At 39.4% G+C, this 288,358-nt stretch overlaps 5 protein-coding genes and 2 long non-coding RNA genes across 8 annotated transcripts in view; 2 read left to right on the top strand and 5 right to left on the bottom strand.

Annotated features, from left to right (window-relative positions):
• The window catches only part of znrf3 (zinc and ring finger 3), a 92,068-nt gene extending 8,738 nt beyond the window's left edge, over positions 1-83,330 (bottom strand). The window contains exons 1-4 of one of the 2 annotated variants that reach the window (XM_047381180.1): positions 82,533-83,330; positions 35,736-35,858; positions 3,060-3,134; positions 1,161-1,292 (exon numbers count right to left, since the gene is read on the bottom strand). In XM_047381180.1, the coding sequence (XP_047237136.1) occupies positions 1,161-1,292; positions 3,060-3,134; positions 35,736-35,858; positions 82,533-82,763 (561 nt within the window). In that variant the 5' untranslated portion in view covers positions 82,764-83,330. The remainder of the gene's footprint in view (positions 1-1,160; positions 1,293-3,059; positions 3,135-35,735; positions 35,859-82,532) is intronic. The other variant, XM_047381179.1, reaches the window with a different exon arrangement.
• Positions 83,331-108,083: 24,753 nt separating this feature from the next.
• xbp1 (X-box binding protein 1) lies at positions 108,084-111,373 on the top strand. Its single transcript, XM_047380172.1, is given in 6 exon segments — positions 108,084-108,445; positions 108,835-108,931; positions 109,187-109,303; positions 109,399-109,479; positions 109,482-109,565; positions 110,367-111,373. Coding segments are annotated over 6 exon segments (1,188 nt in total). The 5' UTR covers positions 108,084-108,212; the 3' UTR covers positions 110,943-111,373.
• Positions 111,374-150,103: 38,730 nt separating this feature from the next.
• Positions 150,104-151,917, bottom strand: LOC124878380. The gene is made up of 3 exons (XR_007040741.1): positions 151,804-151,917; positions 151,124-151,159; positions 150,104-150,468 (listed from the first exon to the last, which is right to left on the bottom strand). It is a non-coding gene; the product is annotated as an uncharacterized LOC124878380 (long non-coding RNA).
• Positions 151,918-160,654: 8,737 nt separating this feature from the next.
• On the bottom strand, positions 160,655-175,351 carry LOC124877580. Its single transcript, XR_007040568.1, has 3 exons — positions 175,180-175,351; positions 161,784-161,884; positions 160,655-160,787 (listed from the first exon to the last, which is right to left on the bottom strand). It is a non-coding gene; the product is annotated as an uncharacterized LOC124877580 (long non-coding RNA).
• A 2,394-nt stretch (positions 175,352-177,745) lies between these two features.
• On the top strand, positions 177,746-180,777 carry si:dkey-1k23.3 (heat shock protein beta-1). The gene is made up of 4 exons (XM_047382124.1): positions 177,746-178,199; positions 178,567-178,630; positions 178,797-178,917; positions 180,240-180,777. The coding sequence occupies exons 1-4, from the start codon at positions 177,875-177,877 to the stop codon at positions 180,666-180,668; spliced, it is 939 nt and encodes a 312-aa protein (XP_047238080.1). The 5' UTR covers positions 177,746-177,874; the 3' UTR covers positions 180,669-180,777.
• A 1,892-nt stretch (positions 180,778-182,669) lies between these two features.
• Positions 182,670-199,943, bottom strand: hspb8 (heat shock protein b8). Its single transcript, XM_047381255.1, has 3 exons — positions 199,289-199,943; positions 194,713-194,776; positions 182,670-183,393 (listed from the first exon to the last, which is right to left on the bottom strand). Exons 1-3 carry the CDS (start codon positions 199,713-199,715, stop codon positions 183,219-183,221), a joined length of 666 nt encoding a protein of 221 aa, XP_047237211.1. The 5' UTR covers positions 199,716-199,943; the 3' UTR covers positions 182,670-183,218.
• A 161-nt stretch (positions 199,944-200,104) lies between these two features.
• Positions 200,105-288,030, bottom strand: srrm4 (serine/arginine repetitive matrix 4). Its single transcript, XM_047381254.1, has 13 exons — positions 286,845-288,030; positions 236,700-236,837; positions 223,540-223,623; positions 222,315-222,392; positions 222,203-222,229; positions 222,061-222,111; positions 221,595-221,678; positions 218,843-219,005; positions 211,120-211,445; positions 209,732-209,920; positions 209,524-209,625; positions 209,250-209,405; positions 200,105-206,205 (listed from the first exon to the last, which is right to left on the bottom strand). Exons 1-13 carry the CDS (start codon positions 287,054-287,056, stop codon positions 205,941-205,943), a joined length of 1,875 nt encoding a protein of 624 aa, XP_047237210.1. The 5' UTR covers positions 287,057-288,030; the 3' UTR covers positions 200,105-205,940.
• Positions 288,031-288,358: the final 328 nt, after the last annotated feature.

The raw sequence follows: 288,358 nt of genomic DNA, 5'->3' as shown, positions 1-288,358 counted from the left end.
GCTAGTCCTGTCACAGCTGCTACCATGTTTCATTGAAGGATTGGGGTTCTTTTGTTAATGTGTTGTCTATGGAAATTGTGGCTCGAATAGAAAGGTGTGGTTTTATTAGATTATAATGCACTCTCTCACAAGGTTTTGGGAGATTTTAGACACATAAATTGGAGGAAAATGCTTCTGTTTTTAACCACACTCCTTAGGCCAGAAATAGGAACTAAAACCTTCATATGATGACATATTCTCTGGAAACTATGGCTTTAACTTAAGGATATCAAAAAGTAATTGATGGCAGAGACATACAGGACAAACAACCATGCACACACAATATATATATATATATATAAAAATTTAGAAATACCGATTAACCTAACAGTCATGTTTTTGGACTATGGGAGGGAGCTGGGGTATCCAGAGAGAACCAACGCATGCACGGGGAGAGCATGCAAACTCGATGCAGACTCCAACCCAAGACCTTCTTGCTGCAAGGCAACAGTGCTACCAACTGCACCACCGTGCAGCCCTGCAACACAGTTATTGCCGCTTTTTTTTTACTTTTTGGTCTAAGATTTGTTTTTTAGTGTTTCATGATGTAATTTTTTTTTTTGTAGCTCCACCATACATAATAGATTTAAATTGTTTTGGTCTTTCTGGCTGTTATCTGAATATTTTGGTCCTGTAGAACACATAAAAAAGCTGCTTTGTTCTTATTTGAGTCTTAAGATTGAGAATAAAAGGCGATCACTAATACTTCAAAGAACTCATGAAAGCCAAGTTCATTTTATTCCTCACCAGTAAAATTCTTTTTTTACAAATACCCTTTTATCCCAGGATTTCATTATGTCAAGTTATTTGACCTCAAAGCGTGCTGGCCTTTTATCAAATAGCCAAGCAAACAAACAGCCCTTTGACTGCCTGATATTAATCTGTCACAGAGCTGGGAAAAAGCCTTCAGCCTCGGGGAAGCGAGGAACTCAGAAGATAGACAGAGTCTGATTTCACAGCTGAAATTTGCACTTGTTCCCCACATCTTAAAATTCTCTCCAGCAATATAATCTCCCAAACATGTTCCACTTCTTTGTCATGATCCCAACATGTGCTTCGGATCCCTCTCACCCCTGTTTATCTTTGCTGTGAAGTTCGAGGCATTCATTTTGAGCTCTTACCCTCGGCGGCCGGTGTTGGATCCGAGCTCTGGCCACTTTCTGCTTGTTGACGATGTTCATGAGCTTGACGGCATCGTTCCCCTTCACGTAAACCACAGGCCGCTTCAGAGGATCCTCAGCGACCTGGTTAAGCTGAAGACAGAACAAAATTCTTCTTATAAAACATAAATTAATAGTATATGGCTAATCTTGTTGGAGTTCGTACATTTGAGGGGGGAAAAAATGATAAATCTCCAACACTGAAAACTGCTCTTTAAAATTCTGCCTTTTTAGATAACTCCAATTGAAGCTTCTACATGACTGGCGGTGAAAAACAACCTCACTGTGTTCTAAAAAGCTGAAAAAAATCTTGCGAGGACAACTTTAAAAGATGTGAACCATCTGCCCTCAGTTGATCCATTTTGGGCATAGGACCTCCAACCACCTGCAGTGTTTAAAATGGGTGATATGCCTCATCGTCCAGGACGGTACCAGAGTGAAGATGGCATTAGCACTCAAAATATCACTATGAGAACAGGGTGACCAGGTACACTGTGGGTATACTATTTTGTGTGTTCAGGAGACATCAAAGGTCTTAGCATACTACGTACAATTTTATGACCTCTAACTTAACGGCATTAATGATAGTTTGCTACAAAACCACTACTTACAAAAAGATGAATGTATGTATTATTCTAAATATAATATTCATTGTGAATATATCTATTTTTAATGGTACATCCTCCGATCAGACAATGTTCGCAGAGACACAAGCCTTTAAAGCTGTCTAGGGGGTGCCAAAAGATAGGCTTGCCCACGGTGCCATTCATGCTAAAACTTTGACTGATTGAAACATATGCTATCATGACAAAGAGGTGTGTCACAGCACAGAGTCTGACGTGGCTGCATTTTATGAGGTGAACTGTGAGGACAAATGGTAATGTCTCCCCTCAGCTATCAGGCCAAACTACGTAGGCAAAAGACATGGAAACCATAGCAACAGTTTGCTAGACAGACTAAAAGATAAGAGTGAATGAAGACTTTTAAGTCAGTCCTAAATGTCCTCCCTGTTCTGCCCTCTCCTCTGCAGGTTGGATTCATTTCTTATGTGTGCATCTCTTTTTAAGGAAAGTTTATGGCAACTTTCTGACTCTAACAAGGTCAAGTGTATTAACTTTACAAGACTTCATCTAATTTTGGCCCTGGGACCTTAATTCTCCCCGAGCTCCTCCTCCCTGCCCCTCGGCCTTGGGACTCTCGTCTCTACTGATCGCTCTGCTCTGACTGGAAAAGCCTCTCGGGGGAATTTAACACAGCCGCCTAGTGCTGCCTTTCATGTGGTCTGCGCGCAATCCCTTTTATCTCTCAGCTACGCACTTTACCACTCGGCAGCAGAGGAGAAGAGGAAAGAAAAAAAAACTCTCTCTCTCGCTGCAAGTCCAGGCCTGGCGTTGCAAGGACGAATACCACAAGAGAATTCTTGTGACAAAGGTGCTCAGGGGAGCAACTGAGTCATTGTGCAGCAAAGACACGGGAATCAGAAAGACTGAAAAAGGAAAGCATGTGGACGTGTGTGACAGCAGATTTAAGTTGTTACTGTACAGCACGCTCTGACGTCTCAGGAGGTGAGGTAATAAGCTCGACCTGTGCAATTATGAACTCCCCACAGTTTGGTCATGGTCTAGGGGAAACTAAACTTGAATATCCATTTTCAGAGCACTTCTCCAAAACACCAGTTGTGGAGTTGAACCACACCAAAGATAGAAAGATCATTGTTTGGACAAACAACACACACACACACCAGAGAGGAAGGCAGGGCATGTGGCCAAGCCTCCTTCAGTAACTAAAATATGGAATGACAATCCGAGAAGGATTAGGCAGAGAGCTTGAATGCCTGGGTAATTCTAGGTGTGTACAAACCTGATCGATGGCATCCGGATTCTCAGATACATCAAAGATGACGGCCGTGGCTCCGCGCTGCACTGCTCTTTTCGCCTGCCAACACAGAGCACAGGAATAATCAGACATGCTCAACAGTAGTGCAAACAAGTGCACAAGTTGCACGATTAGCTGCACCCACTGCTCCTGTTTAACTTGCAGCCACTAGAGGGAGCTCTAACCTTGAGATTAAACTCCCCACGCATGCCATGAGAAAAGGGAGAAGTAAACAAGCCAGTGATTACATTTGCTGGGGTGCACATGTGGCCCTTTGGTGCATTCTGCCAAAGTTCTGTGATGTCACCCCATGTAAATCTGCACCACATTAAGTCAAACCAATGTGACAGAAACCAAAAGCAGCCCCCCCCCCCCCCCCCCCAGAAACAAGGACTAACACACCAATTTTCATGTGATGCAACACTGCACGACAAGAGTGGAATTTGAACTGAAGCCTGCGGAGCGCGCTCACAAAAGTTGAACAAAGTTATCAGGGATTTCCAGCTGTTAGAAAATGTGAGCGTCTTTCATGTGAGAGGCAGGAAAAGTTACAGCGCAGAGGCCCTTTTGAAGAGTTCTGCTACAGGCGAGAGATAAAAGAAATGCTTGCATTTGCAGAATCCAAGGTATCTACTCACAGAATCCAAATTGGCATACCCTCGTCAAAAAGAAGGAAACGAAAGAGAAGCTGTTGTTTTATCTCAACTCCTGCCTTCCCCAACAATCCTTCCTCAACCCTCTTGATTCTTGCTGCCCTATTTAGACAACATTTTGATGTCTGCTCTACAAGATCTAAAGGAGCGCAGCTAGGATCATATCCTGGTATTATCAAGTGCCCTTGGGTTCCTGCCAGCACTCTTAATAACTAGTGGGAAGGGGGGTGAAGATCAAAGTGACAACGCACAGTGCTGCGACTCTGCTGTCGACTGGCTGGAGAGTGTCACCACGCCAAGCTGCAGGCGAGGACGGCGAGGAGAAGAAGAGGGGGGCGCGTGGTGGAATGTGTGGGAAGGCTTTCACAGAGAGTCACGTTGATTCTTAAGGTGACGTTTTCAGCAATGTGATGTGGGGCATGTGTGGCATCTTAACTCATTAGATCAACATTTTTTTTTCCCAACGAAAAGCGGATATGATCTCCTTTTCAAGTCTGTCAAGTTAAGTTCATCTTTTCTATAGATTTTGAATAAAAAGGCAAAAACTTATGTGAAAAGCGTCAAGTGTGTATTCCTAAATGGTTATTTTAAATCTAAGCAAAACTCAGCTTTTAGATGGTCATTTTCAATCTGGAACAGATGCCTAAGCCACCTCTGCTGACTGCTCTTGATGTGGAGGAGCAGCGGCTCTACTCTGAACTCCTCATGGATAGCCAAGTTCCTCACCCTCTCTAAAGATGTGCCCAGCCACCCTTGAAGCTCAAGCTTAAGTTTTCGTCCATATTATTTACCCAGAGAGTTCACCAGTGTTGTTTTGGCAACAGTTTACGTTCCACCTTCTGCTGTTGCTGACACTGCATGTGATGCCATCAGCTCAGTTGTTGCTAAGCTACAGACACAAAACCACAATGCTTTTGTGGCAATTTCTGGTGATTTTAACCATGCTTCACTCTCTGCTACACTTCCAACGTTTCAACAGTTTGCCAGCTGCTCTACCAGAGAAAACAAAACATTGGATTTGTTTTATGCAAATGTCAAGGACTCACATCTCTACAGTAAGACCTCCTCTAGGCAAATCAGATCACAATCTTGTTTTTCTCTGCTCGAAATATAAGCCCCTTCTTCAGAGGCAACCTGTAATAAAGAGGACTGTGAGAAAATGGTCACAGGAAGCTGAAGAAGCTCTGCAAGGTTGTTTTGAGGCTACAGAATGGGACGCAATGTGCCAGCCACATGGAGAGGACATCAATGCCATGACTGAGTGTGTAACCGACTATATAAACTTCTGTGTGGATAATATCATCCCCACCAGAACCATGAGATGCTTCCCCAATAACAAACCTTGGATCACCAGTTACCTGAAGGACCTGCATAACAAGAAAAAAAGAGCCTTCAGAGAGGGAGACAGAGAATTATCGAGGAGTTTACAGAAACAACTTAAAGTCAAGATAAGAGACAGCAAGGAGGTGTACAAGAAGAAGCTGGAGAGCAAGCTCCAGCAAAACAATATCAGAGATGTGTGGTCAGGGGTGAAGATCACATGCTTCAAGCAGAAGGATGATCAGACCCATGGAGGTCTGGACAGAGCCAATGAACTGAACCTATTCTTTAATAGGTTCAGTTCAGAAACAAGCTCAGCATCCTCCTCTCCTGCTCACAGCCAAACAGACATTCCACCTTCCTTTGACCCACAGGACCCACAGCTGTCCAGTAACACCTCAAATCTTTTATTTTCCACCTCAGCCCTAGACCCTTCTGCTTCTACATGTTTGCCTTCAACCATATCAGAAGATGCTGATACTTACTCTGCTTCCCCCTTCCACCTGTGTGTCTCAAGAAGTCAAGTGAAGATGCAACTGGAGAGACTGAATCGGAATAAGGCTGCAGGTCCAGATCATGTCAGCCCTAGAGTCCTGAAGGCCTGTGCAGAGCAGCTCTGTGGGATTCTGCAGCACCTCTTCAACCTTAGCCTGGCCCAGAAGAAGGTTCCGGTGTTGTGGAAGACCTCCTGTCTTGTTCCGGTGCCAAAGAAAACTCACCCATCAGTCCTCAATGACTATAGACCTGTTGCCCTGACATCTCACATCATGAAGGTCCTAGAGAGACTCCTGTTGGCCCACCTGAGTAAGCAAACAATTAACCATCAGGACCCCCTTCAGTTTGCTTATCGCTGTGGACTTGGAGTTGAAGATGCCATCATACACCTGCTTCAACAAAGCCACTGTCAACTGGACAAAGCCAGCAGCACTGTGAGGATCATGTTCTTTGATTTCTCCAGTGCATTTAATACAATCCAACCTGATTTGCTTTGTCAGAAACTCCAGAAGACTCAGGTGGAGGCCTCAACAATCTCCTGGATCAAAGACTACCTGACAAACAGACCACAGTTTATGAGACTGAAGGGTTGTGAGTCTAACCAGGTAGTCAGCAGCACAGGAGCACCACAGGGGACGGTACTCTCACCATTCCTTTTTACTCTGTACACCTCAGACTCCTGTCATCTGCAGAAATACTCGGATGATTCTGCAGTTGTGGGGTGGATCAGAGATGGACAAGAAGCTGAGTACAGGAAGGTGGTGGACCGCTTTGTGGCATGGTGTGGAAACAATCATCTCACTTTGAACATGACTAAAACAAAGGAGATGATTGTAGATTTTAAGAGAAACAGGAATAAGTCAAAAACTATTTCCAACATGGGAGAAGAAGTGGAGGTGGTGGAGGAGTATAAATACCTTGATGTTCACCTGGACAACAGACTAGAGTGGAGATGCAACTGTGAAGCCATCTACAAGAAGGGACAGAGCAGACTGTACTTCTTGAGGAAGCTTAGGTCCTTCGGTGTTTGCAGCAAGATGCTGCATATCTTCTTTAAGTCTGTTGTGGAAAGTGTGATCTCTTCTGCCATCATCTGCTGGGGAAGCAGCATCAGAGCCAGGGACTTAAAAAAGCTCAACAAGCTGATAAAAAGGCTGGTTCTGTTCTGGGGACTCCTCTGGAACCTCTGGAGATCATTGTGGAAAGACAGATTCTTCATAAAATGAAGAACATTATGGAGAACCCTGAGCATCCTCTTCATGAGACTGTCCTACAACAACAGAGTGTCTTCAGTCAGAGGCTTCTTCAGATCTGCTGTAAGACGGAGCGCTACAGGAGATCCTTCCTGCCCACAGCCATCAGCATCTACAACGGCTCTTTGAAGAAACCCTCATAATGAGCTACAACAACATTTAATTTCCCTTTGGGATTAATAAAATATTTTTTAATTGAATTGAATTGAATTTTGGCTGCTTGTATCCTGGATCTCATTCTTTCGGTCATGCCCCTAGGTGAGGGTAGGAACGTAGATTTTGAAGCTATAATCCGTCATGTTTCAGAAGAGTCAACTGGCCCAGATAGCATGGAAATACGATGCAAGATAAAGTTTCAAGAAAATATGCATTTAAATACTTAACAATTAACAAGAGATGTTTCAACCATCTAAAATGTTTACCTCTGCCTTCCTCCCTCCCTGTTGGATGGAGTAAGGGGGAGTCAGGTTTAGCCTAAACCGGCTCAGTTATGGTTGAGGTGCAAACACACCCTCCATTTCTGCTACCTGTATGACCCCTTCTCTTTTCCAATGGTTATAATCAGTCTGACAGAGAGAGGTACCTCCAATCCTTGTGGTTTTTAGTATAACAATGGCCATCAGTGGGCTCTACATGGACACACTTAATCAGTGTATTATTTTACTTAGTACCCCTACACATAGCCCGTTCTAAAATGGCCAAACTCTAACACTCAGTAGTTTAATCTAACCTCCCCAACAACCCTATACCATTCCAAACCCTTTGTGAAATGCCTTGAGGCGACATGGGTTGTGAATTGGCGCTATATAAATAAAACTGAATTGAACTGAAAATACGTGCTGTGTCATCAGTTAGTTACAATACAATTTTATGGTATGCACAGTTAACTTTTATGACCTATTAGAGAACCCTCTGCTCTGTGTGTGTGAGACGCTTTTCCCTAACATCCAAGCGCAGCCTATATCTCTGACCTTTTAGAACCACACACCTCTTCTCGCTCTCTTCTGATCTTCTGGTCTAAGGCCCTCAACTGTTCCTCTAACAGATTTTAAGATAAGAGGGGATAAATCCTTAAGAGCGGTGGCATCAATGTTGTGGAATGTGTTGCCTGCATCTTTACGTCGTCTTGATTCTGTTGATTCTTTTAAGAAACAGCTGAGAAACTCATTTATTCAGACTAGCTTTTAACGTGTTTTTGGCTGTATGATTTTCCTATCTTATACTTCAACTACTTTTATACTTTTTTGTTTGATTCTCTTTTTTATTGTAAATCCCTCTGTGTTTTTGACCTATAAATAAAGTTCACTTACTTCCTTCCTATACTTAATATATCATTCATTCACTTAGAGTTCCTGATTTGTACCCTAAAACATAAATTCAGCCACGAGCCACATTGTTTCTTACAAACCGTTGTGGGCACAAGCTGAACTTTGCGTGACATGAAAAAAAAAGAGGCAGAATTTAAAACCTGTCAAGCTTCAGACTGATACTTTTGACTTTTTCACCTGTTAAAAAAGACTCTTTTGGGGGAAAAATTAGGTTGTGTGAAACTAAGAAAATTCTAAGCAGAGTCCAAGATCACATTTTTCTGACAGTGTTATCAAGTATTTTGCAGCTGAATAAACACAACGGCGTTTACCTTAAAAATATATGTATTGACTGTTTACTACCAATTTATTATCGATTTTATTCATATGTATACATTCTACAAGTCAGTTATGATTTCCTCCACTTGCCAAAGACTGTTGCACTAACAGAAAAGTTACATAATCAAACTAACGGAGAGCTCTGATATAGAGTCGCATATCTATCATTATCTGTTGATTTAATTTTGAATGTAAACACACCATGACTCTCTGACTCACTTACATTTTCTCTTGGTTTAATCTACAGAGAAAACTCTTATGAATCAGTCTTTCAGATCTCATTAAAGGCCAATTAACCCAGCGAGCTGATTCCATCTTTCTCAGCAGTGAATGAAAGCGCAGTAATGTTAAATCAGTGGCACGCCATAAATACAAGCCTCCCTCTCCTTCACCCTGCCTCCTTTACATGAACTAACATCCCCCCTTTTATTCTTTTCTTCACTTTTGTACTTAGAAAGTTCAAAATAGAGCAGAGCAGAATCTCAGCTCGACTTTTTTCCTCTCACCCAGTTTTCTCCACGCTGATGCCGCCGCCTCCACCCCACATTTAATTCAGCACAAGTCTGCTCCTTTGATGTTAGCTCTCGCAGTTAATAATTAATAGCTCTTGGTAAGACGCTTTCAGAAGAAAGAGATCTCCCTCCTGAAGAATCTCCACTCGGGCGGGCCCGCGCTGCAGTGCAGGGACTTGCCTGACTACAACAAAAATGCACCCACAGGCAAACCTCCTCTATAAGAACATGACACAAAACTACCACTTCGGACACCAAAAGTAGGATAAACGCAGCTAAAAGACTGCTAAAACCTGAACGCTTCAATGAGCAAATGTTTACTTCACAGGCTCAAACTGGCTATAGAATTTCAAGTGGCAGAGCTCCCGTGTAAGGAGATATTGTTCAGGCAATTTGAGACAGCATTCAGTCCTCCGTAGAAAACCTTTTAAAAAGAAGAATCACAATAAAACGCAAGCTTTCATTCATTCACATTTTATTGAGACCTAATGGGGTTTCTTTTTTTTTTTTTTTGGGAAGTATGGTCATTAAGATGATCAGGTGCTTCTGCTTGAAGATGACACTGAGACGAGGAATTTTAGCACCTCAAGAAGATGAATGCTTCAAAAAGCGAAGAATTTTGCAATAATAAAAGAAGGAACTCTTTCCTTACTAATTATGACCAACGTTTTTAGCAAAACTTGGTTCCCGAAGTCATTGTTAAATGAAAATGGCAGACATCTAATCTTTATCAGGGTCCAAACAAAAAGTCACTACAAGTTTCACACCATCAACATAATAAGAGACTGAAAACTAGGATTTTACGATATATCACAAATGTAGCACTATCGCAATATAATTGCAAGCAATATCAATATCGCAAAGAACTGCTTGGACTGCAACAGATGTTAGCTAATTACCATGCTTTTCATTTGTTAAGTACTATGCATTCAGGGTCTATACTGTATCTAGTGATGTTTGTTGTTTAATGCAGCAAATAACGCTTTGGGAGCAGATGCAATCAAATGCAACTTTATCACTTAAACCATATTGTTGGGATGAAAATAATGAATCGAATGTTTTCCAGGTGGCTGGATAAACTGTCTTTATTTGGGATCTGTGGTTGCAATGAATCCAAAACAGAAATAAATCAACACTGTTTAGTCCAATATTTTATCATTTAAGGCAAGTCATAGCTTCACCATGACATTCACCAACATTATCACACATTTTCCTAATGCAGCCCTGGAGGAAACTGAAATGAAAAAGCTGAGATTGAAACACAATTTGCAACCTTGCTACTTCCACATGACTGAGTGGAAAAGTAGCAGACAGGAGCTACTAATCAAATTCACTTTGTGAGCTGATCATCATCAGTGTGACCACCTCCATAAAAGCAGGAGTACTGACATTTTTACTAGTCTAGAGCATACATGTGTGCATTAACACAATGTCAGGAAGGGAAGACATCAGCAATGATCTTAGAAGAACAACTGTTGCTGTTCATCAGTCTGGGAATGATTATGAGGCTATTTCCAAACTATTTAGGTCTATTGTTCTACTGTGAGAAAGATTGTTTATTAGTGGAAAAAATTAAGTGAGTTGCCAATCTTCCCAGGAGTGGAAATCCAGCATTTTCAACCCGAGGACAGACTGTGAGATGTTCATGTAACTTTCATGACTGGACAACTAGAAAAAGACTAAAGTATTGCTTTTTAGCATGAGCTATCCGATGAGAACCTTGTCTCCTTTAAAACAGATGTTTGACCATGGTGTACAACACTATCTTTAGAGAAGCCAAACACAGCATATTTGCATAAATACTTTTGCCAAATGTCAACTATAAAATCAGCTCTAATGGTGCGTTCACACCGAACAAAACAGCCGATTTTTAATGTCCACATCTCCTAAATATAAGATATATGTGCCTAAACATAACCAGACCAGGTCCTTTATGTACTTGTCTCTGTAAAAGTAATTAGTTGAGTCATACAACTCTGGCTTGCCACACACCGCCACTATGATCTGGTCCTCCATCTTCACTGACAACCGCTTCTTGTCCGCTGCGGTCTTTCACCCTACGTCACAGCCACATCCAGTCCCTGATTGGTTGACACAACGCGAATTTAGGGAAAAGTTCAGATTTTTCAACTCGTCCATCGCTCTCGCTCGGCGCGCCTTTCGCTCCGCATCGCTCCGTCTCCTTCGCACCGCGCCCCTCCGCTCCGCTCCTGAACGCGCCTCTACATAGGGATAACATGTAAATCGGCCGCTCCTATTGCAGAATCCGCGTTCGGTGTGAACGCACCATCGGCTGTTTTTTTATTGAGCTGAGATTTATTTACTCACCGAAGACAGATGGACAGGCGTTCAGCACAGGGGATATAGCGCCGGTAGTTGGCGTCCCGGAGGCCGATTCGTCTCCCAACGTGGGACAGCAGATCTTCGAACTGGGTCCTGGATAGACGGAAGTACCGGTGAAATCGACCGTCATCCAGACGCAGCTCCCGGAGTAGGTGGTGGTACTCTCCAAACTGTTCCCGTCCCTGAAGAATCTGGTGAACCCAGGGACGTCGACTGCGTTTTTCGGCTCTCCACAGGTAAAACACCGTAATTAGGTCCGTGAAATCCATGTCCACCATGTTCAGTTGAAACCAGCAAGCAGCAGATGGAAGCTCCTCCTATTTGATGACGCGGCGAAGCGTTGCTGCTTGTTGCCAAATGGCAATGCGGAGTTCACGCGGAATGTCAAGCGGGCAAAAGCACACAAATGACACGAAATATTCGCAGAATCCGCCTTCGGTGTGAACGCACCTTAGAGTGCTTAAAATGTTCTAACTTACTTAAAAACACATTTTTAATACATGCAAGACGAGATGGACATTATGGATAACTAGTTTCTGCTCCCGGAGAAAGGCTGGTAAATTTTGATCTGAAAGAACAGAGGACGTGTTTTTAAAAAAAGAAATATTCCGGAAAACCTCTTATTTCCGTGTTGAGGTTCTATTTTATGTTCGTCATTTGATGAGAAATTTGTCAAGTTGTCTCCACCACGGCCTGCTGATGAACAGCATGCTCTATTTGCTCTAAACCAGGTGATAAAAAAAAAAAACACTTGATGCACATTTTCTTGTGTAGCAAGATTTCAGTTTTCTCTGACTTCACATGCAGCACAGCAAGAAAGTTGTAATTCACTATCATCGGGCATGTATAGCATGGTGCTTAAAGCTTGTATGGATCTTTGCATACCTGTAATCTTATAAGAATCCAGATGTCATGGAAATTAGTATCGGTTGCTACTGATACTAAATAAGAATGCAAAAAGCTAAAATACTACAAACTAAAGCTGCAAAATTATCACTGGTTCATACCAATAATCAAAGCACACACAAAAATCATATAAACTTCAGTTAATATACCAGCAGTGTTGTGCCAATTCAGCTCGAAACACCTCTTCTTAGTCCTATTATGAACTAGTTCTTGATCATTTATCCACCTTTTTATAAAACAAAGTTTTGTATTATAGGCATTGTAATAATGTAATAACAATGTAATAACACACCACAAACAGGAAAGTGCATAAAGTATCAATTGCATGCTGCATTTTGGATTATTAAAGAGATTTTTTAACATCAAAAAGCATATTGCTCTTCTTAAACTGTTTAGTGCAAAAAACAGAAGAAATATAGATAAAAGTTCCCCAATAAAAAATGTTTTACAGAATTTGAACCAGGTGAAGCTAAAGCTCTGCCAATTGAGGAGTTCTGGGTAGAGCATATAGACAAAGTTTTTCATCTTAAATTTTCATCTTAAAAGCAAAATGTATTTATTATTCGTACAGCTTTGGCTTCATTACTGCTCTGAGTGGGTTGCTCTTTCAGCAAATGTCATGTTTTAGTCTGTATACTCCAGTTAACAATTATTTGGTTACTAAATTAGTTAACGATTATTTCAATAATCGATTAATCCCATTAATTGTTTCAACCCTAATATACTTAAATCTGCAATTGTCAGAGAGATTGCATTAAGCTGTGACTTTATTCCTCTGTCTTTGCTGCACCTGCAAACTCTTACTCCTTGCTTGCATATGACTTCAGATAAATATGAGTAGAAAATACATTCAGTTTACATAATGAGTGCATGAGTTTTCTGTTTACATTATTTGTAAAGCCATGAGGAAAAATGGTTTCCATAGAGACAGCTCCTACAGACACTCACACAAAAACACAGCAGTCACCAAGCATTTACCTTTAACGGTAAATATGTAGGCTCTTTTTGGATAAAAAGCTACGGTTTTTTCAAAAATGTCTATCTTTATATCTTTCATTCACTCATGATCGGATGCTGTTCAGTGTCGTCATGGAGACCTGTTCCAAGTTCGAACCAAACTTTTTTCAATAATAAAGAGAAAAACACATTTAGGACAAAAGAGTGAATAATTTGGATAATTAACTGCAATCATCTTAAAAAAAATTATAAGGTAAAATATGAACTTTGGTCCCTAGTATAAGGTGAACTCTCAATCTAAACTGTGTGGCATGGAGAGTGGTGTTGAGGGAGGGGGGCTTCTCAGGCACTTTAAAACACTGCCGGCTCAACAAACTGCCCGCTGGCCCTGAGGCATGAGAATTAGGGAATGATCTTCGCAGAGCGAGCAGAAAACCACAGCAGAAAGTACTATGAACCCAGTCTAGACACAGAGAAAAATGAAAGCTATGTTTAGCATCCCTAAGTAAGCCCGCCAGCTTGTAAGATCTAAGGGAGAGACATTTTCGCTCGTCTAGAAAAAGAGACTTTTTCTCGGCCTAGCACTCAATCCATCACTCACTCGGACAGAGGCTTCTTGGATTTCACTCACCTGCAAAATAATGTTTTTACTTATGAACACATGCACCAGAGACTCGCTCAAACGCAGACAAACACAGATACAGCTGCAAAACATGGCTGACATGCTTGTCGCTTTATCACATTACTCCCTCCGTCTTCCCCGCTTTCTTTTCATCTGCTTTCCCCCCTTTCTTCCTCCTCCTCCTCCTCATGCTTTCCCTTCCCTCTCTCTGCACTGCTATAATTAAGGCAATTAAGTCTTCAGAAGACTCTCCACTGCTATTATGCTGTAATTTCATGTTGCCTCCTGGCTTTACGTTTATTAAAAGATAAAGGCATACTTTTCTCCCATGGATTTTCTCAAATGTGGTCTCTCCTCCTTTTCCCCTTTGTCCATGTCACAGCAGGCGAGGGTGCCAAGGCATTATTTTTTTTATTCAGCTAAAATAAAATCTGACTTTTCAAAGGAGAAAGAAAGAAATAAGAGCTACTGTATGTTCAGAGGGAGGGCTTTGGTCTTTTATGCTTCTTCAGTTTTGCTCATTAAGTCATCAGTTTTATCCGGACATTTTAAGTCCAACATTCAGTCACAGAAAGCATGAATCACTCGATCTTTTACTGTTTGATGTTAACACATAACGTTAATCTATCATAGCATGTTTCTTTATCTAGTATTGGCTGCGGATCGTTTAATCAACAGGTTTGACACTTGTTCTCTTGGATCTGTTCAACCTTGTTTTATGACAACTGCAAGACTTTCCTGTTCTTGCATACACTCAAATATTACTCAGCAGGTAAAAGAGGTAAAATTATCTCGGCATCAAATCTGCCAATAAATGCTTTTTTTGAGTCCCTTTTAACTCACAGGTGATCACAAAGGTTACTCACAGGTGAAATATCATGCAAATAAAGGAGAGAAAACTGAGGGAATCTTTCTACTGACTGTTTTTCGTCGATTCGTCTTGCATATTCCCAAACTCTTTAGCTTCCTTTTTTCCTGTTTAATATTAATGCTGCTGTTTCTCCATCTGGAGCATTTGAAGCAATCACTGGAAGAACCTGATGCACCTTTAAAAGGTAAACTAAAACAACTCATTGAACATCTTCCAATATGTTTTTTTTATTTTATCTGTTTTTACAAAGGCACTTTTATCTCTGATGTTTATATATGTATGCTATATTTTTGAAGGAATAGCCGAGTATGAGTAGTCATTATCTAACCAACATTTTACAGCTTTCAGAGAATCTATGGAGAAATTCTCACAGAGGAGCCAAGCTAACAGTTTTACCCCTAGCAAGCTAACTTGGAGCGAACATCTACTCTAAGCTGTTAGCTTGTCTTTGGATGTTGGATTACTAAGGTCTATTCAACTGCAAATGTCCAAATGCAAAACTAAAAATATTACATGTAGTTAGGTCAACTTTTAGGCAACATCACTTGAACATGAGACAGCAGTTTACATGCACTGTTGCCAGTTGTTCAGTACTTAAAGTACTGACTGACTCTCCTAAAAGTCACTAAATGATGCTTAATGATGTCATCTCCTAATTTGCATAACTGCCCATCTGCATGTAATTGTTTTGACATCATTAGAAAGATGCATGCAATTGCATTTGGCAATTTCTTTGTATTTGTGTCTTGAGTTTTTATTTTCTTACGTGTGGCCTGGTTTAACCTACGAGTCACAACAAAACAATCATTTTTATTATTTGTACACAATCTATACTGACAATCAAAATGGAAAAAAAAGCTAAAAATGCATTGATTAATTTTAGAGAATATGTTTTACTTTACATCCCGTCCTGAATGTAAAGAGATCAGTCAGAAATGGGTTCACAATTTATTAGCAAACTGGACAGAGCTCTTCCTGCAACTGGACGAGAACTGCTGCAAGAGCACTGTGCTGTCGGTGAAGGACCCACGGGAGCACCTGCTGCTTATTGAGAATAGTAAGAATGATACATGCTTTACAAAATACACGAGTCTCCAATAACACCAGAAAAAGTCAATAGATTTTAAAGACTTCAAAAATAACAATGGGCCTTTTAAAAATAAACAGTTAACGGAGCAGTTGAAAAAGAACAGTTAAAAGAGCAACTGTTGACTGGACAGCTAACACCGGTAACTGAAATTTGTTCTGGTTAAAAAGAAATAGCAAAAAAAAAAAAAAACAGCTGTTGAGGTGTTTGCTGCAAAATTAACCAAATTACCCTTAGAAATGCCACTGGACCCTGCTAAGAATCAGAGCTCAACAGTATATCTTCCAGTAATTGCATGGTAATACACATACAACTACACCCTCTGATGCTACTTTTGCTGTTATCAAATTGAATTCCAGAAAAATCCTGATTGTAATTTAGAATTTGCTCCACTGTCTTTAATTTAGAAATTCCTATAGTTCCAGTGTTTAAGTTCAACTTCCATGAATGGAAACAGAAAAACCTTTAGACTTTGTACAGAAACTGATTATTTATGGCTATACTACCAACAAAGTGTAGAAGTATAGGTATATTTTAAGTTGCAGACCTGTATGCCGTGTTACACAGTTTCTCAGTGTGGTAAAAGTGTACTTATTCCCAAAGACAGAGATGAAGCGACAGATCTAAAATATAACAATGCAGATAAACCAATCCAGCAAAGATTACAATGATTTGGGATGACCAGCCATCATGCACACACATTAAAACCGAATGTAAAGCCTGACTTACAGTGATGCCACATCAAGCCTTCAGGTTTGACTTTTTGGAATCAATTTCCTTAAGAGAAATAGGTTAAAATTCTGAATGCTGTAATCCTCATCCACTTCTCCAAATCAACAAATTGTTTAAGCTAAAACGCCTATTTTACACATTTTGTTTTTCTTTGTTCATTTCCAAATTAGCCTTTTTAAAAAAAAAAACTAGTTAAAAACTTAAACAACGACCCCCACCAATCCCTCTCCTGTTCTACATCTGCCTCAGCGCACAATATGGGGTGGCTATTCACCCACCATTGCATAACATCAATTATACAAGTGAACTATGCGATCAAGATGTGTTTGCTGTGTGAGCATGCATGTATGTGTGCGAGGAGGCACCTCCAGGAGGCCTGCCAGTGTAACTTGGCAACCAGCCTGCCCTATTAGAGAGTTCAGGGAGGGAGAGAGGTGTACTGAGATGTGCTTTCTTTCATCATAAGACCTGCGTTTGGTACATGTCTCACAATTAAAACTGTTAAGCAATATTAGGTGTTGAAATCACATTGAGGTTATAGAATCGGTGCTGATCTGCAAGAGTAAGGCTGATATGTGTCAGCGCAAAAAGTTGTTCAAACTGGGCAATGTTATCATCTATATTTAACTGTAAATTAACCGTTTCTAATCTTATTAAAGTCTTTGCAAGTTTTAAATACAATTTAGGCATAAAATGTCTTTTAAAAGGATCAACACATGCTGAATCTCTACTGAGTATATAGAGCAGTGTGCAGTGAGTAATTCTCAGCATGTGAGTGCCGCTACCAATTATAATTACATGAGCAAATCAAATGTTTGCCAAGAATAACTTCCTGTCACATGTCCTTATAGAAGCCAGTTTTTCTCAGATTATTGCCATGGCAGCTATAATCACTAAAATAAATATGGTACATTAGAAGAAAAGATTAAGGAGTTCCGATGCAGCTACTGCCTATAACTCCTACATACATCAACTTTCTATTATAGTCCTATTGTTGAATTCAAACCTGTTTAATGGTGGATTATTAATTTAAGAAAGAAGAACCTGCTGAGTAATGAAAGAACCAGAAACCTGGGAGAAAAGGGAATTTGCTATATTACTGGTTGCTATGGTCATTCCCACTTTTTTTGGGGTCGCTGACAAAAAGCAGACTGAATTTGCTATGATTTGACTTATGAATTACTAATATGGAGATAAAACTGTGAGGCTGGAACAGCAGAACATTCCACTGTAAAATCACAACTTAAACTGTGGTTGTGTAAAAAAATGTAAACATATTAAAATGTCAATTCAGTCAGGAAAAGACTAAGCTTTCTTAGCCAGAGTAAACTTGGATCTCCAAAGGGGGCTTGATTTTTCCTAATTCTTTTTAGCAAAATTGCTATCACTTTTATAAAATATTAGATTATTAATATACATCTATATATATTTGCCAATGTTGGCAAGTTTCTAAGATTACTACAAAATGTCAGTGTTTTCTAAATCAAGCCTCGTATTTTGATGAATAGGACTAAAACACTAAATTTAGAAGAAAAATGATAGCAATAAATGTACTTAACTACTTGTGCACTGCCATTCCTAATAAAACGTTTTGGGTGTTGTGGTGGATTTTTATTACTAGTTATTTGTTTGCTCATTCGCTTAAAAACACTGGCATGTGAAAACCTGCTGCCTTTGTTGCCTCATTTTAAATGCAAAAAAGATAAATAATGTTAATATTTTCTGCACATAAAGAAAATATGTTGGTTTGGTATTAGAGCAAAACCAAAATTATCTTACTGATCTGGCATCTTTTATCTGGGTGCCCTATAACAACATTTTTGGGAGGATAAAATATATCCTAATTGCTGTTTGGCACAAAATAAGACATTCTGAATAGCACTGAAGTGAAAATCCACTACGCTAAAATAAATATTTTGGAGCTTGAGACTCAGCAACTGCTTGGGGAACAAAGTTTTATCATCAAATCATTTGGCACAGCGCCTTAATCAGGAATTATGTGAGAAAGAATGCATCTGAATCAGAGATGCATGTTGGATTGGTTGTTCATATTATGGCCACACAGCGAGAAATTCTTATTGTTCAAATCTTAACTCAGGTCTTTGGGCTTCCATGTTTTTCCTATATATGCATGGGATTTCTATGAATACAGTCTAAAAACACACATCTTAGCCACTCTGTTGTCTGTCAAGAGCCATCAATTTATTAAATACATACATACACACATATATACTGTGTGAGTATATATATATATATATATATATATATATATATATATATATATATATATATATATATATATATATATATATATATATATATATATATATATATATATATACATATATACTGTGTGTAATATATATATATATATATACATATATACTGTGTGTAATATATATATATATATATATATATATATATATATATATATATATATATATGGATTTTAATGCTTTATTTATTTCATGCAAAAGATTGAACTTAAAAGTTTGTAAAAAGAGATATTTCAACATTTGTTCAAGCACAGAGTTAAATTTGCCTCACATTTTCATTTTACCCACTTTTCCTTTCTAGAACCGATTTTGTGGGAAGAATTATAGCATGTTGTCAGTTCTCAGCATTGGATAAACACAATGTGAAGGATGAGTCTCAATCCTCGATTCAACCTAGTTTAGCTAAACAGAGCAAATTACATCCTTAACCAAGAGCTCTTCTTTTGCTTAGTGCACCACAGGCAGCATTTCCTGTCTCTCTGAGCAGCTTGATGTCTTGCAGAATCGGTCGCACACAAAACAAGAACATAGATGCAAATTCACAGACTCAGAGCACCACTAATCAACAAGCCCTCTAGTCTTTACTCTCCCGCTGCCCATCGCTCCGTCCTGCTGAGAAACACCGAGCTGGGAGGAGTGGACGACTGCTAATTAAATTTCCTCCTCTTTTCCTCCCTGTCCCCTTCCATGTTGTTTTGTTACCGGTTTTGGTCTCTGGTCTTTTGTGATTCACAGGAAAAACAAACACAGTTCCCGGCAAGGCCCAGGAACACTACTCTTTAAGTGCATTTTTCTCCGCCTAGTGTCTAAACAGGACTTGTTTGGAAAAAGGTTGCATAAGTCTCTGAGACGAAGACAGATGAAAAGCTTTTTTCCTTTTTCATGGGCAGTTCGTGTGCAGAAAAATGCTCGTTATTAATTGAATCATCCTTTTAAAATTGAGTTCTGTCACCCACTCCTTTATAGGAATTCTCAGAACACATAAGGTCCCTTTGAAGGAGCTCTGCTCAGTTTTAGGATTTTGTGTATGAAGTTTACACTTCTGAACTCAGAACAAAATTCAATGGTGGGATTTACTTTAGCTATTACAGAAAGTTTTTCAATTATATTTTTCAAACATTGATAAGTGCCAGACAAAGAGGCAGAAAACAAAATCAGAAGCAGTAAAAGTATAGAGCAGTAGCATATTGTGGTTGCTGGTTTCAACACTAGTTCATATAAATAGTTAATTTCCTTAAATTTTCTGACCAGTGACCACCAGGCTGAACACAAACAAATTCACCTGGTCACTGCACAAGAATCACAATATCTTCATTTTCACTGTAAATGCTTACAAAGCAAATTAAATGCAATCCTTGGTGCGAAAATTATAATATATAATATATATATCATTACTCATTCTACATGCATATAAATGGAAAAATCCCACTTCTTTCAGTATGTAAACACATCAATGAACAGCATATACATTGATGTGCGGTTTGTTTCGAGCTTAGTAAAAATCAGAAAAAGGTTAGAATAATCATGTAATCATTTCATTTTCTGCAGGATTTAAAGCTGCTTTATCAAGGAACATGCAATACATTTTTCTTTACTGTCTGGTCACATTTGATTGTTAAATAAGACCAACATTTACACATCTTATAGTTTTTTTCAAAGAAAAATCAGGTCAGACCTCAAAGAACAACAGCACTCAATAGCAGCCAATAAAGTACATCTCTACATAACAGATCGTTTTTCTTGCATTATTCTTTGAATTGCAAGCACACTGTCTTAGAAAGACAAAGACAGCCATGGTGCACTATATTGCCAAAAGTATTGAGTCCCACCAACAAATCATTCAGGAATTCAGGTTTTCCAATCACTTCTATGACTGCGGGTGTATAATATTTGGTGTGAAGAAACTTTACTGGCCTGCACAGAGTCCTGGCCTCAACCGTTTTGAACACCTTTGGGATGAATTAGAACAGAAGCTGCAAGTCTGGTTTTCTCGTCCAACTGTGAACACACTTCCACACCTTGTGGGAGATGTTTACAGAATAGGTAAAGTTGTTATTGTTGGCAATGGTGGATCCATCAACAAATTGGACCTTATAGATTAAAAATGGGATGTCATCAAAGTTCATGTACATTTAAAAGTAGAGAGACAAATACATTTGGCAGTATAGTATGATTTGAGACTAAATTTCTTCTTTTAGACAATAAAAGTTTGAGGCAAAACATATTTATTTTATTGTCCCACTGGCATGAATAGACTCAGAATCAACAAAAACAGGAACTAGCAAATCTCCAAGTTACAACATCTGTGTGTCAGCAGCAGCACATGGAATGTTTAAAAAATGTTGAAGGTTAGGCACCTTAAAAAAAATTAAAATGGGCCTGTTAGACCATAACAGAGAAAATGGTGGACACATCAGAAGAGCAGTCTCTAAATGTTTGGCCCAACAGTCCCAGACCACAAAAATGTTTTATTTTTCAAAATTAAAAAATAATAAATAATCAAAAATAATTTAGTTGTGATATTTTTCCCCCGGTTTACCAATGCTGATATACTGACATTTTATTATACAAGCAAGTCATACTGGGGGCAAAATGCTGTGATTAATTATTTAATAATAGGGACAGGCCTATTTATTAACCATTCAAATGCATCAATGAGTTGTCAGAGCAAAGCAGAAATGACAGTTTTAGACAGCCTAATTTCTAGGCTATTATTCTATTAAGAATATTCAGTTTACAAGAGATATTTCCTTTATGGAGGAGCCAGCAGTGTAGATATGCCTTTACAGAAGCAATATAGTAGCTTAAAATAAAGATTTATTTCATCAAACAGCACAGAGGTCTAAAGCTCTGAGTATGCTGCAAAGTTCAACATTGCTCTTTTTGCCATTTCTCTTTTCCTTGGACTCTATATTGTGAAAATTTACACCGGACATGGATCTCAGTCAAGCCAAGTCATCTCCACAAACTACTACTTTTCCCCTACTCCTACTTTATCTGAAGTCAGGCGATTTTCACTAATCTCCCTCTGCCTTGAAGCGGCTCTAGGAAACCATGTCTCTGCTTGCTTGAAAAAGAAGCAGCTGCTGGTGCCTGAATCTTCATATACACGTCCAGATGCTGCTGGTGGAGCAGGGGTGGTGCTGCTGCCTGCTGTCATCTTTCCCTGGGCAAACAGCAGAGCAGGTCAGGACTCAGCCCTGCAACACCCCCACTTTACCTCATTTTACACTCTACCTTTTGATTCCCACTGCAGAAAGCACCCAGAAGAGTTCCAGTAATTGGGATTGACCAAACCTTTACCTGTTTATTCAAAACAACAAGACATTAAGCACAGGTAGAAGCTGCCTGGTTCAGGCAGGAGCTCAGGACCACATTTCTTTACACTGACTGTTCAAACTCATAGCAGCAGAGCTAGAGACACTGTTTTAATTCACAAATTAATCCAGAACTGGCTTCCACATAACTCACAATGCAAGTCTCAAACTAGTTTAGAGGAGACTACCACAAATCCATTTTCATGATTAATTACATCCCCAGATTTGATTACATTTAGCGCATCCCTCTTGAACAAAGTGACATTACAAACTAGAACATGCACAGAAGCATATAGAGACTGGCTGAGGTGCAAACACACCCTCCATTTCTGCTACCTGTATGATCCCTTCTCTTTTCCAATGGTTATAATTAGTCTGACAGAGGGAGGTATCCCAATCCTTGTAGTTTCTAGTATAACAATGACCATCAGTGGGACCCTTTGTGGGGTTCCTTGAGACGACATTGTTGTAAATAAGCGCCATTTAACCAAATAATCTGAACTGAAACTATCTGTGTAGTTATGCTGCTATAGGCTGCTGGAGGACATAATGACCACTTTCACCCTCTTCGCTACATTCTCACACTACTCTCCAATTTTTCATTATTTGCTGTTATTTCAGCTATATAAATAAAACTGAATTGAATTGAATTGAGACATAAACAGACATGAATTGAGAGTTTTACGCTATTTTCTCCGCTTTTAGTCTTCAATGACTGGCTGAAATTCTTCTGGAGACAGATTCAAATGGCCAGAGCACTGATGAGACCATCAAAAAACACAGATTAAAAAATTTATTATTAGTAAAAAGTATTTTCTTGTAATTTCATATTTATTTCATATACACTACAGGCCAAAAGTTTTAGATACACTTTCTCACTTAATGGGTCTCTTTATTTTCATGACTATTTACATTTTAGATTTTCACCAAAGGCAACAAAACTGTGAATGAACACACATGGAATTATACAGTAAACAAATAGTGTGAAATAATTCTAAACAGTTTTACATTTTAGATTTCTACAAAACAGCCACCCTTTGCTTTGATTACTGTTTTGCACTCTTAGCATTCTCTCCCTGAGCTTCATGAAGTGGTCCAATGGAAGATGGCCAAAGGTTAATATTTCAGTCATCACAGCAAACTTTAAGTAATCTAAACTATAAAACATATTTTAATTTATTTTACAGCTTTTTGTTCGCTACATAATTCCATATGTGTTCATTCACAGTTTTCGTGCCTTCAGTGAGAATCTACTCAAATGTTAACAGTTATAAACATAAAGAAAACCAATTAAATCAGAAAGTGTGTCTAAACCTTTTGACCAGTAGTGCATATCATATATAGTTTCTCTTGTCTGCAGGATATCAATAATGTAATGTCTTCCTTCAGATGTAGGAAGCCAAACAGCACCTGGGAGTAGAGTAGTGCCTTCCATACCCACCAGGGATTCATATCCACCAGGCTGCTTTCAGTCTCCATGGTAACTATCCACTGACCAATGGGTGAGGTAAGTCTCCACTACTTACATTACTACTTTGGTTTTTACACATGTGGTGCATATCTTTTACACAGATATGCACCACAGCATCAGGATATACAGTAGATTTAGCATGTTAGCTATGAGCCCGCTGGTATGACCAGTTTGATTCAGACACATTGCTTTATGACCACATTGTACGCATCCCTTCTCATGGCTATCCGCAGCTGGATAATGCACCATGTGAGAAAGCTAAAGTAATCCTGACCTCCACAGCCAGATCTCAATCCAATAGAGCTCCATCAGGATGCACTTGAACAGTAGATCTGCATCATGGATGTGCATCAACTCTGTGATGTAAATATGGACAAAAGTCGCTCAGGAATGTCGACACCTAGTTGAATCTATGTCATAAATAATTAAGGCGGTTCTAGAAGCAAAAGAAGTCCAAAGTGGTACTAGCACTGGCTGGCAAGTGTAAATGAAAAATAATTTTGTCTTTCATTGTCCCAAAATGTATCTTAGAGTAAGAAAATTATCCAAAGCAAGATTTAACCAGATTCCAGATGTGTCTTCTTAATTTTATTGTTATATTGTGGTCCAATAAATAAAATCCCCACTGAAACATTGCCAGAAACATTCCCATTCTCTGTCCTCTTCCTATCTACAGGATTAATTTCTCCTCTTCCATTACCTCACAGTCTTAAAGTGCAGCCAGCTCCAATGTTGCCCCCATATATCCACACACACATCGTCTGTCTCCCTTTGCCGTTTCCAACTTTGCCGCCCTGGCATGACTTAAAAGAACATTCGAAGCGCAGGAGCAGGATAGTTTTCAGCCCTGCTAACTCTCCACCAGAGAATTTGTGTGTGCATCAGATTAGCTGTGTGGGACCAGGAAGCCTCAGTTTCCAGCTGCAGTGCCAGGCCATGTGCCCAGGTTTCAGACAACTTCCCCTCTGATTCACACAGCCAGGACAGCAGAGATTCTCATCCACACAAGTGCAGGCTTAGTGGGAGCTGAAGAGAAAAAAGACTGGGCTTTGTTTGGTGTGGGCGGATGTCTGTCTTTTCTGAGATTTGCTCCTTCCAAAGCTCATCTTTTGATCCAATCCAGGACCATCTCTAACTGAGATGAGAGTTTTATCTGAGGCTGGTGTGTGACTTATTAAGTAATTGTGATTAAGAAACAACATAATGGTTAGAGTAAAAACAACTTCTCATTGATGCTGAACAAGGTTTCCTCTTTTCCATCACTCCCTAATCTTTCTCTCTCCGTCTGTCGTCTCCCATCACCTTCCACTTTCTCTCCCCCAATCTCTCTCTCATCTCAGGTCCCCTCGGCTCCTTTCTTCTCTCCTTAAATAGAGGCCTGAGCTGTGAAGTCTAATAATGGTCATTTGGCCTCCCGCTGAAAGGCGGGTAATTCGGCTCAGGAATGGCTCACTTTGAGCCACATGACACAAGGAGCTTCCCAGTGACCATGGAAACAAGCGCAGTGGGATCCTGGGTGCTTCCAAGTGCCGTGAAACGTGGTGAAGCAGTGATTTAAGAGGAGGAGGGGGCTGATTTGGGATTGAAATAGGAAGGAAGGTGAGGGCTCCAACACAGGCTGGTCTGAGTGGAAACCTCTCCCGACACCCTGCCAGGAAGAACGGCCAAGATAAGATCAGCAAGTTGAGGCGTACACAAACATGAAAGGAGAGCCTGGGAGGCAGGCCCCTAAGTGCTCCATGCTTCACAAGATCTTTTTTTTACCTCCCTAACCTTACTTTCCTCTATGTTCTCCCTGCTGCTCTTCTTTCTATACCTCCCTCCATGCTGCTGTGTTTGTGCAGTTGCTTTGCAGCGCAGAGCAGAGCAGAGGCAGAGATGGCTAAGCTGTTAGACACACTTTATTCTGTGTAAAAAGCAGCTGGGCGGTTGAGCTGGATTTGGTTGTAAAATATATTTAATAACTTCCTGATTGGATTCTAAGTGTCAACGCATGGTCATCAGTCTTAAAAGCATATGAGGAAATAAAAGTGTATCATTGAGAAGCTACATCACCATCCACAATTATTGGCATCCCTGTAAAGATGTGTAAAATTCCTTCAAATAATATTCATCTTTTGTTGCAGTTGCATATGTTCTCATTTAAAAGGCTTTCTGAGCAGTGCAAGCTTATAAAAACCCAACCATTATCCTTTACAGCTATTGAGCAAATGTTTTTGACAACAAAAAAAATCACTCCCTAAAATCCTTTCAAATAAATATACTTGAAGCATTTTTGTTGTGTTCACTCTGATCAGTTTCAAGGAAATTGTAATTCATAACTTCCTGTTTACCATGGGTATACATATGACACGGCACAAAGATCCACTTCTCCTGCCCACTCATAAAAAGGGGAAACAAGAGATGCCATTCAGAGTACACAGGTGTGTGTTTGCCCCTTAAGTCATGAGATAGCTACTGGCCTGAAGTTGCCCCAAACAACTGGCACTGTAAAAAACAAGGCAGAACAGGGCCCCCACCACCCACCCCAAATCTCTAATGCTCACTGTTAAAGAACTGCAGCAAAGGGGGACATCATGCGGACAAGTCTACATACCAGCCATCGCTTCAGAGTGATGTCAGAAAGAAGCCTTTTCTCTCCTATCATCACAAACATGATCATATTAAGTACGCTATAGTCTAATGGGACTAGAATTTGGACCATGTGATTTGGCTGGATAGGACGGGTTTGTGCAATCAACAGTCCAGGTGGCTCTGGTTTCCATCAATGCCTCTGATGCCTAAAGATATTTTATTTGTTTTTGTAAAACAAGAAAAAAAGTTTTTTTTATAGATGTGCACCAATCAGGTTGATTTCCAGCTTTCTTTTTGGTTCAACCTACCAATTCTGATTTGCTTCCTGTGTGAACTAGAATGCATAAGAGAAAATGTGCTGCAGTTTCCTTGAGTTAGTAGTTTAGATTCAACCGAAAATGAAGGAATAAAAAGATTAGCCCCAATAATGCATCAAATCAAGCTTTATCTTATCTTGTAAGCTCTAAAATATCCATCAAGGTACATGCTATTGGTTTTGCTTATTGACCCTAAATATTGAGCTAGTTTTAATGCATTTAATGAATAGAGAGAAAAATGTATTTTCAGTATTTAACCTGTTGATTTCCCTTAATTGGATCTAATTGGTAAACAGTTCATTTCTGATGTCTGGCCGGTTTATTGGTGCATCTCTTGTATTTAAGTTTGGGTGAAACCCAGACCAACAGTCATTTTGGTTTTTAGGGAATAAACATGACTAATACCAGCTGATAATGGATAATCACAACTTGTCAATTTAAAACAACACATTAGCCTCAATGTTCAACTTGATAACAAAAGTTTCTGTTTCAAACTTTCTTAAATACTTTCAATATCCAATTTTAAAGAAGCAAGAACATGCATAAGTGAAAGAAAAACATCTTGTGAAAGTTTTTTTGTTTTGTTGTAGCACAGTTGAACTTATTGGACAAAGAAGAGACGTTTGTGACGTTACAAATAATTAGCCTTACCATGGTTAGAGTTAAACACAGTGTTTTACACAACAAAAGAAATTGATTTTCAGTTTTCAGCTCCCAGCTGAAAGGAAGTAAGCCCCGTCAATTTGGTACAAGCACAGGGAAACATTTTCTCATCGATACGCTGCTGCATGAAAAGATTTCTTTCACAGAGTCAGAACATAATCAAGGTTCTTCTGTATTGAACAAAAGCAGCTCTTGTTAATCGATAACTACTGTGGCTTCACAGTACTTTACAGACAGGCTCTGGAGTTTGCAGAAAGAGGAGCTGTATAGATTTTTTCCTTTTCTTTTAGGTGCCATTCTTCACCATGTTTCCCTCCAATGAGAGAAGAAAAAGACGAAAAAGGGATCATGGTGAGACTGAGATGGTGAGTCATATTAAGCAGTCTCCACCAAAACTATCTGATTTGCCAGCATTCTGCTCGTCTTTTCCACAACAATCAACACTAAATGAACAAATACCTTGTTTTCATTCAGAGTAAGAAATTATCCCACTGAGACAATTCACATTTTTTATTGCAGTTGGGATTGAAAAAAAGGTCAAACACAGGCCTCTTCGGTGAAACGCCTTTACAACAAGCCGTATGACACCCAACTGGCATTGCTGCGGCCTCAAGACGACCTCTAACACACACCTGAGTGTGTAGAACAGCCAACCTGGCCAAAGCGTGGAAAACCAGTCGCTACTAATATCACATCTGTCTGTTGCCATTTTTCCTCTTTTAAACTCGTCTCTCCATTTCCTAGCTGCTCTTATGTGCCTTATGCGCCCCAGTCTTCCCCCCCCCCCTCTCTCAGTCTTTGCAAACATACATATGCACTCTGGAAGCTAAAGCTGACATGCCAGACACAGTTAAGAGTCCAAAAGCCACTTAGCACTAAGATGCAGCAGCTGTTTGCTTTGGCCCGCTGTCCCGCAGTACCAGCTTGGTAGGAAAAGACACGCTCGTTCTCTTGCTCGCATTGTTCCATTGCAACTGTGGTTTTAGGATCATAGTTTTGTCTGTGTCAAAGACGGCACTTCCCACACAGGATGCCGTTTTTATGGTAGTGCCTCTGGCAAAAAATAACTAAAGGAGTGAGGTTTATTTCTGGGAGGATGTCAATAAAGAGATCAGAACTTTTCTTTTGCTCCAACTATTCTTAAATGCTTTTTTAACAGCCGAAGTGAGGGCAGCTGTGACTGTTATGGTTGGCTGAGGTTTGAGGTGGAAATGATCACAAATTTGAGACAAACTGGTTAAGGGCAGGACAAGGCCACACAACAATCACATACCAGGGAGTTTTTACATGTAATGCCAACCGCAAGCTACATAACTTTGTGGGAGGATGGGCCATCTTTTTCTTTTAAATTTCCAATACACAATCTCTTCTCTGCCCCTGGCAGGATGAAAGACAGAAGGGGCCCCGTGTGGCCTGCTGGACTTATACCACGGTCCTTGAAAGAAGAGCTATGGGACTGGCACGGCGTCAAAGACCCCCCGACCACTCCGAAAGTCAGTGGCATGACTTTATGTTCCAGAGGAGCTGCCAAAGACTGCAGAGTATGTGTGCTAGGAGGGTGAGTAGAGCAGGGAGGAAGGTCAGTTCTGAGAAAGTCAACCAGCAGGAAGGAAATGACTACTAAGAACACGTTACCAAATGCAATAAATATTCCAACTGGACAACGGATACATACATACAGAGGTGTGAGCATGATTTACAACATTTACAAACAGCTCTGAGAAGGCAAGGACTTGATACGCTGCAGCTAAAGTGAGTTAACATGCAACACCAGGGCTCTTTGTTATGCAGTGGAGCTCTGTCAATACAGTGACTTGCCAAAGTACTCAAATGCTTTGAACTTTTTTACCTTTTTTTTTCAAATTTATAACCACAAACTCCAATATATTTTTAGATTGTTTGTGTTAGACCAAGAAAAAACAGTGCATGACTGAAGTGGAAGGGAAGTTATATGGTTGTGTAATCTTTTAATATAAAAAAAGAAAACTAAATAATTGGACATCCCTGAATAAAATCTAGTGCAATCAGTTGTTTTCAGCAAGAAAAGTCTGAGAAGCAAAAAGGTCTATGGTAACTTTGCAGGAGCTGCAGAGACCCACAGCTCAGGTGGAAGAATCTGTCAACAAAGTAGATTAGTAGTACACTTCACAAATCCGGCCTTTTTATTGGAGTGGAAAGAAGAAGAGCCTTTATAAAAGAAAATCCAGTTTGCAGTTTGCCAAACTTAATGTGGGGGAAACAAAAAACATTCAGAAATGGATCCTCTGGTCAGATGAGTCCAAAATGTAGGTTTTTGTCCTTCTTGCAAAAAGCTATTTGCAACTGGTGAATAGGCTAAACTTTGTCATACCAAAAACTAGCACCTTTGAACTATTGGCCTTATTCACCCTTTTGTCCAGCCGGATCAAAGCATATTCATGTGCTAGAATGGCAAATGAAAGTCCAGGCCTAAATCCAACTGAGAATCTGTGGCAAAACATGAAAATTGATGTTCTTAATGTACTATTGATGTTTGAAGACACTCTACATCCAATCTGACTAAATTTGTCCTAACTTGCAAAGAAGAATAGAGAAAATAAGTTCAGTCTCCAGTTGTGTAAGCTGGTAGACAACTATCCAAACAGACTTGCATTCAAGTAAAAGATTGTGCAACAAACTACTAAATCAGGAAGCTAAATACAAACGCATGCCACATTTTTTAAATGTATTAGAAAATGTTTCAAACCATACATCATTTTTGTTCCAGTTCAAAATTATGCATCACTTTGTGATGGTCCATCACATAAAATCCCAATAAAACACATGAAAGTTTCTGTTTTTAGCATGACAGAATGTGGAATAGTTCAAGAAGTATGGGTGCTCAGCACTGTATACATTTTTCTAAGGAAACCAGATAAGGAACACCTGAAAGAAACTTTGCTACAGTTGGAACTGATTTATTGTAGCTTTTTTTTTCTTGCTCGAGGGGAGGTGCTGCTGTTGTGGCACACCGAGGTCAGAGGTTTAACAGTCCTGCAGCTCTCACAGGAACCACACAGGAAGAACGGGAAAAAACTGTGTACATATATGTGACACAGCAACACTTTAGTTTAGTTTGCAACCAGACTTCAGAGGGTGGTGTGACCGACCTCGTTTCCATGTCTTTCTCTACTGTAAATATTTTAGAGCCCCAACGAAAGCAGCTAAAATCTCCTCATTCACTCAGTTAAATAACCAAATAAAGGTTCAAAAGACCTTCTTGGAAACAGGATTTCATAAGAAGAGTTTATTCTCACCAAAACCTGTGGAAATTTACAAGGTGTACATACCAGCCAACAAAGCTTAGATATTTACAGCTAAATAGTGTTACTTCGACCAATGCTAAATTATCTCTACAGCAGCGGGGGTGTTGGGTTCCCACTCACTTTATCATTTATTATAATATCCTGACAATTAACAGGATTTTGTACCTATGTAACTCAGTGTATTTTATGTTGAGCAAAGAAACACAAATTCCAACACCGCTGGAGGCAAAGTGGCAGCAAAGTGGTGTGGGCACTTGGGTTCAGTCAGAGGCCAGTTGGGCAAGGCGGGGGTTGCAGATCACAGGGCCAGACCGAACAGGGTGACGGGCATAGTCTCCAGAATAGCCTGGGCATTGTGGCCTGGCTGGCCAGGCAGAGTAAGCAGACTGGTGGGGGGTAAATACTGCCCTGTCTGGCCTGGCAATCGTGCCGGTGCCAATCGCAAAGCACCCAGCTGTGTTTGGGCCTGGGGTGAGGGGTTGTCAAGATGCAACAATGGACTTTCCCTTCTCTAATTATAGTTCTGGCTGAATAAACAAAGAGGAAACTGAGTGGTCTAGAAGTTGGGAAGGCTGGCTAGAGACCAAAAGGTCACAGGGCAAGATTCCTGCCATCTTAACCAGAGCGTCTCTTAGCAAAACTTCAAAAGAGACTGTCTAAAAATGGCCTGCTCATTAGCAGTCTACTTTGATTGAGTCCACTGAGTAGAAGTTGTGGGTTTCTTATCTTTGGGGCGACCATGTGGTTTTGTTTAGTTTGCAGTTAAAAGCCTTCAGCTGATTCAAAATGCTGCAGCAAGAGTTCTGATGAAAATTAAAAAGAGAAATTATATTTCTCCTATTTTAGCTTCCCTTCATTGGCTCCCTGTTAAATCCAGAATAGAATTTTAAATTATTCTCCTCACATATAAAGCCCTTAATGATCTAGCTCCATCATACATCAGAGATCTGATTGTTCCATATGTTCCTAACAGAGCACTTTGTTCTCAGACTGCAGGTTTACTGGTGGTTCCTAGAGTCTCTAGAAATAGAATGGGAGGCAGATCCTTTAGTTATCAGGCTTCTCTCCTGTGGAACCAGCTCCCAGTTTTAGTCCGTGAGGAAGACACCCTGTCTACTTTTAAGGCTAGGCTTAAAACTTTCCTTTTTGATAAAGCTTATAGTTAGAGTGGCTTAGGTTATCCTGAGCTATCTCTGTAGTTATGCTGCTATAGGCTTAGGCTGCTGGAGGACATAATGACCACTTTCACCCTCTTCACTACATTCTCATACTACTCTCTAATTTTGCATTATTTGCTGTTATTTCAGCTTTTAACTTTATGTTCTCTCTTTTCTCTTCCTAGAAGCTACACCTGACCTGACTCTGTGTCTACCTGTGACACCTTTCTGGAGAGGGGCATCATCCAAGCTTCTGCTGGCAACAACTTAATACTCACCCTCTACCGATGATCCACATGGCCCTGTCTTTCAGTGTTTAACCCTTTCTCTCTCCTAGACATGGCGATTGACTGAGCTTTTACTGTAACTAACTATGTGCTCTCTTTCAGACTCTAACCTTGAAAACTGGCTCAGAGTTTATCTGTTCTTTCTTTCTCTTTGTGTCTCTGGTCTGTTCTCTCAAACCTCCAGTCGGTCGTGGCAGAAGGCCGCTCACACTGAGCCTAGTTCTGGTTCTGCTGGAGGTTTCTTCCTGTTAAAAGGGAGTTTTTCCTCTCCACTGTCGCTACATGCATGCTCAGTATGAGGGATTGCTGCAAAGTCAACGCCAGTAACTGTCCACTGTCTCTACATGCTCATCCAGGAGGAGGGAATGCTGCAAGTCACTGACTGGATGCAATCTGCTGGGTTTCCTTAGATAGAAAAACTTTTTATCCAATTTGAATAAATAACTAACTCTGACTGCACTGTTCAATGGTTAGGATTAATAGGAATGTAAGTACCTGACTTTTGTGAAGTGCCTTGAGACAACATGTGTTGTGAATTGGCGCTATATAAATAAAACTGAATTGAATTGAATTTAGCACACAAGTTCTCTACAATAACTAATTGGACTCCTAATCTGGCAATTGTACATAATTGTTTTCTACTTGTTCTGGTCATAATGGATTTTTCTTTGCTTCTTTTGTGATTTTCTGAGTTTTATCACTAAACCAGTTCTCCAAATGAGTTGAGAAGGAGACTATGTGAATGTAGGACAGGAGGGTGGACAAAAAAGTAAAAATTTGCTCCCATATATCGGTTATCTCAAACTCCAGGGTCAGTGTTCTGCAACTTTCACATACATCTCTGCTTCAATACACCTGAAGTGCATGACTAACTCAATAGCAAGACTAGATTCTTTAATTGCAATAGGAGGCAATTAAGTCAGGTGTGCTGGACCAAAGACATCTAAAGGTTGGAGGACACCAACCTTGAAGGACAGGAGTTTGAGATCTCTGCCTTAAAAAAATTACAAGGCTTCCCGATCTGCTCCACCATCCGCTTGACTGCAAAACTCGTGGGGCTTTTTAGACCCTATGTTGCACACTGTATGCGGGATATTGCCATGGTGCACTGGATCATGTTGGCGAGATCCCGACACCAGGCGACTCTGGACACTGAAATGCATTTTGAGCTATTGACCTGCATGAAAAATATATATGATCTCTGACAAACACTCTAATATTGACTGAGGGTGAATAACATTTATGGGGTGTATGAGAGCATCCCAGATTTTTTCCTTCTTTAGCTAATCTGCAATGTCGACCAGTAGAGGGGGCTTATTCCTGCCCACCACAATAGTCAACCTGCCTTGTGTTCATATGGAAACTGGGTTTTAATAGCCCTGAATTGAGTTTTTTTCAACCAGAACCAGAGGGATAAAGTGTTAATTCACCACCCTCTCCTTTGTGTGGGTAACCAATATGCAACTTTTCAAAAGGAGCATCAGGCATAACAATATTGAGCCTTAAAAGCAGCATCCATGCCTCATGCCTTCTTCTGGTTTCATGCTTCTCCATGGCAGTGTCAGAATACCCCCTACAGGCCTGGCATGGTTACTTTAGAATTTTGCTGTGGATGAAGACATTTCTGGTAACAATGCTGTGAATAAAAAAATAAGATTCTATGTGAACAGAAACTTACTGTCAAGTGCTGGTCTTTTCGATATTTTGCAATTTTTAACTGTTTGTATCCAGGTACAAAAAGAACCCGAGATCCATGGTAATTGGTAAATGGTAAATGGCGTGAACTTGTATAGCGCTTTATCAAGTCCGAGAACAAACGTTTTACACTACAATCAGTCATCCACCCATTCATACACACATTTATACACTGACAGTGTGGCAGACTGCCCTGTGGCACACTGACAGAATGATGCTGCCGTTCAATCAGTGCCACTGGGCCTTTTGATCACCAAAATGTCATGGGGCATTTTGTAACAAATATGCATCAATTCACACCTAATTTGAAGACATTTCATCCCTAAATTGAAATCTAATGATTTGAAGTAATTTTCTAGTATCTACTCATAAATTATTGTAAGAAAATGTGAATACGAGACTCAAATAACTACCAGCAGGAGGACATTTGGAGTTATTCTAGTTTATTCTTCTTTTACATAAGAGACGATTAGCCCAAATGGAGATCAGAATCACTCTCAATGAAACAGAGTGTAATGTAAAATAAAATCATGCTAGATTTGTGAATTTTTATGATTATTTATGGGAACATAACTTAGAGCCCTTACAGTTCCGCAAAAATACTGTTTACATCCCAATTCTTAGTGCTGAACCTAAAGTTAATTTAGCCTTTTTCTTGTTTTGATAGCTCCTTAAACCTAAATAAAGGTGATTTACCAGCGAGTGAATTTCTCTGTTCTCAGGGAGAATTCTGCTCTGTTTCTGGATCTCAGTGTATTCTCGGTAGCAGGAAAGTGCATTAGCATGTCTAGACAGCATAAGGGCTCCTTAAATCATGAATGACTGCTCCCTTTCTGTCAGTGGGAAAGCACAGGATAAATGAGGCTGCAGTCATTCCCACCTCATCGTCATCCTCGGGGGAAATGTTGGAACATTCCATTAAGGAACACATTTAATTAGAGGATGATAAAATATTGCTCGGAGACTCCAGGGGGGTCTGAGGACAGTGAGGAGGAAAGGGAGGAGGGATGGGAGTGGTAAGAGATTTTGTTCGTATTCCCATAGAAACGGAACACAAGAAACAAAATAAAGACGAGAATTTACTATACAAGATCAAAGATAAGTTAATTAATTAGGGTTTTTAATTTCAAATACTAAAAAGGGAAACCAATAAATACATTTGAAGATATTTGTTTCAGTTTATCCTCATGTATTAAAGAGAAGTGTATACAATGTCTTGCAATAATATTCATACCTCTTAAGATTTGTCACATATTGTCACAATAAAACCAAAAATATCAATCCACCATCTATAAAAGCTTGTCCACGCAGGGTCGCTGGGGTGGGGCGGCTTTTGGTGCTAATCGTTAGCGGTTATTGGGCGAGAAGCAGGATACACCCTGGACTGGTCGCCAGTCCATCACAGGACAAACAGCTATGCAAGTGCACACTCATACCTAAGGACAATTTAGAGAGACCAAATAACCTAAAAGTGATGTTTTTGGATAGTGGGACGAAGCCAGAGTACACGGAGAGAAAATTCAAACTCCATGCAGAAAGGACCCAAGGCTGGGATTCAAACCCATGACCTTGTTGCTGCAAGGCAACGGTTCTACAAGCTACTTGCAAATGTGGCGTCCATTTGTATTTATCTGCCCTGAGTAAATACTTTGAAAAAAACACGTTTTGCTATAATTACAGCTGCAAGTCTTTTGGAGTTCATCGCTCCCACCTTTGCAATTCTAGAAACTGAAATTCCTCTTTGTTAAATAGCTCAAGTTCAGTTAATAAACTTGGATCTGAACCATCCCATTGCAGCTGTGGTTGTGTGTTTATGGTTGTTGCTCTGCTAGAAGTTAAACCTCGCCCCCAAGTTTTCTTTTAGCCCTGTATTAAGCTCCATCCATTGTCCCTGCTTCCCTGTCCCTGCAGAAGAAAAGTTTCACTGTGGAGATATTGTGTTCATGGTAATGTGCAGTGTTATTTTCCTCCACACAGTTTTCTGTATGTTGGCCAAAAAGTTACATTTTGGTATTATTGGATCAGCCTGTATAGGTAGATGATAGTCTATTGGTCGGTGTGCAGTTGTTCTATATCTTTAACCTTGACCTGTGTGGTGACTTACTTACTGGATTTTATTATCTCCTGCAAGAAGACTCCACAGCTTTGCTGTATTCATATTTAATAAGTGCAGCAAGTGATGCAACGGTAGAGAACTGAATACAGAAACAACAAGCTCTTTACCTTTCCCAGGACAGTGAGGCAGCTGGGGTCCAGCTCCGGTTGCTCCAGCTTAACAACTCCAACCCATCCGTATTCGTAAAGGTCCTCTTCATCATTGTTATTGCATAGTCCCAAAGGATGCATCTGAGAAGGATGACAGAAGATATTGGTAAGACGTGTAACTTTCTCTGAATCTCAAAAGGTAACCATCAGCAGCCTTGTTTGTAAACAGTCCTTCTGTGTAATGTTAAAATTCCTAACATTTCTTTCTAGTTTGGGGGTCTTGGCATCACAGTTTTATGGAACTGTCAGTCCAAGGTAAAGCACTTGCTTACAACTGCACCGTTTTGGAAAGAATATGCTAATTTGGCAATTCATAATCCACTGTTTCCCTAATGAAACACAAGACCTTAATAGCATTACACATCTCCGAAACTAATCAGCAGTTCTAAAAAGTACACCAGGATGTTCTACCAGAGCAAATAAGCAAAACAGGGATTTAAGAAACTTCACAGATCTGTCAAGGATGCAGATTTTTGCTGAAATTATAAATATCTATATTACAGCTAAAAAGATTAATGTCTGTCATTTCCAATGTACCAGTATGAACATGCAAAGACAATAGATATTACTCTGTATGTCATTATGTTGCGAAAAGCATGGTGATGTCTTATAGCAAAGCAAAGGCAGTCAATCAAATGCTTTAGACTGCTAAATTGGCCCACTTCTCAGCCAAAAAGCCCTTTAGAGCCAGCACCAACACATCATCTAAGAAGTGGATTAAAGGTAAGAGGGTGGCAGACATCACAAACACCGACTGCTTCAGTAAGACCTAGAACAGGAATGGAGGTGGCCTCTATAACTTCAAACTAAGCAAATCATTCACTCCAAGGCTCCTTATAATATTATAGGAGTTGTTTTACAGTGCAATGATGGTTGATAGAGGTGAAAATAGAATAATAATTCAAAGTAAAAAAGACTTTGCATTTTTACATGTAGAGAGAGCCAACAACTTATCCCCTTCAGAATCCGTGGCCTGTGCAGGGTCCAAAAGTATGTGAATTTGCTTTAAGAACATCACCATTTAAAAAATCTAATTCTTAACACCATTGAGTGAAAATGGACGTCAATTAAAAAATTTATGTACTCTTCGAATTAACTGCAATTTTCAAGTCGTGCACTGATTCTCTTTTCAGTTTAGACATGAACATCAAGCCATCCTATAACTTAAATATACTTTTGTCAAAAACATCTGTTGAAGATTATGCTGCATGTATGAAGCCGTCATCCAGCAGGAAGGTGAACCTCCATACCAGTCAAGTGTTTTGTAACCTTTAACAGGTTTTCGTCAGGATTGTCCTTCAGGATAGCTTCATCTATTTTCCCCATCAGATCTGACTGGCTTCGCTGATCGTGCTAAAGAAAAGCATCTCCACAGCATGTTGTAGCATTGTTTTAACCATAGGGAGATAGTTTATGGGTGTTAAAGCTGAACAATACCTTAAAATAACAATAAAAAACTCCACATGTAACTTTCACAATGAGAGACAGTGAACAGTTTGCCTAATCTCTCCGGGAAAAGTGTGAGAAAATTTACAATGCAATGTAGTGGTTAAAATAACTGCATTTAGGAAGCTCCTACAAAAAAGGTAATTACTTGGACTTTCATCTGCTTTGAATTCTTGGTGTGAGAATCACATACAAACCACAGAAGTTGGTCAGACAGGGACATCTACAAGCAACGGAGCGCAGGCAGACAGAAAAGATATGTGATTATAACAGCCAGCAAAAAGAAAACTTTTTTGTCTCAAATTTTGCAGTGTATTGTCAGACAAAAAAAAAGGAGATGAGCTAGAAATTCAAGAAGAACCAACAAAAGGTCAACTGTGGCTGACAGCCATTCACGAGAATGAAATAATGATGAGTTTAAACATGCCTGGATTAAGACTGTAACCAAGCGGAGTCCTTAAATCATTGAATCCTTTACCAGGCCTGGCAACAGTGCAGAGAGAGGTTCCAGTATTAGCATTAGAACTGGGCCAAGCTGACCCGCAGGCCACTTATCCTATTAACCCAAAGATCACAGCTCTCCAATCAGGGAGCTCCCATCTACTCTGGTTCTTGGGCCACTGTCGATGTCCCAAGATACCCTTCTCCTGCAGGTGACCCCTAACCTTTAAACCCCACTTTATCATGTTTAGAGCAGGTTAGCTGTGCAGTAGGCCAATTGGAAAGAGAGCCTAAAACCAAGGCTGAGGGGTCACACCCCTGACCTGAAGTGCTTCTGTGGAGGGCTTAGCCAGATATAAAAGGGGGTTGAATGCAAATCAGATGATCAACGGGCAAGTCATGGGGAGGAAATGTGGGCAGAGTGTGTCCTGAGCTTAAGCAGGTAGCACCTTTTCATTCAGGATGAAGTCCAATAATGAGCTCTGACAGAATGTATGACACAATCAAAGAAAACAAGTCTGAAATGTTTTCTCTTGCACTCTGCAATAAGAAAAAAAGTCATCCTTAAATCCTCCTCCTCAAACCTCCCACACACAGGCTAGATGGACTATGATGAAACATGAAAGAGTAAGCTCAGATGTTCCGTTACAAACCTTTGAGACAAACTATGAACTATTAACACCATGCAAGCAACAGTCCACTGCAGCTACATGCTCGTCAAGGATGGATGGACGGACGGATAAATGGAATTATGATGGAGGTCGAATGGACAGAGACAAATCAATGCATGGATGTATGATTTATAGATGTACAGACAGATGGATGAAGAATTATTTTTCCTATATTTTATTTTATTTTTTTACATACTTGCACTGAAAACAACTTCCAGCCTGGGGACCCTGAACTGCTACAAAGTTAAAACACTACATGCAGGATTGTTGGAATATTTTCAAAAGAAAGTCAGTGTAAGGGTTTCCATGTGCTACTGTTTGCCAGCGTCTCCATTTAAACAAGGACCAGGAAGCAGAGCGCTGCTCGCTGTGTGATTGTGACCTCTCTCTCCTGCTTGGCTAACAGCTTGGATGCCAGCAGGGAGCCCCGCCTGCACCCCTGGCCCATGAACACTAGGCCATTGTGCAGGGGGCTTATGCACTCCAAATGGGACAGTGTTGTTGTTGTGGACCATGTTGTTATTTTAGAGGCTGGCCATTGCGCCATTTTCTCCAACCGCACTGGGATTTTTCCTTTTCCTCAGATGTTGACGTAGGCGTTGATGGATGTTGGGACAGGAAGGAGCTTGGTTTGGAGGAGACGACGGTGATCAGTTGAAGTGGGTCAGAGCTACAAAAGACCAGCGCATTTGTAAGCATGTTACTATAGAGAACTCCAAAGACCAAAATCAAGCTCAATCATTCCAGTCACAAGAATCCTCTTTCTTCACGTCTCAGTGCCCATGCTTGGTGGGTAAGGGTATCTGGCGCCCTCTTAGTGCCCCAAGGAGATGGCTCTCGTTTAGCTCCGTCTGTCCAGCCACTGGGGGAAGCTGCCTTTCACATGAATATCTTGTTACACAGACCACACTCTCAATGAATCTTTGGCAGGGATTTAACCTCCAGCTGTCAGTTAAGTTTGCCACTCCCCTCCAAACATCCACCTGTGTGTGTGGTGCTTCCCTGCTGTAGCAGACTTCTACACTGTTGTGTAATAGTCTTAAACCACCCCTATTTTTATGATCTGCTTCCAAGGAGCCAGACATTTCTTGCAATCTTTTAACGTAGTCGTTTTCGACACAGCTGGAAGAAATGCTCACCACCATCTTTCATGAACCCCCACTCCCTCGCTCAAAGGAAATCACACCGTCTAACGCCCTTCTTTGTCCACCTGTGACAACCCACTGAACATTTGATCACAAAACAGCCATTTCTACCGCTTTCCCTATACCCTGCCAACCCCCTTTTCGTCCTCTCATCTTGCAAAATATTTGCCTCCTCCAATCTGTCCAGACAGCCAACCTTTTCTGCTCTCACATCAATGTGTGCAGAAATTCTAATAATCTCCATATGTTTTGCAGCTTCTTCAAACATTTTTACAAGGCCATGAATATCCCCACGACCAAAGAAACGTTTCTTTGTGACAAAGCAGATACTTAAAATAAAAGATTACAATCCCTTTTCTCTTCCAGCAGCTGCAGCAGCAGCCAGGAAAGCCCGTGGAGAACATGAAGGTGCAAATTTGCTGAATTGCATGCCTATTTAAGGCCACACACTTGCAAAAACATGATGAATGTTGTTTTTGCATTTCTTGGCAGCTCATTCTCATTTCATCACAAGACCTTAGATTGGAAAATCAAATGAAAGTGAGAGGATGAAATGAGTGGGTCTATACGAGATGTTTGCAATTCTTAGCTAGATAACTTTCTTAAAATTTCAGCCAGATACAAAGAGCAGAATCTACTGCCCTTGCAGTAAAAGCTGCTTGTTGTTTGTAGACAGTTTATGCATGAAGATCTTTGTAAAGTTGTAGCAAATAATTAACATTGGAAATCTCTTGCTCTTTTACATCCTTTCTACATTTTGGGAGAGTTGCTGGCACCTATTTCACATGCACACAACATCTAGAAGAAAAACCTGGGCAAGCCGCCAGACCTCGCACCCACCTGCTTCCCCGGTGCCATGCATGTGTTTACACATCTCTCTGTTTGAGCACAGACATGTGTAAGAGGTTAGCATGTTCAGCCTGAAATGCATCACGGCTGACCGAAGGGTAACCCAGTGGCATCTCTCTCTGACCCTCCTCTCGCCTTGAACTCAGTCACCCTCTGACCCTTTCCAGTTCTTCTCTGGTGCTCCTCCCAGCACTGTGCTTCAAACATCTCTGAGCCACTATTGGAGTTTTGTATACTTCCAGGAATAACACCAATGTTGTTGAGCTGTTGTGTTTAGGAATAAACATGGGACACCCCAGCTTCACTTTATGTTCATTATTAGAGCCTCAAACCCTAAACCTTACAGATTCTACACCAAAAGCCATATTAAAAGAAAATAAAATGTCAAGTGAGAGTCGATCTTGCCATTAATGTCAAAGCCAAACATTTTTTACTTATCCTGCTGTTTAAATGAATGAAAAAAAGCTGTAAGCACTGGATGTTCAGGTATTTATGCGGGCAAGAAGTTCACTGGAAATTCGCTGTGAGGCACCAGATTCTTTGCAGCACTTCTCTAAATGTACCAGTCCCTTAAACATCCTCATAACCTACTGTATTTTTTAAACCACCTTTAATCAATGTATACTTGCTTCTTACAGACTCCTTTGATGTTTTAAAGTCCCCATGTTTTCCAAAGGACTTTTTAAAGCTTGTCCTATGGAGTTTTTTTTGTTTGTTTTTTTTTTCTGTCCATTCCTTGCACATGAGAATGACTTTTTGAACAGTGTGTTAGGAAAATTAGATGAAAAGAACAAAAAGTGAAAAACCTTGAGGAAAAAAAGGGAGACTTGTAGAAACAGGAAAAAACCTGAAGCAGGAACTGAGAAAAGCATCCTGCAGTTGATGGAACCTCATATTCCACGTTTTCAGCCAAAAGCTTATTTTAAATCATGTTGGTGCAAAAGCATGATTTTATGTCTGTCAAATTGTTTATTCTTCAAGCAGAAAACTGTGTCCATGTCAACATTCTCCTAGTAACAAATTGCCAAAAGGAAAAGCAGGTAAGTTCAAGATAAAAATTCAAAAGACCATAGGAAATATGAAAGAAATATAGCTCATAAATACTTTAAAGATTACTATAAAAGACATGGAGAATAAGTAGAGGGGGCACAGGGGAATTCAACCTTCTAGTCAGCCCTCCACCATTTTTAAATAATTGCTGTGGCAGCAGTTAGGGGACTTTGTAAAATGTTTATTTTTATACCAAGTAACAGCAAAAACATTGTTTGTAATGGGAGCGAGAAAAGCAAAGCTGACTAAGGTTATTTTCTTCTTCTGAGCTTCCAATCACTGTTAGGGGACAACACTTGATCATCTCTATTTGAATATTTTACATACTGATCAAATCTGAGCTGCATAATGTTATGCTGAAGAGAGATTCTTTAAAACAGATTTATGTAATATAGATCATATTTCAATACATGCTCACTTAAAGAAAATTTAAAACATAGTTTTTTGTGACCTGCCAGGGCTAAATTGTGTAAAACCTTTATTTGTGAAAACTAACATGGAAATTCATATTTTGTCCAAAAAGATTGGGAAAAACTCCTCTGGATTTATTCCTGTAAACCTAATTATATAGATCATCTCCTCTGGTGAGCTGGATGGATTGCTACACCCCTCCTAAAACCTTTTACATTGTATTCCAACATTATATTTTTAAAAAGAGTATGCTGCTGAGACACAGGAGTTGAACAGAGCAAATTTAATTTCAGATTTGTCTGATTTAATGCCGTCTTGAGCAAAACATCTGGGTGTCATCTTTACGAAAAACAGGAGATTGAAAGGACAAATTGGTGCGATAAAAAGTCGAGCAACTCTTGAACTACTGAGAAAACAACTTTATTAGCAGACAAACGTGTTTCAGATTTTGGCCTTGATGAAGACAACAAGCCCAAATGTTTTCACCTCACCAGATCTTTGTCCCTCTCAATGCACCTTGGAAGTAGGGAAGTTGTGCCAGAAACGTTTGAGGTTCCTTAAACAGCCCAACATTTTATACAAATAGGTACATATACAGAAATTTATAAACCATCTACAAAAGACGGCTTGACACAATGACTTTTAATCCTCAATAAGATTGTATTTTCTAAATCTTAGAACATATGGATTACAGTGAATGCTATAAACTAGTAACCCAATCTGCACCACGCATCAGAATCTAAACCCAGCTGCCATGTTGCTAGGACAGAGACAACCCCTCTGCCATCCTTTGCCCTGAAGGCTTGACATTCAATTCAATTCAGTTTATTTATATAGCGCCAATTCACAACACGTCGTCTTCAAGGCACTTCACAATGTCAGGTACATACATTCCAATTAATCCTAACCATTGAACAAAAGTTTTTCTATATAAGGAAACCCAGCAGATTACATCCAGTCAGTGACTTGCAGCATTTACTCCTCCTGGATGAGCATGTAGAGACAGTGGACAGTCACTGGCGTTGACTTTGCAGCAATCCCTCATACTGAGCATGCATGTAGCGACAGTGGAGAAGAAAAAGTCCCTTTTAACAGGAAGAAACCTCCAGCAGAACCAGGCTCAGTGTGAGCGGCCATCTGCCACGACCGACTGGGGGTTTGAGAGAACAGAGCAGAGACACAAAGAGAACAAAGAAGCACAGATCCATGAGTCCTTTCTATGGGAAGGAAAAGTAAATGTTAATGGATGTAGCTCCTTTAGTCATTTCACCTAGAAAGAAAGAACAGATAAACTCTGGGCCAGTTTTCAAGGTTAGAGTCTGAAAGAGAGCACTTATAATTAGTTACAGTAAAAGCTCAATCAATTGCCATGTCTAGGAGAGAGAAACGGTTAAACACTGAAAGACAGGACAAAGTGGATCATCGGTAGAAGGTGAGCATTAAGTTGTTGCCAGCAGAAGCTTGGACGCTTTATCAAAAAGGAAAGTTTTAAGCCTAGCCTTAAAAGTAGACAGGGTGTCTGCCTCACGGACTAAAACTGGGAGCTGGTTCCACAGGAGAGGAGCCTGATGACTAAAGGATCTGCCTCCCATTCTACTTCTAGAGACTCTAGGAACCACCAGTAAACCTGCAGTCTGAGAACAAAGTGCTCTGTTAGGAACATATGGAACAATCAGATCTCTGATGTATGATGGAGCTAGATCATTAAGGGCTTTATATGTGAGGAGGATAATTTTAAATTCTATTCTGGATTTAACTGGGAGCCAATGAAGGGAAGCTAAAGTAGGAGAAATATGATCTCTCTTTTTAATTTTCATCAGAACTCTTGCTGCAGCATTTTGGATCAGCTGAAGGCTTTTAACTGCATTTTGTGGACATCCTGATAGTAAAGAATTACAATAGTCCAGCCTTGAAGTAACAAATGCATGGACTAGTTTTTCAGCGTCACTCCTGGACAGGATATTTCTAATTTTGGCAATGTTCCGGAGGTGAAAGAAGGAAATCCTAGAAACCTGTTTATTATGGGATTTAAATGACATGTCCTGGTCAAAAATAACACCAAGGTTTTTTACTTCATTATCAGAGGTCAATTTAATGCCATCCAGGTAAAGTGATTGACTAAGCAGTTTCTTTTTTAAAGACTCCGGTCCAAAGACGACAACTTCTGTCTTGTCTGAATTTAGAAGCAGAAAATTTAAAGTCATTCAAGTTTTTATATCTTCAAGACATGCTTGTAGTCTATCTAACTGGTTGGGCTCCTCAGGATTTATGGATAAGTAAAGCTGAGTATCATCAGCGTAACAGTGAAAATTTATCCTATGCTACCTTATAATTTTACCTATTGGAAGCATATATATGTTAAAGAGAATTGGCCCAAGTACTGAACCCTGTGGTACTCCACAATTAACCCTGGAGTTTAAAGATGATTTATCATTAACATGAACAAACTGGAATCTGTCAGACAAATAAGATTTAAACCAGCCTAGCGCTGTTCCCCTGATCCCTACAGCATATTCCAGCCTTTCTAAGAGAATATTGTGATCGACTGTATCAAATGCAGCACTGAGATCTAACAGGACAAGTACAGGTCCATTATCTGAGACCATACGAATATCATTAGTGACTTTTAGAGCTGTTTCAGTGCTATGATGAGCTCTGAAACCTGACTGAAACTCTTCGAACAGGTCATTGTTGTGTAAATGCTCACACATTTGATTAACTATTTTCTCAAGAATTTTAGATAAGAATGGAAGATTGGATATAGGTCTTTAATTTTTCAAGTCATCTCGATCAAGCGAATGTTTCTTAAGTAAAGGTTTAATTGCAACTACCTTAAAAGCTTGTGGTACATATCCATTTACTAAGGATAGATTAATCATACATTGAAGGATGCTTTATCCCATAACAGATGTGCTAGGTTTTAACAAACAGACACACTAATGGTGAAATGGATATAAATGACTTTTAGCTTAGCTCCTCAAATTCAGGTAATAAGGTTTAAATAACTCAAACTGCCGCTTTTAAAACTTTTTAAAGCAGCAATCATAAATCAATACATACTGTATAGAAAAAGCTGTCATCGAGACACAAACCTACTACAAAAAAAAAAAAAAAAAAAGGTCATTTTTTTTAATTATTTACTTACGATCTGTTCCTGTGGAACACGTCTTTTGTCTGGCAGGGTGAAACAGTGTAACTCAGACATCAGGTTAAAAGGACTAAGGAAGGATTTTTGAGCCCTCATCCAAAATATAACCTAAAAAGCAGGCCATCTTTGATACTAGCTCAGACTAGAAATCAGGTTTTGGGTCACTCATGTGAACAGTCACTCAGGTAAGGGCAGGAAGATTTAGAGTGAGCGAATGAGAATACAAACCCTAATCTTGATAAGAAACAATAATTATTGCAGATGTTTTAGGGCAATTTGTAAACCCGTTCCAACCCTCCTTATTGTCCCAAAAAGGTTTAGAGAGCAAAAAGAATCAGCAAAAGCCTTTATGAGCCTTTAAAAGCAAAAACATACCAAAAGTATTTGCTTACTCATCTACATAACTGAAATGAGGCATTCCAATCCTTCCATGGCCACAGGTGTATAAAGTCAAGCACCTAGAAATGTGGACTGCTTCTACAAATATTTGTGAAAGAATGGGCCGGTCTCAGGAGCTCTGTGAATTTCAGTGTGTTACAGTGATAGGATGGCACCCTATGCAACGAGTCTAGTCGTCAAATATTCCACCATCAACTGTCAGTGGTATTATAAGAAAGTGGAAGCGATTGAGAACAACGGCAATGTAGCCAGGAGCGGGCGCAGTGAATGCTTACTCGCATAGTGTGCAGAGGTTCCCGACGTTCTGTACAGTCAGTCGCTACAGACCTTCAAACTTCATGTGACCTTTAAATTAGCTAAAAAACAGAACATAGAGAGCTTCATGGAATAGGGCTGCCAGGAGAACGGTACTTGTCTGACTGTATCAAATGTAAAGTTTGGTGGAGGGGGAATTATGCTGTGGGGCTGTTTTTTTCAGGAGCTGTGCTTGGCCCCTTAGTTCCAGTGAAAGGAACTCTGAATGCTTCAGCATACTAAGAGATTTTGAACAATTCAATGCTCACAACTTTGTAGGAACTGTTTGGAGATGGCCCCTTCCTCTTCCAACATGACTGTGCACCAGTGCACAAAGCAAGGTCCATAAAGATGTGAATGAGAGAGTTTGGTATGGATGAGATTGACTGGCCTTTTCAGAGTCCTGACCTCAACTGAATAGAATTGAGATGAATTACAGGGGAGACTGAGATCCAGGCCTTATGGTCCAACATCAGTCTCTGACCTCACAAATGTGCTTCTGGAAGAATGGTCAAAGATTCCCGTGAACACGCTCCTGAACCTTGTGGACAGCCTTCCCAAAAGAGTTGAAGCTGTTATAGCTGCAATAGATGGACCAACGTCATATTGAATTATATGGCTTAAGAATGGGATTTCACTGAAGTTTATATGGAAAGCAAGGCAGGTGAGTGAATACTTTTAGCAATATAGTGTACATAAAACCGTGCATTTGCATGGTGCATATATATGCACACCTTCCAATATCAATCTTTTAGTCACTCTTTACCTCTATTTTTGGTTGCTCTCTGGCTCTTTTTCCCAGCCCTAGAAATAACTTCAAAGAGGGCTGGTAGCCTTGAGGAGAGAGGGATCGGGATCTAGTTACAGTGGAGCAGCTGGGAGGGCCTCAAAGGTGGGGCTGGCACTCCTCCTGTAACATTATCAGGGATCCCTCTGCTTCTCTTCTCACATAAAGACTTCCCTTTTGTCTCCGCCACTGGGGCCAAAGGGAACAATCATGCATCTAAGGTAGTCATGCATCCAACTTTCATTATAAACCAACCAAAAGCTTGAGTATTTGTTATCCAACAACGAAAAAAAGCTCTACTGATCCAGTGAAAAAAATACAGAAATATCAAATGAATACCCTAAACAAGTGCTTCAGATTGCCTGTATATCCTCCCCGCCCAATGCCTGTCCCCTGCTTAACCTTCCCTGAAAACTACCTCTAATGCATCTTCATAGCAACAGGCAAAGCAAACAAGTGTCATGGTTTCAGTATGAGCAGGGGAGGCTGGCAGAGGACACCCAATATCATGTAAATGTCCCGACATGTAGCACAAGTCAGTGGGGTTGACAGCTTTAACACTGAGCAGGACGCCAAGCTTGTGACTCTATTAACTCTCTGCAAGTGCATCCTGAAACCGTCAATGGCCTGTGTGTGTGTGTGTGTGTGTATCTCCGCATATACACTCAAAAGTCTTTCTGGTGTCACTTTCAGCTCTTCAGGCTTCAAAACCTAGAATGACACGAACAAAGGAAGGGCCGACAAAGTTCAGGGGTCAACGCTGGGCAGGATGCCACCATTTTAGAGAGGGGGCAGGGTGGAAACAACTGCACTGACTTCTGAAGGGATCATCACGGCATCACTTTGCAAAGAAAAAAAATAACCAGCATGAAACCAAACCATTTCTAGACATGGGCAGGTATCCAGGTAAGTTTTAAAACTGCAAAAAAAAATTGTCATGAAGTTTTTGTGGGTTCAGTTCCTTTCATTAAGTTTTATTTAGATGCTTAATTGCCTCTATGCACTTATAAGAGTAGCTGCAAGAGTAAGTGTCACGCAGTAACACGCATACATTTTTTGTCAGCATGAAGGTGCAAGCACGATTTCATAGCATGACTAACAATGTCACAAGCAGAAGGACATCTGCTGAAAACTGGGTGCCATGTTTTATTGACATAATTTACCTTGACTACTAGCATAAGACCAAAAACATTCACAAGGACCTCCAAAAAGGGCATTAAGATGTCTGACAACAAAAGCTTGGAGTCGGTGATTAAGCAAAATTGGGTCTTATCAGTCAATTTTAAAAGCTACCCCCCACCATAAAACAAAAGTCAATGTCACTACTTAATGAGCTATGATTAATGTCGCTGACGCCCAGCGGGTGAGGACGGATGGAGGCCGGAGGGCGCACATACCTGCTGCCGTCCGCCTTCTATGTGTGTGTGTGTGTGCGTGCGTTCGAGGGCTGAGGGGGCTGAGGTTGCTAAAAGTGGACGGACGGGAGGATTGCAGTCATCAACACCTTGGCTCTGAGTGGCCTTTGAAGTCAGGCGGCATCTTTGATGGCCCCAGCCATAAAGGAATGTTGCTTGCCCTCCCACCCTACCCCTTAAAGCCCCCAGAGCTGTGGAATGCAGTGCAAGCTGCTGCTGCTTGGTCTGCTGGAATGGGATTATACCATGTTGCCCCTTCCTTACCTCCTCCTTCATCTCTCTCCGACCCTGCCCTGTCAAGAGGACAACATGGCGGCAAGGAAGTCCAAGATGAAAAGTAAGGTAGCAGTTCTATTTGGTGGTGCAAAAGTTCCAAGTTAAAAAAAACATTTACACCTCTAAAGACCTGAGACGAAGCAAACAAGGGTTTTTTGTGCAATACAATAGATATCTGGAGAACTCTGGACTGGTTCTGAAATCTTTTGAATACTTTCCATGTCCTAGTTCAGTCAACCACTTGACAGTGTGCATTTTCCAGCATTATTATTTTTTTTTTCAGCTGCATCACAGCACTCATCTGTTTATGCAGTTATACCAGTCATGCAACAGACTGTTGAATATGCATCCAAAAGTAAAGAGCAATCTGTGAAATAATTTTTCACTAAAGCCTTAGATGCATTGCAACACAGTGCCGAGGTGATCAACTGTTCAAACTAAAAAAAGCAAATATCTTGTATGACTTTTCAGTTTATTTCTCTTTCCCAGATATGGTCATTTCTGGTTTGAGACAAAAGCCACATGGTCGTGTTAAGGATTCAAACATATCTGCTATGATCAGCTCGTCAATGCAAAGAATATAACAGTTAAAGATCAATACTCTGGTGGCAAATTTCTCTGTGATGGGTTTGAGTTTAAAGTGAAAATGGTGAATAATTGAGCTTTTTCTAAATCCACTTAATTTATAAAGCACATTGAAAAAAACAAACAACTTGTTTAACCAAAGTACTGTGCAGTACTAAAACAGGTCAAGACATATAATAATAATAATAAAAATATAACAAAAAAGCCGGATTAAACATGCTACAAAGATTGTAGTAAAATAAAAATAAAAAACAACAAACCAACTTACACTGTCAAGACGCACTGAAAATAAGTGTGCTTTTAAGAGAGACTTAAAACAAACAGCAAGAGAAGAATCCTGTCTAATAATTAATGGGAACTTGTTCCAAAATTTTGGAGCCATGACTGAGGCAAATTTCTTCTAAGCTTCAGCCAGCAGAAGCTGGTGAGTTGATCTAAGAATACTTGGTGAAAAATCAAGCTGAAGCAGGTCAGAGAGGTACAGAGAAGCAAGACCATTAACGCATTTACAAGCCGAGACAAGGATTTTACAAATAAATGTTCTGCTACACTGGCAGCCAATGGAGATGACAAAACAGGTGAGATTTGTTCAGGTTTTCGTGTAGCAGTTTAAAGACAAGCTGCAGTATTCTTCATTAAAGAGATTTGTGCCTTTGATCAGATCATCCTGGACATGCTAGATTGCTCCAGGACAGCCCAGCATCCAAGACTGGCACACAATCAAAAGCTGCACCTAAACCCTGAGGCTTTGAGATATTATTAAAGGGGATGGAAACACTTCAGATGACCACTTGCCAAACATGCACAGAAGCCCCGGTGCATCAAAGAGAAGAGCCCAACATGAAATCAGAGTGACCGTGGACTCTCCCACAATGTGTTGGGTGTGTGTGTGTGTGTGTGTGTAGGAGTGTGTGACAGTTACAGCAGGAGATGAGTGTTGTAATCCAGCTGCTCTCAGAGGGGAGACAGACGGGGCTTTCTTCAAAAGGTCAGGTTCATTTTGTCCCCTCGCACACTTAACTTGGTGACTGACCTTCCTCACGACAACTGCACAAACAAGCCGTTTTGGACTGGCATGCCGGTGTCCGTCAGGCCAACCTGAAGACTGGCTACAACCACACACACTGCCTGTTTGCGGAGGATTGTTACTGCCTGCCAGTCGGAGCTCAGAGGAATGTGAGCTGGTCTTACAGTACATGCACATGTTCACACACCTAAATGAAATGTGTACACAGGCTGAGGGGTTCAGGCAGTAAAAGTTCCTCCCATTCCTCCCATAACTCCTCCTCTTTGGATACAGAGCCCTGGGAAAGTAAGGTGGAATGGCAGTTTCTCCAGCCTTGGACTTGTTTTCTTTGGGAAACACTTACTGGAGGACCAACTACATCTAAGGAAGCGCTCACCTACATCACTTCTGTGTCAAATGGGTGTAATACAGCCAGCGAGCCAAAGACTGGGGAATGGGAGAGCTTTTAAAGTCAATGTGTAATGTTTTATGTGTCTCCAGCAATTAACTTCATTCTTTCCTTCAAAATGTCCCGACATTTAAAGAAAACAAAGATCAGTCAGTGGTTAAGCAGGGGAGTTTACAGCCTGATTTTCCTTGTGAAAACTGGTGCACATAAAAACGGGCCACCAACAATCTCCCCAAGTCATTCCTTAGCCTTCACCAGAGGGGAGCGGGAGCTCAAGACTTCCTGAGCAGCCAAAGAAATTCAAAACAAGAACATGAAAAAACAAGGTGGAGACAATTGCATGAATATTGTAAAACATGGAATAAGGGGCATCAGCGTTCAGCTTCGTTCTAAAAGGAAGACCTTGATGACTAAAACAGGAGTAGCGGAAGCTATTTGGATACTGGTAATTGCTTTCACTTTTTTCATTAGGAGCGACAAAAGTTTTTTTCCCCCTCCATCGCACAACAAGCTTCCAGAATTCCCTTGCAGTAGTTAACATGAAACAGTTTACCAAAATGCAAACTCAAAAAAAAAATCATCATTAACCTTATCCAATGTGTATTTAGGAAAATCTAGATCAAATCATAAGCAGTTTTATTTTTACGATCTGGAAAATTTTCTGAACTATAGCGAAGGTTTGATGGCCTGGGTGTAAATATTAAGTCCCATAGAATCTCTTCAAGTTCTTAACTTACATTTCATGGATCATTTATTAATATACAGTGAGCAACATCCCAACTCGACATCACGCGAGTGTCTCAGAAAAATCTGTAATAAAAGTTTTATCTTTTGCGCATCTATTACTAAACTGTAGCAATTTGTGCAGTGGAGCAGCCTATATCTTCTGTCACAGAGTTAGGTAGATGTGCTGGTTAATAAGGTGGCTATGCAGAGCTTTTTTAAGGTTCTGCCACAACATTTCAATCAGGTTAAAGTGGAACTATGTGCCAAATAATTTTTTTGCAGATAAACTGTATAAATTGGGCCTTAGGGTGCCATCTTTATGTTAATGTGCAATTTTGTACATTTTCATGTAAAGTTGTTTATTCTGCAATATATGTACTAAAATTGTTTTAGTGCTGCCCTCTATAGGTTGAACAGTGGCTACTGCAGTTAAATGTTACATTTTGGTAACGGTACATATGGGGCATGTCTACGTCACAGCCCCGCATTTTGGTATAAAACCATCTCACTCAGACACACAGCCCTGTAGCGATGCAGGAGTTTGTAATTGCGAACGATGATCATAGCGTTTTATGCTGTATAGCTTCGTTCATAGGCTTTACTTGAGCTAATTTAAAATCTACATATAAATGTAAACATTCTGAAAGTTTGTTACTGCTTTGAATGTTAGCCTATTTTAGCAATGATGCTGCTAACATTACTTTTCCACTCAGAAACTGGACCTGTTCTGTCCTCCACTGCCGCGGCAGCGCCAGCTTCGGGCCTCGCTGAGTCAGCGCCTTGAGCCAGTGACTCGAACTGATAAGGCTCAGCCCCGCTGGGCTCCATAACGCCTCCTCCAACCTTCAGTGACAAGGGAGGTGAAAACTCACCTGAAAAGATGCATCCATGCTTAAACTAACAGCGTCGATCTGCTCACGCTCATCCTCCTGACCACACCGCCGTTAACACCCTCTGGGTATCCCCTCACTTGGCCATGCCTCTCAGTGTCTCTTGGCACTGCTCACTTTGGTGGCATTTTTCAAAATGCGTCTGGGTTATGGTTTTACATTGGGTTTAGTTCCACTTTGAGTACAGCGGGACCTTGAAAGTGCATCCATAGGACGTTGATCCTAAACACTGCAGCAAATCTACAAGATTTATTTTATTCAAGAATACTTTGATAAACAGAGTACTTCGGTGCTGACTCAACAAATGCAAGGTGCCCAGGTCTTAGGGCTGCAAAACATTTCCAAATCACCACCCCTCCATGTCTTAAAGTTGCTTTCAGGGAGCTGTGCTGAAAGACCTTAGTCTTGCTGCCATATTATTTTTAGAGAAAGGTGGCTGTGTCTTTGCAACCTTTCCAATGAAGCCATAGTAGGCTTTTTCAAATCCTACTGACATATATTCTAACATGCTAACAGATGCCTGTAGAGTCTGAGATGTAGCTCTTTGTTTTGTTTTTTCAATTGCATTCAACATTTTAAAGTCTGATCTCCATGGCTATGATGATCAACAGCTGTCCTAATGGATTTCCACATGTGGATGATGTTTTTCCCTGTATAACAATAGAATTGAAATTGTTCAGAAATGCCCCAATAACCTTTTACAGACTGTTGGACCGCAAAAATCACCTCTCTAAGGTCATTGCTGATGTCTTTCCCTTATCACATTGTATGCTGTATACTCCCGACAAGCAAATTGCCAAAACTCCTGCTTTATGAAGGTGGACATACTTTCTGATGATCAACTGATCAAATGAGTTTGATTAGCAGCGTCTGGATTATCTTCCCTACATTGCGTCTAAGCAGCAATGGGTGTACTTTCTTCCAATAGTGGAGAATAACACTCGTGGAACCTTACTTTCACCAATGCCAGAGTTTCTAAAAGATCATAATAAAATATCATGTCAACTGAAGGAAACCTTTTCTAGACAGAATGCTAACCAAACTTTGCTGCAAAGCTAAAACAAGGGATAATTTTATGATATTTCTCACCTGAAGACTATATTTGAGGCACATTTTCAAAGCCTTTACAAGAGTGTGAGACAAGAATTGTGCTCAAGGCATCAAGATGGATCAGTGGGCAGATTTTCTCCACCTCTGAATTTGAAAGCAGCGTCCATCCCTGCATGTGTTTTCAAAGCCTCTGCCTGTGCTTATTCTGACCAGTGATCAGGTTAGACAAGTCCCTCTATTCAAAGCTACACAGCAATACCGATATCCCCAAAGAGAGGGAGGAGGTGGAGGAGAAGAAGGGAGAAAAGTCCTATCTGAGAGATTAACTCGCAGCACCCAACCGAGCCACTGCCGGGTTCACTAGCTTGCTCAGTCCCGTCTTACCCACCAGCCTCTTGTTCTAAACCAAAGCATGTCTTTGATACTCGACTAGAAGGAATCTGGAGGCGTTACAGGTTTCTTTTGTGTGTTTTGCTGTGTACGCCAAGGCTGGGATTTCTTTTCTTCACCCCCTCCTCCTTTCTTTCTTTCCCTCGTCCTTCATCTCCTGCTCCCCTTCCCCCATTTCAAACACCAAATCAGTGAATCATAAATAATTTCTTTTTTTTTGTTACGATCATAAACGTTTGTGTTTGAATTGTAAGTTGCTGGCTTGTGTGCATCAAAGTAATACAATCCGGGTGTTGACCAACGATGGAGACCACTTAAGGAGTTTAAAGGCTTGGATGAGGGGTGGGATTTTGCACAGAAGACAAGTGGGGGTAGTTGGGGCTGTGTGGGTGACTGATTCCCCTCAGAGATTTTCTTAAACCCATTACATCAGCTTTTTTCTGCTTCACGGGCTCCAAGTCCTGGCCTTTTGTGAGGGTAGAAAATGACCTAAATTGACATTCAGAGAGGTTGTGGTTGGTTAATTGTGGCCAAATATTTTTGGCATAAATTAAGCAAGCTTCCAGAAGTCCCCTTCTTTGAGCCCTTTATGAATTCTTTTTCTTTTTAGGCATGGCCTCCAATAAATGTAATGTCATCACGCCTGAAAACAATCACTCGTCAATAAAACCTTGCAGATCCCAAGAGAGAAGACAATGCCATCACAATGATGAGATATAATAAAGGAATAAGAGTATGAAAACATATGAACCTGTATGGCTTGAAATCAAATGATAAGGTTTTTGTTAGTTGATTGTTCTTTTGAATGTTTGCAGCACAAATCTAAGTACAGTCACAGATCACTTCCATTATAACGTCACCGATTTTGAAATGAATATCTTGGGATTTAGTAATATGTGGATGGGTTTTAACAAACTAGCGTTCCACACTGTAAACATTTGTGATGTCAGGCACTAACGTTCTGGGTTGCAGTCTCCACTCCAATTTATCCCACATTTGCACGGCTGGGTTGAGTTCAGGTATCTGTACTGGCCAATCAAGATCCAAACAGTGGCATCTAACCATCCAAACTGTAACTACATAGTTGCGGGCATGAAATTGTCTAAACGTCTTGGTATGTTGCAGAATTGGGAATTCCTTTTACTGGATCTAAGGGGGCAAGCTTAACCGCTGAAAAAGCAACCACACATCATTATCCTTCTTCCACCAAACTTTGTAGAATGCCGCTGGACAAGTTCTGTTCTCCTAAAACAAACGAATAACCCAAGCCTGTCCAGACTGCCGGGCAGGGAAGATTTCTACACACTGATTTTGAGCTAATCTTATGGGCTATGTGAAGTTTAGAAGTCTGCAGCTATTGACTTTGTAGGCACCGTTAGACCTTTACGACTGTAGACTCGGATGTATGCGGTCTATCACTATGTGGCTGAGTTACAGTCGTTTCCAACTGCTTTCACTTTGTTGGAATACTTCTAACATTTGACCATGGAATATTTGGCAACAAGGACATTTTGTGAATGGACTTACGGTACAGTTGGGCATCCTGTCATGGTACCAAGTTAAATTCCCCTGAGCACCTGAGAGCAACCAATTCCTTCACAAATAATTGTAGCAGTAGTTTGCAAGCCTAAGTGCACAATTTTATATACTTGTAGCCTTTGGAAGTGATAGAAGTAGCTGACTTCAATGATTCAGAGGGGAGTCATTAAACATTTGGACCAAAATATGTTCATGAAGAGCAACAAATGTATTTCTTTTTTGAAACTCAGTAAGAAATAGACAAACATAATTGTAATGATTATTTTTTTCAATAATCAAGCCGCTCTAAGTGGCACATCACGTCAAAGTGTGAATATTATTTTGGACTAATAAGATAATTTGACATTTTTAGAAAACATGAGCCTTCCTAAACAAAATGGTATGCAGACTCGATGGAAAAGTGTGAAATAAGAAATGATGCGGCGGCTCTACCCGCACGTTCTAATCAAAAGGCTTCACAATGGCTGGCTTAAAAAAAAAAAACATAAAAGAAAAAGCGAAGGAAAATCAAAAGAGGCCACTTGCTGATGCCGGGCAAAAGCTAGAGGGAATGTCAAAAGAACCACTGATCTCTCTCTTTCTCCCCTAAAGTGATCAAACAGTGGTTCATTCCCTGGAGGAGGTCAAACAAAAGGGAGGGAGAGAAAGTAAATGGGAGCTTTGGAGCACCATAGGAAGCCGGCCACCAGCAGCATAACCAAGCAGCTAGCACAAAAACAACATGCCGTCTCTCAAGCTTTCTTTAAGTTCAGCGATGATTTGGAAAACGAGGAAGAGTAGGCAAAGTAGGAAAAGAGTGGCTGCAGGCAAACAGTGTGGGGTAAGGGCTCAAAGGGGCCCGGTTACCCCGGTGAGGGGAACCCATCGCTGCAACAATGTCCACATCAACTGTCCGGCTGTGGGCCTGGCACCGCAGAGGTGCATCTCAGCAAGCATGGAGGTTCAGCTGTGTGGACAAAAGAAAAATGGAGCGGCTTTGCTCCAGTAAAGCAGCTAGGATCTACATGAAGTGGTCCTTCGATTACTTCAAGATTATCAAAACTGGCATTCCCTTTAATCACGCGCATGGTTGCACAATGGGAGGTGCTACATGTTCTGCACTTTTATAAATGTGCAAAATACAAAAAGTTGTTTCACATGTTTTTTGCTGTATTCAAAATACTGACAATGACAGATTGATAAGGAGTTCATCAGTTTGGTATATTAACCAGTTTTCTACATTCCTTCCTCATGGCTTATCAACAATTGTAATGCTTTCTAGCTGGAACCCCATTCTTATGCACCGAAGTTAAAGAAACATGCACAACCTGTATTTATGTGCTGCAACCCAAACCCTGGAGATAGAAGCAATAGGTTTATGTTATGCACAAGATAAATTTGTATGACCTAAACACTGCAACATTCAGAAAAAATCAAGTTTCACTCTTTCAGTCTTTTGGCATAGCATACAGCTCTTTGTAGAAATCAAGATTAGATGGTCCTGAAGGTTGAAGCTAACACAGTCCAAAGGAGAAAAGTCCAGAGAGGATTTCCTGCCATCTTAAATCAACTCCAGTAATGAAAATATTATAAAAGTTCATGCAAACCCTATTTTACCTAAACATTGCTTTTCTTATGTTCACATTTAATGTGCATTTACATAGAAGTCAGCATTTATTTACACTTGGGAACTTGGGTAGGATTTTGTGCTCAATTGCTGAAACTGCTCTAATATTTTAAAGTTTTTCAACAGCTACAGTTTTATCAGTAGATATTTCACATGAAAGATCACTAGTAGCTTGGAGAGTAACAATACATCCAGTTCAGGAGATGAGATGATGGACATTATCAGGATCATGAGAAGGAGATGAGACGTTAGCAGTGCTTCATAACCAGAGCACATAAAAATAGCTTACACTTATGTTAATAAACAAAATCACATGCAGGCAGCATCTTTATAGTGATTACTGAGACAGACTTGATTTCATTAGGAATGTGATGTTTCAATATCAAAAGGCTTTGTGGTGCAAGATCTTACTATACCTCTGTTAGCAGCACACCGAATCCACTCATTGTCTCAGAGTTTAAATAACTGCTGACTTCAACATAAATACCCATTTAGTGCAAATGTGTCAAGAATTTAATGTTTCCTAAAACAGCGTTAGCATGAACTGGCTTCACATTTTTGATACTGGACCCATTAGAATTAATCTTGGCCCCTCTCTGACTAGCCATTATGTTGAACCAATGGGACCAACTAATCTGGATCTCTACTACATAAAGAGGCTGGTTAAGGTCATGAACTGCAGGAAAGACAACTACTTAAAACCTATTAACAGAGCTACTCTCCTAAATATTGCATAAAGCTTCAGCCAGAACACATAACACCCAAACACACTGGTTCAGGACAAAACATATAAAATAAAAACCATTGCTGGGCATTTTATAAGAGCTCAAACAGTCACATTAACCATCTTTTGTGATTATAATTTCACAACATATTCAAAGTTATTCACCATTTTTAGATCTCACAACACCCTCTTTGCAGACTGATCGAACAAATTAGCAACTACAAAGGAATTTTTATTTCCAATTTTAGTTTCCATAAAGATCCAGCCACACCTCCTCTTTGCTGCTGGATTATCAGTGTGCACACAAACTTTTTACATACACTCAATGTCCCTCCATGTACACTAATAAAAATGGGAGTGGGGCGGCAGCGGCGATCGGACAAACAGTGTTCTCGGACCTCTGCCAAGTGGTGCTACTGTGAAGGGCCGCAGTAGAGAAACAAGAGAAAACGGTTGGGGAGGGCTGGCGGTGGCAGCGTTAAGGGTTGCTTTAATGGCCAGCAGTGGTGGAGACAGGGAATAAAAACACAGGAAGGTGCGAATCTGAAGCCTGGCGGTTAAAAATGGAGATGTAAGCAGCTAGGTGGAACCAAGAGAAACAGCATTAATTTTGTTTCAGGGAAGACTACTTCAGCTCAAGTCCTGATTGTAGCAAGCGAAATAATTCACTGACAAAAAAGTTCAAATAGGGTGTTAATGTGAGGACAGGTGCATAAATAAACAGGAGTCAACTTATGATTTTGTTTGTTCCAATTTTTATTTTTCCAACCTAAAATGTGATATTCATCCTTGAAAAAGGAAGCAAAATGGTCATGCAAACAATGGCTTTCAGTAATCACCTCAGGGCAACATGAACAGAAGGTCTGGGCGTGGATCCATGTCATCCGACCACCGAATATTAACCCACAGCACCACCTGAGGACAAAGTCTGCAGATTTCATACATTCCAGGGCATACACTTTGTTCTGTCACTCAAGTGGTTTTTGATTTTTGGTGCCTTAAAGAAATTTGCAAAGCGACTTTAAACAACTGTATATCACAAAAAATTTCAGTTTTTATGAAATATAGGCAGCAGTTGTAGTCCACAACAAGAGCTTTGTTATTAATGCCTGCCCCAACGCCCCTTTTTGCCAACGCACGCTCTCCTCAAAACTGTATGTTTGTGTTTGGATGACACAACCTCTCTATTTCTACAGCAGGAGCAAAATTAATAATATACATGAGGGCAACAGAGAGAGAAAGGCAAGTTCTAATTGGTGTGGAAATAATTCCATTACCATATAGCTATCACATAAAGGATTATTTGTTCTTTTGATCACCCCAGAGAGTGTTTATGAAGTCACTGTGGGATAAGCCTGGGCTCAGGGGCAAGGCCAGCCACTAGAATTCCTCCGAACATTTGTTTAGCAGCAGGCCAAGTGCAGAGCGGAGCACAAACGCAGTATTGTTCCTCCCGTTCTCACTGGCTGCGTTGCCAGAGGTAGGAGTCTGCAGAGACCGAATGAGAGAGGAGAGCAAAGCAGAAGAGAAGGAGAGTATGAGTGTTGGGAAAAGGCAGACCCTGGGGAAAACCACCGCTTAAGAGTTAAACTTCAAACCTGCTTCACACACACACACACACACACACACACACACACACACACACACACACACACAAGCATTTCCTGTTAGAAACAGCTGTGGAGCGCTTTCAAAAAGGTAATGAGCAACATCTAAATAGAGCAGGCTATTTCACAGTTGAGAAAACAGAAGCTTTCTTTCCCCTCAATTTCAAACTGAACTTCCAACGTAAAGTTGCAAATTTCAACTGAAGACCATAAGTACCTTACATACACTATCGGTCAAAAGTTTTAGAACACCCATCTCATTTAATGGGTCTCTTTATTTTCATTACTATTTAAATTGTAGATCTCAACAGAGACAACAAACCTGTGAATGAAACACACATGGAATTATGTAGTAATAGCCACCCTTTCCTTTGATTACTGCTTTGATCTCTTGGCGTTTTCTCCATGAGCTTCATGAGGTGGTCACTTGAAATGGTTTTCCAAAGAGTCTTGAAAGAACTTTCCTGACGTTCATTGAGAGACGGCCAAAGTCTCTAATATTTCAGTCATCACAGCAAAGGGTGCTACTTTAAGCATTCTAAAATATAACATATTTAAAGTTATTTTACAATTTGTGGTTTGCTACATAATTGCATGTGTTCATTCACTATTTTGATGCCTTCATGGAGAATCTACGTACAATGTAATAGTCATAAACCTACCATTAAATGAGAAAGGCGTTCTAAAACTTTTCACCGATAGTGTACATTTGGGGATATTTGGAAGTGTATCCAACACAAGAATTTTCTTAATTTCTGAAGTAACTAACAGGAGTTGGTCTTATGACATGTTAAGACAAAAATAAGACAGAATATTTTACAAGAAAAACAAAAAACAGCAGAACTTTAGAGGCCTAAACACAGATGTGCAACAATGTGTGACATGGCAATATGTATGGCAGTATAACTAAAGAACTATGGTAGAAAGGTAAACATTAAACAGGTGATGTTGGGCAGTTTGTGCTGAGATTTCATGCAATTTCCATGTTTAATGATGATCACAGTCACAGTATTTGTATCCCTCGAGATTCTTCCTGATGTAGAGATGCACTGACAAAACTTCATCACCCCAGTCTGGTGACAGACTGGTCGTGAACTCAAAAATTCCATCCCTTTTGCATGATCGATGAATGCACTATATTTAAGTGCTACAGAATAAAGAAGACTCACTGTTTTCAGTGCAAATATTAAAGATGCTTAAAGAAGGAACTCAAACGGAAACTGTATTGGCTAAGAGACGTCTGTGTCTCATTCAGGAAGCGAGAACGAGAGTGAGACTTTCAGCATATTTACAATCACAAACATGGCATGATGTTGCCTCTACTCCTAATTTATGTGAGCACTGACAGTTTTCAGAAGGAAAAGATTCTGGTTAGTGCGTCTTTTACCTGTATTAAGCTGAATCTGGCAAATGTATGAAAGGAACAGAAGAAGACAAAAGGATCAATGAGAGGCATTGCCAGCACTGACATGTCTCATTGTGACTGTGGCACTTTAAACATGATACCCAAATCTATAGATCCAATGACAATGAATACTAAAAAGAGATTGAGTGGACATTCAGACAGCATGGTAAATCTGGCCTATTTTTGCATATGAAATTCCACTACAGCTATGGGTCAGGACCTCTGGGTCCTTAGGAAAGAATGTGTGACTTGAAACGGGAGACCAGAAGGGCTGCTTGCATCCCAATGGCTTTCCAGCTGGGAGGACAGCATTCAGATCAAAGAGGCGCTGTGACTCTTTAAGATGGGCAGTTGGGACAAACAGCAAGGGCATGTGAAGGGCCTGGGAGAGCTCTTGCTCTTAATGCATCACGTGTGAAGGCCCCACTTTCTTCTTGGGACTGTATATGGCTCCTCCACATTTTGTTAACAACTAACAAAAGTGTGCACTAGGCTAGATGGATTATGCCTTGGCTATTCAGGTCCCCATGAGTCTGCTGCAGCATGACTCAAGCAGTTTCTCTTTGCCATCTCAGCAATGTTCTACTAGAGCAGAATTATCCTTTTGTGAGGACCATTGTGAAGTCAACTGCAACCTTAAATGCGTGATGCTGAAAGTCAGCATCGTTATTCTGCCTTTTTGCTTTGACACATTGGACACAATCTAAGCATCTTTTGTGTAAATGTGTTAAATCCATCTGAACTTAGCTGAATCGTAAAGTCATTTAATCAATAAAAGACAGCTGGAAAGCTAAGAACACTCCTAAAATTCATCCATCCCTCCATCCATCCACCATCTTCTGCTTATCTGAGGTAGGGTTGTGGAGGTATGAAGTTCGGAAGGAAAACGAGCAACACATGCAAACTCATTGTTTAGGATCCTAAGACGTCTCTGGACAAGAAGGCAAGCATAGTCCCTCAACAGAGTTCTTACAAGAAGACTTCCAAAGGGTAGCATAATAATCAGATGACCAAACCACCTCTATTAAACTCATTCCCAGGTGGAGAACCCGTATCTCTAATCTGAAAAGTTCCCCACCTTGTCTTTAAGGCAGAGCCAGGCCACCCTATGGAGGAAGCTTGATTTGGTTGCTTTAATCCAGAATCTCATTCCTTAGGTCATGAGCCACATCTAAAGACCACGGGCAAGGGTTGGAAAGTAGAGTAGGGCTGGTAAATAAAGATATTTGTATTTTGTCTGAGCTTCTTTTCACCATGACAGATTAGAGTAGAGCCTGCTCTACAAGGCCCCGAGTTGTCTATCCATCCACAGTTTCATTCCAACATCACACATGACCAAGAAACTTGAACACCTCGACTTAGTCTACACACTGAGAGAAAGGTCCACCAATTTCCAGTTTACAATTGTGGCCTCAGACGTTAGCCACTACTAGATTAATACCAAACCCATTAAATGTGTGGCTTCGGCTAAATCCCACATCCTACTCTTTTACTTACCCAAGACTTTAATTGTAAAACATTTTCACAAAGGGACATTTAAACATTTCAAAATCCGTTTGATTAAAGTTGATGGCAAAACACTGACATACAAAATTTGCTTCAATGCTTTTTAAGGAAATATTATCCATAATTTGGGAAAATAATAAGTAGATTTTGAACAAAATCCATGGGAGGTGTAGTGCTTATAATATAGCTTTTTCTAAGGTTTTGATTCAAAGGCAGGATTCTTTCATACTCTGAGAGATCAAAGCAAATGTTTCCCAAATGCGGAAGTCTCAGTCTGTCTAAAAACTTGATCAGTATCCTGACCTATACCACCACCATAGATGCCCAGGCAGATTTTCATGTCACTGCTTGTTTTGGCAGTTTTACAGTATTTTACATTTACCAGCATTGCATGACCTCTCACTATAACCATGTAGAAACATGCAAACACAGGGGAGTATACAACTGGTGCTGCAGACCCTGACCATCTAGACCTGGGTGTATTAATGTAGGCAGAGAACAGTGAGCCTTTTGTAGGGAGAACCATGATGACCAGCATCCCCCATCAGTCTTCTGCCCCTATGGGAGAGATGCAGCCTCCAGAGCTCCAGCACCTTAGTCTGCCAGCCAGTCAGGTCTCAGCCTGGAGAAACCTGTCAACACTACCACAGAGGCCTCTATTCATTCTCGCTAAGACAAAGCCAAAAGTGTACAAGCAGCCATCCAAGGCATCCCAACCATCCAGATATCCACCAGCGATATCATTTTAGGCTTTTGTGAAGTTGTGCTTTAGTTTGCCCGGTGCTCAATCCCTTCATCCCTGCTCTCCTTCTTTCCCTTTTGATCATTTTGTCACAAATGTTTTTCCATGTATATTAATATATGTATATATTAACACATTTTGAATAAGCTTTAAAAAGGTAAGACATTAGGTATTAAATACTCAGAAAATTATTCCGATTCATTACAGCTTCTGCAGACGCTTTTTCTCTAGCGATGCATGAATCACAATTTTGTGGCTGATTTTTGAACTCTTTGATTTCTCAACACTGATAATTTGGATGACGATGAAAATATTTTTTCCAAGCTAGCCTTTCTTATTTACATCAAGACATGTGATTTGACATGTGTAAACACTGTCACTTTAAAAGACAAATGATTATAGAGTTGACCTTTTCATCTTGCATTGGCATCTTGTATTAGTGCAGCTAGCAGTTCTAAAACCATAGTCTAACATGTGTATTCTCTAGAGAATGTTGATCCCTATGCAAACGACCATCAATATTTGCAGATTTAGTATGTCCCATGACAGACATGAGTTTAAGCATTAGGATAAAACAGAGCAACTTTGCTTTACTCCACCCAGCCTTTCTATTATCCACTGAAAGTATTGCTCTTTAGCAGCCTTGATAAATCACGGACATGTTTTGACTTGTAGAAAACACATTTAGCTTTCAGACAGTGTCTTGAATTTCTGTACTTAGACATAAAAAATTACATTCCTTTGACTTCATTTCTAAAACACAAAGCACCAATACTAATAATGGCTTTTAACCTTGAGCCGTCCTTATTCAATGACAGTATCCACATGGAAGAATATTGTTTTTGAGTTTTCCACTGAGGGTTGATCAAGCAAAACTTTGTCCAATTTTGGTCAACAGCCCATTTCAAGTTAAATGTAAAAAACTGGGGCAGTTTTGAACAACCTGAAACAGAAGAAAAAACACTTAAAAAGTGCAAGATATAATGCAAATTTATCAATCGCATAATTAAGCGTATTACTTTTCTTAAATAATGTTCATTGTAAGCAAGAGCTTCATAAACAGCCCAATACAGGAACAAGCGCTGCAAATGTTATGCAAAAGGCTACTAATATCACAAAAAAAAAAAAAAAAAAAAAAAACACAGACAGCTGGATGACACAGGAGTTTACAGGGATTTTTGCTGGCTCTAATTTGGACCCTTTTTGAGTGGGCCCTCCTTTGGCTGTACTAGGCCCCTGAACTCTAATGTAGAAATCTCCACCTGCTGATAAAATCAGCCGCCCTCAAGGCTCCCCCTCCCCTTCTTTCTTTTGGGTATGTGTGGCAGCTGCTGATAAAAGAGTTATAGATAAGAGGAAACACAGGCTGTGATGAAGAACACATTGCCAGCCGTGAGTACATCAGCGCAGTGGAATGGCAAGAGGAGGAGAGGGATGAAAAACAGAAGAAAAAGCAGGTCGAAAAAAGAAAGTGTGTATGCATCTTAAAATGATGCCGGATCGCTGCGGCAAAGTTTGAGATCCTGACTGATGTAACTGCACAACCAAGCAATTTGGGATTAACAGATAGCAAAAAAAAATAAAAAAAATTATCCAGATCTGACAAACCAATCTGCTGTCACTTCCAGCTGACAGTGCACCGGAACAAACTGAAAAAAGTGAATGTAAATAAATCTGAGCTGCTGACACAAGCTGAGAGTGGTGGGGACAGGTGCCACAATGACACCCACAATCTCCAGAGGATGTATGCATCCCATAACAGTGTCCCCTTTCCAAGATGGACACCACTGGGGCAAACCAGCTGGTTCACCTCACAGTATGAGCTTGGTAGCAGATTGAATGAAAATATGCAAATTTTTAAAGATGCTTCTGTAGTTTATCCAAACATTGGAATTCCTCTGTAAACTGTGCTTGCTGTTTCATACTGCATATTGCAGGAACCCTCGGCATGCTTTAGATGTAAATAAATAGTGAAGCTTTAAAAACAATTCATCAAGCCTGCATTTAAATAAAGCATACCCATCTCTAGACCAAGCTGTATCCCACTGGCTCAGAATCAACTTAAAGGGTCCTGCTAATCCAACAGTTGTTTGACCACGCTGAAAGTCACCTCTGAGTCCAGCTCTAGCACTGGTGTCAGGAATCCACAGGCTCTTTGCATACCGCGCAGCCGGATATCCTTTAGTTAAAGAGGGCCCTCTAAGCCAGGGACATGTGTTGGATGACTGGGATGGGTGACAAGGGGTTGGGTTTTGTTTTTTTCTTTGGGATGAGGTCGGTGGCAGGGATTTACGGGCTGCGCTTAAAAAACCTTTAGAGTGACATCAGCATCAGCTTGAGCTGGCACACAAAGTGAAGTCCCTGGAAACCGGTCTGTTTTCCCGCTGATCCTTGGAGCTGTGCACTGCGGCAGGGCAGATAACTGCAGTTGTTCCCATTCGGAGCCTGTGGATCTGCAGGACTGTGAATGGCTTTTGTGTTGCTGTCGGGGCAGAACAAAGTGAGTTCAGGTTACTGCACTCCTCCTGTTATTGGCCCACATTGTCTCTAATTATTCCAGCAAACATTGACACAGCATGTGTGGTCTCACATTTATACACCCTCTCCCTCTTCCCCTCCTGAGTTGAACAGAAAGAACATAGCAAAAAAAGGAGAAAGAATTCATGAAAGGGAGGAAGGGAAATTAACCTTTAATCTTACGGAGAAAAATTTGCAGAAAACTGCAGGATGACGTTTCCACTTAGGTTAAGGCACAATTTAAACGTTTTGGTACACGACTCAGACCAACCAACAACTTTGTCCAAAACACTACAAACTCCAATTTAAATTTTGAGCCTCTCTCGTTGCCTGGGCAATACAAACTCTGGCTTCTGAAAAACAATAATTACAGTGAACGCATGCATCAGTACATTACCAGTTCCTGTGTCCGTGAGCTTAGCTTGAAGAAATGTTGCAGAAAAGTCAACTACAAAGGTGGTTGCCAAAGGGAAATTCACAGCCTCTGAAACCTTTAGGATGGAGGTTGTACAAAAAAAGAAAAGAAAAAAAGACTAGAACTTGCCAGTTAATCTACTGTAAATTTGTCACCATCCTCTTATCACTTGGAAGCAGCATTACCAGAAAACCTCAGTGGAGTGGAGGGCATGATGATAAATTCATAAAAACACTCTCTAAACAAACACACTCAGATTTTGAGTGGAAGATATTAGAAAGAAAAATTAGAGATTCGTCAATTTTAAGTTTACAGTGACATTAGAGGAAATATCTGTACGAATAAAAGCTTTCAAGTTATGTTTCTCTCATTACTTTTTTAATACACTGTAAGGTAATGGTTTGAATTGGAAGTAGGAACTCCAAGTTTGGTCAGAAGACAACAAGGCCCAATTCTGTTTTCAGGTGTAACTTCTAGATTCTAAAAAAACTGCATTGTCCTTAATGCTAAGGCACCAGAGTTGGTGGTTCAAATATTTTCATTCCAAGAGCAACACTTAACATTTCTTTTTTATGACTGGTTGCAAAAATGTTTTACAAAAGGACATTGAATAATGCCGTACTAAACTGCTGTTAAGGCTACAGGTATACCATACCCTATCATCTGCACCATCCCGCTTTAAAATCAGCGTGGGCATGTGCTAATAATGGATGGTTTTCAATCATTGTTAATCACCTAATGAGTTCTGACTAAGCTAAAATATCTTGGCTCACTGTTGAGACAGAAAAAGAAGGCTTTATTAGTGGAGATCCACTGCCAAATTAGAAAGGCTTTGAAGAATGGTATGCTAGGAAGAAATCCAAAATCTCTTCAAGGACTAATGTTGTTTGTCCATCCTTCCCTATGGACCTAAGACCAGGGCCATTCTCCAACAAGATTTGAACAAACTTGGTCAGATCAAGGAATCTCTTTCTCTACAAGACCTGAAACAGACACAAACAACACCATCGGGAAATCTGATGCCAACTACAGCCAACTATTAAAGAACAAGTCAAGGAAAACATGGGGTTGGGCCACATCTCCAACATAATCAATGAGCAAATGCTCCAATACTCTTATATTGGGCAATGATCTGCACACATAGATTCCAACATGATGCAATAAAGAAGACATGGGGGAGGCAAAGTAAAGGTGATTGAGGTATCGACGTCTTGACCTACATCATGCAAAGACCAGTACCATGGAGCGTAGGGTGTGAAAAAACATTGTGGACAGTGCCCAACATCCAATGACCTCACAATACCTCATCCCCTATGCGTGGGCCTCATGTTGCAGTTGAAAATAGAGATGAGAAAAATCATGATGCCTGCATCACCTACATCAACATGTAATGTAGAGTAACAATAAGAGTATTCTCCTACAAGGCCAACACCTGGTTGTAATAGAGTGGGAATGCACCAGCTAACTGGAAGAAGCTGCCCATACCTGAATCTAGAGCTTTGGACATTGTGCATACATTGGTGTTCAAGTTGATGGGTCAAGTTGTTTCTGTTTTCTATTACATTGTTTAACTATTCTTTAAAATTAAATGTTACTTTTTATGAACACTATTTAAAGTTATAGTTTCTTTGACTTTATTTCAATGCGTTTGAACAGTTCTTAATGGACTGGTGTGGTAAATACATTCACCTGTACTTTGGCGCATGACAATATCAACTTCTGAAATTGTCAGGATGTCTCTGCTGTTTGCCTATTGCAATATGCTGAAAACTATATTAATGACAATAAATGATGGTTTAACAATATGCACCATGAACATAGATGCAAGAAATACCTTTTACCTTTACTCCCTAGGAAAAAAATCCCCCCCCAAAAAAAAAAAATCCACGTCTCTTGGAGTTACAAGAATGGTCATCGGATTGTAAAAAGAAAACATTGGCACAGGTTAAAAAAAGGGAAAAAAATTAAACAGCACCTTATTTTGAAATACTACATTTGGTTTAAATAACTATTGCTAGTACAGAGATGAAAAGTTTGTTAACCCCTTCTTTAACATTCTTTCTTATATCTCCGGATGTTAAATCGCTTCCTACATTTTTGCCATGGCTAGCAGTAATGTTTTCTTTTCAAACAAACTCATTTTAGCCTCTTTCATGTCTTTAAACAGTCTCTGGCCTTGCATTATTTACCAATAGAGCTGGTCATATTCCACTCAGGTGTGAGCCTTTATTACTGTAAATTAGGCCAGCATTGTGGAACCACCAAGGGTCTGGAGAGAAATTCACTGGGTTTTATATAAGAGTTCAATACATAAAATTGCAAGTTGAATATCTCTGATTCTAGTGTGTAAAACCATGTGACATGCTCCAAATTAATATATCTCCAATTCAAACCATACCAAACTATACTAAAAGCTTCTGGCTTCTGGTGGCTGGGAAATAATGACATGAATATTTGATTTTGTTAAAAAATGTCAAGCATAATCCAGTAATCTTTTCTTTATCTTAGATTGGAATGTGACCAGTCCAATATATGCATCACCGATAAGAACTGATGCACCTGAGGAACCGCAGTGCCGCAATCCTACAGCCTATTGACCATTTGCAATCACTATGTCATATCGTCTGGCCAAAAAGCCAGCTTAGTATTTCACAAGGCCACCATTATTGACCTATTATTATTAACCTATCACTACCTTGTTTTGAGGCTTCAAGGTGCAACAGGTCACTTCAGTTCCTCTTGCCTCCTCATTCCTTTATGAAATGACAAAGAAATGGCCAGAAAATGTCTAACTGCTAGCCCCAAGTCTTTTGTCAAAACAGAAAAAGTTAAATTGAAAGTAGTCTCAAAAAGCACAGGTTTTGCAAACACAGTAATTAAAGTAAATAGACTCCATCAATCAAAAGTCCTAAAATGTATCTCCTAGAGCCAAACGTAAGCTTAGCTTAGAGCAGGGAACAACTAAACAAACCTACCAGTAAACCAAAGGCTAACTATGACTTCTAGGAGAATCTAGTCCCAACATATATTTTATGATGGAAACAAATGTACCTTCCAATTGTATATGGTGAGGCCACTGTCCAAATGTCAGTGCCACATACTCAGAGATGTTTACTTCGAAATGCCTGCGGAATGCATGTCACCCTGGGGTGACAGTTGGATTTTGGCACATGCCTTTGGGATGCAGTAAGAATAGTGAAGGTTCTATACTGGCTCATCTTTTTTTGTTATTCCCATTGTCTCCAACTGCATCTCTCCTTTCTCTCAAAACTACATTCTGAGAAACTAGATTCCCTGACATGTCCAGGGACAACTTGTCATTAGAGAGTCAAGTGTGTTTGGACAAACTGCCCATGGAGTCACCCCCGGGATAACTTAGCCTCTTCAAAAACTGCTAAGAATGAAAAGTGCAGCTCTTATGAAGACATGCGACAGGATAAATAGTAGAGTGACACAAATAATGAAGAGTGCCCTATATGTACGCCCACAAAAATATGATCAAACCTTCCTGTTACCAGTTACCTGTAGTCTGTGCAGTAACAGGCAAAAAAGTAAGGTGAACAGATGGAGCGCAAGGACAAAGAAATGGTCACAGTTGGACAGGAGTTATTGTTCTGACCTTTTCATGAGCACTAAGGTGGGTTTGGAAGGTGAAAACGAATAATCTAACAGGAGTACAAGAGGACAATATGCAAGGCAGAAAATGTCAAATTGATTAGGCAAACTGACCAAAGTCTAAAGATATTTTCCAAACTAAAAAGATCTTAGAGATTGTAATAAAGTCCAAATTCTATACAGCAGAGGTGTAACGATAAAACCAGCTCATGAGACCAGGCATGATACAGGCTTTCAGAAGAACAAAATGAGAATACAGTGTTTTAAAGAAACATGTAATCAATTTAAAATAATTTAGTCCAGGTCTGCATATTCTGTTTTTATGCTCATCTCCATCTAAGGTTGTCCTAATGCCAAAAAACAAGATCATGAATTTCCTTTGTGTTTCACACATAAAACAGAGGTTTCATACATTTGTGTTTTAAAGAATTCATGTTCCATGTAAAAGTATCCAGTTTAGGTTTTAGGATCTATTTTGTGCAGTGTTTTCATGCATTAATCTGATGCCTCAAGAGTTTCTTGAAATTCCATTATGTGGTAATTCAATTGAGTTTTTAGAATAAAAAAAAAAAGAGACGATCACATGCAGTCCAGATTCTTTAGAGAATAGTGTAATTGCCCTTTATTTCAACACTGAAAGGAAGCTATGGTGTTTATCTGGTAATATAATTAATTTTTTCTCTGTTACTCTAACAGGCACATAAAATATTGCCAAGGTAACCATTTAAAAGTGGCAGAGGCTTTTTAATCTCCATTTATTGCTGAATGTAGTAAGCTAGACCAATGAGCAGTCATCATTAGTCAGTTCAGTCAACAGAACAGCTAAAATATGTTCCTTTTTCATCTTAATATAGAGGTCTCAAACATTCACAGAAAGTTATTTGAACGAGAGGTGCACAACTGCAATCAAAACTTCCTGAAAACTTGAAAATACAGGAAGATGGGAAACAGATACCAACTTTAGCATCAGAAGTGGCTAACAGTTAGCCAGCTGCAGAATTGTTACAGTGCTTAGGAAAAATTTGTAACCATCATCTTTCACTCTGTAGCAGTTTCTCCTTCAGCCAAGTTCCCAAAAATGCAGATACACAACAGTATTAAAAGGGGTAGGGACTTCTTTAATGGACCACCAGTCTGGCAAACAGCCTTTATTTGTTGACCTTTATAAAACAAAATAACAACCAAGTATTTCTGTCTTACTTCAGAATGAATTCTCAAACATATATTGGGACTGGAACCTTAAGTCTAGTCACCTTTATAAGCAGGACATATAATACTAACTTAGACCAGAGCAGCAACTAACTAGTGCTTTTCTCAACAGGCTGTCCATGACAAGAAATAAAGAGGTGGAAGCGAAGTGTCTTGTTCCAGTTGCAAGTTTTCATTCAGTAATTATTTTTGATTTGACAGTATCTAAAAAATGTCACGCAAGATACACATGGCTGGAATGTTTCGATGTTATTCTACATCCCCAGCGTGGTTACTTTTCCTTTTTACCTTAAAGAATTTGCAACAGCACATGCACAACAATACAAAAACTAAGCCCTTACTACGTCTTGTTTCATTACTGAAAAAATAATTAGTGTAAATAAAACTTAATAAAACTGCCTGTGAATATAAGTAGAACATTTTCAGCTGCACTGACTTTCTGTGGCCGTATGTAGATTTCACATTGGTCATTTCATCCCTTTGACATTTTATACTTTTGCAGTTCCAGTTGTTTCATACCAGACATTCTCCCGGCATGAAATGGAGCAGTCTGCCATGGTACATTTCCATTTTTACCCACCAGGTGGATATTTCATTCAGTCAGTCAGTCATTTTCTACTGCTTATTCCATAGTGGGTCACGGGGAGCTGGTGCCTATTTCCAGTAGTCTATGGGCGAGAGGCAGGGTACACCCTGGACAGGTCGCCAGTCCATCGCAGGGCAACACACAAACAACCAAGCACACACTCATTCATACACCTAAGGGCAATTTAGAGTGACCAATTAACCTAACAGGCATGTCTTTGGACTGTGGGAGGAAGCCGGAGTACCCGGTGAGAACCCACGCATGGGAGAACATGCAAACTCCATGCAGAAAGACCCCAGGCTGGGAATCGAACCCAGGACCTTCTTCCTGCAAGGCAACAGTACTACCAACTGCTACTGTGCAGCCCTCACATTTCATTCAATTCAGTTCAATTCAATTCAGTTTATTTATATAGTGCCAATTCACAACACATATTGTCTCAAGGCACTTCACAACAGTCAGGTACATACATTCCAATTGATCCTAACCATTGAACAGTGCAGTCGGAGTTAGCCTTTTATTCAAATTGGATAAAAAGTTTTTCAACCGACAATTTGTAAGGAAATGTGCTTATATGGTTTTAAGAAATATATATTAGCAGATGATCTCTTATGAGTCATTATGGTTTGATCAGGGTTCAAATACGTCCAATTTTATTAAAAAATAATAATAACAATAAAAAACAACTGGGCAAAATTGGGATAAAAACCAAAACAAATGAAAATAAGAAAAAAAAAGTTTTGAGAAAAACTATACATGGGTCTGTGTATTTCTGTCGAGATTGTCTACTTAATAAAAACGTATAATAAAAAAAAAAACTTAATGTTTAAGTACATGTGTACCAAAACATACAAAATGTACATAGAAGGAACAAAATGGGTATGAAATAGGGGTACAATTTAACAAAGTAACTCCGAGCTAAAGACACCCTTCCATTTTATTATCATTTTTTTAAATACCTTTGCAGTTTTAATCACCAAACATCTAAACGGCAGCCGCTAAAATCGAGAAGGCCAGTCCTTTAAAGCTCTTAGTAGACTGTGTGGTATGACCTGTGTTCTGTCTTCTCGAGGTAAAGAAAAAACGACCAGCTGAACGATCCTGCGATCGCCGAGAAGCGCTACAGTCTCGCAGCGCTGGAAGCAAGGAGGTCTCTTCATCTCTTCAACAAGCAACAAAGGCTTTGTACCGCAAGCTTTGGCTTCCGGATTCAACCCAGGATACAGGAGTCAAAAGACCGACATCGGCTTGAGCTTCAAATGAAAGAGAGCGCTGGTGTTTATTGTCAGTTTAACATCAAAATGAAGTACAATCACCAAACAAGGATCAGAAAAAGTGCAGAGGTATGCAAATAGTTAATATTAAATTATATTTGTGAGTTCTAAATGGGAAAGACCGTCTGTCCTACAGGAAGCACCTTTTTTTGCCGTCTTTTTTTGGGAGCCGTCTATGAGTTATCAGCCTGATAGGGATAGTTTGGCTTAGCACACATTACAAGGGATGTACATGTGCACATTTTAACCACACACTAACGGAAGCTCTAAATAAACATTACAGAAAGACTACTCTGTTCCATCTGTTGTGTACATCCACTAGAATCAAAGTGTCGTGTCAGAAAGTTTACTTTTTCCACCTGAATCAAAACAACAGCAGAGAGACAGAAAAACTCCCACCTGCAACGTGTTCAGCTGTCTGACTTTAAGCTTGAAAACACTAGATGGGTATGTCTCCTTACATATGAGCAACATCTCCACCTTTATTTGTATAGGAGTGGATTTAGCTGGAAGACCCACAGTTACATCATCGTTCAGTTTTGCAGCTCTGCATATCAGCGCCAGCATTAGTCATAGAGGCCTTTGAAGAGTTTGGCCCAGCCTTTGCTCCTTTTTCTCTCACTCTCTCTTTCCTTGCTCTGCTCCTCTCCCCTCCCCCCTTTGGTTCTGCCTTTGATGTCAGCACACGGAACTGTGTTGAGCACCGTGGCCTCCCAGGACTCCCCGCCTCGCCTGATGCTATCTATCTGCTCAGGTGGCGCATTCATGTGGTTTACACCCGCGGCAGGACTCACGGCAAGCTATTCACTCAGCCCCGCAGGCCCCTCCCTGTTCAGGGTCCAGGAGCCGGGGCGAGTGGCGGCGGCAGCATGGCCTGGGCTGTTGACAGAGATCGAGGGGAAGTACAGGAAGGAGTTTTGATCAAAATTCTATACTGTACCATCAGCCCAGAAACTTCAGAACGAAAATATATTAAACTTTTCAAGGTTTTCAACAAAGATAAACCCTACAAAAAAAGTCATGTGTCCCTAGTGATTTCAGTGGTACCCCTGACACAAGAACAAAAGCCAATTTTTCATAAGAAACAAGAAAAAATAAATCTAGGGCGCTTTCTTTTTGCACGAGCAGAAGCAGGGATAGATGCAGCGATATCTCATTACTCTGGAGACACGCAGTGCTCTGCAGGAAAAATAAGAATGCGGAGATAACCCAGCTTGTTCTCATCTGACCAAGCAAGTCCAATTCATCATACCTCTGGCCTCATTATGTTACAGCCTTGTTCTTTATTGCTTTATCGCTGTGCAAAAAAAAAAAAATGTATACCTCTTAAACCTTTTGCATTTTGTCACATTACACATAAAAACAATTTACAAGAATATAATAGACCACCACAAATTACTACATGGTGGTGAAATGGAAAGAATAATATACAAGATTTAATTTTATGCGAATGAAAAACAAAAATGGCATGAATTTTGACCCCATGCATCAATCCTTTGTTGAAAAAAACTTTTGCGGCTCCACCAGCATTGTATGTATAGAAACTGAAAGTTTGGCTCATTCTTTGCAAAATTTAACAAAAGTTCAGTCAGATTGGAAGGAAAGCATCTGCGAACATCAGTTTTCAATTTTTGCCACAGAACCTCAATTAGATTTATTGCTGGACTTTGACTGGACCATTCTAATACATGAATATGCTTCAATCTAAGCCCTTCCATTGTAGCTCTCACTTTGTGTCTAGGGTTTTTGTCCTGCCAGAAGGTGGACCTCCACCATAGTCTCATGTCTTTTTCGACCTATAACAGCTTTTCTTGAATAAAGCCTTATGCATTTAGTCCAATCCAACTTCTCATGAGCCATAGTCAGTTTCCTATGCATGCACATTTTCTAAATCACCCTACTCAGTTGCACATTTCTTTTATTCCAAGTATGCTATTTTTAATAACTATACAATATTATTTTTCTTAGGTAGTAAATTTGCCCTTACTGTAGTCTATTTTCTTTTTTTTTTACCCCTGTATGCATCTACATGCTTCCATTTGCCTTTTACTTTGCTGCCGGTATACCTGAATTTCCCCACTGTGGGACAATAAAGGCGCTTTCTATTCTATAATTTTCCCCGCACAGGAAAAGCATCCCCACACCATGAAACTGGCATCAGCAAGTTTCACTCTGTGTTTAAGCTGATGTGCAGTGTTAATTATGTTCCACATGTGGCATTTTGTACGTAGGTCAAAAAGTTCCATTTTAGTCTCATCTGAACAGATTACCTTCTTCCACATGTTTGCTGTGCCCCTATACGATTTGTGGCTAACTTTAAATAATGATTTTCTTTCAAAATAAATGCCAGATTTCTAGAGTTCCAACAGCTTCTCCTACCAAAAGGTGTGGATTCCTGCAGCTCCCCCAGAGTTACCTTGGACCTCCCGGCTGTATCTCTTATTGTCCCTTCAGACAGTTTAGATGGACGGCCATGTTTGTGCCACAGTCTGTCAGATGATGGACTAAACAGTGGTCTACAAGATGTTCGCGGTACAGGAGGTAGTAATTACATGACTAATAAAGGCAATTTGATAAATTTGTAAGAAAAGAAGAAAAATCCAAAAACCCTGAAAAAGTATCCACCTGAAACCAACTAGAAAGCTGTTAATGACCTCTGAAACTCTGCTCTGTAAAGGAATGAATTTAAAGAAAGATTAAAGAAAAATTGCCTCTAATTCTTTTGATAAAAACATGCACAACCATCAGCAAGAGGAAATTAAAGTTATATTATTCAGAAAACAGTATAAATGAGAGTTGTAGGAAGAAGTGTCTCCTGCATTGACAGCAACATTGCTTTTTCATAAATGCATGAGCCTGCACATTATGTAAGGATGTACACAAAAGACAGAACTTTGAACCCAGTGTTCTTGACCTTGGGGAAGTAAGGAAGATCTCTGATAAGTCAATCTCTCCTTTTAAAAAACAAATGAGATCAAAGAGATGACTGACAACTAAAAGATGAAGTGGAAGAATGCATATTTAAGCATTAAACTGGCCCTCCAGTCTATCTACATTTCTAGTCCATTGGCATAAAAAAGTTTTACAAAAGGAGGAGGTTGGCATTGTTGCCTTTCACAGTTAGTCAGCACATTCCTAACCAACAACAAAGGATGCCTCCGCCTGGATGAGCTACTGCAAGCATTGTCATTTCATAACCCTTGACCCCTTAGCCTTTGTTCTACAGACACTGTGTGTCAGTGGATAAAAATGCGGGATGTGTGGATGAACTGTGCCTTTCGGTGCCGTTTTATAAAACCCAAGCAAGACACAACAGGCTATACAGAAAATGAGTCTCCAAAGCAACATGAGAGAAGACTGAAGGCAGACAGATAAAATAGTTATCCACCTGTTTGTGTAATTTTCCCAAGCACTTTTCCCAAGAAAAATGTTTAACATCAGGGTAAAACTCGCTAATGCTTCCTGATCGGAAAAGGGTTAAAAAGCACAAAACAAGACATTCAGACATACAAACTTGGACACATAATCAATGTTGGATCAAGAGGGGAGTGACATGAGGGAGCAGCTGTACCCTGGGAGGAGAGAAAGCTGGTCTGAGGGAAACATCAAAGCTCCACCAGTTAGTCCAGTGGAAATCAGCATAGCTACTGGGGCCACCAGTACCAACACGCACTAGTTGGACCTGTCTCCTAACTGGGAGCAAGTGAGGCTCAGAGAGACAGGTGTGGAAGTCAAGATCAGCAGAGTCAAAGGCTGCAAAGGAAGATAAGAAAGTGGAGTTTGGAAAACAGTCATTTAAGGTTTGGGAAATTTTAGAGAAATGCAAAAAGTTTTGCCAGTAATCATCGAGATTGGTTAGCTGAGTTTATATTAGACATGAGTGTCAAGGTAATGCCCCGTTTAAAAACCGATACTTTCCATCATACGGTTTGAAGTACTTTTAATGAAATGCCAGAGAAAATGCTGTGAGTAACCAGATTTTTCTGTTGCTGCCTGGAGCACTGCCTCTCCCAATCTATTGCTGAGCACTGCCTTTCAGCTGGCTGAACACTACCATGTTTTTCTCTCTCTTAAAAAAAGAAAAGATTAGCGGCAAAACAGACATTTGGGCCAGGTGCCACAAGGTAGCATTGAATAAGGTTGCACACTCAAGCAGCTAACATGTTAAATCATTATCAAAATTTAATTTTATTATTTAGTAATAGTAATATTTCATTTAAAAAAAATAGCCAAATTCATGACTGGCGTTAACTTTGAGAATTTCTTTCCTCACATAACAGACTTTAAATTAAACTAACTGTACTCGTTTTCAATAAATTTCAGAAACTTATTGGACAAAGTTTAGCTACAAAATGCCGGTATGTGCATTTAATCTACAGAATGTTATTAGATAGGAATACCAGTCTGGTAGTGTTTTAAAAGTGGTGGCAGATAAAAAATTTTATATTTATGTGCACATTTTCTATCGACACTTCAGAATGTGTCGGATTGTCCATTATGAAAACCATGGTCAAGCATAAGGGTGTTCATCAGTGCACTTGGCACCAGGACACACAGAAGGTCGATGACCGACTTTGTAGTCGAGTCTTCGGACCTTCGGCTGCGTGTCTTGGACACTTGGGTGAAGAAAGGTGCTGACCTGCCCACCAATCGCCACCTGGTGGTGAGTTGGATCCGCTGGAAGAGGAGAAAGCCGGAAAGACATGGCAGGCCCAAGCGTATAGTGAGGGTCTGCTGGGCACGCCTGGTGGAGCCCTCGGCCAGGTATGTATTCAACTCCCGCCTCCGGGAGAGCTTTGACCAGATTTAGGGGGAGGTTGGAGACATAGAGTCAGAATGGACTATGTTCACTGCCTCTATTGTCGATGCTGCCGCCCGTAGCTGTGGGCAAAGGTCTGTGGTGCCTGTTGCGGTGGCAATCCTCGAACCTGGTGGTGGACACAATAAGGGATGCTGTCAAGCTGAAGAAGGAGTTCTTGTGGGACTCCTGAGGCAGCTGACGGGTACCATGAGGCCAAGCATCCCGCAGCCCGGGTTGTGGCAGAGGCAAAAACTCGGGCCTGGAAGGAGTTCGGTTAGGCCATGGAGAAGGACTACCAATCACCCTTGAAGCGATTCTGGCAAACCGTCCGGTGCCTCAGGAGAGGAAAGCAGTGCTTCGTCAACACTGTTTATGAGGTGGTTAAAAAGCTCCACGGTGGTAAGGCTTCAGGGGTGGATGACATCAGCTCTCAGTACCCCAAGTCTCTAGATGTTGTGGGGCTGTTGTGGCTGACAAGCCTCTTGAACACTGCATGGTGGTCGGGGACATTGCCTCTGGACTGGCAGACCGGGGTGTTGGTGCCCCGGATGGTGTGTTCCAACTACAGGGGGATGGCACTCCTTTGCCTCCCTGGTAAGGCCGTTGCCAGGGTATTGGAGAGGAGAGTCTGGTGGATAGTCAAACCTAGGCTTTAGGAAAAGTCCTAAAGAATTACTTGTTTTCAACTATGTGAACTGAACCTAGAACTAGTTCTTGCTAAGGGTGAACTTGAACAACAATGCAGGTAACTCAGATTAGTTAACTTGTTAAAATACATATGAAATAAACCAAAGTGCACCACAACAATTTTCCAATAACGCAATTCTTAATGCCATGCGTGCAAAGATACAATTTCTAAAATGCACTTTTTGAGCACTAGGCTCCAAAGAGATGTTATGTATAGTTACAGCTCTAAGGAACACATTTCAAAAAGAAACTCCCCTACTGTAAAGTGCAAGTGCAAACAGCAGCTAACTTGAAATTTTGGTACCTAATGCTCTGGGTATTCCCTGGAAAACCAACTGTGTTAAAGTGAAAAAAAAAATTTCTCAATTTATTTCATGTTTTCTTTGTCTAGGTGACATGAAATGCTATGCTATGAGAGAAACATTTGCCAGTCACACATCCTCCACAGACAGGCCCCCAAAGCACTCAATTTAGTTTGAGAAACTACTTAGCCCTAGTTGATTGGTTTGTAAACATTACTTGAAACCATCCACTTGCAGTCTAGGATGCGTAACAATTTCTGGCTGCTTTTAAAATACCAGACTAGGGGTGAGTTGGTATGTAGAGGAGGGCAGGATGAGGGGGTGTAAGGCAAGAGAAAAGGACAAACAGTTTAGTCTGTTCTATTCCAAAAAGAGGAGAAACGCAGCCTCAAATTACTTTGGCTGGGAAATGAAAGCGAAGCAGGGTGGCGGTTAAGAGACGATAGCACTTAAAATACAGCTGCAACCGCCAAGCCAATAACTGGAAAAAAGTAGGGAGCGTTGCTTTCAACCTTTCAAAACCAGCGTTTGTGTACTCTGCTACTGTTGCTTTGGTGCTGGGAGTGGCCCTGGACCGGGGCACCTACTGTCTGGGCGCAGGCCCCGTTATAGCCTCTTGGGGTTTCCAGGCTGCGGTGAGAACGCGCACTGGATGCCTAAAACCACTGAAGCTCTCATTATAGTCTAAATGCAGCGCGTCACAAACCCTGCCAACTGCAAGGTAGGAGCTCCAGTATTTCAGCACATCGTTGTCTCAACTGAAAACCACCACTTTCCCCCTTGAACATTTAGTCAGTGGGAAACAAAAGGCAGCAAGCACTTCAGATGCATTCAGAGATGAAGTTCAAAGGTCAAACCGCTCGTGGCTGTTGGGAAAACTGTAGCCCAATCTTTTATTTTTTGAAGCAGGATTCAAGGGATGCTCTGTCCTTCCTGAAAGGAAGTTAGGAGAAAGCCACATTATTCCCTCCGGTTCTGGCCGACAACACTGGGAGCTCCATCTGGAGTTCTGCGTGCCCCTGCCACGTCCCAGCTTCTTCAGTCGCATGCCGACAAGCACGGGTCCGCTGGAAATCAGAGGCAGATGTGAGCTCGTGCACGGTATCTGGAGGACAGGCAGGGGCATACGGTATTCAAGAGTGCAGGAATGACAAGCGGCAGATGGAGTTTCGCCTTGCATTAAACTTGTACAGATCAGGAGAGCTGTTGACAACGAGGAGAAGGACAAAAGCACAGCGGTGAGGTGTCCTTTCTGGGCCTGTTTTAGGGAACTGCTTCATGTGCAGTCTTTCTGTAGCTTTAATATGGCTTACATTTGTGAGAAGGTGATCTACAGTGCCGTGGAAAAGTATTGATATTCCCTAAACTTTCACTCATTTTTGCATGTTACCACCACAATTTTTTATGCATCGTATATGGATTTTATGTGATACAAAATTGTGCATTATTGTGAATAAGAAAGAAGACCAATTACCATCTTGTGTATTTTGCCCCTTTCAACCGGATGCCCCTGAACAAAATCCAGAGCAACCAATTGCCTCCAGAAGTCCCTTAATTTGTGAATAGTGCAGGTGTTCCTCAGAGAAGAAAAGAACATTGGTTAAAGAGTCTTATGAAGACCAAGGAACACAGCACACAAGTCAGACAGAGTGTTTCTGGGAAGTTTAAAGCAGGGTTATAAAACAATATCCCAAGATTTAAACATTTCAGAGAGTCAATCATCTGAAAAATTGCACAGCAAGTCCAAACCTTTTCACCGTCCACTTACACTGACAGGCTGGGCAAGGAGAGCATTAAACTAAAAGGCAATCATTGAGGTTTACTGTAACTCTGAAGAAGCTGCAAAGATCCACAGCTAAGGTGGGAGAATCTACTGACAGGACAACCATTAGTTGGTCACACCACAAATCTGGCCTTTATGGAAGAATGCATGGCAAGAAGAACGTCCCTGTTGAAATTAAGGCCATACGATGTCACATTGGCAGCCCAAGGTGGTTCTATTAAGAACTGATGTCACGAAACACAAATACACGCTTCAGATTTTCATGTTAGAAATTGTGAAAATCATGCATCATTTTCCTTCCACTTCACAATCAGGTACTGCTTTATGTTAATCTATTGCCTAAAATCCCAATAAAATATGAGTTCTGTTGTTGTAATGTCACTAATATGACAAATGTGAGGCAAGATCAAGATAAATAAATAGTTTTGCAAGGCAGAGACTTAAAACCTTAAAGCTGAGTAGACTTCTAAATCAAATTCTTGAGTCGATCAAACACACAAGCATTAGGTTCTCTAAATTAACGCTTCTCCATGTAATTGTTTTTTCCACTTCCCAAGACACCCCAAAGAGGTACTTTAAGAACTGTTTTTAAAAAGCAGACATGTTCATACAAATACCTATATTTAGAAACATTCAAATATGATTTTATTCAAAAATCAAAGCTCTGGAGCTGTTCAAAGTTCACTCAAAGTTGCAGTTTCGCTCCTGTTGCTATGCAGACACTGGCGCTTTAAAATGATTTATAGAATAGAGTTGAACTGTAGCAATGTGGGGACTGGCTCGAGAAGCCTGGGGTTTTGGCACCGGTGCCAGATCTACATCATCGTGCTCCCCAACCCCGACCCCCTGAAAGAGAGCAAAAGCAAATTAACTTAATTTATTATTTTTGGCCCAGGCAGCGTGTGCCACTTTTCGCACTCTTCAGGCAGAGCCGAGGCACTGTTAACTTTGGGGAATTCGAAAACGAGAGTTGGGAGCGTACATGTGGTGATCATGGTTGGATATTTATTCAGGATCCGTGCCAAGACCCCCATCACCCCTCCCCCTTCTCCAATCCCTTTACCTCTGCATTTGAACCCGTCCCTGCTGAGGTCTGACCACTACTAAACACTGGGAAACACAAACCCCTCAGGGTTCTGATCAAACAGCAGAAGAGGACCAAAATCCACCATAAACCCAATGTTATGGTTGCAAGGGGTCCCACTTGACAACTGAATACTACTTAAATATTTGGTTCAGCCTAATTCCAGTTTTAAAGAAACACCGCAGGAATTTCCTGAAACTTTACAGGAATGTTGTACGCAATAGAACTCGATTATGTTCTCCAGGTTGTCATTTATTGCCAGTTCAAACCCCCCCCGCCCAAAAAAAAAATCTTTGGCAGAATACAAGCTACGAGAAACCTAAGATAGTCCTCTGGGTTGCACAGGCTGCCACTCATTACAGTCTGACAAAATAGAAGCCGTCTCCAAGTGGTCAGCAGCTATGTTTGCAAAGAAAGAAAACCTAAATAGATGCGGGTTCTGATGTAAAGCTGAGGTCCGACATGGTTGTGCGGTTACGCAGTGGCGCCAAGTGACCATCACTGTGTACAAATGGGGTTCATTTTAAGTATCCCCACCTTTGATCACCACATATCGTTTTTCTTCTAACGTCAAAGGCCCTTTTCTTGGGGGAAAACAAAACAGTAGCCATGCATTTAGAAGATGCTGATGTGCAGCATAATTGTACAACGTTGCAGATGAGCACAAGGAGGTGCTACTTGCTATACATCTCGGTGAACAGTTAGATAAATGAGGTTGTGTCATGGCGGAAGCTTTGCAGCAATGCAACAACGCAGCATCCTTCAGGTAATGCATCAAATTTTGAATTTATGCATGTTTAGCTGCTACTTCTGCAGCGTTCATGCAACAAATCATTAAACAGTGACAGCTAGGTTTTATCTCCTGGAAAATGACCGGTGTCCATAGAGTTTCAAGTACACATCAATATCAATAGATGCAGTTTTAGTTTTAAAGATACCTACAAATAGATGCATTATCCAGATGAAGTTTCAAATCTTGAGAGGGTGAGACGAAGAAGTTGTAAGAGTTTTGCATCCCAGGATTCCAGCAAGTTAAAGGTCAGGAAAAACATAATTAAAGCCCTGGCACTACACAAGATGAGAACTCTGTGCTGCCCTATAGTCGGCGACCAAGCAGATTAGGAAAGAATTAGCCCATAAAACTTTAAATAAACACCTTGCAGCGAGGAAAAGCTCCATGTTTTTCCCCGACTCTCCTGATCCGAACAGAGCAGCAGCTCCAGCCAAATGCACTTGACGCGTTTAGGGTCCAGGAAATAAAATATTGAGCAAGAAAGTTATTTTTTTTTGTGTGCAATAACTGTTCAAAGAACTATGGCGTGTAAGCCTGTTTACATTTGGCTGTGTATAAATTAATAATAAATTAGTTATTATAAGCGACCACGTGTGCAAAAACATTTTACGGAGAAATTTGCATTAGAAAGTGATACAAAAAAAGTCAAAATCTGCGCATAAATAGGAGACGAGTAGTGTTGCTGCTATTGCGAAACGCGCGCGCGCGCACGCACGCACACACACACACACACACACACACACACAAAAACCTGCTCGGTGAAAGTTTCCAAACTTTTGAAAGCGCTCTGCAATTTATTACCAAAAACGTCCGTTTCTGTTTGAGCGCAGATGACTGAAAATTACGCACACGTTTGCTCCAGTTATCAAGCAAAATAACTTGCAAGAGCATGTTTTCCCTGTGAATACATTCCACAAGATAGGAGCCATCTTGTGACCGCATATGCTTGCAGGCTTTAGTGCCATCCTCTCTCTCTCTCTCTCTCTCACACACACACACACACACACACACACACACACACACACACACACACACACCATATCTTGTCAGCTCCCCCACAGCCTCCGTGGAAAAAAAGTTTTAAAGTGGGCAGCTTGGTGGAGTTACAGCCCTATTCTGGTGTTGCCCGGGACTGATGTTAGCCTTATAATAAAAAAGACTTCAACACGTACTTGAACGATCTCCCCCTCCGCGCTGATAGTGGCTCCAGCTTTGGAGAACCGTCCCTGCAAGCCAGTCGTGTAGGTAGTATAATCCCCATTGGGACTGGACTCGAACAGCACCACTTCCACAAAGGCTGTATCCTTGGCGAGAACGGCGCCCAGGGAAGCGGCCAGCAGCCAGATCACCAGGACCACCGAGTCGGGCAGCCGATCCGAGCCTCTCCTTAGGAAAATCATCATCTTGCCGGTTGGATCAGCGCCGATCGGGACATAATTTCACACGGATTAATTAATCGGGTGAAGGTAATTGGGATCAGGTGTAGTCGCGCTGCGGGCGATGCCTCAAAAACGGAGTCGGGATTGTGCAATAAAAGCTGAGCCACTGCGCCGAAGCGTGTTTATTTCACCACTGCGAGCCTTGTCAATTAAATTGCCTCAAACGCTGCCTCGCTTTCTCCCTCCCTCCCTCTTTCTTTCTCCCTCCCTCCCTCTTTCTTTCTCACCCTCCTCCTCCTCCTCTACAAAGCGGATCTCCTTTGATCTTCATACACGTGATTTTTTTTTTTCTAGTTTTTTTTCTCGATCCCAAAAGGGTTTTATCCCCACCCACCAGTCTTTCTGACCCTCTCTTTCGCACTCCCACTTCTGAAGTGCCAGCACTCAGTTAAGGAGGCACCGCGGACTTTCTGTTCACCTTGAAAGGATAGTTGTGTTTGAAGGAACTTTAAATTGCACGACAACCTTCGAGTTAATTGAGTTTCCCAAATTGAACACGAAGTAGATCCCGCTTGTTCGACCCCACGTCTCCCTGGCTTTTCTCGTCGCCGCTCTCCTCCTCAGTTTCACGGCGCCACCTTAAAACAAACACGACCCTCTTCAGGACGTTTCATGATTTACCCGGGCTAATTTGTTCAATCACATTCAGTATTTTTTTTCTCTGTACACAGACGTGAGACTTTACTGGGGGAATACTCAGAGCTATACTCCTATAATTCTGATTTTGATACCCTTCAGCTTCATTAGGTACATTTTTATACTCCTGGTGGCAGTAAAAATAACACATGGTACGACTGTTTTTCCAAAACTTTTGGACTTGTAAATAGCATAAACGTAACAAAAAAAAAATCTTTAAAATGTTTCTGTTAAAGGGATATTTCAGACAATGTATAAAAAGTGTTTTGAAAACTTATTTTAATAGGTTTTATTTGACATGTAATTTTCCTGGAATGGAATGGGGATGCTTTGCTGCAGCGAATTCCGGGATTGCTTTAGGAAAAATTGAAACCACCTGTAAAAAAAATCAAATAAAAGCTGAAGCAGAACCTGACTCTGCAACACGACAATAACCAAAAATATACCAAGGAACATACCTAGCTGATATGAGTAAAAGTAGGGTTAAATGTTTTTATGTGCAATTAAATCACTTCCTTAATTTTTTCCTTTACATGTTTTCAGTGTTTCATGAGCTAAATTAATGACACTTAACCTGGACTTATAATTGAGTCCCATTTGTTACAGCGGTATTTACAGTTAATGGCTGCCTTTCATCTTCAGACCTGGTGGACAAGCCTGAAAGCGTAATTAAAGACAATTACAGCTAGTTTTTCTTTCACATATAATTGTTCAAAATGGAATTTAATTACATTCTTTCCATTTGCAAAAAGTTGCTGGATAGAAGTGTCAAAGTCGCCTGCAGGTGTAAGATTAATCCCATTTATTGATAAATATCGATTGAACTTACTACCTAAAAAAGCAAAGCAATCATCATGCATTTTCTCTTTTCTGCATAATCAGTTTGTGTTATTTGCTCCAGAAGATAAAGGCTCCATTGTGCAGCTTCTTTTATGAAATGTTCCTGGTGAGCATCTCCTGCTTGGTGCTTTTTTTACAGTGTCTGTGAGATTTCATTATATGCCTGAAAATAAGCGAAAATAGTGTGCCTTAAAAGGCTGTGGAAAGCAATTGGATTGTGAAAGTGTTGATGATACCCCACATGCACTGTCTTTTCTAGATTAATAGTTTTTTCAGTTTACTTTGTAATAATAAAACATAATAATGCATGAAACTGGTGAGTTAGAAGAAAACTTCAAAATAAATTATTTCTTTGCATTGATTAATGTTGAAAAAGAAATCAAAGAAAACAAGTCTTCATCTTGCTGTCAGCTGTGTGGTAGTGCGATTATGAAAACCAACTGTTGGGACTTTTTAGGTCAGGAATGCTGCCGCCTCCGTAGGATAGCTGGTCAACATGTGTTTGGACTCAAGAAAAGAATGCAAGAAAAAAGATGAAAAAACAGTTCAAAGCCAAAATTCAAGAAGTTCTCCAACATCTTCAGAATAATATAGATTTTATCAGATGTCACTTGGTTTTATGGTTCCTGATCCACACCACATGTCACAGAGCTGCTTTGTGACACTCCTCTATCACAAACAGCTCCACACACACACTCATGAAATGTATGCAGGCAACACTTGAAGGTTAATTGATGCAACTGAATTAGATTTACATTATCAGCTTATTGATGAGCTACACAATGCATTAATTCAACAAGTTAGTGATCCAATTACGTCACAAAAGAATGCTGTTGTTTTATACCAAGTTCGCCCTCTGCTGGTTGCTGCAAGTTTGCAATTAGTTTCTATGTGCAACTTTCAAATTGATTTAAAATGTACAACTCCAATGAATATTTGGATTATTCAGTTGTTAAAACTTTTTTAGGATTTAAAAAATATACTCCACATTCTTGTACATGCAGACAAATTGTCCAGTATTGAATCAACAGCAGCTGTGAGTCTTCTCGTGACACCCACAGTCTCTCCACATCAGTGTCTAAACTCAGGCTAGCCGGAGAGGAGTCAGCTTTCAAGGCCAACACAACCCTGATGATGAAGAATGGTTGCTGGCTGAGCATTAATGTGTAGTTTCATCCAAAACATGCAAATTTGTACATTTTTGCTTGAGAATTTGTCCAGTCTGTGTACTAAAATGCTGGTATGCTGTTTGAAGATTAAATAAAACAAAATGGTGGAGATTTGCTCATTATTTGCATTTAGGGTAATTCAGTAAAGAGCAGGCAACAAATCCACTATTTATACTGAGAAAATCAGTTTCCTCTTACAACTGATAAAGGTGCTAACAGGGATCTGTCAAAATCTTAGTTTTCCTCAACTCAAATTTCCTGAGTTCACAAATCTTTAACTTTACTGACTAATATAAGATATCAATTTTATGGCAATTACTTCTTCTGATCAGGCTTTGAATACAGAATGTAAAAACCCAGAGACTCAACAGAGATGGATGGATGGATGGATGGCATTTAGAGAAATAAGTCTGTAATAAGTCTTCATTTCATTTTCCATACCAATCCTACCCCTGGAAAATACTTAAAACATATTCCATACTGCTCCAGACTTTCCAGACTGTGTAGAAACTCTGTAATAGGCAACAAGCTTTAGCATGCAGGTACCTTTGTCCCAGATAAAGAATCCCACATATAGTCTGTGGTCTTCATAAATATATAAGGGAAGCTAAAGGGAGAATTTACATGGAGTGTGTTATGTAAATGGCACCTTTGCATGAATGTGCAATAATTTGAAAGTGGATTATACTATGAGACATTCTAAATGAAAAAAAAGTGCAAGTTCTAGAGCCTTTTTAACCACTTTCTTATTAGAGATGGACACCTCTTACTTCAAGTTAAGTAGGAGTGAATATCTGCCAAAACAGACAAATAACTGATATTCATTTTGATAATATTGAGGCAGCATTTTGTGTTTTTCTGGGTGTTTACACTGATTGTTGGTCTCCTTATAATTTATTAGCTATCTAGCACATTTAGATGGTTACTGAACTGAGAAATTGATGTGGTGTTGTGATGGAAAAATTGGTTTCTTAAATCTTATTCAATCTCATGGGTTGAACTTTGCGACTCTGCCTCTGCTACTGGGGGTATCTCTGCAGCTGTAACAGAATAGAGAAACAACGAGCCAGCTCTCATAATAGCTTACTGAGAAGTTAGTTTCCCACAGTTTGTCTGTAAATATTTTCACAACCATCTGTCCTTTAGAATAAAAGAACTGTGCTAATATTTGGTAAACTAGAGCAACCCCCTGACCACCTGGTAGAAACTGTGCACTCATTTTGACCAAGATTACTTTAAATAAATTCCACTCAATGATTCTGCATTATGTCAGTGGTTGGATAATGGTATTTCTTCCATAAGAATATCAAAAGTTTCAAATTAGGTTGGTCAAGCATGAGGACTAACTAGTTTTAAGAGCAATATTGAACGTATTAAAACAATGTCATAAAATACTGTAATATTATAGGTACAAAATCATTAAACACAAGGGAGAAAAACAACACAACCGTGGCTTCCTCCAGCTGTTCAGATATTAACTCATTGCAGAAATAGCAAATATAAATTTTAATAATTTCATAGCTGACTTTTCTACACTTATGAAAATAAACTAGTTTTTTATCTTATTTGTTTTTTAGGCATTGTCTCGCTTATTACAGCAAAAGTAAATGAGCTGAATTCAAACTATATCCAACTGACAGCTTTAACATTTGAAATAATTAGATTTTTCTATTTGTATGTTTTCACATATGTCCATTTTCAGTTTTAGCTGCTTACTATTTAGCAGCTAAAATGGAAATGGGGAACTATCGATTAATGACCATTCCAACACAGAAATATCCTTTCACCTAAACCATTTCATAGTAGGTACAGCTGTATGCTTTGTATTGTCCTGCTGGAAATTGACCCTCTTCCCCAATCTCAAGTCTTTTGCTGTCCCTAACAGGTTTTATTTTGGCTGTATTTAACTCAATACATCTTCCCATCAATTGCGACAAGTTTCCTGTCCCTGTTGAAGAAAAAGGATCCCCACATCATGATGCTGCCAACACCATGTTTCTCTGAGAGGATGCTATGTTTGTTCATCTGACCAGATCACCTACTTCAACATCTTTTCAGTGTCCCCTATAAAGTTTTCTGCAAACCACAGAGGATGCTTTTAATGACTTTCTTCAATAACTCAACAATTTTGCCACAGTTCCATGAGGCCTGTTTTTGTGGAGCTTGCACCTAATATATGGGATGTGCCCAGAAAAACCTCCAAAGGAAGCTGCACAGGGAGCTTTCTGATCAGATGTTCAAACCTCCACAACTGACTCCTTTTGACGCGAGGGAGGAGTGGGTCTACTTCAAGCTCCCTCCGATTACGGAGCTCCTCACCCTATGACTAAGGCTGAGCCCAGCCACCACCTAGGCTGACACTAAGTTACTACACAGCTTTATTCATGAACTCTCTGGTCTGTTCTTTGGTTTTCATGAGGCTGTTTGTTACCGTACCATACCATGGTAAGGGTTTTTAATGGCATCCTTTTAGCAAACGTCTCTCAAAATTCTGTGATTCCTCTGCTTTTCGATCTTACGGCAGCGTTTGATATTGTGGATCACAGTATTCTTATCTCTCATTTGGAGCACTAGATTGGTATTAAAGGTGCAGCACCAGATTGGTTTCATTCCTATTTGAGTGAGAGAAGGTTCAGCATTAGTATTGAAAATTATCTGCCTCTGCCCCTCTTTCTTGCAGGGTTCCTCATGGCTCAGTTCTTGGTCCTCCTCTGTTTTCTTTATATGTACTCCCCTTGGGGTCCATATTTAGAAAACATAGCCCCTTCTTTCATTGCTATGCAGACGACTGCCAGATATACCTACCTCTAGCATCTGAATATGCATGCTCCATCCAACCCCTGTTAGATTGCCTCGAAGACGTCAAAGCTTGGATGGCGCTGAACTGTCTGAACTTTTATTGAAAGCAAAACAGAAGTTATTTTATTCAGGCCTTACAGTACCCCACACAATCCGTCTATTAAATTAGGTTCTCTTGAGTCATATCTCACACAGAATGTAACAAATCTGGGAATAATTATGGACTCAAAGTTTAAATTTGATAAACAAATCAGATCTGTTTTGCAAAAAAAGTTTATTTTCAGTTAAGGCAAGTAGCAAAGCTCAAGCCAGTTTTGTCAAGGCACAACCTGGAGGAAATGATACATGCCTTTATTTCAGCTCATCTCGACTACTGTAATGCTCTTTATGCTGGTGTCACTCAACCATCCTCTTTTAGTTGTCCCAAAAACTAGGCAATAATTTAAAGGAGACAGAGCCTTTTCTGTTTTGGCTCCCAAACTTTGGAACACACTGCCTGAAAGCATCAGACAGGCATCTTCACTTCCTATTTTTAAGACTATCTGAAAATCACATTTTCTCTCAAAAGAATTTGACCAGTTATGAGTTGACACTTCTATTGTATCTTGTAATTTAAATATCTGTTGGATGTCTTTTTCTATCTTTTTTTTTCATTTATTCTAGTATGTACAGCACTTTGCCAAACTTGCTGTTTTTAAATGTGCTTTATAAATAAAGTGGGTTGGATTGGATACCATACCGCCTTTTGTTTATAAAGCTCTTTAAAATAAACCAAGGTCCTCAAAGTGCTGTACATGCACAAATGACAGAAACAATAAAAAAATAAAATTAGAGAAGTTAAAATAGTTAAAAAATAGAGTCAATCATTCAAGATGTGCAAAACACTTTGGCAAATAAATAAATAAAACACAAATCCTGAAATATAGGTAATATATATAATATATATAATAATACAATACAGGTAGTTGATGAAGTGGAGTTAAAATGGGGGTAATGTTCTCAGACTTTATTGGTCCATTTAAAAGTCGCTCTGCAGCCTTTTGCACAACCTCCAGGTGCCTAATGGATGCATCATTAACCCCAAAATAGAGTGCATTACAGTAATCCAGCCCGGATATAACAAATGCATGGATTTCTGTTTCTACCTTGATAGAATGGGCTTTATTTTGGCTAACTGCCTCCAAAGAAAAAAGCTAGATTAGTGTTTGCTCACTAATGTTCCTAAGTATGTGCCTTCAATAGGCAATCTGTTGCACTAGATTTTATTTAGGAGTATAAGGGCCACACTTTTCAATTGTAAAAAAAAAAGTCTTTTCACTACGTAATTTTGTACAGCTATGTTTTAGTCCCAGTAAAATATTTGTAATATGACCAAAAATGAAAAAGTTTAATACTTGACACTGTATTTTTGTTTGGCCACCTGTTGGACTTAGTGTAGTTCATTGAGAAATGTTCTTTTAATTGGTTTAAAAAGCTTGCACACTCTCTTGTATGTCTTTATGAATAGGAATTTGGATTCCACTTGGGAAGACAAATTTAAAATAAGCACAAGCTCACAAGTCTCTAATAATAAACCCACCGAGATCATTTGAACGTGTCCTTCAAAGTAGCTTGGTGGAAATCATCCAGCCTCAGTAAATTGTGCTGACGTTTGTGCTTTAATGAAGAAAAGAGATGATGAGGGGGTGGGGTGTTCCAACATTCATGGCTCCCAGAAGATCACCACAGCACATTATTATATAAAGCAATTAGGGCCTCCCAAACTCCCCCACCCCCTCATTGTTGATGATACTTTCCTCATAATGACACTGGATGAGGACAACCATTGACTCCAGCCAGCTCAATATGTTTGCATGGTTGCAATGATGTCACTGGACCAACCGCAGTGGGAAACTCTCTTGTAGTGGTCTGCAGAAATGCAGAGGGGGAAAAACATAGCATCCAGGAAGGGATGATGGGGAGTCCTTTTATGGCAACAACTGTGCGGTATAAATGGTCATACAAGGGGGCCCACCACAGTAAACGAGCTTTCATAATGATGGACAGTTAAGTAGCAATAATAAATAACATTATAGTAAATATTCAGCAACTGACATCATCAAGTGAAAGGGGGGTTTCTTACACAAAGCTGCTACATCCAGTGCCTAATGAAGCTGTGTATGAAGGTTCAGTTTTCTTTTTGCTCAAAATTTTCATTTCTTGTCTCAAAGGCGGTACATTGTCCTGTGTCCTATTTGTGCAGGTCCCAAGCTCGGATAAATGCAGAGGGTTGCGTCAGAAAGGGCTTACGGCGTAAGACTTTTGCCAGATTTAATATGCGAGTCAAGAAAATGATCTCCATACCGGATCGGTGGAGACACCTAATAACAACGACCTCCACTGGGGCTAGTGACCGACAGGGTTCCGGTACAAATCGGGTTACCGTTGGTCAGCAAAGAAGAAGAGGACGAAGAGGAGGAAGACGTGTCCAAAAGCAGAAAGAGAAAAGGAAAGTCAAGAGTCTAGGACTGAGAGAAGGGACTATGTTTGGACTATGACAGGAACAGCTAGAGAGTTGGCTGACAGGATGCAGAAAAGGAAGGTGGACATACTGTCTGTATGTCCACAGACAGTATGTCCATGGTGGAATGGTGGAAAGGTAGCAAGGCTAGAAGCTAAGGAGCCAGGTTTAAGCTGTTCTACCATGGTGTGGATGGGAAAAGAAATGGTGTAGAAGTTATCTTGAAGGAGGAGTTTGTCAGGAATGCTCTGGAGGTGAAAAGAGTGTCATATGGAGTGATCTGTCTGAAGCTAGAAATTGAAGGTGTGATCAGTGTCGTTAGTGGTTATGCCACAAAGGAAGGATGCAAGCAAGAGGAGATGGAGAAAGTTTGGAGTGAGTTAGATGAAGTGATACAGAATATCCATAGAGGAGAATGTGATTTGAGGAAGATGCAGAAAATAGTACTAAATGGAGACAGATGACTTGCTGTGGCGACCCCTGAAAAGGAAAACCTGAAAGAAAAAGAGAATGATTTATTATAGTTTTCTTTAAATGCCAAATAACAATAAGCTTCTTAATGTGATGTCTGTCACATTTCATCTAATTTTCCTAAAATACTCCATAATGAAAGTAAACATTCGATTTAATTTTATATTGTGATCTTTATATTTTTATTTATTTCATATGTGTAATTTAATTTTATTTAGACTATTATTACTTAAAGGGCTAAGGGCTGCACGGTGACGTAGTTGGTAGCCTGTTGCCTTACAGCAAGAAGGTCCTGGGTTCGACTCCTGACCGGGGGTCTTTCTGCATGGAGTTTGCATGTTCTCCTCATGCATGCGTGGGTTCTCACTGGGTACTCTGGCTTCCTCCCACCAGCTTCCCTGCGACCCACTATGGAAGAGATGGTATAGAAAATGACTGACTGATGAGAAAATATTATTACATAGAGTCTAAATAAAATTACAAAAAAATTATAAAATTAATTATTTATTATTTTGTTATATAAAAATTTTCTTGTAGATTTAAATATTTTATGCTTTTTCTCTGTTTTTCAATTATATATACTCAGTTTGACATGTTATTCCAAATTTCTTAGAAAAATATTTTTATAAAATTAATCTTTTAATGGCACTCCTGTCATTCTGTACAGGTTGAGGTTATTTCTCTGAGGATGTACCAAATAAAAAAGCACATGGAATCAGTTATATACATGTTTTTCAACAGTGAGTTGTGTCAGTCGTTGTTCATTTGAATCATTAATAGAGGAGCCATAACTGCATCAAATCTGAAAACTACAGATCTCCACCACCAGCCAACATTATTCTCCTTTTATCATTGCTATGACTGTTACGATGTTAAACTGAGGTTCTGTTTTCACACCTCCATGCCGTGTAACACCGGGATTCTATTACTAATTTGAAGCTCATGCTAAAATCAGCCTGCTTCTAATCAAAATCACATCAGACTGGTGGTTGACATATTTTAATTGTAATGGGTGAGCAACGGAGCTGTTTGTGGGCTAAAAAAATATTAAATTAATTCATGCATAATAAAAGATATGGGTGAAAAATACTAAATACAGTTTTTTAACTTTGAATTTTGTGGATGACAAAAGTTGTTTTGTGTTAACAACCAAATCAGGCATAAACAGAGTGTATTTTATCTGATTAAAGTTTAATCAATTAAACCTCCATTATCAATTGTACTGTGGATAAACAGCAGCATCAAATGTCTCCCTTTTAATTGCTGTTCTCTGATTTTCAAACAGCTCCTAAATGAATGCAACAGACTTTGAAGTCTTAACTCTTCATCAACTGGGACCTTTTCCTGCTCGGATTGCCCCCTCCGATTTGGCTGGAGGGGGAAAGTCTACTTTGAAGTGCAGACCAGACTAGAGGATGTATTTCAATAGTGCTGTGGTTCAGTTTTAGTGTAGAGTTGCAGCCTTTAGCTGGGGGAGGTAGAAAATTAAGCAGGTAAAGAAGGAAAAGGGAGAGGAGGTCTGTAGTCTTTTGAAATGAGGCACCTGCACATTTGAGGCTTGCAGGAACAGGTATGTTCCCAGGGGTTAGGGGCTTTGGAAAATTCAAAGCCATTTCAGCCTCAATGCTTATAAACTGTTCTGGGACGGTTTGATACACACAAACACACACACACACACACAGGCATGAACATGTTCTCAGACTGGATGGATGGAAGGAATTTGCACACTCTTTCACAAACACAGACAGGACCAGACAAACTATAAAGGTCATATATCTAATATAATTATCAAAGAAAAATTACAATGTAGTAAATACATTTGAGTGTCTTGCCTAATTAGGAAATTAAATGAGAACAAGACATAGCAGGTCATGGATCTGCAACCTTCACAATCCAAAAAGACATTTTTCCCCTCAGTCCAGCTAAATACAACTTGTTTAGAACCGTTTATTTTACATGACCTATTGAAAAAAGACAACTTATATTTGTTTAAGAAAATGAACTATAGGACATCTGATGTCATTTTTAAAGAATCACCATTTTTTTGTATTTTTAGGTTTTAAAATAAAGACAAATGTAAAACGTTTGCAAAAAGAGGATGGGTACATTTCTTCTATGGGATGTTAATATCTGTACAGAATGATGTAAATAAAGCACATACTTTTCAACGGTTTCTAATGACAAGACAAATAGATCTAAAAAAGAAATATCATTGGTATGTTTATTGTCATGGTGTTACATTTCAGAACAATCATCCCATCAAAAACTGAAAAACTACCAGAACTTGCATTTGTTATTATATCTTTATTTATCATTTCAAAGCAAGGCAAGTTAATTTATATTGCATATTTCAGTAGCAAGACAAGTCAAAGTGCTAGTCTTTTACTCTTTCATTTTCCAATCATGTTTGAAATAAACCAATAAAACAAAAAAAGGTCCAAAAATTTGTGTTCAAACTGAACAATTTTTCAAACAAGAATGAATAAAACATTCAGTCTGTAGATGTGCAACCTCTTATAGCAGTAACTGCAATTACTAAAAAAAGCCTGATACAAATGCAAGCCATACTGTTCAGGTTTTGCTTTTTAAAACCAATTTTCACCATATTGTGCTACTTTGTATTGGTCAATCACATAAAATTGCAATGAAATACACAGAAGTCCGTGGTTTTAATGTGACAAGTTTTTTAAAAGTTCAATGAGTATGAATACTTATGCAAGGCACTGGATCAGCTGACTACCTTACCTGAACTTGCACAGCAGCATTTAGCCTAGATAAAATTTAACACAATGCTTTTATTCACTTCAAAGATTTTTTTATTTTGGAACCAAGAACAACAGAACAAAATAAATCTAAAACTCCACATGATTAAGAGGGAATACGAGATTTTTTGTAATTTTCTGAACCAAACAAAAATATCTTTTAAAATGTTTTGACATGCCTTTTAGAATGACGGTTTTGTGAATAACAAAAGATGCAATTTCTCCCATCAAGTGACAGAATTAAACATAAAATTATTACATTTTATGGGCTAAATCAACAGCTTTTAGTTACTGTCTCATCTGCGCTCTTCTCCTTAACTTCCCTCTTCTTTCCAAAAGCTCCCATTCCAGTGCTCTCCCATTGCCTCTGACTGCCGAACCAGATCATCTCTCTAAGGAAAACAATGCATCACCGAGCCAAATCCCAAACATCCAAATCCCCAAATGAAAAGCCACTCTGCACATCACTCATGCTGGTCTTAGAGAAGGCATCTTATGAGAGAGGTACATGCTGACATGCAGTACAACAATCTGCCAGGATGAGATATTTCTATTCCTGCAAAAAGTGAGATAATTTCACTGTACACCAATCAGCTGTCAAATGCGTACGAAGAGTGCTTTGAGTATTTCTATTAACGTCAGGATAATGTTGTCACAGTCGAAAGATTCTAGAGTCACACATATATTGTGTTTGGAAACTTCAACAAGGCTTTGGTTTTTTTTAATATAACTGTGCTGCTTCTAATAAAACAAACTATTGTTATAATTAATAATTCAATAAATAATCTATTGCAATGAGGCTGATTAGCCTAAAAAATGTTTTTACCATATTTTACTAGACTGAGATGAGGTAACTTATTATTATTGCTAAAATTAAACAAATATATCAGTCTAATTAGCAGATAGATGGTTACTGAGGATAGACGGATGTGCTTGAAATTTTTGTCTTCTTGGGTTTGCAAACGTTACCTCAAAAAAAAAAAAGCAGCCTTCATCATTTTACATCAAAATGGCTTTACATGAAGTTGCTGCTAAGAGTATTACAGCTGAAAGAACAGCTTTATGGATCATTAAGAACTTAATGATGAGAGGTTTAGTTACTGTGAAAATATCCAACAGCTTCTAAAAAGCACTAAGGCTCCTCATGAGGTATTGTCCATAGAGTTTTTCTGCCACCAGAGCAGAGATTGCTCAAAATCAGGAGCAACTGGGTGTGAGTGCAGCTGGATGAAAATATAGTGCAATGATTTTTGGACAACTACTTTGTGTCAACAAGAGCAACAAAGAAGCTACATCTGTAGACTGACATGTTGCATTAAGTACAAGGATAGACAGCAGAAGACTGGTGCTACCATATCATCCCAATCTCATATGTGATTTCTGTATCATGCCAATCTGAACCCGAGTGGTGTTTCATTATTAGACTTCTGTGCCAGTCATGGATTGTCCATAATGAACACCATGTTCAGGCATTAGAATGTTCACCAGTGCACTTGGCCTCTGGACACCATAGGCAGGAGGTCGGTGATCGACTTTGTAGATGTGTCTTTGGACCTTCAGCCACATGTCTTGGACACTCGAGTGAAGAAAGGTGCTGGTGATGAGTTTGATCCTCTGCAAGAGGAGGATGTCGGACAGACTTGGCAGGCCCAAGCATATAGCGAGGGTACGTCTGGCGGAGCCCTTGGCCAGGGATGTATTCAACTCTCACCTCAGGGAGAGCTTTGACCAGGATCCAAGCATGGTTGGACACATAGAGTGCGAGTGAACTATGTTCTCCGCCTCTATTGTCGGTGGTGCCGCCCGTAGCTGTGGCTGTAAGGTCTGCGGCGCCTGTCAATGGTAATCTCCGAACCCAGTGTTGGACACCAGCATTAAAGGATGCTGTTAAGCTGAAGGAGTCCTATCAGCTGTGGCAGAGGCAAAATCTTCCAGTCGATCTCAAAGCAATTCTAGCAAACCGTCTGGCACCTCAGGAGAAGGAAGCAGTGCTTCGCCAACACTCTTTACAGTGGGGGTGGGGAGCTGCTTACCTCGACTGGGGACATTATCAGGCGGTGGAAGGAGTACTTCGAGAATCTCCTCAATCCTGCTGTCACACCTTCCCTGGTGGACGCAGAGACTGGGGACTTGGAGTTGGACTCTTTCATCACCCAGGCTGAAGTCACTGAGGTGGTTAAAGAGCTCCATGGTGGCAAGGCTTCAGGGGTAGATGAGATCTACCCTGAGTACCTCAAATCTCTGGATGTCTTCAACATTGCATGGCAGTTGGGGACAGTGCCTCTGGACTGGCAGATCAGGGTGATCGTCTCCCTTCACAAGAAGGAGGACCAGAGGGTGTGTTCCAGTTATAGGGGGAATCACACTCCTCTGAGGAGCTTGGCCATCCAGGAGGAGCTTGGATTAGAGCCGCTGCTCATCCACATCGAGAGGAGTCGAATGCCTCCTGGACGTGTTCCAGGCACGTCCCACCGGGAGGAGGCCCAGGGGATGGCCCAGGATACACTGGAGGGACTATGTCTCTCAGTAGGCCTGGGAACACCTTGGCCTCCCCCAAGGAGGAGCTGGAGGAGGTGTTTGGCGAGAAGGAAGTCTGGCTGCCTCTACTGAGTCTGCTGCCCCGTGACCCAGTCCCAGATTAAGCGGAAGTCGACAAGAGAGATAATATGCAGTGTAGTATTGTCACAGTCTGGGTTTGCCTCGGACCAAAGTGCAGATGAGAGCTTGGCAGCAGCATGTTTGTAAGAGTCTTCAAGTTTTATTCCAAAAGGTTTTCAAAGCAAAACAAAGCACTGCAGGTATGAGATAATAAGTCAAGGTTCAAAACTTACACATACTGAACACTGCAGGAACATGGCATGACGAGGGTAACGAGTGTGAGCGAGTTGTGAGACAAGGAACCAGCAAAGGACAATGAAACAAACCAACTAATAAACAGAGTGAGAACAAAGGCAGGTAATCAAGGAACTAAGAACAGGTGTGACAAGCAGGCAGGGAGGCAGAGGGAGCAGGTGAACCTAATAAAACTAAAGCATGAGGAAATAAACAGACTGTAAAAAAAGTTGAAAACACAAGACCACAACAAAATCAAAGATGTCATATCATGACAAGTATCCCTTTTCCCTTTCTGTAACTAGATGCAGCACAGCACGAGGAAACACAAAAAATCTTATTGCAGTGATAGTGAATAAATAATTTTACTTTACTAATGTTAGTCAATGCTGCAAAAAACATTGAAAGTACACAGATTTCTTTATTAAATTAAAGACAAGAACCTTAAAGGGAAAAAAAATTATAATTCAACTAAATAGAACACCAGGCCAAATATTGTGCCATTTGGATTAACACAGCAAAAAATAATATAAAAACAGAATTTTAAAAAGAAAAAGAAATGTACAGGGATAGAAATAAAAGTTGTAAAGAATACACAGTGAAACATTTTGTTCTGGTTTGAAACTTGAAGCTCCATAGGGGTAGTAATGTGCTGTTGCACACAGCAGGTGGCAGTATGACACATAACTTCTGTAAGGTCAGACGTCAAACGAAACAGGACTCGGATCATCTTGTCATGTTTTAAAGCATTCTTGTTGTTTGGTCTGTGTGCTGTGTGTAAACCATTCATAATTAGACCTTGGGAGAGAAAAAGGAAGTCATGACAGAAAAAGACGGTTATAGTTAATGTTAGCTTAATGCAGATTTCATCATTTCTGAGGGTGGACAGCTTCCTTCTTGCATCTGTGTTGCAACAGATCAAAGTTGCATCATTGCGAAGCCAGTCAGATCTGTCCTAGCTAAGACAGAGCCTGTCCAGTTGCTTTTAAATACACAGATGATTTCATGCAATTTTTGGATTTTTAATCTATTTTCCCCATGTCTGGATTCTGTCTGTTAGATTAAACAACAAAGGGAAGTTGGAAAATAGGCAAGGATGCAAATATAACCATGGTAAAAAGAAGTCAGACATGTGAAAGCTCCATCTTACTGAGATAATTGTACACACTGCTGTTTGATAATCTCACAACTGTGCAGTGTTTCTGCGTCAGAACACTGCAGTACCGTGGTAAATAGGATTGTTGTTAGTCTGCCAGTGTGGAGAGAGCAGAGTAAATGTGGAGCATTGAACAAAAAGACTGCAATGTCAGCTCGGGACCTGCAAAACACGGCTCATCTGAGCGGACAAACAAGCCTGCGGAGACTACAAGACAATTACACAGAAGCAAATAACAACAAAAATCACATCACAGATTATATTTAAGAAGATTTGGTCAATATGTTCTCAGTTTCTTTTTTATAAAGATCTCTAGGTGCAGCATCTTTATGGTGGATCAAAGGAAAGACACATTTGCAACATCTCTGTCCTGATGATGACAGATAAAGTAGTGAGAATGCAACTGCACGGCTAAAAGGAAATGATGAATAAAAACAGGAGAAATTAAAGAGTAGCAGTAACAACAAGAAAGAAAGGGTTTGCAGACATATGATGGGAAGAAATTATGCAAACACATCCACAAACAGCCTTTTGCAACTGGCAGCTGTTCCAGGGTGTGATCCTACTCATCCCCCTTGTTTGCCCCAGCTTTTCCTTATAACAACACTGTTCACAGGAGCACCCACCCTGACGAGTACACAGGGTTGTTACTGTTTACCTTCACTATAAAAACCAGGCCTTTCCCACAAAAACAACTCATGCAACAAAACATGAGTATTTAAGGCAAAAAAACATCAACTTTTGCATCACTCTGGATAAACTGTCTGACTCATTGTTTGTGAATTATTTTAATTCAACCACAATGGAAGGTTTTGAAACCATCTGTTTCGGATAACAGCAAGATCTTTATCTCATTTATTTTTTTCAGCCATTCAGAGGTTGGTGTCCTTCATGTTGGTGTGCTTCCAATAATTGTCCTGCTACATAACTCAAGTGTGATTGACCTTAAAGCCACAGATATCATGGTTCCATCAATTACAGCATGTTTTCCAGGTCCTGAATCAGCAAAGCGGACTCAGACCATCACAACACCAGCACTATGTTTGACTGCCAATATGATTGTCCTTAACGGTGTATTATTTTTTACACCAGTTGTTACGGTATGCACACCTTCAAAAAATGAGGGGTGTAAGAGCCAATTAGTGGCTAGTTCATTGGTATTAGTGAAAGGGTTAAAAATTGGACAAACATACATTTTCTATTATTAAAATTGTAATTTCATTTAAATTTAGGAACACTGTTACGTTAAAAGAATAGAATATAGAAATGTGAATTTCTAATCCGCATTTTGGTATTTTGGGCTTCCTGCACGCTGTAATGCCTCATGTAGTTTTTTTTTTTGAACGTGCATATGATAATTGAGGAATCAGACATGCTGGAAGCAACACACTTTTTTTGACTGAGTTTTACCATGTTAATTTTGTTTTTTAATAAGCATCTCTTTTTAAAGAAAATTATCTGGTCGTGCTCACGTTTCAAATGTTGCTGGACTGATTTCTAAAAGTGATACAGAAGAATCAAAAGGAACCAGAGTGCCGCTAAAAGGGGATATTCAAAACATTTTTGGCCAATGTGAGATTGCTCTCAATTAGTAATGTAATGCTTTTCCAGACTGATAGATGTCAATAACTTTGTTTCTCACATGTTTTTAAAATTCCTTTGATCAGGGCACAGTGTGTTGCTTGACGGGTTCTTTAAGTTTACTTCATGTTGTCAGGCAGGTTCATTTAATTTTGTTCTTATTCTGCAGTAGTGGTAATACTGTAGTCATGCCTGGGTCTGGCTATTATTATATTGAGCACAACTTCCAAAATAATGTGATTATTTACTGTTACTTCATAATTTAATAAGTGGGGCAATTGCTTTTTCTCATAAGGCCAGGTTTGCTTTTAATAACTTTTTCTCCTATAAAATCTTCATTTGAAAATGTTTTTGCATTTACTCTGGTTATGTTTGTCTGTGCTTAAAATGTGTGTAATGGTGTGAACATTTAGGTGTACCAAATAAAAGCAGTTATAATCCAGACTAGGCAAATACTTTTTCACAACGCTGTCTATCCACCCTTCAATTTTCTATACCTGCTCGTGCTGCATTCGATTTGCCTCGGAGGTCTGACCTCAGAGCTGGTAATGACACCACAACCTGTTTGAACTTTTCTCAGTTGGAATTTGCTAAACTTATTACTTACTGAGAGGTTATCTCTCAAAGAATTACCTACTCTTAGTGGTGGTCACAACTAAAAGACATTAAACACAGACAAAAAAAGTCAGATCTGAGGCAATGGCGTTGAACTTGGGGTTGGACATCAAAAAAGCTCTGGAGAGACAATGATGCTGTGTGTTCTTGGGAACAACTGCATAAACCAAGTCAACCTTGTAGGTCCAATACCTCTGGTGTGTGGTTTTAGTCTCTAACGCTATAATTTATTACAACATAGTGCAGGCAAAATCTGAAAAAATAGGTCCTTTATGTGACCTGAGGTGCTTCTTGGTGGGTCGTGTCAGGGCTCCACCCATCTTAATTACGGAGAGCAACACTGAGCTTCAGGGAGGACCCCCACGTCTGCATTTATGAATCTATTTCAGTTCGCATTGATGTGTGAGTGTTCAAATGCAGCGTGAGTCTGCCAGGCACAGAGTAGCTGTGCAGAGTCCCTTTCTCACGTCTCCAGAGGAAAATTACTTGAATCTAGGTTAATTGACTAGTGATTTCAGGATGCTTAAGTTCAACATTGTAGTGTCTGTTTTCCAACAATTGAAAATTAGTTATTTTAAAGATCTTCCATTATTTGAAAAGCAGATGAAATTCTAAAAAAAACAAAAGCCATCCAATGTGGAGTGCTATGCATTAAGTTAAACTGTTGTAACTATAACTTTACTGCAATACTATTAAAGTCTATTTTATCAAAGAATATTTTACTTTTCTTTAAATTTTAATGCTTTTTCTTCATAAAAACGGTTTTGGAACAACAAGTGAGGGTATGATCACAACTGTTGAATCAAAAAATTGTGAAAAGACATACAATACCTTTTGCTTTTGTATTTCTATATATATTAAACTTTTGCTATGCTAATAAGAATTGCTTAATATAAAGGCCATTCACTTAAACATTAAGAAATTATTTTTTAACAAATAAATTACTTATCTGACTTTCCACATTTTCCTTTATTAGGACTTTGTGAGACAAACTACATTTTAGGCATAACATTTAGATGAAATGCTGAAAAACTAAAAGCTTTCTATCTCAATTCAGTTCTTACTTTTGAATCCACCAATTACAAAATATCAAATGAACAAAGATCATATCAGAATGTGATCATATTTGATCACGTATCTGATCATACCAGTAACTGAGGCGATAAGCATGTAGGGACATCTATTTAACTTTTAAGCACTTTAAAAAACATATTTAATGTGCCCCATACAAAAAAGTCTAGACACTAGAGCTATGCAACTCTATTTCTTGACCATCTCTTTGTGCATTTTCTCAAACTGTGCTACTCTAATTGTTCTTGATATGGTAAAAACATGCTTTGTTTCTCTGCATTTAAAACAAGCTGCAGGTGACAGACTTGTCAGAAGCCTGTCGAAGTCAAGGACTTTGTACAAGTAGGTACAGAGTTAATTATGCCCCTTTTCCATTGAAGGTCCCAGCTCCGCACATCTTTACTTCACCCTGTCTCACTCAACTCAGCAAGGAACCTGTTGTGTTTGCATTGACTCACTGACAGCTGAAGTTCAGAATCAGAATCAACTTTAGTGGCCAAGTTGTTGTGCACAAACAAGGAATTCAACTTTAGTTTCCATCACTCACATCGCATATCAACATCAGTCCAAACTACAACCACAATGTCCATAAATAAGGACAAGGAACAGTATGTACAGGTGTGTGTGTTTTTATGTATACATAAGATAGAAGACAGGTTGTGATAGTGTAAATATGCTTTTTGTTTTCAGAAGAGTAGCTGACTACGCAGGCGGTAAAGTGTTTATTGTGTTTAACCTGGGGGATAAAAAACTGTCACCGTGGCAGTTGGATTTTGCCATTAGTGCCCTGTAGTGCCGACCTGAAAGTAAAAGTACAAAGAGTTTGTGTCCAGGATGTGTAAGGTCTGCAAAAATGTTAGCTACCCTTTACCTGACCCTAGACCTGTACAAGCCCTGGATGGAGGGAAGGTCAGCCCCGATAATCCTCTCTGCAAATCTATAATTTTTTGTTGCAGTTTGGACCTGTCCTGCTTTGTGAGCTTCTGGTGGAGGATGTCTGGGTTGATGGTGTTTTTTCATGTTAAAAATGGTCCACTGAGATATTTACCTCAAACACAGCCCAGCCAGAACTAAAATACGTACTGGGGTGTGGCTGGAGAAGTGAAGAGGAGAGACGCTGCTGTCTGGACTGGTACAGGACTGGTAACCGGCTCCAAAGTTTACCTGAAGAAGTAAAACTTTTGGGCTATATGAGAACGTTTTTTTGTCTCAGCCATGACAATAACGGGGACAAGGACAAGGAGTTTGTGGTGAAGTTAGTTTTAGGATGGGTTTGGGATATTCATCCTACAGTTTGACCCAATGCAGGCAGTCTGATTACAGGCACCTGTTCTCTGCATGCTCCCTCCTCCTGCAGATGGTGGTTCGCTGAAGGACCATCAATAAATTTCCGAACCAAACGCTGTTTCATTCTGGGCGTCTCTGCTGAGTCTGCTGCCCCCGCGACCCGGTCCCGGATAAGCGGAAGACGACGAGTACCAGTACGCTGTTTCATGGTGGTATTGTTTTGTGTTTTGGGGGAAATGCATGTGCATCTGAACATCTGATTTTATGTGAGAACAATGTATTTAGGATGTTATTAAATACAGCCCTGCCTGCATGTAATTCAGTAAGCTGACATGGTGTCCTTTTTCTTTTCTTTCTTCCTTCACCCATGGTTTATGATTTGTAAAAAGTAAATTTGTATTTTGGTTTGACCCACTGTGGCATTCGTGGTCCTTAATATTATAGCTGCTTTTGAGCTTTAACTTTTCCCTGCACTACCTCAGCGAAAAATTTCAAATTTCTCTTAATCCCATCACATGTAGTCCCAACTCATTCCTGATTGTGCCTGCTCAGGAGCAGGGATGAAAATAGTGGGTACCAGTAGGAAAAAAACAGTAATGGAAACGGGCTGAGTGGAGTGAAGCTGACCCAAGTAGAGTAGGTGAAACGGTGTCATCTGAAATAAAGTGAAATCCTCAATTTGGAATACTTCGTCCTAGGTTATTTACACATAAAGCAATTTATACATAAACAATGGGCCAGGAATTGAACGTTGAGGGACCCCCATATGGATTAGCAATAAGTCTGAGCGTGAATCATTCATCTGAGCTTCCTGGCTCCTCAAACAGGACTACAATCAGGGAAACTGCTTATTTCAGAGCAGCCGCGGAGCCAAGTGGGAGAGTGGGAGGAACAGGTGCACAGGAACAGGTGGAAGCAGAGTGGCATAACTCTGTCATGTAACAAGCAATTTTTGTAGGACCAACATGCAGGCTAAGGCATCACGCTGACCCTCAGTGAAAGGGAGTCTGTTGTACGACAGCATCTGCAGTTAACAGAAGCTGGAGCGAAAACATCAACCAGATACTCTGAGACAGGAGCAGAAGTGGCCAACCAATCCTTGGAAGCAGGGGAGAAGATCTCTACCAGAGCTCTCTGACGCTCAGGTTCAACGTTCTCCAGCAGTTTGTTAAGTTTGTCCGGGTGGAGAACACTCCCCCATTCCTCCACCCAAGACCTAAGCTGATTGGCCCTGTCCAATCTCCTCCAGGGTGAACTGTTTTCCTCCAGCAGCTGTTGGAATAGATCTATAATAACTCGGACCTGCTTGAAGACCATATCCAGATGGTCCAAAAAGCGACTGTCTGCTTGGCCTTGGTGCAGACTGCTGCTACTAATGTGGAAAGCTCTGCTGCTACTGCAGACGTTGAAAGCTCAGCAGCTGCTGTAGGTGTTGTAGCCCGGATCATGGAGCTTTTGGAGTGGAACACTTTGATGAATGTATAGAAATGTAATTTACTTAGATGAGAAAAGAAGCATATTTATTTGGCCCATAATAAACATCTCTGAGCTTAAGAACAACTTTGTCGACAGAAATTCAGATTTCTTCTAAATACCACAAAATGTGTTATTATCTGCTTACGCAAAATGTTTTTACATCAATCATAAACTTAATTTCTCTTCATCATTCACTTCAACAACTAAGGAAAAATTAAAACCAAGTAAACTTATTGTAAACCTAGCAGTAGCAGTGATAATAGTTTTGCAAAAACATGAATGAAATAGGGAGAGAATAGAGATAGTAACTCTATATTTTTTCATCTATTTTCTGGGAAGGAATTCAAGCATTTTTCAAAACAAAGAATTTAGAGGTAGTTCTATAATGATTTACCATTACTGGGTCAGATCCTTTCAGGAGGAGAATTACAAAGGTTGGTTTTCAGTCCCTGGGAAATACATTTTAAAGACAAACTTTAAAACAAGTGATTAACAGGATTACATGCAGTGAATTTTACTTACTTATATACTTCTATATTTTTGAAACAATATTATAATATGGATCACGCTTATTGTATATTTTTATCAATAATTAAACAAGTATTTTATATAATGATTACATATTTTATCATTAGCCACTGATAACTGTAAATCACATTGGATCAAGGTCAGTTGTCCAAAAGCAGATAAGATGCATTTTACTGCTTCTAAATTCCATTTCTATTAATCTGAGGAATACTGTATTATTTTTAAGATTTTTAAGTCTTCCATTGCCAGTATAAACAAATAGACAGTTTGATTTGCCTTTTTGAACAGCTTTGGATTGCTAACTTAATCATGAGAAGGTAGAATGAAAATTTTTTTTTTGTCGTTGTGTGTTCATGAGTGTTTGGTTTAGAGGAAATTCTGTTGATACCAGATGCATTTGCGTGATGGTTTACTCATCTGGGTCTTTCTCTGGCTAATTAGTCATGTTTAAAACTTTCCAAATTACCTGTTAGAAATTAAAAATGTGTTAAGTACTTGATCAGTCATAGTGGTTTTAAGCCTTGCTAAAAATATTTGTAGCTCTAATCTAGGCTTTTTTGTACAATAGGTACGGTCTTAATATAATAACAAGTCAAGTTTTTCCAAGTTCACAGTCGGATAAGAAACAAGAACACCCACTGAAGTCAAAATTCTGGCCGAAAGAGTAAGAGCTGGCGAGGAATCCCAAGCTCATTATCCAATATGGCTGTGCGCATATAGAATGCAGCTGTCAGTATAAAGTTGCCAGTATAAATTATAATATAAGCATTTCTGATGGTTTGTCTCATTAAATATAATGCTGTGTTTGAACTCATAAATTGGATAAAAATATATTGCTATCAGAGTGTATTGCTAGTAAAAGTAAGCACCAAAACAAAATCACGGACCTTTTACGACAACTCAGACGAGAGCGTAAATTAGTACAGTAGTGTGTTGCTGTTTGGAGCCTCCTTAAGGGACATTTCCTTAGACCTGTTGTGTTTAATGAAAAAGAGGTTTGAAAGGGTTCGTTGCCTTTTCCAACAACCTTTATACTTCACATGATTTTTAAGATCTCCTCAAGTATTCTTTAGATGCAGAAACATGTCAGGGCAGCAAAGAACTTTACATCCAAAGAGGGCTTTAATCTATTTGCTTTGAATTGTATTCAGTGAGCAGAAATTGTTTGTGCTTGCATTGTGCTGTTACACTTATGTAAGCAAGCTATGTTTAAAAAGGATTTTCGTTAAGGACTCACAACTCTGTGCTCTGTAGGCTAAAACAATGGTGCAACACTGTGTCAGCTCAATTGCCTCTGTGCTATGGAGTGTTGGGTAACAGTTTGGACATGATTTGCATTTCAAATTCACAGCAGATCATTTAAAATTGTATTTAACTTATCATATCTCGCACATTTTCCTACAGTATGTTTTTACTATGTCCCAGACAATAAAAAGACAAAGTTGGACTCATTTGGAAAAATCCTTAAGCAGACATATTAATTTTCTTGTTCTTTTCACACATCCGTCCCACTGTGGGTTAAATGTAACTTGAGTACAGCATAAATATAGCTTGTAACTTCCCTAAAAGCAAACTATGACACTTATCTGACCCATGATGGGACATCCCCAACTGACTGTCAACGTCAGAAGTAACTTTTTCTTTTATGTTATCTCAGAGGGATTGATTATACGATTATCTGTATTAATTAATTAACATTCTGGACCTAAAGAAATATCCCAAAAATTTACTTATTTTGCTTATTTGCTCTAATCCGTTAAACATCAAATAAAGCACATCCTGTGCTCAGATCCTGCTCCCCTTCTGTTTCATTATGCATTTCCACATAAACCAATGGTATCAGTTTCTCTGATGTTGATTCTGTAGTGTCAGGAAGGCTTTGCAAACAGAGCGCTGCATGCTAGCTGCTGCTGAGGTGACCGGCTGAAGGAGCAAAGGTCTGTGCCCAAATGGTGCAAAAATGTGAAACACTGGTTTTTAGCAAACATGAGCAACAGGAATAATGTGTCTGTGAACTTGCTGACTCCATATCAGGCTTGAGTACTTTAGTAGGGAACAATAATTTTCAACGGTGCATGACTGTCTGTTAAAACAATGCAAAACACCAGCTAAGAAGTTGTAAAGGTTGTAGACTTCGCACTCTTTTATCAATTCACATCTTTTACTACAGACTGACTCACCATTCAATATGTGCAGAGAAATGAGCAGCTAAGCTTTTCTGTTGTTAGAATGTGAGTTTAAGTGTCGATTCTGAGGTATTGGTTGCTGCTATGGCTCCACATCCGGTGGTTTTGCTGTGATCTGTCATGTGGTAGGTGTTATTTTTTTTTTCCTAAATAGGAAATCGAAGTCATGCACCTTCTTTATGTCAACTACGTAGAAGCTACGTGAAATGAAGACAGAAAAATTTCATGTGTTGAATTCTTGATCTTGCTGTTATAAATCACATTCTATTTTGGTCACCAGACATAAAATATGCTAGGCTGATCAGATGAGGCCAAGAGCAACTGTTTGAATAACATCACACACTTCATGTTTGGAGCACATCACCCCAAAAACACCATGCCAGAACTGAAATTTGTTGTTGGGAATATCCTGGTGTGGGCGGTCTCACAGCATATGGTACCGGCAGCCCTCAAATAACTGAATGAAGGTTGGCCGGATAAAAGTACCAAGACATTCTTGATAAGAATCTGAAGAATCGAGCGTGGACAATAATCAATAGAGACAATAGTCTAAACACACAGCTAGCTGAATTCTTACTTAACTTTAAAACTGCTAGAATGGCCTAGTCAGTCCCCTGACATTTTTCTAATCATAAATCTACAGAGAGAACATAAAATTAGAGTGTATAGAAAGACCCACAGAACTCTCAATAATTTGTGTGAAAGAAAGGGTCAAAATCCCACCTGAGCAATACATATGATTTGTTTCTCGATACAGGGGACATCTTGAATTTGTTATTACCAGAAAGGCTTTATTTAAGAAATGTTACTGATTAAATTTCCACAAGTGTGTGTCTTGCACTCTAGTTTGAATTTGAATAGAACAATTCTAAATATATTTACAGGGAAACTGTTGACATGTTCAACACGATCCTGCAAAGAGACATACGCTGTTTCTTTACAGGAGGAGGGAAATAATGTTATTTCAGGAAAAGCCATTAGAGTTTTACAGCTTAAAGAATGAGGAAGCTTTCCTGTGCCAGACATGAAACATCATTTCCTAAAGACCACGGGGTAAAAACAAGTTTCGTTCTGGAAGAAACGCTTCTTTCCCAAGAAATACAATTGCTGCGAATAGCACACAATGAAAAAGCCTCGATGATATTATTATTTTAAAATATCTCAGATTTATGCCATGACATTAGAGAATGTACACAAAAAATAAATGTAAAAAAGCCAAATGACAAACTCTGGCTTGATTTCACTGCAACTTCAGTTGCAACTTTACATCAGCTCCACGACCAATCATAATTCGTCATAAAATGATTGCGTCAGAACCTCTGCGAGCCAATGAGGTGTCTACACGATAGTAGAAAAGATCGGAGTTGCAACCCACTTCAGTAAGACAGTTGCGAAGAGTCAGGGGATCGGGGCTGGTAGGGAAACTCAAAGGTTTCAACTGAATCCAGGACGGATATCCCGGGATTTTTTGATTTCATACTACCCCAAAATAAATATTCTGAACATGGTGGTGGTAACAGCAGCAGCTGGAGGTCATAAAGTGCTCCTGATATCCGGGAAGCAGTCCGGCTCAACGAGCGGCTCACAGACGGCCTACAGCCGGCAGATCTCTCTGGTTTTACCGTCAGCGGCCAGCCAGGCGTCGTCGGACTCGGACTCCAACATGTCCGTGGGGCTGCCATTACGGAAAAGGCAGAGGCTCACTCATTTGAGTCCGGAAGAAAAAGCGCTTCGCAGGTTAGTTTAAGTAGAAAAATCCGTGATTCCTAAAAATATCTCTGTCAGAAGGAAGCCATTGTTCCGGGCATTTAAACGGAGACACGCCCCGAGCTTTATTTACCATCAGCTGAACTCCATTTATCACAATATGTTTCTAATATGCCGTATATAGAGTTGGGTTTTTGGACTCTAAATTGGGGTTTGTTGTAGGTAAAGGTTATCTTGTCCTTTCTGTACTTTGGCCGCTCATAAAGCTGTTATCTTGGTGATTCAGCTGATCCTGAGTCTGCTCCTGCACCGCTTCCTCCTTGCGTGCGTGGCAGCAGCATGAGTTGATTCGGTCCGACTCAGACTGGCGTGATTGGAAACAGCGTTGATTCAGTTTTTCCTCATGCCTTTTTTCTCAGGAAACTCAAGAACAGAGTGGCAGCTCAGACGGCAAGAGACAGGAAAAAGGCCAAAATGGGGGAACTGGAACAACAAGTTGTAGAGCTGGAACTGGAGGTACATTTTCATGACTTTATTACTCAAGGATTTTGGTTGAACTTTAGATGTTTGTTTAATCCTTCATATTTAGTTAAACGATGTCAATTTTCAATAAAAAAAAAAGACAGGTCTCAGCACTACATATGTTTTTAGTGAGGGAATTTTTTTTGTTTCAGTTCTACATTTTGCTTTCTCAATCATGAAAGTTCATGCTTCACTTCTCCATTAACCGTTCCAAGTTTCATGTGCAAACATCTGCTCTTTCCCCCACAGAACCAGAAACTTCACATCGAAAACAGAAAGCTTAGAGAAAAATCGAGTGGTCTCCTGACAGAAAACGAGGAACTGCGACAGAGACTTGGGTTGGACACCCTTGCATCAAAAACAAAGGTTGGGATTATAAGTTGGAACTGATGATCAAGGGTGGGCTGACTTGTAAGCATTATTGGACCTCGTTGACTCCTGTTTGTTTTTCTCTACCAAAGGTTCAGGCTCTGTTGTCCACCGGGAACGACGCAGGTTTGGGGATCGGGTCTTCTGAGTCCGCAGCACTCAGGCTATGTGTGCCTCCGCAGCAGGTGCAGGCCCAGCAGTCCCTAAATCTGAAGACTTCTCAATGGATACAGATTGTCTTGACTCTACAGACAATGAGGTGAGACTTCACCTCTAACTCTGCTTTAAAGAGCTTGTAATGATTTCTTGAAGTGATCTTTTAGGATTAAATGCATTAAAATGTTGCCTGCAGCAGATTGCTCTTGGTGGTTTTTAGTTTGAATCTAGACTGGTCCTGGAGCCAAAACCTAAATGCTGGGCCAAGACCAAAGTGAACACAAACATCTGAAACGGGATGTCTGAAGTGTTGTAGCAGTTTATAAAATTTTAAAATTAATCTTTGCTTTTCTTTGTTTTGCACATAAGTGAACATTTGCACAGTTGATGGGACTGGCACCATTAGTGAGCTTCCTGTGGAAAACATTTTATGTAGATGGAACATTTCTCAAACTTCCAGTCAGTCTGGTATGAAAGTAAAGAGGTTAAATGGCAAACTCGTTATAGCTTGGAACTTGGGCAGTTACTGTCCTGATACCTTTTACACGTTCTGTTCTCAGTGTTTGCATAAGGTCATAGTTGAGGAATCACCTACCTCTATGCAAACCTGACATTGGTTTATAGAATAGTGTTCACGTAGACCTCTCTCATCCTGAGATAAAGGTGGTTTTTTTTTTTTGGACATTGAATTCTGCAGGTCATGGGCCCTCTCTGACTAGCTGACATTAGATTCCTAGAGATTAATCTGGATTCATACTAAAGACCAGTAGTTGCCTATTGTGTAAGATGGACTGCTTAGAACATTTTAACAAAATTATTTCAAAAATTGTGCCACTTCTTTAGGTTTATAAATCCTGGATCATGTGCTACAAACTTGATCCCCTTTCTGCCTTCTCTTCAACAGTCTGATCTGCTGCTGGGCATTCTGGACATCCTTGACCCAGAGCTGTTCCTCAGGTCTTGCGAGCAGGAGTGCCAGGAGCCGCAGGTGCTGCTGGTTGGAGGGGGGAACCCAGTACCTGCCACCTCACCTGCGCCTCTGGGGGCCTCATCAGTTAAGCTGGAGACCCTTAATGAACTCATTCAATTTGATCACATCTACACCAAGCCAGTAGAGGAGGTGAGCAGCGAGCAATGCAGCAACTTGGAGAGCAGCACCAATGAGAAGATCGACGGGGCCTCCTTCATTGTTGACGAGGTTGTAGTTGGGGAGGAGACTGTCTGTGTCAAAGATGAGCCAGAGGAAGTGGTCATCCCCACCTGCAAAGGTCACAGTCAGGTGGATGATCTCTTCCCTGGCACCTCCTCTCCTGCTCTCAGTGTCCTGGAGAAGGAAGCCTGCCTTGTGGACACCTACAGCGACTCTGGATATGAAGGGTCCCCTTCCCCTTTCAGCGACATGTCTTCTCCCCTTTGTTCCCACAGCTCTTGGGATGACATGTTTGCCAGTGAACTGTTTCCCCAACTTATCAGTGTCTGAATTAAACTCTCCCCAAGAAGTCTATAATATGTCGACATACTGTAAATACACAAGCTAATGTGTAGCATAAAATTTTAAGTTGCAGTACTCCTCTGAACTAGCTAAAGTACAGACTAAATGTAAGTCCATAATTTTACAGCAGGTCTGTACCACTGCTAACTCATTGAGGTGTGGTAGAATTCATGATGGCTCCATTGTACAGAGGGGTTAAGATTGCCAACTAATCTTTCACTCATTCTTCAGAGTGAAATGTGGGTGGATCCAGTATTTGTACATTTGTTTGGGGGGGGAATGGGGACCCATCAGTTAAATATTACACATATTTATTTGTGTATTGCATCAGAGTCTAACGTCCGCATGGTAAATGTCTTCACTTTTTTGCTCGCTCTCCTTGTAGTCTAATTTCGGTATTAAAAAAATCTTGCATTGCATCTTGTCTCTGACTTTATGTGCTTGCAAAGGTGCTGGGTTGACCTTGTGCTTGAGGTAAGAAATTTAATGGATATGAGAAAGTGACTCTTTAAAGCAAGCAGAGATTACTAAGTGAAAAGCTTCATTTATTTGATCTTTTATAGCAAAATAAAATCTAGTAAGGAAGTTCACCTACATTTTCCTTTTTAATGGTAAATTGTCTTTAGTTCTTGACATTTTCTGCCTTTAATACAGTAGGGAAGCTAAAGGGCTGTGCATGAAAGAAACTCAGATGATTTTGGAGAGTGAGGGGGGGGAATTAAAGACAAAGTTTATTGCAGGAAAAATGTACAGAAATGGTTTACTTCTAGAGGATGGAATTAAAACTGAACAAAAGAATGAAGCATGGGGCTAAAATCTAAAAGATTACAAACTCATTTAAAACGGTTCTGTAGTCTGTTTTCACAAACATAAGTACAGGTCCTTCTCAAAATATTAGCATATTGTGATAAAGTTCATTATTTTCCATAATGTCATGATGAAAATTTAACATTCATATATTTTAGATTCATTGCACACTAACTGAAATATTTCAGGTCTTTTATTGTCCTAATACGGATGATTTTGGCATACAGCTCATGAAAACCCAAAATTCCTATCTCACATAATTAGCATATTTCATCCGACCAATAAAAGAAGTGTTTTTAATACAAAAAACGTCAACCTTCAAATAATCATGTACAGTTATGCACTCAATACTTGGTCAGGAATCCTTTTGCAGAAATGACTGCTTCAATGCGGCGTGGCATGGAGGCAATCAGCCTGTGGCACTGCTGAGGTCTTATGGAGGCCCAGGATGCTTCGATAGCGGCCTTTAGCTCATCCAGAGTGTTGGGTCTTGAGTCTCTCAACGTTCTCTTCACAATATCCCACAGATTCTCTATGGGGTTCAGGTCAGGAGAGTTGGCAGGCCAATTGAGCACAGTGATACCATGGTCAGTAAACCATTTACCAGTGGTTTTGGCACTGTGAGCAGGTGCCAGGTCGTGCTGAAAAATGAAATCTTCATCTCCATAAAGCTTTTCAGCAGATGGAAGCATGAAGTGCTCCAAAATCTCCTGATAGCTAGCTGCATTGACCCTGCCCTTGATAAAACACAGTGGACCAACACCAGCAGCTGACACGGCACCCCAGACCATCAATGACTGTGGGTACTTGACACTGGACTTCTGGCATTTTGGCATTTCCTTCTCCCCAGTCTTCCTCCAGACTCTGGCACCTTGATTTCCGAATGACATGCAGAATTTGCTTTCATCCGAAAAAAGTACTTTGGACCACTGAGCAACAGTCCAGTGCTGCTTCTCTGTAGCCCAGGTCAGGCGCTTCTGCCGCTGTTTCTGGTTCAAGAGTGGCTTGACCTGGGGAATGCGGCACCTGTAGCCCATTTCCTGCACACGCCTGTGCACGGTGGCTCTGGATGTTTCTACTCCAGACTCAGTCCACTGCTTCCGCAGGTCCCCCAAGGTCTGGAATCGGCCCTTCTCCACAATCTTCCTCAGGGTTCGGTCACCTCTTCTCGTTGTGCAGCGTTTTCTGCCACACTTTTTCCTTCCCACAGACTTCCCACTGAGGTACCTTGATACAGCACTCTGGGAACAGCCTATTCGTTCAGAAATTTCTGTGTCTTACCCTCTTGCTTGAGGGTGTCAATAGTGGCCTTCTGGACAGCAGTCAGGTCGGCAGTCTTACCCATGATTGGGGTTTTGAGTGATGAACCAGGCTGGGAGTTTTAAAGGCCTCAGGAATCTTTTGCAGGTGTTTAGAGTTAACTCGTTGATTCAGATGATTAGGTTCATAGCTCATTTAGAGACCCTTTTAATGATATGCTAATTTTGTGAGATAGAAATTTTGGGGTTTCATGAGCTGTATGCCAAAATCATCCGTATTAAGACAATAAAAGACCTGAAATATTTCAGTTAATGTGCAATGAATCTAAAGTATCTGAATGTTAAATTTTCATCATGACATTATGGAAAATAATGAACTTTATCACAATATGTTAATATTTTGAGAAGGACCTGTAGGTCTCTACTGCCCTCAGGTTTGCAGGAAGGCATCTAGGAGCCAAGCTGGTACCACATGCATCCCTGTAGAACATATTTGTGGCCAAAAAAGTACAAGGTTGAAACCTGAATGGTGCATTCCTTTTGTTTAAAATGGGCACACAAATAGCTGAACAGATTTAAAACCTGCAAGGCGTACAGCTTGAGGTACGAGGGGGAACAAGCAATCCTGAATTCATTGACAAAGTTTTTTGTTCCCACTAAGTTGTATAAATCTAGCAAAACTCTTAAGGATACAAAGTTTGGACTAGTTTGTTAATTCTGTGCTAAAACTCAAATGCTAAAGGAGAGACTATAGGAAATAATTGTGCCAAATTAGGACAAATGGCCCCCATTTTGTATAGCATGGTCTTTCAGAAAAGAAAATATGCTTGCAGAACTGAGGAATTGTGGGTCTGATTTCTGTTTGGGTCAGTCAACTGTTAATTACAGAAAATGGCTACTAATTAAATCAAAATAACTACCTGATCTTGCATTTATACTATAAAAATTATATAAAATGCCTGGTTGTCAAAGCAGGTGCCTAAAATGCCACTGCCAACTAAGAACTGACATTTGGTCAGAAAGCTTTTTACCACAAAGGGTCAGCTACGAAGCACCAAAAACAGGTACAAAAGTGCAAAGTATTTAAGTAACCAGTGTAGGATATCTATTGAGAAGTCAAAAAAGAGAGATCTTATGAACAGTTATGAATTTGATACAAAATAGCTCCATAATGGATAAAAAGTCTAAAAACATCTGTGAAAAATGTTTTTTGTGATTTAAAGAATAAGAAGACAAAGATCAACCATTTCATAACTTTTTCCTCTTCTAACCTATAACCCTAAACTCAACTAAAAAAACTTTTAGTGTGTAGTATTTTTATAATCCCATCTCACAGCAATCACTATGTTTTGCTGAGAGCCTCCAAAGCGTCTAACTTTAAAGGTATCAGTCAGGGGAATGCTCCAAAAATAATTTTCAAGGTAGTAGATACACCGTGGAGCACAGTAAAGACGGTCATTGTCAATTGAAGAAAATCACAATGCAAAACTGATTAAAAGAAAACAGTGAAGCAGTTAAGAGGCCTACAGCAACATTAAAGGAGCAGCACATGTAAGTACACGTGACAACAATCTTTTGTATTCTTAAAATGACCTTTTTATAGGATAGGGTTGCATGATGAAAGCCTGTTCCAAATTCAGCAAAAACACATTTGAATCCTCCAAAGAGCATGTAGATAAAGTGTCATGGTCCGATCAAACCATATTGTAACTGGTCATAATTCCAAAATCTTTGGAGCAAAAACAACACTTCACATCACCAAAGACTGCCATACCCACAGTGAGGCATGGTGGTGGCAGCATCATGCTTTGGGGATATTATACTTTAGCTCAAACCAGTGCCTCAGTTTTGGCATAACATCTTCAGGCTTCTGCTAGATAGCAACATTCAATAAAAGATTGGCATAATCAGAAGAAAATTAAAGTTGGAAAAACTTGAATTTCACATCATAAACCTGTAAAACAGGGGTGTGAAGACTTTATATTCATCATAAAGTTTCAGCTGCATATACGTTTACATACTCTTGAATTTCACTCAAGAGTACCTTTCTCCTGTGCTCACTGGGCAACAGTTGAACACCCTAGACACGCCAACAGTCCCAGGCAACACAGGATAAACAACCATTCACACACACTCACTTCTGAGGGCATTTTAGAGAGATTAATTAACCTAACATGCACACTTTTTTCTGTTGGGAGAAGCCGTAGCACCTGGAGAGAACCCAAGCATGCACAGGGAGAACATGCAAACTCCATGCAGACAAGGCCCCTGGCCAGGATTTGAGCCTAGGACCTTCTTCTTGCAAGGCAACAGTGATAACCTTGCTACTGTGCAGCACACCCTTAAATTTAGCAGAGTAGAAGTTTTTTTGTTGTTTTATTAAATGTAACAGTTCACTTGAATGTTTTGTACAAGAAATTGAGTTTAAAACCAGAGAAAGAATGTTGAATGATTAAATCAAATGACATATTTTCAGGGTTAAACCTTCAAATCAGCACACTTGACTGTCATACCATTCTCATTGTCACATTCTCATGAACCATGCTCATGGCAACATTTTCTAGTACTTCCATCGGGATATTTTTTTCAAATACCTTTCTTACACAGAAAGCCCTTGTGTTTGTTCTGTTTATCTCCATTGTTTGGCTCCGTCTTTCTTTACTAGGAAAGAGGCCTGGTTTAATTACATAACACTGTCTAATGCGTTTGTGAGTTTCCCAGGAGCTAAATGTAAACCAGTATTTGCATATCAACAAAATCAGGTCACTGTCAGTATTGTTAATGCTGGAGAAAATACAGAAATGGTTATTTCCCCTCAAAATCTTCTTCTCATTTCAGTGAGGTTTTATTCCTGTATAGAGAAGACCAGTTTCTGAGACTGTCATGGGTCTGACCCACCCACTGAACAAAAGCTCCTGGAGTCCCTGTTGTTGTGTGATCTGATTAGATCAGGTTCTCACATGTAACACTGATGCAACTGATTCTGCTGTAACTTAGCAGGACCTAGCTGTCTGTCTCCATTAGTGTCGTTATACTGACAGCAAAGAGTTCTTTTACAAACTCTGCCTTCATGGTTGCAGTAGTACCGTTTGTTTTGCAGTAAACACCAGGCCTACCTAGAAAATCTGAGGAGGAACATCAGAGTTGTCAGCTCAGCCCTTTCATCGTAAACATTACCTCTATATTTTGCTCTTGTGGCTGGTTGAATACAACCACATTCACAGCTTCTTGTCTTCTTGTCGAAGATGCAACCACAGAAAAGGCAAAATCAGGCGTACAGGTGCTGAGGCGAAACTGAAAAATGTGTCAGAGTAGATTTTTCAATTTCAATCTCTGGTTTGTTTCAGGACAAGATTAATTTCAGTCTTATGTTTCATTTGAGGTGTGCATGCACGGTACAGTGTACTTTGTTTCTTTCATCTCCCATCTGTGTTTACATTTTATGGCTGGCATGTAAAGTGCAAGAAAATTGGAGTTTGAACAGTTTTTGCTCTTGAACACCAATGGCTGGATTGAAATTTCCTTTTTTCCTTCATGCATCTCTTCTTTTGCCTTATTTTGCCTGGTTCAGAGTAACAGGATGCTTGAGTGCATTTCAGCTGCCATGGGGAACAGGGGACAGTTAGTCCTGGACAGTTGCCACAAAGACAACCGATCTCATTCTTACACCGACCAGTTTACCCACATGCATTTAAACCATAATCAGTGTGACTACCTACATGAAAACAGGAAATTGCGCAACTTGCTGGTGTGAACCATATCGGTGTGTACAAATACAATGTCAAAGAGGGACAACATCCTTTCCTCCTGGACTCCACTGTTTGTAGAATACTTAGAAAAATTCCTCAAGTAAGAAGTATCATTATTTCATGCTCTTTTTAGGCTTTACTGCAAAGTTTAGTCGACGTGAAAGCAAGAAATGTACTTCTCTGCATAAAGGCAGAACATTTCATCATGGAGAAAAGAGCGGTTCCATTGATGGCACTCATGGTTAAATATACATCAGCAATTACCTTAGAGAGGCTATTGTTGCATTTTGTCAATCTGGGAAGGGTAATAAGGCCATTTCTGAGCAGTTATAAAAAGCCTGATGGCCAGAATGGAGGTATTACAAGGACAACGTCTCTCTAAAAGGAATATGGGAGTATGGCTGTTCATGAAGTTGCATCTGATTGAAGCACCAGATATCTGGAACAATGTGCCTTGGATAGATGCGATCAGAGTAGAGGTGTTTGTCCATAATGCAGAGTGTCACATTTGGCAAAAAGCAAACACCTCATACTAACTAGGGCTGAAACGATTCTTGGAGTTACTCAGATGATTCGATTTAATGATCTGTGATCACGCAACACGTAACCACATTAACTGTCACCTGTTTTATATTTATATTCAGTATAGTGGAGAAAGATGGAAGATTAGAAGTAAAATATTTTGAGAACAAGACCCAGTGAGGAAGTTACTTGATTATTAAAATATTCAATTTCTGCAGCCTTAATGCTAACTGTGAAGAACAGTGGTGGAGGGGTGATCAAGTTTATATTTCTCTCATCATCAGAAAAACAGGACATTGAGCATCAAAAAAACCCAAGTGATGTCTTAAAGACATTCAAGAAGGTGACATAAAAAAGGATATTGCACTGCTAGCAACTTGACTTACATAAAGCATGTCAAATATTAGACACCACATTTCAAGTGTGCTGCTTCCAATGTTCAGACATGAAGGTGATCTCTGGTAACGCAATGTTTTAAGAGGTTAACATAGATAAAATCAAATCAACCTACAAGCTTCATGGCAGTGCAATCCACCTTTGTAGCTGCAACAAACACTTAGGACTTGGGCACTTTGGTTACTCTTTAATTTGTTATAGATTAACAAATCATTTACTTCTTTGTGTACCATTTTATTAATACTTAAACATATTTTATTCTTGTCTACACTTTATGGTTTCATAATGGTTCACTGTAGCAAGTGAACCATTATAGTCAAAAAGGGATTACAGAGCATTGATTCTGGATCTGTCATATATAATACAATCACACACCTGGTAATGACTTATGAGAAAGCTACTTTCTGATTCATGTTAGCTCTTGACATTCATTCAATGTGACCTGCTTTCAGCTTTCTACACGTATGAATGTTTACTATAAACTTTGTGCACTGTTATCTGGAATAACACACAGTGGTTGTGCTCAAAATAGCTGTTTTCAATCCTGCAGCCTATTATTGCTAAAGTCACATGTCCTGTTTAAAAACAGTTTAAATAATAGAGCAATGCATGTAAATATCAAGTGATTTCAACCTACCAAGTGTCTCATACCTCTAGCTTTTTCATATTCTTCCATTGCCACCACAAACCACAATGTGTTTTATGTGGATTGTATTTAATAGAAAAATTATGAAGTGCAAAGAAACGGACTTTCAAAATGTTTTGAAAATCTGGAAATTGTTGTGTGCAATTATATTCAGCCCCATTTACTCTGAGTAAAGGTCAGTGCATCCAGTTAACTTCAGAAACCTTCCAATTAGAAAATAGTCTACTTGTGTGTAATTCAACAAACAAACAGACAAACAAACAAACACACACACACACACACACACACACACACACACACACACAATTATGGAAATAGCTTCAGTGGCTTTTCTTGAAACGGTCACCATTTTGAAAACCCTGCAAGTTCTACTCTTGACATAGGCCATTATACATCAGGCATGGAATTGCATGACCTCCTCAACTGAGGATTTAGACAATTTTAAAATAGGTGGCTAGCATCATGAGATGATTTAGGCAAAAAAAAAAATCCTTTTTGACAAAAATGACAGGCCATTATTTTAGGAAGGTTACGATTTATAAAAACTTTAAAAAATCATGTCATTTTCATTCACAAAAATGCACTCCTTGATGAGGATCGATCACATAAATTCTCTGTAAAATACTCTGATGTTTGTATTTGTAGCATGACAAAATAGGAAAAAATCCAAAATGTATAAATATTATATTATATATATATACTGTATATTTCTTTCTTTTTATTTTCACATAGAACTAAACCTTCATTGTAGGAACAGTGCGAAGATAAGTTTGTCCTGGATGGCAAAGCTTGGTCTTAAATTAGAGCCGGACTCGTCGTGTCACTTATGTATGGATTTAGATAAAGCTTTTAGCAAGTCTCGTGTTTCCACACTCAGCAGGATTATAAAGAGGATTGCTCAACCTACACTGACAGCTGACACTTCAGTATATATACACAAGTTCACAGTTGGACCTTTCACTCTGTGCAGGCCAAACGTTCAGCTAAATGCATGTTTAGACAGAAAAATAAAGGAAGATAATTGTGACCCAGAGAATATAAGAACCCTTTCAAATGTTAAACTTTACAAGAAGTTCAGCAGCTGATCAAACTGTTGAAAGACAAAATAAGTCACATGTAAAGCAAACAAGAAGTCATGGCAGTGAGAGGTGCCTATCAGGCCTCATGTGATGGTTTTCTCATGTGAGGGGATAGTGTGAATGGTCTTGCTGTTTCAGGGATCACATGTTCAGAGTTTAACAAATTCAGTCAAAGGGCACAAAAATGAGTCATTGTCTGTGTAATTATCCACAAAAAACATCTGTCCATCTCATTCAAGGACATCAAGGCACACATTTTCCCTGTTGGCACAGAGTGCAAACGGCTGCACCCAGGCACCTCTTAATAACCAAGAAGCAAGGCTTGTTAATCCCGTCTTTCGGCTTCAAAAGGTGTGTTTCTGTTCCTGTAAGCACAATGCTCATTTTTTACGCCTAGCTTGTTTATCTGGATCCTATATGGGCTAGGCAACATGCATTTAATCAATGTCCCAAAAATTGAGCGATTTGGACACAATGGACATGAATGTTAGGAGGAGTCAAAGTGAAGTTTTCTAAATTGTGAAAACTCTTCCAGCTTTCAAGCCCTGGTATAGGTGCATCCCACATATTGGTTAAAATAATGAAGAAGAAAATAATGAAGAAGAAGGGCAACCTTCCAACTTTTCAACTTTACCACAGTTTGATGGTTGGAGCTTGGATGCCATTGGGGTTTCCAACAGGAGGAAAGCATGCTAGTATTGGGCTTCTGGAATGGCTTTTCCACATCAGCCCTACAACAGATTTTATAGATTTTGCCATGAACAGAAGGCAAATATCCCACCAGGATTTTACCAGAAGCTTGTTAATGGTTACTAAAAGGATGTGACTAAGGTACAACGTACTAAGCAACATTTAATCAAACACTAGAGGAGGTGTATGTTTAGGTCTTTATAGTCAGCTATGTTCCAACACTTAGATGGAGTTAAGATGCTGGCTTTTGTATTTTTGTTGTTTCTGACTATATGGGCTGATATCACCTCTGCAGAGAATTCGTTTTTCATGCTGATTGCTCGCATCAAAAATATTTCTCAAGGAAGCTTTCATTCATTGTTTGCAATTATTATGCACTATAAGCAAATGTGTCTGCATGTCTGCTTATACTGAGACTTTAAGATGGAGTATTTAACTAAACAATGTTTTAAGTAATGTTAAATCTATTTGAATTACAGGCATACAACCTTGATTTATTTAAGAGTCTGTGGTGATTATTTGCAAGCCAAACCATGAAAGCAGCATCCTTGTCTAAACTGTGGACCTGACTGCTTGCCATCCGTGACGCACATGTAGCAGCGTGGAACAGCAAGCTGTGGAACAGATCTTTATCCATCGTTGCTGTTAGCAACGAGGCCTGGTCAGTCAAGTGCATTAATGCACGTGTCATCTCCATGGCTGGACCAAAACTCACAGAGGGAGCAGGAATGCAGCTTAAAGAAGTGTTTTTTTAAGACTTTGCATTACAAAGATTGATGTTTTTGGCAGTAGGACTGTTTCTCAGAATCATCACCTTTCATCTTATGGTTATGCAGACATTTTTCTTTATTTCAACTACTGGATAAATTATTTTTTTCACTGAAACTGTCACATTTCCAGGTCACAGATAACCTTTAATGGAACATGAACTGCACCAAAGTTGTCAAACACTTAAAACACATAAACACTTACTTTGCATATAGTTTGCTGTTTATAAAACAATGCCACATTCAGTGTTTCAGTTTGTTTTGCTATTTTTTTGTAACTTGTTATTTAACTAGATATATTTTACCCTGACAACAAACCAACTTCGTTGTTCCATGAACATACCTCAGAGATGTAGACAAAGGAGTTAATCTACAGAACAGAGTTGTGCTAAGTAAGGCTAATTCAATCAGGTACACATTTTTGAATGATGAAGAACACCAGGGCAACCTGGAATGGCCAGATTTGACTTTCCAGTAACAATTATAAATACTGTGGGACAAAAGTGACACATCAACCGCCACAAATGCTGAGACAGATTGTCTCAGCATTGTTCCTGTCAAACCAGTTAGCTCCACCATGCCTTCACCTTCAGTACAGACAATACCATCACCATCATTTTGGCCTGAACCAGTGAGGAAAAGTATGATTTTTTTCCATCTGATCCAAGGGACATTATTAATGACACCATAAAATGCGAGGCGTGTTGCACCTTATTTAGCTTGTTCAATCAATACCAGTGGAATATGACATGTATCAGTGGTAAATGTGTGAAATCAATCAAATGAACAACTTCCAAAAGGAATATTTATAGTTTAGAACAAGTTGAAATTCTAAAGACAATAATTATCCTAATTATTATGGTCTGTGGATCATCAGAGTCAGATTCTGGCTCAATCATTCTCGCTGAACCTTTAGCAGATAAAACACTCTCTCTCTCTGACCTTTGTTGTATTCCTCTCCATCTAAGTTGTGCTTCTCAGGGAAAAAGTCAGTCAGACTGGAATAAAATGCTTCAGAATCCATAACTGACCAAAGTTGCTTGTCCGTCATTGTGTGCACTAAAGCAAACAAATCACCCTGAACAAAATTAGTTTTGTTCATTTTTCTTTTTCAGTCATTCTATTGTCATGAAAACCTGCTTTTGAAATTCAACATTGCTTTTTTATCCCACTGTGTGCTTTTATTATTGCTGTACAGTTGCTTCAAAAATACAACAACTAACGTCCGCATGGTGGAATAAACTAAATGAGGCAATCTATCAAAACAATGGCAGCAGGTTTATTAGGGCATCCTGCTTTGACGTGTAATTTCAAAGACACAAGCTGATGCACACTGCAGGACAACTTGCGTCACATATTGCACAAGGCTTCATTGCTATGGTTTCACTTCCTGTACATGTGGCAGGTCTGCTACAGGCAGTCTGTATGCTGAAAGAAACCATTAATCCTCTTAGATTCCTCCCACACAGCATGTCTGATCCTTCCTTTGAAGCTCCTTAAAATGCATCAAACTAACCCAATAAGGATTTAGCTCAGATCAAAGTAAACTGCACATCATAAATTAGCTTTTGATTTCACCTAAACAACTCCAGATCTAACCTGACACTGTTCTGCATAATATTGGATCTGCATTTTCTTTTCAAATTTAACCTAAAGACAGCAACTTCGAGGTAAGATCTGAAATCACCTTGCATACGAGTCCTCTAGAGACTCTTTCCCTGTCTGCTCAGTCTGGGCTCCTGTGATTAAAGGCTCATTCTTCAGCCTGTGTTTTTCAGCAACATGATCACAGAGCACGGACAGGCATGCAGTAACACATTAAAGCCAAATATGGTAATTCCTGTTTAAAATTCCAGCTTTCATATGATTTCATCAGGACCACCTGAGACAACAAATAGCTGTCCCAGCCTGCACAAAGTCTGTTGCAATATTACAGACTCCGGGGGAAGGGGTCATAGATCATGGTGTATCGTGTGCCTAACGTTTTTACATAACACATTGTCATACACTGTTCTAAACAAGAATCTGCAATCATACTAAAGGAGCATCAGCTTTATCTTGACAGCAAAGTGATTTGGTTCTTTCCAGAAACCTCTCAGCCGACACCACCAACAAACTAACTGTAGAACCACACCTGTTTCACAGTCTTTTCAGCTGGATTTGTTTTGTTTTTTTCACAGACAGGGTCATAGAGCATTCAGAATGTCCAGTTTATGTTTTGACTGAAAGTTGATCCTAAAAGGGAACTGATAATCTAATAGGTTGCATTCAAAACCACAAACTGGAATTTCCAATAAGATAAACACAGGAAGATCCCAAAAGTCCAAATTGTGTCATTAAAAGTCAGAGGTTTTCGAACCCAAATCCACTGTGGTAGCTTGACATGTAAAAACTGGTGATAGTTGTAGCAATAAACTATTTATTTATACTTTTTTCTGAATGTATTACACTAAATCAGTCTCACACACAAGACTCTCCAATTTCTATAAGTGTTCAAGTTTCTACATCATTTTAATTCTCAAGTGCAAAATGCGTGCAGATGTACTTGTTCCCATCTGCTGCCTGTGATGAACCAGCTCTGAACTGGTGGCAACATGATTTTGTCGTGTACTTCTTTTAAGCACTTCTGTCCCTATTTATTTTGATCTAATCAGATTGTAAATACTTTTAGTTGGACTGTTTAAAAGCCTCACCCTTTAAATGATTTGATTCAGATGAAAATAAGCTATTTAATGATTTTGTCTCATGGCAAAAATACTACAAACTGTTTTTGTGTCACTGCAAAAACATTTTGTAGTGTGTTAGAAGTATGAACAGTGAAACAAACTCTTATTTGCACTTTTGTCTGGTTGTCGTCGTATTTCAATGGTGTAATTATTTGAAGACTGAGTGAAAAATGGTTGGTTTTCAAACATTGGAGAGGCCTCTGAGGTATCTATTTGAGATAGAAATCCATCAATTACAACCAAAGGGAGGGAGGGTTAAGAAATGTATTTGATGTTCAGTTTATTTGCATGAATTCACAACAAATGTCATTTCAGTTTAATCTAAACTATAATACAATAGTCATACTGAGTAATTATTTAATGCCAGTTAGTGAGAGATTTATCTAGTATATGGAAACAGTGGAAAGGAATGACTCTTTGAACAAGAAGAAACCTGCTCAGGTGGACTACATTGGGGAAAGAGACAGAAATAAACACAGGAGCATAGGGTCAGGAGTACTTGCTATGGGAATGGAAATAAGACACAGCAATAACTCCGTCAATGACTCCACCGAGTTAAGAAATGCAGCTAAAACATATAAGAAGCAGGCCAGGAGTACTTTCAACCAAAGAAAAATAGTTAATCGAGATAATGGCAACAAGAGCTTCACCAATAACTCCATCCAGGAAAGAGACACAGCTAAACACAGAAGCACTGGGCTAGGAGTACTTTTAAAAGTAAAAAACAAAAGTGTACTCAGAGCTGACGGAAGCAACTGTTTTTTGTCGATTCCATCCCAGAGAAGATGCAGCTACCCACAAAAGAACCAGGCCTATAGTACTTTCTACAGGAAAGAAAAGAGAAGTACAACGAGTTAATGGCAGATATAATTTGTTTAATGACTCAGTGCAAAAAAGAGATGCAGCTTAACACAGTTATGTATTCACTTATTCCTGTATGGTAATTTCAAACAGGAATGATCATACTTGGTGAAAACAACACAGAGATAATGGAAGCATTAGCTCCATCAGTAACTGTCCAAGAAAGACATGCATCTAAACACAGGATCGCCAAGCCAGATGCACGTTCTATTGAAAAGAGAAAAAAAAAACAACAATAGAGAGAACAACTCTCTGCCTGTTTTTCCTTTCAATTAAAGAAACGAAATGGTTCTTAATGGAAGCAATAACTGCAAATACTGGAGAGTAGCAGGAGAAAATAACAGTGTCAGGAAAAATGGTCAGTAATAACACCTGCAGCATAAGCCTGTAGCAGCATAACAACAGAGATAGCTCAAGATAAATAAAAAAAATTAGTGTAAGGGGAAAAGTATTTACAAGGAAATAGCAGTTTTACTCTTTAATGTCAGATATTCTTTTCATATTATGATGCATATGTGGTGCTACGCCATCAGATAATGTAAATTATTTATAATGTGATTGCAGAATGTAATCACAAAGCTGTTTTGGTATGTGTTGAAGAGAGTCTGCAGTGTGTAACACTTTGACAAGTCACTCTGAACTTTGTGAAAATAACATTTATCAGGGTGACATAAGTTCAAAGAATCCCTAGTTTCTATGCTGATACATTTCTAAAAAGAAAAAAAAATATTGTATTTGGATAGAGAATTCAAGCATGGGGCTTTGAGAGCAATGTCAGTGCCCTTAACTGTTTAAGTAGCGATAAGAGAAGGCAAAGAGCCAGCTGCTGGAGAATTTATCTGCAGGACAAAGGGCTGCCTCAGCTAGCACGCATTTATGAACTGACTAAAGCATATCAAGTAGTCAAAACACCTCTTATATCAGGCGCCTCACTCAGTCTGCTGTCATCTAACAAAACACAGGCTTTATTTTCAAGCTACATTAAAGGATTACAGAGATCATCATGTTCATTAAGACCTGTAAGAATCCTAAAAGCAGAGACATCTCGACAAGAAGGAACAAGACTTTGTATTTCACAACATCAAATTTATAAATCTGTTTGATTTCCATACAACTCATCTTTTTTGCATAATATAGTCAAGATCCAGCTTTTGGTTGCCAAACTTTTTATCCCAGAGCAAACTCTAGAAGCAGCCAAGTTAACTTACTCAACCCAGAGACAGGCTGCCAGTAACACAGTGCAAATATTGGATTTTCCTGGAGGCGGCTTTACAGATGTTTTTTTGATCTAGTGTCACAGCGCAGACACAAGGTTAGAGGTTAAGAAATTAAAATTCTCTTAATTTAAAAAAAATGTATTTATTGATGTATTTTTGATAAAAACCCTCTGTTATAAGTCCGTTTTTATGGTTCACTCACCTCAGCAACCTTTCAGACAAATAGTACACAGATTCCTGTACCAATAAAAAGCAATAGTTTTTTTCAATGTTTCTTTAATAGCACTGTGCAAACATTTTAAACCATTCCTACTTTCTTTACAGTTTATTTTCATCAAGTCAGACTTTCTAGTAATCTTTTGAAAGGATTTGAATCAACGTTGCTTTAAGGTTTATGAAACTCAGTCAAAGTTTTTCTTCAGGCTTTATCTGCTTTCATTTCATCAACAAAAACTTTACAGCATCCAAGCAGTTTTCTTTTGACATATTTTAAAAATATGTTTCAACATAGCAATCATTATGAAACGTGAATAAAACAAATAAGTTTAGATTTAATTAACAATAAACAGAGTAAACACCGAAAACTTTATTACATTAAATCCACAATTTTAATTATGTCTTCATTATGTCCCCAGATTCTACATTTCCCACACTAAAACAGAGTTGCATTTCTCATTGAACATAATCTGTGTTGTACGGTTAATCCCAAAATTATATAAACCTCCGTCACATTTAGATTTAAAATTATTTTCATTCATTTAAGAAGTTGTTTTTTTTTTATACGTAATAACACAGGCATCTCTTAAGAGGTCAACAATGTATAGGGAGGGTCAATTTTTAAAACAAAATTCATCCGTTTTTATTTACATTTGATTTGATTTTGGCTTGTTCAAAATGATTACTTTCACCTTTCCTAATATTGTCATAATATGGGTTTTTGAAGGACCAATATGCAGAGGACTCCAGAAGCTCGGAGTTTGCAGTTCAGACGAGTCTTTAATGCTCATGGCACAAGCAGACAGGGTAGTAAACGTGGACAGGGAAACACAGTACAGACAAGGAACCAGCGGGGAACAAAGGAAACAAACGGGCTTAAATATATAACTGAACAGCAGGGGAACCAATGACACGCGTGACCAGACAATCAGGGGAAAACACAGAACAGGTGTGGGCTTGGGGAACAGGGAAACAGAAAACAAAGGACTAGACCAGGTAATTTAACAAAAACACAAGCTCAAGAACTCAAAACACAAGCAGATATGACAAATATTATGTGGAATTCTTTTTAAAATGCATTGTAACAATCAAGCCTGCTTGGAATTGTTAACCAACTTTTTGCATGTTTCCACTCATATTTGGATGATTTATCTTCCTGATGAGATCCATGTTTTTCAGGTTGAAAGACCTTTTTGACATCACTTTTGACTGCCCATAGATTCTCTATCAGATTGGAAGAGCTGCTCCAAAACATAAATTTTATTGCCAGTCAGGCGAAACATGATGGTAATATTAAAACCTAAATCTGTCAGGGGTATGAATAATTGTATTAAGTTGAACTCTGAACCCAAAGATGAGAAAGGCGTCCATTTATTGCTAGACTATTAGACTTTTTTTTTTTTTAATCTTCAGATTCACAGAAATTAGTTGTGTGTGAAAGATTAGTGGAAATTAACTTTGTTCCATTAGGTTCTTAGATGTCACCTTTGAGAACCAGAATACTCAGAGCTTCGATGTTACCATTACTGTTTTGTAATTCAATAAGCTCAACATAGTCTTTTAGCCTCCAACTTAATTACACATTTTACTTACATGTGTGATGTGTTTAATTCAGTTCTTTAGAACTAATTATTATGAACATTTTAGAATTTCTACGCTCTCTTTATTTCTTCTTAATTTTCCACCTGGAGGCATAAGTTCTACAACGAAGGGAAGTTAAAATGATTTCCCAGTCATGTTTTCCCGTAGGCAATCTGCAGCTCCACCCCTCTGGTGTAGGCCTGTGCTCAGACTCTGTGATATTTTAGAAATGTGTGTTGGCTTGGCTGTCTCATACCCAAATCCGGGCCCTTCTTTTTCCATCCATAAACCTACCCTGTTCACACCCAATTACACACTTATATACACAGATTGATGTTTTTTTTCCCCATTTCTCCCTTCTGGCATGGAAAAAAAAAGCAGGACCACTTATCAGAAATGGAAACTGGACAAGAAGTTACTGGAAGTCCTTTTTATATACCTAAATTTTATGATATCTTAGTCTAATATTTTTGGCTCCTGGTAGAATAAACATAGTTTACACACAGCGACTTTCACTTCTGCTAACAGAAGCTAAAAGTGAGCCAGCAGCAGACAGAAAATCATGACTGAGACACTCATTCACACATACGCAGAACAGGTTCTACAATAAACAAGGCCCTAAACATTTCTATTGATTGATTTCTAAGTTTGTATATTTAGCAAAACTTGTTTTATAGTAAACAAAAATATCAACAGCATAAGGGTTTTAGAAGGTGACAGCTGGAGAGTGTTGTGCCAGTTAACACTTATCAAGAACTAGTTCTAATTCAATTCAACCAGGGTAAAATGAATTATTTCATGTTCATAGTTCACCACCTTAACATTCTGCACTATGTTCACAGATCCAACAGGAGCTAGCTCTCATTCATTTATCATATATTGTCTGAAATAGGTTTAAAGAAAAAAAAAGTAAAATAAGGATTGAATACTTTGAGGATTGAGGGCATTGACATAAACGTTACACCAGATATGTCTGCACCAATCTAAGTAATCCACACATACATTTGTGCTCATACGTTTACATACCCTGGTGGAATAATTTACTTTTTGGCCTTTTTTCAGTGAAAATTAATGATAATACAAAATCGCTTTGAAAGAGTTCAAGCACACCCTTTGTGATTAGAAGCTTCCATTCTTTTCTTAAAGCCACTTGATTTAACTGGATGTAAAGTCTGCCCAGACAAAATGTGTTGGATATAATCTTAGTTAATAGAAGAAAGGAGTAGTAATAAAAATGCTGTCCATTCCCAGTAAAAGCAATATGCCCATTTACACATGAAAACTCAGGGTAGGGTTTAAGGTCAATCTCAGTGTTCAATACAGCCTGAGTCATTAAACTGGATGATTCATTAATTACTACATTATTTAAGTATTTTTGCATTAACATTTCAGGCTTTTCTGTTTTTAAAAGTAACAAATACAGTATGTGCGTTTAAGCTGCATGTGAAAATTGTTTTTACGCACAGATATGACAGACAAGTTAAATATGTTCTGCCATTTCATGGTCAAAACTGAGTCAAGATAGAATTTCCCAAGCTAATTCTTGCAAACAGGAAGAGGTGGGTTTGAACATTGAGCAGCATTTCCGTGGTCTGTTTAAAAAAGTCAGTAGTCATAGTTTTTTTAAAAAGAAAAGCAAGCTATCAAATGAGTTGTTTGTCGAAAGTCTGATGTAAAAATAGGAACAGCTGAACATTAGACTTCATACACCGGAAATGTGGTTTAGCGAAGGCTGAAGTATGAATGTCTCCACTCCTTAACTTCATCTGTTTTTTTCCACCAGTACTTTTCAGTGTTGTGTGTTTCCCAGTGAACACTGAATGAATATTTGTTTCTACATGTGGTTTCTGTCTTTAGGTGTTCCTGATTTTGGGTCATCTGGTGCAAAACGTCATTAGAACATGATGAGAGCAAAGTTGATTTAAGGATGGATGGATGGATGCGTCAATGGATGGATAGATGGATGGATGGATGGATGCGTCAATGGATGGATGGATGGATGGATGGATGGATGGATGGATGCGTCGATGGATGGATGGATGGATGGATGGATGGATGGATGGATGGATGGATGCGTCAATGGATGGATGGATGGATGGATGGATGGATGCGTCAATGGATGGATGGATGGATGGATGGATGGATGGATGCGTCAATGGATGGATAGATGGATGGATGGATGGATGGATGGGTTGGTGGGTGGATGGATGGATGGATGGATGGATGGATGGGTGGGTTTGGATGGATGGGTGGGTTTGGATGGATGGATGGATGGATGGATGGATGGATGGGTGGGTGGGTGGGTGGGTGGATAGATGGATGGATGGATGGATGGATGGATGGATGGGTTGGTGGGTGGATGGACAGATGGGCATATCACAATGAAAAAGATATGGGAAGAAATCAACCTCTTATACATTATATTTTAGAATAAAAAGAAGTGGCAATTAATGCCCCTTTTTGTTAAAAATCCTTTTCTAGACATCGACCATTCCAATCAAATTCCATGGCCTCCTGCTGGGAGAGAGATTGATATTAAAAGGAGCCTTCTGTCATTAGTTTGGCCAGTAGCTCCTAAGAGCAAACACAGGAAGAAGGTGACCTCTGTCCATCCATCACTTCTCTCCCTGTAAAACAGGGAACCATCTGTACTGTCTTTCAGTGCCATTAATCAAATGGTTCCCTGCCATTCTGCTGCGCAGAAGTCTGGAAACGATCTGTCCTGACCTGTGGATGCATTGTCACAAAGTCTGGAGTGGTGGTAGTCTGGGAACAAGACTGTTCTCTAATTAATGGTTTACTGGGAGTTACCAAGAGTATAATTTGCAGTTTGGTGGAGGATTAAAGAAGTCATCTAAAATACAGAAACCATATGAAAAATACAAGTTTTTCTTAGTGTTTTCTTAGTGTTTGGTTGCAAAATGAAACACTAGACATGACTTTAAAAGACTTTCTGTTTCTCTGATGTCGACCTCAGGAGAACTTAACCACTCATGTTTTGCAAACAATTCAGATAGAAATATTACCATTGTCATGTAGTTTATGGTTTTATGACCACAAAAAACTATAAATACAGAAAATGCATTAACTTTTACAAAAAAATGCCATAGCATCATTTTAGTGTATGCTTTCAGAATAAATTCTTTTACTCTGCAGGTTTTCTAATTTGATCATTATTAACAAGAATAAGAGATCAGATATCAGATGTATTTTTTATTTACCTCATATACCTCAGGCATCTCGATCCATACCAGCTCCTGAGTCTAAATAAATCAAGAAAAGCAACACCCAGTTTTAGAATATCATGTTTATTTTAACACTGAAATACTCCCTGCATGCCAGATATCCAAAAACAAATGTGGTCTAACTTTGTTCAAGTAATCTGGCACAGCCTTTAAGGCACATTATGAAAATGTTTTCAGTACACTTCATAACACACATTGTTGCTGCTCTCATTTTTGATTGTTTCTGCCTGGAGCATTGTGCTCCTGAGTCTCATATAGGACAATGATGCAAAATGGAATCCAATCATTATTGTAACCATCCCGCTCGATGGAGAAAGAGACAAGGAAATAATACATATAATTCAATAATTTCTAGCATTAACTTAGATATTATTAATACTTTTGCCAATACCTTTAAGAAATTGCCTATATTAAGAAGCTGGGAGGAGGACTTGCTGTCTTTGTAAACTCCACATGGTGTAACCCACTGTCTGGTACTGGTGACTCTACATATAAGCCTGTTGTTATGAGAGTGTGTCACCACCAGGTCTAAGCAGCAGTGGTCAGGGGTGGCTGCAGAGGCCCTGAAGGAGCGCTATAGGACAATTAATTGGGAAAATTTCCAGCAGAATCATGATCCAATGACCTGACTACATTAGGCTCTGATAGGACAGTATGATCCCTACCAAAAGGCCCTACCAATACGCTGCTTCCCCAACAACAAGCCCTGGATTAACAGAGACATTAAATCTCTGCTGAGCAAGAAAAAGAATGCTGCAATGGCAGGGGACACAAAGAGGCCAAGAAAGCAATCCAGAGGAAGCCGAAGAGAGAGCTTAGGAGGATTAAGGACTGTTATAAGAACAGGATAGAGCAGAAGATGGAGCAGAATAACAGCAGAGAGGTGCAGGGGGTGGGAGGACCATCACTGGCATGAACAGGCCAGCAGACACTGCAGAGGGGACAAAGAACAGAGCCAACGAGTTAAACCGTTTTTTAAACAGTTTTGACTCTATGATGGGTACTGGACCACCCTCCCCCTCCTCAAGTAGCCTCAACTTGGCTACCGCCCCCCAAATATCTCCCTTCAAACTTTTGCGGATGTCCCCTCTACCTCCCTGCTCTTCCACACCACCATTCACTCCATACCACCCTCCACCCTACATTCTGGACCCTCCACTCCCCTCCCCCCTCCCCTCTACCCCTGTCATCACTACCAGCCAGGTGAGATGACAGCTCACCAGAACCTGGATCACAAGGCCAGGGGACCCGACGACATCCACCCGAGGGTCCTCAAGGTGTGTGCTGAGCAGCTGGCAAGAGTGTTCCGGCATTATTTTGACCTCTCGTGGAGGCTGAAGAAGGTGCAGAAGATCTGGAAGACTTCTTGTATCATCCCTGTCCCTAAAAAGAGATGGTGCAGTGATCTCTCCAGCTTCAGGCCTGTGGCACTAATGTAAAATGTGATGAAGACTTTCGAGAGATTGGGTCTGCAGCACCTCAGGTCCCTGGTAGGCGACTCCCTTGACCCTCAGCAGTTTTCGTACCAGGCTGACCTCAGCATGGACGACGCCATCATCTCTTCATAGAGCTTACACCTACCTGGAGAAGCCACACAGCATTGTGAGGATCATGTTCTTCATCTTCTCCAGTGCTTTCGACACTGTACAGCCACTCCGGGTGGCTGAGAAGCTGTCTGGGATGCAGGTACATCAGGACCTGGTGGCCTGCATCACTGACTGCCTCACTGACAGGGCACAGTATATCATGCTGCATAGCTGCATGTCAGATGTTGAGGTAAGCAACATCGGCACACCCCAAGGAACAATATTGTCGTCATTTCTTAGATACAACTGACTTTTGCTTTGACTCCTAAATGAGCCACCTCCAGAAGTTCTCATATGACTCAATACTCACTACAATATGATGCAGATACATCAGCAGATGTCTTCACTTGACATATTCTTTGAACATCTGAATAACAGGCCATTTTATAAGGCTATTTTCATTATTTTTCCTTTTATAAGGCCAATAACATCATTCAGTGGCTTGACATCTGATGAAACATTAGAATACTTCTAGTCTCGTCTGGTTTGAAACAAAACACAACAATTACTTTAGTCTGTTCTTGATAAAACATGCACAACAGTTATAAAACTGCCCATTGGAAGTTTTCTACTGAAATTATATTTTCTTATTTCACTTGCCTCAGAAATGTTCTTAATTCACATGCAGCATATAAAAACGGGTAACAGTGTTCACAGAAATACTTTCATTTTTCAAAGAATGATAGGTGTGGTTGCTGTTCTGCCTTTTAAGTTGGGGATGACTTTGGGCCTTGGGACTGGTTTGGCTTGCCCTGCTCTGCGTAAAGAATTTGTTCTAGGCTCAGGGTCTGACAAACTGGAAATGAGGACGTTAATAACAAGTTAAACCCGTTGGGAGAAAAGTCGGCAAAGACAAAGAGGAATAAATCACAGTTCTTTTGTTTTCTTAAAGTCATCTCTAAGATCTGACCTTTGTTCTGAAAAGCATCTAAAAGGGGAAGACAATCTCAGTTTTGCTGTTCGGCTGGGATCTGACCAGCTTTCAGACAGATTTACTAAACCATTCTGATGTTCTGTTGCTTCTCATTATAGTGAAGCAACTGCCTAGTGACAAATAACAGTGTTTAAATGGTGAAGGTTTCCCCTGTCATATTTTGATCTGGTATTACAATATATTGCCAAAAGTACTGGGTCATATCACCAAATCAGATGGTACAGATATATATAGATTAATAATAGGATGTCATCTAAGTTCATCTAGATGTAAAAGTGACAGACAAATATGGCAATATAATGTCTCTGTGGATGAGGATGAATTTGTTGTTTCTGTTTCTCTATGTGTTACTAGTAGTTGCATGTCCTTTTGTTTAGGGCAAAAGCCATTTACTACGTTATGTAAAAGTCAGTCATTTTCTACCGCTTTTTCCATAGTGGGTCTCAGGGAAGCTGGTGCCTCTTTCCAGCAGTCTCTGGGCGAGAGACGGGGTACACCCTGGACAGGCTGCCAGTCCATCACAGGGCAACAAGCAAACAACCATGCACACACCTAAGGGCAATTTAGAGTGACCAATTAACCTAACAAGCATGTCTTTGGACTGTGGGAGGAAGCCGGAGTACCTGGTGTTAACCCACGCATGCACGGGGAGAACATGCAAACTCCATGCAGAAAGACCCCCAGCTGGGAATTGAACCCAGGACCTTCTTAGCGCAAGGCAACATTAAGCTGTGCCACCGTGCAGCCCCTTGTAAAAAAGTATGTGATTTAAATGAATTAATTTCAGTTCTCATCTGTTCAGTTTAGCTAAATTCAGTTCAGTTTAATTCAAATCAGTCAATGTAGTTCAGTTTTTCTACACTTCAGCAACAAGAACAACACATTACCAGCCAGATATGTTGACTACAAAATCTAACAGTTAACAGTCTCTGGCTACATTTACCAGCTATAATTGTTGTTTATGATGGGGTCTGGTTATGTGCATCAAATCAGTTTAATTCAGTTCATTTAATTAAATTTAGCTCTGTTCAATTTAGCTCAGTTTAATCAAGTTTAATTCATTTTAATTCTGGCTAATTCAGTTCAGTTCAATTTAACGTTTAATTTAGAGCAATTCAGTACATTTCAGTTCAACTCTTATTTATTTCAAGTCAGTGTAAGTCAGGCTAATTCAGCTCAATTCAATTCAGTGCAATTCAAAGTCAACTAAATTCAGTTCAGTTAAGTTCTGTAAAGTGTATATCAGTTCAGTTTGGTTTAGTTCAGTTTGGTGCAGATCATTTTAGTTCAGTTCTATTTAACTCAGCTGAATTCAGTTCAGTTCAACTAACTCTGTGCAATTGAATAAGTTTAGTTCAGCACAGTGTGAGTCAGTGTGAGCACAATACAGTTCTTTTCACCTCAGTTCAATTCCATTCAGCTAAATTCAAATAAATTTTAATTTAGTTCAGTTTGGCTCAATTTATATAAATTCTTTTGAATGCAGTTACCACCAATTCAGTGCAAAAGCCACCAGGAGACCCTTGACATGAGAAACAACACTTTCAAATGTTCAATTTCATGGTCATTTCATTTAATCTGATTAATTCCAATAAGGTTTAATTGAATAAGATCAGATTTACATTAAATGAACAAGTTTGATTCAGAACCGTCAAAATAACAGCCAGATTCAACACAGCATTCAGGCAGCATTAACATAATTCAGGCAGCATAAGCATGAAACACACACACCATACAAACTAAAACTTTAAACCAAATATTGTTGTTTGTGCCCACTTGTAATTATAGAGGAATACTGATTGCTGAAGTAAATGTAATCAGTCCTTGAAGGGTAGTAATCATGTGATCACAGCTTTCACAGTCTGAATAAATATCAGGTTGTAGAAAGCACTTGTGATAACATTTTACTGCTCGCCCTTTGGTTCCTCATCAACAGCACATTCTACTCCCGCTTTACAATCACGTCCTGACAAGGGCTGAGGCCTTCAAAGGCACGAGAAGAAATGGAGATGGGAGAATAAAAACAGAACTGCTAATTAAGTGGCTGTCACCGCAAACCAAATGCAAAGGCTGCACTGTGAGCTACAACCTCAGCTATGTTGTCCACAAACTTCTGTTCTACACAAAGCCTCTCTCTAAGGTCACAGGAATACTGTCAGGGACTAGTACTAGTACAAGGCAATTAATCTAAGGAGATCATTTCTCCAGTTACAAAGAGAAGCAACATGGAGAGAGCACGCCAAGTGGACCCAGAGCAGTCAGGGAAAAGTTAAACATGTATTGCAGGAGGCTGGTAATGAAAGTGTGCTTTACATTTTGTATTCAACAATATTTTTAATGCTGCTTATTATTTAAAGACAAAAGGGGCTGCTAATATGTTTAGGGCCTTGCAATGTATTCATACTTCATCCCTTGAACTTTTTTTTTTTAACATTTGCCAGAGAATTATAACAAAGTAGTCAACTAATAAATTGGAAGAAAAAATATACATAGTGTTTTTAAAATCAACTAAGAATAGCTGAGTTGGGCATATTTCAGACCCCTTTACTCTGATTCTCCTAAATACTATTCAGAAATTAGGTGCCTTCAGAAGTTACCTAATCAGTTAACAGAGGCCACCTGTGTGTAATGTCAATGCAGAGGTAGGTTATAAAACAGTATCCCAAACTATGAAAGGCTTCACTTTACTATACAACATTTATCAAGGCATGGCCTCCACCTAAACTGTCTGACTGAACAAATAGAGCAGTCAAAAGGTTCATGGTAAATCTGAGATGTTGCAGAGATCCACAGCTCAGGTGGTAAAATATGTTGACAGGACAACATTAGTTTGCATTCCACAAATCTGACTTTTATGGAAGAGAGGCAAGAAGAAAACTATTGTTGAAAGAACGTTATGAGAAGTCCTACCTAAAGTTTGCCACAAGATATGGATGGAAAACAAGAAACATGGAAGAAATTGTTCTGGTCAGATGAGACTAGAATTAGACTCTTTAGCAAACATAGCACTATTTGTGGTGAAAAACTATTAATGGAGATCATCTTTAACACACCACCCCATGGTGAGACATGGTGGTTACGCTGTGGGGATGCTGTTCTTGAAAGTTTAAAGCTGAGTCTTAGTCTGCTATTCAAGCTGGTCAGAACTGATGTAAAGATGAATGGAGCTAAATACAAGGCAGTTCTAGGTGCTGCAAAAAACTTGAGATTGGAGCGAAGGTTCAGCTTCTAGCAGAATGATTCTAAAGATACAGCAATAGCTAAAGTGGGATGGTTTAAATTAAAGCATTTTCATGTGCTAGAATGGCCTAGTCAAAGTCCTGACATTAACTAGATTAAAATCTGTAACTTAAAAATTGAAGGGTTTTGCAGATAAGTATAGGCAGTTTCAAGATGTGCAAAACTGGTTGAAACAACTTGCAACTTTAATTGCAGCAAAATGTGGTTGTACAAAGTATTACACAAACAATTTTTCAGATCTTTTTCTGTGAAATATTTGAAATATTTGTTAAAGACAACATATTCTACTGCTTCCACTTCACAGTTATGCACTACTTTGTGTTTCTGTCGCAAACAACCCAAAAACATGAGTTGTGATTTGTGGTTGTAGTGTGATATAGCCCAGTGGGAGGTATTGTTGTCTTGCAATCCATATGTTGTGGGTTTGATCTCAGCTTCCTCCTGTCACATGTTGATGTGCCCCTTGGTAAGACACTTAACCCCATGTTGCCCATGTTTGTGAGGAACAGTAGTCTCTGCATATTCAGATAACACGCCTGTCAAGTTTTTCTGCACGGTCACTTCCAATATTCTACATCGGTGCCATTTAAAAAAAAAAAACACTGATCTATTTCAGCTAGTTTTAAATCATTTGTGATTTAACAGTTTTGTCAAATCTAGGCTCTCTTTGGTCTCTCTCCACTATGCAGCTGAAAGGATTTTGTTTCCTACACAAAACCTTTCAACATTTTTGATACCATTTCTCATAAGTCTTGGTCTGCTGTTCAAATACAGCAAAGGTTTTGACTTGGCATTTTGCATAACTACAATAATTTAAAAACAATCAACAAGCTCAAAGGAATTTTACACAAAGATCAGTCCTGTTTGTTAATAAAACTGTATATATTTTACCAACATTTCACAGTAATGTAAAGTCAAATTGTCTTTGTTGTATGAGATACAGGGGTTGGACAATGAAACTGAAACACCAGTCATTTTAGTGTGGGAGGTTTCATGGCTAAATTGGACCAGCCTGGTAGCCAGTCTTCATTGATTGCACATTGCACCAGTAAGAGCAGAGTGTGAAGGTTCAATTAGCTGGGTAAGAGCACAGTTTTGCTCAAAATATTGAAATGTACACAACATTATGGGTGACATACCAGAGTTCAAAAGAGGACAAATTGTTGGTGCACGTCTTGCTGGCGCATCTGTGACCAAGACAGCAAGTCTTTGTGATGTATCAAGAGCCACGATATCCAGGGTAATGTCAGCATACCACCAAGAAGGACGAACCACATCCAACAGGGTTAACTGTGGACGCAAGAGGAAGCTGTCTGAAAGGGATGTTCGGGTGCTAACCCGGATTGTATCCAAAAAACATAAAACCACGGCTGCCCAAATCACGGCAGAATTAAATGTGCACCTCAACTCTCCTGTTTCCACCAGAACTGTCCGTCAGGAGCTCCACAGGGTCAATATACACGGCCGGGCTGCTATAGCCAAACCTTTGGTCACTCATGCCAATGCCAAATGCGGTTTCAATGATGCAAGGAGTGCAAATCTTGGGCTGTGGACAATGTGAAACATGTATTGTTCTCTGATGAGTCCACCTTTACTGTTTTCCCCACATCCGGGAGAGTTACGGTGCGGAGAAGCCCCAAAGAAGCGTAAAACCCAGACTGTTGCATGCCCAGAGTGAAGCATGGGGGTGGATCAGTGATGGTTTGGGCTGCCATATCATGGCATTCCCTTGGCCCAATACTTGTGCTAGATGGGCGCGTCACTGCCAAGGACTACCGAACCATTCTTGAGGACCATGTGCACCCAATGGTTCAAACATTGTATCCTGAAGGCGGTGCCGTGTATCAGGATGACAATGCACCAATACACACAGCAAGACTGGTGAAAGATTGGTTTGATGCACATGAAAGTGAAGTTGAACATCTCCCATGGCCGGCACATTCACCAGATCTAAATATTATTGAGCCACTTTGGGGTGTTTTGGAGGAGCGAGTCAGGAAACGTTTTCCTCCACCAGTATCACGTAGTGACCTGGTCACTATCCTGCAAGAAGAATGGCTTAAAATCTCTCTGACCACTGTGCAGGACTTGTATACGTCATTCCCAAGACAAATTGACGCCGTATTGGCTGCAAAAGGAGGCCCTACATCATACCAGGTGTTTCAGTTTCATTGTCCAACCCCTGTAGTTTTCAATATATAATCTTATTGCTCCCCCTGGTGTTAGCCAGTGGTTACTACACAAAGAAAATCCACTATTTGCCCGGATAAGGGCTGAATCAGCAGCTTATGCAATTTGTGCACATGAATGTCATAATAAATCTTCCCCAGAGCATAAAACATTAATTAAAGTGTTAAATGCCAGCCTAAACGATTCAACTTTTCTATGAGCTGTGACAAAATTAATCACAGTGTGGAAAATCAGGGATATGGGGCGCTTATTAAAACGTAAAACCAGATTTCTCATGAGGAACAGCAACAAAAACCTGAAGCCAAATTTGTAACAGCCAATAAGTTTTGCAAATTGGTTAGCCCTAAATGAAATCAATGGAGTTCTTTAATTATGCCCGATGAATGTGATGGATTAACAGTCAATGTGCTAAAAAAAAATATGTACTGCATGGAGGTATTAAAATACAAAGATAAAACTTCATAATTATTCTAAGTTTTAGACTTCTTATATAAATCAAAGAGCTTGAAATGCAACATTTTTTTTTCTTTTCCCAGATTAAATAACGCCTCTTTCCACTTCATTCGTCAGGCAAAACAATGAAATGTGGGCAAAACTGCACATTCTAAGTGGCCAATTTCTGGATTTGAGGCATAACTCAGGGGATTAGATGGAACAGCAGTTAATTGCCTCAAACCAATGACGCTGAATTAAGCCTTTGATTTTTTGAATGCAGAGGGGAATGAAGGGAGGGAGGAGAAGAAAAAAAAACTGCAAGATGGAGAGAGTAATGGAGAGGAAACTGAAGAAACAACATTCTGACAAGAGGCCAGGCAGTAATGGCTGGCTGAACAGTCTCATCAAGAGGTAATGATATGAAACCTGTAATCTACATCGAGGTGGCATGGTAGCAGGAAGATCAGATGACTAATTATACTCTGCTGTGGAGACTGATGGAAAGCATTATGGGAAGCAGGGACCTGGCGTAAGTTGCCTCTTTTTCTGTCCAAGTCCTGGGCAAAAGAAGAAAAATGATTTTATTACTTATTTTTCATTATCCTTGTGTCTACATGTCATATACAGTACATAGTTAATTGGAACTATAAAAATACAGTGGATTACAGATGCAAAATAATACTTTACAACCAACAAGGTGATTCCCAAAGATCTCTTAACTCAAATCTTGGCAAACAGTAGAAGGATTATCTCTGATTCTGTTCTGTTCAAAGATACTGACATTTTTTAATAAAGATATGACTGTTCATTAATTTCTTCTTTTTGTATTTCTACAACTTGCCATTTTTAAGCACAGACTGCAAAATTAGCTGTCATGCAGAGATATAGCGAATTAAGCAAGAAAACTTTGAAAGATTTGAAAGTACAAAAAAAGAAGAATAAAGGTGGTTTAAAAGTTTAACACAGTACTTTAGTATTTTGTCAGTGTAATACCAAAAGATCAAATTGTGTGTTCAAAAAAACACAAACAAAAAACATTTGCTTTGTAGATATTGCACCATGATGCTTAAATAAAGCTACAAACATTGGCACTACTTGCACACGAAGAGAAAAAAGCATCCATCTCACATCTATGCTAGTTTGGCATGTTCCAGGTAATGGAAAATGAGTAAACATCAGATATTTCACATGCTATGCCTTGTTTAATAAAAACCAGAAAGGCACAACTATGAGGAAATGGACAGAGGGGTATATTCATGAGCCTATTTGCATGTAAATATGTGAAAATCATTTCAAAACAAGCAAATTAAGATCTGCTCCTAAAAGATTGCAAATGAGATAAAAGTGTCTCTGCACTAATTTAAATTATCCACACTTACAATAATGAATGATATGAATGCAATAATGTTTGTATTTATACGAAATAGATCCAAAGAATTTCACAATATAAATCAGAAAAAGTTTGGAGTCATTCCATCGTATTTTACAACCAACAGTGGAGCATTAAAACATCCACTTCACTTACTGAGCTGGAAACAGTTTTCTGAATGTGATTCCTGCCTGATACAGTGAGCTGTTGTTCTTGGAGTTTTGAGGTGGAACTTGATATTGTCAAGATCCTGAGCTTGTTGTGATGAGATATTTCTGTCTGTTTAATCAGTACTGCGCAGGTTGTGTTTGTGGCTAAAGAGAGGACAATTGTGACCTGATGCAAACATAATCACAAATTGCTTTAATTTGCAGGAATGGAGGGGTATGTTTCCTCGCGTGCATTTAGTCCATTCTGTTTCACAAATCTTATGCAGAAATGAAGCAAATGGAACAATCTGCATTGCTTTGTGGATTTAGACCAGGCTGTACAAGCTTTTACAGAATATTTTCACAGATTAAAAGATAGGAAAGATGCGATTTAGACCTCCTGGATTTTTAGAATAAAGCTATAGCTTCTCTTAAAACCCAGTAAATCACATATATTATGCTTGTGTTTACTTCATGTAGTTAAAAATATCATCAGAGAATTACACTTCAGTTTCTTTTGGTATTTATTTTTCAGCGGTGATAGAGCTTTTAGAATCGCTATGAGGTTTTAGAAACTATTGATATGGTGATGAAAAAACAGTTAGACACTGACAAATTACAGCCATAAAACAATGATTACAATGGTCATTTTTTCCCTGAGAAATCTTTAAATTCATTTTTGCTGTTTGTGAGGATATTTGAGGTTTATATCTGCAGAGACCACAAAGTTCTTTTCATTCAAAGACAGCATATGAGCAATAAAAAAGGTGCCAGACTTGTCTCTCCCTCACCTCCACTTCTTTATGCCCTCCGCTCTCCCGCTTGTCTGTTTGAAAAAATCCAATCCTTAAGTGTGTGTGAGACAGCCATCAGCCTAATTATCATGGGTGGGTGGAAACACAACACTTCAGCAACAGGAACAACAGTTCTTCAAATGTCCTTTACTGTCATGCATTTTCATCCCTTTCTAAAGTGTGGAGATAATATTTATAGTGTGTCAATCAATCAAGTAAAAAGATTCTGGATTCTGTGAATATCTTTGGATTAAAGGCTTAGATTCTGTTCACTGGTTCCTTACATTAGATTCTCTGTACATGTTATGACATTTTCAGTGTGTGTTCACATCTGTGCATCTCTCACAGAGAAAGATTTCTCTCCCCTTCTTTTCTCACTGGTGTGTTTCAAAGATAGGTTTTGGGCCAACCAAGACCCTTGCTGAGATCTGAGTTTGTCCAGAAGGTTCAAGATGATTAAAGGAGGGAAATGAAACCTCTCAAGGACATTGGGATAGTGAACAAATCTCCCTAATATTTTTGAGCGTTTCCAAACATCAGCAATCAACAACGGAACAACTTCTTGTGAATGCGCTTCTACTGCAGGCTGGACAGTTTGGGGAAGGAGTTAAACCACATTTAGCCACCTCACCTTCTGTGATCTGCTGCTCCTGGCTGCCAGACTATTAATGAACTTCAGTAGTGTGTCGGCCAATAAGAATGGACTTGCAGGTTTTTTAAAATCCATCCCTTAGTTCATGCCTTCAAAGTCAATGTTTTCTCGGTTTTTAATAATGCATGTGGAGAAGAAGCGGCATGACAAACTACTGCGGAGGCAGCCTGCTGACTAGAGGAGGATGCTCTGAATGTGATGTGCTCAGAGATGGACACTGGGCAGGAGATCTGTTAGCCGAGCACAGCTTAGATTTAACTGGCATGAAACATTGACCTGTTTGGCAACAAGAAGAATGTTGGGAGGAGTCAAGGTGAGTCTTTACCACAGAAAAGCACAGTGGTCAAGCTGTGTAATAGTAGCATCATGTTAAGGATCTATTTTGTTCCAAATGGTAGTGGTGCTTGGCACAAAGGGAATTAAATTTGGAAGAATTCTCAAACCTTACCTTATATAATAAGCTAGACAATGGAAACCTGGATATTAGGGTTTCCCAACAGGTTAATGATACTAAATACCCATAAAACTGTCGGGTTCTGCCACTTTGGTTTTTGTTTTTGTTTACTCTTGCTGTTAGGTGTTTTTGGTTCTTTATGATTTTGTAGTTTACTTAGGTTTATTTATTTCTGCCGTGTGCTTCTTACTTTTGTTAGTTCATCTGCATTTCTGTCTTATTAGTTTTATTAGTTGTTTTCCCCCAGGTGTGTCATTTTATTATTGTTCTCTTTTGTCTAATTTCTTACGTTTTATTTCCGGTTATTAGTTGCAGTCTAGCTAGTAGTGTTTGTATTTATTTACTTTTATGGTTAGGAGTTTCCATGTCCTTAGAGTTATTTTGTTGTTTACTATATGTTGTTGTTTAGGTTTATTTTATTATTCTTACTTAGGTTCTCGTGTCCCTGCTCCTCCCGGTTAGTTTTGTATTTGTTCCTTGTATATAGTTTCCCTTAGTATTGTCACCAGTCTAGTTTCTCCTCATGTCTCTGTTTTCCCTGCACTAGTAACCACAGTGACCTCCATTTCCTACACCTGGTCATCACACCTGTCATTTATCATCTGATTACCTGCCTCCCTTCCCATTGTTTCACATTGCACTTCCCTCCGTATATTTACTTACCGCTTCTCCTTGTTCCCCGTTGGTTCCCCGTTGGTCTCCTGCTCCGTCTCCTGGTGTAAGTCGTTTGGTTATTGTTTATTAAAGTAAAGATTACTCAGACTATGTGGCTACCAAGCTTCTGTCTGCATCCCGGTTCCAACCAACCACAAACCCTGACAAAAACTGGATTCGGAACGAATTAAGCAAGCTAATACTAAGCTTCTGGAATTACCACAACCCGAAGGCCGCTGAAAATGTGTGGGCTACGCTTAAAAAAGGGCTCAGTGACAGGAAATTGACTAATTTAAATGAGCTATGTCATTTCTAATAAAAGAGAGAGAAGAATTGAATCTCTTTGTTTAGCCTGGAGTCAATGTCCAACCAGAAGCGTGTAGATAAGTCCAAAAAAGTGTGGTTTGTCTGCAACTTGATTGAGCTCATATCCCATATGGGTTCCATAACTCATGATGGCTCGAGTGGTAGACACAATATTTTGGATGGGTCATTAAAGAATAGGATAGTCACACAGTATATGTCTGTCACCCTACTGTTTTTGAATATCATATTTAAACCTAGCTTCAGCTATTCTTTTTAAAAGGAAACAATAGCCACTATTGTCTTATGTTCATCAGTCTTCTGATCTGCGAATAACTACCACCAGTATAAAGTGTCCTTGGAGGCTTGAGAGTTGCTCTGGCTGTCATAAAAATAATAATTCAGTGTATTCTAAAAAAAAAAAAAAAAAACCTGTGCAACATTTCAAATTTATGTCGAGCACTGAAGCTGCTTGCTTGGTAGAAAGCCCTGCAGTGTCGTAACTTTCTGAAAATGTTTCAGTTCATCCTCTCCTTGTCTTTGTGCCTTAGCTGGATCATAAAGCTTAGGTCTTTTTTGGAAATTGGACTGGAAGCAGAGTGAGTCCTTTGGGGACAAAAAAGGTAATATTGTTTGGTTAGAAAGATGTTACTTCCTTTCCTTCTGCAGCTTGCTGTTTTAAGTTTCTTTTTAAATGGGACTAGTAGCCTATTTGCCAGTATACAGACAGGAAATGGGCAGAGAGAAGGGGGAAGACATGCAGCAAAGGTCCCAGGGTCAGGAATCGAACCTCGGACAGCTGTGTGGAGGATTCTGGAGGATTCATTGCCTCAGTATAAGGTGCTCATGCTCTACCTCTAACCACATGCTGCCTTAGCTGCTGTTTTATATTTTTATGAAATATTCATGCCTTACAAGTAGTGTGGGATAATGTTCCTGTAGCACGTCCCACATCTAAAATTCAGACATTTTCAAACCTTATGAAAACATCTATTCTCCTCGTACGGGTCTCATCTGACACTTACAAAAAAGCTACTGCATTAAAATTAGAAGATTGCCCTGTCTCTGCTTTTATTGCTCTCAAAAGCAATAGAAAAAGGAAGCCGCAAGAATGAACGTAGGAGGGAGATCATAAAGATCATCATAGATCAATATCAAGGCAAGGAAAAAATAATGAAAAGAGATGTAAAACGTAACCTTCGGAGGATCAGCCTTAAATGAAATATATAAAGATGCAATATAACAGCAATCCTTCAACATCTGAGCTCAGGTACCACTCAGCTGCTACTTCTGCACTTTCTCTCCATTTTCTTTACTTTCGACCGCCTGTGGTGGGCCAATATTGCAGGAGCGGAAGCCTGAGGATGTGAGCACGAAGATGGAAGAATGTAATCTCTTTGCTAAGCCTGGAACCCCTTTGGAGCATTGGACTTTATATTTCATCCAGCACAGTCAGCTTGTGCCTGCAGCTCCTGATCACCACCGCACTTCATTTCAGGCCCTCCGCAGCACAGATGCAAAGTGTCTTCAGGCGGCTCGCTTAGAAACAGAACTTCACAGAAGTTACTTACCAGGTCAGCACGTAGTTGAATAAGATAGACCCTGATGTCGTTGTCTTTGGACTTTGATTGCTTTTCATTGTTTCAGTGTAGTACCTGATAATTTTCAGAGTGGTTCATGGAGTGAAAAAGTGCCATATTGATTTATGTTCTCATTTATTTTGTTTTTTAATATTTTAAATCAGTGAACAATTTTTTAAACACCAGATAAAGATAGCTAAAGTAAATACAAAAAACAGTTTGAGCCCATTTCTTTTGTTTAATTTATGCAAAACATCAAAGACAACAGTATAGTATTTTTTGTTCCAACAAGGTGATCCCCCAAGGAGCTAGCCTGAAATACATGATAAAAAAATCATGTATCTCTTACATCCTCAGAAGAAAAATCTGCGTTTTCACATGTTGTGAACTTAAAACTCTAGTGTGTTTTAATGGAATTTAATATGATAGTCAATATTTTATAAAACAGCCCAGCGAAACTACAGCTGTAAGTCGTAGGGGGTACGTCTCGACCAGCTTTGAACATGTTTTATGCCAAAAGGTTCAAATCTGTCTCCTTAAACCAGAGTACCGTATTCCACATGTTTGCATTGTCCACTAAATGACCTGTGATAAACTGCAAATTGGACCTCTATTAAGTGTCTTTCAACAACAGTTTTATTCTTGCTACTCATCCGTAGAGGCCAGGTTTGTGGAGTAGATGATTCGTAGTTGTCCTGTCGACAGATTCTCCTACCTGGGCAGTCACTCACTCCAGATCCTCCAGAGTTAGCATGGGTCTCTTGACTGTTTCTCCAATTAATACTCTTTTTGACCGACATGAATACTTTTGCAAGGCAGTATTTAAAGTAATCACAGGGAGGTTTTAAACTTTTGTTTAGTACAATACAGCTGTCACAATCACCAGTAATTGTTTGTTAAGATATATTTTCCCATTAATCGCAGTTTATTTAAAAAAAACTGTAATGGTTATAAGATCTTGAGCCCTAAAAGGCAGAATTATTAAAATTTGATATCTGAAACAGCCTCACTGCAGGTGTACAGAGAACAATTTCCACAGTTTTCAGTTTATAAAATCTTATAGAGTAAATCATTCCCATGAGTTTTAAACAGCAGGATGGGAGGAATTGGTGTACAGACTAAAAATCCCCCTTCAAGCAATAAAAAAAAATCTATTTCCTTATCTGATCACTGGTCGGTTGTGCGACTGTGTGTGGGTGTTAGTAACCTTTGACCTGAGAATAATCTACACCCGGCAGGACGTAAGAGGGCAGACCCTGCAGGAGTTAGGTCGTACTTCTTCACGTTTTCTTTTTTTTACCAGGACACACAAACATACACTTCAGTTTTTTTAATGAGACAGATTTAGTGAAATAAACATTAACAGAGCAAAATAGGATTTCAGTGTACTTATATACCTCAAAAATACTCTGCTAAAGGTATTGTTTTGCCTCAATTTAATGAGACTCGCTTGAAGAAAAACTACAGATAAGAGTATATTTTCTGTTTGCAGTTATTCACAAGAGAATGGAAATTATTTGAATGGATTCTGAATAATAGTGCTGTTATTTTCAGACTGACCGTGATGACATACAGCAGATAAATCTAAATTGCCTACAGTTCTACAAACTTATTAGTATGTTGCCTTCAGATTTATGTTTGGTGCAAAACCACATCATAATTTCATACTAGATGTTACTAGGGGTGTGTAGAACAGCCTCACAACAGTTTTCTTGGATGAGAGCCTTGTTTGAGTGCATTTCAGTGGAGCTTGTGGGTTTGTTATTCACGCTGGAATTTAAAAAGAGTTTGTTCTGCTCATTGTTTGTGTGAATATAAGAGCTCTGATTGAAGGAATGCCAGAAATGTAGCCTGCTTGTTTCTCTGTAATGTTTTATTGATGTAAAAGACTCAGCTAGACTCAGCTCACTTAGGTCAACATGGTGATGGCTGCAGATTCTCCAAATATATTTGAACACACTAACAAGTACAAAACAAGTACAAAAATAACACAATTTATATTTCATATCAGCATCTTTGAACATGAAAACTAACATTCACTAACATTTACTTAATTTACTCTGGAAGACTTGTCAGATTACAGAATATACATTTCCACATTTCTATTTCTAAGACAAGACTTTTGGATATTTTTCATACATGCTTTACATTTATTTCAATAATGTCAGATTCAGTTGATTTCAGCTGGTTCTGATTTCTTTGTAGAAGCTAAAATTTCCCAGTGTCTAAATATTTAATCTTCTGCATTCTGTTATATATGGATTAGAACAATGCATTAACATACAGATTATTTTTGATACTAATGGCTTGCCATAATATCTCCACCCCTGTGTGTGGGCTCCGCGTGCTGTCGAGACACCTGGTCGTGCACCTCGGAATTTTTGTAACCTGGTGCGGACCATGCTCGGCGTGTTACATTCAGAATAAACGAAGCTGAAGGAGCAAACATTTCACGCACAAATAAATCATTTCTTCATGAACGGAATGAAGACAGTGACAAAAAAGAAATACAAAATAGGTAAGAGAAACAAACATGGGAGTTACAAAGTTAGATTGTAGGCATTAACAGTGTTTAAAATTTTTATAGCTTTTTAATTAAGAGTCCGAAATTGTATCTGGATACAGTTTTAGATCTTTTACAAAGAGGTCAAAAAGTGGTTCTTCTTCATTGTTTTACCCCTATGAATTTGAAACTTTTCAAGAAACAGAATCACAATAAAAGATAATGTTTTCGTTAAAGTGCCATTATTGATGTGTGACGTCAAACGTTTCTTCTCTCTATTCCTACATTTCTACTGATTATGTAGCAGACTGCCCCCTGTGTTTTCAGAGAATACTGCACCGACGTCAGCATCAAGAATAAACGCGTACAGTGCTTTTTTTTACGCTTGTGCGCTATTAGTGGACTCCTGTACGACACCCCAAAGCGTGACTACAAGGATGGTGCGTTCACTGTTTGGTAAAAGAGCTGACTTTTAAATTTCCATTTTGACCAATCAGGGCTTGTCAGTATAATATGGGCCCAGCAAATTATGGTAAACGGTAAATCGCCTGCACTTGAATAGCGTTTAATCTAGACTGAGGACCCCAATGCGCTTAACACCACAATCAGTCATCCACCCATTCACGTACACATTCACACACTGACAGTGGTAAGCTACATTGAGACTGACAGAAGTGAGGCAGCCATATAATTGGGACCACCGAGCCCTCTGACCACCATCAGCAGGCAAGGTGGGTGAACCCCTAACGGCGTCGCCACCATCGCCTTAAGATTCAGCTAATTTCCTGTGTTTGGTTAACTGTCCACTAAACTACAAAGCCTGTGTGTTAAAGGATCCGTTTAAGGTCATCTGTGTTACTACTTCAACAAATGGCTTTAGGTTCATTTCCCTATTTGTTTATGGAGCTTAGATGCTTCATAGTATATATTCATTTCTAAAGATTATATATTGCACCCTGTTTTGATTACTTGTGGTTCTGATCTCCATTATTGTCAACAGCTCTTATAAAAAATGAAAGATTATACAGCTGATCAAACCAAAATAACAATGAGTAACCTCCTCCTAGTAGATAATATTAACTGGGGTCATATAACCACTCCTAGTAGACAATAAGAAGACTGTAAAATTATTTTAAATCCCCAATTGGCAAAGGGGGTACAAGATGAATGTGGACTGACATGTTGTGATCTTGTGGCAGTCTGTTCCTTTATTTAACTGAAAAAGTCAGAAACACAATGGCCAAAAACTGTAAAAGTCAAAAAAATAGGCGTATTGTTTTAAAAAAAGCAATGGGACAAAACAAAAATCTTTCTATGATGACTGGTATCCTAGTCTAATCGTTATGAGTAAATGACTGTAGAGTGCTTTGAATTATTGGCAGACACTGTAGCTATGAAAAGATCCCTGAACGGTGCTTCTTTTTCAGCCTACAAAATGCAGTAAGTAGAGAAGAAACAAAGCAACCAGCATCTGTTTGCCTTTTTATGGTTGTACTGGAACTATTCTGAGTAACCCAATTCCCTAGCCTAAATGTGACAAATGCAAGAATTCAATTTTTCTACGCAGAAAGTACAGTACAAATACTTTAATCTTGCTCTTGAAAAGTGGCAATAATATGGATGTAACACGGCAAAACCAGATTGTTAACTTGTTGTGAAAACCTGACAGAAACCACAGGGCCTCGGAACACAAAGGTTCCTATTAGTAACAAATACTCAATGTGCCATCTCTCGAAAAGTTTGGTTGCAATGTAACCTACTGTCAATAGCCACAGTCGATCACCGTGACAGTTTCATGCTGCTAAGCTTCATGGCCACATCCATTTCCATGATGACTCCCAGTACATCAAAGTAAAATGAATTCTGCCTCCTTTTCCAGCTGGCGCACAAATGTCGCCGGCCTCACTCACTCAAAGCTCATTGCATTATCAACAAGGCTGTTTGTTTTGTCAGGAGGACAGTCTGTTAGATTAGGATCTGTCACAACATCAGGAAACAGTGTTTGGACATGTGTTGTTATTTTCCACAGGTCTCGCTTAAAAACAAGGCCACATTCTTAAAAAAAGCAGGAGAAGAAATGTATGATGAGTAGATGATTGGTACACCATAAACACAGGCTGTAAAATCTAGAGTGTTCTTTCAAAACCTTGCACATATAAATAAAAAACAGGATTTTTGTCTTCAGAAAAAAAAAAAAGAGAACAAATGTCAGTTATTTTATTAAAGTTTTTAACATTGAAATGACTTGATATTAAATATACACATTAAAACTAAATTCACCTATATAGCAGTAAACTTTAAAAATCAAACTTGAGCAACAGTAAAGGTACTTTGATGTCTTCAACTAGAATGAGGATCTTAAGGCCTCTTTTGCAACCAATTAAGATCACCAGTGTCCAAGATCTCTGCTCGAATTTTGCTGGAGTGCAGCAAATGTGGAAAACCTCATTACAGCAGGAGTCCGTGCTTTCAGTACTTGAAACAGGAAAAATAAATCAGAAAATCCAATGTTTTCTAAGCAAGTGAAAACAGAATAGTCAATAAAAACTTTGAAGAACAATTTATTGTCACATAACTGGGAGCCTGTTTATCGGCAAAACAATATAAATAGTGAATGTGAAGAATTTCAAGAAATATTTATGAAACTATATGACAAACATCGTCCAGTAAAAATGTTTCATAAAAGAAATAGCTACATCAGCTGTCCAGACATCTCATCACAACAGCACCACCACGACTACCACATCTGCTCCTTCTGGGATCTCAAATGCAGCACCCAGGTTCTTAGCTGTCAGCCTTCTGGTGTGTCCAGCTGGATTTAGAGATGCTGCTGCAGAGACAGTCATGAACAACAAACAACAGGCTCTTCTTTGTGGGTCCTTGAAGATGTAAATAATCCATCCTGTTATCCTGGTAACATACATTAGCAGGACAATTATGTGGTGTAGTTGTTTCCTGCAGTTCTGCTTTAAGCTATTTCCAGCTAAGGGCTACATCACCTAGTCTCCATCTTTAAGCAAACCGTGTTCGATGAGTCTTTTTATTTTAATGCTAGCATATTTCTTTGACGCAGTAACTGCTTATAAAGAGGCAATGAACTTAATGAGCAGATCTTCTCTGAGCCATAACCAGCAGTAGAAAGCATTACCGGGTGTTAATTACCCCATCAGTATAATGACCTTCAAACCTGTAGCCCACTAATCCTTCACTGCATCATTATAGGTCTGCACAACAGTCCAACAATGCTAAAACCTATTATTCCCTCAACCTGTTAGTAATTACACAGTCAGAGGTGAACTACAAGCCTTTCCATTTGTTGCTTTCACATTAGACATGTCATAAGGGGATGAACTGTATTTCTGAAACCTAAAACACATATATATTGATTGTAGGTAATGTTGCATTAAAACCTAAAGATCAAAGCAGTGCATGCCATTTCGAAAGCACGCCTAAAATGTCACATTTATGATCACTGTCCGTGTGTGTGCGTATGTTGTCAGCCAAGAGTGTGTAACAAAACAGATCTGTCGGAGAAAAAAAATCTGCAGACTTGAATTTCACAAACCTTGGTTCTGGTTTTATGCAGCATCAAAAGAGATTGCTGCATGAAGAAAACAAAATAAAAGCATGTCACTGTCAGATGTTTCACATAAAAATAAGTAATCTGCTTGTTTGTTTTGCTCTGTTTGCTGAAGTGTAAGAAAGCAACTGTCTGACACAAATCAAATGAACAAACATTGTTTTCAGAATGTGGAGCTGGAACAGTGATTATTATGTTACTATTATTGGTTTCTATACATTTCTTTTTTACTTTATTCTGGATCTTATAAGTCTTCTGAGAGAATTGTACATAAATGTACCCTTAAGCTGATAAAGAACAAGCATGTGTGTTTCATTGTGGTATAATAGTACGCGTATGTCACAGTTGGTGACAATGCTTTGGTTTCGGGGTCATGGATCTGTATGGGTGATGTCCTCCTACTACTTATCTTTAGTGAAGGTGTGTTCAAAACTGACAAGAAATAATGTTATAGTTCCCTGATACTAATACTTTTTAGATATTTTTCGTGAACCCAAATCACAAAAAAAGAAAAAATGTCAATTCAGACATTTGGCATATTTGGTTCGTTGGTCTGACATCCTTGCTCTAGAAGCCAAACCATCTCCCCAAGACCTGCATCTTGCCTAAAGCTCTCAAAAAGAAGAAGGCAATAGTGTCTTCTAGCAGTCTTGACAAACTGTTACCTTGATTATGAGCTCTTCTGATCCTCTTTCTTCAGACACTGACTAAGTAGCATGCTACTGATATAAAGGAAAATGTAGCCTTGTTCCTTAACCATGGATTCTTTTAACCTGGGAGGAAGACTGCTAAATGACAAGAGAAATTGATGTAATTACTCAAACTGCATTAATTAAGAAAGTAGTAGATGAAAAAGAATAAGTATGCATGCAATGACCTTGTACACGGAGTCTTTAGAGTGCACGCTCACATATTGGAATGAGCTGTTTAGCAGGCGCATTTCTGAATGAGAAGAGGAAGAAAGGGTAAAAACGACCACCAGTACAAATTGTTAAAGATGACTAAAAGATGTAGAGAGACGGAAGTAGGCAATACGATTTGTTTTCGTGACGCCAATGTTTGGCACATAATCTCATGTTACTGTTGTTTACTGCAACAAAATCCGCCTTCATTGTTTTAACATGCTCTTAATCCAGTTCTTACAGGGTTAGTAACTGATTACATTTTTTTCCTTCATAATCTTACTTTAACAGTAAATCAAAGAAGACATTCCACTTTTAGCCTTAGCCAAATTGAGATAGGATCACAGTTTTGTACCAATTAGACATAATCTATTACTTTCTCGCAGGACCGGGAACAACATCAGTGGTCATGAAAAGAAAAGGGGACATCACGTCATTTGTTTGCCACTGGTAACATAGAACAGTGTTGAGAGAGGGAGGATGAGGATCATGAAGGAGCTGAGGAGCAGGATGAAAGAGAGAAAGAGGAGTTGATTGGAGAGGAAGGTGAGATTGAGAGAACAGAAACAGAGACTGTCAATCCTGAGATTGAAGTGGAACATGCAGTGGTGTAAAAACAATTTGCCCTTTCCTGATTTCCTTTCATTTGCACGTTTGTCACATTTAAGTATTTCAGATGATCAAAACAATTTAAATATTCGTCAAAGACAGCCCAAGGAAACACAAAATGCACTTTGTCAATGATGGCTTTCATTATTAAGGGAGAAAAAAATCTAAACATACATGGCCCTATGTAAAAAGTGATTGAACGCCATAGCCCCCAGACCGCACGACAACATCCAAAGAACTGCAGGCCTCAGTCAAGGTCAGTGTTCATGTTTCCACCATAAGAAAGAGACTGGGCAAAAATGGCCTGCGTGGCAGAGGTCCAAGACGAAAATCACTGCTGAGCAAAAATAACATCAAGGCTCATTTCAATTTTTCCAGAAAACATCTTGATGATCCTGAATACTTTTGGGAAAATTCTCCGTGGACTAACGAGACAAAAGCCAAAGTTTTTAGAAGGTGTGTGTCCCGTTACATCTGGTGTAAAAGTAACACTGCATTTCAGAAAAAGAACAACATACCAACAGTAAAATATGGTGGTGGTAATGTGATGGTCTGTGGCTGTTTTGCTGCTTCAGGACCTGGAAGACTTGCTGTAATAAATGTAACCATGAATTTCTGCTGTCTACCAAAAAATGCTGAAGGAAATTTTCCAGCTATTTGTTTGTGACCTCAAGCTGAAACTTGGGTTCTGCAGCAGGACAATGATCCAAATCACACCAGCAAGTCAACCTCTGAAGAAAAACAAAATCAAGACTTTAAAGTGGTCTAGTCAAAGTCCTGTCCTGAAGCCAATTGAATCATATTCTGTGTTAACTTGTGTTGTCTTTCACTAATATTTAAATTTGTTTGACGATCTGAAACACTTATAAGAAATAAGAATCAGGGAGGGGGCAGACACTTTTTCACACCACTCTATAAGAGATTTGTCTCCTTTCAGCAAGTGCAGAATGATCCACCAGTGCAGCCTAATTTTAAAACATTTCCAACCACAATGACAGGAGCAATTCACTTTGTTGGTGCTCCAAATAAATTCACATATTAAATATTGCCCTCTTTTATTTAATTGTTTTTCCTGTTAATCCATGGAAATAACCCTGGCCCCACCTTGAACCCCCTGGAAAACCTGGAACCACCACTGACCATGACTATCTGACTTCTGGTTGGGGCAGGGACCGGTTTAGGAGCAGTCCGGACCGTGTGTCATCTTCTTCTCAGGCATGTATTTTACACACAGTAGAGCCCTGTGTGCGCTCGAGAGGTTACAACTAATATAATATTTAACCTGTGCAGTGCATGAATGTGTGTGACTCACTTTTTTAAGAATATTTATCTGAATAAGCTGTTTTTTACATACAAATCTTGAAGTAAGTGTAGCTCACCCCAACGTTATTTAACAAGGCTCTATTTTGAGGTGAGCGAATGATTTCCAATGCATTTTTCAGGAGAAAACTTTAGAGAAAACTTGCAGAAAGAAACCACCCCGTTCCCTCAAGGTCAGCTCGGTGGCTGTTTTGTGTCTTTGTGAAACATTCACTTTTTGCAATCTGCAATTTTGATGTTTGCCTTGCCCCTCACTTGACTATAATGCCTTCTGCTTAGAGGCATTTAAACTTAATGCTCACGCCCTAACTATTAAAACAACGGATTAAACTGGATTAAACTGGAAACACTGTAGTGTTTTAACTCCCTTATGACCAAAATTGCATATAGGTCACCCAGGTTAATTTAAATTTTATGGGTGTAGAAATATCAAAAAAAAATTTAATGACTGACTGTTTCAGCCCCTTTTTCCAAGTTATCGACATTCAGTATCTGGCTGTTAATCAGTATTACTGTATGGTTTTGACTGTGCAATAATGTTTAAAGGGCAAAACAAAAACAAAAAAAAACATGCCAAATCCCATTTGCGATGATGGGATGGCATTATGAGAGTTAAAACTGACTGAAATTAGAAATGTAGTCCAAATAGACTGCTTTTCAGTCACAATGTCCCTTATTTTGTTTTCTGATCGTAAAGCCATTAAAATGTAGGAATGGGAGCAGGTGTTAATATAACAGTTAAATAAATTATAAAATACTGTTTATGTGAGTAATAAATATAATATAATAATGAGAGTATAAAACGACGTAGTGCAAGTTACAAATAGGAGATGACATAACCAGTATACTAAATGGAGAATAATGTCATGGCCTACATTTATATTTTTAATGTTTATTTCAGACAATATATGATAAATAAATGATAACTAGTTCATATTGGAGCTGTGAACATATTTCAAGATGTTTCGGTGGTAAATGATGAACATTAATTAATTAATTGAAGCCTGTCTGAACTTTATTTGAGACTAGTTCTTGTTAAGGATAAACTGGCACAACACTGTATATCACAGACGCTTACTTTAACATCTTCTCTCTATGATTCATCTTAACAACAGGTGGGTTCCTCATACCTGAACTTCTCTGTGTCCTCTATGATGTGAAATGTTTGGTATCTTTCAACAATCCATGGTGTGCCTTAAATAACAATTAATTACCTATATGACCTATATGAATTAATTGAAAAATATACACACACATAAAACCTCATATCAAGTCATGTCTAAACCTGAGCACATAAAACACTTAACTGGAGCATTATGGAGGAAACCTATTATGTTTGACCAGATTAATAATTTGATTATGCAGAGTTGGCTTTCAACCCTTACCTTTTACACAAATATTGTTAACTGGGCTTCCCCCATGTTCCACACATAATTACCTTTGTCTTAATGCTGTGGATCAATAAAGCAACTTCTGAGGTCACTTTGCCAAGACACCTGCAAAGGTAGCACAGCTAAGGTTTTCCTAATAACTTCAGCAATAGTTTGCCTTCTTGTAGCAGAAAGTGTCATGGGGTGGGTTTGGGTCGGACCAGCTTGCAAGGAGATACCCGGGAACCATGAGGTAAGATTTTGTTTCATATTTATTTGGAGGTTTAAACAATGCAGGATTCTAGACCAGGGGTACAGGAAACAGTAAACAAGTGGTAAGAACTTAATATGCTGAACAGGAGCTAGGTAGACAGGGATTCTGGAGTAATGCAGGAGCAAGACAGGAGAATCGAGGAATCTGACAGGTAACTGGCAGGACGTAAGCTAACGTAAATGGTAACTCTAGGAAGAACTAATCAGGGGCATGGGGGGAAAGCTAAACTAATGGGAAACAGACCTAAGGAAACTTATATAAAAAAAAACCCTAACATGAAACACAAAACTAAATCTGGAAGGAGCACTAACTGGACAAAACAGGGACATGAGGAACTATACTAAGGAGCAAGGGTGGGAAAGAACAACCAATATCAAGGAAAACAAGCAACTGGATAAATCATAACAAAAAAGGGGTCTTAAACCAGGAGGAAGAAACTAACAAAACTAAGCAGGAGTAAATAAACCTAAATAAACTGCTCAACCAAACTAAAGAACAAACAACAATACCAACAGTTTGGTGAACTAGACCGCCTAATATTTAGTAGAAAATCTAGTTTGCCTTATTAATTACAAATTTGAGTGTGCAGGATTCCAATAATGCTGGTATTGACAGTGTCAAATGTGGAAAGAGATGCTTAAATGTGGTTTCATATCAGCAAAAACATCAACTCAATGTATATTAGACATCATTTGACTGCTGTGGTTTTCCTGAGCTACTATCATTGACTGTTGTAAGATAGATGAGGCTCAGGGTCAAGTACATTTTTCAAAATGCTTATGATCTGCTTATGGCTTTCCTCTCCAGGAAACATTTTTTTTATTTTGCTGAAAGCCAGCACAAAAAGCTTCATATGTTCCAGCTCTGTACTGCTCCAGTTCTTAGTTGCTGTCTGACAAGCAGCTGGCTGTTTATATTTCGCACACAAATGGAGCGAAGCACTTCAGCCTTGGAAGGTGGCACAAAGCACTTCTGTTTCTGCATGCTGATAAAACTCTGGGTTGAGACACACCAAGTGCACCCATTTAGCTGGGAGGCATTTCTGTTCTATTTGCATACCACCACACCCTTGATATTACTTATTAATTTTTTGATGGGTCTACATAGTCCAGAATGCAACAGTTCTTAATTAAAATGTGTTTCTATCAGCATTGCTAATGACCCGTAGCTTAAAATGTGGAGAAAGTTTTTTTCCCTGGAGTAGCTGCATGCTGCCAAGAGTGTGGGAGGTTGCTCAGTGACCTTGCTTCAGTCATAACTGATTTTGCTAGCGCTTTGTGCTGAAGTGATTCTTTTTTTTTAGTTAAGAAGTTGTTCTAAAAATTTGATATTTTTAAAATGGCAAGTAAGTTTGTTCCTGCTGACCTTTGAAGCACAATATATGTATATGTAACAGCATTACCAATGCGCTAGAATCAAGCTAAAGTTAAATGTGTAATATTTACATGCAGAAAAGAGAAAGAGAAGTTAACTTACAAAAGGGGACACAATAAAAGTGATATCACTGGAGTGACAAAATTAAAAGGCAGTCAGGAGAATCAATGGATTATCAGGAAGTAAGTAAATAATGAAATCTGTTAGGAAACCATTAAAAAAAGGAAAAACTGTAGTATGTCGGTCCAGACTGTGCAACACATTTCTTTTGTACCTTTATTGTAACTTATGAAAAGGTTAAATGCACAGGAGGACAGTTTTAGCAGGAAGGGTTTTGGGGTTATTTAAAACTAATGTTTTGTACAATTGCTAGTTCAAAAATATTTTGCATATATACTGTACACTTCTTTCTTTTCCTTTTCACAACACTCATCCACAGTACACTGGCAGTATGCTAGTCACTGCTGGAGGAACTTTGACAATGGGGGTTATTAACAGTTATCAACAATCCCAATGTTGAACACACAGTAGAAATGATCTGACTCATGGCAAAAAAAAGAAAACATTGAAATTGTTGGGAACCACAGCCATGGTTACAACGTGAAAGGCCAGCACAAACTTTCCTGGAACTTTCAAAATAACTTGCATTAACCTACTTCAGGCACAGCCAGGAAACGGGGTAACAGCGGACTTCCTGTGACGTCACTGTCCAAATAAAAGCACTGCTCTTGCTACATCCTGCCTCTTTTACACGGGTCACACAGGGACCTGGACAGAGAGGCCCAGCCCGCTAATGTCTCTTTGCTGGCAAACAGACATAACTCTTCAACTGGATCCGAGAGTGTCATACGATCACCGATCATATGCACTAAGTTAAGTAGGAATAAATCACTGTCTTTATATCCGGTAGATTCATTCATGAACGGGAATTAAGGTACACGCCTGGCTTGATTTTCTCTCTGAGGCCTACAAAAGCAAACGGTGTTCCAGAGAATTCCCTGCAGAGACGCTGTCTCTACGAAGCCGAGTGGAGCGGTTTTCCCAGTCTGAAAGAAGGACAACAGTAGCCGCATCACCGTGGTAACGTCCAGTGTGGTCAGCGGGCTGAACGGTTAGCTGGAAGCTAACCCTTTGTTCACAGAGCTTTCTTCAAACTTGGTCGTCGCCCGGACAACTCCTCAGGTTAGGTGTCTGGGCAGAGTAATAGAGAAAGATTTATGATCTGAACATTTTTCATTTTATGAAGTTTTGTTTGTGTGAAACTCAGCTATCTTGGTGCTAGCAGGCTATCTGCTTAGCAGTGCTCAGTTTGGTGTTCTGTGTTTGTGTGTTTTTAAAGTTAAGACAAACTTTATTTAAAGGGTGACTAAGTAAACACCATTAAGCCCCATTTCTCCAGAAAGATTAGGCTCTTTTCCAAAATACTTCCTTAAATATTTGACCATTTCCTTAATAATATTTCTTTAAATATTATGTTAATAAATAAAGGCAACTAATGAAACACCGTTGAGAATTAGTCATCCAGAAGGTTGGTTTTATTCAGCAGATCATTCTTTAAAACATAATTTTATTAAAATAATATTTTATCTGATCTTGCATTGTGAATGGTTGTCTAGATGTTGCTGATTATTGCCTAAGTTAGTTCCAAGACTAACTTAACTTCACTTCCAGATTCTTCAAGATAATCCTTGGTTCTCAAACATAAACATAGCATGGTAATGTTGCATCACTCTTTTGGTCATGGTTTTAACCATCTTTAATCAACTTGTTTATATTGTACATAGTCCATTAGTCTTCGTTATTCTTTAATTCTGCTTGGTAGTTTAATTGGATTGTTTTAGCATAGTAAAGAGTTTGTTGATTGAAATATGTTTGACTTTGAGTTGACTTATTTTTGTTAATAAATTCTTGTATTTTAAGAAATTGTGTGAATTCATTCCATATATGTGCAGAGTTTTGCTGTTCAATAATGTCAGAGCTTGTCTCACACCTTTCTATTTTGTCCTAATACCATCGCCTTACTGGGCTGGTATTCACAGGACAACCCTTAACAAACTGAAATATTATTTGATAAAATATTAAATTATTAATAATAATAATTAAATAATATTTTCAGATTCATAGTCACAAGCATCTTGTCACTTGCTCTTTGTGAACATCCTGAGTTTTATTACCTGTGTCTCTATGGGCTCCAGTCCAGATTCTGGTTTAGTTCCCCAGACAAGCCTTCAGCATTATGGTGACTTCCTGTAGTATCCTCCCCTGGATTACCCACCTGGGTAGTCACCTTTATGAGAGAAAATGCCAATACCACTTACTTAAAAAGCTCACCTGTTTCTGTAACTTAGCTGCACCCATGAGTACGATCAACAGTCAAAAATACCTGCTGTCAATGCCTGACTACCCTCTCTTGATTCATAATCCTCCAGATAAAATCCTTGCCCGTACCTACCTGTTAACCATCTACCAACCTCAGTTCCGCACCAGTGCTGCTGTTAATAAAGAATCTTACATTAAATAAAGCATCTTACCTTAACACGTCTCAGCAATCTGTTCTTTGTTTTTGAGTCACGTTTATTTAACTTTACTGCTATAGTTTTTTTTTTATGGCTAAAAACACCAACATAACTTGACTTTTAGAGTTTGCTATTAAGAGGTTTATAACAGCTAAAATTAAACTTATACAATTTATTAGTTTAATAGCCATCAGGTTAACTTGAAACCTGTAGTATCTTAGTTGTAGAGCATGAAGTCCATATACTTATCTTGATCTGATGTGGTTCCTCTTGCTTTCTTGATAACTTATAACATCTGTCCCTAATAACGCATTTTTTACCCACGATAATATTTCAGGCTACATAAACATAAACATATAATTTTTTTATTTGCTACATGATCCACATTTGCAAAGCTGGAATTTAAAAATATTTCTACATCTTTTATAACTTAAAACATGACTTTTAAATCATTTTGATTATTTTACGCGATTCAGTGAAAGTGCTGGCAACATTAGCATCTGTCCTAAAAGGATTTTGGCTGTAGTATTGGCAGAGAAGTAAAGCTTCCCATTTATCCTGTAAATACATGCAAATTAAGCAAGGGATCGTTATGTGGAAAATGCTTCTTTGTGTCATTCAAGTGGGCCACGTTGTGAAATTGGCCAAATGACAAGCTTTTGCAAGATGGCAATTAGGAGGAAAACTTTGCAGAAAATAAGAAAAAGACTTAGACATAAAAAAATGTAGGCATTTGTGTGAAGTGTTTGGGTGTTGCTGTTGTAGAGGGACACTTTTTAAACAGATCTGATCAGAAAGGCACTTGAGTTGGTGCTTGTTGCCAAGCAACAAAATAGCTAAGGGATGGAGGAAGGTGAATAATCTTTACAGTAATTAGACAAACCAGAGTGCTGTGGATCAGCTCAAATCTTCTTGTCTGTCATCACAATATAATTCCCTTTGGGTGTACTCAGCGTCCAATTTATGAAGAAAGGCATCAGCTAGTTGAATTTGGATGTGATGAACAAGCTACAGGACTGTACGACGTGTGCAAACACATTTCATCTATTGATTCTGTTTGAATTTCTACCAGCAGAATACAATTTGTCAGAAACATCTGTTAGTGACAAGATAACAAAAATAAGGACTTACTGTAGTGTTGACAGCAGAGTACGGGATGCTTCATGTCAGCCTCGCCAGTAGCAAATGGCAGACCATGACAATACAAGCTGCTGCAGTCTTAAATGACAGCAGCGCAGGCAAGGGTAGGAGCCATAACACCGTCATTAGGCTTCAGGGTGACTACTGAGACAAAAAAGGAGGGAGACAAGCAAATATGAAAAATAACTTGACATTTAACAATTATCTTATAGACTTTGCACACTGGATCATTTGCTGGATTAACATATTTCTCTCTCTTTGCATGAAAGAAGAGAGTGACTGCACATTCGGGTTTTCAGCCAAATTGTGGAGGGCAGAGATTTGTGATTTGTTTTTGCAAAGCTTTGACCTGCCAATACTGATTTCAGCAGATTTAGATTTTTATAAGAACGATAACAGCTTTTAACATTTTTATTCCTAGCTTTTCTGCCTTGAGTGGCCATAAATTATTTATATTAGGAGTTCAGATTAGGTCACAACATATGTGAGAGGGAATTCATCGTAAAACAAGGTTTAATTTTTGTAAAACTAGGGCTTAATGATTAGGTGACTGACATTTTATCTCATATTAGCTAGCATTACTGACTGTAAACAGAAAGTACAGCCAAGAGGCAGACAGCAACACTGAAGTGGCTGCAGGTATTTCTGTCAAGTGAGAGGAATCTCCTTTATTCTCCATATATCAAACTTTAGGAGTCAGGTTGAAAAACAGAATTCTGTTTTTCCAAAGAAAACATCTATGCCTGGATAAAATCTAACAAAACCTTGTGGTGGAAATGTTTTGTGATCTAAAGGCGCCAGACCTAAAAGTTCTAGGCCACGATTTCAAAAAATATGTTTGGCATAAAATCAGCAACCCAACATAACAATGAGGGCTTAATTTTCTTCAAGTGAATTTAAGGTTTTTGTAAAGGTCATAAAACTAAGAGCGGTTCTAAATACAGGTCAGTTTAGACCCTTAACCTTCAGGTGTCTTGTAAGAAAGCTAAAGATGATTTTATTTCTCAGCAGACAATGAGGCCAAGCATACATTTAAATCATAACTTACATTAAATCAAAACTTGCATTAAATTAAATTAAATCTATGAAATGGCCCAGCCAAGGCCAGAACTAAATCTGATAGCAAATCTGTTGGCTCACCTGAAGAGGACTGTGGACAAGAGATGCCCTTTCATGCTGTTTGAAGATGTTGCAAGAAGAATGATCAAACACAAGCTGCTATGTAGGGTCTTAACATACTCCTTTCAAGAAAAAACATTATTTGAATCAAAAGGTGGTTCAGCAAAGTATAATTTAAGGACGTTCACATTCATGCAATCAGGTCATTGCAGCCCTTTTTTGTATATTACCTCTAACAGTTTTGTTTGCTTTAGAGTTAAATTATCTGGAAATATGTATTAAAATTAAAATTGAGAAAAGTTTTAAAATGATTTATTATGGTCTCATTTTTCTACATTACAAACACTACATATTGGAACAGGGTGTGTACATTTTTGATATACATTGTATAATTCTGAAGTATATTTATTTTATCTTCTTTGTTTATTCTATGGACAAACAATAAATACACAAAACAAGTGATGCACTGTTTAATGTCCAGTTTCTGTTTCAAAAGCAAGAGCCTGTGCTTTCTGAGTTTAACATTACTTTTAATTATGATAATTTTTCATTTTCTTTCAAGATCTCCATCTGCAATGAAATAAAAAAAAGAATAAAAATGCAAAATTCCAGAAATTTCACAGTGCACTCATCCATGATGCACTGTTTATTGTTAACTGATTCTTGATTGTTGTGATGAAGAGTTTGAGAAGCTTAGCTATTCTATATTGACATCTGACATTACTTTACACGAAAAAGGACATCAGTTTGTTCAATACTTCCATTTCATTCCATTACATTTTAACTAACCGATCAGGAAAACAAAACCAGTCTGATTACAAGTAAAATGTATGCTCGAGGCAGCAGAAACCATGAGATTCAACCTCTGTTCTGTGGAGAATGAGTTGCCATTTTGCTATCGCAGTCCACAATCAATACTACTGTATTCACTTGCATGGATAAATAGCTACAATGAAGGGTTAGTTTCTTCTGTGAAAATGGAAACCTTTCCCCATAACACCTGTATGAATAATTCAGCACTCTGGGCTCTATCAGACGCTGTCAGAAATGTCAGCCAGTTGGATGTACCCTTGGCTGCCCCCAAAGGATGTTGTCTCTACATCCTGTGGTGGGGTTAGGGAGCTTGCACACATACTTACAGCAACATGCGCACACACCTGACCAAATGCCATAGATTTTGGCAGTGACAAAACTCCCCATTCCCTGTCTTGCAGGGTACAAAATTGCAACAACCATCAAGCATTTGCAGTAGCTGGCAATGAGTTTTTTACATTGCTGTGGTGGAATTTGGCCCAATTTGTTTTGCAGAATTGTTTTCATTTAACCACATTTGTTTGAATTTCAGCATGTGTTTAATATTTCAGTCTGTTTTTCTAGACTTTGACTAGGCCCCTTAAAAAAACCTTTTTTGCCATTATGAGTTGGACCTATGAGTTAGTGTGCTTTGGATCATTGTCCTGCAGTGTAACCTAAGTGTCCCTAATTGAATAGTGGTAAATTGACTCCAGACCTTAGGATTCTGGATTTTCTGGAAGAGAGCAGAATTTCATAGTTCCACCACTCAATGCAATTCAACCATGTCCTAAAGAAATAAATGTTGGGTTGTCATTAACTTTTTTTCTTGTCTGTTCTTGAATTTCTTTAGATTGGGGCCTGAAGTTTTGCTTTGTGAGATCTATTAGCCTACTTCATGTTCTATTGACGTGACTTTTTGGTTCAACAGGTCTGGTAATAATCAGGTGGGTGTATGGTTAGTAAAACTAAATAAAAATAAAATAAGTTAATCACTGTTAATTCATGATTTTAAAACCTTTTAACATAGGGCTGCCACATTGGTTTGGATGACTTTTTCTGTTAATAAATGAGAACAGTTTTCTGTATTTGCTCTGTTTATCTCTGTCTGATTCACATAAGTGTGACAAAAACAACAACAGAAGAACTTTATGAAGGGCAAATACTTTTTCCACAGCTATGTACCGCCCACCTACAGGTTTAATGCAAAAACATCCTGCATAAGAGAGCTTTATCCAGCCTTGGCTCAAAAATGCCCCAATAAAAGAGAAGATGACAATCCTAAATAAGCTAAAATAAGCTATTATCCTTTTCTCTTCTGACCAGAACTCAGCTGCATCATCATGTGAACTTCCTATAAGGAAATCCAGTAGTCAAAAATGTGACATCTCTTTTGAAATTGACAATGAGGAAATTGATACACAACATAATTAACTAGAATTAGTTACAAATAGGTCTTTGGATGAGTGATAAACCAATGTTTTCTTAAGTACAAATCAGCAAGGAGAGTGCAGGAGGAAAGCAAATGTACTGGTATGATTATTAACAGTGCAACTTTATTCCCCCGTGTGGAATCTATGGGGTTCCTGTTAATGGGATGGTCTGCTGTCTGCAGTCACCTTGGAATAGATCCTATGAGAGGAGGAAAGGGAAACATATTTTTTAAATTGAGTGCAAGGAATAACATGCACAAAACTGTTTATAGTTTTATACGAATGCAATATCACATAAGATACAATAAAAACAGCTGTTTATTTAAATCTTTAAAATTGTAGATGTCTCTATAAACTAAAACAGAAATATATTATATGTAAGACTTATTGACAAAAACTAGCATTAATTTGCAAAAATGTATTTGGTTGAGTTTTTGAAAATGTCCTACTAGCTTGGAGAATGCAGAAATAGAGTCTCTTTATGGTTACAGCTGTTACAGCTGCATTATCTGCCTATACAGGATGCAGCACCTTTGTCTGAGAATTGTTGGCACAGATGTGCAAAGAGTGAGGAAAGGATGTAAGCACATGCAAAAGTGTGATGGTAGACAGTTTAACAAAATGAAAAAAACAACAAAAAAACTGTTCTTCAGAGTCAGATGTACCTAAAGGGAGAAGACCAAAATGGCCAAACAAGGCATAAAAGTAAGAATGGCAGATAGGAAACTAACACATATAAAGAACAAAAGAAAATCTGGTAGTGGATGTGCTAAGGTGAATAATGACTAAAAAATTAAATGGGAAACACAAAATTAAAAACTCTACAGAATAAATCTAAAAACATAGCTAAAACACAACGATTGGTAATCCAAGATACAAATTTAAGCAACCAAACAAAACAAATAAAATCAATTAATGGAAACTGAAGCAAGTATTAAAGAGGCCTTTAACTATACTTGATTATCAGATGGGTGCAACTCTTTGCTTTGCAAAAAGTAATATGAAAGATTAGCATTAAAGTTAAACTCCTTCTGACTCGATTTGTTAACACAGGAACATTTCCTACATGCTGATGGTCAGACATTAATTTCAAGGACTACAGCATGATGTTCATCTTTAGTTTACATTAATGCATGAAGTCTACATTAAACTAGATGGTTGTGCAGACCATAATTTAGGCATGCATGACTAGTGTGACTGGAAATATTTTATGCAGGTACATATTTAATACCAAAATGAATGCTTCACTGGAGGGCTTCAAAGGTTACTTTCACATCAGTCATACCCATCATGGTGTGGTTTTGGGAATTTGTACAAACAAATTCTGTAAGCTTGCTTTAAATATATTCAGAAATGTCAAAATAAAAACTAAATATTTATTTGTTCTCTCTGTTTATTTCAGCTATACAAAATCAATTCCTCTTGGACTTTCTCTGTATATTGCCATACAGTTAAATACCAGGTGGTGTGAAGCAGATAATTTACACCCAAGGTTCTTGCTCATTCCTACAATCTAGTTGAGCAACTGGTGCTAGCTTTATTTACCCATTTTCTAAACACCAGATCCCTAGGAAGGAAATCTATTTAGCTATCTCCAAATGACTTCTAACCAGCCTTGACCAATTTGTAGTTACCAGAGAAGGTTTGTTAAATTATAACAATCCACTTTCACTTGGCTTGCTAGATTTTGTTTTAGTCTTGTGTTACTAAGCCTTAACTGTTATTATTTGTGCCCAATAAGAAGGTCATCTGAAGCACTTCAGTATGGTAATATGCTTCATCGCCAAGATTAAAGCACCAGATTCCCCATATTTTACTGATAAATGAAGCCTAGCTTCAGGGTATGAATGATATATCATTTTCAATAAGTTTGAAAACTATCTACTGTATTGCACTGCAAAGCCAACATTGCCTGTAAATGTATAAAATTTGTCAATGAATATCATGAACTTGTGTTCACTTGCCTTATTATATATTTTTAAAAAGATAAACATGTACACAACATTACACAAAAGCATTTGTTCATGCCTTCACACATATCTGAAACCATTCTTAATCCATAGACTTTCATATGATGCCTGCCAACTCTTTTAAGAATAATAGCTTTATCCTTCTGGGAATCCTTTTCATAATGTTTAAGGAATTTCTGACCATTCTTCCAGAAGTGGATTTCTGAGGTCAAACACTGATGTAGGACAAGAAGGACTTTCTAATGCCTGCTCTAATTCACCCCAAAGCGGTTTTATCAGGTTGAGGTCAGGGCTTTGTACAGGTCAGTCAACTTCTTCCACATGAAAATCATTCATCTATGTTTTTATGGACAAACTCTGGGATGTTGGGAACATGAAATTGGCCAAAATGTTTTTGTATGCTGAAGCTTCAAGAGTTCCTTTGCAATACCTGAATTCAATTCCTTGAAAGACATTCTTTTGGCCAATTTGTGTATTGTGCTTTTTTATTGTATAGGTATCTAACCCATTCTTTCACATTTCTGGGTAACTGTTTCATTTCTTCACTTATCCACAGAACCCCCCCGCCCGCCCCCCATGAAACGTGTTTATTATATTTCAAGAGATTAGTTTTTTTTAAATTAATAACAGATAAAAGTTATATAACTTGAATTAAGGGTACAAGTGGCTACAGAAAAGGACATGTTTGTCCTCTTAAATGTCACGACTTTTTAGATACATAGCCAATCTTCACATGATCCCAACAAGGAACAGTCTGAACTCGAGCCTTCAAACTGTAGCATTCAATGAAAAAGAGAAGAAATTCTGTTTCGGGTTGTGGAAATGCCACAGCTATCACATTTTCAAGTGAGGCATGTCTTTGAGCAGTCCTGCCTCTGTTCATCCCCAGCCTCCCCCCCAGCCTACTGTCCCTCTTCATCTTCCTCCTCAGCCCTCCCCTTTTCATCATCACCCCTTGTCCCCCACATGCATCTGCTGATGGATGAGCTCATTTACTGCAAATCTCTTTCAAGTCAAAGCGGAATACTGCTGCCTTTCTGCTTCTTCAGTGCACTCATAAATGCACAGACAAAATTCATGTTGCTCTAGAAATTGGTTCTGTAAGAAAATGTTCTGCCAAGTGGCTGTAAACGTGTATTCAGCATCACTGAGGAGAAATGCATACTGAAAGAAGCTGTTAAGTATCACATTTGTCCTAACCACACCAAGGAGGGTTGAATCAAAAGCACTCTAAATGCAATAACACACAACAAGAGATAAGAATTTATTCCTCCTCCTTTGTGATCTACTGTACTTGTTCACTTTAATAACAGTGACAATGGATTGACAAAATCGTGGTTAAACCAATTCAGAGAGCTCACTTCTTTGGGCGACACTGTTTTATGTTAAGTCCATGCCTCACTCTGTATTGTTTGATTCATCCTAGTAGCAGTAAAAAGTAAAAACAAATGCTTTCCAAAAATATATTTCCATAGATAAGCTACTTCATTCTGATGTGTCACTTTTGATACTGACCACCTCTCTTTATTCGCCCGTCCAGACAGCCAGCTTCTGCAGCTTCAGCCTCACAATATGATGAATGCAATGTCCACAGGAGCAAATCAGCCATTTGACTCTTCATCCCCTTTGATGCATTATCAGCTAATACCCATGGATCGGTGGCAGCTTGTTTGAAGCCTTGTGATTTGCTGTAACTGGCCTTTGCTGAGACCTCCCATGAATGTAGGTGACTGTAATCATATCACAAATGGCAATGGCCATCTTTAAATGTATTTGGTTAGTGTGAGCAGGCTTTAGGGGATCAGAGACAGCATCTCTTTTACTGATTAGAAAATGTGACTCTGCCCAGAGGACTTTTAAAGATCCTCTTTAACTCAAATCACAGAAGAATCGTGTACTCGTACTCGTCGTCTTCCGCTTTATCTAGGACTGGGTCGTGGGGGCAGCACACTCAGCAGAGACACCCAGACGTCCCTCTCCCCAGACACCTCTTCCAGCTCCTCCAGGGGGAGCCCAAGGCGTTCCCAGGCCAGCCGAGAGACATAGTCCCTCCAGCGTGTCCTGGGCTGTCTCCTGGGCCTCCTCCCGGTGGGACGTGCCTGGAACACCTCCTGAGGAAGGCGTCCAGGAGGCATCCGATTTAGATGCCCGAGCGACCTCAACTGGCTCCTCTCGATGTGGAGGAGCAGCGGCTCTACTACGAGCCCCTCCCGGATGGCCGAGCTCCTCACCCTATCTCTAAGTTAGTGCCCGGCCACTCTACGGAGGAAGTTCATTTCAGCCGCTTGTATCCGGGATCTCGTTCTTTCGGTCATGACCCAAAGTTCATGGCCATAGGTGAGGGTAGGAACGTAGACCGACCGGTAAATCGAGAGCTTTGCTTTTCGGCTGCAGCTCTCTCTTCACCACAAGGGACCGGCACAGCGCTGCCATTACTGTGGCAGCTGCAACGATCCATCTGTCAATCTCCTGCTCCATTCTTCCCTCACTCGTGAACAAGACCCTGAGATACTTAAACTCCTCCACTTGAAGCAGGAACTCCCCTCCAACCTGAAGAGGACAAGCCACCCTTTACCGGTTGAGAACCATGGCCACGGACTTGGAGGAGCTGATTTTCATCCCTGCCGCTTCACACTCGGCTGCGAACCGCCCCAGCGCATGCTGTAGGTCTTGGCTAGAGGGGGCCAGCAGGACCACGTCATCTGCAAAAAGAAGAGACAAAATCCTCTGGTACCCAAACCAGACCCCCTCCGGCCCTTGGCTGCACCTAGAAATCCAGTCCATAAAAGTTATGAACAGAACCGGTGACAAAGGGCAGCCCTGCCGGAGTCCAACATGCACCAGGAACAGGTCCGACTTAGTACCGGCAATGCGAACCAAACTCCTGCCTCGCTTGTACAGAGACCGGATGGCCCCTAGTAAAGGGCCCTCAATTCCATACTCCTGGAGAACCCCCCACAGGGCATCACGAGGGACACAGTTGAATGCTTTCTCCAGGTCCACAAAACACATGTGGACCGGTTGGGAAAACTCCCATGAACCCTCGAGTACCCTGTAGAGGGTATAGAGCTGGTCCAGTGTTCCACGGCCCTGCCACCGCGGAGCTTTTTAACCACCTCGGTGACTTCAGCCTGGGTGATGAAAGAGTCCAACCCCGAGTCCCCAGGCTCTGTTTCCACCAGGGAATGCGTGATGGCAGGATTGAGGAGATCTTCGAAGTGCTCCTTCCACCGCCCGATAATGTCCCCAGTCGAGGTCAGCAGCTCCCCACCCCCACTGTAAACAGTGTTGGCGAAGCACTGCTTCCCCCTCCTGAGGCGCCGGACGGTTTGCCAGAATTGCTTCGGGGCCAACCGGTAGTCCTTCTCCATGGCCTCACTGAACTCCTCCGAGGTCAGAGTTTTTGTCTCTGCCACCACCCAGGCCGCGGCACGCTTGGCCCCACGGTACCCGTCAGCTACCTCAGGAGTCCCACAAGTCAACCACAGCCGATAGGACTCCTTCTTCAGCTTGACAGCGTCCCTTACTGCCGGTGTCCACCACCAGGTTTGGGGATTGCCGCCGCGACATGCACCGCAGACCTTACGGCTGCAGCTATGGGCAGCAGCATCGACAATAGATGCGGAGAACACGGTCCACTCGGACTCTATGTCTCCAACATCCCTCGGAATCTGGTCAAAGCTCTCCCGGAGGTGAGAGTTGAATACATCCCTGGCCAAGGGGTCCGCCAGACGTTCCCAGCAGACCCTCACTATGCGCTTGGGCCTGCCAAGTCTGTCCGGCTTTCTCCTCCCCCAGCGGATCCAACTCACCACCAGGTGGTGATCAGTGGACAGCTCAGCCCCTCTCTTCACCTGAGCGTCCAAAACATGTGGCCGAAGGTCTGATGATACAACAACAAAGTCGATCATTGACCTCCTGCCTAGGGTGTCCTGGTGCCAAGTGCACTGATGGATACCCTTATGTTTGAACATGGTGTTCATTATGGACAATCCGTGACTAGCACAGAAGTCCAATAACAAAACACCGCTCGGATTCAGATCGGGGAGGCCATTCCTCCCAATCACGCCTCAGGTGTCACTGTCGTTTCCCACGTGAGCGTTGAAGTCCCCCAGCAGAATAATGGAGTCCCCGGGAGGGGCACTATCCAGCAATCCCGACAGGGACGCCAAGAAGGCCGGGTACTCCACACTACCATTCGGCCCGTAGGCTGAAATGATAGTCAGAGACCTCTCCCCAACCCGAAGGCGCAGGGATGCGACCCTCTCATCCACTGGGGTAAACCCCAACACAAGACTGCTATGAATCAGAAAAAGGCAGACCCAAGATTCAGCCAGACACAGTACTGAAAGTTTAAAAAGTTTATTCAGCCACAGGAAAACGTCACACAGGTAACACTCCTCACAGCTTCCAGGAATCACTGAGGCAGAAAGAGGGATTAGTGACTTGTAGTCTCTCCAGATTTTGCAGGGATCAGAAAAGTCACTAACCTGCTTTTGTCTTGAGTGGAACTTGAAACCCAGAGGGGAAACCTCAGTGGGCAGCAGGCGGTGATCTCCACAGCACAGGTAAGAAGTGACCCCAGGCTGAATAATCTGAGGGCTAGGCTGGCTCAATAGTCCAAGGACAGAAACAGGGTCAACGATTGGAACAAGAGGCGTCAGGCAAGGGGCAAGCAGAGGCATAAACCAGATGCAGGAAACAAGGTCGACAACCAAAATCCAAATAGTCCGACAGGGAGCAGGCAGAGGCATAAATCCAAAAGGCAAGGCAAGGTCAAGAACAATGATCAGACAGGAAGGAACGCTGGATATTTACTCACACAATGGCTTTCAAAAATCTGGCACCGTCTGCTAAGTCGGGGCTCCACGAAGGGCTTGACCTGAGAAACGTGGAACGTGGGGTGAATCCTCATGGAATTGGGTAATCGCAGTCGTACAGCGACAGGGTTGATGATCTTGGAGATTGGGAAAGGTCCAACAAATCGGGGTGCCAATTTCCGGGATTCTACCCTTAATGGGAGGTCCTTGGCGGAGAGCCAAACTTTCTGCCCCACCTGGTACTTAGAGGTAGGAATCCGTCTCCAGTTGGCCGTTCTTGACTGAACCAGTGACATTCTGATCATCGACCTCCTGGCCTTTCTCCATATTCTTTGGCACCTTAGGGCAGCCGCTTGGGCGGACGGAACATTAGCTTCTCTTTCCTGAACTGAAAACATGGGTGGCTGGAAACCAAACACAACATGAAAAGGAGACAAACCAGTGGCACTTGAATGCATAGAGTTCATGGCGTATTCAACCCAGGGCAAATTTTGTGACCACTTGGTCGGGTCAGACTCACATAATATACGAAGTTTGGTTTCAGCTTCTTGGTTGGCTCTCTCAGTTTGGCCATCAGACTGAGGATGAAACCCTGAAGAAAGACTAACAGAAATTCCCAACAATGAACAAAACTCCTTCCAGAAACGTGACACAAATTGGGGTCCTCTGTCGGAAACAATGTCATTAGGGATTCCATGGAGCCTGAAAACTTCTCGGGTCAATATCTCACCCATCTCCTTTGCAGATGGAAGCTTTTCCAAGGGCACCAGATGAACCATCTTAGAAAATCTGTCAATTATGGTTAGTAGTACAGAGTGTTCATGGCGCCAACCAAGACGGCGCCGACGATGGCAGCCTCGGAGCTTCGCTCTCTCTTTGTTTTTGTATTTTGTGTGTTTTTATGTTTTTCGAGCCACAGTACTGTGGTCTCGGGCCACAATCCTGTGGTCTCATTCAGTAGAGAGGATCTTCTCAACATCAGAGAGTCCTCTCTTGGGATTTCTTCACCATCTTTCATCGATCCGAAGTTTACTGAGCTCCTGGCAAGCGGAGCTGCGGCGCTATATGGGATACTGCGCCGAAAGCGTCGAAGGGGAAACCGTGCTGGCGTGCTGGTAAAGCACCGCAAAAGAGGACTTCGCACAACACTGCCTTCAATCCACCTGGCAAATGTCCGCTCTCTAAACAACAAGATGGACGAGCTGCTTCTCCTCACTGGTAAAAACATGGACCTCCGCGGATCAGCGGTTCTCTGCTTCACCGAGACATGGCTGAGTGAAAACATCCCGGACCGCGCACTGCTGTTGCCGGATTTCCAGCTGTTCAGAGCGGATCGCAGCGCAGAGCTATCGAGGAAGAGGCGAGGTGGCGGAATCTGCTTTTATATAAATGAAGGTTGGTGCAGAGACGTAAAAGTGCTGGGGAAAACACGTAGTCCGAATCTGGAGTCATTTTCCATAATCTGTAAACCGTTTTATTCACCGAGAGAGTTTTCCTCGTTTATAATAATCGGCTCATATTTTCCACCACATGGCTGCACTTCTGCCGCGGAAAAACATCTCGCTGAGCTGATTACAGACGTGGAGAAAAAATACACGGACTCTTTCATCATAATACTGGGAGATTTTAACCTCTCCGATGAACTCCCCAAATACAGACAGCATATTTAGTGTCCCACCAGAGACAAAAACACACTGGACCATTGTTACACAGCTTTAAAGGACTCATATTATGCTGTTACCAGGGCTGCTCTGGGTTTTTCGGATCATTATCTAATCCACCTCATCCCAACCTACAGACAGAGACTAAGAGCTTCCAAACCCAAGGTTCACATTGTTAAGAAGTGGACTGAGAAATCAAAGCAGACGCTACAGGCCTGCTTTGAATGCACAGACTGGACTGTTTTTGAAACTTCAGCCACTGACCTAAACCACCTAACTGATGTGGTGACATCATACATCAGTTTCTCTGAGGACATGTGTGTGCAGACCAAGACCTTCTGCACCTTTGGGAACAAAAAGCTATGGTTTACTCCACACCTCTGGAATCTGCGCAGGGATAAGGAAGAAGCTCACAGCAGTGGAGATTGGTCGCGGTACAGGCAGGCCAGGAACAGACTAACAAAGGAAATCAAAGCAGCCAAGAGAAGCTACAGTGAGAAGCTTAAGAACAGCCTTTCTACTGGTGACGCTTCGGCTGTATGGACCGGTCTGAGTAATGTGGAAATTATTTCCTCCATGCCGGAACCCAACCAGAAAACGGTCTCATCAACGTGGGTACGCCACTGTTGTGCTGGCGATGGGTCCATTTTTGGCCAGATTTTTCTGGTATGAATCAGAAAAAGGCGGACCCAAGATTCAGCCAGACACAGTACTGAAAGTTTAAAAGGTTTATTCAGCCACAGGAAAACGTCACACAGGTAATACTCCTCACAGCTTCCAGGAATCACTGAGGCAGAAAGAGGGATCAGTGACTTGTAGTCTTTCCAGATTTTGCAGGGATCAGAAAAGTCCCTAACCTGCTTTTGTCTTGAGTAGAACTTGAAACCCAGAGGGGAAACCTCAGTGGGCAGCAGGCAGTGATCTTCACAGCACAGGTAAGAAGTGACTCCATGCTGAATAATCTGAGGGCTAGGCTGGCTCAATAGTCCAAGGACAGAAACAGGGTCAACGATCGGAACAAGAGGCGTCAGGCAAGGGGCAGGCAGAGGCATAAACCAGATGCAGGAAACAAGGTCGACAACCAAAATCCAAATAGTCCGACAGGGAGCAGGCAGAGGCATAAATCCAAAAGGCAAGGCAAGGTCAAGAACAATGATCAGACAGGAAGGAACGCTGGATATCTACTCACACAATGGCTTTCAAAAATCTGGCACCGTCTGCTTGTCAGAGTCAGTATATATCAGGGAAGACACAGGTGCTTGGCATTCCACAGATTACACTACACTGCAGCAGCCACCAGGCTGTGCGTGGAGGCGAGCCCGACTATTTCTAGTCGATATCTCTCGACCTCCCGCACAAGCTCAGGCTCCTTCCCCCCCAGCAAGGTGACATTCCATGTCCCTAGAGCCAGCCTAAGCATCCGGGGATCGGGCCGCCGAGGTCTCTACCTTCGTCCGCTGCCCAATCCTCTTCGCACCGGTCCCTCAAGGTTCCCCCTGCAGGTGGTGGGCCCACTGGGTGATGGTCTCTCGTTCGGGCTTGGCCGCGAGGAGCAACCCAGCCACCAGGCGCTCTCCGACGAGTCCCGACCCCAGGCCTGGCTCCAGGTTGGGACGCCGGCTCCACCATACCAGGCGACGTCATGTGCCTCGATTTCGTAGTCGTCATGAGGGGTTCTTGAACCGCTTGTCTAACCCGTCACCTAGAGCCTGTTTGCCATGGGAGTACCTACCAGGGGCATTTAAGCCCCAGACAACTTAGCCTCTAGGATAATTCGAGCACTCAAACCCCTCCACCACGTTAAGGTGGCGGTTCAAGGAGGGGCACAGAAGAATCTTTTTCATCTAATTTATAAAAAGAATATGCAACACATCCGATGTGCTTCAGCATGAACAATCCTCTCGTTCCAATGAACGAGAGGAAGTGACAGGCTTGGATGCATGAAGCCTGTGGAAAGTGTGAGTAGACTGATGCCGAGAGATAGAAACCCTGCAATGAAATGAAAGGGGTGACAGACATGGAGAGATATAACTATTTCACCAGAGAGGGATTCAAGAGAGAAAAAAAAAACAGGAATGACCATCGAGGCTCTCTGATATTTAGCAGCTCCCAGAAGGGATGAGATGAATAAGAAAAAATGAAACATGTATGGCTGAAAAGAGAAAGTTTGAGTTTATTCAGAATTGAAGCGATTATTTAGGGTGAGATAAATAAACTGCCCAGGAGCTCTGAAGTTAATCCTGATTTAAGAAATCAAAATGATTTTATAATGACGTGTTTATAGGGGGTGGCGAAACCCATCCGAAAGAATACTTTCTGAAGTCTCCCAGTCTCATACATGCATCTTCAAGCAACCAACAAACTTTTTTTAAGAGTAACTAAAAGCTGAAATAGACTTTCAATCATAATTAGGGACATAGGTTTATGATGTTTTGAAGTTTCACTAATACAGCCTATACTTTCCTGGAACTTACTCACTATTTATTTTTTTCAGTCAAGTGTACACAAACTATGATTCATCTGTGTTTGAGCTTCTTGCACTTCCCTGTTTATGTTCTTTAGTTTTGGTTATTCCAGTTTGTTTATGGTAGATTATGTTTTTTGGTTCATTTATGTATTTAGATATTAGTTACTTTCCTGGATTTCTCTGTGTTCCCACTCATCTGTGTTAATTGTCATTGCTCATTTCTTCACCCTGCCTCTGTATTTATTCTTTGTGGTTTTCATTCCTGACCACTGACCTCTCTTCTTGTTCACTCCATGCTCCATGTCTGCCTCTGTGATCCTTGTTGTCATGCCTAACCTTTCCATGACTGTTTACTGCCTTGCTCCATGTCTGTTTTCCTCTTTGTCTTCCATGTGCTGCCTCTGCCTGTAAGTCTACCAGCTTTGCTATTAAAAGATGATTCTACTCACCATGGCGCTCCCATGACCTAGCTTTTGTTTTATTTAAATCACTTCATTAGATCCACATTATGAGAAAGAAAAGGTTTGGTTTAAACAACAACAAATATGTTTTTGTTAGAATCATGATGGTTTGTGATCAGTCGAAATATAAACAGGATTACCAGAATTTTAATATCAATAAAAATTTTCTGTTTCTGTGTGTTGGTTTCATTTATCTACCAGCTCATGCCTTATCTCCTGAACACCGCTTTTCTCATTCATGCAAGAAAACTCAAGCTTTTAAAGTTAAACATTGAACTCACTTATTCACTTCTCAATAGATACAAAGAAACACAGGTACTTCAGTGTGTTCTACTAGGCTGGATCGACCCGAACTCTTGCCACTAATTAACCTCAAGAGCAAGATGGAAAAAAGGAAGCAATCAGTCGTGAATTTCTGTCTGTAACCTTCATTTGCACCGACTGTGAGTATAAAAACAGTTTTTTTTGTACTTCACACAGCTGTGGGCCCAAACATTTTCTACATTTATCTAAAAATAAACTTTACCAAGCATGGAGAACAGCAGAGATAAGAGGAGAGAAGATAAGGGTGAAAATCGGAATTTGGAATACAAATTGGTACATTAACTATCTGATTCAGTTGAAGGGACAATCAGCGGCTTTCTCAACATTATCTTTTCATGCTGAATTTTTGAAATATAACTGAGCTGCTCTGGATGTCAGAAAGTCTTTGTTTCATAGCAGAACCAGGGTCAGCACTTTAAAAGAAGTTTTTGATTCAGTGACCTTAAGAAACATGGTGAACATATGCAAAACTATTCAGGGTCTTTTATTTGTCTGAATTACACCAATGTAAAAAAGTTAATATACTGCCGGTGAGAAATTTGCACATTCATCTTGCATTGCTCATCATTGGCATGATTTTACCAATAATTTTGAGGACAGTTAAGCCAAAAATCATTTTTACCCTTTAGAGATTTATATTTTAAATTACTTTTATTCAAATGAGAAGTGTTTTTCTGAAACAAGACCATCACCTCTCAAACAATAATAAAACAATGTAAAGGTATTTCAAATAAAACAAAACAGTAGGTTTCATATAATTGTTGACGAGCTTTTTGCATGGTTATGCTGGTATTGCACTGGCTTCTTGTATTTGAGTTTGGAAGGCTTCCTTGCCATCATCCTAATCTTTAGCTACCCAAAGGGGTTTTCCATTGTATTCAGGTCTGGACTCAAAATGTCCTCCATCTGACCCAAACTGTCGTTCATAGAAGACAGGAAACTGTTTAGGATGTTTAGGGGCAATCAAATAACCACCAAGGCTGAAATCATCATCATAAAAATAACATTCCTGAAACCCCAGTGTCACTATCCATAGTGAAGCCAGACGTCTTCGTCCCTAAGGATGCTGACCAAGAAAGAAGTCTGTACTCCAAAATCGACACCAATAAGATTGACTAAAATTTGCAGCTACCCTCATGGACAAGCCAAACCCTTTTCGGAGAAAGGTTTCGCCATCAGATGAGACAAAGACTGAGCTGTTTGGCCACAGTGACAAGAAATATGTGTAGATAATTCAAAGCAAGGCTTTTAAATCTAAAATATCAACACTGCCTGTTGTACTGTGCTATTGGTTATTTATTTGACTTCTCCTCAAATTAATTATTAAAATCCTAAATAAAGGTTAAAGCTGAGAAAAACTCCAACAATTCCCGATTTAGCCCTTCAGAACGCATCCAACAGACACAGTGTTCGGGTCAGGCATTGCACAAAGTGTCACAAACATCTGTTCTATCTGTTTGTGCTCCAATAGACATTATGCCAAGATATTAAGCCACACAGCCCCAAAAATGAATCACTGACAAGTCTGTCACACTTGATAAAAGAGGGAACTATAATAATCCTGTTCAAACGGCACAGAAAGAGAAAAATGGGGTGGAAGGCAGCTTTGTGCACTCAATACACATGCACTACTGACACTGTGGCCAACAGAAATCTAGCCTTTTCTGTGCATTTCAGCCTCTGGCAGAGGTATTTTATGCTTCAGACAAACTGCTGCCCCTGTGTCCTTTGAGGGGTGAAACACAGGGTTGGTGTGGGCAGGTGGAGAGGCTGTGTGACTGGCTCGTGACCATGCTGAGGAGCACAGTCATCACTCACAGAACAGAGTTTGCTGGGATGTGACAAGTATGATCTTCGGGAAGCAGATGCAGCAGTTCAAACACACACCAGCCACAGTACACTTCCTGCTATTTGCCATCATCTCTTTAAAAGTTATAAATAAAAACAATTATCCTATCCTGGTCAGCATGAGAAAACAGTTTACTCTCCACGCCCATCACCCCATGCCTACACACCCTGCTCAGGAGCTCCATATAAAAACCCTATGTAGATTTCTCTGTCGGCTCACTTAGCTTTTGGACATTTCCTTTATTATTCACTTGTTGATTTGGAAGTCCATAATTTGCCTTCTGGCTATCACTTAGTAAAAGCTGCTTTGTTAAGTGCATTTCCATTTTTGGATAAATGAGTAAACAGGCTATTAAAGAAATGTCCTCTGGGGACTATGACAGGGAAGCCCCTCGGTACCCACTGAGAAAATGGGTTTTCAGTCAAGATGTTGGCCTGCCGCCTTTTCTGGAGACTGGGGATTCTCGTTGGATCAAGAGGGGTTTGGCAGCCTGGTCCTGGCCAGGGTGCATACCAGCTCCTCTGTTTGTGCCCTATATCTCTGAGTTGATGCCTCATTCCAGTCAGAAGATTAGCAAGTGGAGGGTCAACATGGATGTTTCTCACTTTTCCCCTTCTGAGATTTTCATCAGTGTCAGGAATGGATTTCTTGAAGTTGGAGGTACTGCTCTGTTAATTAAACCTTCCCGTACGTTTATCACAAGTGTTAATTAGTTTTACACACAAGACAGATTTTTAATCAGGATAAAGTATTAATGATCTTATCTCATATTATCATCTGAGGAAGGAGAAGAGTCTTCTAAAAATACTTCCCCACAGTTTGGAAAAATAAACGCTGTAAAGCTAAAACCCTGGTGAAGAAAAAGCTCAACGTTACAAATTTAGAAAGTTGCCTGAATATCGTGCTTGGGAAAATTAAAATCACACCTCTGTGATAGAAATTAATTTCTGTGCTGAGTGGTTACTCAGTGTCGGTTGATTCTTCTGTGTCCTCTAGTTACTCCCTATAAATGCTAATCTTTCCCCAGGGAAACATGAGGAGAGGCCTGACGAGCATGGATTTATTTCCAGATGTTTTACAAGGAAATACAGGTAGGCAAAGAAACTACGGATATTAACCAGCAGATATCTCGGATCAAGCTATGACTGGTATTGATCCTCCTGATTTTTTTAATATTTAATTTCTGAAAGGCTCAAGGAAAAAAAAGTAATACCAATGTCTGTTGTGGTGATCTTATCGAGAGTTTTTGATTTGAAGGCTTCCAGCTGAGGTGGATGTTACCACACTTATGTCCTCGCTCTCTGTGGATGGTCTCCTGACTGTAGAAGCTCCACTTCCTGAAACCTCTGCTACGGCTGCCATCATTATTCCAATAAAGGTTATCAAATGTGATACACTTTAATTTAATAGATAGTAAAGTATGGTATTCATCTCTGTTTGATTTATTGTTTGAGTCTGAAGAGAAGATAAATACCGCTGCCTGCTAAATGCATTTTAGGATAAGCATCGGTTTGCTTGGATTAGCTTGGGCTAAAACTAGGAAAGGAAATAGCAATAATACAATTTTATCTGTGAAATTAATTTATGACAAGGCCTACAAGGTACTATAGTGTACAATGTGGGCTGTTCCCTTAAAAACTTGTGAAAATCCTCTATGTCAATGCTGCACAACACCATCACACTACCTCTATCAAAAGCTGTCTGGCATTGGCTCAGAGGATTTTACAACAAAAGAAACGAATCTATTAAACACAAATGTCCTTACATTTGGGCTAAGTCTGTATGCATAAAGAGAAACCCATATGTATACACGGGAATCAGCTGGGTGCAAGATAGCCAACCTTGCTGGTATCAATAAAGAGAAATTACAGATGCAGACAAATTTGTTGGTGTCTCTTGTAAAGATGTGTAAAAGCCTTAAGATACTGGAAATTCATTGCAGTAATTATCCAACAATGAAAACATAGAAAGGGTCCACTTAATCTGATTAAATCTATTAAGTGGTGAAGAAAATACCACTTTATGAAATAACTGTTTTTATGAAATCTTTGGTACCCCTATCGATCCGTCTGAGATAAAAAAAAAAATGATGCTTTTAGATGCTTTGCTTTTTTAAATTGATTATGGTTTCTATGAACTCTTAATTAGGTCTTCCTGACATATTTAAAAGAAATATTTAAATTTCAGGATAAAATGAAAAAAAATTATTTTTAAGGCCTTTGCTGGGATGCCAATAAATATGGCTGACATTGTAATACTGTACCTGCACTAACAAACATACGGAGGACCCAAAGCTTGATTACTAAAAAGGTGGAGGAAACCTGTGAGACCAAACGCATCTCATATGGATTCCATTACAGTTTAACTAAATAAAAAGACAAAGATTAGCCCACATAACCAAATCCTGTACAAACCCCACATTTAACACATTGATCATTACTTACTGGGACAAAGTTTCATTTTGTTTATTGTTAATTGGATCCCACGTGTAAATATTGGCTGATTTCCACAATTCCATAGAAACTTGACCAAAACGGAGACCTGTTTTTATGTTTATGTATAAACAGAAGCACATAGAAAACATTTCACAATTTTAGACTGTATCCTAATACAGAAGTTATTTTAATAAGCTTTTATATTTAGATAAGGTAAAGTGCTATGTATTCATTTGTTTATTTTGATATTTGTCTGCAAATCTAGGTGGAGACTGAGGGTATTGGAGAACCAGAAACAAAACAAGAAGATCAGGGGGAAGAGTCTCTATTAGAGGCCTGCAGTGATCAGGTCCAGCCTAGCAACACCACAGCTGGGCCTGAGCAGGGAGATGAGGAAACCAGTGAAAAGCCAGCTGGACAGTCCCATTCTTTGCTGCCTGTGGAAGATAAAAGCTTAGAGAGTGTCCAAAAGTCTTCAGAGCAATGCAAAGTCCCAGAAAGCCAAGAAGGCCTCAGTACATCCAACCTGCTGGAACACAAAGAGCCAGTCGTGGATGGAGAGATCCAGGTGAAAGCAAAGGGAGCTGAGGAGCTCAGTCTGCCTGAAGAGCAGGAGCTGGGCTCAGGTCCACCGATTGACGTCCAAAGCCAGGAGCTGGAGGCTGCTAACATTGAGCAAGAACACACTGAGTAAACAGAAGTGCATTAGTCTGCATTGCTTGCTTTACACCAAATGCCCTTTTTCGTTAGCTATAGCGCCATATAAGCCTGCTCTGGTGCTCTAATAAAGCAGTATCAAGTGACATGATATGGGTTGTGTTTCTTGTAATGGGAAAAAGTGGAAATCTGCAAGTGTTGATCAATCACATCCACAGTTAACCCCTAAAAACTACATGATCACAAGATCTAAGTAATTTCCTCTCATTTTTTGCACAGGTTGGTTTTGACATTGATCCAATTCTTTGTACTTCTACATATGTGTCTATGTCACTTCAAAATCAACAACTTTCCCATTGAACAACAAAATTGAATATATTGTAATATTACTGTTACTATAGCAACAGCATAAGGGAGGTCCAGACATTGAATCTAATAGCAGTAAATGTAGCAGTTCATGAGAGTGCAAAACGTCACACAGTCTTTGCCAACACAAAACCAAGCAAGCCTTTTCTATTGTTTCAGAGTGCAACTCCAGACTGAAACTTTTTAAATTCGTACCAATCATTCCTGTTGAATCCAGCACACAGAGAAGATTACATTATTTTGCATCACACAATAGGCAGTGGAACAGCCCCAATTTTTTTCCAGCTTTATTCAAAAGCCCTGACAGGGGTGCCTGAATGAGTTCCGTCCTTCCTGCAGGCAGCACACAGCGGTGCCCATCTGAGCCAGCACTAAGCCCCATGTTAGGCTCCCGCCCAGTTCCTACTGTTGTCCCACAATAATGCCACCAGTTCTCCAGATCCTTGGAACGCTGCCTGTGACTGGTATTGTTTTTTTTTTTATATATAAAAACACAAATGTGGGATGGATATTTTAGTTGCATTACTCAGTAATAAGGCATCATCAGAAAAGATGGCAAAACACAAACATCTTTTCACAAACAAGTCAATTGTCCTTCAAGCAAACAACTATCCCTAAGTACTTAAAAAGAAAATGAAAAATGCTCACTTTAGACTAACACATCAAATTATTTTGTGCATATTACAATATACATAAATATAACATAGTATTATTGCACACAAGAATGAAACCCTTTAGATCCACTTTATTATAACGACATTAAGGCGCACAAATAAACAAAGACACAATCATTCCCTATTTCATGTTAAAAGGGATACATTAACCTCTTGCTTAATGATTTCATATTTACCAAGCTGCCCAACACAAAGTCTTAACTTAAAACCTGGTTTAACTAGCTTCATTATGTATTAGTATACATTATCATCAGTAAATATGTGTATCTATAACACTTCATTATACAGTCAAGGCCAGTGCTAACTAGTAGTGAAACAAAATTCCATCAAAGAGGTGTAAACAAGTAACAAATGCTATTTGACACAATCTAAAATAAAGTATCTATATAAACTCTTAAATTGCATACGCAAATACATTATATGTTTTTAGTATGATACTTTCTTTTTATTATTAGATTTTACAGTATTTGGATAAGAATAATGAATCAAAACTAAATATATAATCAGTTTATATTAAATCAGAATGAATTAGAACAATATATAATGTACAGTATGTTGTGATTTCTCAGTGGTTTTAGTCTTACAGATATCAAAAAGCATCAAAAATGCTCATCTTGTGGTTTCAGATATGACTAAACTCCAGGTTAGGTTTGATCAGTGTGAATATTTTCATATACTTATAACACAGGAAAGCACCTCGTCCCCACTGACTAGATATAAGCAAATACGCAAAACAAACTCAGCTGGTGTGCAACAGCACTTTTTTTCTTTTCTTTAAATTTTGAGCACTTGTGCTCAAATTGTCTCCCCTGACAGAAGGGTGCCTTTGGTGGTGATCCATATTGCTTATGTATACAAAAATAAAATCACTGCAGTGAAAACATTGTACTGTTTACAAGTGCAACAGGAGAATTGCAAAAGTGTTACTGTTAAACATTTTTTATAATTTTTGCGAGTGTAGTTTAGTGCATTATAATTAAATCACATGACTCATTTTGTTTTCAATTTGTTTATATTTTATTATAAAGGACAACTTCTTTAAAATGAAAAGCAGACACAAAAAATACATTAGAAACTATTTATAGGAAATATCAATCATCTAAGTAAACACATTAAAAAAAAATCTTCGTCTAATTTCCCTTCTTGTGATTTTTAACCTTATTTTTCCCATTATTTGAATTTTGCATAAATATTAAAAATAAAAGATATCATAGTAGACTTATACATGATGCAATTTGATATATTCTCCATATGCAAAAATTGTTTTTTAAATACATTTTAGTGCTGGTTTTAGTTGTACTTAAGAATAAACCTGAATGTATTACTATAAGATGCCTGTTAGTGGTAGAAAGAGACTTTTTCTTGTATAAAAAAACTATTTTATGCAATATTAAAACAGACATCCAAGAGGACTTCCCTGCCCTTATATATTTCAGACTTTTTTTAATTTTAGAGCTTAGAGTTTAAATAAGATGATAGTTCAGTGAACCAGATTCCTTCCAAACTCTTAACTGATTGTGCAGGATGATGTGTTCATGTTAGTCACTTTAGACTGCTGGGGCTTCTTTGGGTATGGCGGTCTCCGTCTCATGAGCTTCAGCTCCCTGGGAGTCTTCGCTGCTAAAGAGGTAGTATGGGGGTGTCTGCCGAGCCTCGATGATGAGAACACCCTCAGGCGACAAGGAGGCAAAGACTGTCAGGGGGTCCACATCAGAGGGGATCCTGCAGAAACAGAAGAGAGGAAATGTAAATATGAGGGCATCATTTTAGTGTTTTATGCTATTCAATGGACAAACTTTCCTTGACAGAAAGTCTTTAAGCTTGTGTGTATATTCAGAATGCTGCAAAACATGTGGGAGACACAAGAGAAGCCGCATGGGGTGGCCTAGAGAAAGTAAGTAAGTAAGTAAGTAAAATTTTATTTATATAGCACTTCTCAAGACACAGATCACAAAGTGCTTCACAACACTAATACAAAGTCCACGGAGGTCAAGCAAAATTCTGTGACATTTCTTTCTGTGGAGCAGCTGTACAAACAGTGGCCAATGCTGGGAGTCTTTATGGAAACTTTGTCAGTACCCATAAAAACAGCCTCCACTTGAATGACTTTTAGTCTGAATAAGATTATTATTAAAACATTCACCGTGTCCTTGTTGGCTTTCAAGGATTTTAGATGCAACAAAAATCTCTTATCCAATAAATCTAGTTTCCAATGAAAGCTCAGTCTCGTTCAACCACTGTAGATGACAAGAAAACAAACAAATGGAGACCGATCCAGTCAACAAGATAATCTTCTTAGAGTCTATGCAAGTTTAACACCTGCACATTTTCAGGACTGAATGTGTACTTTCATCATCTACAGCTGTGATGCAGGCATTAGTTTTTAACTACAGAACGGTATTATTGTACTCTAAAAGCTTCTGCAGCTGCACACACGGACTTATACTATCCTCTATGTCAGACAGTATGGCCAAATATGGATGTTTCAGGTGTTCTGTGTAAGCAGCCAAGTGTTTTAGGGGAGTTAATATAAGCACCAGGCTGCCATCGAGACGTTCAACAGAGGAGGCAGCCAATGTACCCTCCTTTTAATTAGAGAGGACCCTCCACTGGCTTTCCACTTCTTTGTGAAATACAAGTCAGAGTGGGCTGAAGAAACTCAGACAGAGACATGTGACATGTCTATTTCTGTGTTCAGATACCACATTCAGTATGCCACTGCGATGTGAAGGTCCACTTCACAAACTATTCTCAAGATCAACTTCATCATCCGAAATACGGTTTATGAGGAAACAAAAGGGAACTACAGAAGAAATTATATAGAAAAGTACTGCAACCCTTTGCATCAGCAGGGTTATAGTTGGTCATTTTTTTCGCTTGTGAGAATAACAGCAGCTCCAAAGAGATAAAATGCAACCTAAGGGCACTTAAATGTCACATTGGAGAATAAATGGGGACCCAGCGGCTTAAAGACAAACAATGACTATTGATGTCAAACACTGCAAATGCACTATGAACTGGAACTGAATAGGCTTATTTATTTTTGGTGCAAAGCAAAACTCTCAAAAAGTCAGAACTTTTGTCAGGCAACATGCAATTAAATACAACAAGAAGTTTAGACCAAAAACACCCTGAGGACCAACAAAATGCAAATATATGGATATGTGCATTCGGGGCACTCTGACTATTAAGTGTTTATTAACTTTCTCTGTAGCGGCTCGTTTTTTGCAAATAGCCCTTTGTAGTGCCAACCTAAAGGTAAAAGTCTAAACACTTTGTGTCCAGGATGTGTAGGGTCTGCAGATATGTTAGCTGCCCTTTTCCTGGCCCTAGATCTGTACAAGTCCTGGAGGGAAGGTCAGCCCTGATGATCCTCTCTGCAGTCATGAAGCTGGTCATCCACTGACAGGTGGAGGCTGGCACCGTGCGCTGGTCGAGCTTCTGGTGGAAGACGTATGGGTTGATAGTGTTGAATGCCGAGCTCAAGTCTATAAACAGGATCCTGGCGTATGTTCCTGGGTGGTCAAGGTGGTGACAGATGAAGTGTAGCTCCAAGTTGACTGCATCATCTGCCAACCTGTTTTCCCTATAAGCAGACTGCAGGGGATCCAGCAGCAGGCCTGCAAAGTCCTTCAGATGCTTCAACACCTATCAAAGGATTTCATGATCAAAGGATTTCATAGTCATTTAACCCCGTGACAGTGTGTTTCTTGGGGACCAGGATGATGGTGGAATGCTTGAAGCAGGAAGAAACCTCAAACAGCTAAGGCCTTCAGGCATAAGGGGGAGACGTTGTCAGGTCAAGGAAACTTCCCGTCGGGGAATCAAACCACAGTCTTCCGTGTAACAGGTGAGGACACTTACCACTTTACAAACAAGGACCTAACAAACATCCAGTAATGGTTTAAATATTAATGAGCTGTAGTTTGAGCTGATTGCAATGTCCAAACTTTCACAATAGGTGACACAAGATGACACATTAACAAAGGAACCAGTTATAACAAGAAAAAACATGGTGAACAATTAATATGGCAGTGAGCTTGTAGACAGAGAACAGTTGAGAACAATGATTGATAGTGCTCTGCAATACTTCTTATAATAGCACCATAAACACAGATAGGAAGTGATTCCTTATCAATGAACATCAGCAGGTCATATTTCCCCACTAAAGTTTTCACATCTTCAAAATACAGACAACCTTCTTGCAGTCAAAGCTAGTTTAATGCGAAAACTAATAATCCCAATGAAGACATCTGCACTACTGTTGTAAATATTGTATCTTCTGTTATTATCAGTTTACAAAACACTGAAATTCCTGTTTACTTTCATGTCTTTTAGTAAGACCCTTGGAATAGACTTGGGATTGAAAAGTGCTGACCTTGTGAAGTTTTCACTTCTTAAAACAACTTACTGAGCTTTTGATAAGCCAGTTTTGGAAAATACCTTTACTTGCAGTACGATCTAATGTTACTGTTGGTGTGGATCTGCTTTATAACGTTATTTCCGCCCTGATGCTTTGAGGACAAAATCATCATTCATCATTCAAAATGGTGCAATTATAAAGCCTTAAGTATAGCTGTATTTAACACTTGATGATCTTTGGTAGTTTAAACATCCCAGTGTCACTTTCTCTGCTTTCTGCTTGCTTCTTTTGCTAATTGTCTGAGACGATGCAGTTGATGAACTCTCAAAAAGCCCAGTTTTTAATAGTTACTGAATATGGTGTTATTGTTAATATCATGTTACATTTACAATTTTACCATAGTAATCACTGAAACCAGTAACCATTTCTTCTCCTCCACATAAAAGCTTGTTTATGCATCTTAAGGAAAAGAAGGAACACAAAACTGCAGAGCAAGATAATAGAAAAACCCATCATCATGGTAGATTATCCACCCCTTCTAATCTTCATTATTTGATGTCATTACATCACCCACCACTACTTACCATAATCCTCACTGGTCAAGTTGGCAAGATGCAGTTGGGTCCTTGTCCATTCTTAATCTCATTGTTTTATTTGTTTTAATCACACTCACTGCGCTCCTGGGCAAGTTTCGAGGTATGAGTAGCCATTTTCCTCTAGCCATTTCCTGACTTCTGAAGATTCTGGTGTAGATTCTCAGTCATCATGATAATCCTAAGTGCTTAAGTAGAAGGCAACTGGACTTCCTCGCTTGTTTTCTGCAGGTGTTTTGAATCTCATCCAAAAGGAGAACTGATGAATCCTTTTGGATGAGAGGCGAAACGTTTTCAAGAAGCAGAACTCCAGTTGCCTTCTACTTGGACTCAGGACGTCTGAAGATCAACACCCATCTGACTTGCATGAAGAGTGTGTTCCCATGTCTTTCACATTTAAAAAATGGCTAAGACAGAGGGGCCTCTTTTTCTCGTCATGTTTACAGTCCAGAAAAACAGAAAACTAAAGATTTCATCATTAATAAATGTTTCTAGATCCCTGATCGACTTAAAAAAGTAAAGGATACATTAAAACTGCTTAATTTATATGTATTTCTTCAAGAATTGTTAGGTGTGCAACTAATTGTGTTACAGGTGATTTACTTAGACTTTTCTCTTTCCATTGAATAACTGTCCTCACCTCAAAGGCTGATTTTTCTAAATATTCTTGTTTGGGATTATAAGGCTGCTGCTGCTGCAAGGCACTGTACACAGCCAAGCGCCCAAATAACTATGTAAAGCACTTTGCTACATGCTGTGTAGATTTCAGACCACTTTCAGTTATGTACAAATCTACATGTGGTGCTTAAAACAGGTATTTGTCCTCTACACCACACAACTGCATGATTGTAAAAATATTGGAAAAGGTTGGAGGCTGATATTACTATTCATGGACTCATTGTAACAATCATACACTCAGTGAACAAACTAAGATTTGTAGCTGTTAATTAAATAAAGGTGGGTATGAGCCAGTAAAAAATGTTAATATTTTTACTGAGCTTACACTTCTCCCCCAACGCATTTCTTGAATACGACAGCTTCTGCAAAGCATGTCTGCTGCTTCTGGCAAAGTCAAATCACACTGTCGGTCCGTGACGTCGACCCCGAGGACAAACTTCATCTGTCTCCAGTTTGGAGAGCGTGTCTGAGTTTGGCAAGTGTACAGTTTATCTTAGGCATTGATTTTGTACAACTGCCAGAAAACCATCAAGCAAGCTTTTTTCTTGTACAGATTCTGAACCCCTGAGAGACAAGCTACAGAAACCGAACAAGGTGTGCATGCTGTGAGAAACCTATAACCTCTAGCAGATACTCCCTCCAAGTTTTATCTTACATCCTGTGAAGACACTGTTAGGTGTTGTTGCATAAGTTACATGCCCTGCTACCTTTGTCCTCATTATTTAACCTTTTGGTTAAATAATTTATTTCTGGCTTGTTTGGGACTTGATGTCACACACAGACATCTGTGCTTGGACCTTTGGCCCATCAATCAAACCTTGTAATTTAAAAGGCATTCTACGCAGGCTTGTGGTGGATAGTTTTCAAATACTAGTCTTCTGCTTTCTTATTTGTTCTGGATACATACGCAAGTGGCCGGTAATTCAAATCATCATGTTGGGTGCCTTTTCCTTCCATTATGCAGCTGATCTCAGATCTTTTCTCATGGATCACTATAAAAAACCTTCAGTGGGTATACTGTTGGAGGAGTAGCAACCATCTTTCAGTCCGATTTATTAATTAGTCCCAGCACAATCAATAGCTACAACTCTTTTGAATATTTAATCCTTAGTTTTCCTCATCCAAATTGCAAAGCACTAAAACCACTTCTGTTTGTTGGTTTGTACCATCCACCAGGCCCTTACTCTCAATTTTTAGATCAGTTTTCAGACCTTTTATCTGATTTAGTGTTAAATACAGATAAAGTTATTATAGTGGGGGATTTTAACATTCATGTAGATGCTGAAAGTGATAGCCTAAATATAGCGTTTAATGCTATCTTAGACTCACTTGGCTTTGCTCAAAACATTAACAAACCTACCCACCTTTGTCTTCATTCTCTGGACCTTGTGCTGACATATGGCATTGAGTGTAAAGACATAACAATATTTTCTCATAACCTTATCCTGTCTGACCATTTCTTAATAACCTTTGAGTTTAATTTAACCGAGTACTCCACACCTGAAAGAAAATTTCATTATAGTAGATCATTATCAGGCGATGCTGTAACAACCTTTAAAGAATCTGTTCCACTTTTAATTTCCTCATTATCACTGAAAAGAACAGTGGAGGGTTTCTGCCCCTTCACAAATTGATTCTTTTGTTCATAGTGTTTCTTCATCATTACGCGATGCATTAGACAATGCAGCCCCGTTGAAAAAGAAGGTAATCATTCATAGGAGGCAGGTTCCTTGGTTTAATTTAGATCTGCGTACTTTAAAGCACAATGTTAGAAAATTGGAGAGAAAATGGCGCTCTACACACCTAGAGGATTCCTACTTAAACTGGAAAAATAGCCTACTGTTGTACAAAAAGACACTTCACCAAGCTAGAACAGCTTATTTCTCATCATTAATAGAAGAGAACAAGAATAATCCTAGGTTTCTCTTTAGTACAGTTGCTAAACTTATGCAGAGTCATAGCTCTGTTGAGCCATCCATTCCCTTAGCTCTTAGCAGTCATGACTTTATGGGATTCTTCTTAAATAAAATTGATTCTATTAAAAAGAAAATCTTTGACATACTCCCGAAGATGATTACTTCATCCTCAGCAAGTGAGACAACATTGGTTGCTAATCAAATGTGTGAGCATTTACACAGCAATGACCTGTTTGAAGAGTTTCAGTCAGGCTTCAGAGCTCACCGTAGCACTGAAACAGCTCTGCTGAAAGTCACTAATGATATTCTTATGACCTCAGACTTGTGTCTGTACTGGTTCTGTTAGATCTCAGTGCTGCATTTGATACAGTCGATCATAATATTCTCTTAGAAAGGCTGGAATATGCTGTAGGGATCAGGGGAACAGCGCTAGGCTGGTTTAAATCTTATCTGTCTGACAGATTCCAGTTTGTTCATGTAAATGATAAATCATCTTTAAACTCCAGGGTTAATTGTGGAGTATCACAGGGTTCAGTACTTGGGCCAATTCTCTTTACTATATATATGCTTCCAATAGGTGAAATTATCAGGCAGCATAGAATACATTTTCACCGTTATGCTGATGATACTCAGCTTTACTTATCCATAAATCCTGATGAACCCAACCAGTTAGATAGATTACAAGCATGTCTTGAAGATATAAAAACTTGGATGACTTTAAATTTTTTGCTTCTAAATTCAGACAAGACAGAAGTTGTCGTCTTTGGACCGGAGTCTTTAAAAAAGAAACTGCTAAGTCAATCACTTAACCTGGATGGCATTAAATTGACCTCCGGTAATAAAGTAAAAAACCTTGGTGTTACTTTTGACCAGGACATGTCATTTAAATCCCATATTAAACAGGTTTCTAGGATTTCCTTCTTTCATCTCCGGAACATTGCCAAAATTAGAAATATTCTATCCATGAGTGACGCTGAAAAACTAGTCCATGCATTTGTTACTTCAAGGCTGGACTATTGTAATTCTTTACTATCAGGATGTCCACAAAATGCAGTTAAAAGCCTTCAGCTGATTCAAAATGCTGCAGCAAGAGTTCTGATGAAAATTAAAAAGAGAGATCATATTTCTCCTATTTTAGCTTCCCTTCATTGGCTCCCTGTTAAATCCAGAATAGAATTTAAAATTCTCCTCCTCACATATAAAGCCCTTAATGATCTAGCTCCATCATACATCAGAGATCTGATCGGTCCATATGTTCCTAACAGAGGACTTTTCTTCTCAGACTGCAGGTTTACTGGTGGTTCCTAGAGTCTCTAGAAGTAGAATGGGAGGCAGATCCTTTAGTCATCAGGCTCCTCTCCTGTGGAACCAGCTCCCAGTTTTAGTCTGTGAGGTAGACACCCTGTCTACTTTTAAGGCTAGGCTTAAAACTTTCCTTTTTGATAAAGCTTATAGTTAGAGTGGCTTAATTTATCAGGGAGGGAGCCTTCCTCCCTCCCTGTTGGATGGAGTAAGGGGGAGTCAGGTTTAGCCTAAACCGGCTCAGTTATGGTTCAGGTGCAAACATACCCTCCATTTCTGCTACCTGTATGACCCCTTCTCTTTTCCAATGGTTATGGTCAATCTGACAGACAGAGGTATCCCAATCGTTGTAGTTTTTAGTATAACAATGGCCATCAGAGGGACCCTTTGTGGGGTTCCTTGAGACGACATTGTTGTAAATAAGCGCCGTTTAACTAAATAATCTGAACTGAAACTATCTGTGTAGTTATGCTGCTATAGGCTTAGGCTGTTGGAGGACATAATGACCACTTTCACCCTCTTCGCTACATTCTCACACTACTCTCCAATTTTGCATTATTTGCTGTTATTTCAGCTTTTAACTTTGTTTTCTCTTTTCTCTTCCTAGAAGCTACAACTGGCCTTACTCTGTGTCTACCTGTGACACCTTTCTGGAGAGGGGCATCGTCCGAGCTCTTGCTGGCAACAACTTGATGCTCACCCTCTACCGATGATCCACATGGCCCTGTCTTTTAGTGTTTAACCCTTTCTCTCTCCTAGACATGGCAATTGACTGAGCTTTACTGTAACTAATTATATGTGCTCTTTTTCAGATTCTAACCTTGAAAACTGGCTCAGAGTTTATCTGTTCTTTCTTTCTAGGTGAAACGACTAAAGGAGCTACATCCATTAACATTTACTTCTCCTTCCCATAGAAAGGACTCCTGGATCAGTGCTTCTTTGTTCTCTTTGTGTCTCTGCTCTGTTCTTTCTCTCAAACCCCCACTCAGTCGTGGCAGATGGCCGCTCACACTGAGCCTGGTTCTGCTGGAGGTTTCCTCCTGTTGAAAGGGAGTTTTTCCTCTCCACTGTCGCTACATGCATCCTCAGTATGAGGGATTGCTGCAAAGTCAACGCCAGTGACTGTCCACATAGATGCTCATCCAGGAGGAGTGAATGCTGCAAGTCACTGACTGGATGCAATCTGCTGGGTTTCCTTAGACAGAAAAGCGTTTTATCCAATTTGAATAAATAACTGAATCTGACTGCAGTGTTCAATTGTTAGGATTAATTGGAATGTATGTACCTGACTGTTGTGAAGTGCCTTGAGACAACATCTGTTGTGAATTGACGCTATATAAATAAAACTGAATTGAACTGTTCATCTTCTTTTTTGTAATAAGACGTGTGGTACGTGTCATGGAATTTGCATGTTCTCCCCGTGCATGTGTGGGTTCTCTGGCTTCCTCCCACAGTCCAATGACATGACTGTTAGGTTAATTGGCCTCTCTACTTTGCCCTTAGGCGTGAATGAGTGTGTGCATGGTTGTTTGTCCTGTGTGTGTCTGTGTTCCCTGCAATGGACTGGAGACCTGTTCAGGGTGTACCCCGCCTCACGCCCATAGACTGCTGGATATAGGCACCAGTTTCCCCGCGACCCACTACGGAAGAAGTGGTAGAAAATGACTGACTACTGACTGACATATGGTGCCTTGTAAAAATTATTTATAAACCTTGAATGTTTTCAGATTTTGTCACAGTGCAGCCAAAACAGTACAAGTGGAAGAAAACTGAGATATTGTTTGTCACACAAAATACATTGAAGATGTTGTAGGTTAGTTAAAAACACATTCTCTGTTATAGGACACATGTAACTCAAAAGTGCTTATCAGGCTATCTGTATACTGCATTTAGCTGGTGGATTTCTGTATTGGGAGCAGTTATTTATACATAACCTGTTATCGTCCCATCCCCCCACTTTCACCCTTCCATCCCGTTAAACATTAGGCCTGTCACTTACTTAAGGTTTTTATTAACTCAGAGGCCATGCTCAGACCTGATTTTCAATTAAGTTGCATTGTATATTAAGTGTCAGGCTGTGGGGCACCTGCTTTCTAATGAGCTAACAGGAAATTAGCAGAACTTGATTGACGAACCTGTGAAAGGCTGATTCACACAAACAATTTAGCACCTGTGCTTGAGGTCTTCCTTCTGTCCAATTAAATGGGGTGAGATGCAGAGACAGGCAGGTTGAGGAAGTTTTGTGCTCTGCCAGTTTGGTTTAAAAGAGTTGCAACCTAGTTACAGAAAAGGTCGGCACAGCAGGACTTTACATAGGTAGCCTGGCTTTAAGAATAATGTTATTTATGTAATTGGTTGGAATGTGCCTTTGCCTCCTGATCCTACTAAAATGGAATCAAAAATATGACATTCATCCACACTCCCCATAAAGCAACCTTGTAATAAAATTGCTGGTCTTTATGTTTTGTGTCATATTTCTGTTTTTAAATGCTCTTTAAGGGATAGTTTAGCTTAACCTATAGCTGATAATTAATGGATTAATGAGTTCAAATTAGTTTTTTTTGTCAACAATCCTCAAAACTATACATGATAACTTAGTACACACTTGCAGTAAATATTTCTATAGCAAACAGTACAGAGTGGAAACAACAAGTTCTGCATCCTGAACATACTTATTCAATCGAGCTCAGAGGATCTGAGGGACGGGTTTAAAGGTTTTGTAGACTATTTAAAAGGGAACACCCAGAGATAAAAGTCATTTGATCTTAACATGGTCTTTTCAGGCAGTTAGGTTAGATGTTCGCATTCAAGGTTTTATAAAATAATCAGGTGCCCATGGCTATGCTCTATCTGCACTGGTGTAATTTCACCACTGAATGCTGAATGTTTCAACTAACTGACTAGATTTGTGCTTAATTGCATCTAATAATTATCTGACGACTTATGGGGAACTAATAGAACAATGAATTTTTCCCTCCAGATGGTCAGTTGATCATTAAATATGAAAACAAAGCAAAAAAAAAGAACGCAGATAGTGACATCAGTAACGTACCGCAATCAGGTAAAGACTGTAAATTCTAAACCTTTCATCCCAACATACGTGCACTATTCTAGATGTTTACCTGCTCCAAAACAGCTGAATTAGTGACTGAATTACCCCATCAGTATGTCATTATGTTTTGCAGTCCTGGTAATGAATCCTTCATTTGATTCAGGATAACGTGTTGTTTCAACGCAACAACATACACTGCAAGATAAAAACAGTATGACAGCAGGTTGAACCTTAAATGTCCTATTAAATGACAGAGGTGAGGGATTATTCTGTGATTATTTAGCCAACTGTGATGTGAACTGCAGTCCTTATGAAACTTTTCTATTTGCGCTAAAAATAAAACAACGGAAAAAACCGAAAATAGTAAATAATAATGCTCATTGTGGAGTTCTTTCTCTTAAATCCCATCAGTGTCCACCTGGTACTTGTATGTTCAGAAGGCACCCAATAAGGACTTCAGTGTTACTTTGGTGGCAAATACTGTTAAAATCCAAGGTCGGGTCTGACTGAAACAATGATGAACAATTACATAAATATGATGAATGGGATGTCACCGAAAAGGTGCATCTCTCCCATGTAAAACTAGAAGGACACAGAGATATGGCCTTGCCAAGGTCAATGCATAATATGCCAGGTTCAGAAAGTAAAAGGGATCCATATCAAAGTTTTATTCCTTCCTACCTTCCTTTACACATTCATAACATACTCTACAGGTTTCATTCAGTTCTTGGCAAGAATTGCCAAAATCTTAAAGGAAAACAAATCTAATCAAGGAAAACTAAACCCAATGTGGTGTATTGCCCCTGATATTTAATCAATGGATTAACAACATGCATATTTTACTAAACACAACATTTACTCAGTCTTATCTATCAATACCATCTCCTTATTCCAAACTCTGGGAATATTTCTGTTGGTGGTCATAAAAACTCATCAAGCATTTCTCCACTAGATTGAGCCATAATTTGATAAAGAGGGGGGAAAATCAATACTTAATTACTGTAATTTGTTAGCTCTGAAATATAACTGTACCTGTAACTGTATATAACAAACCATCTTTCTTTATAATGTGCAAACACAAAGAAAAAGACAGAGTGCTCTTATCATTGAGAGATAAGCCTTCATGGTAATACTCACTGTATCTTCTTTGTGAAATTCTTTGTCACGATGCCTCCCTCCTCCTGTTTTTCTTCATGTTTTCCTGTTTGGGGCAAAACAAAGAGAGATCAGCCAGCTTTAATGGGTAATGATGTTTAGAATCTCAGGATTGAATGGGGCACAGTCAGACTGTTTTTAAAAATGGGTGGCCAAAATGAAGGGCCTATTAATAATCTTGCAATGGGATACCAAAATTGTGGGCTATACTATTAGATGCAAAAATAGATCTAAACAAAGAATTTTGCAAACCATTGCAGATTGTCCTTACCTCTCTTAAATTTATATTTATAAAAATATTCTAGATATAAGAGGCTAGGAGAAGCCAGTGGGATTAGGTAACACATTAATAGAGATGATGCCCCCAAGTTCCCCTTCTTGGTGGCACCACTGCAACATTGTCCAATGATTAGGCAATCTCATGGATAGTACACTGGGAACCAAACACCTGTGATCATTTAAATTTCAAACATGGGTGTTAGTGAAAGGGGTGTTGATGTAACTGAAGTTCACTTGGCACACACTGTTTCCATTGCTCAGTCCTTCCTTTGCATTTCTTTTAGCCAAATTACATCCATCCCATTTTCTTTAATAGGTTCTAGGTATCACTATCCTGCAGATGTGGGTGGATCTGATGCTGTGAAGAACATGCAGTCCTAGAAAGCCCTGCTCCACCTTCTCCCTTGCTGTTCGTTATAGGCAAACTGGTTTAGTTGACCAGCAGCTGCTCCTTGACAGCTAAAATGTCAATGCTGCCGGGAGGAGTGTGGCCTGTCACTCCGCTCAGCCCCTTTGAGCACTTGTTAAACTATGTGCTACCCTATATCCCTGCTGTGACGTTGCTACCTGCTGACAGAGTTGCACTTCGCCAGAGACTAAGGCTGATGTCCTTGCGGAGGAGATCATCAGTGAGGTCATAAGGATTATTATCAAGACCTCAGCATGACTTCAGAGGTAAAAATCCTCCCAAAGACAGTAATTCAACAAGGTTCTGTCTCCCCTGTTTTTCCAGATGCGCCTTACTCTGTGTACTATTTGAGCTAATATATCACTGAGATGAATTGGCATAATTTAAGGTAACATCGTCTGTATTTTTTGATCAAGAAAACAACATCGATACTGTTCCAGTCCATTTTTATTTCACACATTAGTTTATGTTTGCGAAAGCCAAGTACAGATCCTGAGACTGAAAAAACAAAAAACAAATATGGAAGCCCTTATGGTCATGTGTTATGATGAACAACATGGACCAACTCCTGTGGTTGCAAAAAACCTTTAAAGAAAAATAGCCTATTTAGAAAAGAAAACAGGGAATGCTTTCGTGGGATTGACAAACCAAGATCAAACAGAACTTGCAAGTAAACAGTGTTTCTCTATTTTAAATAGATTGTATAAAATGGGGTGTAATTCCTCTTTTTAAACAGTTAAAGAGTCAGTTTCCTGCATCTACTTATCAGCATTTCAAACTAAGTACTTGAAAATCTTTACTATTTTCAAAAGGTTTGTTTTTATGGAGTGAAGCAGTCTGCAGCCAAGCATGTAGTGGCCGGGATGAAAGTCTAAAGCTATGATAAAGGCGATTTGCTCCCTCTAAATCGCAGGTTAGTCTCTGCCTCAAGCTGAGAACTTCCTGTATCTTGGTGTCATGTTCATAAGTGATAGTAGGATGGAGCCAGAGCCGGATAGGCGGCTTGAGGCCTTGTTTGCGGGTCAAAATTTGATTTTTTTTTGTGCACTTCATAACTTATTGATATTTATTTTTTTAAATGATATAGCAAATACATAAATGGTACATTCATTTAGTTAATGGTACATTTATTTATTTCATGGGACATAGACATGTATTTATTTCAGGATATATTTATTTATTTAATATTGTCCCTTTTGACCCTCCATATACTAATCACTGTTTTGTGGTCTGATATGCTGCAGAGCCAAGAACCATTAGTAAAACACACTTGAACATTTTTTCCACACTAACTGAGAGCTTGAAAGCTCTTTCGGTTCCATATTTTTTAATTCAAATTATTGAGTTAATTTGGTGTTTGATTGCTAGAAAAGACAATTATGTCTGATGTTCCACTTCACTGTCCTATGTCAAAATGAGTGGAAGCACCTGTCATTATTTCTGAGTTGTAGCAAACTTTACCTTATCTTTGCCTTTAATGGACTAAACATATCTTAGCAGTTTTATTGCCCTCCCTGCCGCACATTTAGAACAGGACGGACAGAATACGGGCCGGGCCAGACTGAATAACCCAACTGACATACCAACAATGTGTTTATAAAAAAACTCAGAGCTGAGTGGTCAGGGGGAAGGCAGCTGTCCTCTGTGCCCCCTTTTAAACCCGGGTATCCCAGGAATTCATCTTTTAAAGCGTCGACAGGAGAGAGGAGGACGTTTCCACAACTCACTCCTGCAGTCAGGGACAGAACATTCAGCAGTACTGCTGGGTTAAAGAACTGGCCCGGTTTCCTTCCAGAACATTCTCTGTGTGACGTCAAGCTGCCCGTCTTATTGTAAACAGAGACTGTTGTCACAGGCCTTGCCTTAAAATCTATATTGAGCTCATGAGCGGCTGAGGGAGTGATTCTCCAAGAATCTGAAACAGGCGTTTGAACGTTATGATCTGCCAAACCACTTGCTAGTCCCAGATTCCAAAAATCTGTCTTCCTCTTTTATAAAAGGACTTTACAGTAATGCTGAGATGTTATACCACTCAGGCCTTTTCACTTTCCGAACAATCACAAAGTTTTAAAGATTCTGAGAGAAACCATAATGTTAAGATTTGATTCATACAAATCTGTTTTGGCCCTTGTTTTGGGACTGCTGCTCTTTAAAGATTTGATTTTATGTCTTTTCTTATAAACTTCTTTAGCTCTTATCTCCTAAATGCTTCACTGTGGTATTTAGAAATATAACTAATCTATGTTTTTGTTTCATGAATAAAAAAAGGATTTTACTCGATTTTTCTGTTAAATTTCCTAAAAGTATGCCAAAAAGGTTGACCTTAGAGCAGCAATGATAGCTTTAGAGTTAAAGTGATATTTCAGAATTTTCTAAATGAAGTTCTGCTAAGAGGTCAAAAGTAGTTATTATCTTACATGCATGTTCTGCAATTTTAACATAATACCAAATTAGATGGTCTTAAAAGCTGAAGCTAACGGCTAGTCTGAGACAGTTCAAAGCAGAGTTCTACCATCTTCTTCAACTTCATCACTTCTACAACTCCAACCTCAAAAAGATCCTGGTTTATGTAAATGCTATTTGATAAACCTTTAAAATGTTGTCAAATTTGCTCTGGATCGTTGTTTACAAAGAAACTAATTACTATTTTTAGAAGAGAAACACAGTTAGGAGGCAGTGCAGCACTAATGATCATCTTGTGGGAAAACAACTGAAAACAATACATGTAAAGTGTTTCTGGTCAGATTAAATGCTTGATGGAAAGGCATTATAAATTGGAATAAAATAACATTCATATAAACTACTATATTTTATATCAGACAGTCACTCTGACTAGAAATACCTTACATGTTATGTTCTCTGTATGTAGCTGCCCAATACCAACAAGATCACAGTTTAAATGTTCACTGAATAGATTTCGCATAAACTGTAACATATGGAGAGATTGAAGTTATTGTAATGACAATCATTCAAGATGCTGGTCAGAAGGGGTGCTGGTTATTTCAATAACCCCCACTTGCAGCTCATGGGATGGGGAGAGGTTTGGACAAAATGTCTGCTGAATATCCAACCTAAAACTAACATCTAACTTAAAATGAACTTCACTGAAGGAGTAAAAGCGGACATTTGGAGGAAAGGAGAAGGACTACCAAAACGGTTTGAGGGTGGAGTCGGACGTCTGATCCCGGCCAATATCCGACCCCTCCCCATCCTGCGAGTAGCAGCAGGGACCTTCTCGGTTATTTTGTCTCTTCGACATTTTTTACCTTTGTAATTTCACTCATTTATTGCCTGTTTCAGGTATGAAATGGAGCCATTTTGTACTAACCAATTGTCAGTTTGTGCCCAAATTTGGGGATCTTTTGTACCTGCTTTGACAAACAATAATTTTAATTGCCTATAATCTGCTTATGATCAATGGGAATGTGGTTATGTGACTTCATAAATAATAACTGGCAGAAGGAGGTCACTCCCAGTTATTTTGGTCTGGGATTATGACCCCTGGCCCTAAAGGGGATCAGAACCACAATCAGTTGAAACAGGGTGTGAGACAAGGTTTGGGGAAAATTATAAACAATTAAAGTAAATTACATGTGAGATTTAAACATTTTGAGGATAATGTTAGTAATTCAGAAATTACTTAACCAAAAAGACAGTAAACTAATGCAACAGTTAAAGTGTGAAATGTTTTGTTTACAAAGATGATATCCATGTAGAAGAATATGGATTGCTAAAGGGACTGCATAAATCCTTTTTACTCTAAACTGATTATTGTAGAGTTTAAAAATACCACTCTGACTTTCAAAGGGCCCTATTTTCAGTAAATCTTTGCCCTAAACCACCATGAAATGTTGCTCAGCATTATCTCACCTGAGACCTCTACAAAACCGTCTCTGGTCTTCACGTGTAGCTCCTCTGGCTGGAAGCTGTGGACGTTCACACAGACCTTCCAGGGCTCCCCGCCCGTGGTCGTGGGGGAGCTGCGTGGGGACGGCTCGCCGTACCTGCTGGTGTACAGCGCGGGGCCTCCCGTGGAGTGACGCGCGGGGAACCCTGTGCGTAAACCGCCGCCAAAGGGCGACGTCCCGAGGCGCGTGCTCAGCCTACCGGGCCGAGCCCAGCCGGGCCAGTCCACCCCGAGATCGTCGGGGAAGGGCGGCATTCCGAAGTCATCCTCCATGAACCGGGACGCAAGCTGATCCCGGAACGGAGACTGGTCCCTGAACGGTGATTCTCCAAACGGGTCTCTAGGAAACCGCTGCCTGTTTCCCATTGTGTAAAAGTCTCCTTCTGCCATCTTCAGCTGACTTCACACTCGCAAAAGGTCTTTATTTATAAAGCAAGTAGAACTTTGGAGTCGAATCTACTTTGGTTCTCTTTGTCTGGTCAAACTTTATGCCTCTCAGTAAGCGCGCATCACCTTTGCGCAGCGGCCTGCAGATTCGTTTACTCTAAATAAGACTTCCAGCTTTGAAAACTTTGGAATAAAGCTATTACTCTCCTGTGGCTTTGGCTTTTATACTGAAATGAGACCTCCCAGCTGATGGGTTACATAAAGGGTAAATGACGAGAAAGTGCTGGGAGGATCTGGACAGCAGTCACACTGCAAAAAATATAATTTCAGAACCAGCACCAATCCTTAAAATCTTCAGTTTGTAGAAAAACAGTAAGACAGTCTGAGTCCAGTCAAGTTTGCTATGTTTTTATTTGAATGAAATTATTTACACAACTTTAAATGAGGATTAAAGACTTTGTTAATAATGATATTTTTTTACAGCGGAGGCGCAACAGCTGACAGAGGACCAGCCTACTTTTTACCAAACACAGTTGCATAGTGTCCACATGTCAGAGGTGGAGCCTTCTCCTCTTGATGACTCACAGGATCTTTAATAGAAATTATCGCAGAGCTTCAGGTCGAATGCACTGATGTCACAACATGGATACAAAAAGACTGAGTCAACTTTGAGACGAGGAGATTTGTTGACTCTCTGATCTTAAAGAAGAAATCAAGCCTGCAATGGCACTTCATCAGGAGCAGGACTTTATATAGAGCTTATTCTAAAAACACACAGTGAGAAATAATGTTTATTTCAGAGGTTTACAGGGCATTGGGAAGGTATTCATAACCCTGAACTTCTTCACATTTCGTCACGTTACAACCACAAACTTCTATGAATTATGTTAGGTTTTGTGTGATCGACCAAAACAAAGAGTTACTTCATAGTGAAGTGGAAGGAAAATTATGCATGGTTTTAAAATTATCTGTTATAAAAATCTGAATAGCATGGTGTGTATTTCTTTTCGGCCCCCTTTTCTCTAAAACCATTGCATTAAGTCTGATGCTTTTAGAAGTCACCTAATTAATAGTTCACCTTTCTATTATTTGATCTCAGTATAAACACAGCTTTTCTGTGTAGGCCTCTGGGATTTGTTAGACAACGTTAGTGAGCAAACAGCATCGTAGAGACCAAGACAGGTCACGGAGGAAGTTGTGGATAAGCTTAAAGCAAGTTTAGGTTATAACAATATACCAGCTTTGAACAACTTAAAACAGAAGGAGTATAACTGCAACCAAATACATGGCCGTTCTCTTAAACTGACCGGCTGGCAAGGAGAGCATTCAGAAGAAAAGCAGTCTGCCATTTATGGCAGAAAAAGCTACTGTTGAAAGAAAGCCATAAGAGATTCTTTTTTCCACAAACCATATGGAAGATGGTGCTGGTTAGAAGAGACCAAAATATCCTCGAAGAACGAGATGTGTGACAAAAAAAACAACTAATATTACACAGTACTCTACATTCACACTCCGCAAAATAAAACACAGTGGTGGCAACATCATGCTGTGGGGATGCTTGTCTTCAACAGTAGAAGAGAAACTGGTCAGTCAATAGGAAAATTAACCTGAAAGGGGCTGTAAGACTTGAGACTCTGGGTGAGTTTAACTCTACAGCAGGACAAAATCACTTCACATACAGCCAGAGCTACAATGGAAAGCTGTAGTTGTAGATTAAAGAAGACTGATGATTTAGACTGACCTTGTGAAAGTCTTGACCAAAATGGAATGGGGAATTTAGCAAGACTTGAAAATATGTAGTGTGACTGAATTTGAGGAACTATGCAAAGAGTAAGAGCAAAAAAATTCAAATTCAGTCTCTAAATGTGGGAAACTGGTAGAAAGAATCCCATAGACTTAATGCTTTAGGTGCAGCAAAAATATTTTGAAAAATCATGTACGATTTTCATTCCACTTCACATTCGATCTATTTTGTGTTACTCTATCGTGTAAAATCTCAATATTTTGCTCTGAAGTTTGTTGTTTTTAATCGGCCAAAACGTAAAAAAAAAAATTTAAAGGCAATAAATACTTTTGCAAGGCCCTGTATATTATGTCAAGGTTCTACTTGACACTTTATTACAATGTGGACATTACACTGACAGACATGCAGTACAAAAAATATATGGTTTTGCATTAAGCTTGATATTGAAAACAGCGATAAAAATGCATAAGTTCACAATCTAACTTTGGATCACTAAAACCTTGTTATTGTTTTTTAAAATACCCCAAATCAATTACATTGATTTTTCATTTGTTGATGCATTGTATCCATAATGTTTACAACAGGCCTAAAATTGTGTGCTGTAAATAAATAAAAAAACACATTTTGCATTATTTACACAGTCTCAGCCCCTATTTACAATACAGTAATTACATATTCAAACTCCTGTTTGCACAAGAACTTTTGGAGAGGGCATCACTGGCCTCATACGTTTAGCAACACAACTGTGCAAATCTTTCCCCACCACACACTGGTTCACATCTGCCACCATCAGTTTGTGGTATATAGATGATATTTTTTGTGCCAAGTTCTTTCCTCTTCCAGCAGCACATTTACCTCATTTGTCCAATTTAGTTGACATTTAGGGAAATAAGCTGAGAGAGTTGAGTGCATAGAGAGCAGTCTGTCAGGCCTGGAGCAGCAACACAGACAGGATGAAGGATCTGAAACCATGAAGATGTATGACCCTTAATTATAAGCAAAAGCTGTTTTGGAGTTGGAGCAGCCATGAAATTAAAGTTGAAGGAACGGTGTGACATTTTGAGAAAAATAGCCTATTTTCTTTAGCGGAGGTCAAAAACTAGGGTATAATGAGCAGCTGGGCTATGGAAGCACAGAAAGCTTAAAATATCTTGAGATAATGAGTTATCTTGTTTTCTTGAGATAAAGATGCTTTTTTGTCTCTTGAAAAGAAGCTTTATTATCTTTAGGAAAATTAGATAACTAATTATCTCAAGATAATACAACTATTTAGTTTCTCAGAATAGTCTGTCTGGTGGCTCTGGGGTGAAACAAAGGATGGATATGTAGAAAAGCACCTTATGGTGGATGATCTGTGATGCTATAGGTTTGTTTTTCTACAAAAGACGCCACTAACCTTGATAGAGTGCATGGCATCATGAACTCCATACCAGAACATTTAGGGTAAAAATTTAGTTTGACAGAAAACTAAAAATAGGTCATCACTGTGCCTTTGACAAGATTATGATCAAAAACATGGGGCCAAATACACAGAAGTGGTTCACATGGGTAAAAAAGATGTTTAATGCCTCAGTCCCCAAACCAAAATCCAAACAAGAAAACAACTTAAGACTATAACCCAGGACTTTGGATGATCTAGGTTTCAAAAAGGAATGGTCAAAATTCCTCTCTTCATATCCAACCTTGTGAAATGTTCCATCCATCCATCCATTGTCTACACCACTAATGCTTGCAGGGTCGTGGGGTGGGTGGATGGTCCCCATCTCCAGCAGTTATTGGTTGAGAGGCGGAGTAAACTGTGGTCAGGCTAACATAGGGCTGAAATGTTGTAGGAGAAGACTAAGCGGTGTCATATTAACAAAAGGGGCTGTACAACGAGTTGACAGCAAGAGCATAGACAATACAATGTTACAACAAGGTTGCTGAGCCTTATATGGAAGAGTAGAACATAGGTAATCAGGAAAATATAAAAAATAGAGATTTTATGTTGCCCAAGTAATTACCCTACATATAGGATTCTGTTAGGTGAAAAAAAAGCTTTGTGGTGGATATTTCTCATGTACTCATCATAGGGTTCTTTCTTGTTTATAGTTACTGTTTTCTTCTCCAAGCTTAATCTCCAAGCTCATAATGCTCAGGGGTAAACTAATTTATAATTACAATCACAATTTCCCAAATATTTCCCGAATCATTTGAAGGAGTTCAACCATTAGTGACTTAGATACTGAAAATTAGTAGATCTTGAAAGTTCCTGGACCTCTTAAGAAAATAAGCAAATAAAATTAACTAAAATGTTAAAGTTTTTCTATTAGCAAAGTCAGATGGAAAATAATTTTACTGCTTACTTTAATGAGTTTGCTTGGCTTGACATCTAATTCAACTGTATGGTGGCAAAACTTAAAAGCATTTCACAAGAAAAATGTTTTACAGTTGTTTTCCATGAACAAACAGGAATGCATACAAAAACTGATGACTACCCAAAAGAACAGAGCATCAATAAATATTAAACAAGTCATAAATATGTATGTTAATCCACAATTAAGAAAAATGGCTTACAGATTCTGTTCCAGTGTTGTATAAATAGTCAAGTAATTAAAGAATCCATGATTTTTCATCAGCTTAGATCGTCATTTTTCCTAATTAAAAAAAGAATTAAATTAGAGATGTATTTATTCAATAAAGTGTGAGCACCAATGAAAGAAAATTAAGCACAGTACAAATAATTACAAAAGTAATCACACCCTTTGAACTTCTTTATGTTTTGTCATTTTATGAACAAACTTCAGTAAATTGGGATTTTATGAGATAGACCAACCCATAGATGCACATAACTGTAAAGCATAAAAAAACATGTTTTTAAAAACTTCTGATACCCCTTAAGAAAATCCATTGCAACCAGTTAGGTTCAGCACTTAGCTAATTTGTAAACAGAATTCAGGTAATTTAATTTTTGTAGAAAAACAGGTGTTCTGTGAAGGTCTCAAACAAACAGCATCATGAAGGCCAAGGAAGGAACACAGCAGAAGGAACAAGTCATGGATTGTGGAGAGGTTTAAAGCAGTGTCCGCTTATAAAACAATATCTCAAGCTTTGTGGATCTCAGACAGCAATGTTGAATCTATCATCTGAAAGAGAAGAGAGTATGTAGAAACTGTAAATCCAAGACCTGGTCATCACAGAGACAAAGCAGCCAAGGGGCCCATGGTAACTCGGGAGGAGCTGCAGGGATCCACTGCTTAGGTTAGAGACTAGCTGACAGGACAAGTGAAAGCCAAGACCTAAATCCAATCGAGAATGAGTGGTAAGACTTGAAAACAAATGTGTACAGAGACTCTCCATCCAACCTGACTGAGCTTGAACCATTTGGCGAAGAAATACTGGCAACAGTTTTAGTCTCTTGATGTGCAAAGCTAGAGCAGACAAAATACCTGCTTCTGGAATTGCAGGAGAATGTGATATTGACTCAGGAGGACTGAATACATATGCATGTTAACCTTCTGTCAAATTTTGTTTTGACTTGACATTACATGCCACTTTGATTTGGTCTATACCAACTGCTAATTTCAATGAAATACATTCAGTTTCTGGTAGTAATGTGACAAAAACTGAAAAGGGTCAAGAGGTAGGAATACTTTGGCAAGGCATTGAACCATGTGACTCACTGTAAGCTGTTGAGGGATAAACCTCCTCCAGTTGCTTTCAATTCTCGCTGTTATACCCTAGACAGACATTTTAAATTGTCTTCCACTTGATCAGAGGAGGAATTAAAGTGACATTTAAGCTGACAGGCAGTTTGCTTGTTGTCAGGCCACCTGCGCTGTGGGAACATGTTTGTTTCTCCACCTTGTGAAGTGCTGAGATCAGAGCAAAATGCCTTTGCCTGATTCCTGATAACGATTCCTGTGAAGCCATCTTAAATGTTACCCTTGTACTTCATCTCTTGGTGTAAAATCAGGGTCACGCGCAGCCGACGCAGAACCATTAATATCTGCTGTCCTGCCAAACATCAGGGCATAAACTGAATGTGTATATATTGTAAGTGAAGTCAATACTGGAAAATAAGTAATTTCAGTGCTCCTTAGGCCTGGTTTTAAACCAAACATTTTCTTCCTTGTGAATAAATAATAAAATATTAAGTTAATTCAAAGCATTAAGATGGGTAATTTAATTATAAAAAGTTGCAGCTCTGTTGAATATATAATTCAACAGGGATGCTAGTTTGATAAATCAGGAAATACAGTTTCACTTGCTAATGCAAGAGGATGATGTGCAGAAAGAAAAACTAAACAATGCAGAATTTTGCATCCCATGGTCTATGTTAGTTGACTGAACAGGAATGTCTCAATGACAAACGGATTTGAAGCACTGCTTTGACGTTTTTTGTCCAAGCATCAACGAGGAACACTATACAGAGTCAACAGCCCTGATAGCTACTGTCCTAGCAAGAAATACAAATGTAATTTCTGCCCCTCAACAGAGAAACATTAACGCATGGCTTTCCTTTGTTTCTTTAAAGAACCGCGACTCCGGCTGCGACTGTAGGATCCAAAGATGGAGTTCCATGATGAGCTCCGGCTGTAGCTCCTGTAGGAAGAGTAGCTGCGGCTACGACAGCGGCTGTTTCTTACGCTGTAGATCGGACTGCGGCTGCGGCTTCGCGTGAAGAGGCTGCTCCACGATGATACGCTAGTGGAGCGGTTGCTGGAGGAAGGGCTGGGTCGGAAATAAGGGATGGGTCGCTTCCTGGCACTGTGGAGGTTTGGAGAAAAAGAAAGGCAACAGAGTAGCAATAAATACAGCTGCAAGTACAGGGGTTGGATAATGAAACTGAAACATCTGGTTTTAGACCACAACAATTTATTAGTATGGTGTAGGGCTTCCTTTTGCAGCCAATACAGCGTCAATTCGTCTTGGGAATGACATATACAAGTCCTGCACAGTGGTCAGAGGGATTTTAAGCCATTCTTCTTGCAGGATAGTGACCAGGTCACTACGTGATACTGGTGGAGGAAAACGTTTCTTGACTCGCTCCTCCAAAACACCCCAAAGTGGCTCAATAATATTTAGATCTGGTGACTGTGCAGGCCATGGCAGATGTTCAACTTCAATCTCATGTTCATCAAACCAATCTTTCACCAGTCTTGCTGTGTGTATTGGTGCATTGTCATCCTGATACATGGCACCGCCTTCAGGATACAATGTTTGAACCATTGGATGCACATGGTCCTCAAGAATGGTTCGGTAGTCCTTGGCAGTGACGCGGCCATCTAGCACAAGTATTGGGCCAAGGGAATGCCATGATATGGCAGCCCAAACCATCACTGATCCACCACCCATGCTTCACTCTGGGCATGCAACAGTCTGGGTGGTACGCTTCTTTGGGGCTTCTCCACACCGTAACTCTCCCAGATGTGGAGAAAACAGTAAAGGTGGACTCATCAGAGAACGATACATGTTACACATTTGCGCTCCTTGCACCATTGAAACCGACGTTTGGCATTGGCATGAGTGACCAAAGGTTTGGCTATAGCAGTGTATATTGACCCTGTGGAGCTCCTGATGGACAGTTCTGGTGGAAACAAGAGAGTTGAGGTGCACATTTAATTCTGCCGTGATTTGGGCAGCCGTGGTTTTATGTTTTTTGGATACAATCCGGGTTAGCACCCGAACATCTCTTTCAGACAGCTTCCTCTTGCGTCCACAGTTAATCCTGTTGGATGTGGTTCGTCCTTCTTGGTGGTATGCTGACATTACCCTGGATACCGTGGCTCTTGATACATCACAAAGACTTGCTGTCTTGGTCACAGATGCGCCAGCAAGACGTGCACCAACAATTTGTCCTCTTTTGAACTCTGGTATGTCACCCATAATGTTGTGTGCATTTCAATAGTTTGAGCAAAACTGTGCTCTTACCCTGCTAATTGAACCATCACACTCTGCTCTTACTGGTGCAATGTGCAATCAATGAAGACTGGCTACCAGGCTGGTCCAATTTAGCCACAAAACCTCCCACACTAAAATGACAGGTGTTTCAGTTTCATTGTCCAACCCCTGTATATAGCAGCACGATAAATCAATTATGTATAATTATGGTAAATGTTGTTTGTTCTTCAGTTTTCTAAAAAAAAAAAACAGAAAAAGAAATCAGGATTTTAAGCCTGTTAGGTTTCAACATGTTCTTTAGATAGCATGGGTTCTGACCCATGCTATCTAACTCACAGTCATGGCAAAAAACTAAGTATACCCCATTATTCGATAGCTATTAAAACCATCTTCAACTGCAACAACTGGTAATAGCTGTTTACTATCAGTCGCTTACAGCATTGTGGACGAATGCTGGCCCAGTCTTTTTTTACACATTCAGATCAATGAGGTTTGCATAAATTATTTCATGCATTACCGTTTTAAGGACCTGCTGGACTTTAATGGGGCCTTAAAAACACTTTAATTATTTGGTTTTTAAGCCATGGGCTTATAGAGTTTTGGGATCAGTGTAGCGTGGGCCAAGCTCCAGATATTAGACAAAGAGCCTAACATTTTACTCTAACATACAGAAGAGTTCATGGTTGGCAACAATGACTCAGGTCCCTTGGCTGCAAAACAACACCAAAGCATCACCTCTCCACCAACATTTAATATGACGTATTTCTGCTGACATGCTGTTTCTTTTTTACACACATGGTGCTGTGCATTAAAAAACCCATTTACTGTGGTCCTACATGTCCAAATGACATTGCTCAAGTCTAGTAATTAATTCAGAGGCAACTGTGGAAACTCAAGTAATGCCATCATAGTTTATTTGGAGAGAGGAGGTTTTTCGGGAGTAACCCTTGCAAATTTGTTTGTTCAGTCTTTACTTGTACTGTAATAAACTTATAATAAGGTCTGTAGAGTCTGAGATGGAGCTTTCGATTTTGTGATTTATTTTATTTGATAGGATGTTCATTTTTCACTTTCACAGAATTGTTTCCACCATAAAATGGTGGAACTAAAATTGAATAAAGAACGATTAACTTTAAATTGATCAGAAAATGACTTCGAAGCCCTCCCAGCTTTTTTGATAAGTTTACAGCTGTTGTTTTATGGCCTGGCATTGCATTAAGACAACCCTGTATGCTGCAAGGGAGCTACCTGCCCAAACCCCTGCTTTTATAGTGGTCGTCAAGCTTGATGATGATCAGTTTATTAAGCATATGTGATTATGACATGTGGCTGCCACTTTTTCTCCCAAATCCTAAGCAATAAGAGCGTACCTAGTTTTTCCCATAACTCTTTTGACAGCAATAGACATTTTCTTTTTTTCTTGACTAAATGGTTAAAATAGATGGAGATGCTCTGCTATAACTGAGGGAACATTTATTTTAAAGTTATAGTGGAATATTTTTTAAATCCAGTATTTCATGTGTTACATTTTTTTCTAAAGGAAAATTCAGTACTATATATATAAACATAAAGCCACCACATTTCTTACTGTCCCTTTAATAATTTTTTTAAACATTGCTCTTCAGGCTATTGTTTTTGGTAGTTTTTATATGATTCATAAGAAACTTCCAAAAATATCAGTTAAAAATAAAAGTTATGTTAGATTTTCCTTTTTTTAGCTTTCTGTTTCTTTGACCTCTTTCGGGACTGTAGCCAACAGTTCCGTCATCTTTTAACTAAATATAATTTAAAAGTTCACATAAACACGTAACCTGTCTATATGAGCTGGTTTAGAGCAAAACCATAGATTTTGATGGCAATAAAAGAATGTTAAACGAAAAAGGAAATATGCAGGCTAAAATTAGTGTTACCTTGTGATGCGGCGTGCTTCCAGATGGCTTGGAGAGTCTCTCCTCCTCTTTCTCATAGGAGAGTAGGATTTGTGTCTTCGTCTCTTCCCACTAACCTTATGCATGTGCTTCAGACCTGTCTCTCTGGAGCTAGACTGTCGCTTTCTATCTTGTAGTCTGAGGAAGCAGATTCACCAGTGTGAACATTTAATTACCAAAAATGTCAGTGTATGGTTGTTTCTCCACAGTGCTTAAGAGGAGAAGTTAGCAGCTGAAAAGATTTAGTAAAATTCACCTTTCAGCACTGTATTTGGAGTAGCTTCCTCTGGTGCTCAAGCTGCCTAAACGTCCTCTTTGCCTCACATCTGATGAGTTACTCAGGGAACGAGAGTATGAGCTGCAGCAAGATAGATGAGTAAATACTGAAAATACTAACTCTATTAGAATTCTGTTGGGTATTTCCTGAAGTACAACATGTCATTGAAAAAATGTAAATAAAGTACCTGCAAGAAGACAGTGAGGGGCTTCGGGAATAGCGCCCAGAGTATCTGGAACTCCCAGAAGATCTGCTCCTACTGGTAGAGGAAAGGGTTTTCAGCCGCTTTCGAGACGACCTGTTCCTCCTCTGTGCACATCTGGCTGCCTTCGAGTATCTTGCAGCTTCCTCCTCACACTCCAAACTTATCTCCCCTCTGCAAAGCAAACATAACAAATGTTTAAGGGTTTTGAGTGATACACCATTAAAGTGATAGCTCATAATTCATGAAATAAAGTTCTGCTAAAAAAATTACCACCTGCTACCTGTGCGACCCCTTCTCTTTTCCAATGGTTATAATCAGTCTGACAGAGAGAGGTACCCCCAATCCTTGTGGTTTTTAGTATAACAATGGTCACCAGTGGGCTCTACATTGACAAACTTTATCAGTTTATTATTTATCTTGATACCCCTACACGTAGCCCATTTTAAAATGGCCAAACTCTAACACTCAGTAGTTTAATCTAATCTCCTCAACAACCCCGCACCATTCCAAACCCTTTGTGAAGTGCCTTGAGGTGACGTGTTTTGAATTGCCGGTATAGAAATAAAACTGAATTAAATTGAATTGAACCTGTAAACTCCAATTTAAAACAATCTTATAAATTCTTATCTAAACTCTATTTTATGAACCTTTTAACTTATGTCATGTTTGCATTAGAGGTGTACTTTAGAAGAAGCCAATGATTATTTAAATGAGAAGTGGGGATAGGAAGTGTAGCACCTCCAATGATCTTCCCGTGTCAGAGTAAAGTGGTATAAAAAGCAAAGGTATTTTAGCGAATGCTGTTTTATTGATTTTTACATCACCTTACTTTTCTATCAGGCAGTAACTCTGGATGCAAATGTCTTACTTGTTCCATTCTCAGTGTGTTTCACACAGGAAGATCATTAGAGGTGCACAGCCTATTACCTTTGTTTTCTATGTAAATAAATATTGGCCTCATTAAAAATAATTACCCAATGCAAAAATTACTACAGTTTAAAGGCTCATAAAATATTGCTTGCAAAATCAACTGTGACACTTTTAGAACTGTAATAGTTTTAGGACAGCAGAACTCTGCATTAGAAAACGCTAGGTACGTTTTGGAAAAGTAACCAGTAACAGACTAGTTCACCACTAAACTCAAACATCTGGGAAGGTACCTAGTAATTTCCAGGAAAGTACTGGGTAAGTTTCAGTAAAGTACCCGGTAGGTTTTTTAAAGTGCCTTGTAAGTTCTGAAAAAAGGACCTTTAATTTTAGAGACAGCGCAGGATACTAAAAATTTAAATGACTGTGGACACAGAATTCTTTCCAGTGATCCTAGGAGGCAGTCATTCAGACTGATAATACCTTCCAAACACAATGTTTACCTTTTGCTGTTTCTACTGAAAAGGGTTGCAGAGAAGCCATCTTCCCTGTGTGGTTTGCATGAGGAAGCGTAGCTTGTCACGGAGTTTCCTGAATCTGAGCCGTTATCTCTGTCAGCAAAGTGTTGCTTCTCAGGAGGTAAGATAAGACGCTGACAGCAGCTTCTCTGGTTGTTAGCCACATTTGCCCGAGAAACACCAGTTTTGCTCGATGGAGGTGAAGATGTGTCGTTACCAGAGTCGTAGTCATGTGGACCTTCGGTGTGACTTGAAAAACCCTGCACTCCATTCCCATTTAAAAGCTTGCTTCCAGGCTTTGACGGCAAAATCTGCAAAAACAGATAAAGAGGCTACAGCTTAAAACCCAACTTGCATAGAACAAATCCTGCTACCTGCTTTGATTTACTCTGAATAAATCAGTACAAAGGCACATATCCCATTGAAAACACAGTAGAGAGTTATTTTTCTTTTGACAAAGAGGTTTGAAATAGAAAGACATCATGCAAGTTTGAAGCATGCGATTAACCTCGAAAGAAAGTCTGAACTCAACTAAAGTAAAATAAATCAACAAGGAAACAGTTTTTAAAGTAGGTCTGCACTAAAAAACAATTCAATGAAAGGAAAAAGAAAAGAGCAAAGAATAAAAAAAGAATCTATGTGTGAAAATATCTACCAGCTCTAACTCCAGTGAGGAGGAAAACAGAGTAAACAATAACCCCATTGAAAAGCCTCAATTAAAAAACATTGAACAAACATCACAATAATGGGTTTTATGTAGAAATGAAAAGGTTTGCAGACTAAGAGAGATCCCATCAGTCTAACTAAAAAAGCCCTGAGAAAAGGACAGATGATTGCATTTCTCTCTCCTGCAAGAATACATTGTTAGCCTGCACCAACCTACAAGTAAATCCCTGAATCTGCAGATAGCAGCGACTTACCAATCAAGATTTCCTCCTTAAGTAGGTAAGGTGTAAAAAAAAGGGAAGAGCGGGCACATAAGTGCATCATTAGAGTCGTAAATAGCACAAAAAAGACAATAACCCTCTCTTCAAACTCAGAGCCATTTAGACTTATATTTTTAGATTGTTTTGGAATTTCCCAGGGTGGATATACAGCGCCTCCACATGCCTTATAAAGACATATAAAAATTCTTTAATCAATTCACTTTTTCTTCAAAGAGCATAATCTACCACTGAATTATTCAGAAAAACAACATTTAATCTGAGAATACAGAGCAAAAAAATATACCATATTTGCTTTCAAAAAACTGGGGCAATACTCATTGACCTTGCTGTTAATACTTTGTACAACCTTCCTTTGAAAATAGCACAGAAGTTAATATTCTCCTGTTACATTTTAAAGGGCTGGGGTACACAGAAAGAGGGATGTTTGACAATCCTTTTTTTTTAATCACAAACTTTACAGGTCATCCAGAGTCCTGGGTCCTTTCTTATGCTCTCTTTTTTCAGCTAACTCCACAGGTTTTCAATTGAGTTGACATCTGGGAACTGAGAAATAAGGTTATTACTCTCTGGAGAATCATCCAATCATGATCAGTTTTCACTTAATTGGTAGACGCCTTAATTGTACCCTGCCTCTCGCCCATAGACTGCTGGAGATAGGCACCAGCTCCCCCGCAACCCACTATGGAATAAGCGGTAGAAAATGACTGACTGACTGACTGACTGACTGGTAGACGCCATCAGATTTTTATTTGAAATGTACATTAAACCGTGGATTCTAAAAAGGTTTGCAGAGTTTTAGATGAAAATCTGGCCAACTGCATGACAAATCCTCTGCTGTACTTGTGTGGAGTCTTTGTTGCCATAAAGCTCAGTTTTGTTCTCATTTGAACTAAACATCTTCATATTTATATTTGCGATGACAAATAGAAAAGGCATTTTGAGGGCATGACCCTCAAACTATCATTTGTCTAATATGTCTAAACAAGTTCTGTAACGGTAAACATTGAAGATTTGGGTTTTTATCTCCATTACCATCCTCTTCATTACTTAGTGGCATGATAAGCTCAGGTCCAGCAATGTTTATCACATGTTAAGCTTTTAATCACTGCTCTAGCTGTAGATACGGACAAGTTCAGGCAAGGATTTGTGTATCTATTTCCTATTTAATACTTATCTGCCTTACTGGAATGGCAAGTTCTCTTGTCTTTCTCATTTTGAAGAGTGACTAATAGAAATAGGCCTATTTGTCACTCCATATTTTTACCCCAGGGAAAGTGGAAGTTAATAGAACAATCATTATAAGTGCATTGACACTTATAATGATATTTAACCTTAAAAGAGAAAGTAGGGAATTAAACAATGTTTCAGGTTACATTTATTTGAAAAGAAATGTTAGGAGTAATAATAATTGAAGAGTAGATAATTTAGTATAAAATGTCATTCCGTGTGAGATTAGAAAATTTAATTATTTTAAGGTTTTTTATGTATTCAGTGAGTGGTACAGCTGCTGGCTTTTCATTTTTTTCTTTAATGCAAAATAACAACAGATGCAAAAAGATGATGCCAAAAAAATTATAGTTTACTAGGCCCTATCCTCCAGAAGGTTTATGCAGTCATCGGTCTACACAGCACCCACAAGGGACACATAAACGAGTCGTTTTTCCACACAATCTGTTCACACCTGGGGCTAAAAGGTTTCACACATTTTAAACATTCACATTCTTCTATTTCACCTCAAGTACATCAACATGGCTGCCCTCGGGAAAAAGAATGAGTCTTGTAAGATCTCTGAGTTGTCCTCATTTATCTTTTTTTTCAGATATCAAATGCCACTTTTGAAAGAAAAAAATCTCCATTTTACTCATAGACACATCATAACATAATACAAACACTACAGTGTATTCTTGGACAGTGTGGCTAGCCATCAGAATGTGAAGTCCTTGTTAGAAATAAGAAAATAAGTGATGGCATGAATAAATGAATTAATTTACTGAATTTCAATTCAAACCGTTTGGTGTGGGCTGCACGGTGGCGCAGTTGGTAGCACTGTTGCCTTGCAGCAAGAAGGTCCTGGGCTCAATTCTCAGCCTGGGGTCTTTCTGCATGGAGTTTGCATGTTCTCCCTGTGCATGCATGGGTTCTCACCAGGTACTCCAGCTTCCTCCCACAGTCCAAAGACATGCCTGTTAGGTTAATTGGTCACTCTAAATTGCCCTTAGGTGTATGAATGAGTGTGTGTGTGTGGTTGTTTGTGTGTGGCCCTGCGACAGACTGGCGACCTGTCCAGGGTGTACCCCGCCTCTCGCCCATAGATTGCTGGAGATAGGCACCAGCTCCCCCGTGACCCACTATGGAATAAGCGGTAGAAAATGACTGACTGACCGTTTGGTGTGTAATTAAAAACATCCATATTTTCAATTAGCATAATTTAATGATTGCTGGGGAGAAATTAAAGATGTGTCACACTCCACCAAGCAGGAGACAATTGGTTTAAGGACATAGCTGCATTTCTAAGGCTGTAAAGAACACTATAAAAAATTCAACATAAAGCAGCACAGTTTTCATCTGCTTAATGTGAGCCTTAGGTAATGTATTTTACAAGACGTTTAAGCGAACAGCAAAACTGAGGACTTCAGAGGTTCTGAAGTAATATGTCTTTTTATTTTATTTTAAATAAATCTTTATGATTTTAGTCAAAACTTCTAAAACAATATTAAAGCATACCACCTGTAAGGTTTAAGGGAAAAGGGTAAATGCACCTTATTCGCTGTTAAATCCCAGAAGTTCATTAAGTGAACATATTTACTGAACATATTTATACATTTTAAACCCTGCAAGTAAACATTGTATTACTGCAGTTAACACTAGCTTTTATACTGTATATGCAGCCGCCATGTTAGATTGTAGGATGAGGTTGGTGACATACCTTTGACTTTCTACATCAGAATTCTGGCTTTAGTGGCATTCTAGATGATTTTTCCAAATCAGGACATTTATATGGCCAAAAGTATTTGTCTGTGTACTTTGACATGTACATGAGCTTTAAAGACATCCTATTCTTATTGTCAGTCAGTCATTTTCTACTGCTTATTCCATAGTGGGTCGCTGGGGAGCTGGTGCCTATCTCCAGCAGTCTATGGGCGAGAGGCGGGGTTCACCCTGGGCAGGTCGCCAGTCGCAGGGCAGCACAACACCATGCACACACTCATTCATACACCTAAGGGCAATTTAGAGTGACCAATTAACCTAACAGGCATGTCTTTGGACTGTAGGAGGAAGCCGGAGTACCCGGTGAGAACCCACGCATGCACGGGGAGAACATGCAAACTCCATGCAGAAAGACTCCCGGCCGGGAATCGAACTGCTGTAAGCCAAAAGTGCTACCAACTGCGCCACTGTGCAGCCTGCCTATTCTTATTGTATAAGGTCCAATTTGTTGGTGGACCCACAGTCACCAGCAATAGCAACTTGAATTATTCTGTCAACATCTTCCACAAGGTTTACCAGTGTGTTCATAATTAGATGATACATTAAGAATTCCAGCCTTCTCTGTAATTCATCCTTTAAGGTGTGAAAGAAGGTCGAGGTCAGGACTCTGTGGAGGTCAGTCAGGTTTGTCCATACTGAGCTTTATACACCCACAGCCATGGAAGTGATTGTAACATCGTAATTCATTAACTTGGTGGTGTGACCTTATATTTTGGCCACATAATGTATATTAGACTGGTATTTTTAAGATTTCAATTTCCAGGGATAAGGAAGCAAGGGAACTGTGGTTGATTTACTGTAATCCTCAGCAAAAGAAATCTGAATACATCAGAAGGAAGCTTACATTTTTGCTATAAGGAAATGAGAAAGGCTACATTCACACTGTAGGTCTTAATGCTCAATTTCGTTTTTTCGCTGAAATCTGATTGCTTTTGAGTGGTCGTTCAAACTACTAATTAAATGTGACCAGCATCAGTCTGATGGTAGCATAAATGGATGTCGGTGTCTCTGAGTCATTATGAAGCTGTTGAGCAATGGGAGCCGACAATATTATGACCACATCATTACTAATCAAAGAAAGGTAATAAAGAATGCACAACTATTGACAATAGCTTTTTGTGGAGCAGTCACTGCTCTTAGGGAGAAAAGTCAGTGTGGATACTAGGAGCCGGGACAATGACATAAAAGTCGGATGAAATGCGACATGAGCTTGCAGACTGCGGACGCTTTGAAAACTATCAGATACGTATCTGATTTAGTGCCACATAAGGAAGTGGCACAATTCAAATTCTCTTGTAGGTGAAAACATTGGGCTTTTCTGACTGCCATGAAAAAGTCTGATATGGGTAGCATTTGCGTACAATACAAATGTACCCTTATCGATGTATCACCAAATATTTTTTTCTTATTTTATGGTTTCAGTATTGTCAAGTGGGTTTATCACTGGACTACTAAACTCTTTACCAAGAACCCAAATAATTCTGCAACTGTTTTATCTGTTACTGAAACTTTGTTTGCTCTTTATGCCAGATTCGACCAAGCACTTCGTTTGAGACAGTCCCAGAATCTAACTTAAATTCTTGCTTAGAGGCTCTATTAGACTATTCCTGCTCTCGGTGGAGGTGGATGCTTTTTCTCTGTCTCCCGCACCCCTCCCATATCTACCCTGCTTAAGCTCTGTGTCTTGTCTTTTTTTTGGAGCCTCTTTTTGCACATCTTCCAAATTCTTCCAAAATATGGATTTGGTCAGCTGGTCTCTCAATGCAATTGATCAAATTTTCTCGACGAGAAGATAGGGGTCGGGAGAGCCCACTTGCCCGGACGGGACATTTTTCTCCGGATACACGATGGACTCCTGGCAGAAGTGGAGGATTGTGTGTCTGTTGATAATGTCAGTCGAGGATGTGGAAGATGTGTATATAATTGGATGTTTGATATCAGGATTTCTGCTTTTTGGAGTCAGCGGTTACCTGGCATATCGAGAAATTCGGAGAATGTCAGCAGCTGTTCTGGCCATTGTGAGGCTGCCTGGCATGTGTGATGGGATCTTCAGAGCGATCAACACTCAGACTAAGATGTTACGTGAGCTGAATCGCAGACTGGATGTGATCCTTACACAGGATCGCAGGCAGGTTGCGGTTCCTGGACTCAAGGGTGAAATGGGATAAATCTTGGAGAAAGCTGTTCGCTCGGATCTGGCGAAAGACCAGGAATTTGACTGTTTGGATTCGCCTTTGAGAAGCACCAGCGAGACTCTCAAGGCTGACGGAAAATTAAGAGTCAGCCTAACCCAAATAATTATTGTTTTTCTGAATCTGGCTCCCCTGCACGGCCTTGATGGCTGGCTATCTTCAACTTCTCCTGGAAGTTATGTAAACATGACGCTCTGCTTCCTCTGCCCCCTCCCTTCCCTGAGGACATCTGTGGACCTGCTCAGAACTTTGTGGCCGGTTGATGAACATTCCAACGAACCATCAAGGACAATGGCCTCTGTGACAGTGCTTCATGGACTTACTTACACACACACACATGCTCAAGATAAACATATGCACCCCTCACACCACCTTCACCGTTCCCAGCATGATGTTGTTTTGTCAACTTGTTGCTTCTTTGTGCTGAGGTTTTTTTGGAATCTCAAACTGTATCCTGCTAAGGATAAAGTGTGAAATATGATTTTTTTCCCTCTAGTTACCTAATGTGGTCTCTTTTCTCATCTAGCAAGGGCAGCGCCTGTGAGTGGGCAGCAAAGCCACGGTGACCCGTCCCCCCATTGTCTTGTGTCATGATGTATGTTTGGATAGGTTGTACTGGAATTCTAATTTCCCCTCGGGGATCAATAAAGTATCTTTGAATTGAATTGAATTGAATATCTGTAAATCAAAAAATGAGCCGGACTAAACATCCAATAGTACATATTATGTTTGCAAAGAATAATAATAACCAGAAAATTAAAACTTATGCTTGTTGTTAGCCAGGAAATCAGAGATTTTCGTCAGTTTGTTCAAACAATATAATGAATATGCTGACACTGTATGCCAAAAAGAAAGAGACTGCCACTATCTCTCCGTGCTGCCTTCTGTTATATACATTTGTTGGATATTTTTAGGTATATTAACAATGTCTGATTTACACATTTTCAGCATGGTTTATATGCATGTGTTGTTTTTAGTTCTGTTCTGATAAATGTTTATGTTCTAACAAGCTGCTGTGAAAGACACTCCTGATGCCTTTAAATGCTGCTGGCACATCGTGATTTAGCACGGTAGTAAACATAAAACACATCATTATTATCCTCTGCACCTCTTTGGCTTCACACCTGTGTTGAAAAGGTTTTCTATAAAAAGGTAAATAGCTTTAACAGGTGATGCCGTGAGATAAATCTTCGTTTCATTTCACACCTAAAATAGCTTTGTGTGATTGCACAATAAATATAAAAATGTAAAGCAACTTTAATTTAACTGATTTTGCTTTGAGATGCACATATTATTATAGCTCAGAAGAAGGAGTTTAAAAAGAAGGTGTTTAAAACAGTAAATATGTAAATATGTTCACTTAATATTCACTTAAAACAGTGGCTCAGTATATCTATATATATATATATATATATATATAGTCAGTATACAGCTGTCCAGCAAATAATCTATATATAATAAAACTAGTTTTCATTGGAACCAAGATGATTAAGTTAAAACCATAAAGTGCTTGACATGGCCAAAACAGAGCAACTAATTTGGACCTGTGGCAGCATTGTAGAACTTGTAAACTCTACTTACGGTGCCTGCTGAGAGGCTGGAGCGATATTTAGGAGCCATTTTACACACAGATTTAGTTGTACGTCTCCACTTTTTTTCCATAGGGTTTAGCGCTGCTCGGGTTTCCTCTCCAACCCCTCCCATGCCTCTGAAAGCCTGATGAACTCCAGACCTGTGCAGGTGTCTGTGAGGAAATATTTTGGTTAATTAATTATAAAACATGGAATTATGTTACCAATGCCTGTGAATTCTTTTAGCTGACAAGCACATTTGATCCCACAAGTTACCGCTCTGGGTCCCTGAGCAAGACCCTTAGGCCCGAAATGTTCCCCGGGCGTTTAACATTGGCCCACTGCACCCTAAAGGATCGCTTAAATGCAGAGCACACATTTTATTGGAATTTAGTAGTTGCAATGAAAACTAAAGAAGATTATTACTGAATATTATAATTATATTAGGTGGCACTGTACATGTTTTGTTTTTATAATAATGGGTTCTTGTTGTGTTTTAGTTTAGTTGTGATGCCACCTTGTTTAATTTCCTCTTTTGACTTGTTGTGTAGCTCTCAACAAGTGACAAGTTACCATTTCTTTGTGGAAAATCCACACACCTTATTGTACTATCAAATTTCTTCATGCTCTTGCGATTATTTGTCATCCCATTAGCAGTTGTGATACTTACAATACGGCTCACCAACCAGGGAGACTTCTCTTTGGGGTATGCTCAATTGCTAAGAAAAAAACATTATCTGTCAGTTCGTGATAACTTTACTTTTGGAGTGTGGCATCAATTAAGGAATAAAGGGGACATGACATTTTCTGTGAATCTTCTATTAAGAATTTGGACCCCCCTACATCGGACCTTAACAATTTTGAGCCTACTGTTACCTTAACTTTCCAACTAATGTCAGTTCTGACGTGTCACAATACAATTTATTGCAAGTGTATATTCATTAATTAACATTTTATTTTAGAGCTTTTACATTTTATAAATTTTATATGAACATTTTATAAAATGTTTGATTGAATGATAACCTTTCAAATAAGTTATATTATTCTGTTAGCTGACCAACAGGAAATGGGGTGGAGAGAGAGGGGAAGACATGCAGCAAAGGTCAAATCCAGACTCAAACCCGTGACAACTGTGTCAAGGACTGTGGCCTCGCGCACTTTACCCCTGTACCACCACCGCACCACTTCTGCGCTCTTTAATTGTAGTTTTGTCTGAGATTAGGATTCCTGGAGTGTTTGGTTGTCGGTCATTTGAACCTGATGTTTCCCTGTTTGTTCTGAACAGTCATTTTTCTCTGTGTTCCCATTGTATTCATATGAGTTTAGTCCTGTTTTTATTATTAATTATTTAGCTTGACATGATTTTGCCTGCCTCATTCTTGTGTTAGGGTCCTGTTCGGCAACAAATACATGACATTTCAAGGCAAATTGTTTTTTTTTAAGTTTGACTGGTTTTTCACTCATTTACACTCAATGCGGACCTGAAATACGGTTATCCCTTAATTTTATTGATGTAGTAAATACCAATTTTCAGCTAAAACTCCCTGGGGATTACATTTATGGTGCTGAGATTACTTTCAAAACTGTCATATTTGTTTTTTTTTTTTTTTTTTTTTTATAGATTCACTTCACAGCTGCAGGAATGCAATTGAAGGCTAGCTTTTTGTATGTTGTAAATTGTATGTTATCTGTAGATTCAGCACTGGTCCATCCCTTGAGCATGGGGCCATTTAATGTAAGGATTTATAGGTCAAAAAAAGCATACACCCAAATAAAAAAGATTCATCTGAAAAGCTAGAAAGCCCAAAGAAAAACTGTGTAATACCTACAGACAACCTAAAGATACATTTATCAGACTTATTTTTTATTTTATTATTTTTGTCAGAAGAATAAGGAACCCCCTATGATCAGACATTTCAGTCTATCAAAGGTGGCAACCAAAGAAACATTGTACCATCCACTATTAGGAAAAGCCTAACTTTAAACACTTTTAAAAATCATTTGAAGAGATGTCTAAATCTTTTCAAACTTGCGTGCATCATTAGTTAAAAAAATAATACATTTTGTTTTCTGATGGATACACTGCAATATATTAATGCATGTGTGAAGCAGTTGCAATATTTTGATAATGTCGTTGTTGCCTAGAAAGTTGTGTGTGCATTAAATTTCCTATTCTACATATTTTGTATTAGGGCTGGATAATTAATTGCATTATTCACCACTGGTGTCAGAGCCTGTCTTTCAAGCCACACCTTGCAACTTGCTTTATATCTTTATGGACCTCTAACCTATTTGTTATTAAATACTGTTGTCTAAGTGAGTCCTGCCTTCTACACCTTTATTTTGTACTTTACTCCACCTTATAAAAACAGATTGTTTGTTGTTTGTTCATCTTCTGTCGCCCTTTTATGTACAATGCAGCTATCTCCATCAAACTGAGGTCATACAGAAATAATTACCATCATTATCTAACAATTCCACCAGCAATTAATCGAATATAATCAGAAATAAATGCCATATCACAGTACCACTTTCATATCATCGAAACCCCCCAATATTTCACTCTATTTCGCACTGTGCATTGATCACAGGAGTGAATTTGAGTCCATTTCCTGTGAGGCTGTGATAAGGGTTGGGTATACTGGGGGTGGAGGAAGTCACCTCTGTCTTATCAGTTATTGCTCCAGTGAGACCAAGACGCCTCATGCTGATAAGAAAACGTGTGGGGGGCACAGGTTGGAGTGATGGAAGAGGGCCCCTACCTGTCCCCTGTGAAGGATCGGCAGCAGGAAGTGCCCAACTCGGACCTCCTGTGGCGCCGCCTCCGATGCGAGCGAGTCCGTGAGCTGGTGGGCAGCAGAGAAGAAAAGACAAAGGAAGAAACGGGGCTGAGAGTTGAAACAGAGTTATAATAGCTGAGGGATTTTAAAAGAAAACTGAGTTGCAAAGACTTGACACTGGGGTGGAGGTACACCTAGCAGCACAATATTTAAAATATACTATTTGGATCTATCCACTAAAATCCCAATACAATACATTAATGTTAGTCATGACAAAATGTAGAAAATCATGAAGAATTAATTTATTTTTGAGGCACTGTACTGTATTGCCATAACACAAACACGCTTATGTGGCTGAAGGTCGAATTAGGAAAAACTGCAAAATGCCAGCATGAAGGAAGGAAGGAGCATACTGTACATGATTCTGATGCAACAATCACATACTGACCTTTTCTTGTGCTTGCGTACATCCTTTCTCTTATGTTTCAAATTTGAAGAGCTGGAGAGATAAAGGACAGCAAAATGAGCAAAATGAGCCAGAGGTGTTTCAGAGCGACAATGCCTTCACAATCAAAAATACTTTAGCATACCTGTGTTTTGACTTCTTGGAGGTATACCTGAAATGAAGAGGAAGATGATTTGGGACACTTTTTTCAAATGTTATTCCATGTCTGTATTACTCTAATAATAAGGGAGAACTACCTATGCCGCTTGCTTTTCTTGGAGCTCTTCTTCTTCTTCTTTTTCTTTCTCAGTGGTGACAGACTGTGAGAAGGAGACCTTAAAAAAAAAAAAACAATAATAAAAGGTAAACATACTTCCTAAGATTTTTTGATTGAGCTGATTTTAGTAAAGTTATTTTGAGTATTAATATTTAGCAACAATAGTCATTTCAGTCACCTTACAGAGAATTTAGATTTGTGTCCAGTGAAAACTAGATCAGTTCAATAACAATCAATTTCAAATCCAGTTAAAAAATGATTAAATATAGTCGAAGTCAATGGCAAATTAAACAATCTGAATCCAATGTATTTTAATTTAAAGCAGTTCTGTTCATACCATATTCCTCCCTAATAGATCCCTAATACTTCCAGATTAGTCTAACAGTCCAAATAAATACACTTTATTTAAAATAACTTTTAGACAAATGAATTATAATCCAGTTCAACTGAATTACATAATTCTAAATGCATAATCCATTGTAAGCCAATTCTATCAAAAATAATTCCGGCACAATCTTATTAAATACAGTACAACTCATGCAGTTAATTAGACAATTTATCCAAAGTAATCAGTTCACACAAATTTAAATCCAATCGGAAATTTCTACTGTTTTCTGTAGGCAGTGGCAATAATTTTATTCAATTCTGTCATATTAATTTAAAGTACATACAGTTAATTTAAATACAAATTATTTTGGCACAATCTAAAAGGTAAATTCAAAGACAGACTAATTATACTTCAGTTTTTGTTCAGAGAAAAATACTGTCCTGTGTAAATAAATTTGAACTCCATTCAAGTCATTAAAAATAGATACACTTCATTTCAAGGTGATAAAATTTTATTCTTTCAATTTAGTTAAATTAAAGATTGACTATTGTCACAGTTTGTTGAAAGTCAGTTAAATTTTAAGATAGTTACAATCAGGTTCAATCTAAATCAATGGACAATGGACATGCTAGTCCATTTGAAATTCAGTTCAATTAAATCCAAGGACAGTTAAAGTCAAAATAAAAATAAATTATTTCAAATTATTAGTCTAATCCATTGCAATAGTATTATTTAAATGCACAAACACCATAAAATCTATAGTTTTATGGTGTTTGTTTCATGCAGTGCATTGCATTCTGTTTATTTCTTTTGGTCTATTTCAACCAGTAAAAGTGTGAAACATTGACTGCAGTATTGGCAAAATTTGCAAATTCACCTTCTTCTTTTTCTCTTTCGCTCAGACTTTCTCTTCTTCTTCTTCCCTTTTGCCCGAGGGGAGAGGACACCATCAAAGGAGGGGCTGTGGACAGACAGAGCAAACGGAGACCTCGGTAGTCACTCGTCATAATGTGGATGATGTTCAGCTCCAAGAAGTTGACAGAAACTTCTAGTATCGCAGATTTAATTTAAAGCTTTGAAAAATTATTCAACCCTCAAAGAGAAACCTGCGAACAATGATAGGGCTTCATGTGTGTACAAACAAGATGTACAGTCTTTAAACCTTTGGAGTAAGGATATGCTAAACTACAAAAGGACAAGGTTGCATGGTGAAAAAATCATGCCCACCTGCTTCAGATACTGTATTTTCACTCATTTTCCATGTTTGTATAATTTCTGATAATTCTTTGCAAAAACAAAATTACAATCAGATGGCTTAATTTATGGATTCTCTCAAATGTGATGTCCTTGAGCTGCATGACATACCTGTTTCAGCTACACATACAGAGAGTCCTTCTCCTATTGGAAAGACCAAGATGGCCAATTACTGGTTTCTAACCTTATTTGGTTTCTGTTTGGGCCCAGATAGGTTGTGTTTTTTTATTTTATTTTTTTGTTTTGTTTAGATTAGAATAGGCTGCAAAGGTATCTTATTAAAGGTGATAGAGAATCAAGCAATCAAAGATTCCTCTGTATTTTATCTACGTATATCTTCAGAATGTATAGTGTCTAACATTTGTACTTATAATTAGCATGTAAATGGTTAGGCTAAAAAAAACATAGCTGTTAATGGGGAAATAGTGGCACACAGTACAAACTAACCCTTACATTCTCATGTGCACACAAATAATAAAAGTACATATTACAATACAGTGTAAAAATGTTTTAAATCATATTTAATTACAAAGCCGTGATTAGGAACAAAAGCATGTTTGTAGAACAAAAGCAAGAGCGAGCCTTCTGCCATTTTCACAATATGTTTGACCCGCATATTAAATATCATCCTGAGAAATCAGACCAGAGAGCTTCAGTTCCTCTTGGAGATGATTCCAGGATAATGGTGAAGACTAAGAGAAGGCTGTCTTCCCTAATTCTGCACGGACTAAGGGAACACAGAGAGTAATGATATCCTTGGATCAGAGTTTGTGACTAGTGTGTTTGGCTGACATATAAGACATATTTGGATATTTTATTTATTTTATATGCAAGCGGAGAAACAGGATGGGAACGACACTCAGGAATGAGAAGGGTTCTCTGTCCCAGGGACAAACATGTTTTGTAATGTGCTAATCACTCTCAGAACAAAAGCAAAAGATCTTGAAAAGATTCTGGCTGAAGCTGGTGAGAGAGTGTTACGTGAAATGACTCCTGTACCAACATGGACTGAAAGGCCACTCAGAGAGAGGAAGAAGCCATTACTTCAAAAGCAACATCACAATTCAGTTTGCAAACGCACTCCAAAACCTTAAATTTTAGGAGAGATGTTCTGTTGTATGATGAAATTAATATATGAAGTATTTGATCCAAACTATAATTGTTACATTTGGAGGAAAAAGCGGGAAACCTGCAAGCCAGAGGCCACTATTCCAATTGTGAATCACAAGGGTGTTAAGGAACATTTTACTTCAGCTTTTTCCTTAACTGCTGGTTGAAATTGTCTGGAAAGAAGACTTCACTTGGATTAAAATAATCACACCATGGTTGCTTAAATGCAAGTTATATTGAATTAATCAGAAAAGAGTAGATTAACATAACGTGTATGCATACAAATTACCTTTTTCGCTCCGCTGGAATCAATGTTACTTGTAGATGTATGGGCCATCTCCACAAACACGAAAAATATGCCTGATCTTAGCATTATACAGTCTTATGTAGCAAATGTATCTATGTGATAACTAAAGTGGGGATGTGGCCAGGTTTAGGAGCTGTCACACCCATTGTTGGTGTTTAGCATCTGGCCCTGCACTCTGACCAATAAAGCTGTCATTTATTCTTCATCAGATGTTTAGGTGATCAGATGTTCAGGCCCTCCAGATCTCACAGTAAGCAACGTCTATAGATAACCTTCTGCTTATCTGCTGCACTGTTATGCTTTTCTGTTACTCTGACTATTGAATAATTTCTACATCTACTCGTGTCCGTTTATCCCTATATACTCAGAATATGTGGTCATCAGTAAGCTTAAATTTAATCACATAGAGAACGGAAACCGGATTTCCATTTGTATTTAACTTGTTATACTCACTGATGAAAGCTCTTAAAAAACACTTGATAAAAAAAATTAAACACATTAACAAGAGAAAAATATTTACATCACAGCCGGAGGTCTTTCTCTCTGAAACTCATTCAGGTGTGATACTGGAACCTGGGAGAGGTTCTTGCTCTCTTTAACCTAGACAAGTGTGATACTGGACCATTCAGCAATACCTCATCTTCTATTCATCATCTGTGTCACATGTTGCAATAAAGGGTTGGTCTTGGATAACTACAGGCCGTTTGGTGTGATTTCGGGTCGTGTTATTCTCTGCAACCTCAAAGTAAATGATAATTGGCAAAACAAAAAACACCCGTTAATGATCACACCAGTGATTCTCCATAGGTTATTCAGGAAAATCATGACTGTTCTGGATTTCCTACTTTTGATCAGCCAGTGTACTAAAATGTAGATCCTGAACTTGCAGATGCTAAATTGGTCCTAACCTCTTCAAAGTGCAAGAGGTCTAGGAGCACAATGTGTCAGGTGGTACCAAGTTCCTCCAGCCTTACTGTTTTGCTGGACGGCATGGGACATAACATCCGTCACTTCATATGGTCCTAACCACCTGGCTTTGGTCCACATTGTCTTGTGAACTTTAACTTGCACCGAATCTCCTGCCTATACAGCTGGAGTCTAAAATGACTTCTGTTGTCTGACCCTTATTACCCTGGGAACCTTTTCAGCCACTTAATTTTTCTGCAGGGAAAAACTTCCACCCATTTTGTAAATCTGTCAACCATGACTAACATGTATCTGAAACCTCTCTCTCGGTTGTCTGCATCCATGTCCGTAAAGTCAATGGTGAAAGAGGCACAGGAAATATCCTAAAGGGTTCTTAAATAATTTCTGGGGGTTGTGTCCTGAACAGGTCTGACAAGCTTCAATACACTTTGTCACTGATTCTGTCATGAAAGAGTGCCTCCAGTTCATCTCCATAATACCTTGAGTTTTCTTTTTCCTTCATTTGCAGGCCTATGACCCTGTTTGAGCAGCAAATAGCAGAGTTTTGCAGGTGCTACTAGCCTGCCATCATGTGATCCATTGTTCTGTGTGACTCTTTTCTGAGCCCACATATTTGGTGCTGCTTTTTGGATGTCTGTGACGTCGTTGTAAAGGGCTTCTACGTGTCTTGTGCAGCGTGTGTGTGTCCCTTTTCAATGTTCTCAAGTTTTTTCAAGTTCTATCGCTCCTTTTTCTTAAAAAGTACAGAGGACAACATCCCAGCTTTTTCACAAACATCATAATAAGATGGAATATTATAATCAGGTGTTGAGAGGGCATCAGCAATCGGCAGGGCCTGTTTTGTTTTAGTCAAGAACTTTTCTGCCTCTTGGATCCAGTGTAAGGAGGCTTGCAGGTTTCTGTTTCCAGCATTGGCCACAGTGTTTCTCAGGGGCTGTAAAATGAAAGTATATTGAGGTACATAATTCCTGCTGTAGCCTGTAAGCACCCCAAAAAGGCCTGCATTTCTTGCACAGTGAGTGGCTTAGGATGATACAGAATGGCACTTTACTGTGTGCCTTTCAGAGTATGTCCCAGACTTGAGATAATTCTGCCTAGGAATGTGGCAGACGTTCTGCAGACCTCCAACTTTTCTTTCTTCCTTTTGTAAACCCAAGAGTGTGAGAAGTGAGTGTGAGCTTTGCAGGCAGACCACAGCCTTTGGTGATGCTAACAATTAGTCATCAACATATTGCAGCAGTGTAACATTGTTAGGGAGATCTAGATACTTCACATGCTGTTTTACCAGATGATTGGAAATGGATGGACTGTCTCTGAATGCTTGGGGCAGCCTGGTATAAGTGTACTGGAAGCCTTGAATGCAATATATGCTTACAGTCAGGATGCAGAGGAACACAGAAAAATGCATTAGCAAGGTCAACACAGGTGAAGAATTTCTGCTGGGAGCCAATTTTTGTAGGGCCAGATAAGGGTCAGGCACTGGAAGGAAGTTTTGAACTGTAGCTTCATTGAGAGGCTTGAATATTGAACCAATCCCCACCCTTTTTCAGGACGTTTTGAATCAGGGAGAATGGGAGTGTTCCAGTTCGAGTGACAGGGAACTAAAACACATGTATTCATTAGGCCAAAATGGTGTCTTTAATGCGTTCAATTTGTTCTGGCTTCATCTTGTATTGTGGTCTTCAGATTGAGTCAGAGAGGGGCTGCACCATAACAGGATCAGTGTCCAAAAGGCCAACATCACGCTGATGCTGTGTCCATATGTGGCATGGGACATCACTCAGCATACGTGGAGTATCAGGATGGTGCTCAGTCTCTTAGCCCATAACAAGTTGCTTGATCATAAGCCTCATCAAGTTCACTCCAGTAGTTCAGGGTGCAATGAATATTATCCAGTAGCATTTTGTAGGGATGCAGCATGAAAATCCATGGTTTCCATATTCGGAAAACATGTCGTGCATGAGGGGTTTTTGGTCCTTCCTGTAAAACTTTCATCCAATATATTGTTGTGCCAGGTTCAGTGGGTTGTAGTTTTGGGGCCATATATAGGGCAAAACAGGTTTTCAAGGGTGGCTCATGATGTGAAGGTGAGAGGAGCAGGCCTGGTGTGTCTCATGGAGCATAGAGGAGGTCCACCTCTGCCTCAGTATGAATTGTACGGCTGCTGTTTCAGAATCTGTTTTGACAGTCTTACTTGCTCCTCTTTTTCTTCAACTTTTTGGTTGCGGTTTCGCTTGACATGATGATCCAAATGTTCTGTCTACAGGTCATTTTAAAAATTTGACAGTCCAATCACATCAGAAAGGGACTTTTGCACTTTCTCAAGTAGGCCTTTAATGCATTGCACTCCACAAAGAAGTGTTGGAGGTGAAGAGTCATGTCTGGGGCCTGTGTATGTATCACAGTTTTAATGGAGAGTGAAGGGAAAATACCTGTGCAGGACTATTTCTTTTTCAACACAGCAGTCATAATCCTTAACATCTGATGTACTGACTGCATATTCTGCTACTTTGTCCCACTGCAGAGCTGGTTTTACCTCAACCTTTTTCCCATTATTTTCCCCATTCTACATGTTTCTCATGTAAATCGGTATCTGATCTGACATTTGTGGGCAGAATTCTGTCAAGAGAAACGGGCCATAATGCTAGCAAACTATTGGGAGAAGCTTATAGAAGGATACTGAAAATGTTTGACCCAACTACAACCACTTAATTCTTGTAGGGACAAAGGAAAGGCTGTTGCCTATCTCCAATAATCAATGGTTTAGAGGCAGGGTACCTACTGGCCAGGTCTCCATCCCATCAGAGGGGAACACAGAGACACAAAGGGCAAATCATGCACCAACACAGTCAAACCAGAGAGATATTTAGGGAGTCCAATTGATCAAACAGCCATGTTTTTGGACTGCAGGAGGAAGCCAGAGAACCTGGTGAGAACCCACACATGGATGGACAGAGCATACAAACTCTATGCAGGAAGACCCCAGGCCACGATTTTAACCCAGGACCTTCTTGTTGCAGGGTAACAGTAGTAGCAACTGCACTCCTGTGCAGCTCTCTTTTCAGTCACTGTATTTAAACATCTGATTAAACTGTATTTTTTTAGTGTATTCATTCAGATTGTTTTGATTATTGTTAACTGTGTTATGGTTTGCGAGATAGAACCCCAGAATGCAGAGGAGCAGGCAGCGTGATGGTAAGTGAAAAAACAATTGAATAAACAACAAAAACTCACTCTAAAAGAGGCAGGAACAAATCTATCTATCTATCTATCTATCTATCTATCTATCTATCTATCTATCTATCTATCTATCTATCTATCTATCTATCTATCTATCTATCTATCTATCTATCTATCTATCTATCTATCTATCTATCTATCTATCTATCTATCTATCTATCTATCTATCTATCTATCTATCTATCTATCTATCTATCTATCTATCTATCTATCTATCTATCTATCTATCTATCTATCTATCTATCTATCTATCTATCTATCTATCTATCTATCTATCTATCTATCTATCTATCTATCTATCTATCTATCTATCTATCTATCTATCTATCTATCTATCTATCTATCTATCTATCTATCTATCTATCTATCTATCTATCTATCTATCTATCTATCTATCTATCTATCTATCTATCTATCTATCTATCTATCTATCTATCTATCTATCTATCTATCTATCTATCTATCTATCTATCTATCTATCTATCTATCTATCTATCTATCTATCTATCTATCTATCTATCTATCTATCTATCTATCTATCTATCTATCTATCTATCTATCTAAGAATGTGTCTGACAAATCATAATCATTTAACTGCCTTTTTCACAATTTTTAAAGAAAACAGCCATTGTGCTTTATAAATAAAGAGTATGGTATCATCTCGGGTTTAAACAGGAGTACTGTTGTAACATCCAATAAGCACTGGAGACTATGTGCCAGTTTCACTGGATCCACAAGAGTGTCCGGTAGTAATAAATGGCCCTGCTTGGCATTGTCGGCAGTTTAGGAGTATTAGGAACTGAAATGCATTAGAGCTGATTACACTTACCAAGCCCAACTACCCACTGCTGATAATGAGAACGCTTTGTCACTCATTAACCCTTTGACCATTCTGGAATTGTAGTGCGAAGGCATTTGCATTTCTTTTGGCCAGCAGAAACTGTTTATTTTGATGAGATGGAGGGAACAAGAGAAAGGTCATTTTCCAGCTACACAGGGAACACGATTAACTGCGACAATCGTGAATGAAAATGGGGATTTGAGGACATCTAATGAGAACACACTTAAATCTGCATTTACCTAAGTAGTGTTTTTATCTTTTTCCCCATGGATCTGAATACTTCCTAGAGATGCCTTTATATATGAACTATATAATTTCTATCTATCTACTCAGCGCTTTTGATGAAAAAGGTGCTTTAACAGATTCACTACAAATTTTAAAACACATTTAATTTCTGTATACTTTTCTTTTTCTAATCTGTCAATAACAGTGATCTTGATACCTTGTTTGATTGACTAGGGGTCAGATTGTCTGCCACTGCACTATACTAGTTCAAATATTCCTCGACAGATCAAGACTGCTTTGTGTCATTCGGCGCTTCTGACTGTACAAGAACCACATGTGGTGTTCCTCAAGTGTCCATTTTTGCCTTTACTTAGTATTTATATGTTAAGATTTCTTAACCATACTGATGACACACAATTGTATGTCTGTTTCACAAAAATGACCAGAGTTACTGAGAGTGTTTCCATTTTATTAGTGAGTAGACGGGCACAAATTCCTCCCAGCTTAATGCAGATAAAACTGGGCTCATATTTTTGGCAAAAAAAGCAATAGATCAGGAGATCAGGAATCAAATGAACTCAATGAGGCTAAAACCTAGAGCATGTCCGTATTTATGGACTGAGATCTTTATGTTAACACCTACACAAAATCTCTTACAATGTCAGCCTACTGCCTTCTTTAAAACAGAAGAAAAGGTTTCTTCTGAAAACAGAACACAGAAACACTGGTGTAAATTTAATTTTCAGCAAGTTTCATTATTGTATTGGTGTTTTTACTATCTGTAGAAAATCAATCAGGCAGCTGAAGCTCATCCAAAATACTGCTGGCAGAGTTCTGACCAACACCAGGAAAATTGATCATCCCAGTCCTTCAGTCACTACACTGGATCCCTGTTATTTTCAAAATGACTGAATAATATTTCAGGGAAATGTAGACTCCTCGGGTCACCAGAGCCCTGATTAAGTCCAAGAACCAGAACAAAACAAAACAAGGGGATGCATCATTTAGTTTCTATGCTCCTCAATACTGGAACTATTTTCCTGCAAAATAAAATGTGCAGAAACTGTTGGCTCCTTTAAAACAGGACTGAAAACCTTACAGTTTACCCATGAGCACCAAGATTATTTGTCTGTCAATTTTTTTATTATGTCTTAGCTATTTATTTGTTTTTAATTTTAAATTATTTTTATAAAATGCTTTGATCTTTCTGTTATTCCTTTAATGTGTTGCTTGTCTTTAATGCCATTTCCTTTACCTCAGTTCTTTTTATTTTCTGTAAAACATTTTGAAATGCCCAGTGGATAAATGTTGCTATACAAATACATTTGCTTTTCCTAAAACCTGCCAAATATGTGCTCATTAAAGCCTACACGCTGTCTTTAGAAGAACCGAGAATCAGTTTAATTTTATAACCACTGTTTGATTTCTCTGCTGAGTTGAGCTGCTGCGATCCAATTAGCCAGAACAATCCTAAGAAAAAGTGTTTTTCCCAACAGAGAATGTTTCTTTCTGGCAGCATTTTCTTATTAAGACTAAGGGTTTAGAAATTTATTTAGCTAATTAGCTATTTAAAAACATAAAAAAATAAAAACACAAACACAATATTAATCATGCACTATTTGTAAAAGCTTTTGGGAAATGTGTGATTCTTCTACAGCACTTCCCAAAGGCTCTCAGCAGTAAGCCTTACACTCTGCTGACCTTGCAGTCAAAGGCATTGGTGGCAAAAGAAAAACTCACATCTTCTTTTCTTTCATAATGCCACAAGAGATGTCGGATATATGAATGGCAATATGCACACATCTTTTTTTTCACCTAATTATAAAGTAAATCAAGTCTCCCCCTCTGTGGAATAACAAGTTATTTTTATGCATTACAGAGACTCACAGACTCGGACCTAAACAGAAAGAGAGGTTGAATTTGGATAACTCCTGACTTTTACTCTTCATTAGATTTATCAAATGGTTGTAATGTGGTGAGCTGTGTGGTGCTGGTATCACCTATATAAGCATGAAGTAGATGTCCGGAGTGTTCTGAACAGCTTTTTTAAAAACATTTAAAATGGAGCAAACAAATAAGCCCCGCAAGAATAAAACATTATTCTAAGGATTGCCATGTTTGCGGTACCTATAAGTGAATTACAGGTTCAAAACAAACCAAACAAACCAATAAAAAAAAAAAAATTTTAAAACAGAAATGTATTAAAAATGAAAGCAGGTTTAAAAATATGAAAGCAAGTTTAAAATCTTCTTAAAGGTTATTATTTTCAAAAGGTACTGTCATGATTTACCTGTATTAGGTGTTTGAGTTCCTTCTTGCTTGTTTCTCTGCACCTCCCTGTTTATGTACTATAGTTGAGGTTATTTCAACTCATTCATGGTAGATAATGTTCATGATTCATCTTTGTGTTTAGATATTTTATATTACTTTCCTGGACTTCTCTGTGTTCCCTCTCATTTGTGTTCATTAGCCTTGCTCCTCCAGTTGCTCTGCATTCTCCCTGCCACCAGCTGCTCCACATTTCACCTGATTAGCCATTTTAGTTCATTGATCGATTCCTTCACCACCTCGGTACTTATACTATCAGGCTATCATTGTTTGCCACTAGATCCTCCTGTTTACTACCCGCTCTATGTCCGTTGCCTTGTTTTCACTGTTGTCTGCTTATTCTTGTAAGTTTACCAGTTATCCAGTTAAACGTGTCAACTTTAAAAATAAAAAAACAGAAATATATGACAGGCACTTTTGAACTGACAAACGAGCCTCATCTGAACTCATATTCTAATTTACTGATGTAATAGGTGTCTAATGAGAAAGTATGACTGCCTTAAAGTTCACATGAATGGCAAGGAAATTTGTCATATTACAATATTTTTCAAGTTGGTAGAAATCAGGTTTGGGATTTTGTCCAATCTAAATAGTTGTTGATTTGATTTTAAGGCCTGAATTTCCTTATGGTTATTAAAACTGACTTCATTCAGAAAGATTAGACAGTTTCTGCACATAACGTCTTCAACAAGCCCCACTTGAAAAAAATTTAACCCCTTTTCAATAATACAAGAAAGTGTATTACTTAAGCATAAAAGCAACCAGATACTAGGAAAATAAAGAATTTAATAGAAAGTTCTGTTGTATGAAAACCTTTAGCCTGTAGAAAGCTTTTACATTATAAAAACGTGGGTCAGAAATTGTTTTAAAAAAACAAACATTCCATGTGATGGAATAAATAGAATCATAGAATGATTGTATTTTCAAGCAAAGACATGAATGTTGATATATTTTCTCAAATTAATCTAATCTGAAGCAACAGCTTAGAAAAAAGATTTAAGGCCTCATCTTTTTTAGAGAGTGTTCCAGTTATATGTTGCCTAAAAAACAAGATGCTTTCTTTTAGCATTCAGTTCTCCAACTGAAGGCAATAAACAGTTGGGTTCCAGACCACCAGTAATGTCTGGATTGTTGGTAATAGAGCAGCAGATGTGTGATGGGAGTTGGCCTCAAAACATTCTGTTACTCTTATTTACACTAGCATTTATTTATTTTTTGTGATACCCAGGGGATTATTGTAAAATGTAACACTCTGAAGTATGTGACCCAATTTCCTGCTATCATATCAGGCACAATAGTTTGTTAAATAAGCTACAACTGTGCCCTGTGAACCTTAAACAAACTGAAGTCACAGAGGAAAATCTTGATGACTACTCAAAATCCCAGTTCACCTTTCCCACCACATTACTTTCCCTTACATGCTGTTTTATAAATTCACAACTGTTTAAGAGGATGTTAAAGGCGCAGACATTTTTCAGAGCTACATGCACAAGAAGAAGGGTTTTAACACTTTCCTCTGAATTAAACTAGTTTGAAGTGTTTTCTATCATTCAATAACACTGTCAATTATCCATTGTCAGTCAGTCATTTTCTGTACCGCTTTTTCCATAGTGGATCGCTGGGAAGCTGGTGTCTATCTCCAGCAGTCTATGGGCGGGAGGACAAACAACCATGCACACACTCATTCAAGCCTAAGGGCAATTTAGAGAGACCAATTAACCTAACAATCATGTTTTTGGACTGTGGGAGGTATGTCGAAGTACCCGGAAAGAACCCACGCATGCACGGATAGAACATGCAAACTCCATGCAGAGAAACCCCCCAGCTGGGAAACGAACCCTTTTTGCTGCAAGGCAACAGTGCCACCAGCTGCACCACCGTGCAGCCCATTATCTATTGTATCAAATATAAGGCAAAAACAGTGTCATATGGACATTTTATGGTCACAAAAAACATTATGCTGTCCACTTTACTAGTCCATACCACACCTACGATTGAAAAGATCTTTGGCAGGAGTTCAGGGGAGCTGTCTGTGTAAACTGGATAAGCTTGGACCCCTTTAGATAATATTTAAAGACCATGATTAAATGGAGGTGAAAGGCCATGTAGAGGGTGTAAAGATTCAACATGTGTGGTGCAGAAACTGACTGATATATATACTGTGATATGTATTACTGGGACTGGTTTAGGTCGGTCTTTGTTGCAAAATGTAACTATTTCATAATTTCACTTTGATGTATTGTGTTTTATCTTTGTTAAAATCAGTCCTATTTATTCTGAAAAACAGAAAACTGTGTGGTAAATATTATTTTCACATAAACACAAAACTCTGGAATATGAACATGTTATATTGTAAGATAATAGCTAATACTGTCTTAAAATATAAGATGTTTAGTTGTCGTCATGATGCTATACGCCTGGGACATCCTTTCTCCTGTTTTACGCTCATTGTATACATAAAATGCGCAAATATTGCTGCACTTAGCGTTATGTTCTGGCCCAGTAATTCTATGTTTAGCTGTCTATCCTTCCTGAATGAGACAATTACTGCCCTTAACTTTCCATACTTTATTTTTTTTTTCCTTCTCATAAAAATTACATATGCACCAGTGCTTTTGTTTTTTTTAGTTTCCTTCCTTCCTTCCTTCTTTCCTTCCTTCCTCTCATTTGAATCCCAAGATGGTCCCAGCAGATTACCTGACTGGGAGAGTTGTGTCCCCTGTCATTAAATGTAAGTTTAATGACTTGATACAATCAGAAGGGCTTCCTTAGAGAGACAACGTTGGTATTATATAATCAACTAAATGTGACTTTATTATACTCTAATTTGGATTTAAGTGGACTGCATGCAACTGAATCTGAACCTGAATATTTAAATGACTTGGATTGATTTGAAATCTGGACTGAACTAGAACAAACTGGATAAGAATGTCTTGCTAAATGCCTGGAGATGTAAGTCTAAAGGCAACTGTAAAGTGTGAAAAGCATACATGAAAACACATCAATCACATCGGTGTAAGAAGTCAAGATCTACTGGGACCACTTTCAGCCTAAATGGATGCAGCAGAGCTGTTGCATCAGGCAGCTGAAGGGGACAAGTAAAAATTAACTAAAAAGATCAGTTTTGGTCCTTTAACTACATACCAAATCATTTCATTATCAGAAGCCTACAAGCCACTGTGTGCTTTGTGTTCATTGTAAAATATTAATACCAACAGCTGCTGCAGGCTAAAATTCACTGAGCTTTATCTTAGTGAGGCAACTTCAAATGTGCTTCACATATCTTGATGTTTCCCCTGCTGTGCTGCTGCAAACACTTCAAAGCTTTTTTATTAATGAAGAGGTTTTTACCCCCAATAAACAATAATCAGGGTGTGAAGGAGACTTGCAATTGAAGGTTGCTGTGAAAGAAATCTGATGTACAGTGAAATTTCCACACCAGATTCTTTTTTCCTTCAGGGTCGACCTGATAAGACTTTTCAGGTTCTATCCATCAGAATACAGAGATTAGTTTTGTTTTTTCTCACTTAGAGTCAGGCCCTAAAGGAATTCTGCAGAACTGCAGAAGTGATCTATCATAAGCACTATGATCTACCAAAGCAACCCAGAAAAACAAAAACAAACCCTTACCATTTATCACCAGTGACACGTCACTCTCATCAAAACTCCTACATCTTTAACATGGATTGATTTCTAAGCCCTCTTATCTGTTTCCCGGTGCTTGTTGTTTGAGCTTAGGAAACCCTTTTGATGATTTTTGAAGCATTTCATTTTAGCATCAGCAAGAGCGCAGAGACTAACTCACATTCTGGGCCTGCGGTGGCTGTGGTGTTTACGTCCGCTTCCTTTGATGCAGCCGTTCCTGTCTGCGCTGTCCACCCTCGTGTCAGCAGCTTTCCCATCATCTGTCTGAAGCGGCTGGAAGGATGCTGTTGTTTCTGAGCTGTGCAGGAAGCACAAAAGAAAAAAAAAAAGAAATTACACACTTAGAAATATTTTGTTTTTTTTGCATTTTAGTGTGGGAGGTTTCATGGCTAAATTGGACCAGCCTGGTAGCCAGTCTTCATTGATTGCACATTGCACCAGTAAGAGCAGAGTGTGAAGGTTCAATTAGCAGGGTAAGAGCACAGTTTTGCTCAAAATATTGAAATGCACACAACATTATGGGTGACATACCAGAGTTCAAAAGAGGACAAATTGTTGGTGCACGTCTTGCTGGCGCATCTGTGACCAAGACAGCAAGTCTTTGTGATGTATCAAGAGCCACGGTATCCAGGGTAATGTCAGCATACCACCAAGAAGGACGAACCACATCCAACAGGATTAACTGTGGACGCAAGAGGAAGCATTCTGAAAGGGATGTTCGGGTGCTAACCCGAATTGTATCCAAAAACATAAAACCACGGCTGCCCAAATCACGGCAGAATTAAATATGCACCTCAACTCTCCTGTTTCCACCAGAACTGTTTGTCCGGAGCTCCACAGGGTCAATATACACGGCCGGGCTGCTATAGCCAAACCTTTGGTCACTCATGCCAATGCCAAACGTCGGTTTCAGCGCCAATGCCAAACATCGGTTTCAGCGCAAATCTTGGGCTGTGGACAATGTGTAACATGTATCGTTCTCTGATGAGTCCACCTTTACTGTTTTCTCCACATCTGGGAGAGTTACAGTGTGGAGAAGCCCCAAAGAAGCGTACCACCCAGACTGTTGCATGCCCAGAGTGAAGCATGGGGGTGGATCAGTGATGTTTTGGGCTGCCATATCATGGCATTCCCTTGGTCCAATACTTGTGCTAGATGGGCGCGTCACTGCCAAGGACTACCGAACCATTCTTGAGGACCATGTGCATCCAATGGTTCAAACATTGTATCCTGAAGGCGGTGCCATGTATCAGAATGACAATGCACCAATACACACAGCAAGACTGGTGAAAGATTGGTTTGATGAACATGAAAGCGAAGTTGAACATCTCCCATGGCCTGCACAGTCACCAGATCTAAATATTATTGAGCCACTTTGGGGTGTTTTGGAGGAGCGAGTCAGGAAACGTTTTCCTCCACCAGTATCACGTAGTGACCTGGCCACTATCCTGCAAGAAGAATGGCTTAAAATCCTTCTGACCACTGTGCAGGACTTGTATACGTCATTCCCAAGACGAATTGATGCTGTATGGGCCGCAAAAAGAGTCCTGACACCATACTAATAAATTATTGTGGTCTAAAACCAGGTGTTTCAGTTTCATTGTCCAAACCCTGTATATTCTGCACCTTGACCCTTTGTTTCACTTGTTTGTTTTTTTTTGTCATTCAGGTGGTGAAGCTGAATGCATGGTGGAACAGTTGTTAGCAATGCTACCTTGCAAGAAGATTCTGGGTTTAAATACCTGACAGTGCCTTTTGGCGTGGAGTTTACAAATTATCCCTGTACATGTGTGAATTTTCTCAAGGTACTCTGGTCTTCCACAGTGCATGTCAGGTTTACAGGTCACCCTAAAAATTGTCCTTAGCTGGGGCCTTGCATGGTGTAGCGCTAGAGCAGGCACTCCATATGCAGAGGCTATAGTCCATGACGCGGCCATGTCCTGGGTTTGATTCCTGACATTTGCTGCATGTCTTTCACTCTTCTCTGTCTCTGCCCGTTTCCTGTCTTGTAACTGTTAATAAAGGCCAGTAAAAATCTTTAAAAGAATGATTGTCCTTAACTGAGAGTGTGTGCATGTATGAGTGCCTGTATGTGTCTGTGTTACCCTGTGATAGATAACCTGCTCAGGGTATACCCTGCAGCAGTACCCCGTCACCCCTGTGAGGATCAAAGGGGTATGGAAAATCAATGAATGGTTAAGCAAACTATTTCCTACTTCTAAAGAAATGCTGCAACAACTCTTCCATAAACAATCTTCATCTACAAATGAGTTGATAAATTGAGTGATTTGATGTGGGCCTGCAGTCAAAGCCGTGATAAATATTCTCTGTTTTAGTCATGAGAGTAATTACAAATTCTCCTCTTCAGCGAGTGGCTCCCTTCTGACTGTAATGAGAAGATAATCAGAGCAACAGATTAGTCCATCAGCACCGTCTCCTCCACTTCCCGCTGCACCAAGCAGGCAGGAGCCGTCGCTTTCTATCTTCCTCGCCTTCATTTTCGCGGGCCTCTCAGAGTCAGAGGAAGTGCCCCCTGACAGGGATCTAATAATGTAAAATGGCAGACTGCGTGCTTCGACATGATCGAGTGCGGGAAAGGTGTTAGGGGAGATGAGACAGCCACCAGAAGGATGATTAGTCTGATCAAGGAGGCTGATGAGGACGACAACCTTTAAGCAAACTTGTGATTGGACAAATTTCTCCTTGTGTAGGGCCAAATAAATGTCTGTTCACTCTGTCCACAAAGGGTCATGATTAAATAACATTAAGTTTAATTAAAAATTATTGTTTAAATAAATGACCGAAATTACGCTCTTCTCCTCTCCCTAACATGTCTCCTAGTATTTGGTTTAGTCAAATCAGTACAGGTGAACACTTGGTTTACACCTGATTTCCGTTCGTTTCTGGAGCACATATTGTGCATTGTTATTGGGGGGCGCGGCACTCGCCAAGAAGGAGGAGGTTCAAGATTGAATCTGAAAGACGTCTGTTTTTACAAGCATATGCATGTTTCAATTGTATGCACACATTTTTACAAGAATCACCTGCAGAGTCATATTTGAACCATCATGGTTGGCCACCTGGACCAAAAATGCCTGTGCTGAGTTTTTGTCACAGTCCAGCTCTGCCTTGTGAGTGGAAAACGGTGGTTCAACCAAAACAAATTAATATGAATACTAGCAACAAGGTCCACAGACACAGAGAGGTATATGTAGACTAAGGGTGTGCGATATTTATAATTTTAATAATATTCTTTCTAGAATTCCTCTTTTAACACCGAAGTAGCTAGAAGTATTGAGTATTTTCCTCACTTTGCATATTCACACAAAAAATACCAGAAGACGTACAAAGCAAATGTCACAGAAGTTGTACTAGTGTGCATGCATACTCTAACAAAAAGAAGGCATGCAATTCCGTCTGTAAACGTTAAGTTGCTGCGGAGCAATGTTTGCAGAAATAGAGCCCGATGACCTTTCTAACAAGCTAGCAGCTTCCCAGTTCTTGTCATTGTTATGTTTTGAGCGAAGTGCAGGTCTTAAAGCTTTTGAAATTCAGCATTTTTTGTGATTTTTGATGACAGCTTTTCACAGGTTTTAATGGAAACCGAGCTTTTAAAATTATGTACACGTCTTTATTTTTTTACACAATCTTGGTATATTTTGTTGGACATACCAGCTGGGGGAGGCTCCCTTTTTTATGACCCGAGATTCATGTTGTCATTACTAAGTAATTTCCATTCATAATTAAAATACAAATTGAGATACAAATGTTAAGAATGTTGGGTTCACAAAATGTTGAGCTATATAAAATAAATTGTATTTTTGTGTGCTGTTTCTGAGACTTTTTTGTCGATGTTTGAGCACATTTCCCATTAAAAGGAAATCTTTTTCAGCATCTGTGGTTATGATGTAGTTCTTTTGGTAATGACACAAATCTCATGACTATAAGACTATGTTGCCAGACAAAACTAAAAGAGATCATTCACTTCGATCCAATTACAATTATTTTCTGATACAATTATCAAACCACACAATAAAACTTCAAACATGCCCCAGCTACATATCTTCGGATGGTTGGCCTAATAAAACATTCAGGAATTGTGGAATGAGGTGTAATTAACAGTGCCATTACACCAATAAGAATATATAATGTAACAACCTCAAAAAGGAGGAAAATATATGCTATAAACTGGCTTCTCCACACAAGAACCACTCAGTAATAAACCCTGGTCAGAGAAATGCTATTATCTACACAATCTTTCCTCCTCATATACTATATTAGCATTTAAAACTTGAATAATTTGAATTTGTTTCCAGAGTGTGTTAATCTTTCCAGAACACTGGAAAAAAAGGGGACCATGTGTAATTAATCATCTTGGAACCTTTTTTATGTGATTTTGCTGAATATCATCCCCTGGACCAGCACAACAACAAATTGATTTGTTTCGCTTCCATAAAATGGATTTTTCAGCTCATCATGATAGCAGCTTGGACCAAACAGCAGAAAACTACAGGAATGTAAAATATTTTCCAGTTTATTGTCAAACCTCTCTCTTCTAACAGTAACGTCCCCTTTAATCGAATGTGGAAGTTTTGTTAGTTCAGCATGAAGACATTTAATTATGCTCCAGCCAGTGGAAATAAAAGCAGCTTGCTTCCTGTGAACATCTGAGCAATATACACTCAATTATCTTGGCAGAGAAGTAGAAAACCCAAAACATTTGCTGTGAAAAGTCTGTTTTGTGTAGCTGAAAATAGACGAAGTGAAAAGTGACCCAAAGCTTTCTCCTTTTATTTGGCTTCTTTGTTATTTGATGTCACTTTAGGAGTTGCAGCTGATGACTTCTAAATTAAATCAAATAAAAACAACAGCAAATGTATGCCCCTTTAGTCTGGCGTTCAATGTTCATTGCTAGAACTTTTCAAGCTATAAACACTTTTTGTAATCCCTTATTTTCTTCTTTCCCTCACCGACACACCGTACTATATACATCCACTTCTTGAATGTGTCTGGAGCAGCCAGAGGCATCGAAGGGGTCAATGCGAAGCACCAAGCTGACAAAAAGACTTTAAACAAATGCGAGAACAGAGTGGATTAAATGACGGCGCGCTTGATGAGGAAGAATTATGTGTACACTAATCCTTGGAAATCCGTGCAGGCTTTGTTTGCTATGAAACAGCTTGAAGCAGGTAAAAGTGAGACTGCTGGATAAAGTCGGCCCAAATCCGCTGCTGAAATACAGCTCAACAGAAATGCTTGCTCAGAGAGTGCAGACACAGGAAACATTCTACCTTCTGACTTTCTGACCCCTTTCTGTCAGAGGATGAGTCACGCTTTACGAACACACCTCCTCCTGTGATGAGAAATTCTTAGAAAAAAGAGAAGTGATCATCCTGTCACTTCCTCTTGTTCCAGTCTTTGTCACAAGGGCAGAGTCTACCTCCTCCCAGTGTGACGGTCCTCTCCTCTCTGCTTCTTACCTCACCGTTGATGCCGACAAAAACAGATGGCTCAAAAACATGAGGCAAACAAGACAGTGAGAATGGGATTTTTCACCTCGGTGTTCTAACACCTACCCTAATAAAACAGGCTAACATATTATCACTTTTGCCAAATATATTCTTACAATTTCACTTCACACTAGAACGTGTGATGTTCCAATGATACATAAATTAGGAAGAGGAGGATGGAGATAGGGAGCAGAGATGCTTTGAGTTCAAACTAAATTTACTTTCTCTTCATTTTCTATGAAAGAATGAAAGCTTCTCCAGTCTTGTTGCTGTAATTTTATATTTGGACCTTCAAATTTTCCTCACAGATATTTAAAACCAAATAGCAAAAATATTCTTATCTTTTCATTTTTTATTCTTCTTAATGATATTAAATGCTATGCAGTTCTGTATCCTAGCACATTTCAATTGCTTTTGAACTCTCAAGGGCCATTGAAAGGACAAAAACTTTAGGTAGTAACATCTTTGGTAATATTTTGCATTATATGCATTTAAATATACGCAGTATCACAAAATCTGTCAGTTGGATTTCTTGGAATTTTATGATGAACAATCCTGATATCACAAGGCTTGTCTTTGCCCTTGATTTTTATTCAGTTAACCCAATTAAGACTTAAAATTATTTTGAACTCAATTGAAAAAGGTTTGTCTCAGTCTCTGTTAAAGTCCTGTTAGGTTAGGTGACATCAGTGGATCAACAGCTTCCTGATGGACCGACAGCAGCAGGTGAGACTGGGGAACATCTTCTCCCGATCCAGATCAATAAGTACTGGTGCCCAGGGGTGTGTTCTATCCCCACTCCTCTTCTCCCTGTACACAAATGACTGCACCTCAGCGGACTCGTCTGTGAAACTCCTTAAGTTTGCAGATGACACCACTATCATTGGACTGATCCAGGATGGGGATGAGTCTGCATACAGACAGCAGGTGGATCGGCTGAACTACCTTGAACTCAACCCACTCAAGACTGTGGAAATGGTGGTGGGCTTTCGGAGAACACCAGCCCCATACACCCCCCTCACCATCCTCAACAACACTGTATCGGCTGTGGATAACTTCAGGTTCTTAGGAACCACCATCTCTGAGGACCTGAGATGGTCTTCACACATAGACACTGTTCGAAAGAAGGCCCAGCAGAGACTGTACTTCCTGAGGCAACTCAAGAAGTTCAACCTTCCACAGGAGCTGCTGGTCATCTTCTACACTGACATCATTCAATCTATCCTGTCTTCATCCATCTCAGTGTGGTTTGGTTCATCCACAAAACAGGACAGGTCCAGACTGCAATGAATAATCAGGACTGCAGAGAGAATAATCAGGGCTGACCTTCCCTCCATCCAGGACTTATACAGGTCTAGGGTCAGGAAAAGAGCTGCTAAAATCTCTGCAGACCCCACACACCCTGCACATAAACTGTTTAGAGTTTTACCTTCAAGTCGCCGCTACAGAGCACTGTTTGCTAAAACCAGCCGCCACAGAGACAGTTTCTTCCCCTAGGCTGTTTCTCTGATGAACATTCAATAGAGTACAAAACAACAGCATACAGATGTTGCAAATGCACCATTTTATTTATATATGTGTATATTGTACATTGTAAATATGTATATTATGTAATGCAAAAACAAACCAAAGAGCAAAGTGTATCGGAGTCAAATTCCTTGTTTGTATGTACGAACTTTGCAATAAAGCTGATTCTGATTCTGATTCTGATTCTGATCAATACATTTCTGCTTAAGCCAGATGTAATAAAATTTCCATTTTACTTTAACACATTTCCATAACACAGTGTTAGTGGCAAGGTCTGCAGATCTCAAAGGTAAACAGCTTCATTGCAGTTCCCCTTTTTGACACTTTAGCTGACTAAATTGAAATAGGTTAGACCTTTTGGGTTGGGTTCCTTAAAGAAGCAGTAGCTAACACAAACAGGTAAGAACAGAAAATGAGAATCAGATATCAAGATAAAGAGATGAGAAGTGCTTAATAAAGAGACTTTAGTTTTCTCAAGTAGAAGTATATAGCCTTTCTAAGTAACCTAATGTTAAGAATAAGTATGAAACATAGAAGTAAATATGACTTTGATATTACTGATTATTTCATTGAATTGCATCAGCACCCTTTCCGTTTTCAATATTTGCTGGCATTTTGTGCAAAACAGCAAGATGAGAAAATACTCAAAAAACATAATTGCTGAAAGCAGTTTTAAAGAAAGTGTATTCAAACCTATATTCCTTATATTTTTTAAATTAAATTATTAATTTAAAATATTAAATGAAACATCACTGACAGCCAGTGTGACAACAGGATCATTAATCTATATTACGTTTCACTCTCAGCATCCCATTTATAATGAAAAATGGATAGACTGATACAATATCTAAGGGACCTCTTTAGTAACCAGCCAGTTGCAGGGCAGAATACCAGCTTCCTCTCAGGGTTTATGTTTACAACATCAGCTGGGATTGTACAGGTTCCCAGGAAGCATGAAGGCAGCAATTTAAAAGAGCCTGAAAAATTGTTTCTGGGGCGCGGCTCATGGCGCATGGGAAGAGCGTGTGACCCATGTATGGAGGCCTAAGTCCTGGATGCAGCTGTCGTAGGTTTGAGTCCCGGCCCGCATGTCGTATCTCTTCCCCCTCTCTCCACCCCATTTCCTGTCTGCCTACTTTCAGAAAAAACAAACTATTGTGCTGCAAAAAAAAAAAAAAAAAAAAACGTTTCTGCATTTGCATTTAAAAGGCACAATTTTAGACTGAGATTAAAGCAGATTGCATCCCTAGATGTTAAAATTATTCTCTGCGACACACTTTACATTTAAATCCGTATTGTGTCAACTTAAATCAAGTACGTGAAAAAAAATGGCTGACACTTTGCTTTAGCATGGCCTTCTGAGACAGCTTTAGAGTGTGAAGAGCCGGATGTGAATCTGTGGAGACACAACAAAAATGCAACATCTGAATAAAACCTTTTCTTCTCCTGTGTGAGGACACTTCATTGTGACAGAATCAGATTTTACTAGATTGAATGCAGGCACACCAGAGGGACATTTGCACACTACCTATTGTGACCCATTGCACATGCACTCCCCCTCACTTCTGCTCTTATTTATGTGCAACAATTGTGCCTGGACAACCTAAGCCCACAGGGTCCAGTCTATCTTGCGCTGTTCAATTGGAAGGTAAAATCTTTTAACGGCTTTTGTTCCAGCAAGTATACAGTGTGTTCTTGATTGTCTTGCAGAAATAAATCCTCACTTATTTGACAGCCTTACTGAAATTGCTATGACACCCTTATCGTAACATTTTCCAGTCTCTTTTGCATTCTTTCTAAGAGTTATATTGGATCATTGATACTTTCATTTTATACACATTTAATATTCATAGGAAGGAACCTGCTGTTGGTGAGCTATTATGTCTTATGACATTACAATCTATACAAAACTCAGGAAAAGACAAAACCAATGGGCCCTGTGCTGGGCAAAAGTCTTCAGTCAACCTTTGTTTTTAATGACTTCTTTCCAAGGAATCTGACTTTCTTACAATAGTTTAAAGTCATCTTGGTCAATAGTTCTTGGGGCGTTCTAAAGGACCTACAAAGCTTTTCTTTTGATTGTGACTTTTGTTGCTGTTGATGTTTTTACTGATTTCTAGTCAGGATTAGATATTTGTCAGTTAAACCACTTCATCTGGTGTTTAAATAATTCAGCAAATATCCTGTTTTAGTTTTGTTTCAGAAGTACAAACCTGGATCTGGAAATGTAGTCACAGATGAGCTGATCCCATTCTAGTCAACAAACAATGTTATTTCATTCTACTAGCCGTGCAAGCTGCTGTTGTTTCTTTAAAATCTAAAGGAATATTCTCACAAACATAGATTGTGTAGTACTACTTTATGTGTGCCTCTGGTTTAATGTGATTCAAATTGTAAATAAATAACTGCAAAAAAGTAGTAGAGTATTTTTTGTGCAACTTTTACGCCTGTCACAAAATCAAAATTTAGTTCATTTTTCTTGACAGATAGAAAACTATTAAGCAGAGGCGCTGTTAGGATTCTGGATGCCTAGCCCAGGCCAGAAACAGTTGAGTTTTCAATGGCTGTGACTTAGCTTATAAGTAATTTATTTAATAAAATAATATAGGATAAATTGCACCAGTTTTCTGCCTAGTCTGGGAATTTATTGACTGTGATTTTTTTGTGAATAAAACAGCAAAGGTTTAAAGCCCTTTCACATAGTTTAATAGTTTTTCTTTGTAGCTGAAATGATGGAATAAGAAAAACCTTTAGGGTTGATGGAAATAGCATTTTGCCAAATAGGACAATGACACCATTTTGTACGAAGAAAAATGAATCTGAATTTCTGCGCATCCTGTTTGAGGAACGTTGCTCTTTAACACAGAAAAACTCACCCTGGGTCTGATAAATGTGATCCTTTTCTCTTCTCCATGAATGACTTTTAAATTCTCTGGTGTTATCACAGAGTTCCACACCTGAGCCTCTGTGTTACTAATTTCTTACATTTGTAAAAAGGATACAGTTATGAAGTGCATAGTTAATTTTCTGAAATCTAGGTCAGATAATTAGATCCTCATTACAAATTTTTTGTTTATTTTATTCATGCTGAGACCTCATCAAACATCTGTACACAACTGATCCTCTAAAGGTGGTTGTGGAAATTGTATTCCAATATCTAAGATCTATACCGTTAGATAGATCAACTGATAGGAAAAGAAAATTGCTAAATCTACTTGTAAGAATTTTATATTAGTTTTTTAGAGTAACTTTGTGGGCTAAAGTTAAAGGAAGCTATTTATTACAAGAGTTAGTTCTATGATTTTGTTTTTTTTGTTTTGGACTGGATAAGGTTTTAGTTGGTGATATTTAAAGAATTGTTTTTATATTTAATACCATATGAATTTTCCAAATGTTAAAAGGGTATGAAATCTTTCATCATTGAATATGTTCTCTAAATTACTTACCCCTTTATTGTTCCATGTTGAAAAGTTAAGTTCCCTTTTATTTCGAAGTATGTCTGGGTTCTTTCAAATGGATGCTCATATACACGGGAACATTGAAGAGCTATTCATTTTGAAATATTCCTAACAGGTGTCACTATACAAAATAAAATATATACATGATATACAATCGATTAAAAAGAAGATCTTTTATTTTGTGCTTTTCATAAAAGGTAATATTATGTTTAGTTAATATGCTTAGTTCAGCATTGATGTTTGGGATTTTTCTAAGATTAGTGAAAAGAATTGTTGAGTATTTGAACCTTAGATGTACTGCAGGATCCACCAACAAAAAAATCCATTCAACTTGATGTTTGTGTTATCTTGGTTGCCATGCCATCCACACAGGTGTTCCATCCCCCTGATTGAGGTAGTCAAGACTCCTCGTCCCCAGGAGAGCAAGTGAATAATAAACTGTGGCAAACAAGTCAGACACACCAGGAAGGATCAATACAACCGATGGTGAAACGCCAGCACAAAAAGAACATCTGGCACTGGAGGAATTAGCTCTCATTTTGAAAGCTCCCCAAAACATGGTGGAAAATTTCCAGCCTGGCAAAAATAACAATAAGGTATGAATCTGAACTGAATCCTGCAACCTCATACTTTTTGTGCAAATTTCCAAACAATACACAGTTTATAAACCCATTTAAACTAGATGACTAGTTCATCTAGAAAACACAAATCACATTTTGACTACTTTGACTCGGGTATTCATTTGTATATTTCCTTTAAGTTGAAAAATACCGACGAGGCATTGTTCTGCGCAGTGGAGTGGTCCTCAGTCTGACAAGCTAAACATCCTAATTATTTAAAAAAGAAGTTGTTTTCTTAAGTTGTTTTCATCATTAATATGGTTATTTATTGGTAGACTTATCAAGCCTCTACGTTAAGAGACACTAAAAGTGAAGAACTGATACACTTGTTTTTTTTTTTTCTTTACTTCCAATGGTAAATTAAATATCCCCCAGCCACTTGTGTGAGGTTGGGGGAGGCTAATAAACTTTTCATTATCCCTGTCAGAGAAATGTGGAACAATGGATCATCATTATTATAGGAGTGATGATAGTTGAGATAATTAACAGGGAAAGAGATGATCTATGACCACAATTAAAACCCCCAACTGGGTGGTCCCAAATCACGCAGCTTTAAATTACAGTCAGAATGTTTGTCCAAGTTTCAGACTTGAGTAAAGAACTTCATCACCGCCCAAAGGACACATGCAATTATAGTCTCACAGAGAAAATGAGACACATCCTTCACTTTGCTGGGTGTAAGAGCGCTCAAAACCTGTTGAAATAATTCAGTGTGAAATGAAAGCAGATGCTTTCAGGTCAAGTGCAATTGATTACAAGTTAAGAGATTTCGATGCGGTCATTCAGATAAAGAAACACAAACAGTGCTGCAATTAAGCAGCGGCAATGAATTAACCATCTGAGCAAAAGAGTCAACCACAAGATTATTAAAACTGCCTTCAGATCTTTTGGAAAATGTCAATAGGTGTCAAAACATGCCTTAGCATCAAAGTTTGACATTTAGAAATACAGGTATCCATTTGGAAGGCTACACAGTGGTGATTAGTGCTGTAGCCTCTCGGTGAGTTCCTGGTTTCAAATCCCAGCCCGAGTCTTTCTGTGTGGAGTTTGCCTGAGATGTTTGTCAAGTTTCAATCTGCTTTCTGTAAGCACCACTAAACAGAAAGTGTTTTACTCAAAGATTTCTAGTTATATAATGATGTCAGCTGATATTGGGAAACTCACAGCAATTATTATGCTGGCTCTGACATCTGCCTTTGACACAGTTAATCATGGTACTTTGAATAACTGGCTCCAGAAAGTAGCTGACATATCAAGACTCTAGAGCCAGTGCTTTCACTTCTATCAAAATGTTCACTTTTTCTGCAAACAGATCATGACTTATATTAAGAGCCTATCATGTGGGGAACCTCATGGTTTAGTCCTGGGACCTATCCTCTTTCCAGTATAGATTTCCACCTAGGACTAATAATTTGGCAATTTTGCTTATGTGGCATATCATTTCTGTGCTGATGATGACATCATCTTTGTCTTACCAGCATCAAATAGTGGTTTTGTGAAAAGCTGTCCCATCAGGTGAACTCAGATAAGACTAAAATCCTGATTATTGACTCTGACAGGTGGATATCTGTAACCAAGAAATACCATGGGGTACAGGGCTACTTTGTTCAACCAAGTCTCACAACCTTGGTGCAATCTTTGACTCTGCCATGTCCTTGAAATGTCATTCTTGAAAATTAATCAGAAACAAAGTTGCACTGTAAGTTTGAGCGTCTGAGTGTCTGTGCCAATAAGTAAAACTCTGCCAGCCATGACTTAATATCTAAAATACAGTTAAAAAGTGCATCACTGGATCTGGGATAATCCGGAGACACAGCAATATAGAGTTGTGTGTCACCAGTGTAACTATGAAAATGTATGCCTTTACCCAGCGGCAGCACATAAAGATTAAAAAGTGCAGAACGTAAAGTTGTGCTCTGTGGAACACCTCAGCTTAACTCGTAACATTCAGATGAACACTTTTCTGTATTTTCAATAAAATATTCTATTGCTGATATACAGTAGGAGCTTAACCCTCCAGCACATTTCCAGAAATTCAAATCTGTCTGAGCCTGTCTAGTAGGGTGGTGTCTAACAGCATCAAATGCACAACTAATAGTTTGTAATACAAGCATTATTCCGAGTCAAATTATTTCTGAGGTCATGTAAAATCTTGAGTATAGCAGTTTGGAGGATTAGGATTGAGCATCAAGGTTACTTCTCTTCATATGGGATATGGCATGCAATCTTTAAAGTATTGGGGAAAATACAATCTGAAGAATAATATTGAGAACATAATTTTTAAAAGAGCTGAATACATTTAAAAAAAAGTTTTGATAAAAAATAAAAATAAGAACAAGCCTCTCCAGTCAGTACACAATACTGCATAAATACTTTTAATAAAACCACATAAGAGTTCACACTTTATCCCCTGTTTGTTACTTAGGCTACTGGTGTATTTTATAATCCATTTTAAAAGTTTAGTGCTTTGCCGCCATGCTCCAGCATATATATCTGACCTTTCAAAACTCCACAAGCCCTCTTCTGGAGATTTTGTGGTCAAAGACAAGAGGAAATAGATGATTTTAGAGCAGTTACCCTCATGGTGTGGAATGCATTGCACCAGCCTTTAGACTGTCTTAATTCTTTTAAAAGGTAGATGAAGACAAGCTTTTAACTAGATTTGGGCAGTGTGAGTCTTAATATAAGGCAATGTATTTTTGGTTGATATTCTGACTGTAGAAAATTGTGGGTAAAACATTTTAAAAGCACAAAAATGGTCTTAAACTCTTATTCGGGGTTTTATTGATATGAATATAAACATTGATATGAGCACTAGTGTTTAAACTGCTGTTTGTAGATAAAATAAGTCAGTCAGTCAGTCATTTTCCACCGCTTATTCCATAGTGGGTCGCGGGGAAGCTGGTGCCCATCTCCAGCGGTCTAGGGGCGAGAGGCGGGGTACACCCTGGACAGGATAAAATAAGTTTTGATGAAAATAAAATCTCATTGTACACAGACTTCATATTTAAAAAATGAGTTTCCTGATCAAATTAATTACAAGCCCTACATCACTTCAACAAGAATGGTTACATAATCTCCAAATAGGAATTATGCTTAAAATCTTCATCTCACTTTCAGCAGCAGCCTACCCTTTAACCTTCCACTGGTTGCAGTGCGCTGCAATCAGGAGTGACTTTGAAGACAAGTGAGGTTGGTTTATTCAATTATTGCATCCTAATAATAAACTAGAAGCAACATAATAGCTTGATTAATTTCCTTCTCACGGGGAGCACAAAGAGTAATTACAACCAAATCCCTGGCTTGGTAACCACACATCAATCAAATTAAAGCAATGGCCGCTTGGCAGCAATCACTTTGAAAGAGAACAAATGAGTCGATTGGCGTGGACCTCTGTTAAGGCCATACTAGTGTTAAAATCTAGACTACATTCTGCTTCCAACCCAGAAAAAAATGTATGTTAAACTGCAATCAATATTCAACCCATAATACTAAAGTGGAAATCTCCAAATACCTTATTACTGTGTCTAACACACTGTAGACAACCAAATACAAAGGAGTTGTACTTCTCAGAAGATTGTTTTTTGTTCTGTTCATGAAGATTTATTTTAAGCTGTGTTTAGTGCATAAAAAGTCAGTTTATAACAAATCATGTGGACTGGTTGGAAATGTATCTGTTTGATAAGCATTTAATGGTTAATATCCTACAGATGAACGGCAAATTTGCTGTTATCGATTCAATAAGAAGTGCCAAAAGAGATCTAACACACTCAATAGTAAAGGGCATAAAAAACACAATTATACTAAAAAACTATGTCAAAATGAATAAAAAAGAGTCACACAGACCAACCCACATTGGACCAATCAGTCTCTAATCTACCAAACCAGTAAGCCCGAAATACCCAATAGACAAAAAGGGAAAATGGGCATACGTTATCCACCGCAATCCACTTGTGTTTGTTGTTTTTGATAGTTCCCTTGTCTTCCTTGTAGTTTCTAGTTTAGTTTCCCATTTAGTATATCAGTGTTTATTCATGTTTTGGTATTTGTTCACCTGCGCTCTTTGTTTACTAGTTTATTTTCTCTGTTCCTCCTCGTCCTGGTTCCCTTTCTGTGGTTTAGGTTTTGTTTATTTACAGTCAGGGTTCCTTTATGGGTTCTTTGTTAATTATTAGGTTTCTGTGTTTCTTCTGTTCTTCTATTAATGATTATTCTAGGTTCTTATGTTTCTTTTGGTTTATTATCTTCATCCATAGTTTTGCTTTGATCTGTTTTCCCTGAGTTTTGTCATTTATAGTTGTGTTTTTGTAGTCAGGTTCCTTTGGTTATGTTATTGTCTAGCTTCCCTCATGTTTTCCCCTCTGGATTTATATTATGCTTTAGCTCTCGTGTTTCATTTTGTTTCTAGCCTTGTCACCTTAGCAACTATTCACTTTCCCTCAGTTCTCTACAGCCTGGTCCACACCTGAATTTCCTTACCCCTGATTTCCTATCTCTCATTCTCATTGGTTCATACTCCACTTCCCTTTGTTCATAAGCTCTCTGTTCTTGTTTGTTCCTCGCTGGTTCCTTCCGTTCGAATCCCCGTTAATATCTCCGTTCACGTACCTTCGTCTATGTACTTTGCCTACTATGTTCCTGCAGTATCAACTTTGTACGTTTTTGGATTTCTTATATCTGCAGTGATTTTGCTACGTTCTTGCTACGTTGTAGAATCTTTGGATTATTCTTTAAATAAAGTAAGAAGACTCCTTTAAACATGCTGTTGCCTAGCTCTTGTCTGTGCTTTGGTCACGCGACACAAAACTTAAAACTTCAGGACCTGAACAACCAAAGAGAAAAGAAACTGTCTGTCTGTCTGTCTGTCTGTCTGTCTGTCTGTCTGTCTGTCTAATTATTCAAAGGACTTGACGATCTGGATCCAAAATTATACATATTCTCAATCATATTTAGACCAGAGCTCTGTTGGTAAAATTAGGTCTACCTTAAATCTCAATCTCGCAGGGGTATGAAAAATGTTGGCCATAATAATTTTTTATCTAATTAAAAATTAGGACATGTTACTTCTATTAAGATAACCATATCAGCTCAATAAAACCACGCTGCTTCCTGATGCTAGATATATATAGAAATATTGCCCATGTAAAGCAGAAGATGAAGCCCTTAAGAAAATAAATCCAATGCTTTTAACCTGTGAATTACAGCTAAAGAGCTTCACTTGACTTAGGCAAACCCACTAGATTTCATTGGCAGCTGTCTGTATTTGCCTTTTCTCTGTAGAGCTAAAAATTAAATCCCATCCACAGTGAGTGCTCAGATTTATAAGTGTTGTTTGCACTGTGGCTCATTACAGCAGACATATAGCAGTGGTAGAGTGAGCAGGAAGCAATAATGATGTATGTTAGCAAATATAAAAGCATCTTCATATGATATATTGCTGCTGGGAGGAATGTGCAATAAGGGTAAAAAGTCTTGTGAATTATGATGCGTGAAATACATAAATGTAGATGTTGCAGGAGATAATTAGATGGTACTCTTTGTTTTTCTAAACAAGATGACAGCATTTCCTGTAGATTGCTCATGTTTCACACCCAACAGAGGAATCAGCAGCAGTGGGCATCGTAGACAAACAGCAACATGTACAGTACACATAACATTTTCCTGGCAGTATGTCTGCCAAACTTCACTGCCTTCAATATCCTGCTTTTAATTGTGTCTCAGTCATTTTGGCCATGTTTGGTAAAAAATTAAAGGTATTATTTGCAAAACTTTAAAAATTAGGAAGAACAGCTACCATATGATTCATTTTGGCTACAGAACATTAAAACATGTAGCCAAATCTTTTTCCTGCCACTTATAAGCATCATAAATTTTACATGTACACCAATTTCCTTGCTTTTGAATGGAGTTTGAAGTGTGTGTGTGTCTGTGTATGTGGAGGAGGGTGTGTGTGTGTGTGTGTGTGTGTGTGGAGGAGGGTGTGTGTGTGTGTGTGTGTGTGTGTGAGTGTGTGTGTTCATGTGGGTGTGGATGTGTGTGTGTGCGCTTGCTGGAAGTAGTTTAATTAACAGCTCATGAGCCACAATTTCACATCTTACTTCTTTCTGTGTGAAGGGGATGACTGAAGCAGCCTTTTTCAGATATGAATATAAGTGGAGTGCAGCTAGAAACGAAATCACTAGGCACCCCGCGATTAATTAGCGTTACATTACATGAAAGATGAAAACTGCGTCAGGAGGATGTTCTGAACTTTGCTCCACGGCTGGTAGAAAGTTCCTGAAGACCTAAACGATGAAGTTTTGAATCATTTTAAACTAATGCTGGATCAGGGATATGGGTCTCTCTGTTTTTGCTGGGAAAGGAAATGTTGAATAAATTCTTGCATCTGTCAAACAGGCAGCTGACAGATGGGTTTCGAATTAGATGTTTCAGCTTCTTAATTGCATAAATGAATTTAGGAAGGACAGAAGTTACTTTTTCTAGAAATTAAACAAACAGTATCAACCTTTGCAGCACACCTCTCCCAATTAATTGGGAGTACAGACAGGATATAAAACTGCCATCTGGATGTGATTTAATCAGCCAATTAAAGTAGCAATATTTTCCAGCAACTGCAAAATAAACTGTAGAAAACTTTTTCCATGACACTGAAGCTAATTTAAAATCTGTTTTGACAGACCAGCAGCCACATCTCTCTGCATTAAGGACCTCCTGAGTTTCCATTTCTAACTCCAGCCTCCAATTATCCCCCATCACATTTCCATGTAGTTGCTCTGAGGGAATAATTTCTGGCGTTAACTAAATCGTTTCTCTACACACCTGTCTGAATGCAGAGACCTAAACTGGCAAACAGATTGGGACCCATTGCTTTGCCATTTCAGTCTCCTTCTTCTTCCTTAATGAGCTGCCAGGGTTTCACCTTAATTTGTGTCAATAAACTTGTTGGGTTTGCAGCTGGCCTTGACAGGTAGCATAAAGCTCAATGGGACAATCAGCACCTTGGTGTTGAAGTGGAAGGGAGGAAGATTGTGTCAAAATCTACCCTGGTATTTAACTAAAATTGAAAGAGTAGGAAGAACTACTTAAAATTTGTTTTGACTTCCAAATTCTCTCTTTGTTTTTGTAACAGTGGAATCACTTTAGTTTTCTAAACAGACATAAATTATTCACAAAGCTTATTGTTGCATTTCTCAAGATCTGTTCACATAGTGAAAAAATTCAACCGACCTATAAGTGGACCAAAATGTTTCCTGTATTCTGTCCTGTGGAATGACTGCTATGGAATGCAGAAGCATTGTACAGTAGACCCATAGCAGTGTGATGTAATGAGCCAAGCTCAATGCCTCGTCTGCTGGTTGGCAAAAGAATTACAATCCTTTATTGACACGTCATAAAACTGAATCTAATATGTCAAAATGCCTAAAAGCTGTTAAACGCTTGAATGCACACTAAGGTTTATGAGGAAATTTAGTGTTAATTTTTTTATCCTAAAGAGAAAACAACATAAAAACTGGGTTGGTAGAAAGCTAACCCGTTGGACAGCAATGACTAGCGGAAATGTGGGAGCCTTCTGATCATCATGTGCTGTCAGCTTTTCCTACAGACATGTTTTTTTTTATTTTATTTATTATCATAATGCTGGGTAATTGTATTGTTAACTTCATAGGTAGGCTGTAGCTTTTAGCTTTTAGCCATTAGCTTCCTTTATGTAACATCCTTAAGCATCATTCTGGAGCTCGTAGCCACTCCCTACTTCTACACATCTCGATGAAGCAGTCTCCTCATCAGTGTGTGTGGAGTAAGAAATTTATTTTTTAACTAGTTAAATAGGTTATAAAAAATCCACTGAGCTAATCTAAGTTTTCTGGTGTCCCTAGCTGTAATTATTGCTCTTGGTAGCTAATTTCATGACTGGACTTGCACAGGTGGCTTCCTGTCACTGTACCATTTGTTTGTAGAAACAGTCTGTATGCCTAGGTGCTTGAGTTTATACACCTGTGGCCATGGAAGTGGCTGGAACATGGGTGAGTGAATACGTTTGGCAATATAGTTTAGGTTTAGCTATGTGAAGCTATGACTTTACAAATTAGTGGAATCAGCAGCAATGTGGAAAGCTCCTTTAGTCATGAAATGCATCAACAGTGAAAATTACAATCTAAATAACTTTGCACGTAGAATGTTTATATGGCTTGTCAGATGCCCTGTGAGATCATTTTTACAAAGAGGTGAGTCTACTCACCACTCACCGTTTTTAAATAAAACAGTGCCTGGTACATGTCCTAAATGTAAATAAACAGAACATCTGGTGGTTTGTCTGCTTTGAAAGTCTCACTTGTTTAAAATCATGAATAGTGAATAAAATAATAAATTGTTGAACACAAACGTTTGCCCACTTGCTGATTGCATCTGCCGAGCACCTATTCAAAAATGATTTTGAATTTGGCAACACAAAATAGGTACAATTTGTCACAATATTTTAATGCTGTCTTGATTTGTAGAAATTTTCGTCTTAGCACTGATATCACAGGCCTCTATCCTGGTTTCTGATAACCAGTGCAGTCTGCAATTAATGTAAGTTTAATGCTACAAGGCTCTCTTTGCATTTCCTGTCTTTGCAAAATACTTTAGCACAAGAAATTACAGCCCAATCCTTTGTGGAACTTAGAGGTTACTTTCCCACAACATAAAGGGTTACTTTCTCTGAACTTAGAGTTCACCTTTCTGGACTATCTCAGAGCTTACTGTGTACTTCCTGTGAACTTTCTGGAACTTTCTAAGAATAAACATGTTACTTTCTCTGAAATGTTACTGGAACTTTTGTGAAATTTACAGGGATCTTTCCCAGGACCTAGAGGTTGCCTCCTGGAGCATACTAGGCACTTTCAAAGAATTGACCAAGCCCTTTGGTGGAACGTCACAGGTGCTTTCCTGGGACTTGCTTTTCAGAACTTAGCAGGTTCTTTCTGGAAATTAGAAGATACTTGCTTGGAACTTTGATGGAACTTACTGCTTAGTTTCCTGATCAGTGCTAAAACGTAATGTCAATAAAATGTCTTGGAAAGTGCATTTGAAGTTCTAGAAAGTACCTTCTACGTTCCTCCAAAGTAAACTCTAAATACCAGGAAAATATGACCTGAATTAAGTAGTGTTATCAAAAAAGTAAATGTAACAGTAAATCAAGTAAGTATAAGGCAATGGTTGAACAGTGTCCTTTTCTATGTGAACAATTCATGGCTCAACTGTGTTCTGTAATAGTTGAAAATACCCAGTATTGAAATTATTTATTAAATAACTTACAATAAAAAAAAATATAAAAATTAAAAGGAATACTTTTATAGGAACAAATGTGAACTCCTACTCAAACTGTCTCTTCTTTAACTGGGGCAAAGAATTCTATGGTGGTTCTGGCACAAAAGACATTAACAGGTGACATATCCTAACAATTGCTCCTTATGTTCTCCCCGCTGTTCCCTGTTTGCCACCTATCAGGTGTGCTCACTGGCAGATGGAGGCTCAGCATTCAGCAGAGATCCAGCAGATCTACCCTCATGTATCAGGCCTCCAGGCTTGTTCGACTTTGCATTTGGATTGCTTTCACCTTGTTTTTCTGTTGTTTTTAATCCTATCCTAGAAGCAGGGTGTTTTGGTGTTGTGTTCCAGGGTCCTGTTGTAAGGGTTGCTGTATGTTGTGTGCTCGAGTCAGAACCTCCTCCCACATTCTCTTTAATTTGTGCTGGATGGCATGTCCTCACACTAATTTCTGTTCCTCCATCTTGTGTTTGTTTGCAAATGTTTCTCTGTCTCAGTGCATTCTCTCCAAGAACCAATGCTGGATATTACCAGTAGTATGTAGTACCAACGTACTTTACTCAACACATCATCCTGCTACACCGTGTGCACGGTTTACACACAAAAAGAATGCTAGCTGGAATATGTATTTCCATTCCACCTACTCCACACCACTGTGGATGTATGGATCGGCTCATGAAAAAATACCTGTGGAGGAGTTGGTGCAATGATACATAAATTTTAAACATCACAACCAAGCATTCACCTCTCACAAAATTATCTTAGAAAAGAAGCGTGGCAGGCAGAATGCGGCTGAAAGAGAGCGCAATCAAGACCCCCGCTGACATTTCTTGCCTCAACCCACCTCTCCCCCTTGATGTTAATCAGTGTGGGAGCTGATGGATGCCTTGATCTTAGTATAGGCCTTTTGCTTGTGACAAATAAACACAGTGGTTTTTACACTAATATGTACAGGACAGACGGACAGACAGACATACAGACAGACAGACAGACAGACAGACAGACAGACAGACAGACAGACAGACAGAGACAGACAGACAGACAGATAATGCTTTCCAACATGCAGTTTTGATTATTGGGGGTGTGCCTGTTAGTTTGGGATAGAAAATCAAGAGATTTAGTGTGTTTCCGATTATTACATAGTTTTTATTGAGTCCATGGTAGTTTTATCTTGACGATAAAGATCTTTTTTTCATTATGTAGTGACATTTATTGGGTTTCAAGCTGCCTAGAACCAACCAGTTCAGTAATCTAGATTCATGGATTTAAAGCTGTGCTACACTCTTCTTTGAGCTGTTTGTCAGGAGCGGTGTAGTGGAGGACCCCAGAATGCAGACGACAGCAAGCAGCGGTGGTGAGTAAACACAAAGATTTAATATATGAAACTCATGTCAGCAGGTGGTGGCAAAAGCAGGCAAGGATAGGCAAGCAAGACGGGCTTGGCATGAACAGGTGACAGAGAGAAGTGGAAAAAAACAAAAACAACTCAAGCAGGGTGGGCGGAGGGGGCCTCACAGAAGGGCCAGAAACAAAACAAAAAACAGAAACAAAGTTCAAGCGGGCAACCTGGTGGCCGTCCTGTGCGGGCATATTGTTTAGGTGGGGCGACCCGGTGGTCATCTCATGCAGGCATAGAGTTCAGGCAGGCGACCTGGTGGTCGTCCCGTGCGGGCGCAGAGTTCAGCTGGGATCGAGAACCCTCAACTCAAGGACCTGGGCGGCCGACGGCAGCCAACAGCGGTGACGTCGGCGAAGACGTGGAGGCCAAAAGGGGAGTAGAGACCTGGGCAGCCGGACGAGACCAGGAACAGGAACAGACAGCAGTTCATCCACAAACTGCTCAGAGACAGGATCAGGTGGGTCACTGGGTATAGAGGCCAAGTTGAGAACTAATCTCTCCTTGAACTGCCCAGGAACAGGATCAGGCAGCGATTCGGCCTCAAACCGCTCGGGAACAGGATCAGGCAGCAGTTCGGCCTCGAACCACTCAGGAACAGGATCAGGCAACGGTTCGTCCTCGAAGCCCTCGTCACTGAGTTCAGGAACAAGGATGAGGATTTGTTTCTCCGTGAACCGTTCAGGAACAGGACCATGCAGAGGTTCATCCTCAAACCCCTCGTTACTGGATTCAGCAACCAGGATGATGACCAGTCTCTCCTTGAGCCCCTGGAAGGCTTCGGAAACAAGAGTTGGGGTTTTGACGTCTTTCATCCTTCCAGAGGTGCCCGGCTGTCCCACAGAAGCTGGGGCAGCAACTGGAGCGTCAAGCCAACCAAAAATGGAGACTGGAGCTGGAGCATCAAGCTGACCGACAGCGGAGACTGGAGCTGTGGCGTCTGGCCAACCAACAGCGGAGACTGGAGCTGAGGTGTCGTCGAGACCCTCAGTGGCGTGAGCAGGAGCTGAGGCAGATGTGGTAAACGTGGGCTGTGCCGCAGCCCTCTGGAGACCTGATGGGGCTCAAACTGCAGCAGCGCTCTGGAGACCTGACGTGGGCTGAACTGCAGCAGGGCTCTCGAGACCTGACGTGGGCTGAACTGCAGCGGCACTCTGGAGACCTGACGTGGGCTGAACTGCAGCAGGGCCCTGGAGACCTGACGTGGGCTGAACTGCAGCAGCGCCCAGGAGACCTGACGTGGGCTGAACTGCAGCAGCGCCCAGGAGACTTGACGTGGGCTGAACTGCAGCTTTGTTCTGGAGACCGTACGTGGCCTGAGGTGCAGCACTACTCTGGAGAGTTGAGGAGGATGGAGGTGGCCGGCAGTAAAACTGCCACCAGTTACTGCTATCCGGTAATCCTCCTCCATCTGCCTGATTTTCTCTTTTAGCTCAGGAGAGGGATGCTGAAGCACAGTTCTTCTAAACAACTCAAATTTCCGAGCATACATCCTCAGCAAATCCTCCAACTAGTCGCCAACCTGGGAGACAATGCCGTGGCAGACGAAGGTGCATAAAACAACGCTGCAGCTGTCCAAGCAGAGGACATGGCAACCTCCTCCTTGCTGGCTGAAAGGCTGGAAGTCACTTCACGCCAGCGTCTCCTGTGGTGGGAGGAAGACGCCAGCTTTGATGCCAGAGGAAGAAGAGGAAGGGAGACAAATGTCCCCGGACATGGATCGCCAACCTGGAACCATCATAAGCCGAGTGCGGCACAGGCAGATCTGCAGAACGGCGTAGCGTCTTCTCCGCCTCCCGAGATAGATAGGTGAAGAGGTACAGGGAGCTTGCCTGCCATTTGTCCATTAGGTCCAAGATAGGAGGAAACATTCTGTCAGGAGTGGTGTAGTGGAGGACCCCAGAATGCAAACGATAGCAAGCAGCCGTGGTGAGTAAACAAAAAGATTTAATAAATGATACTCACTTCAACAGGTGGTAGTAAAAACAGGCATGGTGACAGAGAAAAGTGATCCGTAATGTTTCCACCAAGAATAAACAGAACAGCATTTTATATATGGAGCATGATGCAGGTAAAACAAGGAAACTGATTGCATGGTACAGGTGGACCAAATGAAGATGATTACTGGCTGACAGAAACATGGCTAGAACAACACAGAAAATCCTGATAAAACCTAAGAAACATAATTTTAACAGAACAAAAACCAAAAGGCACTATGAACTGAAAACAACCACAAGAAAACAAACCTAAACTATAAAAACAATAGGCAGAAACAAGATCCCAAAACACAATAACTTAGAAAACATTATGATAATGAGAAAAACCCAAAACTGAAAACCAATCAATCATAACAGTTTAAACAACTATGGATCGCCACATATTTATAAAACCTCATTCTATATAAAAGCAATCAAATCTACTGCACACACCAAACCCTGACCCTGTACGGGGTCTCTCTTACCACGCATGGATGCAGCTACACACTTGGATCATGCTATCAGGATACCACCTCCTTAAGTAAATTTTTTGTTGCACAAGCAGGAAAAACAACACTGGGTTTTGTGTAAACGACTTAAAAATGTGATTAATAAGCGAAAGCTAAAAAGACATCTGTATATGTCTAGTGATGTATAAGTGTTAATATGTGTAGGTTTAACTTGAGTTAAAAAGTTCAGTTTTAACTCATAACTATTTTGTGGGTTAATTCAATAAATCTATCATTTTCCCAGTTGCTGTCGCTTTTATTTGTAAGTTGATTTGCAAGTCTGGTCGTTATCGTCAAGGTAAATATTTTTTATCAAAAAAATTTAATTAGCCCACGAATCTAACCTTAAATTCATTTTTACAGTCATATCAGCTTATTTGCATTTATGCCACTTTGTAAAACATCCCTATTTTTTTCAGCTTCAAGCTGGCAGTAGACAGAGATGTGCACCAGATGGACACTTTATCATCTGTCTCCCCTCTCAATTACCAGTGGGACTTGTGTTGAAAACCCAGCATCATAATTGTAACAGTGTGGCACCATGCAGAACATCTTTAGTACAGGTCATCATGACATGAAAAACCCCAGTGTTCAATACAACTGACCAAATAGGAACTTGCTCACTCCGGCGTAAATCTGACAACATTAGAAGCCATTCAGGAAAAAAACTTTCACGTGTGTGGTTTTTGCACCTTTTAGTTTATCATGGATTTTGAGAGAAAAAAATATTATTGCTTTGATTTTTATTCTTCCAACTTTCTTTTATACTGAAGAGGTCTAAATATCAAAAACGGGAAACTGAATGTTAGCAGGTGACCTGAGTCCTTGTTGCTGCAAAATAATAATTTTCCTATGGAGGGAAACCGCTGATCAATAAGAGAGTGACCTTACCCTCTGTACACACCTTCTTCAAAGTCACTTAATAAATTGGTTCATCTCACCTCCCCTTTCGTCCCAGTTATTTAGAGGGCCATCTGAAGGAGTCCATTACTTTTTTATGGAAAGCAGGTTCATTCAATTTGCTGGCAGCACAATAAGAAGTTCTGTATGGATGCGCGGCAAGGGGGCTCAAGGGCAAGTGAATTATTCCATTATCTGTAATGTGTGGGAAGGCAAAAGCTGTCAGGGTCTTGGGGGAATCAATTTAGCTTTACAACCTCTTTTCCTCCAGAAGAAACAATAAGGGTAAATAAAAACTGACAAATAGACTCCCTCAAGTATATTTGACAATGTTTTAATTCAGCTATTGTTATCATTTCATCATTTGTATTTATTATTACAGCTTTTTCAAACTTGTGCTTATAACAATCTCTGCTACAGTGTGTCCAGAACTTTGTTTTGTATTATCTATAAATTACGTCATTAGTAATTATTAACTTTACACATGTAGAACAGTTTTATGAGGTGAAGTCAGGATTTAAAAGGGCGATGGATTTGACTTTATAATATTTAGTTCTGAAGGCAAATGTGAAAAACAGAAGACAGAAGTAGCATTTATATGGGAAACGTAGCCCTGTGATTTGAAAGTATTGGACTTATAAAAGTATTTTAATGTGTTTGACATAAACCTATTAAAGGATAATCCCCCAAAGGTCAAAGTTTTGGTTTAAAGGCTTGATTAGGTAACAATGTCCGGCTCAAAGTATTACATTAAACAGACTGCACATATAATAAGTAACAAACTGTTAATTTGATGCAAATGTGTTTTGTAGATTTCAGTGGTGTGTGAGACAAGGCATGGCCACTGGTAAATTAAGTATTTATTAAGGACATAAACCTTGATATCACTTCATTGTTTAAAATGCAGTGCCCTGCATCTGGTAAAGCCTTAAAATATGATCTTATTGTTTTGAAGTAACAATTGTGTTTGTCAAAATCAGCCTTGCCACAATTTCTGGAACCTGTAAAAATCATCTAAAAATGTAATACATGTAACCAAATTTAACCAGACCATTTTATTAATTGATTAAAGTGTCAAATAACTTTTAATTTGTAATCTAAGACATCCTATTTCCCATGGGTAAAAGATCCATAGGCCCATTTCTCTTAGCCACTCTTCAAAATGGGAAAGACAATACAAAATGTCCTTTAAGGCAGAAATGTTGATCCCCAAGTATGGAAATGGATACAAGAAAATATTAAGAACCATATTAAAAGGTTTTTGACAATTGAAACTGAGTTAAACAGGGCTGCATGAAGACTCAGATTTACTTTTTCACCATAGTGAGGAGGATAGGAAGGGATGTAAAAAATCTTACTTTTGAAAGTACATGCAGTAAGAGTGGCATCTTGGGTCTACAATTACAAAAACCTATTTTAAGGCTTTAGAACACATTTGTACCAAATGGAACAATAATAATAGGTGGCGATGTAAATCTAAATGACATCAAAACCGTACATAGATCTTAAAACTATAATTGGGGAAACGTTTGTCTAAAGTCCAAGTTTAGCAGCATCTATGTCTACATAACTTTAACTAGCATAGTGAAAAATTGTTAAATTGTGGCTTTTTGCACATTAGCATTAAAGGTCTAAACGCCTATCACACTAAGTTAACCTGCTGCACAGATAGCATGTTGCTGCTGCAGCATAAGTTCATGAACAGTGGTGTGTAGCTACGAATTATGATTCAAACTATAATGATTGCCTTTTTTGTTTTAAAAATATACATATATCAGAATACACAATACACATGTATCAGAAATACTTTAAAACACAAGAAGCATCTTTAATAAGAAATCTAAGTCAGGTATTATTCATCAGCTGCTTAGCTATCTCAAGGTCAAAGTAAGCTCTTGCTTTACTTCTGGTTTAATGTGCAGACAAATCCCAAATGTGTTTCAGGATATGTAATAAGGGGCTTACTAAGCATGTTAAATTTTAAGCTATTTTAAGCACTGTATTAAAGGTATCACTGCTATATAATACAGGTAAACAAGCCATGTATTATAAATTGCACATGACACTTCATTTCCACGGCATACTGGGAAAGAAGAAGTGTTCATATTTAATCTCCTAAGGCAAGTATATGGCGAAACAGAAAAAGCCTGTCATCTGTTTCAAAAGTTGCCAGCATCCTGACAGCACATTTTTTTCACCTTCCTGGCAAACAAAGCCCTTCCCTGAGAGAGCCGGGGAGCCATACTCTGGGTATAAAAGTAAACCCAAATCTCTTTTCTGTCAATGAAATCCTATAAGCACATTTTCTAAGAGAGAGATAATATAAAAGGGATGGTGTAGAGGTAAAAGTGAATAAGAGGTATGAAGTCCACTTTGTGTTCTCAAGGGAACTGCAGAAGAAAATGTTCGAAAGAAGGTGAGTACATTTCTAACCCAGAGTAGAATATAGTATTAAAACAGAAAGGTCTAGATATTTTATTGAAGGAGGCACCGACCCATTTAGTAGAACATAAGTGGTGACATAAAAATAAGATTTAATGCCACAAGATTCAAGTTAAAGTTATTGGCTAACAGAGGAGGAGGTGGAATCTGCTTTTACATAAACAAATGTTGGTGTACTGATGTCAGTGTTACAGAAGACATGTAGTCCTCATCTGGAGTCTTTTGTTAGGAACTAAAAACCCTTTTATTCACCGAGGTAGTTCTCTTTGTTTGTCTTGATTTGTGTTTACATCCCATCTCAAGCCTGCAAATCAGAGGCTGACAAACAGCTTGTTGAGCCTATAGCAGACATAGATAAAACACACCCAGATTCTCACATCATTGATCTCTACCTCTCTCTATATCTGTTAGTGGATCACCAGTTTCCTGACTGACCAGAAGCAGTGGATAAGGGTGGGGAGCACCTTCTCCCAAGCAAAACCCATCAGCACCTGCGCACCTGCGTCACTGGTCTCCCCTCACCATCCTCAACAACACTGTGTCAACAGTGGTTCACTTCCGGTTTCCACAGAAGCTGTTGGTCATCTTCTACACTGCCATTAATCAGTCTGTCCTTTGTTCATTTATCACTGTGTCATTTGGCCCATCCACAAAACAGAATTAGGTCCACATTAAGTCCACAGAGAGTATCAATGGGGCTGACCTTCCCTCCATCCAGGACAGGTAAGGATATAGGGTCAGGAAATGGGCAGCCAACATCTCACACACTTTGGAGACAAACTGATTAGACTTTTACCTTTATGTCAGTGCTACAGGGCGCTATTTGCAAAAAGCAACTGCCTCAGAGACAGTTTCCTCCCCCAGGCTGTTTCTCTGATGAACACAATGAACACCTCAGAGCCAGAGTAGTCAGCTACTCTGCAGTGAAACAAAATAAGCATACTTGCACCATGAAAACCTGCCTTTCTATTGTCTTTATATACACACAAAAAAAAAAAAATGAAAATTGTACATACATACATAATTATAATGTAGATACACATTCATTTATTCTTTGTTTTTTCCTCCAAAGTTTATATATTTACAGTTAAGCTGGTACGATGTGAACACACGCAAACTTGAGCAATAAAGGTCATTCTGATTACAAGTATAAGGTCTGCCCTCCTCTGATTAAACCATTCGTCCGGCGTGATGAGCCACACAGGACTCTTAAATCTTTTGCATTCTGGTTGGTTAAATAAGTAAAATTTAACCAAGGAAATCGAAGGAAATTTCAAACTAAATCAGCATTTATTCAAAGTTCAACTTTGAAGATTTTGTGCAAAACCATCTCACATTTATTAGTAAATTCAGTAGTGTGGTATTGGAAGAGATAGTGCTTCAGGCCAGGATTAGAGCTCCCCAGAGGCAGTTAGAGGCAGTTATCCACAATCATGACCTGAAGTGTTGAAAAATGGTATGCTCCTAAACTGTTTTTAAACTCAGCTCTTTGAAACTGATGTACTTTAACCTTGGTGACGGTTGATCAATGAGTAAGTCAGTCTGTCAGGCATGGTCGCTTTAGAGTTTATGAAAAAAGATAGGGTGTCTGTGAGATTATTCGTCTTTTCCTATACAGTATAAGCCCCTAATTTTCAGCCTCTCTCAGCCCATTCTTGACAGGATGAGGAGTCGTTGAGGGCAGTGACAAAGATGGTGGAGGACTTTGCTAAAGAAAGAGTAAATATGTCAATCACCTGAAGCGCTAAGAGGTTTTCTTCAGGAGCAGGAAAGAAAGTTAACCCACTGCCTCTTTTGCATTCAAACCTCTAAGATTTCAGGCAAATACTCTTACTTATATACAAAGTGCCAGTCAGAAATTTGGAGACAGGCTCCCTGGGTATAAATGCCATAATGATTTTGGACTTTGACTAAACCATTATTTTTCCTAATTGAAATGGTGAACCATTATACAATTCCTAGGCATTTTAAAAACAAGAACATGGTGCACGTTTTAATTTAATGCATTTTGTAATGCATTTGGTTCCAACCTTATGCATACAGATTCGAACATGCATATACAGCTCCATTAATATTTGGTTAAATTTCATTTTGAAGTGTGCAGCAAAAGCACATTCTTTTCTGTTGCAGATAGGTTCCTGGCGTTATTTAGCTGGATATTTGACCACTGTTCTTATCAGAAATGGGAGAGCTTATTAAGTAGGGACTTGAAACCTTCTGTCTGGTGTGAGCAGATGAAACTGTTAATGGAAAGGATGAGAAGGATCTCCTGTGAGGGTGGTCTTCCTGATCACAAAGCAGTTCTACAGTTTGGAAAGGAAGGTTTCAAGTGAGCTGATTATTTCGAAGCCTGGTTTTGTATTTCACAGTGAGAAAGTTGTAACAGAATAAAATGTTGAATGTAATGACAGATTCAATGAGTGATTTATAAACCAATGTTAAAATGTCCTTTTTGATTTTTAAAGATCACAGTTCTCTTGGCAGGTGGATGTTGTTGTGCTTTTTTAATGGTCAGATGAGATGAAGATTGAACAATTTGACAACAATGACAAGAATAATATGTGGAGGAGTCAAGAAAGGCCTTTCAAACCTAAAAACTGCACAAAACTGTCAGAGATGGTGTTGTAGAGTTATATTGAGGTTCTGCTTCACCACCAGTGATATTGCTGAGTTGCACAAAGAAAATGGAATAAAGAAGAAGGAGGAGGACCTCCAAACTATTTAATTTCACCTCAAATCAACACCTAGATTAGAGGTCTTTACAATCTACAATCTTTACAATCCAATGAGTCATTTCTGTTCTCTGTACAGCTAAATCAAACTCATTTAGAAGCTATCTTTGATCTTGTTTGGTAAGTGATTAATTGAAATGGATCATTAAAATCTGAAGATTAATGTGTCATTCTTGTCTATGATGATATGAAGTTTATGTACTCTATGATAATTGTAAGCTGCTGTGGAGCACAAATTCTGAAACCACATCCAAGTATAGATAAAAGGTAGGGTGCAAGGTGACCAAACTAGGCAGATGTTCTGTATAAAGCCTCGTGCTTTTTTCATCCAGGGTTCAGAATTTTGCATATTATAAGCCTTTGAATCTGTTGGAAAGTGTCAAAGATTCTTATCAATCAGTCAAACTTAATAATTTAGCAATCTTCCTCAGGATGAGGAAGTAATTTATTTGAGGACAAAAGGTACTCCCATATGGCCCAGGCCAGATCAAAGACAAATCATTCATTCTGAGCCGCTCATTGCAGTGAGATCTGCTCTTCCGCTGTGACTAGATTCCCTTAAACAGTCTTCACAGTGAACGAGATCACAGAGACAAAGCAATTCTGGATCCCCTACAAGGGCACAACCAAACGCAGGTTTAAATTGAATGCCCTGAAATAGCTGTTTAATTACGTGGCTATCTGAGAGGCTTTCATGTTTTCAAACTGAGTCAGGCACAGAGAGATAACCGATTCTTTTATCAATGCAAAACTCAATGTCTCCCCTCTTCTATCAAACATGATGGAAAGCCGCTGAAATTAGCTCATATAGCAGAGCCATTAATTTTGTTTTTTATAATTAGAACATCCTCAGATCACCCCGATCCCTGTGAGATAAATTTAATTAGAAGAGAAAGTCTGTCTGTGGTATCTTCATGACGCAGTCCTTCTGAGGATGCTATAATTTTTACTTTTTTATTCTTAGCAGTCAAAGACTGTGCAAAGACTAATTCATTTCGCAGGAGGAACTAAAGCTGTAAAGTCAGAGGAACCAGGAATAAAAATGAACTATCCTTTAAAACGCTAGAGCCTGTCTCTATAAGATTCTCAAAACTTGTCAAAATTGTCCCAAGGAATTAAGCTTAAACTACGCATGACAGAGCAAATTTATAGGCCAGAGAATGGGATTGACATTTATTTTGTAGGGCTACCTATGGCTGCTGACCTCGACTGGGGACATTATCGGGCAGTGGAAGGAGTACTTCCAGGATCTCCTCAATCCTGCCATCACGCATTCCCTGGTGGAAACAGAGGCTGGGTACTCGGGGTTGGACCCTTTCATCACCCGGGCTGAAGTCACCGAGGTGGTTAAAAAGCTCCGCGGTGGCAGGGCTTCGGGGTTGGATGAGATCCGCCCTGAGTACCTCAAGTCTTTGGATGTTGTGGGGCTGTCATGGTTGACACGCCTCTTCAACATTGCGTGGCGGACGGGACAGTGCCTTTGGATTGGCAGACTGGGGTGGTAGTCCCCCTACATAAGAAGGGTGACCGGAGGGTGTGTTCCAACTACAGGGGGATCACACTCCTCAGCCTCCCTGGTAAGGCCTACGCCAGGGTATTGGAGAGGAGAGTCTGGCCGATAGTCGAACCCCGGCTTCAGGAGGAGCAGTGTGGTTTTCGTCCCGGTCGTGGAACATATGACCAGCTCTATACCCTCTACAGGGTACTCGAGGGTTCATGGGAGTTTGCCCAACTGGTCCACATGTGTTTTGTGGACTTGAAGAAAGCATTCGACTGTGTCCCTCGTGATGCCCTGTGGGGGGTGCTCCAGGAGTATGGAATCGGGGGCCCTTTACTAGGGGCCATCCGATCTCTGTACAAGCGGAGCAGGAGTTTAGTTCGCATTGCCGGCACTAAGTCGGACCTGTTCCCGGTGCATGTTGGACTCCGGCAGGGCTGCCCTTTGTCATCGGTCCTGTTCATAACTTTTATGGACAGGATTTCTAGGTGCAGCCAAGGGCCGGACGGGGTCTGGTTTGGGGACCAGAGGATTTTGTCTGTTCTTTTTGCAGATGACGTGGTCCTGCTGGCCCCCTCTAGCCAAGACCTACAGCATGCACTGGGGTGGTTCGCAGCCAAGTGTAAAGTAGCTGGGATGAAGATCAGTTCCTCCAAGTCCGAGGCAATGGTTCTCGACCGGAAAAGGGTGGCTTGTCCTCTTCAGGTTGGAGGGGAGTTCCTGCCTCAAGTGGAGGAGTTTAAGTGTCTCGGGGTCTTGTTCACGAGTGAGGGCAGAATGGAGCAGGAAATCGACAGAGGGATCGGTGCGGCTGCCACAGTATTGGGGGCGCTGTGCTGGTCCGTTGTGGTGAAGAGAGAGCTGAGCCGAAAAGCGAAGCTCTCGATTTACCGGTCGGTCTACATTCCTACCCTCATCTACGGCCATGAACTCGGGTCATGACCAAAGAAACGAGATCCCGGATACAAGCAGGGGAAATGAGCTTCCTCCGTAGGGTGGCCGGGCACTCCCTTAGAGATAGGGTGAGGAGCTCGGCCATCCGGGAGGGGCTCGGAGTAGAGCTACTCCTCCACATCGAGAGGAGCCAGTTGAGGTGGCTCGGGCATCTATAACCGGATGCCTCCTGGACGCCTTCCTCGGGAGGTGTTCCAGGCACGTCCCACCGGGAGGAGGCCCAGGGGACAGCCCAGGACACGCTGGAGGGACTATGTCTCTCGGCTGGCCTGGGAACGCCTTGGGCTCCCCCCGGAGGAGCTGGAGGAGGTGTCTGGGGAAAGGGACGTCTGGGCGTCTCCGCTGAGTCTGCTGCCCCCGCAACCCGGTCCCGGATAAAGCGGAAGACAACGAGTACGAGTACGAGTACGAGTACGAGTACAAGGGGCTACCTATGGCTTATTTCAGTCCATTGATACATGACAGACTACCTCTGCAAAGTAAGGCAGACTTTAAAAGACCTCAAAGTGAAAAAAACCTGAAATTAACCTCAAAAATAAAAAAAAGAGTAAAATAAGTTAATAACCCTCTATGATCATTCTTCCATCTGTAATATTAGATCTTCATATAAAGGAAGCAGTGACATCAGCGCGACACTAAAGCAACAATTGGTGTAAGTGATAATATTTGCTAATTAGTATAAGGTGCAGCTTGGGCTGAATATAAATAACGTTATTGATTTATTGGTCTTTAACTTTGAGAAATTCAGAGCAAACTGGTAAAATAATCAGCATTGCATTTGTTAAATATGACCTGTGAAATAATTTCTCCACTTATGAGTTCTGGAGGGTTCAAATCTTCTGCAGTGCTTACGCAGTCATGTAAAAAAAAAAAAAGACAACTTCATTTAAGGTTTTTGGTTGTAGTTGATAACACATATAAGACCATATAATCTAATGCAGTGTTTCCCTGTCTTCGGGTTTTATGTATAAACGAGTGCACAGCTTTCAAACTAAAGGTTGCACAAAAAAATTCAGATGTACGAAACTGTGCATAGACATGTCACCACACACCTTTCCTTCATACATGCCACTTTGAGTGGAATTGGGGGCAGATGCTCTTGCATCTTTGACCGCCCGGTGTCCGCTGGTAAATACCTATCCAAATTAGTATAAATACCAGGAAGGCAACTACCAGGTGTCCAAATAACCATGACAATGGTGCTGTAGCAGTCACATAGAGACTTTGGCTACACCCTGAAACAATTCTGCAGTGAATTACATCAAATCAACATCAGCAACTCAAACCTGGCTGTTTCCGATTTGTTTTACAATGTCTGCATCAAATACAAACAGCGAGGTCTAGCTGCTGCATTGAGCTCAATCACATCTCAATGCTGATCATTGTAATGACATGAATATGCCTCCCATATTTCTATTAGGAAGATTGTCACCACACACACTATGTGAAGTACTTTAAATCTTTACAGATTGGAGAGGTCTCAAGGAGAAAGCATCTAAATACAACATAGCAGCATTGCCTGGCTTTATAAAGTCGTATTTCAGCAAACTACAAGACTTTTTCAACTGTGTTTTAGTTTTCTTGGTAAAATTCTATAGGGACATGACTGACTACAAAAAAATATTTAAGCGGAAAAAAACAAACAACAAATCTTTAACAGCAGTCAAGTACTGTGGTGGAGGGATGATAATAGGGCATTCCCCACTCAAATCACCTGGGCAGATTTAATGGCACTTTATGCAAAAGTATTGTAGATGTATAAAGTAAAACAGCTGGCAATCTTTCAAACAGCTAAGGTTTGGTCCAAAGTCATTCAAAGCATTGCAATGGACCAGTTTACTTGTTGCCCATGATAAGAGTACTGGATTATGGATACCCCATAAAGATGTAAGAGACAGAGATTATCAAACAGAACATAATATTACAAGTTTCCTTAATTTCCAAATTTTGTTACATATTTCTGACACAAGGCTCTGGCTTTATTTTTGTCACATAAATATTAGTAGTGCACAGTGAGTATAGGACATGGCATTTAATGTGCTCCACCTAAATTGATCATGCATTCCATCTCTTATTTGCCATTTGTTGTGACAGAAAAGTAGATTTCGACTTTACCCCCCCCCCCCCTCCCCTTTGAGCTGGGAAACAGCGACAAACCTGTCAGCTCTTTTTGTCCTTATCATTTTTCTGTGGGATATGCCTGCTACAGAAATGTCAGCTAGGATAACAGTCACACTGGAAAGTTGCACATGAGGAACTGTGTTTTTGAAGAATTTTCTGTCCTTTACTGACACTGCAACTTCTCAACCATGGTATTGACCCTAATATTTTTGACCGTCTACGAAAATTTCAGAGGTGCACAATGCTGGTAAGTAACAACAAAGTGGTGGATGCACAGTGAAAACTACAGGGGTTGGACAATGAAACTGAAAAACACCTGGTTTTAGACCACAATAATTTATTAGTATGGTGTAGGGCCTCCTTTTGCGGCCAATACAGCGTCAATTCGTCTTGGGAATGACATATACAAGTCCTGCACAGTGGTCAGAGGGATTTTAAGCCATTCGTCTTGCAGGATAGTGGCCAGGTCACTACGTGATACTGGTGGAGGAAAACGTTTTCCTGATTCGCTCCTCCAAAACACCCCAAAGTGGCTCAATAATATTTAGATCTGGTGACTGTGCAGGCCACAGTCACCAGATCTAAGATTGGTTCATCAAACCAATCTTTCACCAGTTTTGCTGTATGTTTTGGTGCATTGTCATCCTGATACACGGCACCGCCTTCAGGATACAATGTTTGAACCGTTGGATGCACATGGTCCTCAAGAATGGTTTGGTAGTCCTTGGCAGTGACGCGCCCATCTAGCACAAGTATTGGGCCAAGGGAATGCCATGATATGGCAGCCCAAACCATCACTGATCCACCCCCATGCTTCACTCTGGGCATGCAACAGTCTGGGTGGTACGCTTCTTTGGGGCTTCTCCACACCGTAACTCTCCCGGATGTGGGGAAAACAGTAAAGGTGGACTCATCAGAGAACAATACATGTTTCACATTGTCCACAGCCCAAGATTTGCGCTCCTTGCACCATTGAAACCGACGTTTGGCATTGGCATGAGTGACCAAAGGTTTGGCTATAGCAGCCCGTCCGTGTATACTGACCCTGTGGAGCTCCCGATGGACAGTTCTGGTGGAAACAGGAGAGTTGAGGTGCACATTTAATTCTGCCGTGATTTGGGCAGCCGTGGTTTTATGTTTTTTGGATACAATCCGGGTTAGCACCCGAACATCCCTTTCAGACAGCTTCCTCTTGCGTCCACAGTTAATCCTGTTGGATGTGGTTCGTCCTTCTTGGTGGCATGCTGACATTACCCTGGATACCATGGCTCTTACTGGTGCAATGTGCAATCAATGAAGACTGGCTACCAGGCTGGTCCAATTTAGCCATGAAACCTCTCACACTAAAATGACAGGTGTTTCAGTTTTATTGTCCAACCCCTGTATATGATGCTGTAGTGAAAGTCTGATTTAAAACTTGATGCAGTAATAATAATAGTTAAGACTATTGGCATCCATTGGCCAGTGCTGCAGTTGGTTACCAGGGTGATTGAACATAGGCTGATGACAGAACGTAGCTGATCAAAGAGTCACTCATTTCTGAGGCAAATCTTCCTGCTGCTTGTGCATTGCTGATAGCCTGTTCATATTAGTTTGAGCATCATAATAATGACAACACAGATGCCCCTTAAACAGAACTCTGTATTAAATAACTTTGGGTAATTCCAGAACAAATTAAACCTTTTATTCTCACTGTTTAGTGTTATAAGAAACACACTCCCAATAACAATAGACACTCATTTGTTCTTTCTTACTAACTACCTCAAGCTTTTCCAGTTAGTTTATAATTTATTTGGGTACCTGAGAAAATTAATACAGTTCAGAATTGACAACAGAGTTTTTAAAATTAGAATTTAATACACGCTTTCCCAAGAATTTTACAAATCTTCTGATTTAAAATGAGAAGAAAAGCCTCTAAGCCATATTTAATGCATTGTATTTACCTTATTCCTAACAGTGTTCCTGTGGGATTGACGGTTTTTGTAGCTTCCAATAAAACGTTACAGCAAAGTTGTTTGTTTTAATTGATAATCATTTGTGTCAATGTTCACACACTTACATGTGTAGTCCAGACATGTATGAAAAAGTCAAAATAGTGCAAAATAAACCTTTTTTTTTACCAGACATTCACCTCAGTGGTGTCTGTTTTTTAATTGTTTGACATTTTGTGCCAAAAAATGATGACAGCAAAGGTGAGAATAAAGCAGAGAAAAATGAAACTAAAGCGTCGGGCCAATAAATTCCTGTGCTACCACCGTTGATTGAATTTAGGAAACCTACAATGCGTCCCCTTGCCCTGGCATCAGTTATGCAAATGGTGGCAATTTTAAATGAATGGCAGATCCTCTTCCCGAAATGAGGATGGCCAAGAAGGAAAATGAAAAATGGAGGAGGAGGCTGAGACGTGAGAGTCACTCAGCCTTGAAATGATTTAATTTAAGTGATGAGGAGTTGACTTTGATAAGATTCCATCTTAATAATGAATAATATGACAGCTCCAGGGGTCCAGTGAAAAAATAATAAGCAAACTTGGCAAAAAAAAAAAAGAAGAAAACAGAAGGAAAAGACAAACATGGATGACAGTCCCTGCAAAAGGAAAGCACCTAAAGTTGATGCTGCATGGGTCAAATATACCTTTTTCCATCCAAGAAATGTGCATGTATACCTAATATTGCCTTTTCATCATATTTGAGTGAAAAAGATTTTACCCGTCTTTTATTATGACTGTAACTAAAGCACCACTGATGTTATAAATTATAAATATATATTTTTTGTTCTAGCTGTTGACATAAGGTAATTAAACTTGGTTAGAAATAATGAATAATGAAGTTTGTTCTTGTCCACCATAGGTTAAAAAGTTGAGCCTATAATTATTAATTAAATCAACGGACGAGAAAGAAAACAGGAATTATGAAGTCATACACAAAGTGAATGTTTATTATCCAGGCTGTTCTTTTATTTAGACATAATAAAACCACTTTTATTATGTCCAGTAAGTAACGCTGGACGTATGTGCAATATTTTACTATTAGCATTTTGGGTGGAAAATTTAAGAGTTTAAACTCAAGTAAGCAGCAAAGCAAGGACAATTAAAATATTTTTAACACAAAAATGGCTAATAGGAACTGTATAAAATGTCCCAGCTTTACCATCACAGGGAACTGGCTTCCAGACTTTTTCTGTATAAAATGTCACATTTTTTGTCAAAGACATTTGGAGTCATGAATGGAGAAACTGAGCAGCACGAATCAACTTGATAATCACATCATTTAAAAAAACCAATCAACACATCAACTAGTCAAAATATTACAATAGCCTAAACTCAGTGGAACAGCAAGTGGTCTCATCACATTGCTTTAACACATTAAAAAGGACTCTGTAATATTCATGATTCACATTGTGAGAGCGGTGAGTAGAGAGAAGCAGACAGAGTCCCAAACTATATTAAACTATATTATACTAAAAGATACAAAATCCTTCTTTCTTGGCCAGGAAGAAAAAAATTATTGCTCTCTTTTAGATTTGTGTGTATTTCCAGTTAGAGAACAAATCTTTCAAACATTTTCAATTTACATTTGTTGTTGTTTCTCCTGCCATCTCAGCGCTGCAGAGGAAAATGACAAGCAGTTAAACTGAAAGCCATCATATGCCTTGAATTTATCTTGAAAAACTCTGCTTTGTGAACATCAACTAAGTCTAAATCAGTGAGCCTCCCTCCTTTAGACCCACTATAAATAAAAGCATCAAGAATTATTCATATCTGACTGTCTGTGAGCTTTAATTCTTCACATTTTGTCAACAGGTATATGCTCTTCCCATTCATCTATAATATGTTCAAATCCACTCAACAGAGGATTTATGTTTTTGGACATGAATCTGATATTCAGTAAATGCAATCATTGTGGCTACACAGCATCCTCTTTTTTTCTAGACTTTGTCCTTTTTGCTTTCTCTCACTTATACCATTATTGCAACCATCTATCTATCTATACCCACTTCTTCTGTACAGGGTTGCGGGGGGAGCTGGTGCCTATCTCCAGTGGTCTACAGGCAAGAGCTGAGGTACACACCCAACGGGTTGCCAAGCCAACGCAGAGACACACAGGACAAACAACCATGCACACACCCATTCATACCTAAGGGCAACTGAGAGAGACCAATTAACCTAACAGCCATGTTTTTGGACTGTGGGAGGAAGCCAGAGTACCCAGAAAGAACCCAGGTATGCACAGGGAGAAAATGCAAACTCCATGCAGAAAGACCCCAGTTGGGAGTTGAACCCAGGACCTTCTTACTGCAAGGCAACAGTGCTACCAGCTGCCCCACTGTGCAGCCCCATCACTGCAACCATTTTGTACTAAAGAAAGACATGAATCTGGATAGAATTAATTATTTTACCTATACTCATACCTGCACTAAAGCCGGATACAGTTGGATGAAACTGTGGTATCCCTGGCATACACTACATTAAAGTTAAATGACTATTTTTGTACATAAGAAGGTCCAGAGAAATAAAACTATAATCTGCACCAATTTTGTTTATTCTGTAGAATAAGTTTAAAGCTCACTGCAGCCCATAGGTAAAATGCAAACTTCAAATATATCGATTTAAATTCCTTTAGTGGTTTTAAACCTTTTAGGTTTAAATGCAGTTAAAGTATAGAGATTCACTTTATTCTGAGACAAGATTTGTCTGGTCTTTTCACAAAACAATCACAACATATGTATATATATTTTTCATTAGATTTTTTTGTATAATTTTCAAGTTAAAATACATAAGTAAAATATAGTCAGGCAACTCAAACTCCCTCAAAGAAAAGTAGAAAAAAAAGAAACTGTGTATATATGTAAATAAATTAACAAAAGCGGGGGTGGGGGGACTATCAAGTAATCATCAAGAACTTTCTATAGCTTTATGAAATATTATTGTTCTTTACAAACTCAATAAATGATGACCATATCTCTATCTAAATCTTTCATAGCATACCATTCTGCTGTACCCTATTTTTTCTAACTGTAGCAGGGACATCTCTTTAATCCAACCCTCAAAAGCAGGGGGTTTGTTAGACTTCCAATGAAGAAGAATGAGTCTGCGAGCCATTAATGAAGCGAATGGTATTGCTTTGTTTTGTGATCTACTAACCCTTACTTCTGATGGGAATATCCCAAAGATGCCTATATGGGGAGAGGGTGTTAATGTTCTCTCACACATGTGTAAAATGACCTTGAAAAAGTTTTCCCAAAAACTTTTTAATAATTGACAATTCAAAACATATGGCCTAGGGTAACTCGATCTGCATGACATCTCGAACACGCTGGGTACACGCTGGGATACGTTCTGGAGAGTTTATCATTAGAGTAATGCATACAATTTAAATTTTGAATAGTATTAAACATTGTCTAATGCAAATAGAGGACAAATGAATACTTTCTAGACAGTGTTGATGGTGCTCCCTGATAATCCCATCCCCAGATCCTGTTCCCATGCTATTCTTGTCTTCTCCCATTGCAAAGGATTAATATTCTGAATCATAACATGTGTTTTTGAAATATTTATTTTCGCATAGTGATTCAGAGCAAGTATCTCATCCATGACAAAAAAAAAGGGGGGTTTTGGAATATCATAGCATTTCTGCAACTCCTCAGAGGACATAAGTGTACCTTTATCAAATAAATCTTTAAGAAAAATCGCAACTTTTTTGTGCCAGAATTGAAATGCTGCATTATTTTTGGATGGCTGGAAAAGATGATTGTTCATCAAAGGTGAAAACATACTTAACTGTTTAAGATGAAAGTGCCTCCTAAATTGGTACCAAATTTTCATAGAATGTCGTACGATAAGATTAAGAATCGGGAGCGCTGGGCTGCAGGTATTGATGAACTCAATAATGAGATATGGGAGGTTGCTGAATCACTGTCTACCTCCATACTAGCCCATAAAGGGGCCTGATTTGTCTTCCAGAAGGATATCTAAAACACGAGTTTACTGATGATTGCGGCCCAGTAGATATAAATAAAACTAGGCGGGTCTTGACTTCCCATAACCTTTTTTTCATTTGTGGTACAGATTTATTCCATATGAATGAGGAAATTAATTGATCTATTTCTCCAAACACAGATTTAGGTAAGAAGTAAGGAATCATTTGAAATCAAACCTATATTATTTGATATAGGTTTGAGTTAGGTGAAATAGAATATTGATTGTCGAGTTTTTGGATCTGGTCTGATAAATCAGTAAGAAGATGGCTACGTTTTCTTTTTTCATAAGCTGCATATGAAATTATTTGCCCTCTAAGATATGCTTTCAAAGATTCCCACAAAGTAATGTGTGACATGCCTGGCGTAGTATTAATTTTCATGAAAAATCAATTTCAGCTGCTATGAATTTTTTGAGAGAAGTATTGGATAATAACAATGGGTCCAGTCGCCATGGACGACAAAATGCTACATTGCTTGGGAAACCCACATCTAACTGAACAAGCCAGTGGTCCGAGCTCGCAATACTATGATGCTGAGATTTGGAAGTAGAGGGGAAAATTCTGCTATAAAATTAAAAAAAAGTATATCCTCGAGTATGAATGGTGGATAGGAGAGAAGTAAGAATATTGTCTTGCAATGGGATTGGCATTTCTTCAGGGGACTAATAATTTATAGGAATCAATAAGAGACAAAACTGAGGATGCAGATTTTGACATGTTGCAGGTTGCTTTAGGGTTTTACAAACTGCAAAATTACTGTAACTTAAACCTGCTAGGAGAATGAATTATTATGGGCTTAGCTGCTGATCTCAATACACAAACATGGATTCTAACAGTAAGTCCCTGTTCCTTGGAAATCATGTTGGAATCATCCTCGTTAGAACACTGGGATTTTGTCGTGAAAAATGGAAACCATGGTAAATCATTTCAAAACCTTTTTTTTACCTTTAATGTGACATAAATCCTGTACAATCCAACTGAAAAAAAATATATATATATGTATATATTTGTTACTCATTTGGTCTTCTTTGGTTAGGAATCTATCAGCATCCTAAATCTGGACTAGGCCCTATTTGCCCAATCTGCCGTCCAAAGGTCTTTCCATATTATCAGCCGGTGAGGACATCTCTTGTCCGTAGTCTACTTCGAGTGACCCTTGAAAATCTATTTTTAACTTTTGTAGGCCAATCCAAGCCTTTCATTTTGTTTTTTGTAGACTGAACGCTGGGACTGAATCAAAAGGTAGTTCAACAAAGTAACTTTAACAGTATACACACTTAATGCAGCCAGGTTACTGTACCTACTTTTATTTTGTTACAATCCTCCCCTTCACAGACCTGTTTGTTTTCCAGTTGAATAATACAGGATGTACATGCAGCATCAGTTTTACCAATGTTATGACTGACTGATACAAACTACATCACCCAGAGGGCACTGGTATAAGATATATGTATAAGATCAAATCAGCATCAGCAATAGAAGACCAGAAACAGTGTTCTGATTGGGTCACATTTCGGGGACTCTGTAAAACATTACGGATGAATAACAATGATTAGTTATAAGTATATTATATTTTATATTATTATACAATAAAATGGTCACTGAACAATTAGAATATCATCAGCAAGAAAATACACACAGTCTATGTAAAATATCCCAAACTAAAATGTACTATTCAGGATTTTAGACTCCACACATGCCACCAGCCGCAGGTGTCAATCAGAAGTCCTCACATGCTGAGGTGGGCCATACTAGGAGAATTTCACACCAACTTTGAGCCGATGCTTAAAGGTAAGGGTTTTATCTCAGGTCCCTGCTTTGACTTGAAGGAGCTTTCACTATAAGCTCAGACTCCCTCTTATACTATGTATCATTCTACATATGCAACAATATAAAATATTCATATAAATGTTGATGTTTTTTACCAAGGATCTGCATATCTAAATAGTTATGTATATGTATCAATCAAGCAAGGAATCATTACTTATAGAGTACTTTTCATATAGCCAAGTATAACACAAAGTGCTTTAGAGAGGTTAAAAAAAGAAAGACATTTAACTACTAGATTTAGGGCATTCGCAATCTCTATTTCTAAGACCCAAGTAAATAGGATTGCCCTACATCAATTTAAGAACTGTGCTGATGAAAACAAAAAAGAGGGATTGGCTAAATGCAAATCATAGGGATTTTTAAGCTCTCAATTCGAACGGACTCACTATAGTCACAAGCATTGGCCTTGTCGTGCTTAAACATTTAACAAATGTCTCTCAAAGTTAGCACTACAGCAGCATAACGCCTGCCAGAATCAATTGGTGTGTCACTAGAGCCAAACTCATTTCTCCCAGGCAGCAACTTTCAGAAGCTGAGATTAGATTGAAATTTAGAAATGTCAACATGAGCTCCACCAGCCAGAATGATAACTTTTTCAAGTAATCGTTGAGATGTTGGTGTTCATCAATACCTAATTCAAACTCCCCTCCAGTGATATATTACAGTCCCTCTGAGCCAGTGAAGGTCTTTGTCATTCTGCGTTTGATGTGCTACAGCTCTGTCTGTCAGTTCCACGGCTTGTTAATGATGATGTGAAAAAATTCTTCTCATACAGGGCTCTCAAAAATAAAGTTAAATGACTGTATAGCATGGTTTTGTTTTACCTCTTGTATTAAGATTAAAGTGGTCAGAGTTACGTTAGAGACAAATGTGCTAGGTGGCAGTATCGCTAACTGCTAACTTTGGATTTGTTCCAACTGATTTTCCTCTGCATATAGTTGTCATCACGGTCCACATGACAACAACACTTATAAAAGGATTATTATTGTGTTTAAAGCACAAATAATTCATTTTTCTGTTTTCTGATATCATTTGACATCTGTCAGTATCATTTAGTAATGTAGTATTTTGGTAATGCAAACATTACTTTTATTTGTCCTTAAACAGATGTTCTCCTGTTAGATGTTATTTTTCCTAAAATTGCCCAAAAAGAATACCAGTCACTTTATTGCAGATCTGTCTTGCATTTCAATGGTATATGAAGATACATACCTTTTCATGCTATGCAGACACTTTCTGGGCTGATGAAAATTTATTTTTGAACACTTAGAGTTGTTGTTATGTTAGTGGAGTGGGACCTATTGGATCACCCTGGACAATTTGCCAATCGATCACAGAACAACACAGCAACACACAGGAAAAAGAATCGTGTATGCAAACAATCATACCAGTAGGGCCATTTAGAGACACCAGTTAAGTTACCGTGCATGTTTAGAACTGTGGTAAGAACACCAAGTACCCCGAGAAATAAAAGCATGGATGGAGAGAGCATGCAAACACCCACCATGCAGCTCTATGTATTTAGACTTTTTAATATGAAATGTTTTTCATGAATTCTGGAAAACTTCAGAAGTATTTCTGGACTTTTGTTGGCCCCACTACACAAGTACCAGTGTAAAAACAACTTGCTGTCAAAAGACCAGAAATCAGGAGGGTTTGCAACATCCAGTGTGGTATTACATAAAGATAGAATAAGTCACAATAAAAAAACAGAAATTGGGAGGTCTTCAACCAATCTTATCCACATTGCGTTGAATGTTATGGTCTTTAGGTTCCTCTCTTGTGATGCTATTTGTTTTACCAACAGTCTAACAATTAATACTTATAAAACTACTGGAAATACTTGAAATGTTCATTTCCAGTCAGTCTGAAATATAAAATTGTAAAAACAAAAGACAAATTGTCTATAATAGTTTTTTTTGTGGTACTTTTTATAAAGTAAATGTGCAACATTACAGCATTTTCCAAAGTCAGTCACTCTATGAGAGCAAGCAGTATTGTCACTACTGCTCAAACTAGAAAGTTATTGATTGGTATATTTAATTTCTGTTCCTACATTTGTTGCCTGTGGTGAATAGGCTTCCAGTTTGAAACATCAGATTGTTAATACTTTTTTTGTGCTAAAAATCAAAAATGTTCCCAATTTTCACATCATAGATCCACCTTACCTTTGCTTTATTCCCTCTTTTACAGAATGAAAAAAGCTGTAAAATAGACATGAGCACTGCATGAAGTGTTAAGCGAGCAACAGTGGTGTGATTCTACTGGACTGGGAATTCAGTATAAAATATTAATTCACTTTTTTGATGAGCCCTGCTTTGGGAGTTGGCATCATCTCCTGCTCTTTAGTGGTGCTTCAGCAGTCAATCATTGTCTATATTATCAAGAGTAATATGACACAGACACAGGAAGAGCCAGTTATCGTGCATAGAAATGAAACTAAGAGAAATACATAGAGGGAGACATGTTGGGTAGAAGTACTTCTCAATGAAGGAAGGAGAGGAAGAAGCAGAGAGGAGAGTAACGGTAGACGGACCCCTCATCCACCACTAAATCATGTTTGTCATTCTCACAGGGAGATTTAGAAAGGCACACATGCCTCATCTCTGGAGCTCTGACTGCTTCTGCTTAATGTTTTCAGTCTTGATATCTTCTATTCATTTATCCCCATTCTCATCACAGTTTGCCAGCATTTGCTGGTATGTGTGTTTCAGCGTTCGTGCTGCAATATGTGCTGCGGACAATGCATGCTTGCTTAGAAAAGATCAAGCATCAACAAATTAACCTGTTAGCAGATATGGGAAGCTCAGGTTTGTGACAGAAAGATACATTGTGCGCAAACCTTCATGGGCAACATCATTTGTAAAGAGAAAACAGTTTTCTCTATTTAAGGGGCAAATTAATGACCATTTTAAATGCCAGAGGCTGGCCAGTTAATCCAATGGACAAGTTAATCACATTCATATGTATTAGCTGTTAGGTAATAGTTTTGTAGGTTTTTTTTGTCAGAATTTCATAGAAGCTGTAATGGATCAAAACTATGTTAACAAATAATCACCCCTTTCAGCCAAAGATGTCACTGTGCTACTTTTACAATTGTAAATTGAATCGGCTCTTATGTTTAGCCTTAAATCTAAAATTTTAAAGTTTCATTTATAATCTCCATCTATGGTCACCGGCAAATCTCATCTCATATGTACAGAGTTAAACAGATAGGTCCACAGAGTAAAACAATGCAGTTTTATAATAAATGAAAAACCATCTATGTGATCTCTACGTTGCGAGTAAACAAAAAAAGCAGGACAAAAGTATTAGGTTCTGAAAGTATGCAGCCAATAGTACCAACAAATGTAATCGCTCTAAATCAGAGACAAACAGATCAAATCAAGAGAGGTCATTAAAACAGTTTACCAGTTAGAATTTCTTTATTTTCTGTCATCGTCCTACAAATATTGCAGACATAACAAATGTCCCCATATCTGTAAAGAATATATAATTTGCAACACGTTGACTAATGTTATTTGGCTACACACATTAAAGGAGAGATAAATTTACACTGAGATTTGCTTTCTTTGCAGTTCATCAGTAATAATCCAAGCAAAAATATAAACAATAAAAACAACTGAATGCAAGACGTATCATGTAATACTGACAAAAACCCAGTAACACAGAAAACTCCAGAAGAACAAAAATAAATGAATAACAACAGTCTGACAAAGACAAGAGTTATAAATACAGAGGGAGAAGAGACTGAGGGGATGCAGGTGTGACAGGAAAAACAGGAAGAGAAACAGAAGAATCATACTTTCAAAACAAAACAGGAAAAAGTTTCACAAGAAAAAAAATAAAACCTAAACCGAGACAGAAAAGACTTAAAGTATAGGACAAAACACTAAATTAACACAATGTCCATTGCTTATGACCCATCCTAAAATTTATTTGTTGCTCTTTAAACTTTCTTGTGTTGATAAAAAATACTTTGCTGCTCCTGGTGAAGAAAGTTTTAAGTGTAAAAGAAACACCCATTGCAATTAATATTGAGGTCTAGGGTTAGATAAATGTGTGATTATGAAGAAAACTGTCATAACATTTTTGAAGTAAATTTTCTTTTGAGAAGACCTGATCTTTGAAATGACTGCATTAACTTCTCATGGTTAAAGACAAAACTTATTTTTTTATCTGATAAACTTCACCACACCCAATCATGATTTTTAAAAGTGAACCCTTCACTGCATATCTCACCACTTGATTAATTGTTTCTGCAGTATTCAGAACTTGTAATCAATGGTGAGGCTGCAGCTGGATTGCTTTGCACTCCACTCAAGTGTTCCTGCTATTCCGTCCGGCCTGCTGTATCATCCCTCTGGTGCTGTCATTCGACAAGCCCCTCCAACCACTTCTCCCCCTCTTCCTCATTAAAGTAGCATCTGCTGAGGTAAGAGGCCTGAATCCACCCCCACAACTATGCTCACAGACAACCCCCAGCCTCCCCGCCCCGTTTCCTTGTGCAGACACTCATGCCTGCCATCTGCCACAGAGTTTGACAAAACCCCACCACCACAGCAACCTCCCGCTCTTACTATACATACACTCTGAAAACCCTCATTTAAAGCACACTCTACTGCAGGAAAACATCTACAACGCAGATGTGCATGATTGCACACAAATGCACACGCTGACATTTGCACTCAGGCTTCAGTTTTGTAGTGCAATCTGAACAAGAAGTCCCCATGAAGGAGAGCAAGCTGAACCTGCTGCACAAATTCAGCACTCTTCAGCTTCTCTGTGGGAGTCAAAAGTAGGAGGTGGGGGGGTACATTGGGGACGACAGCAAACTCTAATTAGTCCACTGTGGCCACTGGGTCCCTCCAGCAAAGGGAGACAGAGAAAAGGAGCAGAGCAGAAAGGAGAGACGAGGACAGCGCGGAGAGAAAAGGACTCATACTGATTGAACATGAAGCATCTCCCTGTGGCTTCTTTCTCTGTCTCCTTCTCTTTGCTTTTCCTCTCTGCTTGTTGTACATAATGCCCTCTCGATTTCAGTGCATTTGCTCGTCACCCCTCAGTTATCCACAGTGAATAATAATGTTTCCTCTTGGAGAGAATGAGGCAGTGGAGCAAGCCTAAGGCCATGCATTCTGATTGTCTAAGCATTCCCCGGTCATTCTCTTTGTCTGGGCAGAAATCAACAGTGCAGCAGGGAAGGGAGGCAGGATGCTCGAGCCTACCCCTGCCTTGATACTCTCTGCGTGTTGTTTTTATTTTTTACTCATTATTTACAATCTGCATCACCCAGAGGTTTCTCTGTCTCTCCTTCAGCGGGCACACAGAGACAAATATTGGACCACAGGGACACTCCTCTTGTGTTTTCACGAGCTGTCCAGGCACGTTAGCAACATTTTATATGCTCTCTGGGGATGTTTGCTCTTGCCTGCCACGCTGCCATCATTGTCACTGTCACCCAGACAGAAACAGCAGTGGGGCGAAGCAAATGGAAGAGATTTTTTTCAAGAGAGGCTGAAGTTGAAGAGACACTATGGCCCATCTCCAGGACCTCAGGCTATTATAAAAAGGCTGCTCAGTTAATGGTGGCAAGCCACATCACTTTGATTTCTTTATTTTTCTTTGTGGGCCCATGTACTTCATATTTGTTTTTTGCAAATTTCCTAAAATACACTTAAATCTGTGCCAAGCTGGAGTTAATGATCTGCATCTATTTGAATTTGATTAGAAGGCTGACACTTAAAAGAATATTCAGTCATATTCTAAGAATAAAAAAGTCCTTTTACTCCAATCCAAAAAGCTAATAAAATCTTTTCTAACCAAGCCATGTGCACCGCTATGCTCCTGCAGTAACAGAAGCTATTAAAAGGCCATTATTTGGTTCACTGTGCCTTTCCACTGCCTGTGCCGATGTCAAGTGAAATGGGCCATTCTAATCCTCATTAACATAGCTAATTTCACATAAGGGAAAGTTTATAGAGGGTGTCAAAATCATTTAAAGGTCAACCAGGCAGGCATTTACTGTTTCTGTATGTATATACACATAAATAAGACTGTTTAAATATTTTAACATTTCAAAATATAAGTAACTAAAATGTATTTTTATGCACTCGTGCATGTACAGACCACTCAAGCACAGAGCACCACAGGTGTCAAAAATTTCAAAAATTTCTGACAAACTAGGTAAAACTGTCAACGCAGCAGATGGCTGTTGATTATGCTGACATGAAAATGGGCCAGAAACAGTAGGATGGGAAGAAAAATGGTTTGAAATTTACATCCTCAAAAAGCTTGAGTTGTTTAAAAAAAGCTCTAGATTTTGAATTGATTAGCTTTTCTGTACGTGAAAGGATTAAAACTATATAGTGCTTTTCTTTTCATATTGACAATTAAAATCAAAATTACACTAGATCACTTTCACCCAACCACACACAGATTTATTCTCCAAAACCTAGATTGGAAGGCAACTTGGGGTTAGGCGTCTTGCCTTTGACACATCGACATGTGACAGGAAGAAGCTGGAATCAAACCCACATCTTTCTAGTTGCAAGTCGGCTACTCTTCTCATTGAGCTACAGTCCTATTTAAACAGAGCAAAACATTTAGGTCCATGCTTATTCAACATAGACAAAAAGGCATAATTTCTAAACAGCTAAGCAATTTTTTCAAGATATTTAATAGATTTGTAAACATAATGCGGTCGCAACAAATTAGGAAAGAATGTGAGGGCGATGTAATAAGTAAATTCGTGATGACAATATCAGTTGTGATAAATCCACATTCCAAATGCCTCTTTTTCTCGGCTGTTTACAGCTCTCTACATAAACTTTACTATCTTTGTCACAATTATCTGTGTCAGTGATGAGCTTGTTCTGCACAGACTCCATGCAACAGGCAATATTTATTACTGGCAGAATAGAGTAGGCAACAAATATTGTGTTCCAAATAATCTTTTGTAGTGTTATATTTTTGCACATTCACAATGCAATGATGATATATTTACAATTTATTGTACAGACCTAATACATGACCTATGCATTTAGTCCACATTTCAACAAGCGCATGTACCTGTTGAATTGAATTTTTAAAGAAAAAGTGTATTTTATTATGAAAAACAAGCTGAATAAAACATTACAGTAACCATTTAGTCTCTTAGTAATATTTCACATTTATTTTATTTTTGCTGATTTTGTACAATGTTCCATTATTTTTTCTCGTTTATCTATTTTCATTTTATTCCTTTTTCTTGCAAATTTGCACTGCCAATCCCATGAACCGCTAAAACTGTATTTCATCATTTCTGGAACGGTGACAATAATGTCTATGCCATTCTATTTTATTTCAGAAATTAAAAACCAATTTCTCTAAAGCTTCAGTTTGTGTATGTAATAAAAACATTTATATAATGTAAAATCTATATTTTTTTGCTTTTTGCTCAAAAACACGCATATATCCTTGAAGACTTAACGACTGTTTGGTAATTGAGTTTCTTTCTAAAATTGAAAAGCTTGACAATATTTGAGAACATTTCAGAGAACTTACCACGTCACCCTCCGACTGGCGGTGATGCTCGCCACAATAACACTCTCTGGTCTTGGGGTGGCCACAGCCTTGAAAGTCCCTTTCCAAAACTTCTCAAAGAGCTGCTTTTCTCCCAGCTGCAGGAAGCTGCTGGTGGTGGTGGTGCTTTCCTCTGATCCCAAGGATCGAGAAGGACCACTAAGGTCAAGCTTTAGTGAACATGATGGCTGCATTTCAGTTATGTTTTTAAAATCAGCAAATGTTATCTTTAGTCCCTCATGAGACAGACGCTCCACAAACTGCTGAAAACACGCACACACACACTCGCCAGTTGTTGCTCGGGAACTGTCCAAGTACTGAATCAAACCAAATAGAGTTCAACGGCTGTTTTGCCTTGTCCTCTCCTCTTCACTGCAGCGGGTCAACATGTCAGCGCGTCTGTCTGCTCTTCAGTTGAGCTGGAGCCCGGGGAGAAGGACAAAAGCTGACCCTTTCCAGCTGAAGACAGGGTATTGTTCTTGAGGACGGGACGGGGTGGGGGAGATTGTGTTTCTCTCTCTGCCTCTCCTCCTCAGTCACATCTGCTGCTCTGTTTGGGATGGGGTCTGGGTCGGGGAGCCCGGGTGCTCCTTTTTTTTAACCCGTTGGAAGCTTTGAACAGTATGAAAGCGTTCCTTTCCTACAGATGGAGGATCGTGGCTCAGTCAGAAGGAGACAGGAGTTTTCTTGTTAAAAAGCAGTGTTTTAATCACCCACATTAGCTGAGCAGGTTTGAAGCAAGCGTGTCGGAAGAAAGGTCTGGATGTGGGTTGAAGAGTGTGTGAGAGAGTGTGTGAATGAGAGCTGTGTGAGGAGCTCAACTGTGAAAAAGCTTGTTTTGTATCTGTGCTGGTGACGTCAAAACTGGGGGCTGGACTTTGGGAAGAGGAACATCTCTGAGTGTTTATGTGTGTGTATTATCCTTGTCTCTGTTAGTTTTTTAATTAGGTTTACCACTCATCCTGACATGTGCACGCATCATTGTCTCTTTCTTTAATTGTTCCAGCCTTTCCCCTTCTTTTTTCCATAATTATTCTGAACCTTATTCTTTTTTCCTTCCTCTTTAAAAAAGGACTGTAAAACAATGTGTGTTAAAAAATGCCTATGTCAGATCACATAAAACTATAAATACCACAAGAAAGCACAAAAAACAGTACTGTAGGATCTCAGCTTCTCTCCTCCTGGTTGGTTCTGGCAGCTCGTTATCAGAAGCTGCAGCTCATCTCCTGATGAGCTCACTGGGCTTCTTAAGGCAGCTGCTGGAACAGGTCTTTGCTGGAACATAACCTCAGTTATGAGGACTGCCTGTCTGCCTACCTGCCCGGCTACCTACCTACCTACCTACCTGCCTGTCTACCTGCCTGTCTACCTGTCGACCTGCCTGTCTATCTGTCGACCTGCCTATCTGCCTGCCTGCACCTGGTAATTACTCACCTAAGGACTGCACTGTAAATATACTCACCATCAGCACTCTCACCTTGGATTCCTGGATTCCG

This window comes from Girardinichthys multiradiatus, chromosome 12, assembly GCF_021462225.1.
Source record: "Girardinichthys multiradiatus isolate DD_20200921_A chromosome 12, DD_fGirMul_XY1, whole genome shotgun sequence".
NCBI classification, from domain to species: Eukaryota; Metazoa; Chordata; class Actinopteri; order Cyprinodontiformes; family Goodeidae; genus Girardinichthys; species Girardinichthys multiradiatus.
Note: the sequence above shows the minus strand (reverse complement) of the source record. Positions and strands in the feature narration are given on the sequence as shown.

Excerpts from the sequence above, each read along its gene's own strand:
- si:dkey-1k23.3 (XM_047382124.1), top strand. The coding sequence starts at position 177,875 with ATGAGTAAACAGGCTATTAAAGAAATGTCCTCTGGGGACTATGACAGG. Across the intron at positions 178,200-178,566 it reads TGGATTTCTTGAAGTTGGAG|GGAAACATGAGGAGAGGCCT; the intron begins GTACTGCTCTGT and ends ATCTTTCCCCAG. Across the intron at positions 178,918-180,239 it reads CCATCATTATTCCAATAAAG|GTGGAGACTGAGGGTATTGG; the intron begins GTTATCAAATGT and ends CTGCAAATCTAG.
- hspb8 (XM_047381255.1), bottom strand. The coding sequence starts at position 199,715 with ATGGCAGAAGGAGACTTTTACACAATGGGAAACAGGCAGCGGTTTCCT. Across the intron at positions 194,777-199,288 it reads CGGTTTTGTAGAGGTCTCAG|GAAAACATGAAGAAAAACAG; the intron begins GTGAGATAATGC and ends TGCCCCAAACAG. Across the intron at positions 183,394-194,712 it reads AATTTCACAAAGAAGATACA|GATCCCCTCTGATGTGGACC; the intron begins GTGAGTATTACC and ends CTGTTTCTGCAG.
- srrm4 (XM_047381254.1), bottom strand. The coding sequence starts at position 287,056 with ATGCAGCCATCATGTTCACTAAAGCTTGACCTTAGTGGTCCTTCTCGA. Across the intron at positions 236,838-286,844 it reads GCCAGTCGGAGGGTGACGTG|CTCAGAAACAACAGCATCCT; the intron begins GTAAGTTCTCTG and ends CTTCCTGCACAG. Across the intron at positions 209,406-209,523 it reads TCCAAATACAGTGCTGAAAG|ACTACAAGATAGAAAGCGAC; the intron begins GTGAATTTTACT and ends CTGCTTCCTCAG.